A 288,358-nucleotide genomic window follows, 5' to 3' on the forward strand; every position below is an offset into this window, starting at 1 on the left:
TATATATATATATATATATATATATATATATATATATATACATACATATATATATATATATATATATATATATATATACATATATACATACACACACATATACATACAGTGGGGCAAAAAATTATTTAGCCAGCCACCAATTGTGCAAGTTCTCCCACTTAAAAAGATGAGAGAGGCCTGTAATTTTCATCATAGGTACACGTCAACTGTGACAGACAAAATAAGAAAAAAAATCCAGAATATCACATTGTAGGATTTTTAATGAATTTATTTGCAAATTATGGTGGAAAATAAGTATTTGGTCAATAACAAAAGTTTCTCAATACTTTTATATACCCTTTGTTGGCAATGACAGAGGTCAAACGTTTTCTGTAAGTCTTCACAAGGTTTTCACACAGTGTTGCTGGTATTTTGGCCCATTCCTCCATGCAGATCTCCTCTAGAGCAGTGATGTTTTGGGGCTGTTGCTGGGCAACACGGACTTTCAACTCCCTCCAAAGATTTTCTATGGGGTTGAGATCTGGAGACTGGCTAGGCCACTCCAGGACCTTGAAATGCTTCTTACGAAGCCACTCCTTCGTTGCCCGGGTGGTGTGTTTGGGATCATTGTCAGGCTGAAAGACCCAGCCACGTTTCATCTTCAATGCCCTTGCTGATGGAAGGAGGTTTTCACTCAAAATCTCAAGATACATGGCCCCATTCATTCTTTCCTTTACACGGATCAGTCGTCCTGGTCCCTTTGCAGAAAAACAGCCCCAAAGCATGATATTTCCACCCCATGCTTCACAGTAGATATGGTGTTCTTTGGATGCAACTCAGCATTCTTTGTCCTCCAAACACGACGAGTTGAGTTTTTACCAAGTTATATTTTGGTTTCATCTGACCATATCACATTCTCCCAATCTTCTTCTGGGTCATCCAAATGCTCTCTAGCAAACTTCAGACGGGCCTGAACATGTACTGGCTTAAGCAGGGGGACACGTCTGGCACTGCAGGATTTGAGTCCCTGGCGGCGTAGTGTGTTACTGATGGTATGCTTTGTTACTTTGGTCCCAGCTCTCTGCAGATCATTCACTAGGTCCCCCCGTGTGGTTCTTGTGATCATTTTGACCCCACGTGAGGGTGAGATCTTGCGTGGAGCCCCAGATCGAGGGAGATTATCAGTGGTCTTGTATGTCTTCCATTTCCTAATAATTGCTCCCACAGTTGATTTCTTCAAACCAAGTTGCTTACCTATTGCAGATTCAGTCTTCCCAGCCTGGTGCAGGTCTACAATTTTATTTCTGGTGTCCTTTGACAGCTCTTTGGTCTTGGCCATAGTGGAGTTTGGAGTGTGACTGTTTGAGGTTGTGGACAGGTGTCTTTTATACTGAGAACAAGTTCAAACAGGTGCCATTAATACAGGTAACGAGTGGGGGACAGAGGAGCCTCTTAAAGAAGAAGTTACAGGTCTGTGAGAGCCAGAAATCTTGCTTGTTTGTAGGTGACCAAATACTTATTTTCCACCATAATTTGCAAATAGATTCATTAAAAAAATCCTACAATGTGATTTTCTGGATTTTTCTCTCTCATTTTGTCTGTCATAGTTGAAGTGTACCTATGATGAAAATTACTGGCCTCATCTTTTTAAAGTGGGAGAACTTGCACAATTGGTGGCTGACTAAATACTTTTTTGCCCCACTGTATGTATGTATGTATGTATATACACACATATATATATATATATATAAAAATCATTCTTGATCCACTGTTGAATTTAGGCACAAATTAAGTGAACAAAATGCATTCCTATGATTTAGTTACGTATGCATTTTTGCTAAATAATTTTACAAACCATTCTGTAAACAGTTCCATCATCCAGTTGATAGTCCAAAGGATACCGTGCCATCTATATTATATATCAAGAAATACTGTTTCAAGGTGCAAATGTGCAACCAAAACAAAACACAAACGTCATAGTATTGTCCAGGTCTACAAAGACCAAGCCTAACATTTTGTGACACGTAAAAAGCTGTTCATTTCAGGAGAGTTGTAACTACAAAACACAAGTCCCAAACTTCCCTGGTTTTCCAGAAAAAATTGGATTCTGGGAATCTTTCAACCAGGATTTCTGGAACTTTGCAACTCTACTAGGGAATACTAAGAAGAGAAGCCTCTGGCAGATCATGATGATCCAGATGCATGCATAGAGAGACATAAAAAAAATATTTTTAAAAGGACAACACAGCATGAATTCAATAAAATATCACTACAAATACTTCTCGCAATGCAAAATACAATGAGCAAGACGTAGATGTCTATGTACAGGTATGAAGGTGTTATGGCAACGTTTCCTAAACTCATTCCTCGGGACCCCATGGGGTGCAAGATTTGTTTTGCAGTAACACTATACAGCTTATTCAAAATATAAAATCTTTATGATTAGTTGAATCAGCTGTGAAGTACTAGGGTAAAAACCAAAATGGGCACCACTTGGGGCCCCCGAGGACCGAGTTTGGGAAACCCTGTATTATGAAATCCTTACAGTGCCTTTGGAAAGTATTCAGACCCCTTGACTTTTTTAAAAATGGATTAAATAAACAAATCCTCAGCAATCTACACACAATACCCCATAATCTAAAAAACAGGTTTTTAGAAATGTTTGCAAATTTATCAAAACATTTAAACAGAAATACCTTATTTACTTAAGTATTCAGACCCTTTGCTATGAGACTCAAAATTGAGCTCAGGTGCATCCAATGATAATCCTTGAGATGTTTCTAGAACTTGGAGTCCACCTGTGGTAAATTCAACTGATTGGACATTATTTGGAAAGTCACACCTGTCTATATAAGGACCTATATAAGGACAGTGCATATCAGCGCAAAAACCAAGTCTTGAGGTCGAAAGAATTGTGTCAAGGCACAGATCTGGGGAAAGGTACCAAAATATTTCTGCAGCATTGAAGGTCCCCAAGAACACAGCGGCCTCCATCATTCTTAAATGGAAGAAGTTTGGAACTAACAAGACTGTTACCCGATGGTCACTGACAGAGTTCCTTTGTGGAGATGGTTGTCCTTCTGGAAGGTTCTCCCATCTCTGCAGCACTCCACCAATCAGGCCTTTATGGTAGAGCGGCCAGATGGAAGCCACTGCTCAGTAAAAGGCACACGACAGCTCGCTTAGAGTTTGTCAAAAGGCACCTAAAAGACCCTCAGACCATGAGAAACAAGATGAGTCTGGAAGAAACCTGGAGGAATCCTGGCAGCATGGTGGTGGCAGCATCATGCTGTGGGGATATTTTTCAGCGGTTGGGACTGGGAGACTAGTCAAGATCAAGGCAAAGATGAACAGATCAAGGTACAGAGAGATCCTTGATGAAAACCTGCTCCAGAGCGCTAAGGACCTCAGACTGGGGCGAAGCACACAGCCAAGACAATGCAGGAGTGACTTCGGAACAAGTCTCTGAATATCCATGAGTGGCCCAAAAAGAGCCCGGATTTGAACCCAGTTGAACATCTCTGGAGCGACCTGAAAATAGCTGTGCGTCAACACTTCATCCAACCTGACAGAGCTTGAGAGGAATGGGAGAAACTCCCCAAATACAGGTGTGTCAAGCTTTTAGCGTCCTACCCAAGAAGACTCAAGGCTGTAATTGCTGCCAAAAGTGCTTCAACAAAGTACTTAGTAAAGTGTCTGGATACTTATGTAAAGGTGATATGTTTTTTATTTGGGGTATTGTGTAGAAATTGGGGGGAAAAAACAATTGAATCAATTTTATAATAAGGCTGTAACCTAACAAAATGTGGAAAACGTAAAAGGGTGTGAATACTTTCCGGAGGCACTGTAGGTCAGTACCATTCAAATAAAGTGTGATCCAGCTAAAGCCTTTACCCAAGGTTTTGAAGAATCATGTAGACAATCTAAATGCTACCTATGCCATCTACGCATGTACACAAATAAAGAATCAATTCATATTTCAACTCCTTATAATACAAATTCAAATGTGGCTTTTAGCTATGAATCATAGTGGTACACTATCAATACACAAGGCAATGGAACTGAACGTTTTTCTTGAAAAATGAAGAGTACGTGCGCCTATATATGTATTCAGGACAGAAAATAGATCTTTCCTACATCAAACTGTACTAGACTCTGCAGTATCAGAAAGTAGATGGAGACTGTCTGTTCAATGTTTCTTCATGGTAGAGATAGGAGCAGAAATGTGGACAAAACAGATTTCTGTCTAATAATGTATTGGCAGGCAGTCTCCCGTCTCAGTACTAACCAGGCCTGACCCTGAACAGGCGTGTTCTGGGTGTTATGGCCACAAGCAGTTTTTTTTTTTACCTAGTCTTCTCCCCGAATTAGGTCCCTTGGCATCTCTGCAACTCCTCAATGGGCTTGGGAGAGGCAAAGGCCAAGTCATGAGTCCTCCGAAACATGACCCGCCTGGCTGGCTGCCTTACCACACCGCCTGCTTGAGCTGGATGTCAGCCGCACCAATATGTTCAATTGACGACGGGATTCAGCTTGCAGGTGCCCGGCCCTATCACAAGGAGTTGCTAGAGCATGATGAGCCAAGGAAAGCCCCACCGGCCAAACCCTCCCCTACCCCAGACAGTGCTGGGCCAATTGTGCACCCTCCTATGGGGCTCCCGGTCACGGTCCATTGTGACAAAGCCTGGGATCTCATGTTTAAAACACAGGGTGGGAAAAATGTAATCATGCACATTTCTCAGGTTAATTTAACAGATAGACAGTCCATTCAGTAGTAGGTTACTTACTCCAGCCCTAGATGGACTGTAGAGGGGCAGGTTTGGTGGTACAGTGAGACCTGTCATAACCAGTTTAAATCTTACTGGTTCCCACTAGGGCTGTGACAATACCAGTATCACAAAAAAAATTCCATGACCAAAATTAAAACACGAAGCAGATCTAACTCTGGTCCTTTAATAACCTGCTGTATGCAAGATATTGTTTGCTACAGCTTGGAAAATAAATACACGTGACTCTGGATGACAACATAATTACATTTGATTCCAACATTAGGGATGTTTTCCTAAAGTTAATTCCGCTTTGTGTTTGGTTTCCTTGCCATGATACTAACGAGTATGGTAATACTGGTATCATCCCGGCCCTAGTTCCCAGTCCAGCCTCTTCACTGGTAAGTGTGCATGCGGCGCTCAGCAGCTGCCGCTAACTTTCTGCGTCGCAGGGTCATAGAGTCTAAAACTGAGCCTGCTGGGATGTCATCCTCAAGAGAGGGCAGACCTTCATCGTACTCATCATCGTCGTTCATAGCAGCAGCATTTTCCTCTGGGCTCTTGCTCAGATATCTCCTGAGAGGGGCGCAGGAAGAGAGGAGCAGGTTTTAGTTTAAGACCTCTGCTGGGTTCTTAGGGTTACGGTTGAGCCAGGATGTGGACATGAAGCTAGGGTTAGGGTTGAGGCTAGGGTTGAGCAGGGACGTGGACACGAAGCTAGGGTTAGGGTTTTTGGTTGAGCCGGGACGTGGACACGAAGCTAGGGTTAGGGTTTTTGGTTGAGCCGGGACGTGGACATGAAGCTAGGGTTAGGGTTGAGGCTAGGGTTGAGCAGGGACGTGGACACGAAGCTAGGGTTAGGGTTTTTGGTTGAGCCGGGACGTGGACACGAAGCTAGGGTTAGGGTTTTTGGTTGAGCCGGAACGTGGACATGAAGCTAGGGTTAGGGTTTTTGGTTGAGCCGGGACGTGGACACGAAGCTAGGGTTAGGGTTTTTGGTTGAGCCGGGACGTGGACACGAAGCTAGGGTTAGGGTTTTTGGTTGAGCCGGGAGGTGGACACGAAGCTAAGGTTAGGGTTTTTGGTTGAGCCGGGACGTGGACATGAATCTAGGGTTTTTGGTTGAGCCAGGACGTGGACATGAAGCTAGGGTTTTTGGTTGAGCCGGGACGTGGACATGAAGCTAGGTTTTTTTGGTGAGCCGGGACGTGGACATGAAGCTAGGGTTAGGGTTTTTGGTTGAGCCGGGACGTGGACATGAAGCTAGGGTTAGGGTTGAGGCTAGAGTTAGGGTTGTGGTTGAGGCTAGTGTTGAGCCTAGAGTTAGGGTTGAGGCTAGGGTTAAGGTTGAGCCGGGATGTGGACATGAAGCTAGGGTGGTATTTAATATTGGCTTATTTTTTTTTTTAAAAGACTTTGGCTCAGCTTGATTTAGCTTGCCTGGTGCAATGGAACCAATAGAATAGTCCCACAAGTGCAACTGCAGACCCTGCCCATCTAACGAACTGTATTTGAAAGAAGACAAGTACTATTTAAAGCCAGGCATGTTAATGTCCTGGTGCCGGGGGACATGTCTATCGGTGAGCTAATGGGGTCAGTGCTGCTCAGAGCCTCATGACCAGGTCGTATTATTAGCCATCGCTGACAATAGAGATCAGTACCATTAACAGGAGCATGAGAAACACAATGAGCTGAATGGAATAGAGCAGCATGAAAAGGTGAAAAGCACAGGGTACGACCCCTTTAGCATACAATACCAAATATTCTAACAAAAACACCAATAGACAAGTGGGCACAAACAGAGCATAGAAAGGTAGTAAATATGATAAAATAGACCATTTGCAACATCCATAATATATTAATTTGAAATCCAGGCTAGCAGGTTAGGAACTGGAAGTGTTCCATTGAAGTCAGTACTTTCTTTTTAACTTTAAATAAGCAGATCCAGTACCTCTGTGCTCGTAGCAGTAGCTCATCTTTCCTCTGTAGCAGTATCTTCTGTCTCTCCTCGGCTGACTTGGAGAAGCGGCTGCCTCTGACCTCAAAGTCCTCCACCTCGGGGGTCACGAACTCTGAACTCCCGCTGGCCCCACCCACATCTTGTGGGGAGGGGTTGACGTGGGAGGCGGAGTGATCCACAGGCTGGAGAGGGAGACAGCAGACATTTTAAGCAGACCTGGAAGTCAGGTATGCACTAAACTTACTGTGGAAGTCAAGTGTCCCAAGAAGGTTTTTCTCAAGTCATTTTGGGTATCGGCTCATGGGATGAATTGACCCTGAACTCTATTTTAGCCCTTCCTTATGTTAATGTCACATCCAAGGAGACCACATAAGCACCCACACAACCAGCGTGTGGAGTTCCCTGTAGCAGTGTGGGACTGACCTGTATGGGGAAAGGAACCACGATGCGTCCATCCAGGATGTTGTCAGTGGTGACCTCTACAGAGCGGGTCAGCTGCAGATCCTGCAGCACAAGATGGTAGGGAACCCCCGGAAACATCTCCCCGATTTGATGGGCCTAAAGATAGCGAGAGAGGAGATGTAGCATTATTTCAAACATCTAAAGTAGCCTCCTTCCTTTACCTCCTTATCTTCATTGTTACTGACATGAGAGAATAGCACAGGTGAAAGTTAACAAGAATATAATGAGACACTGGTAAAAAGAAAAACAAGTAATGGATGGACCCCACAAACACTGACCATGGCATTGAGCTGGGAGTTGTTGGCCTGTTGTACAATTCCCAGGATGTTGGTTGTGTGCATCACTTCCACAGAGAAACTGGGCAGCCAGCTGGCAATGCGAGAACCTAGTAGGGGTGATACATGCACGGACAAGCTATATTAGATATTCATGGAGAGGTGTCCTCTCTAATCTGTATATGGATTTAGAGTGGTGAGAGAAAAGCCTGAATAGTTGCCAACTGTGTCAGATTAACCACATAGGATGTCTATCTGCATATTTTATGGGTGTTATTCTTGGCCCTAAAGATACTGATGCCTGATCCAGAAACAACAAAACTAGTAGGGACTACAGATTTCATTTAGTTTCATAGCCAACACTGACATTTACATTGATGAGTAAAAAACTTTACAGGGTTAACTACTGTAATCAAAAATATCCTGTCAATGGGGGTGAGGCCTGAAATAGTCCCATGGGGTTGGGACTTTCTCTCTGACAGGAGACAACAGGTCATTATGGTGCCCCATCTGAATGAGAGTCCCTCATGTGGGGTGGCCCTGGGGACTCTCCTTGGCCCGGTCCTTTTCCTTGCCCTCAATGACGCTGAACATGAAGCTGCCAACCCTGTGTGGAAATATGTATTTTCTAGATATGTGGTAGTAGAGTAGTGGCCTGAGGAAACACACTTAATGTATTGTGTAAAGTGTTATGAAATGTAATGTAATATTTGAAGTTGTATATAACAGCCTTAATGTTGCTGGACCCCAGGAAGAGTAACTGCTGCCTTGGCAGGAACTAATGGGGATCCTTAATAAATACAAATACAAAGCTGCCACCCACACCATGTATTTATAGTATTGTTGTTTGTATACAAAGCATTAAGAACACCTGCTCTTTCCATGACATAGAATTACCAATGGCTGCACCATTGAGAGCATCCCGACTAGCTGCATCACCGCCTGGTATGGCAACTGCTCGGCATCCAACCGCAACATGCTACAGGGTAATGTGTATGGCCCATTACATCACTGGGGCCGAGATCCCTGCCATCCAGGACCTCTATACCAGGTGGTGTCAGAGGAAGGCCCTAAAAATTGTCAAAGACTCCAGCCACCCAAGTCGTAGACGGTTCTCTCGGTTACCGCACGGCAAGCAGTACCGGAAAGGCCAGTCTGGTACCAAAAGGCTTAACAGCTTCAACCCCCAAGCCATAACACTGCTGAACAGTTAATCAAATGGCTACATAGACTATTTACATTGACCCCCTTATTTTATTATTATTTGTTGCACTGACTCTTGCACAGGCTTGATGTACACTCAGTGGAATCCACACACAAACTACTCTGTTATTATCTATGCCTAGTCACTTTACCCCAACCTACATGTACATATTACCTCTACCTCGTACCCCTGCATATTGACTATATAGTCTAGTTATTGCTATTTTATTGTGTGTTACTATTTTTCCTTTAGTTGATTTCGATTTTTTTTTCACGGTAAGGTTGTATTTGGCGCATGTGACAAATAACATTTGAAGTCACTTGTTAAATCCACTTCAATCAGTGTAGATGAAGGGGAGGAAACAGGTTAAAGAAGGATTTTTAAGCCTTGAGACAATTGAGAGATGGATGGTGTATGTGTGCCATTCAGAGAATGAATGGGCAAGACAAAATATTTAAGTGTTTTTGAACGGGGTAAGGTAGTAGGTGGCAGGCACCCCGGTTTGTGACAAGAACTGCAACACTGCCAGGTTCACACAACAGTATCCTGTGTATCAAGAAGGGTCCACCATCCAAATGACATCCAGCCAACTTGACACAACTGTGGGAAGCATTGGAGTCAACATGGACCAGCATCCCTGTGCAATGCTTTCGACACCTTGTAGAGTCCACTCCCTGATGAATTGAGGCTGTTCTGAGGGCAAAGGTAGGGGGCAACTCAATATTAGGAATGCGCTGTTAATGTTTTGTACATTCAGCATATATTGCATATTTTAACATTGTATTATATTAAGTGTTTTACTGTTTTAGGATTTTACTATTTGATAATTATTTAATTATTCATGTTATGAATGAAACCTACTACGTATTTACATACTTTTAAAGGACCAAAACATGTACGCAAAGCAATGTTCTAGAATATTGGACCGTTGGCTTTGATACTTTCCGAATTCTCAGCACGGCTCAAGCAATTTCTCCAACTGTCAACACACTCAAATGAATATAGAGGACACATACCGGAGATACGTTGGTTGGGAATTTAGAGCGTCCCCCGCAGACGGTGGTCTCAGAAACGCATAGCTATGTCACAATGGGATGCGGGACTATGATTTACACTTAAGCCTAAATGTTGATTAATGTCTCCTGTCCCGGTGAAATAAATTGGTTCTGATTCTGGGTGCTAGTAAAAAAGTAGAAAAGTGAGTATACTGGGTGAGTGTTGGGGCCTCACCATCAAAGTGGAAGAAGTGGTTGTGTTGGTTGAGGTGTTGCCTTGCATCTGGGCCGGGGCCTCCAGGGCCCATGTTGTCTTCCAGCATGGGCTCCCTCTGCCTCTCCTCTCTCTCTCCTCCAGCCCCCTCGCTGATGTTCAGAGACATACGGCAAGTGGGACACGACGTGTCCTGCTCCAACCAGGAACGCAGGCAAGAGCTGGGCACACAAAAACACACTGTTAATAGTGACCATAATAATGCTTTAATTTTATGTAGCACTAGGCACAATGTTAAATCATGATAATGGACTGGAGTTATGTATAGCAGAATAGATAGTTGTGGTTGCTGAAATGCACACTGCATGGGGGTTAAGCGTTTTTGCATATCTGCTCACTTGTGGAAGAGATGTCCACAGGGCAGCTTGCGTGCTGTCAACATGGAGTCCCAGCAGATAGCACAGTCATCATTGTTCGCTACCAGCTCATCAGAGGTGGCCACAGCAAACCTGCAATCAACAATATACTTAGAAGAACAATACTTTGCACATTTTCTTTTCAGATCATGGAAATTAATATTTTGCTTTCAACCTTTTGCCTTCAAATATCCCTCGGAGCATAGATGGATACAGCTATAACACAATGTAATGTAAATAAATACAGGTACTGTTCAGTATGTAGAAAGATAAAGCTTGACTGAGCAACAAACCTGGCCTCCATGTTGTTGATGACACGGAGGTAGTTCTTGTGGCGACGGATTCTCTTCTGCACCTCATGGAACAGGTAACGTAGCTGCATGAAGATCACCAGGCTGGCCATAGAGAGCCAGATGTTACCAAACAGCTGAGAGGAGAAGGGGAGAAGAGGGAGAGAAAGAGGAGAAAAGAGCAGAGAGGATAGGAGAAAGAAGACATTCTGGTTACAACATGAAGGGACCTATAGATAAATGGACACTAGTAACAAGTCAAATAGGGACATGCCACTCTTGTGCAGTTGTTTTGTGTGAAAGTGAGTGGATGTGAGGATGGGTGTTGAACTCACCAGCATGTGGATGTGGTGCATAAGGTCCAGCCCCAGCAGAGCCAGCTCCATCACAAAGTCAGTGTAGTAAACGTAGGATCCTTTACTCTCCCAGGTGCCCTCATGGTTCAAGTCCCACAGGTGGATAAAGTACCTGGAGGAAGCAGGAACAGGTGTTCAGTGCGTGCGTGCGTCCTTTTCAGATTGTTACAGGCTTTGGATTTTCCATTTATATTTAGAGGTTTGACGTTAGTACGTGGGGCGCACAGACTGGTGTCACTTCGTTAGTCAGCTTGTGTTACACCTGTGCTGGTTTGTCATCTTGTTAGTGGGAAGGTGTTTCACCTGTGCTAGCCCAGGTGATTTTTAAGAGTGGCTGGCCCAGTGCCCCAGTTGTCTGAAGAGATGTGGAAGGTCAACTCCCTATTAGATTTCTAGGAAAACAATCCTTTATCTGATCTTCCCCGTTTTTGTTTTGCTCCAACATTTTGGTTTGCTTCCTGTCTGAGTTTGGTGTGGGTTTTTATTTTATTTGTCTCTTAGTGGGCACATTTAGTGGGTGCTCATGGTGGGTGTCTTTTAGGTTCCAGTTGTTGTTGCTATGCAACTTTCAGTGGACAGCCACAAGAGTATCTTTCAGAACCCTTCCTAAAACCCCACCCGTTTCATTTTGTTTGATGTCAGTGACTATTTGTTAGATCCCCCTTCTGTTTTGAGTGCCATGTTTGGTTTTCATGCTGGGGAACCTTAACAAGATGTACCACCAGTTGGTAATGGTTTATACAAGATATACAATATTTTGGCAATTGCCTGCACAATCACTTACCGGATAATGACATGTCCAGTTCTAACGGACACCAGCATACACTGAAAGGAAACATAAGAAAACAATGGTCTGGTTAGATAATGGGGAGCATCATTAGATAAGACCATGATGTATACATTAAAAACAGGCAGCTAAGCACTACACCGCAAATGTTTATCCATATAGAATAGAGAAACAAAGGCAAGAGGACCCAATAGACTTTTTAAATGTCGCCTCCATCTCAAAATGCATTGGAGAAACATTCCTCTCCTGAGGCGAGGAGACACGATGAATCAAGGAAAAACAGTTGAGATCCACCTGGGGAGCGGGCTCCAGGCATCCTACCTCAGCGGCCATGAAGGTGACGGTGTGTACGCCGTGGGGATTTCCCAGGAGCCCACAGAGCAGAGCCAAGCCACAGCAGGTCAGCAGCATACCCACCAGCAGGGTCAGAACCCTCACATGGCTGACCATAGGAGTGGTGGGTGAGAATGACAGCTGTAACAACACACACAAGACTCAATGATAAAGTACGATACTGCCGTGGATGATAATAGAATATCATAACATTAAAAACCCTATTCATGAACCGGGGAAATCAGAGTTTGTTTTACAAAACAAAGACACTATTGATTAACCTTACAGATATTGGCTAAATACAAATGATGAAACAATATTGTGAGAAGAGGATAACTCCTATATAGGACTATTGGAAACGAACATATTCAAAGCGGTCCTTGCAGAGCTGGACCATGAGGTGCATGAAGACGAGGACAGCAAACCACAGACACCACATCACCACCTCCTCCACCGTCTGAACGTTGAGCACCCCGAAGATGAAGATAAACTTGTAGAAGATGAAGTTCCAGAACTTGTCCTTTAGGTGCTGTTTCGACAGAGAAAGCAGCCAGGGCAGATAGGGCATTACAACATTTGATTTAGTAAGCTTTCTTGTTTTGAGGAAGGATTGTTGACATATTTTACAGTTGTATCTAAAAGCATAATTGAGCAATGATTTATCAAAGATTGGCATATTTATTACATTTTGGCCTTATCCAGGCATCTCATCTGGGTTTCGTGAGGAATTGCTCATTGCCTACATTGGCTAGGATTTAATTCAGCTGCATAATAAAATGTTTATGATAGTGACCTCGATCTTAGCATGCATATCTCAATGACTACTAATGAAATGACATTCCCATTATACCCCAGTTACAGGGGACCTGGCAGTTTGCAGTAAGTGTTTCAAAGAAAAACATTAGGCTACCTGGTTAATGAATGACATTACCTAGAAAAACACCAAACACATTCCTACTTACCTGTTTTTCACTGACACGGAGCGGCCCAAAGACAATGCACTGGATCACCTTTGCAATCAGCATCAGGACACAGCAGGCTGTATTCACCATCACCTGATCAACATGATATATTGAATTGAACGTTAAATCCGCCATCAAATGAAACAGCAAATTGACACTATCACAAATCCATTATTTCAATATCAAGGTAAAAGTTTGTCCCGGGTTACGAAAGTCTCAATTGCAATATCAGCACAATATCTAGCGGACTAATCTCCACGGTACAGGAAGTTTCTGATGAACTTCACCAAGACCAAGCTTTCTGGAATATACTGTACAAAGTCAAAAGTTTGGACAATCCTGATGAATTTACTGTGTTAAATGAGGCCTCGCCTCCTGGTTACACTAGTGACCATATCCCCCGTGCATCCCGCAAAGGCGAGGGTGTTGCTAACATTTACGATAGCAAATTTCAATATAGAAATCTATGCAGACTACTCAATCACTTTTTATAGCTACTGTTTACAGGCCTCCTGGGCCATATACAGCGTTCCTCAATGAGTTCCCTGAATTCCTATCGGACCTTGTAGTCATAGCAGATAATATTCTAATTTTTGGTAACTTTAATATTCACATGGAAAAGTCCACAGACCCACTCCAAAAGGCTTTTCGGAGCCATCATCGACTCAGTGGGTTTTGTCCAACATGTCTCTGGACCTACTCAATGTCATAGTCTGGACCTAGTTTTGTCCCATGGAATAAATGTTGTGGATCTTAATGTTTTCCCTCATAATCCTGGACTATCGGACCACCATTTTATGACAATTGCAACAAATAATCTACTCAGACCCCAACCAAGGAGCATCAAACGTCGTGCTATAAATTCACAGACAACACAAAGATTCCTTGATGCTCTTCCAGACTCCCTCTGCCTACCCAAGGACGTCAGAGGACAAAAATCAGTTAACCACCTAACCAAGGAACTCAATTTAACCTTGCGCAATACCCTAGATGCAGTTGCACCCCTAAAAACATTTCTCATAAGAAACTAGCTCCCTGGTATACAGAAAATACCTGAGCTCTGAAGCAAGCTTCCAGAAAATTGGAACGGAAATGGCGCCACACCAAACTGGAAGTCTTCCGACTAGCTTGGAAAGGACAGTACCGAAGAGCCCTCACTGCTGCTCGATCATACTATTTTTCCAACTTAATTGAGGAAAATAAGAACAATCCGAAATTTATTTTTGATACTGTCGCAAAGCTAACTAAAAAGCAGCATTCCCCAAGTGAGGATGGCTTTCACTTCAGCAGTAATAAATTCATGAACTTCTTTGAGGAAAAGATCATGATTATTAGAAAGCAAATTAAGGACTCCTCTTTAAATCTGCGTATTCCTTCAAAGCTCAGTTGTCCTGAGTCTGCACAACTCTGCCAGGACCTAGGATCAAGAGAGACACTCAAGTGTTTTAGTACTATATCTCTTGACACAACGATGAAAATAATCATGGCCTCTAAACCGTCAAGCTGCATACTGGACCCTATTCCAACTAAACTACTGAAAGAGCTGCTTCCTGTGCTTGGCCCTCCTATGTTGAACATAATAAACAGCTCTCTATCCACTGGATGTGTACCAAATTCACTAAAAGTGGCAGTAATAAAGCCTCTCCTGAAAAAGCCAAACCTTGACCCAGAAAATATAAAAACTATTGGCCAATATCGAATATTCCATTCCTCTCAAATTTTAGAAAAGGCTGTTGCGCAGCAACTCACTGCCTTCCTGATGACAAACAATGTATATGAAATGCTTCAGTCTGGTTTTAGACACCATCACAGCACTGAGACTGCACTTTTGAAGGTGGTAAATTACCTTTTAATGGCATCAGACCGAGGCTCTGCATCTGTCCTCGTGCTCCTAGACCTTAGTGCTGTTTTTGATACCATCGATCACCATATTCTTTTGGAGAGATTGGAAACCCAAATTGGTCTACACGAACAAGTTCTGGCCTGGTTTAGCTCTTATCTTCAGAAAGATATCAGTTTGTCTCTGAATGTTTTGTCCTCTGACAAATCAACTGTAAATTTCGGTGTTCCTCAAGGTTCCGTTTTAGGACCACTATTGTTTTCACTATATATTTTACCTCTTGGGGATGTCATTCGAAAACATAAGGTTAACTTTCACTGCTAAGCGGATGACACACAGCTGTACATTTCAATGAAACATAGTGAAGCCCCAAAATTGCCCTCGCTAGAAGTCTGTGTTTCAGACATAAGGAAGTAGACGGCTGCAAACTTTCTACTTTTAAACTCGGACAAAACAGAGATGCTTGTTCTAGGTCCCAAGAAACAAAGAGATCTTCTGTTGAATCTGACAATTAATCTTAATGGTTGTACAGTCGTCTCAAATAAAACTGTGAAGGACCTTGGTGTTACTCTGGACCCCGATCTCTCTTTTGACGAACATATCAAGACTGTTTCAAGGACAGCTTTTTCCATCTACGTAACATTGCAAAAAATCTGAAACTTTCTGTCCAAAAATGATGCAGAAAAATGTATCCATGCTTTTGCTACTTCTAGGTTAGACTACTGCAATTCTCTACTTTCCGGCTACCTGGATAAAGCACTAAATAAACTTCAGTTAGTGCTAAATACGGCTGCTAGAATCCTGACTAGAACCAAAAAATGTGATCATATTACTCCAGTGCCTAGCCTCCCTACACTGGCTTCCTGTTAAGGCAAGGGCTGATTTCAAGGTTTTACTGCTAACCTACAAAGCATTACATGGGCTTGCTCCTACCTATCTCTCTGATTTGGTCCTGCCGTACATACCTACACGTACACTACGGTCACAAGACGCAGGCCTCCTAATTGTCCCTAGAATTTCTAAGCAAACAGCTGGAGGCAGGGCTTGCCTACCCATGTGAGAGACGCAGACTCGGTCTCAACCTTTAAGTCTTTACTGAAGACTCATCTCTTCAGTGGGTCATATGATTGAGTGTAGTCTGGCCCAGGAGTGTGAAGGTGAAAGGAAAGGATCTGGAGCAACAAACCGCCCTTGCCGTCTCTGCCTGGCCGGTTCCCCTCTTTCCACTGGGATTCTCTGCCTCTAACACTATTACAGGGGCTGAGTCACTGGCTTACTGGTGCTCTTTCATGCCATCCCTAGGAGGGGTGCGTCACTTGAGTGGGTTGAGTCACTGATGTGATCTTCCTGTCTGGGTTGGGCCGTGGAGGAGATCTTTGTGGGCTATACTCCGGCTTTGTCTCAGGATGGTAAGTTGGTGGTTGAAGATATCCCTCTAGTGGTGTGGGGGCTGTGCTTTGGCAAAGTGGGTGGGGTTATATCCTTCCTGTTTGGCCCTGTCCGGGGGTATCATCGGATGGGGCCACAGTGTCTCCTGACCCCTCCTGTCTCAGCCTCCAGTATTTATGCTGCAGTAGTTTGTGTCGGGGGGCTAGGTTCAGTTTGTTATATCTGGAGTACTTCTCATGTCTTATCCGGTGTCCTGTGTGAATTTAAGTATGCTCTCTCTAATTCTCTCTTTCAGAGGACCTGAGCCCTAGGACCATGCCTCAGGACTACCTGGCATGAGGACTCCTTGCTGTTCCCAGTCCACCTGGCCGTGCTGCTGCTCCAGTTTCAACTGTTCTGCCTGCGGCTATGGAATCCTGCCCTGTTCACCGGACGTGCTACCTGTCCCAGATCTGCTGTTTTCAACTCTCTAGAGACAGCAGGAGTGGTAGAGATACTCTTAATGATCGGCTATGAAAAGCCAACTGACATTTACTCCTGAGGTGCTGACTTGCTGCACCCTCGACAACTACTGTGATTATTATTATTTGACCATGCTGGTCATTTATGAACATTTGAACATCTTGGCCATGTTCTGTTATAATCTCCACTCGGCACAGCAAGAAGAGGACTGGCCACCCCTCATAGCCTGGTTCCTCTCTAGGTTTTTCTTTATTTTTTTACTATTTTCTACATTGTAGAATAATAGTGAAGACATCAAAACTATGAAATAACACATATGGAATCATGTAGTAACCAAAAAAAAAAAAAAAGTGTTAAACAACTCAAAATATATTTTATATTTGAGATTCTTCAAAGTAGCCATCCTTTACTTTGATGACAGCTTTGTACACTCCTGCCATTCTCTACAACCAGCTTCATTAGGTAGTCACCTTGAATGCATTTCAATTAAAAAGGTGTGCATTGTTAAAGATATGTTGTGGAATTTCTTTCCTTCTTAATGTGTTTGAGCCAATCAGTTGTGTTGTGACAAGGTAGGGTTGGTATACAGAAGATAGCCCTATTTGGTAAAAGACGAAGTCCATATTTTAGCAAGAACAGCTCAAATAAGCAGAGAAACGACTGTCCATCATTACTTTAAGACATGAAGGTCAGTCAATCTGGAAAATGTCGAGAACTTGAAAGTTTCTTCAAGTGCAGTTGCAAAAACAATCAAGGGCTATAATGAAACTGGCTCTCATGAGAACCGCCACAGGAAAGGAAGATCCATAGTTACTTCTGCTGCAAAGGATACGTTCATTAGAGTTACCAGCCTCAGAAATAAGCAATTAACTGGACCTCAGAATGCAGCCCAAATAAATGCTTCAGAGTTCAAGTAACAGACATCAACTGTTCAGAGGAGACTGCGTGAATCAGGCCATCATGGTCGAATTCCTGGAAAGAAACCACTACTAAAGGACAACAATAATAAGAAGAAAGTTGCTTGGGCCAAGAAACATGAGCAATGGACATTAGACGGGTAGAAATCTGTCCTTTGGTCTGATGAGTACAAATTTGAGATTTTTGGTTCCAACCGCCATGTCTTTGTGAGACGCAAAGTACGTGAACGGATGATCTCCGCATGTGTGGTTCCCACCGTGAAGCATGGAGGTGTGATGGTCTGTGATTTATTTAGAATTCAAGGCACACTTAACCAGCATAGCTACCACAGCATTTTGCAGCGATACGCCATCCCATCTGGGTTGCGCTTAGTGGGACTATGATTTGTTTTTCAACAGAACAATGACCCAAAACACACCTCCTGGATGTGTAAGGGCTATTTGACCAAGGAGAGTGATGGAGTGCTGCATCAGATTACTTGGCCTCCAAAATCACCCAACCTCAAGCCAATTGAGATGGTATGGGATGAGTTGGACCGCAGAATGAAGGAAAAGCAGACAACAAGTGCTCAGTATATGTGGGAACTCATTCAAGACCGTTTGAAAAGCATTCCAGGTGACTACCTCATGAAGCTGGTTTCAGAGAATGCTAAGAGTGTACAAAGCTGTCACCAAGGCAAAGGGTGGCTACATTGAAGAATCTCAAATATATTTTGATTTGTTTAACACTTTTTTGGTTACTACATGATTCCATGGTGTGGTATTTCATAGCTTTGATGTCTTCATTATTATTCTACAATGTAGAAAATAGTTTTTTTTTTTAAATAAAGAAAAACCCTTAAATAAGTAGGTGTGTCCAAACGTTTGACTGGTACTGTAGCTCGTACTATATCGATTCACCCAGGGTTAATACTTCAAAAAATATTAAAACACCCACCTTGTACCTATGTTTGTCCTCTGTAGATGGTTGCCTTTGTTTACTGAAATCTACACTTTTTCAATAAACAATCAAATACCACCACTGATTATTTAATTGTTGAAATTCAATAGGCACATGCGCATTTACACTGAGTTGCCATCTTAGAGCAACACCGATGAGCAAACAGTCGGTAGTTGTATGTGATTAACCCTTTATTGAAAAAGTATGGATTTCAGCAAACAAAGAAAGGCACGCAACTACAGAGGATAAACATAGGTACAAGTTGGCCGTTTCATAATTTATATTTTTTTAAGTATTGACCTCAGGCAAATCGATGTGGTCGGAGCTAGATTCCGCAAAGCCTGTTCTCAGCTCCACGCCGTTGGTGAAGTATATCATTAAACATCCTTTACCATGGAGTGGAGTTTAGTCCGCTACACAATATTCAGATAATTCAGTACAATTCAAAGCATGACTATCAACAAACCACAGGAGCAGAGTTCATGAACTTACCCAAACAAAAACAGTGTCTGAGACCAGGTACAACCGGACAGTGGCTGCCACATCGCTAAGGCTGGTGATTGGGTCCTCATCAACATCATCACTTTCTACAGGAGAACTACTCTGTGTCTGTGTGTACTCTACTGGCTCTGGGACAGTACAGTAGCCACTCAATATGGACCCAGCGAGAAATACAGCACTCAGAGCTGTATATGTCTGCAAACTGGGCCATGGAAATCTCTCCAAAAACAGCAAAGGCATATTGACTGGTGCAAGGTTTGCCACTTTGGAAAGTTCAGATAAATACGTATTGAGTGAACACCTATTTCGAGAGATTATTTTATCAACTAGTGATTTAAAGATGAAATGTCACTTTTTGGAAGACCCCACCAAATACAGCAAAGGCATATTGACTGGTGCAAGGTTTGCCACGTTGAAAAGTTCAGATAAATACGTATTGAGTGAACACCTATTTCGAGAGATTATTTTATCAACTAGTGATTTAAAGATGAAATGTCACTTTTTGGAAGACCCCACCAAATACACATAGAAATTTAAGTAATAGATATGTAATTCGCAAGTCCAAGAAGCGGTAGATATGTTGTGTGCGCTATATCTTTCCTTCCCGTTTTACATTTTCTCTTTTACTTTCAGTTCAATACACCAGCTTCAAACAGATGAAAATACTATATGTTTTGGTTATTGAAAATATATTTATCGACGGTTTATATGGTACACTGATCTGTTTTTATCACAAACTGAAATTAGGCGAACTATTAGAATTTTAGCAAGCAAGCAGGAAATGGTGCAGCGATTTATGCGTAGTGCACATTTAATTTAGCGTTATTTAGAAAACGTTAACTTAATTATCTCGTTTGTAGCTAATACCGTGGTAACATTTGATATGCATCCTCCTTGGCTAGCTAGCTAGGTATATGGTAAATATACTGGTAAATCAACAACAGTTTAGCTAGCTAAACTAGTACACGCTGATAACTATGTACGATGTCGCCAAATACCAACTGTATATCGGCGTCTCTCTGAAAAAACCGTAAAAGGCTTAACTGTGTCGACCCTCCTATTGCATGTTGCTGTAGAAATATCTCTGAGTTTCCACTTTATTGCGTCTATTTCGGTGTACTTCCGGTTTTGGAGCATCTGGATTCCTCTCTGGATTGGCTGGATCAGAGAGCGCTCTAAATTACATAAAAAAATATCAGAATTTGTCTGTCTGTGTGAACGCAGCCATGTTGTCTCAGCAAGGGACCTCATTCAGAGTAAGGCATCATACCTACAGTGCCTTCAGAAAGTATTCATACCCCTTTACTTATTCCACATTTTGTTATGTTACAGCCTGAATTCAAAATGTATTAAATATATGTTCTTCTCACCCATCTACACACAATACGCCTATAATGACAAAGTGAAAACATGTTTTTAGAACTTTTAACACATTTATTGAAAATTAAATACAGAAATATCTCATTTACATAAGTTCACACACCCCTGAGTCAATACATGTTAGAATCACCTTTGACAGCGATTACAGCTGTGAATGTTTCTGGGTACGTCACTAAGAGCTTGGCACACATGAATTGTACAATATTTAAACATTATTATTTTAAAAAATGTTCAAGCTCTGTCAAATTGGTTGTTGATCATTGCTAGACAACCATTTTCAAGTCTTGCCATAGATTTTCAGGCAGATTTGACTCAAAACTGTAACTAGGCCACTCAGGAACCTTCAACGTCCTCTTGGTAAGCAGCAGTATAGTTGGCCTTGTGTTTTAGGTTATTGTCCTGCTGAAAGGTGAATTTATCTCCCAGTGTCTGTGAAAAAAAGACTGAAACAGGTTTTGCTTTAAGATTTTGCCTCTGCTTAGCTCTATTCTGTTTATTTTTATCCTAAAAAACTCCCTAGTCCTTGCCAATGACAAGTATACCCATAACATGATGCAGCCACCACCATGCTTGACAATATGAAGAGTGTGTTGTGTTGGATTTGCACCAAACCTAACACTTTACATTCAATAAAATCAAATGTATTTATGAAGCTTTTTTTTTTTTACAACAGCAGATGTCACAAAGTGCTTATACAGAAACCCAGCCTGAAACCCCAAACAGCAAGCAATGCAGATCTAGAAGCATGGTGGCTAGGAAAAACTCCCTAGAAAGGCAGGAACCTAGGAAGAAACCTAGAGAGGAACCAGACCCTGAGGGGTGGCCATTCCTCTTCTGGCTGTGCTGGGTGGAGATTATAAGCGTACATGGCCATTAAGGCCAGATCTTACTTCAAGATATTCAAACGTTCATAGATGACCAGCAGGGTCAAATAATAATCACAGTGGTTGTAGATGGTGCAACAGGTCAGCACCTTAAGATTAAATAGCCACAGGCAAAACAGCAGAAACTGGATCAGCAGCACGACCAGGTGGACTGAGGACGGACACAGCCAGGAGTCATCAGGTCAGGTAGTCCTGAGGCATGGTCCTAAGGCTCAGGTTCTCTGGGAGGGGAGAGAGAGAGAGAGAGATGGGTGCATACTTAAGTTTACACAGGACATCAGATAAGACAGGATAATTACACCAGATAGGACAGACTGACCCTAGCCCACCAGCACATAGACTATTGCAGCATAGATACTGGATGCTGAGAATGGGGGGGTCGGGGGACACTGTGGCCCTGTCTGATGATACCCCCGGACAGGGCCAATCAGGCAGGATATAACCCCATCCACTTTGCCAAAGCACAGCCCCCACACCAGTAGAGGGATATCAAGAGTCCACCAACTAACTACCCTGAGACAAGGCTGAGTATAGCCCACAAAGATGTCCTCCACCGCACAAGCCAAAGGGGGGCAAAACCGGACAGGAAGATCACGTCAGTGACTCAAACAACTGAAGTCTGGCACGTCGTGACACACTCTTAGGGACAGCAGCTTGCAAGCTGCATTCGAATGGCTACTGCTGGCTAACGCCTTTGTCCCGAAGCAAGCACCAGTTAGCCTTGAGCTAGCCTCAAGCTAGGACCATCTCCCGGCTAGCCGAAGAGGTCCACTAGCTAATTCTTGGGCTCCAACAGCTCTTTTGACAATTGGCCTGGACCCTTTATTGCCGACACGGAGCCCCGTCGATCCATCACGACTGGTCTGCCGATGTAATCATCCGAGGTGGTTTCAAAAGGCTCTTCCGTTGCGACGTCGCCGAAGGACCATCTGCTAGGCCCCGGCCCGCTAGCTGTCTGAATCGTCATGTCTCCAGCTTGCCTACCGTAGTAGCGACTACCGAACGGCTCCCTGACTCACCTATTGCTGCTCATTGGACCCTATGATCACTTGGCTACACATGCCTCTCCCTAATATCAATATGCCTTGTCTATTGCTGTTTTGGTTAGTTATTATTGTCTTATTTCACTGTAGAGCCCCCCTGCCCTACATGCCTTAGATAGCTCATTTGTTCCACCCCCCACACATGCGGTGACCTCACTTGGCTTAACTGGTGCCTCTAGACAAAACCTCTCTCATCATCACTCAATGCATAGGTTTACCTCCACTGTACTCAGATCCTACCATACCCTTGTCTGTACATTATGCCTTGAATCTATTCTTCTAAGCCCAGAAATCTTCTCCTTTTACTCTCTGTTCCGAACGCACTAGACATCCTTTTCTTACAGCCTTTAGGCGTACCTTTATCCTACTCCACCTACGTTCCTCTGGTGATGTAGAGGTTAACCCAGACCCTGCAGCCCCCAGCATCACTCCTATTCTCCAGGTGTTCTCATTTGTTGACTTCTGTAACCGTAAAAGCCTTGGTTTAATGCATGTTAACATCAGAAGCCTCCTCCCTAAGCTTGTTTTATTCACTGCTTTAGCACACTCCGCCAGCCCTGATGTCCTAGCCGTGTCTGAATCCTGGCTTAGGAAGGCCACCAAAAATTCTGAAATTTCCATCCCCAACTACAACATTTTCCAACAAGATATAACTGTCAAAGGGGGCAGAGTTGCAATCTACTGCAGAGATAGCCTGCAGAGTTCTGTCATACTATCCAGGTCTGTGCCTAAACAATTCAAGCTTCTACTTTTAAAAATCCACCTTTCCAGAAACAACCGTTGCCACTTGTTATAGAGCCCTCTCAGCCCCCAGCTGTGCCCTGGACACCATATGTGAATTGATTGCCCCCCATCTATCTTCAGAGTTCGTACTGTTAGGTGACCTAAACTGGGATTTGCTTAACACTCCGGTTGTCCTACAATCTAAGCTAGATGCCCTCAATCTCACACAAATGATCAAGGAACCTACCAGGTACAACCCTAAATCCGTAACCATGGGCACCCTCTTAGATATCATCCTGACCAACTTGCCCTCTAAATACACTTCTGCTGTCTTCAACCAGGATCTCAGGGATCACTGCCTCATTGCCTGCGTCTGTAACGGGTCCGCAGTCAAACGACCACCCCTCATCAATGTCAAAAGCTCCCTAAAACACTTCAGTGAGCAGGCCTTTCTAATCGACCTGTCCTTGATATCCTGGAAGGAAGGACATCATCCCGTCAGTAGAGGATGCCTGGTTGCTCTTTTAGAAGTGCTTTCCTCACCATCTTACATAAGCATGCCCCATTCAAAAAATGTAGAACTATGAACCGATATAGCCCTTGGTTCACCCCAGACTTCACTACCCTTGACCAGCACAAAAACATCCTGTGGCATTCTGCATTAGCATCGAATAGCCCCCGCGATATGCAACTTTTCAGGGAAGTCAGGAACCAATATACACAGACAGTTAAGAAAGCTAAGGCTAGCTTTTTCAAACAGAAATTTGCATCCTGTAACACAAACTCCAAAAAGTTCTGGGACACTGTAAAGTCCATGGAGAATAAGAGCACCGCCTCCCAGCTGCCCACTGCACTGAGGCTAGGAAACACTGTCAAAACCGATAAATCTACAATAATCGATAATTTCAATAAGCATTTTTCTACGGCTGGCCATGCTTTCCACCTGGCTACCCCTACCCCGGCCACACCTCTGCACCCCTGCAGCAACTTGCCCAAGCCCCCCTCCCCGTTTCTCCTTCACCCAAATCCAGACAGCTGATGTTCTGAAAGAGCTGAAAAATCTGGATCCCTACAAATCAGCTGGGCTAGACAATCTGGACCCTCTATTTCTAAAATGATCGGCCAAAATTGTTGTAACCCCCATTACTAGCCTGTTCAACCTCTCTTTCGCATCGTCTGAGATCCCCAAAGATTGGAAAGCTGCCGTGGTCATACCCCTCTTCAAAGGGGGAGACACTCTCGACCCAAACTGCTGTAGACCTATATCCATCCTGCCCTGCCTTTCTAAAATCTTCAAAAGCCAAGTTAACAAACAGATCATCGACCATTTCGAATCCCACCGTACCTTCTCCACTATGCAATCTGGTTTCCGAGCTGGTCATGGGTGCACCTAAGCCACGCTCAAGGTCCTAAACGATATCATAACCGCCATCGATAAAAGAAGTACTGTGCAGCCGTCTTCATTGACCTGGCCAAGGCTTTCGACTCTTTCAATCACTGCATTCTTATCGGCAGACTCAATAGCCTTGGTTTCTCAAATGACTGCCTCGCCTGGTTCACCAACTACTTCTCAGATAGAGTTCAGTGTGTCAAATCGGAGGGCCTGTTGTCCGGACCTCTGTCAGTCTCTATGGGGGTGCCACAGGGTTCAATTCTCGGGCCGACTCTTTTCTCTGTATGTATTAATGATGTCGCTCTTGCTGCTGGTGATTCTCTGATTCACCTCTACGCAAACGACACCATTCTGTATACATCTGGCCCTTCTTTGGACACTGTGTTAACAAATCTCCAAACGAGCTTCAATGCCATACAACTCTCCTTCCGTGGCCTCCAACTGCTTTTAAATGCTAGTTAAACTAAATGCATGCTCTTCAACCGATTGCTGCCTGCACCCGCTCGCCTGACTAGCATCACTACTCTGGACGGTTCTGACTTAGAATATGTGGGCAACTACAAATACAGCTGAAGAGTTTACATACAACATACACGTTTACATATAACTTAGCCAAATATATTTAAACTCAGTTTTTCACAATTTCTGAAATTTAATCCTCATAAAAAATCCCTGTCTTAGGTCAGTTAGGATCACCACTTTATTTTAAGAATGTGAAATGTCAGAATAATAGTAGAGAGAATGATTTCTTTCATCACATTCCCAGTGGGTCAGAAGTTTACATACACTCAATTAGTATTTGGAATCATTACCTTTAAATTGTTTATCTTGGGTCAAACGTTTCGGGTAACCTTCCACAATAAGTTGGGTGAATTTTGACCCATTCATCCCGACAGAGCTGGTGTAACTGAGTCAGGTTTGTAGGCCTCCTTGCTCGCACACGCTTTTTCAGTTCTGCCCACAGATTTTCTATAGGTTTGAGGTCACTCGAATACCTTGACTTTGTTTTCCTTAAACAATTTTGCTACAACTTTCGAAGTATGCTTGGGGTCATTGTCCATTTCAAAGACCAAACAGTTCTATTTTTATTTCATCATACCAGAGGACATGATGAAAAAAAAGTATGATCTTTGTCCCCATGTGCAGTTGCAAACCATAGTCTGGCTTTTTTATGGTGGTTTTGGAGCAGTGGCTTCTTCATTGCCAAGCAGCCTTTCAGGTTATGTCGATATAGGACTTGTTTTACTGTGGATATAGATACTTTGGTACCCGTCTCCTCCAGCATTTTCACAAGGTCCTTTGCTGTTCTGGGATTGACTTGCACTTTTCGCACCAAAGTACGTTAATCTCTAAGAGACAGAACGCGTCTCCTTCCTGAGCGGTATGACGGCTGCGTGGTCCCATGGTGTTTATACTTACTATTGTTTGTACAGATGAACGTGATACTTTCAGGCATTTGGAAATTGCTCCCAAGGATGAAACGGACTTGTGGAGGTCAACACTTTTTTTCTGAGGTCTTGGCTGATTTCTTTGGATTTCCCCATGATGTCAAGCAAAGAGGCACTGAGTTTGAAGGTACACCTCCAATTGACTCAAATTATGTCAATTAGCCTATCAGAAGCTTCTAAAGCCTTGACATCATTTTCGGGAATTTTCCAAGCTGTTTGAAGGCACAGTCAACTTGATGTATGTAAACTTCTGACCAACTGGAATTGTGATACAGTGAATTAAAAGTGAAATAATCTGTCTGTAAACAATTGTTGGAAAAATTACTTGTGTCATGCACAAAGTAGATGTCCTAACTGACATGCCAAAACCATAGTTTGTTAACAATACATTTGTGGAGTGGTTGAAAAACGAGTTTTAATGACTCCAACCTAAGTGTATATAAACTTCTGACTTCAACTGTACCTAGGTGTCTGGTTAGTCTGTAAACTCTCGTTCCAGACTCACATTAAGCATCTCCAATCCAAAATTAAAAAATTATCTTCCTATTTTGCAACAAAGCCTCCTTCACTCATGCTGCCAAACATACCCTCATAAAACTGACTTTGGCGATGTCATTTACAAAATAGCCTCCAACTCTCTACAAACTGGATGTAGTCTATCACAAGGGCAGCAGAGGTGGCAGGTAGCCTAGTGGTTAGAGCATTGGACTAGTAACCAAAAGGCTGCAAGATCAAGTCCCCGAGCTGACAAGGTAAAAAATCTGTTGTCGTTGAAAATAAGAATTTGTTCTTAACTGAATTGTCTAGTTAAATAAAGGTAAAACATAAACGATGCCATCCATTTTGTCACCAAAGCCCCATATACTACCCACCACTGTGACCTGTATGCTCTCGTTGGCTGGCCCTTGCTACATAGTCATCGACAAACCCACTTGCTCCAGGTCATCTATACGTTTTTGCTAGGTAAAGCCCTGCCTTATCTCAGCTCACTGGTCACAATAGCAACACCCACCGGTAGCACGCGCACCAGGAGGTATATTTCACTGGTCCTACCCAAGCCAACACCTGCTTTGGCCGCCTTTCCTTCCAGTTCTCTGCTGCCTATGACTGGAACGAATTACAAAAATCACTAAAGCTGGAGACATATCTCCCTCTCTAACTTTAAGCATCAGCTGTCAGAGCAGCTTACCGATCACTGTACCTGTACACAGCCAATCTGCAAATAGCACACCCAACTACCTCATTCCCATATTGTTATTTATCTTTTTGCTCTTTTGCACCCCAGTATCTCTACTTGCACATCATCATCTGCACATCTTCACTCCAGTGTTAATGCTAGTGTAATTATTTCGCCTCTATGGCCTATTTATTGCCTCACTTCTGTCATGATGTGGCCCTTTCTGGGTATAGAGCGTGGCATCCCCCTCTCTCTCCTCTCCTACACCCAGGTTCTGTTATCTCAGGTTGTAAATTCCTGAAGGAGACTCTCTCCTCCTGGCCACACAGTATAGAGAGAGAGAGTTTCACAATATAACAAAGGAACTTCTTCTACATCACAGAACTTGAGAACTGAACAATATCCATGTTTTGGAGAATGTGTAAACGGTCGGTGGAGAAGCCAGCTACGACCCGGTCCGTTTTGTTTCATGTTTGTGACCTCATGAAAGACAATACAGCCACATTACAATAACTATGTTTATACAGGAGCCTCGGTTATGAGGTTTGCGTCTAATTATTGTATAAAATGAATGAGTAAAGATGAAACTATTTGTGAAATGATGTGATGCTGTGTTAAACCATTAATGTGAGAGTATTGTATTCCCTTTAAAGTTGAACTAAGTCATTGGCCCGCCCCCAGGAGCACAGACATTATCTGGCTCATGGGACAGCCCTTTTCTACTGTTACAAATAAAAACCCCACCTGAAGAAATCCTCTTCAGATCATGCGTACCTCGATCACCGAGGGGGCAAAGGTAGGAGTAGAGATCACAAAAACCTCAGTATAAGCTAAGGTTGTAATGGTTGTTGAATTCCCAACCATACCACGTTGAGCATTGGCTACACGGGTGGAAATGGTTAAACTCTGAGACTATCGATCCCAACAAAATAAGAGCAAATCTTCGATACAAATTACTAGTCTGCAGCTAGAAATTATGTTGACCTGGAATGCGAAGACAACCGCCGAAACATCTATTTTATAAGAACATTTCTGAATGGTACTCTGAAGTATCCATTCTAACCACGAAAGACTCCAGGGAAGCAGAGAGATGCTTGGATGAACATTCCAACAGAAAGACAGACGATTCCAACAGAGATCACAGCGACAGACTGAGCGTAAACATATATTGATTGCAATTATTCCCGAATGAGTGAGCGTTCATGTGCAAAGGATTAGCATTTCAATTAATATAATTATCAACTGTTTTAGTGACTCTTTTGTCTTTCGCCCCCTTCTCAGTCCACACCCACTTCCCTTTGTACGCCAAGCCGTCATATCGGCTTAGCCCACTAGGGAACCTCCCCTATCATTTCCTTGTAACCATATCTACTGTTTGTTTGTTTGTTTATGCAATTCTGGGATGATTTAGTTAGTTAGTAAATAAATGATTAATACATGATTAAGGCACTGCAGGATTTTAATCCATGACGGCGTAGTGTGTTACTAATGGTTTTCTTTGAGACTGTGGTCCTAGCTCTCTTCAGGTCATTGACCAGGTCCTGCTGTGTAGTTCTGGGCTGATCCCTCACCTTCCTCATGATCATTGATGCCCCACGAGATTGGGTTGAGATCTGGAGACTGGCTAGGCCACTCCAGGACCTTGAAATGCTTCTTACGAAGCCACTCCTTCGTTGCCTGGGCGGTGTGTTTGGGATCATTGTCAGGCTGAAAGACCCAGCCACGTTTCATCTTCAATGCCCTTGCTGATGGAAGGAGGTTTTCACTCAAAATCTCACGATACATGGCCCTATTCATTCTTTCCTTTACACGGATCAGTCGTCCTGGTCCCTTTGCAGAAAAACAGCCCCAAAGCATGATGTTTCCACCCTCATGCTTCACAGTAGGTATGGTGTTCTTTGGATGCAACTCAGCATTCTTTGTCCTCCAAACATGACGAGTTGAGTTTTTACCAAAAAGGTCTATTTTGGTTTCATCTGACCATATGACATTCTCCCAATCTTCTTCTGGATCATCCAAATGCTCTCTAGCAAACTTCAGACGGGCCTGGACATGTACTGGCTTAAGCAGGGGGACACGTCTGGCACTGCAGGATTTGAGTCCCTGGCGGCGTAGTGTGTTACTGATGGTAGGCTTTGTTACTTTGGTCCCAACTCTCTGCAGGTCATTAACTAGATCCCCGTTCTTGTGATCATTTTGACCCCATGGGGTGAGATCTTGCGTGGAGCCCCAGATCGAGGGAGATTATCAGGGGTCTTGTATGTCTTCCATTTCCTAATAATTGCCCCCACAGTTGATTTCTTCAAACCAAGCTGCTTACCTATTGCAGATTCAGTCTTCCCAGCCTGGTGCAGGTCTACAATTTTGTTTCTGGTGTCCTTTGACAGCTCTTTGGTCTTGGCCATAGTGGAGTTTGGAGTGTGACTGTTTGAGGTTGTGGACAGGTGTCTTTTATACTGATAACAAGTTCAAACAGGTGCCATTAAAACAGGTAACGAGTGGAGGACAGAGGAGCCTCTTAAAGAAGAAGTTACAGGTCTGTGAGAGCCAGAAATCTTGCTTGTTTGTAAGTGACCAAATACTTATTTTCCTCCATAATTTGCAAATAAATTCATTAAAAATCCTACTATGTGATTTTCTGGATTTTTTTCCCTCATTTTGTCTGTCATAGTTGAAGTGTACCTATGATGCAAATTACAGGCCTCTCTCATCTTTTTAAGTGGGAGAACTTGCACCATTGGTGGCTGACTAAATACTTTTTTGCCCCACTGTATGTTTCCCATTTATTTTTTTTATTTTACCTTTATTTAACCAGGCAAGTCAGTTAAGAACAAATTCTTATTTTCAATGACGGCCTGGGAACAGTGGGTTAACTGCCTGTTCAGGGGCAGAACGACAGATTTGTACCTTGTCAGCTCGGGGGTTTGAACTCACAACCTTCCGGTTACTAGTCCAACGCTCTAACCACTAGGCTACCCTGCCGCCCCACCCATGCCAATAAAGGGGGAGCCGGCCAGGCGGAGACAGGAAGGGCAGTTCATCACTCCTTGCTGTCCACCTTTGCTGCCATGGGCCAAACTACACTCAATCATAGGACCTACTGAAGAGATGTGTCCTCAGTAAAGACTTAGAAGTCGAGACTGAGTCTTGCGTCTCTCACATGGATTGGCAAATCATTCCATAAAAATTAAGCTCTATAGGAGAGAGCCCTGCCTCCAGCTGCTTGTGTAGAAATTCTAGGGACAATAAGGCCTGCATCTTGTGACCATAGCATAGTCTCCAAATCGGAGAGATAGGTAGGAGCAAGTCCATGAAATGCTTTGTAGGTTAGCAGTAAAACCTTAAAATCAGCACGAGCCTTAACAGGATGGCAGGCTACCACTGGAGTAAAATTATCAAATTTTTTGGTTCTCGTCAAGATTCTAGCAGTCGTATTTAACACTAACTGAAGTTCCTTAAGAAGGATGCCTGTATCTTTGTAGAGAATGGGTGAATGGGATGTTTTTTACCCATCTACCAATAGGTGCCCTTCTTTGCATGTCATTCGAAAACCTCCCTGGTATTTCTGTTTGAGTCTGTTTGAAATTCACTGCTCGACTGTGGGACCTTACATATAATTGTATGTGTGGGGTACAGAGATGAGATAGTCATTCCAAAATCATGTTAAACACAATTGTTGCACACAGTGTCCATGCAACTTATTATGTGACTTATTAAGCTTTCCATAACAAAGGGGTTGAATACTTATTGACTCAAGATATTTCAGATTTTAATTTGAAAATAATTTACAAAAATTTCTAAAAACATAATTCCACTTTGACATTATGGGCTATTGTGTAGGCCAGTGAAACAAAATCTGAATTTAATCAATTTAAAAAAAGTCAAGGGGTGTGAATACTTTCTGAAAACACTGTACATGTTGTCCCATTCCTGTGGTCGCAACATCATGCATGTGTTGACTGAGTGGGAAAAAAGGAGAAAGTGTAACCACCTACACCCACGACCCACCTGTTGTAGGCCTATATCATTTTGATACCACTCATAGATACAGCTAACAAGATTTTTTACATTTGTTTTCTTTTAATTGAACAAAACCACCCGATGAAGAAACTTTGACTTTGAAATAGCTGCTTCACACCTGACATATTGCCAAAGAGTGTCATATAATTCTTTATAATATTGTACATTCTTTGGAAAGTAAAATCCTAAAATAGAAAATGGGCAGACAATACCAGGCCGTCAATACAAGGCTATGAAAATGAATCATTATTCTAAAGAATCATACAACTGCAAGAGCTACAGTATAAAAAAATAGATTAAAATCTAATATATTTTGCCAATAAATATTACAATAATACAGCATTTACTATTTGGCCTTCTTCAGCCTCTTCATTGACATCAAGGTTCTTTCAACAGCAAATTAGTCATTTTTATGCATTTATAGACATTTTAGCTGTGACATATTTTAGCTGTGCCTCCATCTGCTCTTTTTCAAAAGGCAGCAGGAAGATCTTTGGTATGAGAGACATAGCCATCTTTTTTCCTGAAAGATACTTTAGTTTGACTTGAAAATCGTGATCTGTTAAACAGGCATAACTTCTCTACAACCTAACCACCTATATGAATTACCAGTGACTGGGTTGGTAATTGCACCAGTTAAAGACATGCTTGGGAACTTTGGTGACTACTAATTATTTGTTCAACCTCCCGCTTTGGGATGGATGTGTCAATGTGTAGTTCATACATGCATAATCTATGAGCAGAATTACTGTTTTATCTCAATTAGTCACGAAATCCCTAGTTTGAAAGCGACTGTTTTTTGTGAAGCTGTGCTGTGCCATTTTTGCCACATTTTCCCCCACATGGGCCAGCCCCCTAGCAATTTAAGTTCTAGCCAATAAGCTTCAGCCCCTCGCCATTTGACAGCTAGCAAGATGCACACACAGCAGAGCGACAGAGAGAGCAATGACTTGGTGCACATATGTGACATAGTATGCAATTTTCAGGGACAACTTTTGGCTTGTAAGCGCTACTTTCAAAACTACTGGCTAAAAAGTATACAAAAGGACAGGAGAATCTCTTTAAGCCACCACAGTTTTGCCATCAAAATTGTGATCAGTTATAATAGAACTGCCAAATGCATTGATAGCACCAGTCAACTCATGTCCTGAGTAATGATGATTAGAAAATGAATGAAAGACAAAGAATGGAAGAACATTATCACTGGAGAATCACAGAATCCCATTCATAAGGATCCTGTCCTGGTTGGCTGGACTCTGCTGCACTACCACCAACGAGCTGAGATATGTCTCTGTCGATGATCTCATTCACTGCAAAAGAGAGACACACGGGGGTTTAGTTTCAAGTCTCTTGTTGTTGGCATCTGTATAGTTGATTCAGCCATCTGAGGGCAGCATTGCCCATCTCCTAAATATAAACCAAATCACAAATGTAAAAGTAAGTAAATGACACATCAAGCAATACAACACTGACACATACAATGCAGGGCATTGTTGATACAGATGTAGGATCTTAATTTGAACCAGTTTGCTACAGCTGGAAAATAATCCTGTAGCAATAGGAAATGTGAATTATTATGTTGATTATAATTCATTAATATATTTTGTAAGGGATGATACACATTACGTTAGGGCAAATCAGGTTTAAATTTTACAAACTTTAGAAGTATTTGCATTTCCTGCTGTGCCGAGAACCTACATCTGTACATTGTATTATTTTAATGACACTCTCCATCTACAGATGTCACGCATTATGAAAAACAACCAAGCATTGAGGCCTGGTCTAAAGGTTAGAATTGGCTGTATGGTGAAACATTTTCTGGAGCTTTATCAAAGGGTGTGATCCATGTCGATGGCTGAGGCTTCGGTCTGTATTTGTGATGTCTATTTATATTCCCCACAGTGCAACAAAAACACATGGATTATAAGGCCACATATACACTGTCTATTCATAGCCTGCCCATGAAAATGTGGTGTATGAAACCCGAGCTGTGTATGAGGGTAGATGAAAGACCATATGTAAAAAAGCAAGGAAAAAAACATGTTTAATTGTCACATACACTGGACAGGTGCAGTGAAATGTGTTGTTTTACAGGGTCAGCCATAGTAGTACGGCACCCATGAAGCAAATTGGGGTTAAATCCCTTGCTGAAGGGCACAGCGACAGATGTTTCACCTTGTCGGCTTGGGTATTCAAATCATCAGGCCTTTTGGTTACTGGCCCAACGCTCTAACTGCTTACCTGCCGCCCAAACAAACATATGTAAACAAACACACAGCACCAGGCTAGCACTGTTGGTACCGAAATAACAAGTCCCTGGCTTTCCCAACCAACAGACTGACGGGAACTCAAGACAGCTTGACTGCACCAGCTCCCGTCCTCCAAGACCAGTTACAAGACACTATAAGGGCCGTAAACTATTTTATGCTTTAAGCAAAACCAAATTACTAAACCTAAAAGATCCCAGCACTGTAAATCAATGAAATCACTGTCATTTGAAATTAAAATCGAATCAAATCAAATTTTATTTGTCACATACACTTGGTTAGCAGATGTTAATGCGAGTGTAGCGAAATGCTTGTCGTGGATTAAATCATTTGAATTAAATCATTATCACCTAATGTGGCATAAGCTTGCTGTACCCTAATTTATGTATCAGAGTCGCAGAAACCCTGTAGGGTGAAAGTCCAAGTTCAAAGAGGACCCTTCCACCAAACTCAGACCAGGGGTCTTATTTCCAAGCCATATGTAGTGAGGGGGTTGTGGGGTTGTTATGAATACCTGTCATCACTGCACTGTGACAGCTGTGCCACAGACAGTAACTGAAGAAGATTAGCATGCAAAGTACCTTTAGTCTCTTCTGTGTGATTATAGTGTCTATGCTATACCAATCACAGTTAAAAGTGTTATCTCCTCAACTAGCAACCAGGGCCCCTGCCTATAATTAACCTAGATCAGCATTCTTCAACTATGTTCCTGGAGAGCTACCTGGTAATAGGTTTTCACTCCAACCCCAGTTGTGACTAACCTGATGCAGCTGATCAACCAGCTAATTATTATAATCAGGTATGCTAGATAACCTACGGGACGGTAGCTCTCCAGGAACAGGGTTGGAGAGCCCTGACCTAGATCGTATTGTACGCAAACACACATAAACATATGTGCACAAGCGCGCACACACACATACATGGGCAGGCAGCCATGCAGCCCTGTAGGACAGCAAACAAAGACCCAGTGGGCATATGCCTATGGTGACAAGAAAACTGGGCAACAGTGACCGACTGTGTGGTTGGGACAAACACAGTCCGTCCAGCGAGAGGTGATTCATTAAAATATCTGGTCGGCATGGTGAGAGCCTGAGAGCTTAATAGTTCATTGCCTGGCCCCTGAAGGCTTGTAATTACAGCCAGCCCTACTGCTGCCTATCACCTAGCCCACAGTGCAATGGCATCCATTGATTCCTGCACTGTAATGTTCTTTATTTTTGCTTTCTAACCGATTTCTTTAAAGTAACTCCCCTGAGAATAAAATAAATAAGACCGATCAGATAGGGAAAAATCATCTATTCTACCCCTTCATTCATAACTAATGGCCCAGTAATAACTGTGCTCTAAATACCCAATATCAAACATTTTATAGTCCCGTACCCCTTTAAACATTCAACCTCCAGCTACATACCCCCTCTAGCACAAGGGTCAGCGCACTCTCAAATGTTGTTTTTTGTCATCATTGTAAACCTGCCACACACACACTATACGATACATTTATTAAACATAAGAATAAGTGTGAGTTTTTGTCAAAAGGCAGCTCGTGGGAAGTGACAAAGAGCTCTTATAGGACCAGGTCACAAATAATAATAATCAATAATTTTGCTCTTTATTTAACCATCTTACATATACAACTTTATTTGTTCATTGAAAATTGTGAATAACTCACCACAGGTTAATGAGAAGGGTGTGCTTAAAATGATGCTCATAACTCTGCAATTTTGTTTTGTATTGGACAGAGTCTTAAATCATTTTCCACACACGGTCTGTGCCTGTATTTATTTTGTCATGCTAGTGAGGGCCTAGAATCCACTCTCACATAGGTACGTGGTTGCAAAGGACATCAGTGTCTTAACAGTGCGATTTTCCAATGCAGGATAGAAATCTGCCAGTGGCTTCTGATTAAATTACATTTTCACAGAACCGCTTGTTTCAATTTCGATGAGGCTCTCTTGTTCAGATATTGGTAAGTGGACTGGAGGCAGGGCATGAAAGGGATAACGAATCCAGTTGTTTGTGTCATCTGTTTCGGGAATGTAACTGCGTAATTGCACACCCAACTCACTCAGGTGCTTCGCTATACCACATTTGATGTCGTCCATTTGCACACAAAAAAATCATACAATGATGGAAAGACCTGTGTGTTGTCCTTGTTAATGCAGACCGAGAAGAGCTCCAACTTCTTAATCATAGCCTCAATTTTGTCCCGCACATTAAATATAGTTGCAGACAGTCCATTGAATATAGTTCCTGTAATCCTAGATTCAGATCATTCAGGTAAGAAAAAACATCCCCCAGATAGGCCAGTCGTGTGAGAAACCCGTCATCATGCAAGCTGTCAGGCATTCCTTTGGCAGCAAGAGCCTCTCGGTGGATGCTGCAGTGTACCCAAGTGGCGTCTGGAGCAACTGCTTGCACGCTCGTTACCACTCCGTTATGTCTCCCTGTCATTTTGCGGCATCAGTACAGATACCAACACATCTCGACCACCAAAGTCCATTTGATGTCACAAAGCTGTCCAGCACTTAAAAAATATCCTCTCCTGTTGTCCTGGTTTCCAGTGGTTTGCAGACGAGGATGTCTTCCTTAATTGACCCCCCCATAAATGTAACAGACATATACCAGGAGCTGTGTCAGGTCCACCATGTCTGTTGACTCATCCAGCTGTAACGCATAGAATTCACTGGCTTGTATGCGAAGAAGTAATTGTTTCAAAACATTTCCTGCCATGTCACTGATGCATCCTGAAACAGTGTTGTTTGATAAAGTCATTGTCTGTATAGCTTTTTTGGCCTTCCCCCAGCATTGTCCCAGCCATATATTTTTACCTTTATTTAACTAGGCAAGTCAGTTAAGAACAAATTCTTATTTTCAATGACGGCCTAGGAACAGTGGGTTAACTGCCTGTTTAGGGGCAGAACGACAGATTTGTACCTTGTCAGCTTGGGGGTTTGAACTTGCAACATTCCAGTTACTAGTCCAATGTTCAAACCACTAGGCTACCCTGCTGCCGATATCTGCAGCAGCAGGAAGAATGAAGTCCTCCACAATAGTATGGGGCTTGCCTGTCCTCGTCACTCGGTAGCTCACCATATAAGACTCTTCCAGCCCCTTCTTATTAATGGTATCTGCTTTTATACATAAAAGTAGTCTTAATTCTTGCTCAAAAAACTCCCGCGGCTTATTTTTCAAATTGCCGTGTTTTGTTTCTAAATGTCTGCGCAAGAGTGATGGTCTCATCAAGTTGTAAGATAGTACTTTTGCACATATAGCACATTGTAGATGAGGAAAGGCACTACTCCCAATATAAGTGTACCCCAAATCAATGTAGTTCTCATCATATTTGTGTCTCTTCGATGGTCCAACGTCCCTGTCTGTTGTTAGGTGCTTTCCCGGGTGAGGGGGCAGTAGCTCTTCGGCTGCATCAGATTCACAACTGTCAGTGTCCATGCGAGCTGGGCTAACAACAAATGTAGAATTACTGATGTGCTTGTGGAAGCAGAACAACTTTTTTTTAACCATTTAACTATTTTTGAGCAAACTGAATGAGCAGCAGCTACGTTTGACTACATACGGACCGTTAGTGGAATTCCCGAGAGAGTAACGGTTAATGTAATTTGATGTTAATTATTTGAGTAGGCTACCTGTATTCGACATTGTGTTGTTATTTTGCTGAACACCAGATTGTTTAATTTTATCTTTGGCAGTAAAACGAGGATACTCAGGCGAGAAAAAAAACTCACACAAATGTATAGCGCCGTTGAAAAATATACTGTTTGAAAATGTTAGAATATTTAAATGTTTTATATAAATGTTTTTAATAATAAAAATACATATTTTTATATTAATCACATTTTTATTTGCCGTACCCTCAACAGCATTGCGCATACCCCAGTACCCCAGTTTGGGAATACCTGCCCTAGAGAACATTTATCATCTGAGCCTCTTACCATCATCCAGTGTGATCTCCTGGAGCCCCATGTTGCCGAGAGGCAGCTTCTCCTCTGGTTCCTGCTTGATGTTCACTTTCCCATGGTCGTTTGAGAAATGGAAATGGGGGGCCGGGGGACACTCCTGGGGGTCACTACTAGAGGCCAGGCCCTGGGCTCTGCTGGGGGACAGTTGCCTCAGAGGACCCCCAGAGGAGGCTGATGCTGACGGGGAGGTGGAGCAGGTTGCTTGTGCTCCAGGGGTGGGGGAATACGAGGCAGGCAAGTTTCTTGCAGAGTGATAGCTCAGATTATACTCAGCCTGTAGGGCTACCAGATCAGAGTCTGATTGGGAGCAGTGGTAGCTTAGAGAGTGCAGCTGGGTTGTATTCTGGGTGTGGTTTCCCGCAGACTGGAGAGTGGCGCCAGAGAGATCAGGTCCAATGAGGTTCTGGTACATTTCCCTATGAGGGCTGGAGGCAGCTGGTCTGGTCTGGGCAGACTGAGGTCGATTGACCTGGGGTGCGGCAGGGCCAGGTCTCATGGGAGAGCTGGCCTGGCCACTGTAAGGCACATTGTGTTGTGTGACCTGATAGACAGGCCTTGTCCGAATGGGTGGCATGGGGTCAGGTGTATGCACAAGGCTTATCTGCTGGTATCCCATACGGGGGCTGTAGCTGTGGAGGTGAGGGGAGTGCTGAAGAGGCGAGGAGCAAGAGGGAGTGTATGCTGCCTGGGAGGGTGGATCACAAGGCACTGGGTGACCACCAGAGGAACCATACAAGGGCTTGTCCTGAGAGAAGGCCCCGTCTGGAGAAGTCAGCTGGCTGCTGGTTGGATCTAGGCCAGGGGGATTGGTGCAGGTAGACAGATAGGCTGAGTCTCCGTGCTCTTGCTTCACCCGAGTAGCCACAACTGCACAGTCAATGGCAGTGGGATAATGGTGTGGAGAAGCACCAGCCAAGTATGTGAAGTTTTGTGTCTGGCTTCTTCTCCTCTTCCCGTTACACACATAGAACTGCACCTGGATTGCAGAGCTCACAGTTGTGTTGTGGTAGGTAGGAATCTCAACCACGATTCTGGACTGCAAAGAGAACGTTTCAAAATTATTTATTATCTATTCAAGGGATTCACGGTTTCTGTGAGGTCCATTTCATGTAACTTTTATTAACGTAATGTACATTACTACTTACTATTTTACTCTTTTCACCAATAACTTTTCCATCAACTTCCCATTGTGTGTGTCCATCTGGAGAGATAAAACATCACAATTAATAACACGTTAATAAACCTCTGCTAAAGTTGGGCAGCATCACCATCTCTTACCAGGGCTTTTCTCCAGGAAGATGACCTTTGACTCTGGGGATATGTTGGATCCGGTGATGACCATCTCCTCTCCCCCACTGACCAAGCAGCTGACGGGACTGCAGCTCTCCATCTGGGGAAGGTCTGTGGCCGAGCGCTGGGCTGCAAGCCAATTACATTTAACTATTAAATATACTATACAGTAAAACAACATTATGTAAGCTACTGTATAAAATAAATTCAAGGGGAAACCTCTGACTTCTAGTTATAGCCTTGCCTAATTATTATAGCCAATAACTTAATACAGGTTACATAAATAAAGAGTATTCCTGGTCAAGTCGGCAGGGTAGCCTAGCGGTTAGAGTGTTGGACTAGTAACCAAAAGGTTGCAAGATCAAATCCCCGAGCTGACAAGGTAAAAATGTGTTGTTCTCCCCCTGAACAAGGCAGTTAACCCACTGTTCCTAAGCTGTCATTGAAAATAAGAATTTGTTCTTAACTGACTTGTTAAATAAAGGTAAAAAAAAATGTAAAGTCCCATAATGGAGAAAAACTCAGGACTCTATGAATCATGTACATGTATCTTTGAATGTTTGTACATACCAGAGACCATCAACTAGAGGATGGTCAGGGGGCCGGTACATAATTACAGATAATTTGTGGACCAGATATATTTAACTAAAACATAATAATTTCAAACCTTGCTACATTTGTATACGATCATATATATATTTCTCTATTATGCATGGGAATAATTTGGAACAGATTTCCAAAATGATGATATGCTGGTGTTTTTAGTCTTTTATGTCCAACAATCTATAAAAAATATATCTTAAAAAAAAAATATATATATTATTATTTTTTGCTCAGAAAAATAAAATCCCGCGCGGGCCAAATTTGGCCTGTGGGCCGCCAGTTGGGGAACCCTGCCATATACAATATGTAGCCCTACTGAAGATACTCACAGCACTCCACAGGAATAGAGGCAGCTTGCAGACACATGACCTTTCCACTGGGCTGAGGGATATACACACGGAATGCCACTCGCACACGCGTGTTCTTCCTCCCGATGTCTGTCTCCCCCTTCCTGAGCTCAATGTCAGAGTTCCTCAGCTTCAAGATGCCTGCACAGTCAATACTATAGAGGGGGACAAGACAACATTATATAAAGGCCATTTGAATATAAAAGCTAAAAATGGAATATACACTGCTCAAAAACAATTAAGGGAACACTAAAATAACACATCCTCGATCTGAATTAATGAAATGTTCTTATTAAATACTTTTTCCTTTACATAGTTGAATGTGCTGACAACAATATCACACAAAAATGATCAATGGAAATCTAATTTATCAACCCATGGAGGTCTGGATTTGGAGTCACACTCAAAATTAAAGTGGAAACCACACTCCAGGCTGATCCAACTTTGATGTAATGTCCTTAAAACAAGTCAACATGAGGCTCAGATGTGTGTGTGGCCTCCACATGCCTGTATGACCTCCCTACAACGCCTGGGCATGCTCCTGATGAGGTGACGGATGGTCTCCTGAGGGATCTCCTCCCAGACCTGGACTAAAGCATCCGCCAACTCCTGGACAGTCTGTGGTGCAATGTGGAGTTGGTGGATCTCGGTACCTAATGGCAGTCAGGCTACCTCTGGCGAGCACATGGAGGTGCGGCCCCCCAAAGAAATGCCACCCCACAACATGACTGACCCACCGCCAAACCGGTCATGCTGGAGGATGTTGCAGGCAGCAGAACGTTCTCCACGGCGTCTCCAGACTCTGTCACGTCTGTCACATGTGCTCAGTGTGAACCTGCTTTCATCTGTGTAGAGCACAGGGCGCCAGTGGCGAATTTGCCAATCTTGGTGTTCTCTGGCAAATGCCAAACGTCCTGCACGGTGTTGGGCTGTAAGCACAACCCCCACCTGTGGATGTCGGGCCCTCATACCACCCTCATGGAGTCTGTTTCTGACCGTTTGAGCAGACACATGCAAATTTGTGGCCTGCTGGAGGTCATTTTTCAGGGCTCTGGCAGTGCTCCTCCTTGCACAAAGGCGGAGGTAGCGGTCCTGCTGCTGGGTTGTTGCCCTCCTATGGCCTCCTCCACGTCTCCTGATGTACTGGCCTGTCTCCTGGTAGCGCCTCCATGCTCTGGACACTACGCTGACAGACACAGCAAACCTTCTTGCCACAGCTCGCATTGATATGCCATCCTGGATGAACTGCACTACCTGAGCCACTTGTGTGGGTTGTAGACTCCGTCTCATGCTACCACTAGAGTGAAAGCACCGCCAGCATTCAAAAGTGACCAAAACATCAGCCAGGAAGCATAGGAACTGAGAAGTGGTCTGTGGTCACCACCTGCAGAACCACTCCTTTATTGGGGGTGTCTTGCTAATTGCCTATAATTTCCACCTGTTGTCTATTCCATTTGCACAACAGCATGTGAAATTTATTGTCGATCAGTGTTGCTTCCTAAGTGGACAGTTTGATTTCACAGAAGTGTGATTGACTTGGAGTTACATTGTGTTGTTTAAGTGTTCCCTTTATTTGTTTGAGCAGTGTAGTAAGCTAATAAAATAGGCCCATATGAATAGTTCAAGTTTTTCATGTGTAATTTGATGGTGTTATGCAGTTTGTTGATTAGTCACAACATGTATCAGATAGTGTGAGAAAGATCTAGTCTTGAGACAAAATAATACCTGGATTTTTCTACTATGGAAGGCAGCCACATTTCCATGACAAAATAAACTCAGCAAAAAAGGAAACCTCCCTTTTTCAGGACCCTGTCTTCCAAAGATAATTCGTAAAAATCCAAATAACTTCACAGATCTTCATTGTAAAGGGTTTAAACACGGTTTCCCATGCCTGTTCAATGAATCATAACCAATTAATGAACATGCACCTATGGAATGGTCGTTAAGACACTAACAGCTTACAGATGGTAGGCAATGAAAGTCACAGAAAACTTAGGACACTAAAGAGGCCTTTCTACTGACTCTGAAAAACACCAAAAGAAAGATGCCCTTATCTGCGTGAACGTGCCTTAGGCATGCTGCAAGGAGGCATGAGGACTGCAGATGTGGCCAGGGCATAAAATTGCAATGTCCGTACTGTGAGACGCCTAAGACAGCAATACAGGAAGACAGGATGGACAGCTGATCGTCCTCGCAGTGGCAGACCACGTATAACAACACAGGATCGGTACATCCGAACATCACACCTGCGGGACAGGTACAGGATGGAAACAACAACTCTTCGAGTTACACCAGGAATGCACAATCCCTCCATCAGTGCTCAGATTGTCCGCAATAGGGTGAGAGAAGCTGGACTGAGGGCTTGTAGGCCTGTTGTCCTCACCAAACATTACCGGCAACAATGGGCACAAACCCACCGTCGCTGGACCAGACAGGACTGGCAAAAAGTGCTCTTCACTGACGAGTCTCGGTTTTGTCTCACCGGGGGTGATGGTCAGATTCGAGTTTATCGTCGAAAGAATGAGCGTTACACCCAGGCCTGTACTCTGGAGTGGGATCGATTTGGAGGTGTAGGGTCCGTCATGGTCTGGGGCGGTGTGTCACAGCATCATCGGACTGAGCTTGTTGTCATTGCAGGCAATCTCAATGCTGTGCGTTACAGGGAAGACGTCCTCCTCCCTCATGTGGTACCCTTCCTGCAGGCTCATCCTGACATGACCCTCCAGCATGACAATGCCATCAGCCACACTGCTCGTTCTGTGCATGATTTCCTGCAAGACAGGAATGTCAGTGTTCTGCCATGGCCAGCGAAGAGCCCGGATCTCAATCCCATTGAGCACGTCTGGGACCTGTTGGATCGGAGGATGAGGGCTTGGGCCATTCCCCCCAGAAATGTCTGGAAACTTGCAGGTGCCTTGGTGGAAGAGTGGGGTAACAACTCACAGCAAGAACTGGCAAATCTGGTGCAGTCCATGAGGATGAGATGCACTGCAGTATTTAATGCAGCTGATTTTGACCCCCCTTTGTTCAGGGACACATTATTCAATTTCTGTAAGTCACATGTCTGTGGAACTTGTCCAGTTTATGTCTCAGTTGTTGAATCTTGTTATGTTCATACAAATATTTACACATGTTAAGTTTGCTGAAAATAAATGCAGTTGACAGTGAGAGGACATTTCTTTTTTTGCTGAGTTTAGCAAAGCTATGGTCTGTTAAAAAATGTTTTCACTATGTAGAAATATGCTTATTCTTCAGATGACAACCCTAACCCATTTTTACATGCTATGATCTGTTCTAAATCTTAAAAAAGGAATAGAATTCACAGTGGAAACCATTTTACATTTTAGATCATAAAACCAATAAATCAGAAGCACAAATGTTATATTTTTAGCATTTGAAAACATAAATCTTGCATGGTTATGACCAGTACCTGCTGGACATATTGTTTTCGGGGAGCAGAGGTATTTCCAGAACCTTTGTACTGCTTATTACACTTTCCTGGCAAGCAGTAGCCACCGTTTTCCCTGTTACTCTGTGCACCTGGTAGAAGGCATGCGGTCTCAAGTAGCGATCGTCTGCCGTTCCAATGAAAATCTGCAGGTTGACTGGCTTCTCGTTGTATCCAATGAGCTGAAAATGAAACCAATCCATAGAGATATTAATAAGCATACTATTGAAGCATACTAGAGCATTTGATTTACAAAGCTATAAATACACTGTTTCACTTCTTCTTATGAGCACTATTTTTCTGAGCTGTTTTCTAAGCAGACCTGATTATAATGTGATTATAATGACAACATGAACTGAATAATGTATATTTCACACGCATAACTGTGTTCATCATGTTTGGGTCTATTTATAAACAGTATGCCAAAACAATACCAAAGCTCTGTACAGATAGCATTACACTCAGAGAACGTCTAAAATGTGACCTGAAGGATGAGCACTATTTAGTTTACTTATGGAGGGTTTGTAGTGCGCTTTCCCTACAGGAGTCCTGTAAGGAATATCCAGAATTGCCCGCAATGAAATGTCCAAATTGAAACCAATTGAGGTCACCACAAATTTGTTGTGCCATAAAGGAGCATGAGATTGAGGAATGTTGAACCCGCCTATGTGATGTAATGTACGGGGAAACACTGTTAGTGGCATTACAGAGGACTAGAGAGTGAAGCTGTGTGGCTTTAGCATCAGAGTCAATTCAATGTAACACTTCCTTTGATATCTCAAGATATAACACGTTGATTGACACTTCAAGGCTACAACTGAACTGCAAACAGCAGCTAATCAAAACACAATTTATGCGAACCAGGCATAACGTTTTAACCATTTTCTGTTTTGCTTTGATCTCTTTAGAGACCCTCAAAGTTTGCATTGTATCAATAGCACAATCATATTGATATTCTAGGGTGAGAGCCTGACACTGACCCTCTATAGATACATTTGTCATGTTGACTTGGATTTACATAGAAGGTGTCTAAATACTTTAGCTGTGCTAGATTGAGCTTGCCAAGTTAAAATACTAATTGAATCCAGGTCTGGTGTCATGATTTTGTGTAAGTCTTGCTTTTTACCTTGACTAAAGGGTGTCCACCTGAGGCAGCCTTGATGGCCCCCCGACTGCCCTCTGTCTCATAGTGGGCCCTGTGGTGGCCCCGCGGCTGCACATCCACCTTCAGCTCACACTGGCCAAACTGGCTGGGCAGGGGCCAGTCCAGAGGGGGCAGGGACGAGGTTCTGGGTGGGGGAGGCAACACAGGGCTGTATTAATTAGGCAGCAAATGGAAGAAAACAGACTGAAACAGGGAGGGAACTACCTGAACTTGTCCAATAAGCAATGCTCATTTTAAATGTCGTTTTTTTTTGTTACGTTTTGGTAAATTTTGCTACAGTGTGTGCACTAATGAATATGACCCAGCAGTTCTTTCTCATAAACATAGTCATTCAGATTTGGTGTTAAAAATACCATGGGGGTCTGTGTTTTGTTCTTCACCTTTAGTTAAGCTGTGCTGACCCTTTGCCTTGCTAGGGTTCTATGGTAGTACAATGTCTGCACCATGCTGAGTGATCGGGGAAATGAGAGCACGTTTTCAACCAGTGGTTGGCATTATGAAGCACGCATGTGAGTATTGATGCCAATGTGATTATGAATAACAAACCTGAAAAGGGGTGTGTTGCCAAGTTTGGGTTTGCTCCAGGTGAAGTGTGAGGGAACCGAGAGAAAAAGTTCTTCAAAAAGACCATCCTGTTTTAGAGTAGACTCAGACTCCTCTGCAGGTGAATCCAGGTTAGGCAAAGCCGCTCTGTGGTCTTCCAGCCTCTGCCCGGAATCTCCCTGTGCTTGCAATAGACCCATGTGATGAGAGGTCCTCCTGGTCTTGGACGGAACGTCTACCTCAGGGAAGCTGTACAGGAGGGCCCCCATGGCACCAGGGCTTCCAACCACCCAGGTATCCTCTGTCACACTGCCCCTGGGAGAGTGGCCCGGTGTGGGGCTGGGGGAGTGGTGTGGCGAGGGGGAGGGGGAGGCTAAGTGGACGTCGGCACTGGAGTGCCTTCTTTTCCCACAAGGGGATGTGGGTCTTGAGCCAGACCTGGAGGTGGGACGCAGGTTCAGCCAGTTCTCATCTGTGACGCTGTTGCGCGGGGAGTGACAGGGGGACTGGCGGGGCGACTGGCGAGGGGACTGGTGGGGGGACCCGCGAGGGGACTGTCGGGGCGAGAGTGAGTAGGTGTTCATGAAGTACTGCTGCTGCCACAGCTCTACCCCAAATCCCCCTGCGGCCTGGCCCTGTGGCGAGCAGACAGGGGAGGCCAGGGGAGAGGCCAGCGGGGAGCCCAGGGTGAAGCGGGCGGCCGCCTCGTTTAGCTCAGCCTCCACGTCGTCATACACATGGGAGAAGGACTCGCAGGAAGACATGTCAGACAGCCAGCTCCTGGAGGACAGGCTGCTGCAGGGGCTGGGGTTCAGGGAGGATGAGTCCCTGTAACAGGGGTCCAGGGACAGGTAGAGGTGGTCCGTGGACAAGGAACGCTCGTGGCTGCACTCCCCCCCACCATCTGCCCCGCTGATGAGCACGGCATCCTGGCTGGAGACCAGCTCTTGGTGACTAATGGATGTGATTTGGATGCTTGGGCAGTCAAATGCCTTGGGGATGTGTCCAGTGGCACTGTATCTGGAACCGTGATCTTCATAGCTGGAGCTAGGGTGGTAGTTACCATGGGCCTGCAGAGGAGCCTGGTTAGAGACAGCTTGATGGCGCTGGTGACTCTGTTGTACGTCCTGGGCCTGGCCAATAGGCTGGGTGGTGTAGTATTGCGTGCTGTCATCAGGGTCTGGACCAGCTGGGTATAGAAAGAAAGTAGGCCAATTGAGAGGGTTGTTCATTTGCAATGAAAAGTGTCTACTCTTTAGAGCATAGCAGATAAAAACAGTGACACTGCGCCCTGTATTAATCCGGAGTCCAGACAAAGGAACAGACAAACAAATTATAATTCTCTGATCTATTACTCTCTATTTGCATCTATCCGACAACAGCCTAGACTAGCCTAGAATAGGTTAACCCACTGGGAAAGGTTTGTCATAAATGCCATTGCAGTCTCTACAAAATGTGGGGAAGACTAGAGACTGACCTGTTTAGCAGGGGCCACTGTGGAATGGCGATATATAGATTAACAGCAGCACTCGCCAGGCTAATTCGTATAACTGTATGTGCTCACAGCTGTCAACAGAGCAGAAGCAGCAGCATTAGAAGTGGCCTACTACTAATAAACAGTTTCACACAGGACACACGCCCACACACACTGTTTATCTCTGGCCTGGTCTGGTCTGCATGCAAAATGCAAAGAGGGTGAAAGGTCAAATGGCTGATTGTGCCTTGATATGGAGCACATAAAATAATTGCCTTTGGCCTTGACTTATTTGCAAATGCAATGAATGTAATGAATATAAATATTATCTGATGCAACATGGGCTCAGCAACCCCTCTGGCTGAGTGGTAGAGTGTGGCGCCTGAATGAGCTGCGGGTGCCATTTACAACCGTTAGAAATAAGGAAGGAAACAGACAAGAGAAGGGCTTATGGCAAGAAGGGAGTGGGCAGCTGTTATTATGATTTATGCTCTTATATTACAGTAGACATGACCTTTCACTTTTCATACCCCAATGTCGCTGGCATTTGACCCCTTATGAGTCCCTTTCTACTGAAAACTGCTGCTGAAATCTTTATCTAAAATGGCAAAATGGGCAGTTGTCAGTAAAATAGTATTTTTTCCTACAAAGTACATAGTTATACACTGAGTATAACAACCTTAAGAACACCTTCGTAATATTGAGTTGCACACATACACAATCCATGTCTCAATTGTCTCTAGGCTTAAAAATCATTCTTTACCTTTCTCCTCCCCTTCATCTACACTGATTGAAGTGGATTTAAAGTTGCACTATGCAGAACTCGCTACACCATTTCCTGGTTGCTATAACTCTAGTTCGCCTATTGTAACAAAATAAGCTGGTATAGTGTAAAGAATTCTTGTACCATCTAAACCTCTGTGAAATATATTTTCGATAATCAAAAATATTGTATTTTCAGCTGGTGACAAAACCAAAAGTAAAAGAGCAAAAACACCACTTAAGAACAGGAAGCATAGAAATAGCGCACATAGAACAGATCTACAACTTCTTAAGACTTACTTTCAAGTAGAATGATAGATCTATAACTCACATTTCTGTGAATTTGGTCAGGTTGCCCAAAAAGTTACATATTGCCATTTTAACAAGTGACATCCATAAGGGATCAAAGCTTTCACCTGGATTCACCTGGTCAGTCTATGTCATGGAAAGAGCAGGTGTTCATAATGTGTTGTGCACTCAGCGTATATTGAGCCACTGGGATTTTGCATGTCAGTGCTGTCCAAATTTAAACTGGACCAGGATCTGATTAGATATAATCCAATGTATCAGTGCAATTTATAACTGTGTAATAAACTCAGTGGTGGAAAATTGCCCAATTGTCATACTTGAGTATAAATAAAGATACCGTAATAGAAAATGACTCAAGTAAAAGTGAAAGTCTCCCAGTAAAATACTACTTGAGTAAGAGTCTAAAAAGTATTTGGTTTTAAATATAATAAAGTATGTAATTCCATATATTAAAGCAAACCAGATGGCAAAATTGTCTTGTTTTATTTTTACAGATAGCCAGGGGCACGCTCCAACACTCAGACATCATTTACAATAAAGCATTTGTGTTTAGTGAGGTAGGCCAGAACAGAGGCAGTAGAGATGACAATGGGATGTTCTCTTGATAAGTGCATGAATTGGACCATTTTCCTGTGCTGCTAATGAGTACTTTTGGGTGTCGGGGAAAATGTTTGGAGTAAAAATTATACTGACCTAAAATATAAACACAACATGTAAAGTGTTGGTTCCATGTTTCATGAGCTGAAATAAAACATCCCAGAAATTTGCCACATGCACAAAAAGCTTATTTATCTCAAATTGTGTGCACAAATTTGCTTACATCCCGGAAAGTGAGCAGTACGTCCAACCGGCCTCACAACCACAGACCACGTGTAACCATGCTTGCCCAGAATCTCCACATCCAGCTTCACCTGCAGGATTGTCTGAGACCAGCCATCCGGACAGCTGATGAAACTGTGGGTTTGCACAATCAAATAATTTCTGCACAAACTGTCAGAAAACATCTCAGGGAAGCTTATCTGCGTGCTCGTCGTCCTCTCCAGGGTCTTGACCTGACTGCAGTTTGTCGTATTAACCGACATCAGTGGGCAAATGCTCACCTTCGATGGCCACTGGCATGCTGGAGAAGTGTGCTCTTCACAGATAAATCCCGATTTCAACTGTACCGGGCAGGTGGCAGACAGTGTGTATGGCAACGTGTTGGTGAGCAGTTTGCTGATGTCAACGTTGTGAACAGAGTGCCCCATGGTGGAGGTGGGGTTATGGTATGGGCAGGGATAAGCTACAGACAACAAACACAATTGCATTTTATTGATGCCAATTTGAAAGCACAGAGATACCGTTACGAGATCCTGAGGCCCATTATCGTGCCATTGACCCGCTATCACCTCATGTTTCAGCATGACAACATACAGCCCCATGTCGCAAGGATCTGTACACAAGCTGAAAATGTCCCAGTTATTCCATGGCTTGCATACTCACCAGACATGTCACCCATTGGGCATGTTTGGGATTCTCTGGATCGACATGTACTACAGCGTGTTTCAGTTCCCGCCAAATTCAGCAACTTCGCACATCTATTGACGAGGAGTGGGGCAATAATCAACAGCCTGGTCAACTCTATGCGAAGGAGATGTGTCGCGCTGCATGAGACAAATGGTGGTCACACCAGATACTGGCTGGTTTTCTGATCCAAACCCCTACCTCTTTTTTTAAGGTACAGTGCCGTGAAAACAATCCCTTCCCTAAAATGTTGCATATTTTTTATACTGAATGTTATCAGATCTTCAACCAAAACTTAATATTAGATAAAGGGAACCTGAGTTTACAAATAAATAATAAAAAGTGAAAATAAAAAATTGATACTTACTCTATTTAATTAACAAAGTTACGCAACACCCAATACACTTGTGTGAAGAAGCAATTGCCTCCTTACACTCAATACATTGCAAATGCTTCCTGTAGTCGTTGATCAGTCTCACATCGCTGTGGAGGAATTTTGGCCCACTCTTGCATGCAGAACTGATTTAACTCAGAGGTTTTCAAGAATGAACTGCTCATTTCAAGTCCTGCCACAACATCTCAATTGGGATAAGGTTCTTACTGTGGAATACAGAGTTTGGTTTTCGCCAGGCATAATGGGACCCATGTTGTTCAAAAAGTTATACTTTTGACTCATCTGTCCATAGGACATTCCTCCAAGAGTCTTGATGATCATCCAGGTGATTTTTGGCAAACTTGAGTCAACTTTTTGGACGAGATGAGTCCCATTGGGACGGCAGGAAGCCTAGTGGTTGGAGTGTTGGGCCAGTAACCGAAAGGTTGCTGGATTGAATCCCTGAGCTGACAAGGTAAAAATCTGTCATTGTGCCCCTGAACAAGGCAGTTAACCCACTGATCCCTGGTAGGCTGTCATTGTAAATAAGAATTTGTTCTTAACTGACTTGCCTAGTTAAATAAATTGTCTGGTACAGATACCCCAAAAAACTACTTAAGTAGTACTGTCAAGTATTTCCCTTAAGTACTTTACACCAGTGAATAAACTCCACATCATTCAGAATGGCTGGTGTATTATGCAGTGTGATCGTAAAACACTGGTCTAGTATTTTACATGTGTGTTATACGTTTTAGAACTTTCAAAATATTCATGTTGCCTAAGTCAGCTACACATTTAAAGATATAACAAGCAAATGCTTATTCAACTGAATCTGACAGTCTAGGTTTATTAGGCTACAATGGGGATAATTAACTAGATTCAGCAGCGGGACTATTTTTTTCTTGAGCGGGTGGTTTAGGGGGCCAGAACATAATTGCAAATCATTTGTAGACCAGATATATTTGATTAAAACACAATTTCAAACCTTGTTTACATTTGTGTACAATCACATATCTCTTTATTATGCATACTTTGGAACAGATTTCAAACATTTAAATCACTTGGGAGATGATTTGCTGGTGTTTTTACAGTATTTTATGTTCAACAAATACAAATAAAAACATTTGGGGTTTTTTGTTCCAGAAATTTTTTGGGCCAAATAAAATCACCCGCGAGCCAAATTCGGTCCGTGGGCCGCCAGTTGGTGAACCCTGCCCTACAAGACAGTAGCGACACATATAGGTCAATGACTGCAGCCTACATTCGTAGTTCTTCTACTTTAGCTCCAGGACCAGGTAGCCAAGGCAAATTGGCATCGAATGGTTAACTTTATAACATTCTATTACGGCTTTGGCGAATACATTGTTGCATCAAAAAAAGAAGAGAACTCACCTACGGGGCCTAGCTGTTGTTGCGCCTCCTCCCCGAAAATAAGTCTGAAGTCCAGCTCCTCATTGCCGCTAAAATTTACAGTACTCATTCGGTCTGACGAGTCGTTTTTTTTTTTGCCGTTGTTTCAGAACTGCATTCAAGATTTTAACGACGTAAGGAGGAAATACTTTTTGTTTTTACTATTAACAGCAAGAAGCCTATCCGAAGTTGTAAATAGTTAAAACGACTCCAAAATGCGTGTTCCCTCCAGACGACATTTATAACGACGTTATAATCTCTCGATACTTTACCAGTTCAGTTATGCAAATAAAAAAGACGCATAGACAATAGTTTGTCCGTAGTTATTCTCGATTACCCTTGAAGAAGCAGTCAGTCTACTCACTAAACTTCCATATTACAAACAAAGCATTGACAGACAGCTCCGTTCATGACGTCAGCTAAATCCACCACAGGCATCAGCCTGCGTACAAGTACAGTAGCTGGTGAGAGATTATTAGAGTATCAAATCACCTGACACGGCAGTGTCTCTGGATACGAATAAAGATAATTAGAATCAAACTGTTTAATTAAAAACAATTGATTCAATAGCAGCCAACTGTCAATGTATACAATCAACAAAAACGTTTATTGTTTAACGTGAAAGAGCAACAACCAATTAATTTGGGATGAAAACATAAAAAGCAAGTTTTCCTAATTTTGTAAGGTCCCATGTGAGACAATGGTGCAATAAATACTGCCTGAGAAAATTAACTCTCTTTATACAGCTCCTGTGCCGCCCTCCTCTGGCAGATTTCACTACACTGTACATACACTCCTGTCAAGAATTATAAAATAAAAACTTGCTTCTGGTCAATATGAGTAGTGCAGAAAGTTGATAAGTGGTTTTCTATTGTGTCTTTACAGAAGAAACCTTTGAATATTGCAAGAGTAAGCAGAATGCATGATTTAAAGTAGCCTGACAAACTGTCTTGTTACACATTTGGACCGGTTTCTTTGTAAACTAATCCGATTACCAGTTTGGTTTATCAAAAAATAAAATAATAATAGGGCCATTTAATAATCCCATGCAGAGCATGTTTTCTGCAAACCAACACCGAACAGGCTTGTTGTCACTAAACAAAATAATCCAGGAGAAAAAATAAATAGCATTGAACACCTCATGCTGATGTCTGTTTGACTATTTGGGGGGGGAGCTGACAGAATATCTCAGACACTGTACACTACTCGTTGCCATGTCTCAATCTCACAATAATATGACCGCTACTGTATCAATCACTCCCCATGGTAAGAGCTGACCCCTGCTGCAAAACAGTCACCATTTAATATAAAAGGTACATGCTGTCTTATTGCGGTCGTAAAGCAATCATTTTACACAGTTGTTACACAGTGTAGTAGTCAGGCTGTGCATGTCTTGTGCTGTACACTATTTGGAATAGTTGGTGACCCGTTGCTCTTCTGGGTTTTCAGATGTCTTCAGGTGTCTTTTCCTGGCTCCAAAGTATGTAGTGGTGTCCTCCTTATCTGGCGTCTCGTTGCTCTTCTCCTCCCTCTTCCTCTTGCCCACCAACCCAGAGTACTCTTCACCAGCCCGCCCCTCTGGTAGCCCCAAAACACGTAGACATACTATAGCAGAAGCCTGCTCTGCATATTTCTTTGACTTCTCCCTGCATGGTTATAAAAGAGAATGTGTTTTTATGTGTGAATACAGTGTACTTTAGCATTTGTATGAGTAAATAACACTGTTTTAAGCATTGTGTGTTATAACAGTGTTATCAAGATTTAAATTCCCAGGGTTTAACTTGGTCATAAATATAAATACAATTAATTAAGCCTTTTGTGAACTAACATCTGCTAAATGACTAACATTTAAAATGTCTATAACACTTTCACTATTAACTCACCACAGAGTGGATCTGTACTTTTTCCCTGTCATCGTTACCATGGATTGGAAGGCCCGGTCTTGAGAGCGCTGTACCTGAAAACATCATACACAATGCACATAGGCACACTACATACACATAAATGCACTCTGGTTTTGACATGTATGTTGAAAGACCATGGCTAATCTAAAGTGGTCATCTTACGGTCTCATATCGTGGTTGCTCTAAGTTCTCCTTGCGGCTCCACTCCAGCAGGAACATCTTAGGGCTGAATTCTCCAGGGTACTCCCTCCTGACACACCAACATCACACATCCATCATACTATGTACAGTCATAATAATATGTGCAATATGTAATATTCACAGTAATATATTACAGGACTTCCCACTACCTGCCTACACAACTCAACTAGTGACTTACTAGACATAAACCAATGGTCTTAAAGGTGCACTATGCAGAAATTGCTCCGACGTTTCCTGGTTGCTGAAATTCTAGGAGTTCGCCTAATTTCAGATTTTGACAAAACCACCAGTCATTGTGTAGAGAATCATTGTACCATCTAAACCGCTGTGACATATCTTTTCCATAACCAAAAATATAGTAGCTGGTGTACAAAACTAACAGTACAAGATGCAAAAACTAAACTTAAGAACAGGGAGCATAGAAATAATGCACATAGAACAGATCTACAGCTTCTTAGTATTGCTTTCAATTAGAGTAACAATCTGTAAATTACATTTCTATGCAAATTTGGTCAGGTCATCCCTTAAACATTATCCACCAGACAGAGTAGAGCTGCTGTTACCCGATGAGAGAGATGTGTAAGAGGAGTTCCAAATAGCCTTAGAACAAACCGTTCAAATTTGACATGCATTGTGGTGACATCACCATCTAGAACAGGCTGGTTGGGGTGATTGTGGTTGGTTTGGATGGCTTCCCTTCTGGCTTGTAGTTCTGCCTGGGTCTTCGTGTAGTACTCCTGCAGCCCATATCCCTCGCTGGAAAACACAGGTGTAGAGTTAAATACCCAAACATCAAACTTGAGTACCAATACTACAATTTTTGAGTACTTATTACCAAAAATGTTCACCAATGGAATAATATATGAAATAGAACTACATTTACTAGGAAATTAAATAGAATACTGGAATTCTGAAGTTCTCTGACATCATGATTCAAAAGACATGTACCAGATCTCTTTGTTGGTCTGGGCAGATTTGAGTTGCTTCCCCAGTGGAGACTCCACCTTATCCCTCAGCATCTGACAGAGGCAGTACTTGGTGTTGAAGGCATGGTTGTCGTAGCGGATGGCCTACAAATAAAAAAAGCACAAATGTTTCTTAATTGGCTTCTAACATGACACAATGTATTTTATGCTTGGTAAAGTTGGCATATAGCAAGTAATCTTTGATTAACGTCCCTGTAGTTTGTGATTGCGTCATTATCAGATCAAAAAACAAGCCTAGGTAACTTTCCTATGTCATACCACAATATGTCAATCTACAATATGAAAGTGATAGTTGAGTTTGGCATTTTAACACAGTGGGTCTCCTGCAGAGTGAGGTAAAGTGGACGGAGGGCGGTAGACTCACGTATTTGAGGTATTCCTCCATGACCTCCTCCACAGACAGCAGTCCCTGACTGCGGAACACTGAGGGGTTCCACATAGCCGCCCTGGCAACCATCACAGAGGACGCCCCGGTGGCCTTCCGAAACTCCTCGATGTCAGCGTGGGCTTTGACCCGGTCCAGAGAACCTCCGCTACACAAAATACAGTAAGTGTCGAAGGCAAGGACAGTCGGTCACATAATAATTTATTTATCTCCGTGTTCACAACACCTTTGAGAGAGACAGAGCGACTCACTTAGCGATGACAGGAATGGACACCGCCTCAGCTATTGCCTGGATGAAGTCACAGTGAACAGGGTGTCTTGGTCTTTCATCTTTTAACCTGAGGAAGTAGAGGCAGTCACAAATCAATTTGGATATGCAAAATGCCAAAAAAGAAAATGAGCCACAAAAAGGTTTGGGTCTCTATAAATCACTAGTTTCACACAAAATCAAGCATCTAAAATCAGATGAATGCAAAATGCAATATATATACAAAAGTATGTGGACACCCCTTCAAATGAGTGGATTTGGCTATTTCATCCACACCCGTTGCTGACAGGTGTATGAAATCGAGCACACAACCATGCAATCTCCACAGATAATTATTGGCAGTAAAATGGCCTTACTATAGAGCTCAGTGACTTTCAACGTGGCACCGTCATAGAATGCCACCTTTCTAGCAAAGTCAGTTTGTCAAATTTCTGCCCTGCTAGAGCTGCCCTGGTCAACTATAAGTTCTGTTATTGTGAAGTGAATACTTCTAGGAGCAACAACGGCTCAGCCTCAAAGTGGTAGGCTACACAAGCTCACAGAACTGGACCGCTGATTGCTGAAGCATGTAAAAATCATCTGTCATCGGTTGTAACACTCACTACCGAGTTCCAATCTGCCTCTGGAAGCAACGTCGGCACAATTATTGTTCGCCGGGAGCATCATGGCCAAGCAGCCGCACACAAGCCTAAGATCACCATGAGCAATGCCAAGCAAAGCGTTCTCTGGAGTGATGAATCACGCTTCACCATCTGGCAGTCTGACGGACAAATATGGGTTTGGCGGATGCTAGGAGAACGCTACCTGCCCCAATGCATAGTGCCAACTGTAAAGTTTTGTGGAGGAGGATTAATGGTCTGGGGCCCCTTTGTTTCAGTTTCCTGTTTCAGCATTACAATGCCCCCATGCACAAAGAAAGGTCCATACAGAAATGGTTTGTCGAGATCAGTGTGGAAGAACTTGACTGGCCTGCACAGAGCCCTGACCTCAACCCCATCGAACACCTTTGGGATGAACACAGACTGCGAGCCTGGCCTAATCACCCAACATCAGTGCCCGACCTCACTAATGCTTGTTGCTGAATGGAAGCAATTCCCTGCAGCAACGTTCCAACATCTAATGGAAAGCCTTCCCAGAAGAGTTATAAAAGCAAAGGGGGGACCAAATCCATATTAATGCCCATGATTTTGAAATGAGATGTTCGACGAGCAGGTGTCCACAAACTTTTGATCATGTAGTATAACAAAGGGTATGATAAGAACAGGACTTTACCTGCCATGAACAGCAATAGCTGCCACACCCGTGTTCTCAATTCTCTTTACCAGACTAAGAGTATCTTCCAGCTGAACACACACATAAACACAGGGGTCAGTCAGTCTGCCTCACAAGTACAATTTTAATGGTGAATGTAATCTTTAACAAGTGAGGTCAAAAGACGAATTAATTTGTCTCAAAACACATGACACCCATCTAATTGCTGTAGAAAAGGCATTGTCCTTTTAAAACTTACTGTGGGCAATATTCTGATTTTACATGTCACTGGTTTGGACACTCCTTTCACAAGTGTTCTAAGAATCTAGAAAAAAAGAGAGATGACAAAAATATAGATATTATTTCTCAACAGTGCTCTATTCAATTAGCTTTCTGATGGGGGAGAAGATTGACGACTCACCGCTTCGATTTTGTCGGGGTCTGAGAGCAGAGCAGCTCCCATCCCACCCTAGAGGAGATACAGAAAAGTGAGGGGTCAGCAGACAGATACCTTAGTGTGAACATTATATTAGTTCTGAACTGACTGACCATTCATTGACTATTTGTTGGCTGCTGACTGTGTCACTCATAGCCCACCTTAGTAGAGTATTCCTTAGGACAGCCCATGTTCACATCGATGGCAGCCACATCATTCTCCCTACACATTACAAAGAGGAATATATAAGAACAGGTGACAAGGGGCAATAAGGCTTTTCTTTTCACTTGTGAGGTAGTCCATAGAACAGACTATAGTGCCTCTCAACCTAGACCTCAGTTGCTGACAAAATATGCTTACATGTTCTTCCTATATACCGGTAGAAATGGAACAGAAAGAATAGATGGACAACAGAAATACAATGTTCAAGACTCACACTAGTCGCGCCACAATCAGTGCCCTGTCTGGGTCCGCAGTTCCCTGCAGAAACAGTAAGAGGCATAGTCATGTTGGTCCCATCTTTGACATGTTGAATAAATAAGGACATGAGTCCTGTCTATGTAAAATATTGACTTCAATAGCCCCCCCCAATTCCTCTAATGAAACATTGCAGACAGTGAAGGCTCTCGTGTATAGCCTACCATCTGGAAGACAACACGGTCTTTCTCCTTTTCGCAGGTCCTGAACATCACTCTCTCATCAGGAGCCACGAAATCCACCGTCTCCAAGACCTCTGCAAATCACAGCGTGCACACACACACACACACCTCACAGTGACAGTTGTTACAACAACAGTAATCAAAGGACTGTAGTAGGGTAGGTGAGACAAACTTACCATTGACAACTCTCTGACACTGTGCCATTTTGATGTCAATCAACTCCTACAAAACATACAATAAAATGGATTGAACACAGTAATCAAAGACAGCAGTTTCAAAAGATAGATTGACAGGCAATTTCCCCAAAGCCATACAATGAAGCACACCTTCTCCACTGACAGACTTACCTCAGAGTACACAATATCAGCACCATAATCCAGGGACAGCAGTCTCGTTGGTAAGGTGCCAACACGCACCATAGGTGCCAGTGCATTTACATTGCGGAAACACAGTCTACCCACTGTATTGGCCGTCATTTTTTCTTTATTCGCCTGGTTCGAATGGAAACAGAAAACAGGCAAAGCGATTACAACAAGCTGTCCATGTCCTGAGTCTCTTCTTGGTGAAGAGGTTAGGTTATGTGAAGTAATCAACAACGAATGGTGGGTATAATTCTATACGAATCAGGGTTAATAACAGCATTGCTTTAGCCAAAGACAGTTTTAGCTGCGTTGACAAACATGTTTGGTGTCGCTGTTCGCTTGCGTACAACCAGAGAAACGTGGCAGACATAACGTATTGCTGGTAATATTGGAGGACACACATCTGGCACTTACGATATCCTGTTTTTACTCCATAATCAAAATAACTCACCGTCATTTACAGAAAGTACATTATAGTGGTCTTCATTTGATCCCCCGGAACGCGTGTTGACTCTACTTCCTGTTTGAAATCTTGCATCATCAAACCTCGCCGATTTGGAATAGAAATTACTGCATAGAACAGACAAATTCACTACGAGTAACGTTGTTCTAAAGTGGTCATTTGTGTGTTGTGTGCTGCATACCTAACTGTACCGGCGGTGTAAACCTGATGAACGTAAAACACATTATAAGCTACAATATTTTAAAGCCACATATAAATACTTTTTTTACATTTTCTCTCTGGCTAGCAGTTACTGGTACATTATTGGCAAATTTAAACAGTTGAATACTTTATAGTGAGTGCAACATTATGATAAATGATGATGGCAATGAAACAAAGCAGACAAAGCATGAAGTCATTCATTTCCGATAGGTATTTGATTTATTGTGGTATTATTGTCATTTTCTCATTTACAAAAAAGTGCACTAAAATACATTCCAGTTAACATTCCAAGTACTGAACCCATTGTAAACACCTGATGCTTTACAAATAATTTACAGTGTAAAAGCTCTTCATATCAAGACTGCTCTAGAAATCTGAACTAAAATGGATATAAAGTAGTAATAAATCTTGCATAAGCACTGTGTTTTACCTGACTGGCTTAATGATCACAGCAGTTGTTGGAGAGACAACTCAGACTCACGTAGTACTAACAAACTACATAATGATATCCTAAACCTACATCATTATCTGGTTATTGGCATTAAATATGTTCCTTGAGTAATGTGTGGTATCAAGTACAGTATCCATATATCTACTACAATACAGTATATATCTATAAATCTAGGCTACTTAAAATGTATGTTAATTTCAAAAGAAATGCAACATATCATCTTTTTTATTTTTTTACAGTAACAGTCAAGGGCCTGGTCATATGAAGAACACAATATCAGTTAAAGAGCTCTGTTTAGGGAAAATAAATGGAATGGCAGTACAGTGCACCACAGGAAAAGCAAAGGCCTTTTGTATGTTTTTGTCAGGTTACCAGCACAGCATTTAGTTTTAAGTGTGGTAGAGAATAGAAAATAAAATAAGTTAACTTGATATTAGAATCTTAGTTTAGAAACAAGCATTAGAAAAGTCCAGCAAGCATTTTGTGAGCAGTTTTACTTCCACATAACATCGGTATACATTGGTGTTTGGGTCATTATGTCAGCTGTGAACATTACAGTTGTCGTGTATTTACAGTATATGACATAGAATCAGTAGTGTTAAAGGCAATGGCAAAAGTTAAACAAACTAATTACTGTAAAAACATAGTGACACTCAACTATCAACTACAACCATCTATCATTCAGCAGTATACAATCAGAACACATCTATGTTGTTGGCTGTTGCTGGCTAAAGAGATTCATTTCCAAAGGATTCCAGTCAAAGGCTCTGAGGTCTTTGTTCAGATAGTTTTGAATATGTTCACAAATCTGAGGAAGTCATGACATGTGGCAAATTAACAACTGGCAAGAAGCAGAACATGGAAGACCACAGTGCTTTTCAAATTCTCATAAGGAACACACAAAGCAAAGCAAATTCCAAATTCAAATAATAGGTAAGGTACATTTTTGTTAATAAGGTACACAATTTCCCCTAAAAGGCACAATGATGCACAGTAAATCTTAGGTCAATTAAAACCCAAAGGCTCAAATACTTCCTTAGGGCATATGAAGTCTGTTTCAAAATGTGATACTGTTGCCATTAGCTTGTTGTCCTTGACGACTTAGTACAAAAAGAGAATACATTTTTTTTGCAAGTGGCCCATGCATCAAAACGCAGGCAATTCCACCTAGCTGTAAAGAAATGGATATGGGTCTGAGGTTACCAGAGACCAGACAAGGGGCTCCACTAGAAGGAACGGGCCGTGTCTGTACTCATACAGTGACAGAATATACAAAAAGAAAAATACTTCAGAAGGCAAAAAGAGTTTAAGACTTCCTAGATAGAGTGTCAGAAGATTTGTCGGGCCATTCTTCGATTGGACTGATCTCGATGGGGTCGAACTGAGGGAAGACCACGAAACACAGCCTCTGTGCCACGTAGGTTGCTGACTCTGTGAGAAAACAGGTCCCATGTTTAGCATCACAAAAAAGTGTCTGACCAGACCACTAACGTAGTATTCCTTTTAAATGCCATATATCTGAGTCTCCTTAAATAAAGAATGGTTTGATACTTGTTATATATAGGGTTTAGGGAGTTTGAATACCATCAAAAATATGTGGTTGAATTCAGAAATTCAGATATTTTGGGGGGCAAAGAAAGAGGCCAGGATTACTAAAACAAGCATGTATTTGCAGGACTCAAGAGGACACTCACCGATGAAGTCATAGATACACTTTGGCTTGGCTTTCCAGTGCACCCCCAGGAAGTAGACTGGTACACCAGTGAGCATGATGACCAGCCCAACACCACACACTACAGGCTCAGAGTACAGGCTGAAGCCCAGTAACAGGGCCCAGAACATCAGGTAGGTGATAGGAACAAGTAGGTTTACCTGATGAGAAGGGATTTATTTTCATTTAATTTTGTTTCACCTTTATTTAACCAGGTAGGCTAGTTGAGAACAAGTTGTCATTTGCAACTGCGACCTGACCAAGATAAAGCAAAGCAGTGTGACACAGACAACAACACAGAGTTACACATGGAGTAAACAATAAACAAGCCAATAACACAATAAAAAAGTCAATGACACAGTAGAAAAAAGAAAGTCTATATACAGTGTGTGCAAAATGCATGAGGAGGTAGGCAATAAATAGGCCATAGGAGCGAATAATTACAATTTAGCAGATTAACACTGGAGTGATAAATGAGCAGATGATGATGTGCAAGTAGAGCTACTGGTGTGCAAAAGAGCAGAAAAAGAAAAAGAAAAGGAAACAAGCAGGTAGGTAGATTGGATGGGCTATTTACAGAGGGACTATGTACAGCTGCAGCAATTGGTTAGCTGCTCAGATAGTTGATGTTTAAAGTTGGTGAGGGAAATAAAAGTCTCCAACTTCAGCGATTTTTGCAATTCGTTCCAGTCACTGGCAGCAGAGAACTGGAAGGAAAGGCGGCCAAATGAGGTGTTGGCTTTGGGGATGATCAGTGAGATATACCTGCTGGAACGAGTGCTACGGGTGGGTGTTGTTATCGTGACCAGTGAACTGAGATAAGGCGGAGCTTTACCTAGCATAGACTTATAGATGACCTGGAGCCAGTGGGTTTGGCGACGAATATGTAGCGAGGGCCAGCCGACTAGAGCATAGAGGTCGCAGTGGTGGGTGGTATAAGGTGCTTTGGTAACAAAACGGATGGCACTGTGATAAACGCCATCCAGTTTTCTGAGTAGAGTATTGGGAAGCTATTTTGTAGATGACATCGCCGAGGATCGGTAGGATAGTCAGTTTTACTAGGGTAAGTTTGGCGGCATGAGTGAATGAGGCTTTGTTGCGAAATAGAAAGCAGATTCTAGATTTGATTTTGGATTGGAGATGTTTAATATGAGTCTGGAAGGAGAGTTTAAAGTCTAGCCAGACACCTAGGTATTTATCGTTGTCCACATATTCTAGGTCGGAACCGTCCAGGGTGGTGATGCTAGTCGGGCGGGCGAATGTGGGCAGCGAACGGTTGAAAAGCATGCATTTTGTTTTACTAGCGTTTAAGAGCAGTTGGAGGCCACGGAAGGAGTGTTGTATGGCATTGAAGCTCATTTGGAGGTTAGTTAGCACAGTGTCGAAGGAAGGGCCAGAAGTATACAGAATGGTGTCATCTGCATAGATGTGGATCAGAGAATCGCCCGCAGCAAGAGCGACATCATTGATATATACAGAGAAAAGAGTCGGCCTGAGAATTGAACCCTGTGGTACCCCCATAGAGACTGCCAGAGGTCCGGACAACATGCCCTCCGATTTGACACACTGAAATCTGTCTGCAAAGTAGTTAGTGAACCAGGCGAGGCAGTCATTAGAAAAACCAAGGCTATTGAGGCTAATAGAAAAACCAAGGCTAATACGGTGATTGACAGGGTCGAAAGCCTTGGCCAGGTCAATGAGAACAGATTGTGTTTTTATAATGAAGAGAGAGTCAGCATGACGTCTCACCTTCCAATGAATCACCCGAGTGAAGAGGACAAAGGAAAATAGCTGCTTCTACTCTGTTTTTAACAGGTGATGAGAACAGGTTCACTGTGTTGCTGTAGTTTGTTATTTTTTGTCAATTACTGTGTCAATCATTTATCTGAGGGGCCATGATTGAACCATGCCTGTATTAATAATACCTTAATTGGTCTGTAAAGTTTGGGCTTCTTCCATCGGTAATAGAGCAGGCCTGCGATGGTGACTCCATAGGAGAGGTAGTTGATGAAGGACACATAGTTGATCAGGTTGTGTGTCTCTCCTATACACAGGATTACAATGGTGGCAGTACACTGCAAGACAGAGAGAGAGGGAGAGAAGGGAGAGAGACAGAGGGAGAGAGAGAGAGAGAGAGAGAGAGAGAGAGAGAGAGAGAGAGAGAGAGAGAGAGAGACCGTTATTGAAGACATAAGGTAGAGGGATATATGACCTGCATGTTGGCCACTGAGTGTTGTTTGAGAAACAAAACATACAGTAGAGACGTAGTAGTGTTAGGTAGTCTTACGCAGCAGAGGAGAGCAGGGATAGGGGTGCAGTTCTTAAAGTGGATCATAGCCAGCAGGCTGGGTAGATGTCCCTCTCTGGCCCCAGAGAAACACAATCTAGAAAGACAAATAAAAACCTAGAGGGCTTATAAACATTTAATTTACTTAAAAAACACACACGCCTCCGTTTCTATGGCTGTGTCTCAATCCAAAGGCTGCATCCTTGTGGATTGAGACAAAGCCAGTCTAGAGGACACCATCCACCGGGGTTGACCCCTCACCTAGAAGATGTGAAGAGGTAGCCGTTGATGCCTCCAAACGTAGACAAGGCTACAGAGATGGGCATAATGACAGAGAACATCCCCAGCAGCTTCTCTCCAAATGTCTGCAGCAGAACATTTAAGACACAATTCAAGCCAGGGATAACTCTTGATGTACAGCAAATTAAAGGTAATCTCTATGTAAATATGCATTGTGTTGAACATTCATTAAAGGTCAATAAATCAAATAAGGGCACCATTAAAGTACAGTACGCAATGCAGTTTTTGTCATTTTGCAAAGCAAAGCGAACAGCGTTACTCACAACAGCCACAGCATTGGATGACAGCAGCTCCTCGGGTGACATGGCGGAGAAGTAGGCGATGTTGGTGAGCGTGTACACAAAGGTCACCAATGGGATAGAGATGTAAATGGCACGAGGTAGGTTCCTGATGAGGTAATCCACACGGTACACAAACTACCGATGAGGTCATCCACACGGTACACCAACTACCGATGAGGTCATCCCCACGGTACACAAACTACCGATGAGGTCATCCACACGGTACACAAACTACCGATGAGGTCATCCACACGGTACACAAACTACCGATGAGGTCATCCACACGGTACACAAACTACCGATGAGGTCATCCACACGGTACACAAACTACCGATGAGGTCATCCACACGGTACACAAACTACCGATGAGGTCATCCACACGGTACACAAACTACCGATGAGGTCATCCACACGGTACACAAACTACCGATGAGGTCATCCACACGGTACACAAACCATTGATGAGGTAATCTACACTGTATACAAACCATGCAATCAACACACAGTCTCATATATCATGCACTGTTAGAGAAATAAGAAGGCAGCTGATATGCAAAATATAACTCTATAGAATGTTTTCCTTAGCAATATGTTCATTGATATAACATCACAACATACAACTATGCATCACTCCACAATGCTTGCTTTCATGCATTCACAGCCGGACTACATATTCAGTACACAACATTGGATTGATAAACAGAATAGAATAGAATGCAAAGGAAAATAATGTTTGGTGAACCAGAAGCTCACCGTCTCGGTTCAACCACTTCCTCTGTGACATAGTTCAGGAAGTTCCATCCACTGAAGGCGAATGAGGCCTGAAGGAAAGCCAGAGCGATCTGCCCAACCGAGGGAGTCGTGCTGAACTCAAAGGCCACCTGAGGCGTCAGTCCCTCGTAGTTACCTGGAGAAGTACAAATTCACCATCAATGTCTGGGGGGCTGTTTTAGGGAAATAGCTTGATAGTCTCTTTGACCATTTAAAGGTGCTAATGACCTTCGGCACCTGGGTCATGTTCAGTAGACACAAAACCGAAGAAAGCAAACGGAAACGGGGAGGTACTATCTGAACTTGCTAAATAAGAAACCTACTACTCAGTTGCAAAACGTCTTGCATGTCCCAGGATTGCTATAATGAAAACCAATCTAGAGAGAGGGTGAGTGTGTGTGTGTGTGTGTCTCACCCTTGCAGATCTGCACCAGGCCGACCACTATGATGAGACCCAGGGCCGCCAGCTTCCCCACCGTGAACACATCCTGGATCCTGGTGGCCAGACGTACACTGGAACAGTTCACCCAGGTCAGGAACACTGCAGACACACACACACACACACACACACACACACACACACACACACACACACACACACACACACACACACACACACACACACAAATACTTTAATGTAATTGTCCAGTGAAAATCTGACTTTTGAAATTTCTGTTAACTCATACCCAAATAACGTTGTTGACCCGTCCTATACTCGTATTTGTGGCCAAAGCATATATTGGAGAAAAAAAACAGTAAAAAAAACCACCTCAAGCTTGTATCTCAAACAGAATGTTTAAAAATGTTTGCTATTTCTCATAGAGGCTTGCCAGTCAGCAGTCGACTTGCATTAATATTTTTTATGATCAGTATACGCCCACACCATTCTGTTGTTGGGGTACGCCCACACCATTCTGTTGTTGAGGTACGCCCACACCATTCTGTTGTTGAGGTACGCCCACACCATTCTGTTGTTGAGGTATGCCCACACCATTCTGTTGTTGAGGTACGCCCACACCATTCTGTTGTTGAGGTACGCCCACACCATTCTGTTGTTGAGGTACGCCCACACCATTCTGTTGTTGAGGTACGCCCACACCATTCTGTTGTTGAGGTACGCCCACACCATTCTGTTGTTGAGGTACGCCCACACCATTCTGTTGTTGAGGTATGCCCACACCATTCTGTTGTTGGGGTATGCCCACACCATTCTGTTGTTGGGGTACGCCCACACCATTCTGTTGTTGGGGTATGCCCACACCATTCTGTTGTTGGGGTATGCCCACACCATTCTGTTGTTGGGGTACGCCCACACCATTCTGTTGTTGGGGTACGCCCACACCATTCTGTTGTTGGGGTACGCCCACACCATTCTGTTGTTGGGGTACGCCCACACCATTCTGTTGTTGGTGTACGCCCACACCATTCTGTTGTTGGGGTACGCCCACACCATTCTGTTGTTGGGGTATGCCCACACCATTCTGTTGTTGAGGTATGCCCACACCATTCTGTTGTTGAGGTATGCCCACACCATTCTGTTGTTGAGGTATGCCCACACCATTCTGTTGTTGAGGTATGCCCACACCATTCTGTTGTTGAGGTATGCCCACACCATTCTGTTGTTGGGGTATGCCCACACCATTCTGTTGTTGAGGTACGCCCACACCATTCTGTTGTTGAGGTACGCCCACACCATTCTGTTGTTGAGGTATGCCCACACCATTCTGTTGTTGGGGTACGCCCACACCATTCTGTTGTTGGGGTACGCCCACACCATTCTGTTGTTGGGGTACCCCCACACCATTCTGTTGTTGGGGTACGCCCACACCATTCTAACACAGAAAAGCTGCTTTTTAGCATACTTAAATAATAAAAAAATTGTAAAGAAAACTATTTTACTCATTTTATAATTAATTATAGGTCATATTTCATAGAAATCTGGAAACACTGGACAGTTACTTTAAGGCAAGCATTTATTGAGAAAACAAAATACTATTTAAACCCAGGTATATAATATGGTAGCCTAAGAATGTTACCAACAATGATTAGTCAAAAGTCATGTTTGTCCTCACATAGGGGAGCTCTCGCCCAATCGGAATGTGGCATTAGGGATGCCAGGCAAGCCGTGAGGTGCACAGTAATGTGACATGTTCTCTCCCAGTCAGTCAGGGCTCACGCCTGGGCACATGGTGTTGGTCGGGCGGCAGCGGCCTAGCAGTTGCCATGGCAGACTGGAATGTGGGAAATGGTAAGGCAAAGGGGTGGACACAATTGTTTCACCTCGTCCATCACTGTCATTGGCTTGCCTCTCTTTCTCATGGTGGCCTGGCTTTCACAAACAAAGGCTAGGTGTCAAGGCCCCCAAAACAAACCGCTTCCGATGCAACAGAACAAAACCCAGAGAGGACAGGCGGGCAGGTCCCTGAAGAGGCTGAGAGAAAGCTCACGTTTTCTCCAGATCCTTGGCATCCAGTCCCCCCAAAAACAAGTGAGAATAATGGCTCCTAAAAGCAAGGAACACAATAAAAAAAACATGGGCCACAATGCTGTTGGCTTGTTGGCTTTTCCGCAGCTCAATCATGGTACAATGGGGATTTTGTGTTTTTTTTTTCTCTACTTCATGGGGTTCAGTGGAGGTACAGTGGAGGTCCCCTCAGGCTTGTTGCCAAGTAATTAGTAATACTAGCATGTCCAAATTGTAGACAGAGTGAGGGGTGCAACCCTGTGAAAAGCAATACACAAATCACAGGCGACAAAATTGGCTCTAACTTTAGCGAATGGGACAGACACTGTACATGACATTGAATTTAAGTCCAAGTTCCTCCAGGTTCACAAAAATGGTTGCAGTGACGTCATTCGAATGTCTTTTGTGGCGTCACTGTCAACTTCGTTGTAAAAGGATGTTTTTAGATGTATTTTTAGCGACCAATAAAAGGATGTCTATAACCACCTAAAAAACAAATGTCTCCTTGATAAATAACTTAAAACGAATTTACAACCAGAGAATTAGGCCACTAGGACATCCCATGGCATATTTTGCCCATTGGGATGATTTTATACATACTTTAGAAACTGTACTCTTCATCAGTCTTTGTTTCCCTAACTTTCCGGCTCACTCTTCCCCCTCCTGTCTCCCCCTTCCATTTTCTATTTGATACACCATGCATGTTAATATTCCTGTCTCCCCCTTCCATTTTCTATTTGATACACCATGCATGTTAATATTCCTGTCTCCCTCTTCCATTCTCTATTTGATACACCATGCATGTTAATATTCCTGTCTCCCCCTTCCATTCTCTATTTGATACACCATGCATGTTAATATTCCTGTCTCCCCCTTCCATTTTCTATTTGATACACCATGCATGTTAATATTCCTGTCTCCCCCTTCCATTTTCTATTTGATACACCATGCATGTTAATATTCCTGTCTCCCCCTTCCATTTTCTATTTGATACACCATGCATGTTAATATTCCTGTCTCCCCCTTCCATTTTCTATTTGATACACCATGCATGTTAATATTCCTGTCTCCCCCTTCCATTTTCTATTTGATACACCATGCATGTTAATATTCCTGTCTCCCCCTTCCATTTTCTATTTGATACACCATGCATGTTAATATTCCTGTCTCCCCCTTCCATTTTCTATTTGATACACCATGCATGTTAATATTCCTGTCTCCCCCTTCCATTTTCTATTTGATACACCATGCATGTTAATATTCCTGTCTCCCTCTTCCATTCTCTATTTGATACACCATGCATGTTAATATTCCTGTCTCCCCCTTCCATTTTCTATTTGATACACCATGCATGTTAATATTCCTGTCTCCCCCTTCCATTCTCTATTTGATACACCATGCATGTTAATATTCCTGTCTCCCCCTTCCATTCTCTAAATGATACACAATGCATGTTAATATCCCTGTCTCCTCCTTCCATTCTCTAAATGATACACCATGCATGTTAATATCCCTGTCTCCCCCTTCCATTTTCTATTTGATACACCATGCTTTGATACACCATGCATGTTAATATCCCTGTCTCCCCCTTCCATTCTCTAAATGATACACCATGCATGTTAATATTCCTACCTCCTCTCTGAGAGTTTTAAAAGGCTTAGAGGCAATTGTTACATAAGATATATTTTACTCTGTTGCACCAGATAAACTTCCCATAAAACATAACACAAGCATGCACGCACACACACAGTCAGACGCACGGTGCAGTACTCACATAGACAGACTGTTGACAGCAAGCGTGTGGCCATGTAGGGTGGGACACAGTCTGGGAAGACAGGCTGTAGGACATAGTTAGAAAAGGTCAGGGCGATGACAGCCAGGGTGGTAGGGTACATGATGAGCACTGCACTCCACAGCAGAAGGAACCTAGGATGGGAAAGAAACAGAATTGAACAGAATTGTATTTGGGGTAAAAAGTAATGCATAGGCTACATCAACAACATGTGAATTTCATCACAGAGAAAAGCACATGAAAGTATAAATTAAAAATGCATTCCCAAAGTAGTCTGCATTGATCCAACCTAATGTTACATATTTCATAATCAGCTTGCAAACTATACACATTGGGTGTGAAATAAACTGTAGGTGTGGGAGACAGAGGTACCTACCCAACAAGGCCTCCAAATATTTCTGTGACGTAGGAGTAGTCCCCCCCTGACTTGGGGATGGTAACCCCCAGCTCAGCATAGCAGAGGGAGCCCAGGGCAGCTATACATCCCCCTAGTATCCACACAATCAGGGCTAGACCCACTGAACCCGAGTGCTCTAGAACCCCTTTAGGAGATATGAAGATTCCAGAACCTATGATGTTCCCTGTGGAGAGGGAGAAGGTATTACCAGAATGCATACACACAAAAACAAGCAATGTAAATATTGTTTAAAAATATACACTACCGTTCAAAAGTTTGGGGTCGCTTAGAATTTCCTTGTTTTTGAAAGAAAATCAAAAAAATGTGTCCCTTAAAATAACATCAAATTGATCAGAAATACAGTGCAGACATTGTTAATGTTGTAAATGACTATTGTAGCTGAAAACGGCAGATTTTTATGGAATATCAACATATGCGTATAGAGGCCTATTATCAGCAACCATCACCAATGGCATGTTGTGTTAGCTAATCCAAGTCTAGCATTTTAAAAGGCTAATTGAACATTAGAAAACCCTTTTGCAATTATGTTAGCACAGTAGAAAACTGGTATTCTGATTTAAGAAGCAATAAAACTGGCCTTCTTTAGACTAGTTGTGTATCTGGAGTATCAGCATTTGTAGGTTTGATTACAGGCTCAAAATGGCCAGAAGCAAAGAACTTTCTTCTGAAACTCGTCAGTCTATTCTTGTTCTGAGAAATGAAGGCTATTCCATTCAAGAAATTGCCAAGAAACTGAAGATCTCTTGCAACGCTGTGTACTACTCCCTTCACAGGACAGCACAAACTGGCCTTAACCAGAATAGAAAGAGGCGTGGGAGGCCCCGGTGCACAACTGAGCAAGAAGATAAGTACATTAGAGCCTCTAGTTTAAGAAACAGATGCCTCCAAGTCCTCAACTGGCAGTTTCAATAAATACTACCCGCAAAACACCAGTCTCAACGTCAACAGTGAAGAGGCAACTCCGGGATGCTGGCCTTCTAGGCAAAGCTGCAAAGAAAAAGTAATGTCTCAGACTGGCCAATAAAAAGAAAAGATTAAGATGGGCAAAAGAACACAGTCACTGTACAGAGGAACTCTGCCTAGAAGGCCAGCATCCCGGAGTTGCCTCTTCACTGTTGACGTTGAGACTGGTGTTTTGTGGCCAGATGAGGACTTGTGAGGCGTCTGTTTCTCAAACTTCTCAAAGTACTTGTCTTCTTGCTCAATTGTGCACCGGGGCCTCCCACTCCTCTTTCTATTCTGGTTAGGGCCAATTTGCACTGTTCTGTGAAGGGAGTAGTACACAGCGTTGTACGAGATCTTCAGTTTCTTGGAAATGTCTCGCATGGAATTGCCTTCCTTTCTCAAAACAAGAATAAACTGACAAGTTTCAGAAGGGTTCTTTGCTTCTGGCCATTTTGAGCCTATAATCGAATCCACAAATGCTGATGCTCCAGACACTCAACTAGTTTAAAGAAGGCCAGTTTTATTCCTTCTGTAAATCAGAACAACAGTTTTCTACTGTGCTAAGATAATTGCAAAAGGGTTTTATAATGATCAATTAGCCTTCTAAAATGATAAACTTGGATTAGCTAACACAACGTCCCATTGGAACACAGGAGTGATGGTTGCTGATAGTGGGCCTCTGTATGCCTATGTAGATATTCCATTACAAAAATCTGCCGTTTCCAGCTACAAGGTTTTAGAACACCTACTCATTCAAGGGTTTTTCTTTATTTTTACTATTTTCTACATTGTAGAATAATAGTGAAGATATTAAAACTATGAAATAACACATTTGGAATCATGTAGTAACCAAAGAAAGTGTTAAACAAATCAAAACTAGCTTAGCATCTCTCAACTAGCTTAACTTGGGATGCTTTCCACACAGTCTTGAAGGAGTTCCCACATATGCTGAGCACTTGTTGGCTGCTTTTCCTTCACTCGGCAGTCCGACTCATCCCAAACCATTTCAATTTGTTTGAGGTCTGGGGGTTGTGGAGGCCGGGTCATCTGATGCAGCACTCCATCACTCTCCTTCTTCGTCAAATAGCCCTTACACAGCCTGGAGGTGTGTTTTTGGTCATTGTCCTGTTGAAAAACAAATGATAGTCCCACTAAGTGCAAACCAGAAGGGATGGCGTATCGCTGCAGAATGCTGTGGTAGCTATGCTGGTGAAGTGTGCCTTGAATTCTAAATAAATCCCAGACAATGTCACCAGCAAAGCACCCCCACACCATCACACCTCCTCCATGCTTCACAGTGGGAACCACACATGCGGAGATCATATGTTCACCTACTTGGCGTCTCACAAAGACACGGCGGTTGGAACCAAAAATTGCAAATTTGGACTCATCAGATCAAAGGACAGATTTCCACCAGTCTAATGTCCATTGCTCGTGTTTCTTGGCCCAAGCAAGTCTCTTCTTATTATTGGTGTCCTTTAGTAGTGGTTTCTTTGCAGCATTTTTACCATGAAGGCCTGATTCACGCAGTCTCCACTGAACAGTTGATGTTGAGATGTGTCTGATACTTGAACCCTTTTAAGCTTTTATTTGGGCTGTAGTCTGAGGTGCAGTTAACTCTGGGTCTTCCTTTCCTGTGGCGAGCCAGTTTCATCATAGCGCTTGATGGTTTTTGCGACTGCACTTGAAGAACTTTCAAAGTTCTTGAAATGTTCCGTATTGACTGACCTTCATGTCTTAAAGTAATGATGGACTGTTGTTTCTCTTTGCATTAAGAAGGACATAAATTCCACAAATTAACTTCTAACAAGGCACACCTGTTAATTGAAATGCACTCCAGGTGACTACCTCATGAAGCTGGTTGAGAGAATGCCAAGAGTGTTCAAAGCTGTCATCAAAGCAAAGGGTGACTACTTTGAAGAATCTCAAATATAAAATATATTTTGATTTGTTTAACACTTTTTTGCTTACTACATGACTCAACGTGTTATTTCATAGTTTTGATGTCTTCAAAAATATTCTACAATGTAGAAAATTGTAAAAATAAATACAAACCCTTGAATGAGTAGGTGTGTCCAAGCCTTTAACTGGTACTGTATATATTTATATGACTATTATAAAATCTGATAAAACTGTATCATGTGTTTGGAAACAAAGAAAAACACTAAACAATACATTGAGATCTAAACAACAGATATATAGAAAGTGGGGATATTATATAATCTGGTCTATACACTTCCGATTGAGCTAGCTAAAGGGTACTCACTGATTTATCCTCACATCAACCCTGAAATGATATGGCTCTCTCTCTTCAGATATACTTGAGAAAAATATCCTCCCTGACGATCATTACAAGTTAACACATCGTCCACAGCGGACCTCAGAAATGGAACAATTATACTGTTGATGTGAGTGAACAGAGCTTTAGACAGGAGATCAAGCAGTCAAAGTAGGAAGTGCTACCATCTAACTCAAGAGGCTTGCTTCAACATCAACCACACTCATTGAAGTAATAAAATGAGCTGGGTTCCAATATGGCTGTACCGTGTCCAAGGGAAATGGCCCCGTTGAAAAGTAGTGCCATTATGGAATTGGGTGCCATTTTAGACGAAGACCAAGTGTATCCCAACCAACACATTCAGGGTAGAGCACTCAGAGTAGCACAGCAGAAGGCAGCCAAGTGGCACAGACCTCCATTACATAACTGGACATAAATTATTTACTCTTAACTGTCGAGCTCAGGCATGAGCCATCCGCAAGAATTGAATTCAACTCATCTCCTGCATTATTTCTAGACTCTACACGGCCGTCTTTCATTTAGGTTTGTGCCCCTGTCAGAAATGCTAATACTGGGATGTATAACTTTTAAATAACAGGGTGGATGCCAGCATAGACTTCTTGGTCTGGATTGCTCAATTTGTCCAATCACAGTTGGTGGTCTGTACTGTGTTTCTCTTCCACCCACGCATTGGTGCATCAATTTGTGTACTATTTTCTATGATTGTGTTTTGCTTTTCTTGTTTTGATGTGCATAATATGGTGTATAGTGATGTGTGTAGTGTATATTGATGTGTATACAGGGCTCATCTGTGAAAGAGACCGTGGTCTCAGCATGACTCCCTGTCAAAATAAGGTTAAATAAAAAATATCTGCATTCTGTGGTGGAACAGACCTTCCAGGAGTCAAAGGGATTTTCACTTTTTTCTCCAGGACCGATCTTGATGAAAAAAAGTTTACTTAATGTAACTTATCAAAGGCCACTAGAGTAGGTTGGGGCCTGCTGTGAGGAAATGTAATTGAAAAACATAACTGTCAGTAGAAATGGCATAGAGCATAGGCCTATTCTTTACACTTTAGACTTTCAGTTAAATAACCATTTTACAGTAACTCTAAAACAAATGTAAACAGTCAAGTCAGAACATATGTAACAATGGCAACAGAGCATGCTGAAATCTTCAGCATATTTATCATTAGTCTGAAAACCAAAACCACCTAAAATTGACTTTATTAGTCATGATATTTATGCATCTTCCAGACTGTATAGTGGGATTTACTTTACTGTAAATCAGTAGTGATATTTTGGGATTACCCCAAATCAGTCATGTAACCTGATTACTTTGGCCTGATGAGGATCCATTTAACACATGTGGTGTGTCATTGTAGTGGCCTCTGACTTGTGGACTCCCTCAGGTGGAACAAATTTAAATTTGTTATTTTTTTTCCAATGCTGAATTGAATGTCATTGCGAAAACAGAAAGGTGTCGTAATGTATTTTTTTGCAAACATCTTGAACATTTCTGAATTTAAAAGTAATCCATCTAGTTTTTCAAAAGTATCTGTAATCTGATTACAATATTTCTTCCTGGTAATGTAACTGGTTAGTTCGTTTTTTTGTAATCTGATTACATGTCAGTTATTTTACTCTCCAACCCTGTGTAGGTGACACTTGGGTTTATATCTTAATTTGCACCCTTCAACAAGCAGATTAGATTTATTAAAGCAGTCCCTGCCATTTATTCTGCTTCAGCAGAAAATGTGCTTCTGCTTGACAACCAATGTGCTACTTGACTGACTTAATATATTTTGGCCACGTAAGCATTGAGGTAGATATTTAATGCACATATTTATTTGTCATGTTACCACACGATCAGATCAAATAGTACCATATTCTTAGCATCACAGGTGAGAAGATGGGCCTATTTCTAAACATTAAACTTGTGACTAAATATAAGATATTAACTTGAATAATAGGCCTACATAATCCATCGTTGGAAAACTTCATTCAGTAAGGGCAAATGTTGTCAATAGCAAATTTACAACGTTATTTTATAAAGTGCGCATTCAAATAAAACAATGAACAAACACCCCCTAAGTCTCTAAAATGCAATACATTTTTACCAACCTTACCTATGATTATTGTACAGGCGCTTAAAAGTCCTATTTCTTTTTTCAGAGTCACTCTATCGGGGATTTCGTCACGCTTGTTGTTCCCATCTTTCAAGATCTTCAGTGAAGCCAACGGCTCTTGCCGTGAGCAGATACTTCTTTTCCGCTTTCCTCCATCCATGTCTGCAACCATATCAAAGGCTTTCTCGAATCCCTCTCTTGAACTCACACACGGTATTGATGCACACTGAATAGGGTGCGCTTGCGCAATAATCTGCCGCTGTCCAGGGTAGAATGCTAACTACCCCACTCTCGTGCCATGGCCCATCAAGTACTTGAGCGTCGCTGCGCAGGACTTTTCGTACAATCACTCAACCTCACTCGAAGATCCCCTCGAACTTCGAAGTCCATAGTTTCACAATAAATATTTGGTTATACCAAATGTTCTGTTTCAATACCGGACATGATAGGATGGCATGCTTTTTAGCTGAGGCTTGCAAACATCATCGTTTGGTGAACTCTCCAATTTGAGTAAACCCCCCCATCTTGAACACAACTGTGTGTGCATAATCTCGACTGCTCAGTGTTCATGCCCTCCTTTCAGAGTACACACATTCTCTTCATCAATGTCCTCAACTATCAGAGTATTACATCTTGTGAATTGCAAACAGTCATAGAAAATACATGTTAAATAAAACTATACAACTGTGACCACAGTGAACATAGGCACTCCATTATGGAGTAATAGAGTATACTAAATTATTGACCAACTGATCAATATTTTATAGGGGATGAAAGAGCAAATGCAATAATGAATTTAACAAGCATACACACCACCTACTATGCCTTATCTACTACTACAGTACAAACGGACTCCAAATAAAAGTAGCCTAATCATCCTCAACATAATTACTATTTTCAATTCTAGGGGAAAAAAATAGCATAAATAGATTACAAAACATATGGATGACAGGGACCCCCCCCCCCACCACAAAAAAAATCATTAAAATCATGTACCAGCTTTATAATTTACTTGTGAACATATTTTTGCAAATACTCTCCTCTGTGTGCATTTCATGCCAGATACACTCCCATTCACACAACTCTTCCCCTCTGTTGTCTTGTTTCTAAAATTAGCCTGTCATGTTACATTGATGCAACTCTGAACAGCCTCCTGATGAGAGAGCCCACATTTGAACTGTCCGGGAGAGGAAACCCAAAGAGGAGGGCTCACGCCTCTGCTCCACCAGCGCACGCATCCCAAAGGCGGCCTTCTTCATGCTTCCCTTCCTCTCTAAAGGACCCTAGTGGAATTTAGGAAGTCAAGTTGTGCAGTCGTACCAGGTCTTTTCTCTGCCTCTCTCGCTAACACCACAGACTGCACAATAAAGGGCCTGGATTCAGCTGATCCTGTTAGAAGGCCAATAAAACGGCCAGCTGCTTTGTGTGCAGGCAGGGAGGGAGGAAAGACGAACACTGCCAGCAGTGTGCTGCGACGCTTAAAGGAGGAAGCCGAGCAGAAAACCAATACGTCACAGGAGCCACTCTGGGTAACTGGATGGTGGACAGAGGGAAGGAGTGATACAAACAAAGAGAAGACTTCTTCAACCAAATGCTTTTTAACTGCCAGTAGGTTAGACTGCCTTTTAACTGCCAGCAGGGTATTATCTCATTGTGAAATGCAAACGTTCACAGCATCACACTGGGTCAAAAGTTTAGATGAAGCACAAGATTGAAATATATATTTTATTTAACCTTTAAATAGGCAAGTCAGTTAAGAACAAATTCTTATTTACAGTGACAGCCTACCCCTGCCAAACCCTAACGACGCTGGGTCAATTGTGTACCGCCCTATGGGACTCCCAATCACAGCCGGTTGTGATACAGCCTGGAATCGAACCAGGGTCTATAGTGACGCGTCTAGCACTAAGATGCAGTGCCTTAGACCACTGCACCACTCAGGAGCCCATATCAATAAACAAGCAAACAAAGTCTGTCCTGTCCAAATGCATTAACACTCATAAGATCCCAAAATGAGTAAAGTTTTTTTTTGAAGAAATGTAGTTCCAGTTCTTAAGAATGGGGGAGCCGAGGTAGGAGTCAATTCATTCAGTCAATTCATGCTTTGGCCAGCATGCCAGTGTTAGTTCCTGTTGGATTTGGAAGGGATGGAATGGTATCACAGAGAGAAGTCACTGGCCAGGGAAAGCTCCACGCAGCCAACCCAGGTCACATGGTCAAAATGGTATAAAAGGCAGTCCTGACTGTGGTTGGGAAAGAAGGCCTTTGACAGCTGTGCCAAGAAAGTGTGCCTTCATTGAGGCGGAATGCTTTAGTGCAAATGGATTGGATTGAACTAAGCCAGGGGATCTGCCATTTCATTGAAGTTATAAGGTTTCCCTGTAGGCTCTAACGTCGGTTGGAAAAGGTACCCATATTGTATTACCATTTGCACCTGCAATCAGTTCAAGTAAAACAGTCCTTGATTAAGGTTGATTTATTCCAATGGAAGTTTATGAATTGTTCTGGATGAGGAAAGAGCATCTTCTACTCCATCTTGTGGTCAGTTACACACACACTTTCAATGTAGCTCTGTGATGTTTTGTGCAACACATGATATTGAGGATCCTTGGGACCCCTTCATTGAAGTTTCAATTTACAATGGTTAGTTAAGGGTTAGGGTTAAGGGTAGGGATAGTCCAAGGATCCCTAATAGCACTGACCCATATTATAGGCCCATGGGTCACAAGAACTGCAATACATTTTTTCATTACACAGAGAGGCACCAAAGCATTCTGTTTGTATAAACTTGTATCATAGAGATGTGAAGAAAAAAACAAACTATAAATTCCACTAGATTTCCAACTAAGGAAGTCTCTCTAGCTTTACAGCATTGTGTCAGGTTCACTGTTGCCCTCCTTACACACTTGAACATAAAACAAGTATTGATTTGTCAATGAGCTGTGGCATTTGGTCAGAGTCAGACCAATGGGTCGTGGAAGAAGTTGCGTATGTGCTGAGCCGTGGCCTGGCCCACGATGTGTTCCAGTTCGTGCGTTCCTGCGTTGCACAGCTGGTGGATACTGGAGTAGTGCTGGAGCAGGGCCATGGCTTTGACCTTCCCTACCCCAGGGATCTGCTGAACCAGGGACATGATCAAGGGGTCTAGCAGCCAAGACACACTCCTCCTGCGGAACGGGTTGTCTTTACTTTCTCCGTGCACCTGCAGAGGAGAGGACAACTCATTAGTCAACTGTCATCATACATGGTTAGACTATTATCATTTTTAAACTGCATCGTTGGGAAGGGCTCATAACCAAGCATTTCACTGTGAAGTCTACACCTGTTGTATTTGGCACATGTGACAAATAAAATTTGATTTATTGAGTTCTAAATGGCTGTATGCCAGTTTGAGTTTAATGCGCATTTATGTAACCAGGAAAACACTTGTAAAGTCACAATTCTAAACAAAACTTCACTCGTGTGAAAGTATGACTTACTATTTGTGTGAGTAGCTGGGAGGCTTCAAGCTGGCTGGCAACAGGTAGCAGTGTCAGACCAAGCTCAAACACCACAAACTTCTGCATGGCAGAAAAGTACTGTTCGCTGAGCTGGGTCTTCTCCACCAGCACTATGCCCTGGAGGCTGCTGTTGGCCTGCAACAGAGAGGGGATAAGATTAGAACATCACCAAGGAAAAATGGACATTAAAATATTATATCAGTCATTCTATACATTAGAATGTAGCAGCATAATCAAGTGTGTAGTAGTAGTGTAATGCCGAACACCAAAAGTAGACTTACATTTCTAAACCTAACAAGTTTTCTTTTGTAGTTGTTTCCAGCCACAATGTCAGTTTCAGAGACATACAAGATGCAACTCTTGTTAGATAGATAAAAGTCCACCACGCCAAGTTCTTCTTCAAATATTATTTTCACACTTCCAGTTCCTGAAATCAGGAATTCAACGACACCATGTTCAGAATGTAACACACGAGAAGAGACTTTATTTACAATCACTCAGTATTTACTATCTAATCGTCATGTCTTATATTAAAACAGACAACAAGCGACATTGTGCGCTAGCACTGACAATGGGGTGTCCGCTGATAATATCGATTGTTTGTTCCTACTGGTAGCTAGTGTATCGAATGTTTGTTTAAACTTGTCTGTAAAATGTATTTCAGTTGTAATGTAACGTAACTTCAATGACATGTGTAACTAATAAAGTAAATACAGACTGACTGAAGTTGGGCTGGCTAAGTTGTTTGTTTACAATGTTATCTAACGTTAGCTAGCCAACCCTTAGCCACAGGTTAGTTAATATAATAACTTTAGTTGCCTTAGCTACTGTAGCTACTCTCTGGCAAGAGACTTAGCTACTGTTACCTTTCAAACTTTGCACGAGGACTGAGCTTCTCCACTTCTCGTTGGCAATAACATGCCCATACGGGGGAACGGCGTTCATAAGAACGGGAGGTTTTATCGCCATTTTGACAACGATATGTCAGCTCTTCATTCAAAGCAAAGTTAGCTTTCCTCCAAATGTTCAATATCTAACTCTTCTTCGATGAGGTTTAACGGCGGTTGGCATCCAATAAATGTTGCATTACCGCCACCTACTAGACTGGAGTACAACTCCCTTATACTCCCTTAAACAAATACCATAACACAATACTTTAAAAGAAATAAACACCACCCTACTCCACTATTTAAATATATTTAGTCCTACCTCAGGTCAACAACCTGAAAGGATGGGACACCACCACTTAACACACCCTGTAACTCTTCTGATTTTATTTTATTTGTTTATTTAACCTTTATTTAACTAGGCGAATCAGTTAAGAACACATTATTATTTACAATGACAGCCTACCAAAAGGCAAAAGAACGGGTGTTGTATGTGGAGGATGAGGGCTGCAGTAGATCTCTCAGATAGGTGGGAGTGAGGACTAAGGGTTTTATAAATCAGCATCAACCAGTGGGTCTTGCGACAGGTATACGGAGATGACCAGTTTACAGAGGAGTATAGAGTGCAGCGATGAGTCCTATAAGGAGCATTGCTGGCAAATCTGATGGCCGAATGGTAAAAAAACATCTAGCCACTCGAGAGCACCCTTTCCTGCCGATCTATAAATTACGTCTCTGTAATCTAGCATTGGTAGAATGGTTATCTGAATCAGGGTTAGTTTGGAAGCTTGAGGAAACCAAGTTTAGATTTAACTTCAGCCCTTATCTTTGATATGTGCTGAGAAAAGGACAGTGTTCCGTCTAGCCATACTCCCAAGTACTTGTATGAGGTGACTACCTCAAGCTCTAAACTCTCCGAGGTAGTAATCACACCTGTGGGGAGAGTGGCATTCTTCTTACCAAACCACATGACCTTTGTTTTGGAGGTGTTCAGAACAAGGTTAAGGGCAGAGAAAGCTTGTTGGACACTAAGAAAGCTTTGTTGTAGAGCTTTTAACACAAAATCCGGGGAGAGGCCAGCTGAGTATAAGACTGTATCATCTGCGTATAAATGGATAAGAGAACTTCCTACTGCCTGAGCTATGTTGTTGATGTAAATTGTTTAAGGAGCTCTTTTAGCACCTCAGACTCTGTGACTCAGGGAGAAACTTTATATCAGGGCAGGGGAAAAAGAGGGAGGAGCATCGAGGTTAGTTGTAATTAGAAGGTGTGGGAGATTAGGAAATGTTTGATGAGCAAGGAGGCATGGCTGAGCCAAATAGGAATCCTGACTTAATGAAGTGGTGATTAAAAAGCTCAGCCATGTGCTTCTTGTCAGTAACAACCACATCATCAACTTTAAGGGACAAGGGCAGCTGTGAGCTACCATGCTGTTGTAACGGATGTGAAACGGCTAGCTTATTTAGCGGTGCGTCTTTTGTGGAGCGATGGGTAACGATGCTTCGTGGGTGTCAGTTGTTGATGTGTGCAGAAGGTCCCTGGTTCGCGCCCGGGTATGGGCGAGGGGACGGTCTAAAATTATACTGTTACACTGTGTTGTTGCATTTGGTCTCTATTTATGTAGTGTTGTGTTGTCTGTCTTGTCATGATGTGTGTTTTGTCCTATATTTATTAAAAAATATATAAAATATTTGTATCCCAGCCCCCGTCCCAGCAGGAGACCTTTTGACTGGCCGTCATTGTAAATAAGAAATTGTTCTTAACTGACGTGCCTAGTTAAATAAAAGTTAAATAAATACATACAATAAATAGCGCCATCCTGTGGACTAGCAAGTACATTGAACTGTATACTTTTTTTTCTCGATCCATCACCACGTTGCGGTCGTGATGATGCGCAGTCTCGACAACTACACGCTCGCGCTCGGAATCAGTTGAAACAGGTAAGAAACATAGCTACCCAAAACCTCGGACTGAATGCGATACTGTACCAAATACTATATATATTATTGTATAGGCTTCGCTCTTCCTCATGACAGTGATGTTGGGCAAAATAGTGTGAGCTCGATATGTTTGAACCTGAACCTCATTGATTTGACCGACCATGAATGTATGTAGTAATGACTTTCAGCTGATAAGTTCATTCAGTTTCAAAACAAGGTAGCAGCTAATACCAATTGTTTGTCATGCACGACAGCCACCATGTCACTAAATGTTTGTAAGCGATCATTCAAGTACCTTTTTAGATCATTACAGTGGTCTTTGGCACTGCAAAGTTGATCATTATTAACAATTACCTTTTTGTAACTACTCAGACTGCATTTCCCGATACACTTTCAAGTCATTCAGCTTTCTAGCTAAGTTAGCTTAATCAGAGAAATGCACAACTACAACCAAAAGCAGACTTTTAAATGTGAAGTAAAATGTCAATTTAAGTTGCTAGTGTAAGTAAAGTTGCTACTATAACTTAGCTAGCAAAACTAACAAGGTGCGCTAGCTAGCTACCTTGCAGTAAATATATGCGTGTCATTGGATGGCGCGCAAGATGGCGATCAGTGCAGATAATGTGTTTTGGTAGCTGAAGGAATTATTGGATTTCCTTACCCGATTATGACCATTGGATTAGTTCTACGGTCATAAAACCCTGTATGAATATGGTTTAGTTTATTTACCAAAGTAATTGATTACTTTCTGCAAGTTATTCACCTCTAAAACTTAAGTTTGCGACAACACTAGCTAGCTCAAACTAGCTTGTCAAACTGCCACGATTTGAAAGAAATGGAGAGATCTTCAGATGGACAATTAACCACAAAAGAGAGTATGATTTTGGGTACTCCTCTTCGGAATGTAACTGTGGGGGGAAATACTGCAATGGGGTGATGAAAATGTGGTGAGCACAGACAACATTGCTCACAAGCCCCAGGGGAAAAAGATGGATATTTCACTTCTTGAGATACAAAACCATATCGCAATGCTTTTGACAGCAAAGATAGATGAAAGGGCAAATGTTTTGGAGGTCATGGTTAGGGAGAATACAATGAAAATTGAGGCCATTAAAAAATCTGACTATCTTTGGAGAAGTGAAAACCCTCAAAAGTGACATGAAGAAAGTGGAAGTTATCAGCCAGGAAAATGAAAAGAAGCTGCTGAACTCAAGCAAAAGGGGAATGAGGCAGATAGATACCAGCGCAGGTGGAACCTGAGGCTCCATGGAATTCCAGAGCAGGCGGAGGACATCAAATGCAGAGTTGACATCTGTGAGCTGTCATTCCCGTCTCAAAAGCCAAACTTCAGGAAAATGTAGACATCGTTTGGGAAGACTTATGGATCAAGACAAGAGACCGAGGACAACCAACAGATCTACACAGGATCTTTGGAGGCAAGCTAAGAATTGTGAATTCCTCATCAAGCGCAAATTGAGGTTTACGGAGGATCTGACCTCAGCAGACAGTGACGAGAGAAACTGTGGCTGCAGCTCGAAAGGCAGGGATTTTTTTTTTTTTTTTTTTATCGGTACAAGAGTGATCATCGATGGGAAAGAAATGCGGCCAAATCAGAACATTTGAGTGAAAGCCAGAGTCTAACTCAGACAGAACTGTCAGGCCAAAAAACTGATTACCAGGTGAAAAGCAGCCTTTTATTATAAAAATGTACACAAACACTTGAATGAGAAAAGGCTGACCTGAGAACTGGTCAACTAAACACTAACAATAGATGAATAACTGCTTATTGTAAAGTCTACACAATGTCTCCCCCTTGTGGGAGTAAGAATACTTTGGTAACTTCATGACCTATATTTGTTAGTTTTTTTGTTGGAGAGGTTAATAATGGGATGGAAATCCTTTTGAGTTACATATCCTTAGGAAAAGCTTGTATTAGCATAACAAGGTTGTTGGTTGAAGTTTGTCTATCTCTTTGTTCAATTAATGTCAGTGGTATTTGTAATTTACTCAAGGGTAAGGCTATTTTCCTGTATTGCAAATGGTTTAATGCAGACTTTTACAAGAGACTCATGCTTATTCTTCCGATCTATCTTTTTGGAAAAATCAATGGGCCGATATCTGGTTATCATATGGCAACAACTTTAAGAGGTTTTAAGAGGTGCATTTAAAGGGAAGGTCATCAGTAGTAAGACTCACCACTCTGGACGTTGGTTAATTTTAACAGTAAATTTCAACAGTGAAATGTTTTTTTAGGGAATATTTATGCATCCAAACAAAACAACAGGATATTATTTCAAGAATTTGAAGAAATTAAGAGTTAGGTGTATTTCAGGATATGAAAATTATCTTAGTTGGAAATTTTAATTCTGTATCTAATGTGATGATTGACAGATATCCCTTCCTAATAGATCCAGCATAGGTTATTAAACTCAGGATTAATTATGTCTTGGATTAGTCGATATTTGGATATCTAAATATCCTGATAAAAAGGAATTCACTTGGCATAACAAGGACATGTCCAGACATCAACCAGAAGTCAATTCTTGACTTTCTAATTCATTAGATAATTCTGTAGTCAAGGTATCCATAAATTCTTACTGATCATAAAGTTATATTCTTATCTTTTAAATATGAATGGATTTGAAGATAAACCAAATCGAAGATATTGGAAACTCAATAGTAGACTGTTGGAAGATGATAATTTCAAGATGGATGCCAAATATATTATACAAGACAATTGGAGGAAAGCCCAACTATTTTAGTCTTATGGAAAATATTGGGAACTAATGAAGTATGAAATAAGACAAACAGCCATGAAGAGAGGTAAAGAAATTGCTGAACTTAAAAGATTGAGGGAAGATGAACTTATTCATAAGCTCAATATAGATGGCAAAGAAAATGAAAACCCCAAAGATGTTTCAGAATTCTATGGTAACTTTTATACCAGTAATGCCTGTCCTACTAGTGACATCTGCCTTTCTTGACTCTGTCAAAGCCTGTGCGAAATTCATAGATGAAGACTTCCAAAAGTCTCGTGATGAAATTATTTCTATTAATGAAAAAAAAAAAAAAAAAACATCTCCAGGGAATGATTATAAATAAGTTCAGGAGGATATTATTGAATTTATATTGAATGTTATTAAGGAAGCAATTGATTTAGGGGTCCTGCATATTTCTATGACACAGGGCCTAATTTCTGTAATACCCAAACCAAACAAAGATTCTATGATGATAGAAAATTGGAGACCAATCACAATGATGGAAAGCTACTTACATTCACTCCTGAGGAGTATCAAATTGTTAGAGCTATCCCTAAAGGTGCTATTCTTCTTTTAGGAGAATATAACAATACTCCAAGTGCAACTGTTGAGGATTTTGTAGCCTCAATACAATTAGAAGGAATTTACATTTTAAACTATAAGTGTAATAACATGTATATAACTGTCAGTATGTTACTATTCCCTCTGCTAAAATGTACTGGAATGCAGCCCTAAGACAAGTGAACTGGAACAAAGTTGAGTTGTTATCTAGTAAATATTGTATATCTAAGGTGAAAGAAGTGTCATACAAACTCATTCATAGAATTTACCCTGGAAAGACCTTTTTATTATACACATTTAAAATAGCTATTGATGACAAATGTGTATTTTGTGATTGTGACCCAGAGACTTGACCATTTATTTTGGGACTGTTCTTATGTCAGAAGATTTTGGAGTGAGTTAGAAGATTTAATTTTTAAAAGAAACAACTATTAATGTTAATCTGAGAGACTGATCTTATGTTTTATTTTGAACCAAATGCTATGGACCCTGATTTAACTTTCATTGTTAATTTGTTTATTTTTCATGGAAGATTCTTTGTCAATAAAATGAAGTGGGCAGAGAACAATCCTTCTTCACATTATTTAAGATAACTATATGCGTGTAGCAAATTCGGATAAATGATGTACATTTGCTAGCTACAGTAGTTTTCTGAATTTGAACCCCATGTCTTGCAGGTGACCAAACTGTCAGTGACGGTTTAAATCATGCTTGAAATAAATTTGTTGAAAGTAAGTAGCTATCTATGTGTGCTATTCCACACAACATTGCAACTAACATATCTATCTAGATTGCCAATGGGCTGTATTTGTTACCTTGCAAATGTATGTTGTTGCTTTACAAATTGAAAACGGTTTCACCACCATGTTTTCTTTGACAGGTGGAGAACCCGTCCTGTCTGTGGGGTCGGTTTGTGAAGGGTCCAGGGATAGAAGCGGTCGAGAATAAAAAAGAATATGATGATCTGCAAATGAAAATGAACCTTTTCTATCATGAGGTCAACCTACATGTGCAGAAGATCAAACTCTCAACTATAGAGTCGGGACAGGTAATAGTCTGTGGAGAGAGTGTAGGGTGATTAGAGCTCAATGTAATCTGTGGAATGTTTGTTTTAGTATCTTGAGTTTAGGGTAATCAACTTAAGTATATGGCACATGATTAAAGACATTTCTTGTTTTTGAAAGTGAATGTGCATTTACAGCTCCGCCTGACTGGCATAGCTCATGAATGATAAATTCATCTATTAGTTGACTGACTAGTTACTACACTGCTATATGAAAAAATGGAGCATCATCATTGTAGTGTTCCCCAGGTGTGTGTGGTGTACTGGTCTGCCCTAAGGAGCTGGTGCCGAGCCATCGTTGAGTCTCTTTTCCTGGGCACCGTTGGAACCCAGGCCATGTGTTTCCTAGTTGACCACGGAGAGCGCGTCATCGTCAACTCAGATGAGTATGTCCTAATTCACTTACTCACACATCCCCATTGTGCCAGCTGATGCAAAGGGCAACCAAAAAGGCTCTCGACTTCTGACAGTCTTTGGCCATCTTCTTGGTTTTGCACTTGATTAATGTATGTCATGAAATGTAATTGGCTGATCACGGAGCCCTTCCATTCTTCCCCAGGATTCGGGCTCTGTTAGATACGTTTTTGCAGCTGCCCTTCTGGGTGAGGAAGTTTCAGCTCGCTGGTGTTCATCCCATGACGCTGCACGTGTCTGGAGACTGCCTGGAGAAAGCTGAGCTCATGTAAGGGTGGACTGCAGTGCCGAATAAATTGATGTACTAAAATATGCATAAAAATTACTGTAATTATTTTGTACTATTAAAATCACCTTTGTTAGTAGTTATTACTACTCGCCCTATAGAGCTCTTGTTTTCATTCTAGACCATCAACGCAATGGGACAGCTCTGCCACACGCTATTTGCACAATCTCTTACAAGGTACGTAATCCTCTCCTGAAAGGTCAGTTTCAATAGAGATCACTGAATTGAGAAAGCACAGTTCGTTGTGCTGGAGTCTCATTGCTATATCAGTCCTAACTGTGCTCTGTTCGATTCTCTGATCTGAAGCTTCTACTGAGATGGAGGCAGTGTTGTGTGAAACACAGGCAGATTGCACTGCCATTGAGCTCTACTTGACCGTCAAAAATGTCAAGGTATTGTACAACATACAATCAGTGGTGATGCCTCCCATAACTAGCGATCACAGTTTTTCTATACAACTTTGAAGCTAAAAGATGGTTATCTCTCTAGATCTGTGTGAACGACGATCTGGTCTCAAAGAAGTTTGCGTACTTCACAAGCCAGAAGGCCCATCAAACCAGTGGAAAAAATGGTGTTGTTGATAGATCCCCAGCCGTCTTGGCTTGTGACATCTTTTCTGAAACTCAGAACTTCCTGGCTACTGACGGCTGTACCGTACGATCACTTTCTGATTTCCGGCTCCGGCAGCAGGACCCAATCGTTCATAATCAAGGTGAATGCACCTTCAGTTATTGTGAAGTCTTCATTAAGAACAGTTTTTTATATGTCTTTCAAAAAGTTCCCGTTGTAAAATATCACTGCATGAACTTGAGGGGGAAACTCTTAGTAAGATTTTCTTAATTTAACCTTCTTTATTGATCTCTTTAGTGTCTGATCAGTGCCAGCTAACGGCATCTGTGAAAGAGGCATCGAAGACTTCCAATGAGATATCAAATCCAAAGGTGACTGACTATTTTACCCTCAATAAGCAGTTGGAATCATGGCACAAACAAAAAGTTATATCCTGTGAAATCAACACTTATGTTATTTACTTGTTGTTTTACAGAAAAGCCTAGAAAATGGAAGAAATCCCTTAGAGGGAGGAAAAAAGAAGGCAGCGCAGAACAAGAAATTCAAGACATTTTCAGAGATTGATGGCGACGAAGTCGAGAGGTTTGTTATATAGCTTTAGTTATTGTTTTTATTGCTCAACAGGTCATTTGGCAGTGGGGATGCCTTTTGTAGTACGATAATGTCACATTGTTGTTTTTAATCATAGCGTTCTTCTTTCAGGGACGACGAGCCCGGAGAGGAAACCGACATGTCTCTTGAGTCAGAACTGTCCAGAAATCTGAATCTGTTAAGGTGAGAATGCTTTAGTCTTCTACTTTCATGCTACGGTTCTAATCTGCTTTGAATGACATTTAATACAATTCTTACTTGTTCTGGATCTCGACAGATTCAAGAAGTTTCTGAATCCTACTTCGAGCACTCAAAGGGCTGCTATTCCCAATGTGAGTTTCTGGATGATCTCGATAGCCGTTCTTGTTTTTGTAAAAATTCACTTGCACAAGAACTTGGCTTCTACATGTTTCTAAGTCCGAGATTCCATTTTGGTTCACATAGTGCAAAAGTTTGGGAACTTTTGCACTATGTGAACCAAAATGGAATCTCCGCAGTGAATCTTGGGTCAAAAAGAGACGTGGACTAATGCTGTAAAGCACCTTTTGTTTAATTGTCAGACTGAGCTTATTGAACAGAAGGAGGAACGTGGTGTTCAGAGGATCTCTGCGGTCACGGAGAAAGCAGAGGAAGAGACGGTCACTGCAGCTCAACAGATCGGACAACAGACTGAAACGGCTGTATGGTATGAACACAACCCTCCTGCCACTACCACTCACTCACTCTCTGTTCTAATTAGAGGACCTAATGGAAAAAAAGTATTGTGACTTTAATCCTCAACAATTTTGGCATGTGTATCTTTGCAATGTGTATTTTAAATTGTTGCCATCCTTTCAACCATTCTAATGCTACCTCCCTTTCAACCATGACTTTGCCCATATGTAAGTTAGTGAATTTGTCAGAGTTGTTTTAAAGCGCCATCTGCTGAATGCTTTCATAGTAACGGTGAAAGTCAACCTGTGGATCCAAAATGCAGTGAACAAAAGTATATCACATTAAAAGCTAAGACAAGTGATATGTGTGTTTTCTCACAATTAAACGCTGTTGAATTTCTTGGGTGAAAGTTTTTATAGATTTAAATACTGAACATAAACGGAACATGCAACAATTTTCAAAGATTTTTCTGAGTTACAGTTCATATGAGGAAATCAGTCAATTTGAAATGAAATTCATTAGGCCCTAATCTATGGGTTTCACATGACTACAGAATATAGATATGTATCTGTCAGTCACAGAACTTTAAATAATGAGCCTCATGATCTTGTCACAGTATTTCTGTGCATTCAAATTGCCATTGATAAAATGCAATTGTGCTCGTTGTCCGTCCATAGTTTGCCTGCCCATACTATAACCCCACCACCACCATGGGGCACTCTGTTCACACCGTTGACATCAGCAAACCGCTCAGCCACATGACGCCATGCACTGCATGCTCCCTCAACTTGAGACATCTGTGGCATTGTCTGACACAACTGCACATTTTAGAGTAGCCTTTTATTGTCCCCCAGCACGAGGTGCACCTGTGTAATGATCGTGCTGTTTAATCAGCTTCTTGATATGCCACACCTGTAAGGTGGATGGATTATCTTGACAAAGGAGAAATGCTCACTAACAGGGATGTAAACACATTTGTGCACAAAATTTGAGAGTAGTAAGCTTTTTGAGCATATGGAAAGTGTCTGGGATTTTTTATTTCAGGTCATGAAACATGGAACCAACACTTTTACATGTTTCATTTATATTTTTGTTATTAATGTGAATGTCTGTACTAAAGTGTAATCTGTGTTTCTAGTACTCCTAGTGACCTAGTAGACCGGACACAAGAGTTTGTCTTCACAGAGCAGCCAACCATTGAGGAGGAGCTTGTCTGCGCTCGGTTGTTGCAGTTGCTAAACCCTGACCCTCTGAACACAGATGTAGGCTCATCAGAAGTCACTGTAAGTATCGAATCAACCTTAATTTATACAAAAAAGTTAAAATAATCATCAATGGACTGGATGCAGATATACTCTTCACTTCCTTGGGTAGCTGTCACCAAATGTATTGACATGTTTTGTGCACATATCTACTGTCCATGACTGACTTAAGTGTTCCTCATGTCAGATCGTCCATACTGATCCAAGCAGGAGTGGGATAATGGTGCATTCTGCCTTTACTCTGGACCCCTGCACCAGTCTGGCCAATGCTCCAATCACTGACACCTTCCGGAGGGTTGGTTTGCTTTCAACTATGTTCTAACTTTCGAATGGAACGTATTTTGAATGCACTGAGCGCTGTACATTGCTCTGGATAAGAGCTCCTGCTAAATGACTATAGTCGACGTATTTACAACTGTGAAAATGTAATGTTAGGAATATGGTAATGGAAGTTGAGATTGTTCAGTATAAATGTAATTAGTTGAACATTTGAAATGACTGTTCAACATTTTTCCCTGAAGATCTTAAGCAATAATAATGTCCTGTCGCATGGGCAGCAGGTAGCCTAGGTTAAGAGCATTGGGCCAATAACTGAAGGTCGCTGGTTCTAATCCCCAAGCTGACTAGGTGAAAAATCTGTAAATGTCTAGACTAGGATGTCATGAAGATTGGTAATGTGCATTGTGTTTCTTTTCAGATCTTGATGAGGAATAAATATGCCGGCCCGTCTGTGGCTGAGAGTTACTGCTGGCCGGCGGTGGCCAGGGGCTGTGACACGGTCCTCATCTCCCACAGCGGAGACCAGCCCCTCACCTACATTCCCCCGTTCCTGGCCCACATGCAGCTCTCCTCCGTCTTCAGCGCCCTCTCTGCTCGCACCGGGGTGAGTTGAGCAAGTAGAGCACTAGACAGGAATGGTGTGATTTCCAGTGTTTCCCCTGCTATTATTGTGGTGGATAACTATCTCTGTTTGCCCCCTAATAAAATTGTCTAGCTTCAATTAGACAGTTGAAAATCTTAGTTTTGGTACAGGCCTCTGCAGCTCCGTTCATGGTGATACCACTCTATGTAGTCAAAGTAGTATGTAGAAATCTGGGTGTTTAATTGGTTTGTTAGGGTTCAATGACAAACAGCAGTAACCTACCTAACTATGTCCAGTAAGTCAGGCATGGTTTTCTGCTGACAAATCTGCATTTAAAGGATCCATTTGTGTTTATTCCGTTTTATCTAATACCACATTATGTGCGGTCTCCTTCAGCCCATAGCGGTGATCCTGTGCCCGGGGTGGGAGAAAGCCCAGACTGTGATTGACCTGCTGGAGGAGAGCCAGACCTTCCAAGTCCTCCACCCCATGGTCATACTGTTGGGACTGGGAAAGGACGAGGCAAAGACTGTTAAGATAAAGAACGACTGTAAGAACATTATTCACAGGATCAGGACAGTTCGGTTTGACAGACAGGAGTATTACTACATTCCTCTCCTGCTGTGTTTTGTGTGTGTCTCTCCAGGCCAGGTGGTTGTGACCACTCCGTTCAGCCTTGTGCGTCTGCTCCGTTTGCACTGTTTCCTGTTCCTGCGGCTGTGTCACCTGGCGCTGGACGAAGTGGACCTGCTCTTTTCTAGAGCCCCGGACGAGGTGAGAGACACTGACTGTTCTTCAACTGTAGTGATAAGACTGTACAAAAGGAGAGAACGGGAGATACACATGGGAAAGGGGCACAGACCGGAAAATAGCCAAGATGGGACTCAAACCAGACTCCAGTGCTCAAAGACCAGACTCCAGTGCTTTCAACTGCTTAAAGCAGTAATCCCGGTCATCTGCGCTTTAAAGGCAACACCTCACGGCACACCGCCTCTCCCCTATTTGACCTTGATATTTTGTGTGTATGTACTGATATGTAGGTTGTGTGTGCCGTTTTTTAAATATATGTTGTTCTGTCCTTGAGCTGTTCTTGTCTATTAATGTTCTGTATTATGTCATGTTTCATGTTCTGTGGACCCCAGGAAGAGTAGTTGTGGCTTTCGCAATAGCTAATGGGGGTTCTAATAAAATACCCCTGTCTCGTCTGTTTTCCTCCCTCGCCACTGTCCACCTCAGCAGTTTGTCTGACTGTTGTCCCCCTTTCCTCAGATGACCATCATCCTGCAGCACTTCCAGAGGGTGACAGCCAGCGAGGAGCGTGTGTCGTGCCCCAGACAGATCATCGCAGTGGGAAAGCGCTGGAGCCGCCCCCTGGAGGGCCTGCTCCTCAACCACATGAGCAACCCCACCGTTGTCGTCACGGTGATGGAGGAGGCCGCACTCTACGGCAATGTGCACCAGGTCAGTTTTGAGAGGACTGACAACAAAATAAATCTGAAAACCTACAAAGGTTGGAGGGTCTCCACCATCAGAGAGCTGGTTAAAGGGATAGTTCAGGCAAAATCTATATTTAAGTGGAATTACCCTTACTTTGAGTTGTCTGAAGGCCCATAGTGACAGAATCCGCAATAATCCATTGTTTACTTCTGCCGCAGCCAGGATTAAGCATAATTAGCCTCGTCCAAATTCATGAATGTAAACAGCCGGACCGACGTTAGCAAAGCTGCATCGCAAGCAGAAACTTCCTCAAAAACACTTTAAACTAAAGTAATGGATTATTGTGGATTCTGCCACTTTGTGCCTTCAGACACAACTCAAGTTAAGGGTAATTCCACTCAAATATAGATTTTGTCTGAACTATCCCTTTAAGTGTGTAGCTGTCTCTGATTTGAAGGGCCTGTTGGTTGGATTTGTGATTGATTAAAACTATGTAATGGGGCAGTAAAACTGCTTTCATCGTATCTCATTTAGACTAGTCATTACTTTTAGTCATGGAAGAAGGGTCCAAGAGTCAAACAAGGTCTAAAAGTCTCTCAAAGCAAAGTTTCACTCATGTATATGTTCTTCAATAAAACGTTTAAAAAAAATAGAAAGCCTTCTCTCATCTCTCTTCTGCCTCCCCAAGATTATCCTGTTGTGTCTGGACTGCACTAAGATCTCTGTCCTGCTCGGGGCGCTGGACTTCACCCCCGACGTGGCCCAGAAGACCCTCGTCATCACCAACTCTGCTGAGGAGGCTGAAAATGTCTTCAAGGTAACTACAGCAATCTATATCTCTTCTTTTGGCAACCTTATTTTTGGACGTCCTGTCCCCTGCTGGTACGGGGTACTATAGAAAGAAAAAGACATTGCTACATTTCAAAAGTTGTACGATTTGCATTTTGCAACCTTATTTTTGGACATCTTACCACAAGTGTACAGTGCTAGAAAAACAAAAAATACATTTTTCATGTATATTTAGTCAACTAAATGTTTGTTTCTTGTATCTGTCATTCAGGCTGTTTCAAACACATCAGCCTTCTCCCTGAAGGTCCACGAGGAGTTAACCTACCAGTTTGACTTTGTGACTGAGCAGTGGAAGAAGCCCATTGGACCTGGCACTCATGTCATTCTGGGTGAACTGATGCACAATTGCATTTTCTTAGGAGTTGACAGTTGCAATGAATAAAAAATATCATACATCTTTCCATTTTATGGCATAGTCTGCCAGGTCAGCTCAGTTTGCTTGATTGAAAGTAAGCTTGTCTGTATTTTCTTTTCTCCAATTTGCCCTTTGTCCAATCTGACCTGTTTTTCTTTCCTTGTCTTTCTGTCTACCAGTCACCACCAATGAGTGTATGAAGTCTTTGGGTATCTGTGATGCAACGTGTGTTGTGCACTACGGCTTCCCAAGCTCACCTAAGCTGTTTGGCAGCCGTCTGTTTTGCATGTCCCAGAACTTCCAGAACCTTTCAGACAAGGTAACGTTAGGACAAAACTAATATGTTCTTTCTCTTGCTCAGTCCTGGATTCAGAGCTGAGATAAGCGTGCACAGCTCTGACTTTTTCTGGGAGACGTCTAGTTTAGCGGGCAGATCTCAAGTCAGAAGATGGCCCTGAGTGGTCTCCTTTTACATAATTTATTCAGATGGCACCTGTGTAAGTGTATCTTATTTGACTGTATGAGGATAGTCTACTTTGTGAATTCCTTTTCATATTGGATTCTGTGATTGACAGGAGCGTGCTGCAGAGAGCACGTCTCACCCTGCCAAGTCAGTGCTGCTGCTATCTGAGAGGAATGCCCGTCACGTAACCGGGGTCCTGCGCTACCTAAAGCGTACTGAGGCCTCGCTGCCTCCAGAGCTGCTGCACTTCGCCCAGGGAGTCCTGCGGGCCAAGGAGGAACAGAAGTCAGACAAGCCTCTGTGCAGATACCTCAAGAGCTTTGGCTTCTGCAGGTCAGTGCAGCTGAGATGCAGACAATACTCTGTCAAGAGCATTTCTCCATGGGACATTAAAGCTAGATTTGATTTGCTGTTATGCGTGTTACAATACTCAGACATGAGCTGAACCTTGAATTTGGGTACTTGTTCTATGCACTTAAGAATAGAACTTTAAAGTTTTGTAATTCATTGCTTTGCTCAAGGGCACAGCAGCAATAGGTGGCACCTGATATTCTTTATGTAGTGCTTAATGTGACTCTTGCTGTATTGCAGGGACAGCAGTGTTTGTTCTTATCGACACAGCATCAGCCCCATAACAGACCAGCCACTGCAACCAGACTCTGGAACTATTGTGGTGAGTCAGCATATTATATGATAACACTTGTTTCGGGGGTGTAGAAATCAGGCAAGAACAGATGCCAAAGTTGGACATATCCTCTCAAGCTTTTCCAATAAGATCACAGGTGTAATATAGCTTAATATGCTATCCGAATGTATTCAAATGAATATCTATATTTTTTTCACTCTTATGTTTGAAAGGTTCTGCCCTTGTTCATCAAGACTGCTTCCGTCTACTACGGACGCATTGTGAGTAAGAAGGAGGACCGTTATGAGAGCCTGGCAGCAGCAATGACTACATACTACGCCGCTGAGAAGCTGGGTGCTAAGGAGGTTCTGGAGGGAGGGCTGTACGGAGTACAAGAGGATGAGGTCTACCACAGGTCAGAAAACAAACAACATTAATTCAGTCACTTTCATAACTGATGATGTATGTTATATGGCCATGAAGCAGGTTTAAACAACATGCCAAGTAATGGTTACATGCAGTGAAGTGTAGTCCAAATCCTCTGGGTGGGTCAAATGCTTTTGTCACATATCAACCCAATGCACACTCTACCTCACGTTCCTTAACAACTCCTCCCACTGCTCCTCTCCTACCTGTCTTGCAGGGTGCGGGTGACTTCGGTGCCGGACAAGGGTGAGTGGATGTTCTGCAGCGTGAGGGCTCTTTTCCTGGATGAGGGGCGTGAGCAGGAGGTGAAATCCCACCAGCTGCTGCAGCTGCCGGCCCAGTTCCACACACTGCCGCCCCAGGCTTTGGAAATCATTGTCTGCAGGGCCATGCCCATCGACGCTGAGGTCAAATGGAACCCCAAGGTCTCTTACACCAGGCTACACTCACTGGGCTCTTTCTCACTCACTTTTTGGGAGCTCATCTTTAGCGGTAGAACATTTAAATTATTAGAACCAATGACCATGGACTATGTTACAGAAGCTAAAATTATGTGTTGAGATTTTTAAAATAAAAAAAATATATATGTTTCACTATTATTTAACCAGGTAGGCCAGTTGAGAACAAGTTCTCATTTACAACTGCGACCTGGCCAAGATAATGCAAAGCCCTTGCGACACAAACAACACAGAGTTACACATGGGATGAACAAATGTACAGTCAAATAACACAATAGATAAACCTATATGTAGTAAGATTAGGGAGGTAAGGCAATAAATAGGCCATAGTGGCAGAATATGTGAAAGTAGAGATACTGATGTGCAAAGGAGCAAAAAAGTAAATAGCAATATGGGGATGAGGTGGGTGGGCTGTGTACAGGTGCATTGATTGGTAACCTGCTCTGACAGCTGATGCTTAAAGTAAGTGAGGGAGATATGTCTCCAGCTTCAGTGATTTTTTTGCAATTCGTTCCAATCATTGGCAGCAGAGAACTGGAAGGAAAGGCGGCCAAAGGAGGAGTTGGCTTTGGGGATGACCAGTGAAATATACCGCCTGGAGCGCGTGCTATGAGTGGGTGTTGCTATTGTGACCAGTGAGTTGAGATAAGGCGGGGCTTTACCTAGCAAAGACAGTGTGTTGGAGGCTATTTTGCATATGACATCGCCGAAGTCAAGGATCAGTTTTACGAGGGTATGTTTAGCAGCATAAGTGAAGCAGGCTTTGTTGAGAAATAGGAAGCCAATTTATAGATTTGATTTTGGATTGGAGATGCTTAATGTGAGTCTGGAAGGAGAGTTTACAGTCTAGCCAGACACCTAGGTATTTCTAGTGTTCCTCAAGTCCGAACAGTCCAGAGTAGTGATGCTAGACAGGCGGGCGGGTGCGAGCAGCGATCGGTTGAAGAGCATGCATTTAGTTTTACTTGCATTTAAAGAGTAGTTAGAGGCAACGGAAGGAGTGTTGTATGGCATCAAAGCTTGTCTGGAGGTTTGTTAACACAATGTCCAAAGGGCCAGGTGTATACAGAGGTGGATCAAAGAATCACCAGCAGCAAGAGCGACATCATAGATATATACAGAGAAGAGAGTCGGCCCGAGAATTGAACCCTGTGGAACCCCCAGAGACTGCCAGAGGTTCGGACAACAGGCCCTCCGATTTGACACACTGAATTCTATCTGAGAAGTATTTGGTGAACCAGGCGAGGAAGTCATTTGAGAAACCAAGGCTATTGAGTCTGCCGATAGGAATGCGGTGATTGACAGTCGAAAGCCTTGACCAGGTTGACGAAGATGGCTGCACAGCACTGTCTTTTATTGATGGCAGTTATGATATCGTTTAGGACCTTGAGCATGGCTGAGGTGCACCCATGACCAGCTCGGAAACCATATAGCATAGCAGAGAAGGTACGGTGGGATTCTAAATGGTAGGTCATCTGTTTGTTAACTTGGCTTTCAAAGACTTTAGAAAGGCAGGGTAAGATAGATATAGGTCTGTAACAGTTTGGGTCTAGAGTAGAGGTCGACCGATTAATCGGAATGGCCGCTTAATTAGGGCCAATTTCAAGTTTTCATAACAATCCGGAAATCGTTTAAAAAAAATTTAAAAAATGTAATGGTTTTATATTTTTTTATATATACCTTTATTTAACTAGGCAAGTCAGTTAAGAACACATTTTTATTTTTCAGTGACGGCCTAGGAACGGTGGGTTAACTGCCTTGTTCAGGGGCAGAACGACGGATTTTCACCTTGTCAGCTCGGGGGATCCAATCTTGCAACCTTACAGTTAACTAGTCCAATGCAATAACGACCTGCCTCTCTCTCGTTGCACTCCACAAGGAGACTGCCTGTTACGCGAATGCAGTAAGCCAAGGTAAGTTGCTAGCTAGCATTAAACTTATCATATAAAAAACAATCAATCATAATCACTAGTTAACTACACATGGTTGATATTACTAGGTATTATCTAGCGTGTCCTGCGTTGCATATAATCTGACTGAGCATACAAGTATCAGGCGCGTAAACATTCATTCAAACAGCACTTTAGTGCGTTTTCCCAGCAGCTCTTCGTTGTGCGTCAAGCATTGATTGCGCTGTTTGACTTCAAGCCTATCAACTCCCGAGATGAGGCTGGTGTAACCGAAGTGAAATGGCTAGCTAGTTAGCGCACGCTAATAGAGTTTCAAACGTCACTCGCTCTGAGCCTTCTAGTAGTTGTTCCCCTTGCTCTGCAACGCTGCTTTGATGGTGACTGTTGCGAGGAGAGGGACGGAAGCTCATACTGTTACACTGGCAATACTAAAGTGCCTATAAGAACATCCAATAGTCAAAGGTTAATGAAATACAAATGGTATAGAGAGAGAGTCCTATAATTCCTATAATAACTATAACCTAAAACTTCTTACCTGGGAATATTGAAGACTCATGTTAAAAGGAACCACCAGCTTTCATATGTTCTCATGTTCTGAGCAAGGAACTGAAACGTTAGCTTTCTTACATAGCACATATTGCGCTTTTATTTTCTTCTCCAACACTTTGTTTTTGCATTATTTAAACCAAATTGAACATGTTCCATTATTTACTTGAGGCTAAATTGATTTTATTGATGGATTATATTAAGTTAAAATAAGTGTTCATTCAGTATTGTTGTAATTGTCATTATTACAAATACATTTTAAAAGAAATTGGCCGATTTTAATCGGTATCGGCTTTTTTGGTCCTCCAATAATCTGTATCTGCGTTGAAAAATCATAATCAGTCGACCTCTAGTGTAGAGTGTTTTCCCCTTTGAAGAGGGGGATGACCGCGCATCTTTCCAATCTTTAGGGATCTGTGACAATACGAATGAGAGGTTGAACAGGCTAGTAATAGGGGTTGCAACAATTTAGAGAGGGTCCAGATTGTCTAGCCCGGCTGATTTGTAGGGGTCCAGATTTTGCAGCTCTTTCAGAACATCAGCTATCTGGATTTGGGTGAAGGAGAAGTGTGGGAGGCTTGTGCTGTGGGGGGTGCAGAGCTGTTGTCTGGGGTAGGGGTAGCCAGGTGGAAAGCATGGCCAGCCGTAGAAAAATGCTTATTGAAATTCTCAATTATAGTGGATTTGTCGGTGATGACAGTGTTTCCTATCCTCAGTGCAGTGGGCAGCTGTGAGGAGGTGCTCTTATTCTCCATGGACTTTACAGTGTCCCAGAACGTTTTGGAGTTTGTGTTACAGGATGCACATTTTTGTTTGAAAAAGCTAGCCTTTGCTTTCCTAACTGCCTGTGTATATTGGTTCCTGTCTTCCCTTAAAAGTTGCATATCGCGGGGGCTATTCGATGCTAATGCAGTACGCCACAGGATGTTTTTGTTCTGGTCAAGTCTGGAGTGAACCAAGGGCTTTAACTGTTCTTAGTTCAAATTTTTTTTGAACGGGGTATGCTTTTTTAAAGTGGTGAGGAAAGCACTTTTAAAGAATAACCAGGCATCCTCTACTGATGGGATGAGGTCAATATCCTTCCAGGATACCTGGGCCACTTAGATCAGAAAGGTGTTTTAGGGAGCGTTTGACAATGATGAGGTGTGGTTGTTGCCCGCGGACCCATTACGGACGCAAGCAAAGAAGCAGTGATCACTGAGATCCTGGTTGAAGACAGCAGAGATGTATTTAGAGGGCAAGTTGGTCAGGATAATATCTATGAACGTGCCCGTGTTTACGGATTTAGGGTTGTACCTGGTAGGTTTCTTGATGATTTGATTGTAGGATGGCCGGGGTGTTAAGCATATCCCAGTTTAGGTCACCTAACAGTACGAACTCCGAAGATAAATGGGGGGTAATTATTTCACATATTGTGTTCAGGGCACAGCTGGGGGCTGAGGGGGGCCTATAACAAGCGGCAACAGTGAGACTTATTTCTGGAAAGGTAGATTTTTAAAAGTAGAAGCTCAAACTTTTTGGGCACAGATCTGGATAGTCTGCAGAGTTCTGTCATGCTATCTCTGTAGTAGATTGCAACTCCACCCCTTTTGGCAGTTCTATCTTGTTGGAAAATGTTGTAGTTGGATGGAAATTTCTGAATTTTTGGTGGCCTTCCTAAGCCAGGATTCAGACACTGCTAGGACATCAGGGTTGGTGGAGTGTGCTAAAGCAGTGAATAAAACAAACTTAGAGAGGAGGCTTCTGTTGTTAACATGCATGAAACCAAGGCTTTTACAGTTACTGAAGTCAACAAATGATGGCGCCTGGGGAATAGGAGTGGAACTGGGGGCTACAGGGCCTGGGTTAACCTCTACATCACCAGAGGAGAAGTAGGAAAAGTTTATGGCTGAAGGCTATAAGAACTGGCCGTCTAGTGCGTTGGGAACGGAGAATAAAAGGAACAGATTTCCTGGCGTGGTGGAATGTGATTGCTGAGACTCATATTGTGAATGCCAATTGCTATTGTTGGACCTTTACCTTTTCAAAGTGTATAACTAATGACTCTAGAACAACAAGTTACAATGACATTATTATTATAATGGTGTGGTTTCAGGTCACCAGGGCCATCAGTCAGAAGATCAAAGGCCTGCAGCACCAAGCCAAGGTTGTTCTGTGTTTGGGAAACACGGTCTTCGTAGATCCCATGGTAGGTTTTTCTACTACAACTACAGACAGCTGAATTTCAACAAATCTTCAACACAAACACTTAATCCTTGTGCGGCAGGTAGCCTAGCGGTTAAGAGCGTTAGGCCAGTAAACGAAAGGTTGCTGGTTCGAATCCTAGAGCCGACTAGGTGTAAAATCTGTCTGTGCAAGGCATTTATTGCTCCAGTAAATGGCTCTGGATAAGAGTGTCTGCAAAATTTCTAAAATGTAAAAATGTGCTTTGTTCTCAGGTGCGGATGACACGACTACCAGGCCTGAAGACCTTCATAAATGAATACAACGTCCACGCTGAGATCCTGAGCACGGGGATGGGCACCAGCAACCCTCAGCACCTGGACCTGCTGAATGAGCTCTGTCAGTGGGCTGGGCCTGGAGCCAGTGCTGTGGATGCCCCGCTCACCACAGTGTGAGTTCAGTCCTCTATGCCCAGGCTTTCGTGCACCATGGGACCTCCATAACACAAGACACTGTACACTGACATCCAACAGCATTCTCCACTTATAATACGGCACAATTACATGCACATGTTAAAATGGATGCTGCTACACCAGGGGCTGTGTGCAGATATGGGAGTCACGGCAGATAGGACATGGAGGTCAATCATACATTTAAAAAAAATCCTCAGTACTTAATGAGAGCACTGCATTACCAACCTATTACGATTGTGTGTCGTGACTCGTCTGCTTGGTTGGTTTGTTTGTTTGTTTGTTAGGCCGGATGGCTCTGGGGTGACCTTGGAGGACAAGGTGCAGGCTGCAGAGGAGGCCCTGGTCCACAGGATGAGGGCAGCTGTCGAGCGCTTACACTGTGGCCAGGAGGTTTCTGTAGACCAGCCCCAGACCCAAACGTCTGTGCTTCATGCCCAGACAGACTTGTCCCAGTGCCGTATGAAGGCCTCAGCAGATCTGCACCAGATGGACCAGAAAGTCTTTGCTCATGCACCCCAGCCTCGGATGAACGATGTCTTTATATACCCGTCCCAGCTCTCGCCCAAGCCACAGGAGGCCCCATTAGCAGCAGTTCCTGATCCGAGCGAGGCTCAACTACCAACACTCATGGACAGGACCCAGATACCTTCCCCTCTCCCAACACCTAGCGAAGCCCAGATATCTGCCCCACTCCCATCAACTAGCGAGCCACAGTTACCTGCCCCAACAACTGAGCACAACGACCCCAAAATGGAGCAGTGGAGGAGCCTCATTGCTAACCTCCAAGGCGCCACACAAACAGGGAGGTTGGTGTTCTTCATTTTCACTGGGAAACAGGGGCTTCTTCCTTGCTGCTCGCTTACTGTTCTTAGTATTGTTTTTCTTTGATGCAGTCGGTCAATAAAAATACATTTTCTGATGTTTGATTCTTTCACTATACAGTGCAGCTCTGCACCCGACCCGTGATATCCCACTGGCCACAGACGTCAATTTAACGTCTATTACACATTGGTTCAACATAATTTCATTGACATGATGTGGAATTTTTTTTGATTTAGCTAGTGTTCTTAGGCTTACATCTGTGCTGAGTGCTCTAAATGGGATCAATGGCTAGTGTTGCATTGATCTCACTTCAACATGTGATGTTCACAAGACTTGTGTTGTCATGCAGGCATACAGCTCTACAAGGATTCACCCCCAAAGACTGGATTTCTGCAGTTCCCCGCCCCATTGAAAATGGTATGAAAACTATTTTAGTTTGATAGTGATCAACAATGTACATTTACTGTATGTCTGTCTGAACCATGACGTTCACTATTGTTGAAAACAGAAGTTGATAATGATCAACAAAGATGTATAAAGACTCAAATATTTTGAGTAGTCTAATATGCCATTCACCATTGTTGTACCTCATAAGGTTGGCTCTTCATACTACTACAAGCATGTCACATGTGCAACCAGAGGAAAAAAACTCTAGACCACCTTTACTCCACACACAGAGATGCATACACAGTTCTCCCCCACCTTCCATTTGGCAAATCTGACTATAATTTTATCCTCCTGCTTACAAGCAAAAACTAAAGCTGGAAGTACCAGTGACTCGCTCAATACGGAAGTGGTCAGATGACGCAGATGCTACGCTACAGGACTGTTTTGATTGCACAGAATGGAATATGTACTGGGATTCATCCAATGGCATTGAGGAATTTTCCACCTCAGTTGTCGGCTTCATCAATAAGTGCATTTACGACGTCGTCCTCACAGTGACCGTACGTACATATCCCAACCAGAAGCCATGGATTACAGGCAACATCCGCATCGAGCTAAAGGCTAGAGCTGCTGCTTTCGAGGAGTGGGACATTAATCCGGACGCCTGTAAGAAATCCTGCTATGCCCTCAGACTACCCATCAAACAAGTAAAGCGTCACTACAGGATTAAGATTGAATCCTACTACACCGGCTCTGACGCTCGTCGGATGTGGCAGGGCTCGAAAACTATTGCGGACTATAAAGGGAAACCCAGACGCGAGCTGCCCAATAACGCGAGCCAACCAAATGAGCTAAATGCCTTTTATGCTCGATTCGAGGAAAGCAACACTGAAGCATGCACGAGAGCACCAGCTGTTCTGGGTAATAACGCTCTCGGTAGCCTGTGAGCAAGACTTAGACAGGTCAACATTCACACAGCCACGGAACCAGATGGATTACCAGGACGTGTACTCAAATCATGCACAGACCAACTGGCAAGTGTCTTCACTGACATTGTCAACCTCTTCCTGACTGACTCTGTAATACCTACATGTTTCAAGCAGACCACCATAGTCCCTGTGCCCAAGGAAGCGAAGGTAACCTGCCAAAATGATTACCACCCCGTAGCACTCACGTCGGTAGCCATGAAGTACTTTTAAAGTCTGGTCCTGGCTTACATCAACAGCATCCTCCCGGATACCCTAGACCCACTCCAATTTGCATACCACCCCAACAGATCCACAGATGAGGCAATCTCAATCGCACTCCACACTGACCTTTCCCACCAGGACCAAAGGAACACCTATGTGAGAATGCTGTTCATTGACTACAGCTCAGTGTTCAACACCACAGTGCCCATGTAACAGTATAGCTTCTGTCCCTCTCCTCACCCCTACCTGGACTTGAACCAGGGACCCTCTGCACACATTGACAACAGCCACCCTCGAAGCATCGTTACCCATCGCTCCACAAAAGCCGGGGTCCTTGCAGAGCACGGGGAACAACTACTTCAAGGTCTCAGAGCGAGTGACGTCACGGAAACACTATTAGCGCGCTCCCTGCTAACTAGCTAGCCATTTCACTCCGGTTACACCCACAAAGCTCATCACTAAACGAAGGACCCTAGAGCTACACACCTCCCTCTGCAACTGGATCTTGGACTTCCTGACAGGCAGCCCCCAGGTGGTAAGGGTAGGCAACGACACGTCTGCCATGCTGATCCTCAGCACTGGGGGCCCTCAGGGGTGTGTACTTAGTCCCCTCCTGTTCACCCACAACTGGGTGGCCAAACACGACTCCAACACCATCAAGTTTGCTGATGACTCAAGTGGTAGGCCTGATCACCGACAACGATGAGGCAGCCTATAGGGAGGTCAGACAACCACCTCTCCCTCAGCATAACAACCTCTCCCTCAATGTGAGCAAGACAAAGGAACTGATCGTGGACTACAGGAAAAGGCGGGCTGAACAGGCCCCTATTAACATCAACGGGGCTGTAGTGGAGCAGGTCGGGAGTTTCAAGCTCCTTGGTGTCCACATCACCAACAATCTATCATGGTCCAAACACACCAATGCAGTCGTGAAGAGGGCACAACAAAACCTTTTCCCCATCAGGAGACTGAAAAATATGTCAAGGGTCCCCACATCTTCATAGTTTTACAGCTGCACCATCGAGAGCATCCTGACCGGTAGCAACACTACCTGGTATGGCAACTGCTCAGCATCTGACCGTAAGGCGCTACAGAGGGTGTGTGTATGGCCCAGCACATCACTGGGGCCAAGCTTCCTGCAGTCCAGGACCTATATAATAGGCGTGTTAGAGGAAAGCCCATAACATTTTCAGAGACTCCGGTTACCCAAGTCATAGACTGTTTTCTCTGCTACTGCACGGCAAGCGGTACCAGAGCGCCAAGTCTAGGACCAAAAAGCTCCTTAACAGCTTCTACCCTCAAGCCATAAGACTGCTGAACAATTAATCAATTGGCCACCAGACTATTACATTGACCCCCCCCCCCCCCCCCCCTCCATTTGTTGCAACCCGCTGTTTATTATCTATGCATTGTCACTTCACCCCTACCTACATGTACAAATTACCTCTAAGCTGTACCCCCGCACACTGACTCGGTACAGGTACCCTCTGTATATAGCCTCGTTATTGTGTTTTTATAATTTTTTAAAATTTGGTAAATATTTTCTTAACTCTTCTTGAACTGCACTGTTGGTTAAGGGCTTGTAATTTAGCATTTCACGGGAAGGTCTACACTTGTTGTATTCGGCGCATGTGACAAAGTTTGATTTGTCTTATTCAGGTCATTTGATCGATGAGAAGCAAGTCAACGGCCAGCAAGTCAACAGTGAGAAAGTCATCAGTGTTGTCAAGGTTGATGTGGATGCACCAAAAAGGTATTTGAGGTACACGTATCCCTTATATTTCTGAATAGTCAAATTAAGCTGATTTTCTATTTACGTATTGCGCATCAGTGTTGCATGGGGTCAATTCTATTTTTAAAAGCAGTTTACTTAATAAATATATGAATTGACTGAACTGACTCTAATCCATCGCAGATTTACATTTAGTTAGTATTTTTCAGTTTCCATCCACAGATCAAGTGGTTCCAGAGAGATGACACAGTCACACTGAACATAAAACTCAGAGAACCAGTGGATCAGAGATGTGAATTCTTCCCTGACAGAGTGGTGTACAGGTCTGTCATGTGTCCTTATTCAGTTTCTTGTTTTTCTTTGTGCCTTTTGTAAATGAGCAATGAGGAGTCACCATTAGATTGAGGTTCTTTTTCTCGTCATGTTTTTTAGTTTAAACAAATCTTAAGTAGCTTGAGGCAAGTGCTGAGCTGTTAATGTTTCTATTCTATGGCGCAGTGGTTAAGGGCGCTGTACTGCAGCGCCAGCTGTGCCATCAGAGTCCCTGGGTTCGCGCCCAGGCTCTGTCGTAACCGGCCGCGACCGGGAGGTCCGTTGGGCGACGCACAATTGGCCTAGCGTCGCCCGTGTTAGGGAGGGCTTGGTCGGTAGGGGTGTCCTTGTCTCATCGCGCACCAGCGACTCCTGTGGCGGGCTGGGCGCAGTGTGCGCTAACCAAGGTGGCCAGGTGCACGGTGTTTCCTCCGGCGCATTCGTGCGGCTGGCTTCCGGGTTGGATGCACGCTGTGTTAAGAAGCAGTGCGGCTTGGTTGGGTTGTGTATCGGAGGACGCATGACTTTCAACCTTCGTCTCTCCTGAGCCCGTACGGGAGTTGTAGCGATGAGACAAGATAGTAGCTACTACAACAATTGGATACCACGAAATTGGGGAGAAAAAGGGGTAAAAAAAAATATATATATATTTTAAATAACTCCCCGTGCAAGGTAACATTGTGTGTGCAGGATGAAGTCAACATTGGGGCTGTAAATTCCCTGCATCACAAATGAGAGAAGCATTTAATTTGATATTACATCTCTAACTATTGCCTATAGTGCGTGTGTGAATGACAGGCCTTATCGTGCTGACCTGGAGCTCCACAGTAACATCACTGCAGAGAGGTGCTCCTGGGAGATGAAGTGCAATGAGCCAGTCATCAGGCTCGTCAAACAGGAGAGGGGAGACTGGAAGATGCTCCTCAAGCAAAAGGTATAGTATGTTTATCTCCTAACCTCCTTTGTACAGCTAGCAATACCTGTAGGTAAAAATACTTTGGATATTTTGTCCTTTTGGCATTTGAGAACTAAAAAATAAAAGACATGGCCTTTCAGATGAGGAGTTGTCAGAGTTTTGCTTACAGTAACAGAATGTTCTAGTAGATGTCATGCCTCGTTGTTTATTCATAATGAATATTGATTAAGGTGAATTGTGATGTCCTCAGAGTGCTTTTGTTAGTTTGGATTTCGACCGATTTGAGGAAGATGAAAAGAAGACTTCAAATGGTAAGATTTTAGAACCATTTGCACTAAATTCTAGAAGCTAGAGTTATTTGCAGTCAGTTACAGTGGGGAGAACAAGTATTTGATACACTGCCGATTTTGCAGGTTTTCCTACTTACAAAGCATGTAGAGGTCTGTCATTTTTATCATAGGTACACTTCAACTGTGAGAGACGGAATCTAAAACAAAAATCCAGAAAATCACATTGTATGATTTTTAAGTAATTAATTTGCATTTTATTGCATGACATAAGTATTTGATTACCTACCAACCAGTAAGAATTCCGGCTCTCACAGACCTGTTAGTTTTTCTTTAAGAATCCCTCCAGTTCTCCATTCATTACCTGTATTAACTGCACCTGTTTGAACTCGTTACCTGTATAAAAGACACCTGTCCACACACTCAATCAAACAGACTCCAACCTCTCCACAATGGCCAAGACCAGAGAGTTGTGTAAGGACATCAGGGATAAAATTGTAGACCTGCACAAGGCTGGGATGGGCTACAGGACAATAGGCAAGCAGCTTGGTGAGAAGGCAACAACTGTTGGTGCAATTATTAGAAAATGGAAGAAGTTCAAGATGACGGTCAATCACCCTCGGTCTGGGGCTCCATGCAAGATCTCACCTCCTGGGGCATCAATGATCATGAGGAAGGTGAGGGATCAGGCCAGAACTACACGGCAGGACCTGGTCAATGACCTGAAGAGAGCTGGGACCACCGTCTCAAAGAAAATCATTAGAAACACACTACGCCGTCATGGATTAAAATCCTGCAGCACACGCTAGGTTCCCCTGCTCAAGCCAGTGCATGTCCAGGCCCGTCTGAAGTTTGCCAATGACCATCTGGATGATCCAGAGGAGGAATGGGAGAAGGTCATGTGGTCTGCTGAGAAAAAAATAGAGCTTTTTGGTCTAAACTACACTCGCCGTGTTTGGAGGAAGAAGGATGAATACAACCCCAAGAACACCATCCCAACCGTGAAGCATGGAGGTGGAAACATCATTCTTTGGGATGCTTTTATGCAAAGGGGACAGGACGACTGCACCGTAATGAGGGGAGGATGGATGGGGTCATGTGTCGTGAGATCTTGGCCAACAACCTCCTTCCCTCAGTAAGAGCATTGAAGATGGGTCGTGGCTGGGTCTTCCAGCATGACAACGACCCGAAACACACAGCCAGGGCAACTGAGTGGCTCCGTAAGAAGCATCTCAAGGTCCTGGAGTGGCCTAGCCAGTCTCCAGGCTTGAACCTAATAGAAAATCTTTGGAGGGAGCTGAAAATCTGTATTGCCCAGCGACTGCCCCGAAACCTGAAGGATCTGGAGAACGTCTGTATGGAGGAGTGGGTCAAAATCCCTGCTGCAGTGTGTACAAACCTGGTCAAGAACTACAGGAAACGTATGATCTCTGTAATTGCAAACAAAGGTTTCTGTTCCAAATATTAAGTTCTGCTTTTCTGATGTATCAAATACTTATGTCATGCAATAAAATGCAAATTAATTACTTAAAAATCATACAATGTGATTTTCTGGATTTTTGTTTTAGATTCCGTCTCACAGTTGAAGTGTACCTATGATAAGAATTACAGACCTCTACATGCTTTGTAAGTAGGAAAACCTGCAAAATCGGCAATGTATCAAATACTTGTTCTCCCCGCTGTAGCTACCGCCGCAAAACTCTTTCACTTTTTAAAATGTCTTTATTTAACCTTTAGAAAGCGAGCTTCACTCGCTTTCTATCATTGTATCAAGCTACTTAAAATGACAAGGAGGCTCCAGTAATGCTTTCACGCCCCCACGATATGCAACGTCTCAGGGAAGACAGGAACAAATATACTCAGTCAATTAGGAAAGCAAAGGCTAGCTTTTTCAAACAGAAATTTGCATCCTGTTGCACTAATTCCGAAAAGTTTTGTGACACTGTAAAGTTCATGGAGAATAAGAGCACCTCCTCCCAGCTGCCCACTGCACTGAGGATAGGAAACAATGTCACCACCGATAAATCTACGATAATCGATCGTTTCAATAAGCATTTTTCTATGGCTGGCCATGCTTTCCACCTGGCTACCCCTACCCCGGCCAACAGCTCTGCACCCCCTGCAGCAGCTTCTCCTTCACACAAATCCAGACAGCTGATGTTCTGAAAGAGCTGAAAAATCTGGATCCCTACAAATCAGCTGGCCTACACAATCTGGACTCTCTCTTTCTAAAATGATATGCCAAAATTGTTGCAACCCCTATTACTAGCCTGTTCAACCTCTTTCGTATCGTCTGAGATCCCCAAAGATTGGAAAGCTGCTGCGATATCACAACCGCCACCGATAAAAGACAGTACTGTGCAGCTGTCTTCATCGACCTGTCCAAGGCTTTCGACCCTGTCAATCACCACATTCTTATCGGCAGACTCCGTAGCCTTTGTTTCTCAAATGACTGCCACGCCTGGCTCAGCAAGTACTTCTCAGATAGAATTCAGTGTGTCAAATCGGAGGGCCTGTTGCCCGGACCTCTGGCTGTCTCTATGGGGATGCCACAAGGTTCAATTTTCGGGCCGACTCTTTTCTCTGTGTATATAAATGATGTCGCTCTTGCTGCTGGTGATTCTCTGATCCACCTCTACGCAGACGACACCATTCTGTTTACATCTGGCCCTTCTTTGGACACTGTTAACAAACCTCCAGATGAGCTTCGATGCCATACAACACTCCTTCCGTGGCCTCCAACTGCTTTTAAATGCATAAATAAAACTAAGTGCGTGCTCTTCAACCGATTGCTGCCCAACTAGCATCACTACTGGACGTTTCTGACTTAGAATATGTGGACAGCTTCAAATAACTAGGTATCTGGTTAGACTGTAAACTCTCCTTCCAGACTCACATTAAGCATCTCCAATCCAAAATTAAATCTAGAATCGGCTTCCTATTTCGCAACAAAGCCTTCTTCACTCATGCTGCCAAAACATACCCTCGTAAAACTGACTATCCTACCGATCCTTGATTTTGGCGATGTCATTTACAAAATAGCCTCCAACACTCTTCTCAGACTACGTCCAGTTTGCTATCACAGTGCCATCCGTTTTGTCACCAAAGCCCCATATACTACCCACCACTGTGACCTTTATGCTCTCGTTGGCTGGCCCTCACTACATATTCGTCGCCAAACCCACTTGCTCCAGGTCAACTATAAGTCTTTGCTAGGTAAAGCCTCCCCTTATCTCAGCTCACTGGTCATAGCAACACCCACCCGTAGCACGCGCTCCAGCAGGTGCAGTTGAAGGTTACATACACTTAGATGGCAGTCATTAACTTTTTTTTTCAACCACTGCACAAATTTCTTGTTAACAAAACATAGCTTTGGCAAGTCGGTAAGGACATCTACTTTGTGCATGACACAAGTAATTTTTCCAACAATTATTTACAGACAGATTATTTCACTTATAATTCACTGTATCATAATTCCAGTGGGTCAGAAGTTTACATACGCTAAGTTGACTGCCTTTTAAAGAGCTTGGAAAATTCCAGAAAATAATGTCATGGCATTAGAAGCTTCTGATAGGCTAATTGACATAATTTGAGTCAATTGGAGGTGTACCTGTGGATGTATTTCAAGGCCTACCTTCAAACTCAGTGCCTCTGTGCTTGCCTTTTTGCTCCTCTTTGACCTCAGAAAATAAATTGTAGACCTCCACAAGTCTTGTTCATCCTTGGGAGCAATTTCCAAACACCTGAACGTACCATGTTCATCTGTACAAACAATAGCACGGAAGTATAAACACCATGAGACCACGCAGCCGTCATACTGCTCAGGAATGAGACTCGTTCTGTCTTCTAGAGATGAATGTTCCTCTGGTGCGAAAAGTGCAAATCAATCCCAGAACAACAAAATTACCTTGTGAAGATGCTGGAGGAAACCGGTACAACAATATCTGTATCCACAGTCCTATATCGACATAACCTGAAAGGCCACTCAGCACGGAAGAAGCCCCTACTCCAAAACCGCCATAAAATGTGCCAGACTACGGTTTGCAACTCCACATGGGTACAAAGATCGTACTTTTTGGAGAAATGTCCTCTGGTCTGATGAAACAAAAAATAGAACTGTTTGGTCATAATGACCGTTATGTTAGGAGGAAAAAGGGGAGGCTTGCAAGCTGAAGAACACCATCCCAACCGTGAAGCACGGGGGTGGCAGCATCTTGTTGTGGGGGTGCTTTGCTGCAGGGGGGACTGGTGCACTTCACAAAATAGATGGCATCATGAGGATGGAAATTTATGTGGATATATTGAAGCAACATCTCAAGACATGAGTCAGGAAGTTGAAGCTTGTTCACAAATGGGTCTTCCAAATGGACAATGACCCAAAGCATCCTTCCAAAGTTGTGGCAAAATGGCTTAAGGACAACAAAGTCAAGGTATTGGAGTGGCCATCACAAAGCCCTGACCTCAATCATGTAGAAAATTGGTGTTCAGAACTGAAAAGGTGTGTGTGAGCAAGGAGGCCTACAAACCTGACTTAGTTACACCAGCTCTGTCAGGAGGAATGGGCCAAAATTCACCCAACTTAATGTGGGAAGCTTGTGGAAGGCTACCCGGAACGTTTGACCCATGTTAAGCAATTTTAAAGGCAATGCTACCAAATACTAATTGAGTGTATGTAAACTTCTGACCCACTGGGAATGTGATGTAAGAAATAAAAGTTGAAATAAATCCTTCTCTCTGCTATTATTCAGACATTTCACATTCTTAAAATAAAGTTGTGATCCTAAGACAGGGAATTTTTACTATGATTAAATGTCAGGAATTGTGAAACTGAGTTTAAATGTATTTGGCTAAAGGTTATCTTCCGACTTCAACTGTATATTTCACTGGTCATCCCCAAAGCCAACACTTCCTTTGGCCGCCTTTCCTTCCAGTTCTCTGCTGCCAATGACTGGAACGAATTGCAACAATCACTGATGCTGGAGTCTTATATCTCCCTCTCTAACTTTAAGCAACAGCTGTCAGAGCAGTTTACCTGTACACAACCAATCTGTCACACACTGTACATAGATTTTTCTATTGTGTTATTAACTATACATTTGTGTAACTCTGTGTTGTTTTTGTCGCTTTGCTTTTTCTTGGCCAGGTCGCAGTTTTAAATGAGAACTTGTTCTCAACTGGCCTATCTGGTTAAATAAAGGTGAAATAAAAATTTGCCATAGAGAGAACAAAATACTCTACATTTTCAAAGTATATGGACACATCAAACATCGCATTCCAAACTCATGGGCATTAATTGGTTGGTCCCCCCCTTTGCTGCTATAACAGCCTCTACTCTTCTGGGCAGGCTTTCCACTAGATGTTGGAACATTGCTCCAGTGACTTGCTTCCATTCAGCCACAAGAGCATAGGTGAGGTCAGGCACTGATGTTGGGCGATTAGTCCTGGCTCGCAGTCAGCGTTCCAATTCATCTGAAAGGTGTTCAATGGTGTTGAGGTCAGGGCTTTGTGCTGGCCAGTTAAGTTCTTAAACACCTATCGCAACAAACCATTTTTGTATTGACCTCAGTTTGTGCATTGGGGCATTGTAATGCTTAAACAGGAAAGAGCCTTCCCCAAACTGTTGCCAAAGAATTGTCTAGAATGTCATTGTATGCTGTAGCATTAAGATTTCCCTTCACTGGAACTAAGGGACTTTGCTCGATCCATGAAAAACATCCCCAGACCATTATTCCTCATCCACCAAACTTTACAGTTGGCACTGCATTTGGGTGCGTCTTTTTCGTAACGCAGTTAAGCCAAAACCACTCCCAGTTATTCAGAGGGGCATCCTACAATTCTTTGAGAGGTCTCCAAGTTTGGAAGTGAATATCGCGGCACGAAATTTATCACTGATTAATAACATTTTCCCTTGTATTTCAAGATTGAAAAATGTAATAACATAATGTCGTGGACCGAGCTAGCCATTAACATCACTTAACGCTCAAAGACAGATTCAATGGCTGTAGCATAGTGTTCGACTGAATGATTAGCGAATAAATATTTGAGAAATTATGAATAATTAGAATGTTTTTACCTGATAATAGTCTACTAATGATATTATAACTTCAAATACAGAGCTAGTAACGTTAAGTAGCCTACGTTAACTTAGCTGACCTTCACAAGAGTTCTCTGACATTTTTACAACTCATTCAAACTCTGAAAATAAATACATGGGCAAATGTTACCAAACATGATGATAATAGGCCTGCATTATGGTAGGCAGCTAATTTGTTAAATTACACTTTCCATCCTTACCTTGGAAGGTCACTGTCTCTGCTCTGATCGCCTGTGAGTGAGAGAACTCTAGCTAGCCAATGGAAGCGTAGTAGAACGCCCCTCTGATTAACGGGGCGTGGTTTAGGATTAACTGTGTTGGGGTAAAAGAAAGACGCCATTTGGGCAGGTAGCGTTCTCCTGGTATATGCTGTAGCGTTGACTTCCCTTCACTGGATGTAAGGTGCCTAGTCTGGACCATGAAAAAACGGCCAGTGGGGATCTTAGGCTTGTGTGTGCGGCTGCTCGGCCATGGAAACCCATTTCAGGAAACTCCCGATGAACAGGGCTTGTACTGACGTTGCTTCCAGTGGCAGTTTGGAACTCAGTAAGTGTTGCAACTGAGGACAGACAATTTTTACGCACTTCAGCACTCAGTGGTCCTGTTCTGTGGGCTTGTGTAGCCTACCAATTCGCGGCTGAGCAGTTGTTGCTCCTAGATGTTTCCACTTCACAATAACTGCAGTTACAGTTGACTGGGGAAGCTCTAGCAAGGTAGAAATGTGATGAACTGACTTGTTGGAAAGGTGGCATCCTATGACGGTGCCACGGTGAAAGTCACTTAGCTCTTCAGTAAGGCCATTCTACTGCCAATGTTTGACTATAGTGATTGCATGGCTGTGTGCTCAACTGTATACACCTGTCAGCAACGGTGTGGCTGAAATAGCCAAATTCACTCATTTGAAGGGGTGTCCACATACTTTTGCATATACAGTGTAGTTCTGACTGACCACCTTGTTCTGTTGCTGGTGTTCCCCAGGTCTCTGCTTTGTGGGGCACACTGGGGAGGAAGGCTGCTACGTGAGCTCAGACAGTAGCGATGACTGACTGCAGACAGACGGCCCTCATCGATCCTCCCTCCAATCATCAACTGAGAAGAACCTAGTGCCAATCCCCCCCAAAATACATAAATTCAGCCAGTTAACTATTATACACTTTTCGTTCATGTCTACTTGAAGGACACATCTCTTTGGCTATTTTAGCACATTTCATATGACAATTCCATGTTTTCAGGTTTATTGTTTAAAGATTTTTTGATGTTAAGCTATCAGACTCCACACAAGTGAATTGAGAATAATGATGGAGTATTCAAATCTGTTAAGACAATGGTACATCAAAGTACTTACTACTTAGGAATTGACAAACTAGCAGATACCCATGACGTCCAGTCATTGTGTTAACGCTAGTTAGAATTGGCTTGCGAAACACCCTTTAACTTCCTTCATACTGGACACAGATATAACAATGATATCCTCCAGTTCATATGACTCTGGGGAAGTAGATAAAGGGCCTCATTGCCAAAATCCTGAAGTTTTTTTAAAAAGTATGTTAAAAAGCAGCTTTCCTGTGTTAGAATGATGTGGGCGTACCTCAACAACAGAATGGTGTGGGCGTACCTCAACAAAAGAATGGTGTGGGCGTTTACCCGTCATAAAAAATATTCAAGCAAGTAGACTGCTAATTGGCCAGCTCATCATCCTCTATGAAGAAATGGAAGGCGTTTCTGAAACTGTCTGTGTACGCATATACACACAGAGTGGAGTAACACCCACATTATCAGACTGTACATTCCAATTTATGCTTTGGCCACATGAGTATAGGATGAGTTAACAAAATTATTTGGGTAAGAGTTAACTGAACTTTTAAGTGAGATTTTGACTGGACAATTACAATAAGCGTTTTCACACATAGTTGTTGGCTAAAACGCGAATCAGTTTTATTATAGGTTTAAGTTACGTTCAATTTCAAGAAAACAGTCCTTGTTTTCAAGCATGTGTCTACTTGACACGTGTCTACTTGCTGCCCTGTCACTTGTTTTGGCATACAGCTGAGGGATGGGGCTAGTAAAATGTAACCCCTCAAATTCTAAGCCTGCGTTCAAGGTGCAAGGACTAACAGTATATATGCCATTTACCAGACGCTTTTATCCACAGCGACGTAGTCATGCATGCTTCGTGCGTCATTATTTTACGTATGAGTGGTCCTAGGAATTGAACCAACTATCCTGGTGTTGCAAGAGACATGCTCTACCAACTGAGAGGAACAGTCCATGACATCCAAGCTATACATTGTTTGTTTACATTATTGACAGTCTTCTATGCTAGAAATGAACCTTTCAGCAGTACAATGACGTTCCAAGCTAAATATGTAAACACCCTTACGAAGTGTGGCGTGGGTTGTGTAGTAAAAAAATTTAAACACTTGGAATTTCTCTAAATTAAATGGATAGTTTATCTAATCAAGCTAGCTGTAGCAAAAGTAAACAATGGATTATCGTGGATGCTGTCACTTCAGAGAGGTATAGAACGATTGACGTTATATTATACTCAAGGTTTTCTTGAGCTCATTCATCCTCCTCTCCCCTGTAACTATTCCCCAGTTGTTGCTGTAAATGAGAATGTGTTCAGTCAACTTACCTGGTAAAATAACGGAGAATTCTTTTTTTTGGGGGGGGGGTTCCCATTCTTGTCTTCAAATCATCTCAAACTCTGTCAGATTGGATGGGGAGGGTCGCTGCACAGCTATTTTCAGGTCTCTCCAGGGATGTTAGATTGTGTTCAAGTCCAGGCTCTGGCTGGGCAACTCAAGGACATTCAGAATTCTCCCAAAGCCACTCCTGTGTTGTCTTGGCTGTGTGCTTAGGGTCGTTGTCCTGTTGGAAGGTGAAACTTCGCCCCAGCCTGAAGTCCTCAGTGCTCTGGAGCAGGTTTTCATCAAGGATCTCTCTGTACTTTGCTCCGTTCCTCTTTCCCTCGATCCTGACTAGTCTCCCTGTCCCTGCCGCTGAAAAACATCCCCACAGTATGATGAAGCCACCACCATGCTTCACCGTAGGGTTGGTGGCCAGGTTTCCTCCAGACGTGATGCTTGGCATTCAGGCCAAAGAGTTCAATCTTAGTTTCATCAGACCAGAGAATCTTGTTTCTCATGGTCAGAGTCCTTTAGGTGCCTTTTGGTAAACTCCAAGCGGGCTGTCAGGTGCCTTTTTGACTGAGTGGCTGAAGAAAGAAGAAGAAGAAAAAAAAAGGTCCATACAATTTTAGAATAAGGCTGTAACGTAACAAAATGTGGAAAAAGTCAAGGGGTCTGAATACTTTCTGAATGCACTGTAATTGTGCATTAAACTAAATTGGTCTGCCTGTATAAACGCAGCCATTGTAGATTAATTTCACCCAAGCATGTAGATTGACCATTTAAAGGGTTAGTTCATCCAATCTGCAGTTGCTACATCCATTTTTGGACTTAAATATATGTACCCATTGATTCTTGAAGAATATAACTTATAAATCCCTTATGAGCTTAGTTCAACTGTTGTACCCCATCAGAACCCAAAATATAAGCTTGTTTTCCTCCAATGTTTGTTCACAAAGTAAATGTAAATATTTATATAACCTCAAAACATGCTTAAACTATAATTTGAATATCATGGCTGGTCAGTCCTTGCATCAATAGCTCTATGAATTTGAAGTTGCATTTTTCCATGCCCATTCCTCAGCATTTTATCAAAACTGGTGAGGCTTACATTTTGTTTCAACTGCTGATGGCAGCTTTAAAAGATGGCTCTGTTAGTGTTTTTGCCATAGTTTGATTCCTCTCAAGGTTTCTTCCATCTGGGCGTTTTTCCTTGCCTCTGTGCTTCTGCTTGTTCTTTGGAGGATTAGACTGTGTCACTGTGAAGCACTTGTTGTAAAAAGTGCTTTCATTTTTGCATTTGTGGCACAAATCCCCTGCAAGTCATGGTACCTAAATTATCATTTTTAGTGCATCTGGTCAAAATCATCTAAGTAAATTAGTTGAGCTGCGCAATCAATGTTTGATAATTTAGGATGATTTGGACGTAATGTGCCATAAAAAAGGCTAATATAAGTACTATGACTTGAATGGGATTTGTGCCACAAATGCTAAAACATTACCATTTGAAAACGGTGCCAAGGAAACTAAATCTTGGATTGCTGTCATACCTTGTCCATAGACTGCTTACAGGGAAAGAAACAAATGTTATTTTCTAATTTGGGATTTACAACGGATTTCCTTCATATGGATTCTGTTTTTTGTTGGTTAAACTCAGTTTCACCTGTTACAGTCTAAGCCCTGTGTAAGGTGTGGGGGGGGGGGTCTGCTAAACTATATAGAATTATTTAAAGAAGGTCATACCAAGCATCATTTTGCAATTTGATTTAGAATTTTAAGAGCCCTTGAAGTATCAAAAAAAATATATGAAAAAACAATTTATTTGGCTTTGCTGCTATTAGCCCATGCAAAAGAAATTGAATAACAGATCAACTACATGGAACAATGGATATCCCCCCCCAAAAAATGTTTAAAGGAAGTTTGTTCTGAAGTGTCTGTCCTATATCTGAGAGCTACAGTATAAGAAAGATCAGGAAAATGTTTTATTTGTCCATGTATTTAACCCCTTATTTCTGGCACTGAACTGTTAACATAGTCGTGGCCAAAAGTTTTGAATGACACATTAATTTTCACAAAGTTTGCTGCTTCAGTGTCTTTAGATATTTTTGTCAGATGTTACTATGAAATATAATTACAACCATTTCAGAAGTGTCAAAGGCTTTTATTGACAATTACATGAAGTTGCTGCAAAGAGTCAATATTTGCAGTGTTGACCCTTCTTTTTCAAGACCTCTGCAATCTGCCCTGGCATGCTGTCAATTAACTCCTGGGCCACATCCTGACTGATGGCAGCCCATTCTTGCATAATCAATGCTTGGAGTTTGTCAGAATTTGTGGGTTGTTTGTTTGTCCACCCGCCTGTTGAGGATCGACCACAAGTTCTCAATGGGATTAAGGTCTGGGAGTTTCCTGGCCATGGACCCAAAATATCGATGTTTTGTTCCCCGAGCTACTTAGTTATCACTTTTGCTTTATGGCAAAGTGCTCCATCATGCTGGAAAAGGCGTTGTTCGTCACCAAACTGTTCCTGGATCGTTTGGAGAAGTTGCTCTCAGAGGATGTGTTGGTACCTTTCTTTATTCATGGCTGTTCTTAGGCAAAATTGTGAGTGAGCCCACTCCCTAGGCTGAGAAGCAACCCCACACATGAATGGTCTCAGGATGCTTTACTGTTGGCATGACACAGGACTGATGGTAGCGCTCACCTTGTCTTCTCCAGACAAGCCTTTTTCTGGATGCCCCAAACAATCTTAAAGGGGATTCATCAGAGTAAATGACTTTACCCCAGTCCTCAGCAGTCCAATCCCTGTACCTTTTGCAGAATATCAGTCTGTCCCTCAAAGTCTTTGCCTCACTGTGCGTGCAGATGCACTCACACCTGCCTGTTGCTATTCCTGAGCAAGCTCTGTACTGGTGGTGCGCCGATCCCGCAGCTGAATCGACTTTAGGACACGGTCCTGGAGCTTGCTGGAATTTTTTTGCACCCTGAAGCCTTCACAACAATTGAACCGCTCTTCTTGAAGTTCTTGATGATGCGAAAGATGATTTATTTAGGTGCAATCTTACCGTCAGCAATATTCTTGCCTGTGAAGCCCTTTTTGTGCAACGCTATGATGACGGCACGTGTTTCCTTGCAGGTAACAATGGTTGACAGAGGAAGAAGAACAATGATTCCAAGCACCACCCTCCTTTTGAAGCTTCCAGTTTGAACTCAACCAGCATGACAGAGGGATCTCCAGCCTCGTCAACACTCACACCTGTGTTAATCAGAGAATCACTGACATGTCAGCTGGTCCTTTTGTGGCAGGGCTGAAATGCAGTGGAAATGTTTTTGGGGGATTCAGTTCATTTGCATAGCAAAGAGGGACTTTGCAATTAATTGCAATTCATCTGATCACTCTTCATAGCATTCTGGAGTATATGCAAATTGCCATCATGCAAACTGATGCAGCAGACTTCTAAAATTTATATTTGTGTCATTCTCAAAACCCTTGGCCACGACTGTGTATATACTTCCTTTCAATGTTTGAACTGGTCCTGGGGGGACCTTCAGAGGAGTCTTGTGAGGCCTTTGTTTGTGAGAGTCTCACCTTTTCACAGAATGGCCATATTTGATTACTAATGAGGCATTTGTTGATTACTGAAGAGGCATTTGTTAAATTTTGAAGAGGGCGCTGATGTTCTGGCAAAAATCTATCACGCAAACCTATACCCATGTAGCTTGTGTGATCTTGTCAATTAACATGTATCATATTGTTTATTTTTTTGTCTCAAAATCCATGTAAAGCTTTGTTTTTTTGGTTAAATTAAAGTTCTTTGTTTCTTGAATTTCCCTGTTATAATTTGTTTATTACACTTAGAACTGGATCACCCTAGTAACTACTGGAACACCAAACATGTAACATTTCTACTCATTACAATAGCTGTAAAGAGGTGAACGGGGTATGGTCGGTAAACATTGGTGGGCTCTCATGAATGGACATGCTTCAAAATCTAATAGCTGCTTTCCTACTTCCTCTTTTCACTAACACACATTTCAACATTGTACCTTTATCAGCAGGTGGCAGTGTAAGTCTGATATAGTGTTCATATTTCCTTGACTTATTTTGCATTTTGTTGTAACAGCCTGAATTAAAAATTTATTAAATCAATTTTTTTTCATAAAGACAAAGTTAAAACACATTATTTTTTATTTTATGTTTTGTTAATCGATTGAAAATTAAATACAGATATCTCATTTACATAAGTATTGACTCAGGGGTGTTAGAATTTCAAGACTATTTTAGTCAACTGTAACTAGACCACTCCGGCACATTCAATGTCGTCTTGGTAAGCAACTCCGGTGTATACCCAGTCTTTCGTTTTAGGTTGTTGTCTTGCTGAAAGGTGAATTTGTCTCCCAGTGTCTGTTGGAAAGCAGACTGAACCAGGTTTTCCTCTACGATTTTTGCCTGTGCTTAACTTTATTTTGTTTCCTTTTATCCTAAAACACTCCCTACCTATAATATGATGCAGCCACCACCATGCTTGAAAATATGAAGTGTGTTGGATATGCCCCAAACATGTGCCGACTTCCTCCTTTTCACTTTGTCAATTAGGTTAGTATTGTGGTGTAACTACAATGTAGTTGATCCATCCTCAGTTTTCTCCTATCACAGCCAATAAACTCTTAACTGTTTTAGTCACTGAGTGGTTTCCTTCCTCTCCGGCAACTGAGTTAGGAAGAACGCCTGTATCTTTGTATTGGCTGGGTGTATTTATACACCATCCAAAGTGTAATGAATTACTTCACCATGCTCAAAGAGCTATTCAATGTCTGCTTTTTAAAAATATTTACCCATCTACCAATAGGTGACCTTTGCGAGGCATTGGAAAACCTCTGTTTGAAATTCACTGCTGGTCTGAGGGACCTTACAATTATCTGTATATGTGGGGTACAGAGATGAGGGAGTAATTCAAAAATCATGTTAAACACTTATTGCACAGAATGAACCCATGCAATTTGTAAGTTAGGCAAAATGTTACACCTGAATTTATGTATGCTTGCAAGAACAAAAGGGTTGAATACTTATTGACTCAAAACATTTCAGATTTGTATTCATTTGTAAAAATAAATAAATAACAATTCCACTGAAATTTTGGGGTATTGTGTGTAGGCCAGTGACACAATCTAAATAAAATATATTTGAAATTCAGGCTGTCACTCTAAAATGTGAAAATAGTCAAGGGATGTAAATAGTTTCTGAAGGTACTGTACATGCCTAATTTGGGCCCATTTGAAATATATTGAAAGGGCCCTCTATTACAAACTAATTGTTTACCACGGGTAGGTAGGGGACCTGTGACATTTGCTCCCAGTGGTTCCCAGCGCCTATGCAATTGAGGCCAAAACTTTCACTGTGTTGCTGATTTAAAGCCCCGTTTCATGTTAGAATATAAAATACAAATCACAGCCCTTTTTGAATAAGTGATGGATAAGAAAAGAGTAAAAGGTCACGTACACATTTAAGTATCCCGATTGCACACTGACATTGCAACATTTTATTACATTACACTGTGAAAGAAACACTTAAACCTATGTTATTCTGCAAATCAAGTTCAAGAACGTGTTAGAGAGCAGTAGAGGCTTCTTTAGTATTATACTGTATGTTGATTTACAGTGTAACTTGGCTTCATTATGCGCAGTGGAGTGTCATCCTTTCGGTTGTTGATTTGAGCCAGGCCGTTGAACAATTTGTCCCGGATTAGCGGGATTGGTTTGCTGTAAATCGGCGAACCTTCACCTGATTGGTTGACAAAACCGAACTCGGGTTTATTTCCCTCATCAAATGAGGGATTACCGTTCTCAATGCAGCAGGATATGATGCTGGCATCACGATCGCGGATTTGTTTTATCTCAAAATAAGAGTCCCCTTACAAAGACATGCTGAATTTGGGTGTAGTAAAATGTGTGTAGTAAACGGTCAACAACACGTCGTATTTTTCACTGCCCCATGAAATTACAACATATCTACAGACCATACCGAGTACTCCAAACCCCACTTTTACATCAACACAATATATCTTTTCCTTATAATCCCAATATTATCAACATACCAGTTTTAACATTTTATTTTTCAGGAGTGGGCTAAATAATTAAAATATATATATAAATTCTTCTTGCATTTGCTTACAAACACAATGCATATCGATGTTGATTAAAATATATATTTTGAATGAGTTAACCATGCAATGGATTGAAATATGGGCTTTAATTTGGAAGCGTTCCTCATTACGATAGTGACGTCACCTTTATTGCTGCTTTCAGAATAGTAGAGACTGGTGTTAGTGTTGACAGACATCGGTGGATCAGATGGTGACTTATGTTTACTGCAAGTCTTTTGCAGAAGAGCATTTTGGAATGCAATTCCTCGGGGTTTAGCAAATAGAGGTAAGTTAGATGGACATATTGTGTTTGTATGAATGTAACGTTAAATGCAAGCCGACGTCGTTGTTGCTGTGAGCTAGCTAGCTAACCACTGCAGCTAGATAGCTGAAAGATAAGCAGCGTGTTATCCCTTGATCATGACTCAGTTCCATTAACACAAATCATTGGACGAATGCGTCTTCTGTGCGGGGGAGTTTTGTTAAAAGCCCTGATGCTCGGTCTGAACATGTACACGCATTGCTTGCGGTACGGTTTTGGAAGCATAAGGATATTTCATATCACCAATAAATCATTTTATGAAAACAAAAGGTTAAATTGAAACACCATTGTATATGGTTAGTGTTGCCACACAGCCATATCGCCATGTTATGGGTTGTGTTTACGAAAGAGAGGCCACCTGTGATATCTAGCGTGCTCCGAACACCTGTGTAACGGAAGAAGGCCGCCAGAAACTTGTCACTGAAAAATGTCAGCTGCAACTGTGATAAACCCGTTAAAACAGTGTTTTAAGTGTTTCATTTTGTGAAGTTATTTTTGATGTGATCAGAACAAATTGCTTTATTTATTTTTGTAGGAAAGTTTCACAATTGAAAATCTATTCACGTTTTAGATGAAGTATACAAGCATTTCGTTACACACGCAATTACATCTACTAAATATTTGTATGTGGCCAATAACATTTTATTTTATTTGTCTGTTTTGGCTGCCAGTCTACATTTGTACATAGCATACGTTAAATTAAGGAGTAACGGTAGGCTCCTTTTTAAGAGTACATCTTGGGCTAGCTAACGTGTTTAATGTAGTTAAGAATACAAAAACCTGGCACTGAAACCTCTGCCCATGTAGCTTGTGCAGTCCACTTACTAAGTCTCTATTTGCAGGGAATGATCGATGTCCAATTGACAGAACATTGCTTACATTGCTAGAGTAATTTGTGCCCCCTAATCTGGCCAGCTATTATGGATTTCAATGCTGTCTTGTGAGCATTGTTCCAGGCCATATTTTTGTCCACTTCCAAAGCAAGTATTTGTATGATATTGAACTTTGACTGTCTCTTACAGCCTGAAAATTGCAAACACATGACACCCCTTACCTGCAATATATCAAGTGTAATTTTGCAGTATATATATCTATAATGTAACCTAATTCCTGGAATTTTTCAACCTGTGCACTATTGTGCCCCTGGGGGTGCAATGGTGATTGTATTGTCCGTGGATTAGTTGGTGTGGTATGCAAATTGTAGTGGGTTTAGGGTGTCGGGTAAGGTGGAGATGATATGATCCTTAACTAACCTCTCAAAGCATTTCATGATTATGATACAGTGGAAACAACATCCTCTATGCATGTCCTGATGAACTACCCGAACATTTCCCAGTCCTCGTGATCAAAACAATCTTGAAGCATAGATTCCGATTGGTCAGACTAACATTGAACAGTGCTTACCACGGGTGATTCCTGCTTAAGTTTCTGCCTATAGTTGGGGAGGAGCAAAAATAAACAATGCTTTGTCACATATACCAGATAGGTACAGTGAAATGTATTGTTGTACAGGGTCAGCCATAGTAGTATGGCCGCCCTGGAGAAAATTGTGGTTAAGTGCCTTGCTCAAGGGCACATGGACATATTTTTCACCGTGTTGGCTCAGGTTTTCAAACCTGCAAACTTTTCAGTTACTGGCCAGTTACTTTTCAGTTACTGGCCCAAGGAGGGACTTGTCATCCCGGAAGGTAGAGTAGCAATGATCCAGAGTCTTTGATTTGCGTGTAGTACAGGAGATATGTTTGATAAAATTTTGTTAGCATTTTCCCCATGTTTATTTTATTAAAGTCCCCAGCTACTATAAATGCAGCCTCAAGATATGCGTTTTCCAGTTTGTACAAAGTCTAGTGTAGTTCCTTGAGCTGTCTGGGTGTCTGCTTGTTGGGGAATATACATGGCAGTGACGATGACCGAATAAAATTATTTTGGGAGGTAATGCAGTCTGCATTTGATGGTGAGGTATTCCAGATCGGGAAAACCGAAGGACTTGAGTTCCTGTATGTTACCACAATCACAGCATCATGAACCGCACACCTCCACCTTTCTATTCCGGAGAGTTTCATCCTGTCTACGTGATGGACGGCGAACTCCGCTGGCTGAATGGAATGGCCTTATAAACCAGAGGTAACTAATTTCTGTTTTTTATAAGCTGGTAAGCTCTATTCCTGACCATGAAGTCAGTTATGCATCATACCGGCAAGCCTATGCATTCAAGACGCCATGGTTTTACAGCGCCTTTGATGAGCACATTTTAAGACTGTTGTCCATGAAATCTGATTTGTGGGGACATCAAATTGTATACAGTTTTGGCTTGTTATCCATGGGATACTAAATGAGTGAACTCTAAATTAGCCTAGTACATTAAATCAATTGCATTTATTTTTTTCTGTTGGACAAGCACATGATCATACGATGCAGTGTCCATTTCAGTTAACTTTGGGGTTGACACAATGTTTCAAATTTACTCCAGTAATCTATGATAGGCCTATGTTGTCGACGTATGTGCTTGTGCTTTCGCCTGGGTACACTTCTTTCCATGGAAACAACAGGATGGATGTTAGCTGTGTTGGGGAATTAAATCCAGAGTCCAACTCTGCAAACATTGCCATAGCTTTGGCAGAGGAAATGATGGGCCTATTCATTTCAAGTGCAATTGAATCAATTGAATACGTTTTTAAAACCTTCTTGTTTGAATTGTAATCATTGTTACTGCTCGTCTTGAAGGAGTCTATTGATCAGTGTGTTACAACATGGGACCTTCTATTGTAACATGTCGCCTTAGGTAGTGGACCAACCTGGTTATGTGCTCCACTTGGTATCATTTCCCTAGGACTTTATTGTTTAGGCTGGCCTATGTTTTGTCTCCAACATTCGTCATTTCTGGTAGCCAGGCATGGGATTGCCTCCAGTCTATTTGTAAAGTGTACTTGACTGTTCTCACAAGTGTCTTTCATTATAGATAAAACAGGTTGAAGGCACTTGTTATCAAGATGAGATCTGGCACGATAAGTCTAATCCAATAGACTACTAATGTAAAACAGGCCTTAGACAGGATGTTGCTATTTTTAACTCTGTTTATTCTAGAGCTAGTCAAAACAAAGGCAAGAAAGTTAGACAAGTGTTGTCTTCAGGAAAGTGTTCAGGGTGCCTCTTCAAATTAGGTGATCCAATTGTTCTTTACTGGCTAGAGGTCAGTCTGTTTTTAACAGAGAAGTACTATACGCTGACAACCGTGTGAAATCGATGTACACTACATGACAAAGTATGTGGACACATGCTCTTCTAACATCTCATTCCTAAATTATGGGCATTAATATGGAGTTGGTCCCTCTGCTGCTATTGTTTAAAAGCCTCCACTGCTCTAAGAAGGCTTTCCACTAGATGTTGGAACATGCTTTGGGGACTTGATTCCATTCAGCCACGAGCATTAGTGAGGTTGGGCTATTAGGCCTGGCTCGCAGTTAGCGTTCCAATTCATCCTTAAGGTGGATGAGGTCAGGGCTCTGTGTGGGCCTGTCAAGTTCTTCCACACCAATCTTGACAAACCATTTTGTATATGGCCCTCGCTTTGTGCGCAGGGGAATTGTTATGCTGAAACTGTAAAGGCCCTTCCCCAAAATGCCACAAAGTTGGAAGCACAGAATTGTATAGCATGTCAGTGTATGCTGTAGTGTTGACTTCCCTTCACTGGATGTAAGGTGCCTAGACTGAACCATGAAAAACCGCCGCAGACCATTATTCCTCCTCCAACAAACTTTACAGTTGGCACTGCATTCTGGCCGGTAGTGTTCTCCTGGCATCCGCCAAACCCAGATTCGTCCATCGCACTGCCAGATGGTGAAGTGTGATTCATCACTCCTGAGAACAGTTTTCCACTGCTCCAGAGTACAATGGCGGCAAGCTTTACTCCACACCAGCTGACGCTTGGCATTGCGCGTGGTGATCTTAGGCTTGTGTGTGCGGATGCTCGGCCATGGAAACCCATTTCATGACGCTCTCAACGAACAGTTATTGTGCTGACATTGCTTCCAGAGGCAGTTTGGAACTCAGTAGTGAGTGTTGGACAAATTTTTTTTTTTAATGCGCTTCAGCACTCAGCGGTACGGTTCTGTGAGCTTGGGTGGCCTACCACTTCGCGGCTGAGCCGTTGTTGCGCCTAGATGTTTCTACTTCACAATAACTGCACTTACAGTTGACTGGGGAAGCTCTAATGGGGAAGAAATTTGACAAACTGACTTGTTGGAAAGGTGGCATCCTATGACAGTTCAGTGAGGCCATTCTACGGTAAATGTTTGTCTATGGAGACTTCATGGCTGTACTCGATTGTATACACCTGTCAGCAACAGTGTGGCGGAAATAGCTGAATGCCCTAATTTTGAAGGGTTGTCCACATACCTTTGTATAAACAGTGCATTTGAAAAATATTCAGATCCCTTGACTTTTTCCACATTTTGTTATGTTACAGCCTTATGTTTTTTCCTTCATCCATCTACACACCATGCCCTATAATGATAAAGCAAAATTATTTTTATTTTTTATACAGCTAATGTCAGGTCTGTCCAGAGATGTTCCATTGGGTTCAAGTCTGGGATCTGTCTGGGCCACTAAAGGACATTCAGGGACTTGTCCCGAAGCCACTCCTGCGTTGTCTTGGCTGTGTGCTTATGGTCGTTGTCCTGTTGGAAGGTGAACCTTCGCCCCAGTCTGAGGTCCTGAATCTTGTTTCTCATGGTCTGAGAGTCTTTTAGAAAAAATCTTAAGCGTGCTGTCGTGCCTTTTACTGAGGAGTGGCTTCCGTCTGGCCACTCTACCATAAAGGCCTGATTGGTGCTACAGAGATGGGTGTCCTTCTAGAAGGTTCTCCCATCTCCACAGAAGAGCTCTGGAGCTCTGTCAGTGTGACCATCGGGTTCTTGGTCACTTCCCTGACCAAGGCCCTTCTCCGCTGATTCGCCCCTCAGTTTGGCCAGGCGGCCAGCTCTAGGAAGAGTCTAGGTGGTTCCAAACTTCTTCCATTTAAGAATGATGGAGGCCATTGTGTTCTTGGGGACCTTCAATTCTGCAGAAATATTTTGGTACCCTTCCCCGGATCTGTGCCTCGACACAATCCTATCTCGGAGCGCTACGGACAATTCCTTCGACCTCGTGGCTTGCAAATAGCTCTGACATGCACTGTCAACTTTGGGACCTTTTTTTATATAGATGGGTACAGTGCCTTGCAAAGGTATTCACCCCCTTTGTGTTTTTTCCTATTTTGTTGCATTACAACCTGTAAGTTTACATTTATCTGGATTTCATGTAATGGACATACACAAAATAGTCCAAATTGGTGAAGTGAACTGAATAAAATAACTTGTTTTTAAAAGAAAAAACGAAAAAGTGTTATGCATGTGTCTTCACCCCCTTTGCTATGAAGCCCCTAAATAAGATTAAGATGCAACCAAATTACCTTTCTGTCACATAATTAAAGTCAATCTGTGTGCAATCTAAGTGTCACATGATCTGTGTATATGTGAACACACCTGTTCTGAAAGGCCCCAGAGTCTGCAATAACACTAAGCAAGGGGCACCACCAAGCAAGTGGCACCATGAAGACCAAGGACCTCTCCAAACAGGTCAGGGACAACGTTTTGGAGAAGTACAGATCAGGGTTGGGTTATAAAAAAATAAAACTTTGAACATTCCACGGAGCACCAATTTTAAAATCCATTATTAAAAAATGGAAAGAATATGGCACCACAACAAACCTGCCAGGAGAAGGCCACCCACCAAAACTCACGGACCAGGCAAGGAGGGCATTCATCAGAGGCAACAAAGAGACCAAAGATAACCTTGAAGGAGCTGCAAAGCTCCGATCTCCGCTGTGGAGAATCTGTCCATAGGACCACTTTAAGCCGTACACGTCACAGAGCTAGGCTTTATGGAAGAGTGGTCAGAAAAAAGCCATTGCTTAAAGAAAAAAATAAGTAAACACGTTTGGTGTTGGCCAAAAGGCATGTGGAAGACTCCCCAAACATATGGAAGAAGGTACTCTGGTCAGATGAGACTAAAATGTAGCTTTTTGGCCATGAAGGAAAATGCTATGTCTGGCGCAAACCCAATACCGCTCATCACCCCGAGAAAACCATCCCCACAGTGAAGCGTGGTGGCAGCATCATGCTGTGGAGATGTTTTTCATTGGCAGGGACTGGGAAACTGGTCAGAATTGAAGGAATGATGGATGGTGCTAAATACAGGGAAATTCTTGGGGGAAACCTGTTTGTCGAGAGATTTGAGGCTGGGACGGAGGTTCACCTTCCAGCAGGACAATGAACCTAAGCATACTGCTAAAGCAACACTTGCGTTGTTTAAGGGGAAACATTTACATGTCTTGGAATGGCCTAGTCAAAGCCCAGACCTCAATTGGATTGCGAATCTGTGGTATGACTTAGAATGCTGTACACTAGCGGAACCCATCCAACTTGAAGGAGCTGGAGCAGTTTTGACTTTCCAAATGCACGGTATAGTGTATATAGTAGACAAAAGGACTTCCATCAGAAGATGTCTCAATGTAATATAGATATGCGGTATAGCTTGACCAAACAGCATGAAAGGTCAGATGAAGGAAAATACTTTGTCCATTATTTTGAAGAAAACAGATGTGTCTTTATGCTTACAGTTGCAGTTCACTGGCCACAAGTGTGAAGGAAGTTTTCCACAAACCAGGCTGGTTCAGACCCTGCAGACAGGTCACACGGCACATTCTTCAGGGTTTCAGGCCATCGGGCAGCGTCTATCTGATAGCCTACCAGGCAGGGAGCACACAGAGAAATGAGGGTGGAAGTTGATAGTGCTCCTGTCTTCACACTGAGCCTGAGCTACTGCTGATCTACTATCTTTCCTGAGATTCGTAGAAATGATGTTGAGCTCAGCATCTCAAGTCCGCTTTACTCGGTGCAAACAAGTGAGTAGCCTGATCTATTCTATCAGATGATGAGACTTTAAATGGATTTCATATTCAGGTGTTCTCCATTTTGGGGATGATGCTCACATTATGTATTTATGATGTTCCAATGGAATGTTTGGAGTTTTATATCAGAAGGAGACATAAGGGAAGATGTGATGCCACGGCATCATATGACCTGGCTAAATCTCATCTTTTTTTTAATAGTTTCAACAGGAGATGAGGCTTGGTGCAGTCAAATGTGATTTTGCATTTATTTATTTATTTATTTATTTCTACATTGAGGTTGGAATACTGTGAATTTGTGAAGATGCTGATGCCCTTTTAGTGTTAGAGCTGTTTGAAAATAAAGATTTCAGGCCAACCTTTTTTTTGGTGGGATGGAGTTTTGCCCTTCCTGGTGACATCACTTTTTGGTAAATTAGTCAATAGACACAACCTCTCTGCCAATAATGACTTGTTTTAAGTTTTCCCTCCCCACTCAGACCACTTCAAGACAGTCATAGCTAAATTCTTGCTCGAAAGTGCTCTTGCTAAGAAGCTATTTATGTATAATAAAGTAAGTTACTTAATTGTTACCCAGAAATGTTTTGATATTGAGAGCGAGAGAGAATGCTGCATTGAGCCCTTAACAACCTGTTGGTTCGATCCTTCCTGCAGTGTGTCTCTGAGAGACTGACTGCTTTAATAAAGGTTGATGTTTCATGAAGTTCTTCTAAACATGTCATATACACATACAGAATCTCTGGCCCTGGAGATGCACTTATGTGGGGAACCAGCTTTTGTAATGTAATTTCCGAGAATGTTAACGAGCTCAGCTGAGAGGCAGCTGGCTAGGGAGAGGGAGGAGGAGAGCAACCCTGGAGACAGGAACAATATTCTTGTTGTTCCTGTTGTGGTTTCAGACGCTTCAGGAAAGAGGACTCTCTCTGGACCTAGACAGAAGCAGCTGTTTGTCGTCTTTGGCAAACCCTTAACCTCGTCCCCAGGCTAATTGCTACCATAAATAGCCAACATATACTGCATGTTCGACAGAGATTTGGCTGGTGGACTAAACCCCTAGCTAACCAGCCACTTAGCTCTTACCTAGGCTACTTCATGTCAACAACTCTAACATGTTCTCTGTCCAGCCTGGGCTGAGTCTTCGTCCTTATGGAGCAATATGAAAGCATTTTTTGTTGTTGTAATTGTCAGACAGACAAAGTCACCTAATATGGAATCCTTCCCTCCTACCATATTTACTGTTAACTGTCCCTCTTTTCCTCCCCCCTGGAGCCAGAGATCCAGATCCTTATGGCTGTGTATGATGAGAACCTCCTGAAGAACCCTTTTTACCTGGCACTGGAGAAGCAGAGACCCGACCTGTGCAGCAGAGTGGCAGAGCTACATGGCATTGTGAGTGACGGACAGCTGTGGCTGTGGGGCCATACTATAGTACTCAGCCCTTTTTATATTGTGTATGTTACCAAGCTCAGCAGAATAAAACTATCGTGTTCAGGCTTGCATGATCATATACAGTAAATATTCCAGCTATAATGCACTACTCCCCTCTGTCTGAAAATGCAGGATTTAAGAGTGACATTTCTTCTTTGTGAGCTGTGTGTAGACTTGGACCAGAATCAAACCATGTAAAGGTTCAACATATGGGGCTAGGCCAGTGCGACTGTCCAGAAAATGCAGGACAATTTGGTACCACACAGGCTGAAGATTCTCTATATGGCAAGTCAGCTGCTTGGTTGAGATGTAGGACACGAGAGCATCCATTTATGCACAGAGAAGAAGAACATAAAGGATAAGAGTACATTTTTCATAGTTGAGGTGAGGCCATGTTATTGCTTTGGAAAATAGTTTTCGCTTGCCATTTGTAGAAAATGGCCACTTAGAAGGTTCTCAGCCTACTTGGTGGTTAGCAAAGGAATATCAAGAGGATAATATCTGGACCATTACTATGACTCACCACTGTTAGTGTTCTGGGAAGTTCTCAAAGGAGAGCTCTGTCTAGTAACCACCTCCTACAGTGAGGGAAGGAGCGGGGGTGAGAGAAAGCTCATGCAGACACTACTGTCATAGGTGTTGAATCGCATGTGGGTGGTAGGCCGTACCAGAGAAATAAATGCTACTGTCTTAAATGTGAAGTAGCATTTTTTACAGTCGGCTCAGGTGCTTTTTATTGTGGGTACTTCACCAATAAAACCTTTTGATGAATCCATTCTGTCAGTCACGAGAAGCATTGTTGATTACCCTTGTTGATGATGGTGTGGTTGTGCCCCAGGTTTTGGTGCCGTGCTGTGGAAGCATAACCCTTAGTGCATACACAGCATCCCAGTTTGAAACCTACGTTTTACACCCATCTGGAGAAGGGTATCAGACTGTGGATGGGAAGGTAAGATCCATCTGCCAACGTTACAGTTCCTGTTGTATCATTGGTGCAACTACACAAAATATCATCCAGTTTCATTTTCTCTATACCACAGGAGGTTGGTGGCACCTTAATTGGGGAGGACAGGCTTGTGGTAAAGGCTAGAGTGGAATGGTGTCAAATGCATTAAACACATGTTTCATTACATTTGCTCTGTTCCAGCCATTACTATGAGCAGTCCTCCTCTCAGCAGCCTTCACTGCTATATACCCATTTAGTTGATTGTAAACAGCCGCTATAAAGCAGAACGTTCTTGGTTAAGACATCTTGGTCAACGATACTACCTGTGTGTTTTTGTCCTGTCTGATAGGAGCTGACCATCCAGGACAGCTTGGTGAGACTGGGCTTAGGGTTCCAGGCCCCAGCCAATGTGCCCATCCTGTTTGAGGAGACCTTCTACAATGAGAAGGAGCAGAGCTACAGTATCCTGTGTATCGCCAGGCCCATTGACACCAACCAAAGCCCAGGTAGTACTGCTATCCTCCAAAGTGACAAAAGTTGATTCACTTAGTGTATGGTTTAGTCCATATTGAATCAGATACAGCCACCATCTCACTCTCACCTTTCTTCTCTCCCTATTTTCTCTCACAGTGGAGGTGGCCCCCAGCCCAGCCCCGTACTATCTGAAGAATGTGGAGGATGTCAGGGAGTTCCTGGGCCGCCATGTTGAGAAACTGGACAAGTTCATCAGCAGCTTTTGCCACTCATTTAAGGAGCAGGAAAAGAAGGGACTGCGACACCACATCGTAAGTACTGACCCTAAACAACACCTATCTGACGCTAGACTGCTTTCGACACCATGTAGAGTCTATGCCCCGACCAATTGAGGCTGTTCTGAGGGCAAAAGGGGTACAACTCAATATTAGGAAGGCGTTCATAATGTTTTGTACACTCGGTGTAAAGTAATATGACACACTAATGTATAATATGAAATGGCTATACTATAGTAATGTACACTAATGTATTGTATGCTATAGATGTATAATAAGATGTTATATGACTTCTGCTGTGACGTACTGCTTTAACATGGAACTGTGCTCTCAGGACTCTGTGAATTCTCTTTATACTAAATGTCTTCAGTGCCTGTTGAGAGACTCGCGCCTGGTGAGTAGCATGTTTTGCTACGCAAAAACAAAACCCATTTTCAAATAATTTTCTACTCTTTCATGCGTATTGGACACAATCCTGAGAAGTAAAGCTGATTTGTTAAACCTCCTTTCAGAAATTGCTGGTCAAACAGGAGCTCCAGATGACTCTCCTCAAACAGGCGGTTGAGGTAGTTCTATCCTAGTCGTCATCCCTCACACTGACTTTCAAATTTGACATGTCTGCTGCTTCTTTAGGTGCTTTTTGGACTGTTTCTTCATTCTGGTCCTCAGTGAAATTCTGTTGTGTGATGCTATAATGATGTAATATATTTTTATGTAAAGTTGTCAGTAAATATTTTTTCTCTTTTTAGATGTATATACATCATGGTATCCATGATTTCATCTTTAATTTTGTGGGGACTCTTGAAGCCAGCCAGGTATGTAAATAAATACTATACAGTATTTGATAATGCTGTCATTTATAGGCCCAGAATTCCCATGCAGTGGTTAATATCTATGTTTTATTGTCACTGTTCCAACAGGATTCTGCCTTCAACAAAACCACCAGAGGCCTGCAGGACCTGCAGCAGAAAGACTTTGGGGTCAAATCTGAATTTAGGTTGTTTTCTTTCCACGTGGTCTCTTTTAATTTCTGCTTTTTATGATTACAACTCAATAACGTGATGCACATCACATTATAATTCTGTGCTGGCCAAAAAACACGTCTGCATACAACACAAACAAAATTGAACTGACACCATATTGATCTCCATAATGTCAAGCAGGTTTATAGCAGTAGATCCCTATCAGGTCATTTCACCACTACTGTTGTTGTGTCTATAGACTATAGGAGTATGTTTGTCTTTCCACTCTCGTACAGTATCAATATTAACTTATCCTGTTGTACTTCCATGTTATGTCTCCTCCTACAGTATAAATATCCCTCGGGCCAAGAGGGAGCTGAGCCAGTTGAACCGCTGCACCTCTCCTCTACACAAACTGCTCTGCCTCAGGAAGGTGTGTCTCACAATCATGCAGTCCCCCAGCCACTCGGGTATGTGTCTGTTTTTTTATGTCTGTCTCTGTCCATCCTACCTATGCCATTTCATGTCACATCGGCAGCAGTTTACACAGTGTTACAGACTTGCATGGAACCATCACAAATGGGACGGATTCCATTTTAAAGGCACATTTGCATTCCACTGTCAATGGGCTGATTGTTATATCATCAAATAAAATGTTTGCTTTCATCCAGAAATGCATAAAATGCTTAAAAAGCTGATTTACCAATGTTTTATGTAGACATGACATTATTATAAGCAGCCTACAAGTCTTTCAAGGCTGGTCATGGTAACCCAGATCAGGATTTGTTGTCTGTTCTATTCACTCCCTCCCTGGTAATATAATAACTTGGTGTGTACACTCGGTCCACAGAACAGAAACTGTAGGGCCCTAATGTGTATGTCCAGTTTGTTTTGCAAATCCAACCTTGTTTGCCACATAACAACCAGACCCTGTCTCTGCAGAGTGCGGCAATCCGCTCCTAATTTCTGATGGCCAAACAACCAATTTACCAATTTAAAGCCTAAATGTGGACAGAGGCAGAGTGTCTGAGTGGTTACACTGACTGTGTGGACACTTTCCTGTTTTGTAGGATGAAGATGTTTTATGTCTTCATTTTGAAGAGCCATTTCTCCCTGCTGTATGCTCTAGTTGTAAACCTCACACAGTCACTGAACCTTAGACGTAACCACAGTCATTTAATAACTTCTTTCATTTCCCTTTTCTCCATATGCAGTTAGTTTAGAGGCCCTGTGTGCAGACGACCTTCTGTCTGTGATTCTGTACTTACTGGTGAAGACGGAAATCCCCAATTGGTGAGTAAGGAGTTATAACCTAGTAATACCACTGACCATTAAAGGGCCTGGTGACTACTTTAACTACTCATTTAATGAATAAGTGAATAACTTGGACCTAGTAATTAAATATATTCATTAATTAATGACTAACAGCCATGTTAAACTAACAAGCATACTCTTCCAGGATGGCCAACCTGAGCTACATCAAGAACTTCCATTTCTGTAATTCCACCAAGGAGGAGCTGAGCTACTGCCTGACGTCGTTTGAGGCCGCCGTGGAGTTCATCAGACAGGGAAACTTCGGCCTGAGCCAGGGAGGCGTGGTGAGTGCAGTACAGTAGTACACAGGGTGTCGTTTACATGACATTAGTCCTGGCCTGCTTGGCTTGGCTCAATATTGTGACGGGGGCTTTATACACCACAAGCACATACGTTGTTGTAGCTGATATCCTATCCAAGCACATTGTTGACTTAGATACACCAACTTATCACTGCAATTCCTGTGATAGCAGGCCACTATAATGACTGAAAAATGATATTGAGAAAAACACTCCCCTGTGCAGAGTGAGTGACTATGGCTGTGTGTGAGGTTTGCAGGGCTTAGGGGACCTGAATGACAAAGTGCATTTCACCCAGAAGATAAACCTGCTCTCCCAGAACTCTGCTACCCCCATAGACTGTCTGTTTCAGGTGAGAACCCTGTCCCCCGACCTTAAGAAGGGGAGAAAGCTATACTGTGCATAATGTTATGCTTCATTCATCAGATGGACACCTAATTTCATTCAGCATTTCATTTTAATATGAAAACGTTTGATTCACTTTTTTCTTTTTTTTTGACTCAATTGTGTGTGTTGATCCATTTTTATTTATCTTTGCTGATTGTGTGTGGATTGATGGATCCTGCAGCACATAGCCAATGGTAACGAGGTAGAGGTCCAGCGTGTGTTGAGTGAGAACCAGAGTGACGGTGTAAAGAGGTGCCACCCTCTCTGCTCCTGTGACCACTGTGAGCTCCGTCTCTCTGGGTGAGTACCGCTCCCATACACACACACACACACACACACACACACAACTCCTCTGTCATAAAAAATGATATATTCTCAGTAGGAAAAGTTATTTCTTTCACTACATCTCGGGTTTTCACCTGAAACAATTTCCCCTTTCTGCCCATTTAATGGCTTAGGAACTGAAAAATGTGATTATTCTTCAACTCTGTCTGCTTACAGGAGCCTGAATGACCCCTCCATCATAACGCCCTTCTCTCGAGACGACAGGGGATACACACCACTTCACGTCGCTGCTATCTGCGGTAAGAGATACCAACAGGTTTCAGAGGTACATAAAGTTATAGTCCTATACTCCTATAGTCCAGAAAACTGCCACCAGGCCACACAACAGGGGATTCCTGGTCTGCCACATTCTGTACTGTTCATCCCTTTCCATCTCTCTCCCTCATTTCCCACTGTCTAAATAAAATAAAAAGCCTGTCTTTGCCGTGGCAGGTCAGTCCCTGTTGATCGACCTGCTAGTGTCTAAGGGAGCTCTGGTGAATGCCACAGACTACCATGCCCTCTCACCCCTTCACCTCTCCTGCCAGAAGGGCTACCAGCGAGTCACGGTGAGCCAGGACGCTAGCAGGACGGCTATAGCCTGGTCCCAGATCTGTTAGTGCTGCCTTGCCTACTCCTAAACATATCTTGAACCAGGCTAGGAGAGCTACACTAAAGATGCAAAAAGAATACTTCTGTTACAAACTGTATATTGTCCCTGACATATTTATATTTTTCTCATATTCTGTTTGTCTCCATCTGTCTCTCTGTACTCCAGCTGCTGCTCTTGCACTATAAGGCTTACTCCGGTGCCCAGGATAACAATGGCAACACTCCTCTGCACCTGGCCTGTATGTACGGACACGAGGATGTACGTCATTTTGGGGAGTCACTCTCCAATTAAAATCTGGATTTAAATGCACAGTTTATTCCAACAGCCTTGACTGTGCCACTGTGTGGTAACCTGAGTGATAAAGCTGAAGAAATGTAACCAGTCACATTACATGGGATAGCAGTCACAGTATCTGTATTGATACTGCCCTAAATAAGTATATGGATGATGATTACAGGTGATGACACCCTGCATTGACAGTCTTCTCAATGGTAGTTCAGAGGAGATTGTTCTCAGTCTAACAGTGTTATCCCATCCGTGTCTCAGTGTGTTAAAGCCCTGGTGTACTACGACCTGCACGTGTGCCGTCTGAACATCCAGAATGACAAAGGCGACACTCCCCTGCACATCGCAGCCCGGTGGGGCTACGAGGGCATCATTGAGGTGCTGCTGCAGAACGGAGCCAGCACCACCACCAACAACAAGGTCAACGACTCTCCACTACAATGTGCCCTCAACTCTAAGGTGAGGAGTAGAGACCCCTGGTCACAGCTGCCTCGGCCTGAAACACACTTCCTACATGGGTACTTTAACACTAGAGGATCTTATTTCCCCCCCCCCCCCCCCCCCCCCCCCCCCCCTTCACTGGCAGTCATCCAGCACAGCTGATGATGTCCCATCGAAACTACACTACATGACCAAAAGTAAATGCACACCTGCTTATCGAAAATCTCATTCCTAAATCATGTGCATTAATATGGAGTTGGTTCCCCCCTTTCCTGCTATAACAGCCTCCACCCTTCTGTGGAGATTGGAAATTGGTGTTATGGATAGACTAATCTAAGTTTGAGGTGTTCGGATCACAAAGAAGAACATTCGTGAGACGCAGAAAAAAAAATAAAGATGCTGGAGGAGTGCTTAACGCCATCTGTGAAGCATGGTGGAGGCAATGTGATGGTCTGGCGGTGCTTTGGTGGTGGTAAAGTGGGAGATTTGTGCAGGATAAAAGGGATCTTGAAGAAGGAAGGCTACACCATGCCATACCCTGTGGACGGTGCTTAATTAGAGCCAATTTCCTCCTACAACAGGACAATGACCCAAAGCACAGCTCCAAACTATGCAAGAACTATTTAGGGAAGAAGCAGTCAGCTGGTATTCTGTCTATAATGGAGTGGCCAGCACAGTCAACGGATCTCAACTTTATTGAGCTGTTGTGAGAGCAGCTTGACCGTATGGTACGTAAGAAGTGCCCATCCAACTTGTGGGAGGTGCTTCAGGAAGCATGGTGTGAAATCTCTTCAGATTACCCCAACAAATTGACCACTAGAATGCCAAAGGTCTGCAAGGCTGTAATTGCTGCAAATGGAGGATTCTTTGATGAAAGCAAAGTTTGAAGAACACTATTATTTCAGTTAAAAATCATTATTTATAACCTTGTCAACAGCTTGACTATATTTCCTATTCATTTTGGAACTAATTTCATGTATGTTTTCATGGAAAACAAGGACATTTCTAAGTGACCCCAAACTTTTGGAAGGTAGTATATACAGTGCCTTGCGAAAGTATTCGGCCCCCTTGAACTTTGCGACCTTTTGCCACATTTCAGGCTTCAAACATAAAGATATAAAACCTGTATTTTTTTGTGAAGAATCAACAAGTGGGACACAATCATGAAGTGGAACGACATTTATTGGATATTTCAAACGTTTTTAACAAATCAAAAACTGAAAAATTGGGCTTACAAAATTATTCAGCCCCCTTAAGTTAATACTTTGTAGCGCCACCTTTTGCTGCGATTACAGCTGTAAGTCGCTTGGGGTATGTCTCTATCAGTTTTGCACATCGAGAGACTGAAATGTTTTCCCATTCCTCCTTGCAAAACAGCTCGAGCTCAGTGAGGTTGGATGGAGAGCATTTGTGAACAGCAGTTTTCAGTTCTTTCCACAGATTCTCAATTGGATTCAGGTCTGGACTTTGACTTGGCCATTCTAACACCTGGATATGTTTATTTTTGAACCATTCCATTGTAGATTTTGCTTTATGTTTTGGATCATTGTCTTGTTGGAAGACAAATCTCCGTCCCAGTCTCAGGTCTTTTGCAGACTCCATCAGGTTTTCTTCCAGAATGGTCCTGTATTTGGCTCCATCCATCTTCCCATGAATTTTAACCATCTTCCCTGTCCCTGCTGAAGAAAAGCAGGCCCAAACCATGATGCTGCCACCACCATGTTTGACAGTGGGGATGGTGTGTTCAGCTGTGTTGCTTTTACGCCAAACATAACGTTTTGCATTGTTGCCAAAAAGTTCAATTTTGGTTTCATCTGACCAGAGCACCTTCTTCCACATGTTTGGTGTGTCTCCCAGGTGGCTTGTGGCAAACTTTAAACGACACTTTTTATGGATATCTTTAAGAAATGGCTTTCTTCTTGCCACTCTTCCATAAAGGCCAGATTTGTGCAATATACGACTGATTGTTGTCCTATGGACAGAGTCTCCCACCTCAGCTGTAGATCTCTGCAGTTCATCCAGAGTGATCATGGGCCTCTTGGCTGCATCTCTGATCAGTCTTCTCCTTGTATGAGCTGAAAGTTTAGAGGGACGGCCAGGTCTTGGTAGATTTGCAGTGGTCTGATACTCCTTCCATTTCAATATTATTGCTTGCACAGTGCTCCTTGGGATGTTTAAAGCTTGGGAAATCTTTTTGTATCCAAATCCGGCTTTAAACTTCTTCACAACAGTATCTCGGACCTGCCTGGTGTGTTCTTTGTTCTTCATGATGCTCTCTGCGCTTTTAACGGACCTCTGAGACTATCACAGTGCAGGTGCATTTATACGGAGACTTGATTACACACAGGTGGATTGTATTTATCATCATTAGTCATTTAGGTCAACATTGGATCATTCAGAGATCCTCACTGAACTTCTGGAGAGAGTTTGCTGCACAGAAAGTAAAGGGGCTGAATAATTTTGCATGCCCAATTTTTCAGTTTTTGATTTGTTAAAAAAGTTTGAAATATCCAATAAATGTCGTTCCACTTCATGATTGTGTCCCACTTGTTGTTGATTCTTCACAAAAAAATACAGTTTTATATCTTTATGTTTGAAGCCTGAAATGTGGCAAAAGGTCGCAAAGTTCAAGGGGGCCGAATACTTTCGCAAGGCACTGTATATGACATGTATTTTTTTAGAATGTTGACATCCAAAAGACTCGTCATTGGCTCGAAGGGGGGTCCCTCTCGGCCAGGCTTTTCTACTGTTAAAGATACGGCTTGGCATACTAAACATTTTAGTTAGATTAATAGATATATTCAGAAAAAGTATTAACAGAAGGGTGGGAATTGTTCTAAGGAAGAAAATCTTCCTGGATAGCAACAGGATTGGCGTGATATATTTGCCTTGTCATTCAGTATTATTGTGATTTTGAACAAGAGTGAAATGTGAAAAGGTTGTATAAGAAATAGAGCGTGTGTAACTGAAGTGTACTTGTCTATGCGTCTTGCAGATTCTAACGCTATTGGAGTTGTCCCACAACGGCTCTCATAGAAGAGAGAACAATGATGTAAGTCAGGTTTCATCACTTAGGAAGTGACAGAGAAGAGATGCAACTACAGTATTTCATTAGATACAGTGATGGCTCTACTCCAGGCAGCCAGCCTGTTAGAACACCATTAACCAACATATTGTAGTTCTACTCTAGACTCTTCCAAATATATCTCTTCACTTGCTCTGCTAGGAGCAGCTTGTAGTGCTTGGGTGTCAAACTCATTCCACTGTTTTTGGTTAAGACTTAGACAACCAGGTGAGGGAAGTTCCTTACTAATCAGTGACCTTAATTCATTATTTAAGGACAATGGAAGAGCCAAAACCCGCAGACACTTGAGCCTCCGTGGGATTAGTTTATGAAACGTGCTGTACTGTGTGTGTGTGTGGTCAGCTGAGTGACGGTGCTCTCTCGCTCTCAGTCCCCAAACCGTTCCCCCCAGGCCTCTGACTGCAGCAGCCGCCGCTCCTCTGTTTCCAGCACCACCTCCCAGAGCTCCGAGGCCAGACCCGACAGAGACAGGGTCCGACACAAAGAGGTTAGAAGGGAGCACTGAGGACCCCTGGGCAGGACTGACCCTGGCAATGCCTGAGAGGAGTAGCATCATCTTAATTTAAGGGGATAAGGAATAGGGATGTAGTAGAAATTAAATGCACAATTTTTCTATATATTGAGGGAAGCTAATATTTGGTGCTTTCACCCAACATGTTTTTGTGGGATGACTCTTTGTAATTTGTAATCCAGTTTGTAAAGGTCTGGCTGGTGTTCCAATATGTAGTCTCACTCTCTCGACTGACAGGTGGAGAAGTTGCTTCGTGCGGTGGCAGATGGAGACATAGAGATGGTGCGGTACCTGTTGGAGTGGTTGGACGAGGAACCAGAGGAGCAGCATGCAGGGCTGCCGTCCTGGACAGAACTGTGCCACCCACTGTGCCAGTGTCCACACTGTGGACCAACACAGAAGGTCAGGGAGCAACCCTGGCCTTTCATTCCTACTACAACTCCTTGGCCAAGCCCCTTTCTGATATATAGACTATGTCAGTGAGCACACGGCAAACTTGACACATGGCTGGAAGCACTGAAGCTATGTTGAATGGGAAGTTAGATGTTGAAAGGAGATGATTTATGATGTTCCTGCAGTGCTGCCTAGTTAACTTGATGATGTTATTCTTTGTATTTTCCTCTGTGTGTGTGTTTGACACCAGAAGTTGGCGTGCCTGCAGGCCAGTGGTCTGAGTGTGAACAGCAGTAGTGTGGATGGCTTCACTCCTCTCCACGTGGCAGCGCTCCATGGTCACACGGCCCTGGTGTCCCTGTTCAGCCGCCACGAGGCCAATGTTGACGCACGCAACAGCCAGAGTGCCACGCCACTGCACCTGGCCAGCCAGAACAACCACATACAGGTGGGCACTCAGCTGTGTTCGATTGAGCTTGCATGGCACATCTGAACAAATGGAATAGTCCCAAAAGCTCAAACCCCACCCATCTCATTAATCATGTTCAGGTAGTGACATCACTGCTGGAGTGCAACGCCAAGCTGAATAAGAAGGATCACTATGGCAACACCCCTCTAATCCACGCCTGCCTCAGAGGTCACCTGGACACAGCCACCATCCTGCTACAGGTAAACACACACACACCGTCCTGCCGCAGGTAAACACACACCGTCCTGCCGCAGGTAAACACACACACACACACACACACCGTCCTGCCGCGGGTAAACACACCCACGGTCCTGCCGCAGGTACCCACACACCCACGGTGCTGCTGCAGGTACCCACACACCCACGGTGCTGCTGCAGGTACCCACACACCCACGGTGCTGCCGCAGGTACCCACACACCCACGGTCCTGCCGCAGGTACCCACACACCCTAGGTCCTGCCGCAGGTACCCACACACCCTAGGTCCTGCCGCAGATACCCACACACCCACGGTCCTGCCGCAGGTACCCACACACCCTAGGTCCTGCCGCAGGTACCCACACACCCACGGTCCTGCCGCAGGTACCCACACACCCACGGTCCTGCCGCAGGTACCCACACACCCACGGTCCTGCCGCGGGTACCCACACACCCACGGTCCTGCCGCGGGTACCCACACACCCACCGTCCTGCTGCGGGTACACACACACACACACACACACACACACGGTCCTGCTGCGCACACACACACACACACACACACACACACACCATCCTGCAGCAGACACACACACACACACACACACACACACACACACACACACACACCATCCTGCTGCAGACACACACACACACACACACACCATCCTGCTGCAGACACACACACACCATCCTGCTGCAGAGACACACACACACACACACACACACACACACACCATCCTGCTGCAGACACACACACACACACACACACCATCCTGCTGCAGACACACACACACCATCCTGCTGCAGAGACACACACACACACACACACACACACACACACCATCCTGCTGCAGACACACACACACACCATCCTGCTGCAGACACACACACACACCATCCTGCTGCAGACACACACACACACACCATCCTGCTGCAGACACACACACACACACACACCATCCTGCTGCAGACACACACACACACACACACACACACACACACACACACACACACACACACACACACACACACACACACACACACACACACACACACCATCCTGCTGCAGACACACGCGCACACACACACACCATCCTGCTGCAGACACACACACACACCATCACCATCCTGCTGCAGAGACACACACACACACACACACACACACACACACACACCATCCTGCTACACACACACACCATCCTGCTACACACACACACACATACACCATCCTGCTACACACACACACACACACACACACACACACACACACACACACACACACACACACACACACACACACACACACACACACACACACACACCATCCTGCTGCAGACACACACACACACACACACCATCCTGCTACACACACACCATCATGCTACACACACGCACGCACGCACACACACACACCATCATGCTACACACACACACACACACACATCATGCTACACACACACACACACACACACACACACACACACACCATCCTGCTGCACACACACACACACACACACCATCATGCTACACACACACACACACACACACACACACACCATCATGCTACACACACACACACACACCATCATGCTACACACACACACACACCATCATGCTGCAGACACACACACACACACACACACCATCCTGCTGCAGACACACACACACACACACACACCATCCTGCTGCAGACACACACACACCATCCTGCTGCAGACACACACACACACACACACACACCATCCTGCTGCAGACACACACACACACACACACACCATCCTGCTGCAGACACACACACACACACACACACACACACACCATCCTGCTGCAGACACACACACACCATCCTGCTGCAGAGACACACACACACACACACACACACACCATCCTGCTGCAGAGGCACACACACACACACACACACCATCCTGCTGCAGACACACACACACACACACACACCATCCTGCTGCAGACACACACACACACACACACACACACACACACACACACACCATCCTGCTGCAGACACACACACACACCATCCTGCTGCACACACACACACACACACACCATCCTGCTGCAGACACACACACACACACACACACCATCATGCTACACACACACACACACACACACCATCATGCTACACACACACACACACACACACCATCATGCTGCAGACACACACACACACACACACACACACACACACCATCATGCTACACACACACACACACACACACCATCATGCTGCAGACACACACACACACACCATCATCCTGCAGACACACACACACCATCCTGCTGCAGACACACACACACACACACACACACACACCATCCTGCTGCAGACACACACACACACACCATCACCATCCTGCTGCAGAGACACACACACACACACACACACACACACACACACACACACACACACACACACACACACACACACACACACACACACCATCCTGCTACACACACACACACACCATCCTGCTACACACACACACACACACACACACACACACACACACACACACACACCATCCTGCTGCAGACACACACACACACACACACCATCCTGCTGCAGACACACACACACACACACACACACCATCATGCTGCAGACACACACACACACACACACCATCATGCTACACACACACACACACACACACCATGCTGCTGCAGACACACACACACACACCATCATGCTACACACACACACACACCATCATGCTGCAGACACACACACACACACACACACACACACACGCCATCATGCTACACACACACACACACACACCATCATGCTACACACACACACACACACACACACCATCATGCTGCACACACACACACACACACACACCACACACACACCATCCTGCTGCAGAGACACACACACACACACACACACACCATCCTGCTGCAGAGACACACACACACACACCATCCTGCTGCAGAGACCCACACACACACACACACACACACACCATCCTGCTGCAGACACACACACACCATCCTGCTATACACACACACACACACACACACACACACATACCATCCTGCTACACACACACACACACACACACACCATCCTGCTACACACACACCATCCGGCTACACACACACACACCATCCTGCTACACACACACACACACACACACACACACACCATCCTGCTACACACACACACACACACACCATCCTGCTGCAGACACACACACTCACACACACCATCCTGCTGCAGACACACACACACACACACACCATCCTGCTACACACACACACACACCATCCTGCTACACACACACACACACACAGACCATCCTGCTACACACACAGACCATCCTGCTACACACACACACCATCCTGCTACACACACGCACACACACACACCATCCTGCTACACACCATCCTGCTGCAGAGACACACACACACCATCCTGCTGCAGAGACACACACACACACACACACACCATCCTGCTGCAGACACACACACACACACACACACACACCATCCTGCTGCAGACACACACACACACACACACCATCCTTCTACACACACACACACACACACACACTCACACCATCCTGCTGCAGAGACACACACACACACACACACACTCACACCATCCTGCTACACACACACACACACACACTCACACCATCCTGCTACACACACACACACACCATCCTGCTACACACACACACACACACACACACCATCCTGCTGCAGAGACACACACACACACACACACACACACACACACACACACCATCCTGCTGCAGAGACACACACACACACACACACACCATCCTGCTGCAGAGACACACACACACACACACACACCATCCTGCTGCAGAGACACACACACACACACACCATCCTGCTGCAGACACACACACACACCATCCTGCTGCAGACACACACACACACCATCCTGCTGCAGACACACACACACACCATCCTGCTGCAGACACACACACACACCATCCTGCTGCAGACACACACACACACACCATCCTGCTGCAGACACACACACACACCATCCTGCTATACACACACACACACATACCATCCTGCTACACACACACACACACACACACACACACACACCATCCTGCTACACACACACACACACACCATCCGGCTACACACACACACCATCCTGCTACACACACACACACCATCCTGCTACACACACACACACACACACACACACACCATCCTGCTACACACACACACACACACACCATCCTGCTGCAGACACACACACACACACACACCATCCTGCTGCAGACACACACACACACACACCATCCTGCTACACACACACACACACACACACCATCCTGCTACACACACACACACACACACACACACACACACACATCATCCTGCTACACACACACACACACACACACACACACACACACACACACACACACACACCATCCTGCTACACACACACACACACACACACACACACACACACACACACACACACACACACACACACACAGACCATCCTGCTACACACACACACACACACACCATCCTGCTACACACACGCACACACACACACCATCCTGCTACACACCATCCTGCTGCAGAGACACACACACACCATCCTGCTGCAGAGACACACACACACACACACACACACACACACACACCATCCTGCTGCAGACACACACACACACACCATCCTGCTGCAGACACACACACACACACACACCATCCTTCTACACACACACACACACACACACACACACACACACACACACACACTCACACCATCCTGCTGCAGAGACACACACACACACTCACACCATCCTGCTACACACACACACACACACTCACACCATCCTGCTACACACACACTCACACCATCCTGCTACACACACACACACACCATCCTGCTACACACACACACACACACACACACACACACACACCATCCTGCTGCAGAGACACACACACACACACCATGCTGCTGCAGACACACACACACACACACACCAACCATCCTGCTACACACACACACACACCATCCTCCTACACACACACACACACACACCATCCTGCTACACACACACACACACACACACACACCGTCCTGCTACACACACACACACACACACACACACACACACACCATCCTGCTACACACACACACACCATCCTGCTGCAGACACACACACACACACACACACCATCCTGCTGCAGACACACACACACACACACACACACACACCATCCTGCTGTAGACACACACACACACACACACACCATCCTGCTGCAGACACACACACACACACACACACCATCCTGCTGCAGACACACACACACACACACACACACACACCATCCTGCTGCAGACACACACACACACACACACACACCATCCTGCTGCAGACACACACACACAACACACACACACACCATCCTGCTGCAGACACACACACACACACACACCATCCTGCTGCAGACACACACACACACACACACCATCCTGCTGCAGACACACACACACACACACACCATCCTGCTGCAGACACACACACACACACCATCCTGCTGCAGACACACACACACACACACACACACACACACACACACACACACACACACACACACACACACACACACACACACACACACACACACCATCCTGCTGCAGACACACACACACACCATCCTGCTGCAGACACACACACACACACCATCCTGCTGCAGACACACACACACACACCATCCTGCTGCAGACACACACACACACACCATCCTGCTGCAGACACACACACACACACCATCCTGCTGCAGACACACACACACACACCATCCTGCTGCAGACACACACACACACACACACACACCATCCTGCTGCAGACACACACACACACACACACACACCATCCTGCTGCAGACACACACACACACACACACACACCATCCTGCTGCAGACACACACACACACACACACACACCATCCTGCTGCAGACACACACACACACACACACACACACACACACCATCCTGCTGCAGACACACACACACACACACACACACACCATCCTGCTGCAGACACACACACACACCATCCTGCTGCAGACACACACACACACCATCCTGCTATACACACACACACACATACCATCCTGCTACACACACACACACACACACACACACACACACCATCCGGCTACACACACACACCATCCTGCTACACACACACACACACACACACACACACCATCCTGCTACACACACACACACACACACACACACACCATCCTGCTACACACACACACACACACACCATCCTGCTGCAGACACACACACACACACACACCATCCTGCTGCAGACACACACACACACACACACCATCCTGCTACACACACACACACACACACACATCATCCTGCTACACACACACACACACACACACACACACACACACACACACACACACACACACCATCCTGCTACACACACACACACACACACACACACACACACACACACACACACAGACCATCCTGCTACACACACAGACCATCCTGCTACACACACACACACACACACCATCCTGCTACACACACGCACACACACACACCATCCTGCTACACACCATCCTGCTGCAGAGACACACACACACCATCCTGCTGCAGAGACACACACACACACACACACACACACACACACACACACACACACCATCCTGCTGCAGACACACACACACACACACACCATCCTGCTGCAGACACACACACACACCATCCTTCTACACACACACACACACACACACACACTCACACCATCCTGCTGCAGAGACACACACACACACTCACACCATCCTGCTACACACACACACACACACTCACACCATCCTGCTACACACACACTCACACCATCCTGCTACACACACACACACACACCATCCTGCTACACACACACACACACACACACACACACACACACACACCATCCTGCTGCAGAGACACACACACACACACCATGCTGCTGCAGACACACACACACACACACACACACCAACCATCCTGCTACACACACACACACACCATCCTCCTACACACACACACACCATCCTGCTACACACACACACACACACACACACACACACACACACACACACACACACACACACACACCGTCCTGCTACACACACACACACACACACACACACACACACACACCATCCTGCTACACACACACACACCATCCTGCTACACACACACACACACCATCCTGCTGCAGACACACACACACACACACACACCATCCTGCTGCAGACACACACACACACACACACACACACCATCCTGCTGTAGACACACACACACACACACACACCATCCTGCTGCAGACACACACACACACACACACACCATCCTGCTGCAGACACACACACACACACACACCATCCTGCTGCAGACACACACACACACACACACACCATCCTGCTGCAGACACACACACACACACACACCATCCTGCTGCAGACACACACACACACACACACACACACACACCATCCTGCTGCAGACACACACACACACACACACACACCATCCTGCTGCAGACACACACACACAACACACACACACACCATCCTGCTGCAGACACACACACACACACACCATCCTGCTGCAGACACACACACACACACACACCATCCTGCTGCAGACACACACACACACACACACACACACACCATCCTGCTGCAGACACACACACACACACCATCCTGCTGCAGACACACACACACACACACACACACCATCCTGCTGCAGACACACACACACACACACACACACCATCCTGCTGCAGACACACACACACACACACACACACACCATCCTGCTGCAGACACACACACACACACACACACACACACACCATCCTGCTGCAGACACACACACACACACACCATCCTGCTGCAGACACACACACACACACACACACACCATCCTGCTGCAGACACACACACACACACACACACACACCATCCTGCTGCAGACACACACACACACACACACACACCATCCTGCTGCAGACACACACACACACCATCCTGCTGCAGACACACACACACACCATCCTGCTGCAGACACACACACACACCATCCTGCTGCAGACACACACACACACCATCCTGCTGCAGACACACACACACACCATCCTGCTATACACACACACACACATACCATCCTGCTACACACACACACACACACACACACACACACACACCATCCGGCTACACACACACACACACACACACACACACACCATCCGGCTACACACACACACCATCCTGCTACACACACACACACACACACACACACACACACCATCCTGCTACACACACACACACACACACACACACCATCCTGCTACACACACACACACCATCCTGCTGCAGACACACACACACACACACACCATCCTGCTGCAGACACACACACACACACACCATCCTGCTACACACACACACACACACACACACACCATCCTGCTACACACACACACACACACACACACACACATCATCCTGCTACACACACACACACACACACACACACACACACACACACCATCCTGCTACACACACACACACACACACACACACACACACAGACCATCCTGCTACACACACAGACCATCCTGCTACACACACACACACACACACCATCCTGCTACACACACGCACACACACACACCATCCTGCTACACACCATCCTGCTGCAGAGACACACACACACCATCCTGCTGCAGAGACACACACACACCATCCTGCTGCAGAGACACACACACACACACACACACACACACACACACACCATCCTGCTGCAGACACACACACACACACCATCCTGCTGCAGACACACACACACACACACCATCCTTCTACACACACACACACACACACACACACACACACACACACACACACACTCACACCATCCTGCTGCAGAGACACACACACACACTCACACCATCCTGCTGCAGAGACACACACACACACTCACACCATCCTGCTACACACACACACACACACTCACACCATCCTGCTACACACACACTCACACCATCCTGCTACACACACACACACACACCATCCTGCTACACACACACACACACACACACACACACACACACACACCATCCTGCTGCAGAGACACACACACACACACCATGCTGCTGCAGACACACACACACACACACACACCAACCATCCTGCTACACACACACACACACCATCCTGCTACACACACACACACACACACCATCCTGCTACACACACACACACACACACACACACACACACACACACCGTCCTGCTACACACACACACACACACACACACACACACACACCATCCTGCTACACACACACACACACCATCCTGCTACACACACACACACCATCCTGCTACACACACACACACCATCCTGCTGCAGACACACACACACACACACACACCATCCTGCTGCAGACACACACACACACACACACACCATCCTGCTGCAGACACACACACACACACACACACACACACACCATCCTGCTGCAGACACACACACACACACACACACACACACCATCCTGCTGCAGACACACACACACAACACACACACACACCATCCTGCTGCAGACACACACACACACACACACCATCCTGCTGCAGACACACACACACACACACACACCATCCTGCTGCAGACACACACACACACACACACACACACACACCATCCTGCTGCAGACACACACACACACACCATCCTGCTGCAGACACACACACACACACACACACACACACACACCATCCTGCTGCAGACACACACACACACACACACACACACCATCCTGCTGCAGACACACACACACACACACACACACCATCCTGCTGCAGACACACACACACACACACACACACACACACACCATCCTGCTGCAGACACACACACACACCATCCTGCTGCAGACACACACACACACCATCCTGCTGCAGACACACACACACACACACACACACCATCCTGCTGCAGACACACACACACACACACACCATCCTGCTGCAGACACACACACACACACACACACCATCCTGCTGCAGACACACACACACACACACACACACACCATCCTGCTGCAGACACACACACACACACACACACACCATCCTGCTGCAGACACACACACACACACACACACCATCCTGCTGCAGACACACACACACACACACACACACACACACCATCCTGCTGCAGACACACACACACACACACACACACACACCATCCTGCTGCAGACACACACACACACACACACCATCCTGCTGCAGACACACACACACACACACACACCATCCTGCTGCAGACACACACACACACACACACACCATCCTGCTGCAGACACACACACACACACACACACCATCCTGCTGCAGACACACACACACACACACACACACCATCCTGCTGCAGACACACACACACACACACACACCATCCTGCTGCAGACACACACACACACACACACACACCATCCTGCTGCAGACACACACACACACACACACACACACACCATCCTTCTACACACACACACACACTCACACCATCCTGCTGCAGAGACACACACACACACACACTCACACCATCCTGCTACACACACACACACACACACCATCCTGCTACACACACACACACACACACACACCATCCTGCTGCAGAGAGACACACACACACACACACACACACACACACACACACACACACCATCCTGCTGCAGAGACACACACACACACACCATCCTGCTGCAGAGAGACACACACACACACACACACACACACACACACACACACACACACACACCATCCTGCTGCAGAGACACACACACACACACCATCCTGCTGCAGAGACACACACACACCATCCTGCTACACACACACACACCATCCTGCTGCAGACACACACACATACACACAAACACACACACACCATCCTGCTACACACACACACACACACACACCAACCTGCTACACACACACACACACACACACACACACCATCCTGCTACACACACACACACCATCCTGCTACACACACACACACCATCCTGCTACACACACACACACACACACACCATCCTGCTACACACACACACACACACACACACACACACCATCCTGCTACACACACAGACCATCCTGCTACACACACGCACACACACACACCATCCTGCTACACACCATCCTGCTGCAGAGACACACACACACCATCCTGCTGCAGAGACACACACACACACACACACACCATCCTGCTGCAGACACACACACACCATCCTGCTGCAGACACACACACACACACTCACACCATCCTGCTGCAGACACACACACACACACACTCACACCATCCTGCTACACACACACACACACACTCACACCATCCTGCTACACACACACACACACACACACACCATCCTGCTACACACACACACACACCATCCTGCTGCAGAGACACACACACACACACACACACACACCATCCTGCTGCAGAGACACACACACCATCCTGCTGCAGACACACACACACACACACACCATCCTGCTGCAGACACACACACACCATCCTGCTGCAGACACACACACACACACACACCATCCTGCTGCAGACACACACACACACACACACCCACACACACACCATCCTGCTGCAGACACACACACACCCACACACACCCACACACACACATCCTGCTGCAGACACACACACACACACCATCCTGCTGCAGACACACACACACACACACACACACCATCCTGTTACACACACACACACCATCCTGCTACACACACACACACACACACACACACCATCCTGCTACACACACACACCATCCTGCTACACACACACACACACACCATCCTGCTACACACACACACACACACACACACACACCATCCTGCTACACACACACACACACACACACCATCCTGCTACACACACACACACACACCATCCTGCTACACACACACACACACACCATCCTGCTACACACACACACACACCATCCTGCTACACACACACACACACCATCCTGCTACACACACACACACACACACACACACACCATCCTGCTGCAGGTGAAGACAGAGGCCAATTGTTACTCTTTACAATGTGTGTTCTATGGGCCTCCAGAGCAATGCGTCAGTGAACCTGTCCAACAACCAGGGGAACACGGCCCTGCATGAGGCTGTGAGGGGAGGTCACCTGGCTCTGGTGGAGCTGTTACTGCAGGCTGGAGCCCTGGTCCACATGAGGAACCGGAGACAGAGGACAGCACTGGATTGTGGCAAGGAGACTGGGGGCAAGGTGAGAATAGAACAGCTACTGTATGTTCAGTAGCAGATCCGAGAGGGAGAGAATAATTTATTAAATGTATCTACAGAACACTGAGATCCTGAGGATTCTTCAGAAGGCTTCTGGACTCTCCCCTGATGCTGAACCAATCAAACTTCTCTCTGTGCCCAAGGGGGCTTTGGGTAAGAGAGCCAGTATTGACACCAGCCACATTTTCCTTGACCTGCTAGAGGGTAACAGTAGAGATGTGACTCAACCAACACAGTGACAAGTCTTAGCCACAGTTTGAAGATGGTGACGATCTTCCGATGTCTCTATCTTATGCCACAGAATGCATTCCCGTGGTATGCTAGTGTCTAACTCTTTTCTCCCAATCACAGCCCATTCATTTGTCCAGAGGTTCAAGCTCCATCAGCATAATACCAATGGAAGATGTCAGAAGCTGGCCCAGTCAATCAACAGGTTGGTCTCATGGAAAGGATGACTTGTGTCTCCTAGTGGAATATTTTCACTTGAGTTTGCGAAACGTATTAGATGACCATGTGGAGTTTGTTTGTAGTTGAGTTAGATGTCAAATGTTTTCTAGAAAGTATAGAGAAATGTTTTAAGCAGAGTCAACAAAGAGGTCTACAATACAACTTTTGTCATAAACTTACATTTTTTAAGGAACTGCACTGAAACATAGCAGTTCCTTTTAAAATGTAAGTTTATTAAAAGGGATGATGTTTGCAGAGTTCAGCAGATGAAGAAAGGTCTTCCCAGGGACACCAGTGTGCCTTCCATCAACTCACCCACTGCCCAGAGGAGGAAGCTGAGGCGGGGGGTGACCCTGGAGAGCAGTGGGCCTTTCAGCATCTGCTCCAGCCCAGAGGGAAGCCCCCCGCCTGGGTACCACAGGGACAGCGAGAGGGTCCTGAGCCACTGTCACACCGTGGACACAGAGCACCCCCCATTCCCTCAGTGGGCCCGGGACCTGAGACACACAGGAGAGGTTAAGGTGGACACACATGTAGCCGAAGACCCTTCAGACACTCCCGGTGAGCCTGACATACACACACCTGACGTATCAAGTACACAGCTGATGGGCGTTCAAATACACACGCACAGCCAACGACCCCTCTAATACCCTACAAAAAACCAGCAGCGACCCGTTACACACACCTAGCCAAGTCAATGAAGGAGACAAAGACCGAGAAGGACATGAAAAAGATGTCCTCACCAGATACAGATTTACAGTGGAAAAGATGCTGTCCAGAGGCTGGTAGCTGACCCAAAGAGCTGGTAGAAGACCTGGTGGATAAATGGAGATCCTTTAAGGAACGTATGGTTGAGGCAGACCCCAGACGGGAGAACTTGCACCAAGTGGGTTAACCAGAGACGAGTGGAGCCTAGTTCTAGTTACAGAAAGAGGACTTCTATACTGACTGTTATTGAAAGCACTTTTTCACCTTGCCTTCAGGAAAAAAGGGTAACAAATCATGTTAATTCAACTTCATGCGAATGTCATTTCTGTTTTAGTACATTTTTTATTTGGTTGCTCACTCTTTTCTTAAAGAGAGTAGATCGAACGTTCTAACAGTGACATTATAGCATATCACGATGAAGAAAGTTGGTTTACTTGATAGGATCATCTGCATCTATGCTCCTCTTGCATCTGACAGGGTTTTATTTCAACATGTACAATCAGGGCTCTGTTTTTATTCCTAACAATTTAGTTTTTTTATTACACTTCTCAGGTTTGGATATCATTTTTAATTGACTGCGTTAGTTATTCCCTTTTTAGAAAAACCATCAATTCCCCTTTTCAACCCATCTATAACACATGACCTCCCTGGTGTGACATCTGAATGACTATGCACAGTAAGGCCACACTTGTATCCCACTGAATGTCACACACAGTTTTCTTGGTTGCTCTGTAGATAGAGGGAGCAATGTATATACATCTATATACAGTGAGTAGCTCAATTTGTTGACGCCAGAAATTGTACTGTAGTTGTGTTACTATATTCTCAAATGCAGTACAACTGCCATAGACATTAACTACCATCTTTACTGTATTCTGATGTAACACATGCCATGGAAATGGGTACATGTAAAAACAACCACAATATATTGCAAAAAGTGCTTATTTATCATTCAGCAGAAAATTCTGTTTCACCTCTATGGCAGTTGATCCTGCCAAGCAAGACCATATAGGACCCAACCGATGCTATCGGGAGTTTGCACTTTACTCCTATCATTTTGTTTCCTGTCAACAACACTCTGAAATGTCTGTAGCTCTTTTTGAATTGACATGATTTTAAATGATCATTTTTCCAGCACATAACAGTATATTTAACACAAAAGACTAGCATCAATCAGCGTACGGATGAAATAAAAATACAAGGTGACCGTTTTGGTATATGCATTAGTAGTTATCCACTCCAATTTCAATATTAATTTATGTACTAAAGTATTTTATTTTGAATGTTGAGGCAGTGAACAATAAATAAACCCATGATCTATTGTCATTTGGTCTGTTCTTTGCAGGTGTGGGCCAGTTATTAAAAAAATACATTTGTGCTTTAGGATCTATATGCTTGGTAAGTTTCTAATGTTATGACTTTTATACTGTTAAAATATTTTAAAGGGTCATTCTAGACTTGGTATGTACATTTTGGAGTGATACATTATATGTACCCATTTGATTCTTCAATAAAATGCCTCATGAGCTTAGTTCAATTGTGTTGCCCCATCAGAACCCAAAGTACAAATATTGTAGTTAAACAAGGTTATAAACAAACACTATACACTACAGTATATAGGGGCGCGGAGGACGCTTTGTCAATGTTTCAACTGCTGATTGTGCTTTAAGGATGCCCATTCTACTCATTTGAATGTTATGGTATCCACCACTAGATGGCGGTGTTTGTCCTTCAATGAGATTGGCCTTCCTCCACATGTGATCCAACAGCGATCCAGTGAGACGAGGGCCCTAGGTGCCACCAGGAGAGTGAGCAAGCAGAGACAACAGCTGAGCCTCTGTCTAATAATGTTGCTTTCTGCTGTGGCACCAGGGAGTCCATACTGCCCTGATAGGTCATGTATGTCACTGTCAACATGGTGTTCATGTCATCCAGGCAGACCCTGGGCGTTCTCTCTGCATGGTCCTCACAGAAGCGTACTCCGTGGCCGTCTGCTTAGGGGACATATGGGAGTCAAGAAGTACACTACTTTGGGGCAGGTGCCATTATGAGCTCCAGCCTCCCGGCTCACATCAGGGGACAGTTATGAGTGCAATGTGTCTTCCACAGAGCGGGAGAATACTCCTGGACTACTACAAAATGTTGCTCGTGTGCAGCTACTTTACCTAGACCATATTCCGTGAGGAATGCAGTAAGTGGGTTTTGCTTGGGTGTCTGTGGCTGCTGCATCTTTTTAGCGGCACTAGAGGGCACTTCAGGCAAAGTTACGGCTACAGTCGTTATACCAGGGTTTCCCAAACCATGGAGGACCCAGGACCAAGTTTGGGGAACATATGCATATATATATATGTGTCTGTCTACCCTCCTGGAAAGCTACTGGGTGTGCAGGCTTTGGTTCCAACCTTACTGTAACACACTCGATTGGGTTAAACAATGTAAAATGTGAGGATGACTCACAAGGTCATTAAATGTAAAGCACTTTGAAACGTTGCTCTATTGAAATGCAAGCCTTACACATGGATTGTATTTATTTTATTTTTCATATGAAAGGTACTGTATGTATGTGCTTAATGTGGGAAGAGACTGCTTGTATCGAGGCACAACATTACCTCAGCCCTCAAAGACCAGAGACTGGGCCGTTCAACACAAAGATCTGCGTCTGAAAACCAACACTGTGAGACCAGCTGCTTTTATAGAGGTCCTGGAGCGAGGGAGTAGAGAAGGGGAGAAGAGGGTGAAGGGACTGCATGGCAGGGGGCTAGGTGATATCAGATCCTAACATCTGGTAGTCCTAGGGGTTATCCCATGCAGAGTGGACCTCACACTGGTTGAGAATGCCCCAGCAGCGTCTACACCTGTTGTTTACGACGCATGTTACGAATACAAATTTGATTGATGTCTGGTGGTGTTTAGCCTCAATGCACAACACAGTTGGGAAAGAGAGACATATGGGCCCTAAAGCCAATCAAACAATTACTTCACTGCAAATGTCAATGTTTGAGTTAATATACAGTGGACTGCTCCTAAATAATAATTGATAAGGTTGTGTCTTTGGTATGATAAAGTTACAGCACAGATATTCTTTAGATTTTATTAATAAGGTTTTTTTTTAAAGAAGAAAAAGAGGTCACGGGCCAATAGTTTGAATGGGTGATATGGACCAAGTCAGCAGTAATATTATACTAATATAATCCATAAATTACTGCTTGATAATTTGATGATTTTGTAGTTATTTCTAGTATTTGAACTCCTTTTTGAGACGGTGGTGGATTGGATTTGGCCCATTGGCTTCTATTTGTGTATGTAGCTGGGACCTAGAAGTAACTCTATAAAACTAAATGGGTAGATATCCTGTACTATTAAAAAAAGGTCATATTTTGCCATCATGAAAAATGTATCCATACACTGTCAATTTGAGTTTAAACAAACAGCATTTATATTTCTTATGACCTTTGTGTAACCTGAGCTTTTACTGAATCCAAGACAACAGAAACATGAAAATGTCCAAATGTTTTTATAATCTTTTAACGTTTTGAGTAAAATGATGGTGTGTCTCAGACTATAGAACGTCTCAGGAAACGTTTAAACGTCCATTGACACAATGTATTGATGTTTCATACACACTTTCTCTGTTAGTTATCCGTTTAAAAAAGGACTTCAATATCAAGAGACTTGAGAAAAATAGCCTATGCAGAAAGTCACGAAAAATCACTGCAACACAGAAAACATGGAATTGCTTTAAATACCTTAGGGATTTTTACATAGCCTTTTAAGTCATTGTGCACTAAGTGCGCTGAGTTTAGTACACTGTGATACGCTTTTCTTACTCTTCTCTGCATGTTTTGTTGCTGTTTGGCTCTTCGAATTCCAGGATCAAGAGAAATCCCCTCCTTCAGGATAACATTTTCGAACGTACACACTTAATTCCTTCAAGATGGCCTTGGAAAATGTAAGCTTCTTAACTGTTAATATTTTCGAAACGCAGATAGGCCTGGTTTACGAGGAATATTTTTGTGCTGTGATCATATTTAATTTCCTCCCTGCTCAACTTTAAAATAAATAAAAAATAAAAACAGATATGGGGATTAGGCCTACATTTTCCACAGTTGCTTCGTGTAATTGCTACTAAAATCTAGCCTGGCTACATGCAGGGGGAATTTTGAGAATGATTTATCCTTATTGAAATGCATATATATTACTTATTGGAATGGTGCTTTGATAATGCAGTTAATACAATAATGCATTGTTTTTTAATCCAATACTTTTGCCGCATTGGCAACTTTCTGTGTGTAGTTATGTGCATAACATGGCTGTGGTTATTTGACAAGGCACAGATGTCAAACATTGCAGCCATGCTATGAAATTAACTTGATAAAAAATAAGATATTGTTTGCATAATGAACGACCAAAGTTAAATATAAATGACAGAGTAACACGCTTTTCTTCTCAGAAAGACTTCAATAAAACTCTTCTTTAATGATTAAATATTCACCACGCGTTTTGACAAAGGAATGCACTTTACTTTCTTCAGATATTAAACATTATCCTTTAAAAAATGCAAAATGTAATATTCAATATTCATATTCCTAAATAATCGTTTGTTGCCTTTTTAGGGACTCACAAGAATACTCATTTTCAATGTTTCCTTTTCCACACTGAAAATATCCTTTATTTTCCCAGTTCGATAATAAATAAATGTTTATATAGAGCCTATAGCTTACCAAATAACACACAGGCTACTAAACATGTGTCATACCTTTCTTAAGTTCATATCTCAAGTCTTTACAAAGATCTATCTGTGTTTGGCTCCTGGCTTTGCTATCTCTTGCCAGTGCCTCGGCTCTGTGTAACATAGTTTGATGTAATCCATTTAAATGTGTCGCTGACCCCACGTTGGATCCGGGGCTGTGCAGCTGTCCAAAAGCGCCATGATAGTTTGAGTAACCCTGGAAAAAGGGAGATGTATAATAGACATGTCTTGAAAGGGCTGCGCTGTGAGGGAAATGATTCTGAGCAGCGGCTCGCGGTGGAGATGACACACTGGCCGGAATCTCTGTGCGCAATTGTCGGGACACGATCTGGGCACCATCGCTACATCCTTTACATTTGTCCGAAGAAGTTGCAATCTCCGCCAGCGACCACAGTTTAGGTTTTGGGGCTGGAAGGGGCGAGTCAATCACTGACGTGGCATTGCTGGAGTTGCCTGTGTCATTACGCCTCGGTGCAGGTGGACTTGTCGTGTCCGCCGAGTCTGAATCCCTCTCCGCTCCAAGGTGTACGTTTTGAGGAGATGCTGTGGTAGTGGGTCCCAGCATCTCGGGCACTCTCCTGTCCCCGTGGTCCTTTAAATCCGGATCAGTTAAGACAGGTTCCATATCATTGCTGCTATTGTCCTCTTTCTCACGGGAGATTCCCACTGGATGTGGATGATGTCCATCTGCAAGAAGATGGAATAAATTAGACCAAATCGTTCCAAGGATTACAGTAATCACCCTTTCAAGGTCTAACGAAAGCAACAGTAAGCCTATGCAATGAATTACATGGAAATAGGACAACATTTTAGTTTTTACAACTTTTGAAAACAATTAAATGCCTATTGAGACAATTAGGCCTATTGCAACTTATAAACGTTATTGGAAAAAAAAATTGAACTAACCTTCATTTTTCAACCCAATTTCTGCTGTGGGCTTGAGTGGCTCGTCGTCGTCGTCATTCTTCTCCAGGTCAATGTTGTCATCCTCTTCCTCATCCTCACTTCTATTCCTCGGGTTCCACGTCATTTTGTTCTCTTTCTTCAAACGTCTTCTGGCGTTAGCGAACCAGGTGGACACTTGGGTAAGGGTCATCTTGGTGATGATTGCCAGCATGATCTTCTCGCCCTTGGTGGGGTAAGGGTTTTTGCGATGTTCATTGAGCCACGCTTTGAGAGTGGAAGTCGCATCCCGAGTAGCATTTTTCCTGTATGCAGGGTCGCCATATGGATAGGGGCCCAATGCACCACCAAACGGGTGATATTCTAAAGAGCCAGTGATGCCGGCTGAAGGATCATACGCGGAACCCTAGAAAGTCAATAGACAGACAATGTATAATCATCTATTTCAAGATTGACTGCACAAGACTGGCAAGCCTAAAATACGATATTCGTAATTTCCAGATCTTACATTTCCAATTCTATTGGAAATTCAATTTCCAATAGAATTCTATTGATTTAGAGATACATTTAGAGATACAAATGGATGTATATTCTAGGCCTTTACATTTAGGCACAGTATATTCACAATTTATGACAGATTAAATATTGGACACTATTTTAACTCAAAATTCTATATTTTCTTTTGCAAAGTTTAGCAAATAATTGTGACTAATCATTGCATAACTTATTATAAATTACTTAAAGCTTTTATTAGGAAGCTTTTATAAATATTTATTAAACATTATAGTCTACTCCTTGCATCAGAAGGCTACACTTCAGCCTACTCGTTCCAAAATCTGGATACAAATAGGCCTTTTCAAGGAAACGAACGGCATTTTTGTTTTTACAAAGTGCCTAGTTAATTATTAAACTGTACAGTATTCACTCACCACAAACGAGTTCATTGCCGCCCTCTGCTCTCCGCTGTACTGAAGGTAAGAGTTGAAGCCTGGCGACGTGCCATTGAACGCCGGTGATCCCGCGTACGGCGCGAAGGCTGAGCCTGTAGATGGCCGGCCCATTTCATCTGTCCTCGGTCTTCCTAAAATCACACTGGAACTGAACGGGGGACAGGAATGGAGAGCCAGAGAAACCGACGGTTGGAAGAGAAAGCCTTGAGGATACGCCATGATGACTGAGTGACCTCCTAAAGTCAGCCACTTAGGGCCACTTTTGAGCTTTCACCTGGTTAGTTGTTCACTCACAAGACTAGCGCATGGAAACACATCTGAAAACAGGCCCTTTCCCTCAATGTTCGCATTTGTGAAATACGTATTCCATTCAATAACATTACGAACTGTTGCGTCGGTTGGTTTGTTGTTGTTTGCTGCAGCAAGTTGTCTGGAAAAGTAGTCTGCATGCAGCCTTCCAGCGGAACACTTTGTCGATGCTCACTACCTGCCAGGCTCTGGTAATTGAGTATTCTGAGGCAAGTGCTCCTCCTGCAAGTGGGAGTCAGCAGAGGAAAAAAGCAACCTCATTCTATAATTGTCAGCTCCACCCCCGTGAATGCGCGCGCGTACACACACACACACACACACACACACACACACACACACACACACACACACAAAACAAAACAAACACAAACACTAAGCTATTATTCTGATAGCCTATTATCGAATCAATATTATGTATTACCTGTAGCCTAAGACAATAAATGATATTCATCTAGGGTCAACTATCGATTAATGATCTTATTAGAAGCACTCCCGTTAAGGAGGCAAACTGCAGTTCAAACAACAACAAAGCATTAACACCACCACTGATTTGGTAAACAGCTGAGGAATGGGGCCAGATAAATGTATCCACTCTCATATTCATAGACACCTCTATGGATTCAATGACTGACCGTCCATGATATCAAAAGTTTTAACCTATACAGTGTTTATTGACATTTCCATTGTTTAGAAACATTGGAGTGAATAGGCTTGCAGTAGCCTACACTGTATTTTAGGTTCTGGTGGAGTAGAAATCAAACAGTTGAATAAGCTCATGAGGAATGTATAAGTCATATTCTTTAGGAATCAATGTGCAGGCCTACAGTATATATCATTCATTTATTCAAAAAATGGATGCAGCCTACCATTCGCAGATTGCCCCTTTAACTGTGAGGGATCGTTGTTTGTACTGTTCTTCAGTTGTAACAATTGCAGATATACAGTCACCTCCAAAATTGTTGGCACCCTTGATAAAGATGAGCAAAAAAGCCTGTTTAAAATCAATAATACAAATACTGAGCTATATTGTATGCAAAAACAAAATAGGAAAATTTGACTATTTTATGCAAAAACAATTGCTCAGAGAAGTATATTTTTGTTTAACAACTATTAAAACAAATTCTCAGAAAGATAGGTGTCAAAATGACTGTCACCCCTGTTTTCATTGCTGAGGCACCCTCACCTTGCGAGGATAACAGCCCTGAGCTTTTTTTTCTCAAATGTTGTATGAGATTGGAGAATGCACTGGGAGGAATATACACCTACACCATTCCTCCATACACAATCTTTCCAGATCCTTGATATCCTTTGGTCTGCACTTATGTACTGCCCTCTTCAATTCAAACCACAGGTTTTTAATGTGTTCTGGAGACTGAGATGGCCGTTGCAAGATTTTGATTTTGTGGTCAAATAGACATTTATTTGTGGATTTTGATCTTGGGGTGCTTGGGGTCATTGCTTTGCTTGCTGGAAGATCCACTGGCGGGCCAAGTTTCAGCCTCCTTGCATAGGGAACCAGGTTTTTGGCTAAAATGGCCGGGTAGGCCTACTTGGTAGAATTCATGATTTTTTAAAATCACCGTTTGCCTTATGTTGAAATTCCTGAGTGTTTTTTTCCCTCTCCGGCAGCTGAGTCATGAAGGATTTCCTGTATCTTTTTAGTGTCTGGGTGTATTGCTACACCATCCAAAGGGTAATTGATAACTTACATTTTTCCCACCGATCTATCAATAGGTGCCCTTCTTCGCGAGGCATTGGAAACTCTCCCTGGTCTTTGTGGTTTAATCTGTGTTTGAAATTCACTACTCGATTGAGGGACCTTACAGATAATTGTATGTGTGGGGTACAGAGATGGAGTAGTCATTTAGAAATCATGTTAACCACTATTATTGCATACAGAGTGAATCCGTGCAACTTATTATGTGACTTGATAAGCAACATTTTTACTCCTGAACTTATTTAGGCTTGCCATAATACTGAATACTTATTGACTCAAGATGTTTCAGCTTTTCATTCTTTATTTATCCTTTATTTCATTCTGTAAACATTTTTATAAACAAAATCCCACTGTGACATTACGTAGATTTTTATTTGACTAGGCAAGTCAGTTAAAACAAATTCTTATTTTCAATGACGGCCTAGGAACAATGGGTTTGTGCTGCCTTGTTTGAACGACAGATTTGTAACTTGTCAGCTGGGGGATTTGAACTTGCAACCTCTCAGTTACTAGCCCAATGCTCTAACCACTAGGCCACCCTGCCGCCCAGATCAGTAACATACAATTAAAACTAATCTATTTTATATTCAGGCTGTAACCCAACTAAACTTGGAAAAGGTCAAGGGGTGTGAATACGTTCTGAAGGGACTGTATGGTGTCCAAGACAACATTGTCTGTGTCAACAACAAGTTATTTTCTCTGTCTCACATAGACCTGTTGGCCTGCCAATGGCAGTGACTAAACGGAGAAGGAGAACTGTCAGGACACAATAGAGGCAACGAGGAAGAGAGAGATAGATGCAACACAGAAGAGAGAAAATTAGGAAAAGAGAGAAGGAGGAGAGGAGGGAGAACATGAAAAGAGTCAGAAGGTGGCTGGTAGGGAAGAGAGTGAGGATGAGGAAGTGACTGAGAATATTGAGGATGAGGAAATGACAGATTACTGAGGATGAGCAAGTGACAGTGTACTGAGGATGAGGAAGTGACTGAGAGTAGTGAGTATGAGGAAGTAACAGATTAGTGAGGATGAGGAAGTGACAGAGAGTAGGGAGGATGAGGACTTGACAGAGCGTAGTGTGGATGAGGAAGTGACTGAGCGTCGTGAGGATGAGGAAGTGACTGAGAGAAAGAAAGAGATGGAAAGGGATGTAAAGGAAGTCTGAGTCAAGAATTGAAAGAGAAACCAACATTTCAAAATAGGTGCTAAAATCCTACAAGATGACAAAAAAAGTTGTAAAAAAAACAGAAAATAATAAGAGGAACACAAAAAGCGTGAAAAGCAAGAGAAGGAACAGAACGAGAGGGAACAGAAAAAAATAAAAGAAGAAGAGAAGAGGAGAGAAAAGGATATAATTCAAATCTTAGAGGAAGAGAAGAAAAATACAGAAAAGAAGGAGAAAAGTAATTTGGAGGCAAAAAAGAAAGAACAACTGAGAATGGAGGAAGAAAAGAAGAGGGAGATGGAGAAGGTGCTAGAAAAGCAGAGGAAAGAAGAGGAAAAGGAAGAGATTGGCAGATGAAGAGAAAAGGAGCGTAAAGAAAGAATAGAGATTCAAAGAGGAGCAGGTGAAAAGTGAAGAGAAGGAACGTACATAAAACGATTGAAAACAAGAGAAGAAATAGGGAGAAAAAGAAAGAAAAAGTGTAAGTGGGAACAAAAAGAGAGAAACTGGAACTTGCAACGGGGGAAATGGAGGAGACAATATTGAGAATGTTTTAATAGTTGCTGTGGGTACGACATCGCCGATGCACTTGCTAATAAACTCGCTCACCGAATCAGCGTATTCATCAATGTTGTTGTTTGACGCAATGCGGAACATATCCCAATCCACGTGATCGAAGCAATCTTGAAGCGTGGAATCAGATTGGTCGGACCAGCGTTGAACAGACCTGAGTGCGGGAGCTTCCTGTTTTAGTCTCTGTCTATAGGCTGGGAGCAAAAAAAAAGGTTGTCGTGGTCAGCTTTTCCGAAAGGAGGGCGAGGGAGGTCCTTATATGCGTCGCGGAAGTTAGAATAACAATGATCCAGGGTTTTACAGGCCCCGGTGGCACAATCGATATGCTGATAGAATTTAGGGAGTCTTGTTTTCAGATTACCCTTGTTAAAATCCCCAGTTACAATTAATGCAGCCTCAGGATATGTGGTTTCCAGTTTACATAGAGTCAAATAAAGTTAGTTCAGGGCCATCGATGTGTCTGCTTGGGGGGGAATATATGCGGCTGTGATTATAATCGAAGAGAATTCTCTTGGTAGATAAAGCGGTCGATATTTGATTGTGAGGAATTCTAAGTCAGGTGAACAGAAGGACTTGAGTTCCTGTATGTTGTTATGATCACACCACGTCTCGTTAATCATAAGACATGCCCCCCCGCCCCTCTTCTTACCAGAGAGATGCTTGTTTCTGTCGGCGCAATGCGTGAAGAAACCAGCTGGCTTTACCAACTCCGATAGCATGTCTCGAGTGAGTCATGTTTCCGTGAAACAAAGTACGTTACATTCTCTTATGTCTCTCTGGAATGCAACCCATGCTCGGATTTCATCAACCTTGTTGTCAAGAGACTGGACATTAGTGAGTAGTATGCTCGGGAGCGGTGCGCGATGTGCCCGTCTCCGGAGCCTGACCAGAAGACTACTTCGTCTGCCCCTTTTACGGTGTCGTTGTTTTGGTTCGCCGGCTGGGATCCAATCCATTGTCCTGGGTGGTGGGCAAAACACAGGATCCGCTTCTGGAAAGTTGTATTCCTGGTCTTAATGATGGTGAGATGACGTTACTCTTATATCCAGTAGTTCCTCCCGACTGTTTGTAATAAAACCTAAGATTACCTGGGGTACCAATGTAAGAAATAACATGTAAAAAAACAAAATACTGCATAGTTTCCTAGGAACGCAAAGCGAGGCGATCATCTCTGTCGGCCCCGGCTTTAAGAGCCGGCTTTAACCACTGCCTTTTAACCACTGCTTTTTAACCACAGCTTTAAGGCCCCGGGTTTAACCACTGCTTTTAATCAGGGCAAGGTGACCGGAAACATGGCCGAATACAGTGTAGCTATTCCCTCCGCAAGGTAATCAAACAAGCTAAGTGTCAGTATAGAGACAAAGTAGAGTCGCAATTCAATGGCTCAGACACAAGAGGTATGTTGCAGGGTCTACAGTCAATCACGGATTACAAAAAGAAAACCAGCCCCGTCGCGGACCAGGATGTCTTGCTCCCAGACAGACTAAACAACTTCTTTGCTCGCTTTGAGGACAATACAGTGCCACTGACACGGCCCGCTACCAAAACCTGTGGACTCTCCTTCACTGCAGCTGACATGAGTAAAACATTTAAACGTGTTAACCCTCGCAAGGCTGCAGGCGCAGACGGCATCCCCAGCCCCATCCTCAGACCATGTGTAGACCAGTTGGCTGGTGTGTTTACGGACATATTCAATCAATCATTTTCCCAGTCTGCTGTTCCCACATGCTTCAAGAGGACCACCATTGTTCCTGTTCCCAAGAAAGCTAAGATAACTGAGCTAAACGACTACCGCCCCGTAGCACTCACTTCCGTCATCATGAAGTGCTTTGAGAGACTAGTCAAGGACCATATCCCCTCCACCCTACCTGACACCCTAGACCCACTCCAATTTGCTTACCGCCCCAATAGGTCCACAGACGACGCAATCGCAACCACACTGTACACTGCCCTAACCCATCTGGAGAAGAGGAATACCTATGTGAGAATGCTGTTCATCGACTACAGCTCAGCATTTAACACCATGGTACCCTCCAAACTCGTCATCAAGCTCGAGACCCTGGGTCTCGACCCCGCCCTGTGCAACTGGGTACTGGACTTCCTGACGGGCCGCCCCCAGGTGGTGAGGGTAGGTAACAATATCTCCACCCCGCTGATCCTTAACACTGGGGCCCCACAAGGGTGTGTCCCTGTTCACCCACAACTGCGTGGCCATGCACTCCTCCAACTCAATCATCAAGTTTGCAGACGACACTACAATGGTAGTCTTGAGGACCCTCAAAGTGTGGTGTCAGGAAAATAACCTCACACTAAACGTCAACAAAACAAAAGAGAAGATCATGGACTTCAGGAAACAGCAGAGGGACCACCCCCCTATCCACATCGACAGGACAGTAGTGGAGAGGGTAGTAAGTTTTAAGTTCCTCTGCGTACACATCACGGACAAACTGAATTGGTCCACCCACACAGACAGCGTGGTGAAGAGAGCGCAGCAGCGCCTCTTCAACCTCTGGAGACTGAAGAAATTCGGCTTGTCACCAAAAGCACTCACAAACTTTTACAGATGCACAATCGAGCTCATCCTGTCAGGCTGTATCACAGCCTGGTACGGCAACTGCTCCTCCCACAACCGTAAAGCTCTCCAGAGGGTAGTGAGGTCTGCACAACGCATCACTGGGGCATACTACCTGCCCTCCAGGACACCTACACCACCCGATGTCTCAGGAAGGCCATAAAGATCATCAAGGACAACAACCACCTGAGCCACTGCCTGTTCACCCCGCTATCATCCAGAAGGCGAGGTCAGTACAGGTGCATCAAAGCAGGGATCGAGAGACTGAAAAACAGCTTCTATCTCAAGGCCATCAGAGTGTTAAACAGCCACCACTAACATTGAGTGGCTGCTGCCAACATACTGACTCAACTCCAGCCACTTTCATAATGGAAAAATGTATGTCATTTTTTTTTATCACTAGCCACTTTAAACAATGCCACTAATTATAATGTTTACATTCCCTACATTACTCATCTCATATGTATATACTGTACTCGATACCATCTACTGCATCTTGCCTATGCCGTTCTGTACCAACACTCATTCATATATTTTTATGTACATATTCTTCATTCCTTTACACTTGTGTGTATAAGCTAGTTGTTGTGAATTGTTAGGATAGATTACTCGTTGGTTATTACTCCATTGTCGGAACTAGAAGCACAAGCATTTCGCTACACTCGCATTAACATCTGCTAACCATGTGTATGTGACAAATACAATTAGATTTGATTTGATTTGACGGCAGAGATGAAAATAAGAGAGAAGAGCAAGAGTGGAAGAAGAAAGATCAGGACAAAGAGGAGGCAGAGATGAAAGAGGAGAAGAAGAAGCAGAGATGGATGGAGCAAGTCAGAAAACAGATGGAACAAGCCAGAAAATGTGAAATCTTCAAACTTGAAAACGCATCACACTTTGTACAACACTTTGTATCAGAACAAAAAGTTAAATGCTTTGGCACATTTTTTGCAGTATTACTTTAGGGCCATTTTGCAAAAGGATTCATGTTTTAGATTATTTTTTATTCTGTTCAGACTTCCTTCTTTTCACTTTGCCATTTAGGTTAGTATTGTGGAGTAACTACAATGTTGTTGATCTATCCTCAGTTTTCTCCCGTCACAGCCATTAACCTCTGTAACTGTTTTAAAGTCACCATTCGCCTCATGGTGAAGTTCCTGAGCAGTTTCCTTCCTCTCCAGCAACTGAGTTAGGAAGGATGCCTGTATCTTTGTAGTGACTGGGTGTATTGGTACACCATCCAAAATGTAATGAATAACTTCACCATGCTCAAAGCGATTACATTTATTTTTATTTTTAACCATCACCCAAATAGGTGCTGTTTGCAAGGCATTGGAATACCTCCCTGGTATTTGTGGTTGAATCTGTGTTTGACATTCTGAGGGACCTTACAGATATTTGTATGTGGGTGGTACTGAGATGAGGTTGTCATAAAAATATAATGTTAACCACTATTATTGCATACAGAGTGAATTCATGCAACATATTATGTGTTTAAAAAAATGAAACCTTTAATTAAACAGGCAAGTCAGTTAAGAACAAATTCTTATTTATATCAACTGCCTACCAGGGAACAGTGTGTTAACTGCTTTGTTCAGGGGCAGAACAACAGATTTTTATCTTGGGGATTTGACCCAGCAACCATTTAGTAACTGTCCCAACACTTTAACCACTAGGCTACCTGCCACCCCAGTACCCTGTGACTTGATAAGCAACATTTTTACACCTGAACTTATTTAGGCTTGCCATAACAAAGTGGTTGAATACTTATTGACTCAAGACATTTCAGCTTTTAATTTTGAATTCATTTGTAAAACAAAACAACGAAAAACATAATTCCACTTTGACATTATGGGGTTTGTGTGTAGGCCAGTTACAAAACACTTGTTAAATACTTATTGACTCAAGATGTTTCAGCTTTTCATCCTTTATTAATGTGTAGACATTTTTATAAACAAAATCCCGCTTTTAAATTATGGGGTATCGTATGTAGATCAGTTACATAAAATTAAATCTAATCCATTTTAAATTTAGGCTGTAACACAACAAAATGTGGAAAAACTTAAAACTTCTTGTAACTAGGGGGCAGTATTTTCATTTTTGAAAAAATAACGTTCCCAGAGTAAACGGGATATTTTGTCAGGACAAGATGCTAGAATATGCATATAATTGACAGCTTAGGATAGAAAACACTCTAAAGTTTCCAAAACTGTAAAAATATTGTCTGTGAGTATAACAGAACTGATATTGCAGGCGAAAGCCTGAGAAAAATCCAATCCGGAAGTGACTCATGTTTTGAAAGCTCTGTGTTCCGATGCGTCCCTATTGAGCAGTGAATGGGCTATCAAGCAGATTCCGTTTTCTACGTATTCCCCAATGTGTCTACAGCATTTTGACGTAGTTTCACGCATTTATGTTGAAGAATGAGCGTAAGCGACTATATTGCGTAAGTGGTCACCTGATGGCTCTCAGAGTGATTCTTGCTTAAAATACAGAGGTAGCCATTTTTCCTCTCGGTCCTACTGAAAAGCCAACTGTCCTGGTTGATATATTATCGAATAGATATTTGAAAAACACCTTGAGGATTGATTATAAACAACGTTTGCCATGTTTCTGTCGATATTATGGAGCTAATTTGGAATATTTTTCAGTGTTTTCGTGACCGCAATTTCCGTCGATTTCTCAGCTAAACGTGAGCTATTTCGCCTACAAAAATAATATTTTTTGAAAAAAGGAACATTTGCTATCTAACTGGGAGTCTCGTGAGTGAAAACATCCGAAGCTCATCAAAGGTAAACAATTTAATTTGATTGCTTTTCTGATTTTCGTGACCAAGTTGCCTACTGCTAGCTGGACATAATGCTATGTTAGGCTATCGATGAAGTTACACAAATGCTTGTCTTGCTTTGGCTGTAAAGCATATTTTCAAAATCTGAGATGACAGGGTGATTAACAAAAGGCTAAACTGTGTTTCAATATATTTCACTTGTGATTTCATGAATAGGAATATTTTCTAGTAATATTTATGTTCGCTGCGTTATGCTAATTAGTGTCAGATGATGACAATGATCCCGGACACGGGATGGGTAGTTACAACAGTTAAGCGGTGAATATTTTCTGAAGGCACTGTAGGAGGGGTTTATGACTTTGTGGCTGTGGTAACTAGTGATGACCAGGACCCAATGCCGTGTTTCTGCGCATGAGCTTAGCTAGCAAACAGCGCCATGACATTGCCTACAAGGATGAGCGGAGATTTCTATTGGAGAAGGATTTTCAGCCTATCTTCATACTGTACTGTCTTTGATGGAGTTTTGGGATAAACGCTGACAATAAAGTCCAAGGTTAACACAAGCTTAGGAGATCTTGTACATTTTGTTATATGAGATAATATCAGTCAGTTGTTAACATGACCTTTATGAGTTTACTCACTTCCGTCATCATGAAGTGCTTTGAGGGGCTAGTCAAAGACCAGATCAACTCCTCCCTCCCCGACACATTCGACCCACTCCAATTCCATTACCGCCCTGACAGCTGCCCCCAGGTGGTGAAGGTAGGCAACATCACCTCCTCTACACTGATTCTCAACATGGGGGCCCCACAAGGGAGTGTCCTCAGTCCCCTGCTGTACTCCCTGTACTCCCATGACTGAGTGGCCTCACACAGTTCCAACTCCATCATCAAGTTGCGCACGACTTGGCAGTAGTAAGCCTGATAAAACAGGTGCAGGGCCAGATGGATTACCAGGATGTGTACTCAAAGTATGCGTGGACCAACTGGCAAGTGTCTTCACTGACATTTTCAACCTCTCCCTGACTGAGTCTGTAATACCTACATGTTTCAAGCAGACCACCATAGTCCCTGTGCCCAAGGAAGCGAAGGTAACCTGCCAAAATGATTACCGTGCGGGTCGAGAGTTTCAAGTTCCTTGGTGTCCACAACTATTTTTTATTTTTATTTTATTTCACCTTTATTTAACCAGGTAGGCTAGTTGAGAACAAGTTCTCATTTACAACTGCGACCTGGCCAAGATAAAGCATAGCAGTGTGAACAGACAACACAGAGTTACACATGGAGTAAACAATTAACAAGTCCAAACACACCAAAACAGCCGTGAAGAGGGCACAACAACACCTTTGCATCACTGCCTGGTCTGCTACTGCACGGCAAGCGGTACCGGTGCGCCAAGTCTTGGACCAAAAGGCCCCTTAACAGCTTCGACCTCCAAGCCATAAGACTGCTAAATAATTCATCAAATGGCCACTGGATTATTTACATATTTACCCCCCCATAAGTTTTTACCTTCGTTAACTTGGTAAATATTTTCTTAACTCTTTCTTGAACTGCACTGTTGGTTAAGGGCTTGTAAGTATGCATTTCACGGTAAGGTCTACACTGTTGGTTAAGGGCTTGTAAGTATGCATTTCACGGTAAGGTCTACACTGTTGGTTAAGGGCTTGTAAGTATGCATTTCACGGTAAGGTCTACACTGTTGGTTAAGGGCTTGTAAGTATGCATTTCACGGTAAGGTCTACACTGTTGGTTAAGGGCTTGTAAGTATGCATTTCACGGTAAGGTCTACACTGTTGGTTAAGGGCTTGTAAGTATGCATTTCACGGTAAGGTCTACACTGTTGATTAAGGGCTTGTAAGTATGCATTTCACGGTAAGGTCTACACTGTTGGTTAAGGGCTTGTAAGTATGCATTTCACGGTAAGGTCTACACTGTTGGTTAAGGGCTTGTAAGTATGCATTTCACGGTAAGGTCTACACTGTTGGTTAAGGGCTTGTAAGTATGCATTTCACGGTAAGGTCTACACTGTTGGTTAAGGGCTTGTAAGTATGCATTTCACGGTAAGGTCTACACTGTTGATTAAGGGCTTGTAAGTATGCATTTCACGGTAAGGTCTACACTGTTGGTTAAGGGCTTGTAAGTATGCATTTCACGGTAAGGTCTACACTGTTGGTTAAGGGCTTGTAAGTATGCATTTCACGGTAAGGTCTACACTGTTGGTTAAGGGCTTGTAAGTATGCATTTCACGGTAAGGTCTACACTGTTGGTTAAGGGCTTGTAAGTATGCATTTCACGGTAAGGTCTACACTGTTGGTTAAGGGCTTGTAAGTATGCATTTCACGGTAAGGTCTACACTGTTGGTTAAGGGCTTGTAAGTATGCATTTCACGGTAAGGTCTACACTGTTGGTTAAGGGCTTGTAAGTATGCATTTCACGGTAAGGTCTACACTGTTGGTTAAGGGCTTGTAAGTATGCATTTCACGGTAAGGTCTACACATGTTGTATTCAGTGCAAGTGACAAATAAAGTCTGATTTGATTTAATTACCAACAACGACAAGATGGCCCACAGGAAGGAGGTAGGCACTCTGACGGTGTGGTGCCAGGTAAACAACCTGTCCCTCAACATCAGCAAAACAAAGTAGCTGATTGTGGACTTCAGGAGAAACCTGGCTGGGGCACACCCCCATCCTCATCAACGGGGTGGACACGTCTCTGTGGAGCTGAAATGGTCAAACCGCTTTGGACGCAGTGGTGAAGAAGGCACTACAGCGACTCTTCAATCTGAAGAAATTAGGCCTGTCCACGCTGGCCCTCACAGTGTTATACAGGAACACCATTGAGAGCTTATTGTTGCGCTGCATCACAGCCTGGAACAGCAACACTACCGCTGCGGACCACAAGGCAATACAGAGGGTGGTACGCTCAGCTGAACGCACCATTGGGTGCCTTTCAGAAAAACTACAACACCAGGTGTTGCGGGAAGACATGGCCTGTTCTCCCCGCTTCCATCTCTCAGATGCGGGCAGTATACTGTATGAGTGTCATGGCAAAAACTGTAGAACTGGCCAATAGCTTCTACCCCCAGACCATCAGGATGCTGAATAGGCAGTTACCTGTCCCCCTCCTCTATTTAAAGTTATATTTGCCTAAAAGCCTTAACGAGTTTAAAATGCGATGGCCCATGGTTATTGTAAGCTTCTACTGTAAACACAACGCTCAACAGCTCTGTTTAGTCAGACCTGTGTGCATGGATAGAGTTTGTCTTATTTGTGGTTACTATAACCAGAGTGGATAGCTTAACAGACATCACTTTCACACTGGCCCATGGTGTGTGGTCAGTCTCTGTCATCATCGTTGTCTTAAAAGAAAAATCTACAAACTGTATGGGGTGATCTTGATAAGCTCTGTGTGTCTGGTTTTCTTTAGATGACAGCCACACCACAACCTACCACCCAGGAGAAGTGACTGTGACGTGAATCCACAGGTAAGCTGTCCCATTGATAGACAGACTGTAATAGCTGGAGCATGAGTGATGATCGCAAACCTAGATGTGTAGAATATAGAAGCCCTTGTTGAACCTGGCTACTGTATGTCCCTCTAGCCTTCTCTTCTCTGTGTCTCTGTCTGAATGGAAATCCTTCTCTTATACAGTGAAGTGTTATGATGCGAATGCTGTGTTGATATTCTGAAATTAGTCTGTTCTCCCATTAATTTATCTGTGCCAGATACTAGGAATTTGTTGTTGACAATGTTTAATATACAGTATTACAAAACAGCAACCATATGATTGACAGCTAGACTTTTAATACACCTGGGAAAGAAATTGGGATAATATTTCCATTTCAATTACACAATACATTACCAGAATGTGCCTGAAGAAAGAGAGAGTACTTTTCATTTGAAAATAAGTCAGTAACCTGGAGACACTAAACACATATTGATTGAGCATAATGAAGCCTGAGCAATGTGAAAACTCTTCTACTTAAGGAGTCTCTCTAAGTACATCATAAGCATGACCACACTCCTTATTGCTGCCGGGGGAAATGGTGCTGTTGATGATGTGTATGTGTGTGTGTCGGTGTGTGTGTCGGAGTGTGTGCAGGGGGAAATGGTGCGGTTGATGGGCATGATCATTTGTGGCTCATATGCAGTTTCTCAGCTTATAAACTACAGATGGGTTGAGTAGATTAGTGATGGTATTTTCACACTTTTAAGCATCCCTTACTAATGCACTGCAATGTACTGTTAGGTTACAGTTAGGGAGGAGTATGATGTAGGCTTGCATCTTATCAGCACTGTTGGTTACAGTGTTGGATGGATGAGAATCATATTAGTTAAAGGCCATAAATGCATGTGGTATGGTGGTGATCCAATTCTAAACAGCAGTTATATAATATGATAGCCTGTTATATGCATTCATTCTTTATCCAGTAGCTTGACACCAGCTGGTGACCCAACATGTGTTTGTTTGTATGACCATTTTAATTACCTGGAAACGCAATATAATTCAAATGTACTTCTTATGTCTTAAAGGTACAGGTACTGTAATTGCCAAAATAAAGGAAACACCAACATAAAACATCTTAATAGGGCATTGGGCCACCACAAGCCAGAACAGCTTCACTGTGCATTGGCATAGATTCTACAAGTGTCTGGAACTCTATTGTAGGGATGTGACACCCTTCTTCCACAAGAAATTCCATAATTTGGTGTTTTGCTGATGATGGTGGAGAACGCTGTCTCAGACGCCGCTCCAGAATCTCAGCATTTTTATATACATGACCCTAAGCATGATGGGATGTTAATTCCTTAGGAATTGCTCAGGGACCACACATGTGCGGAAGCACCTGCTGTCAATATACTTTGTATCTCTCATTTACTCAAGTGTTTCCTTTATTTCGGCAGTTACCTGTATGTAAACAACTTGTGAGGACAAAGTTGAAGATGCACAGTTCCAATTCATCATCTAATTCCCCCACAGTCTCTGTGGTACTGGTTCTTTTGTGAAGATAATTCTGCAGATGAAAGCAAAATCTCCTCTCTTTTTTCCCCATTCTTTATTAATTTGCTTAGCCTGGAGGGCAAATGACAAGAGGTTACTTGTAAGACAGTGTGTTTAATTAATTCGAAAGATACATTCCTTTTAAAAATAGTTGTTGAAGTATAAACTGTAATCCTTGTTAGCTGGACTCAACTGTAATTACTACCCATGGGATTTGTGTATTAAGCATGGGAAATGTCGGGGCATTGTCTGTGTTAATGAAAGGACTTCACTGTAAGGGCTAATGGTTACTATGACAGCACTGCCAGGGAAAGAGAACTGGGATATACTATAGTGTTATAAACTGTATTCAAGAACGAGGCTTTTAGCCTAGAATTCAAAATGTGTGTGAGCGTGTGCTTGCATGTGTGTGTGTGTGTGTGTGTGTGTGTGTGTGTGTGTGTGTGTGTGTGTGTGTGTGTGTTTGCGTGTAATCTGTATATGCACACGTTTGTATCTGTGTATGTTTTAACCTCTGCATCTTTCTCTCCTTTGGCAGGCGACTCCGTGCCCTATGACAGCATCTTCTTCAGGTCTTCAGGAGTCCCAGCAGGGTTTGGAGGGAGAGTCAAGGCCTCCAGAACATCGCCAACAGCCAATGACAGCGAGACAGTTCCAAGACTGGCGGAATAGTCTAGGTAAGAGTTCAGCACCAGACCAGGAAACATTGCAAGGTCTAGACCGGGGTCCAGCACAAATCCAGGAAAACACTGTAGTGTCTTGACAAGGGTTTAGCGCAAGGCCAGGTGAGACCATATAGTCTAGATCAGGGTACAGCTCCAGCACAAGACCAGGACAGTCTGAATCAAAATGACTCACATCAAGTCCAGGATCAAAATGGTTCACTGGGCTCAGAGAAATTCTCTACAGAAGAACAGGATTCTCCAGGAAATGCCCAGGACCAGGATGAGGATCCACTGGGGAACCAGGACTATCAGTGTAATGTAGCCCCGAAGCAATGCACAGCTCAAACCTAGAAAGGCTCGAGGGAGATCTAGGCAGGCTGAGTAGTGTGAAACAGGATCCATTACCACTCCCTGGACAGGACCACGACAGGCTGCATGAAGTCACCATTCCCAGCCTGCTATCAGATGAGGACCAGAAACAGGCACAGGACTCTAACCACGATCTTGCTGGAGATAAGCATGTACCATACTGCACTGACTAATCCCCAAACCCAAACCAGGACCAAGAGCAACTACTGGGATCACACCAAGACCAGCAGAAGGTCGTCCCAAATGGGCCACTCAACCTAGACCTGGACCTGACCACAGATGATGCGTAGGGGGAGAAAGGGGGCTGCATCCCAGCAGTGGTGATCACCCAGGCAGAGGAGGTGAGTAAAGCTACAATACCTGATGGGAAATAATATCTCTAACACTCATTGATATTCATGGGTTTCAACTGTAGTTCCACACCACTCTCTAGCTATACTGCTCACACTGCCAAAATGTCTTCTCTTCCTCCAACCCTTTGTTTTCCCAACTCGCAGGTAGCCCTTTCTTCTCAGTCGTTGCCTGCTTTGTTCTTTGTTTAAACTATGTCTCTGATCATGTTCAAAGCCCAGCTTTTCTGACAGCTTTTCTTTCTCTCACCCACTCTCTCTTTATTCTTTCATCAAATTTTGATTTTTTCTATTCGATAGAGTTTCTGCATTGTTCGTATATTACCTGTTTTTATAGGTTTGGGGTGGTAATTAGGCATTCATGTCCTGCTTCCACTCATCACAATGTTGATTAGAGATGATCTGAATGTCTTCAATAATATTTGTTCAACTGCAGATGGTTCTCTTATTAAGCCAATGATCCTTCTTTCTGAATCACAAAGCCCCCTTTTAGTGAATAGACTGAGTTCATAACAAGGGACATTTAGGTAAGGACATACAATTTGGTTGATTTTCTCTTATCCAATCACTAAACCTTCCATATTGGTTCATTTTGAACATAACACTTGAAAAATGCTAATATTGGTCTCATGACTTGAATGGGATTTGTGCCACAAATACACAAACTAAACCAAAGCATGGATTGCTGTCATACCTTGTCCATAGACTGCTTTCAGGGTAAAGAAACCAATATAATTTTGTAATTTGGGTGAACTATCTCTTTAAGCCAAGCCGGAGGAATCAGAGGGGGTAAATGTGAGAATTTAACTCTCTTGCAGCCAGCGCTCCTATGATAGAATCCATTACCCGCTCTCATGTGTACATGTTCAGTGATCCAAACCGTCTCCAAATAAGTTTCCCTCACAACCTCTCCCTCACACACGGCAAGCTTAAACCAAATTGACTTTACCGATCTGAATTATGAAGATACCGATATCATGCATAAAGTTATTTACCCCTCTGAAGAATTGGAATAAGTAATTTCCTCAGATGGCGATACGGGGAACTAATATGAATGCAAATAGGATTAGAGACTGCATTAGTGTCTGATAAACAATTTACAGGCCTCAGTGTTCGCTGGGGAATACACAAACTCCTGGTTACACACACACACACACACACACACACACACACACACACACACACACACACACACACACACACACACACACACACACACACTCCTGGCTGCACAGGAGGGAATGGGAAGATGCCAATCCGAAAAGAGAGAGGGTCCGTTCTAGCTATTCCTCTCTTTAGACCTCCTTATCTCCATTAACCCCTTGAGCCCCCAGCATCATTAGAACTAGATCAGACCATGCTGTTACATTCTAGCATGATAAACAATCTAGCATGAAATATAATTCTAGCATTAAATACACTATCTACAAATTGCAATGTCTTTTGGTTGCCCTTTTTTGGCATAGGTATTCTGATATTTCCCATGATATTTTAGTGCTGTTTTTTGTTGTTGTCCGAATAAAGTCATTTTTTCATGAAGCTACTTCCTTCCTTCTGCTTACAATGTTGCAAATCGTCCCCCAAATTTTCAACTCATTGACTTCTGTAAGGTTTGCTTTAAAATTGAGTTTGGAATGCCATAATGTTCAACATACAGTTGAAGTCGGAAGTTTACATACACTTACGTTGGAGTCATTAAAACTTGTTTTTCAACCACTCCACACATTTCTTGTTACAAACTATAGTTTTGATAAGTCAGTTAAGGACATCAACTTTGTGCATGTAGTATTACCAACAATTGTTTACAGGCAGATTATTTCACTTATAATTCACTGTATCACAATTACAGTGGGTCAGAAGTTTATTTATTTTACCTTTATTTAATTAGGCAAGTCAGTTAAGAACAAATTCTTATTTTCAATGACTGCCTAGGAACAGTGGGTTAACTGCCTGTTCAGGGGCAGAACGACAGATTTGTACCTTGTACCCTGCCGTTTACACACACTAAGTTGACTGTGCCTTTTAAACAGCTAGGAAAATTCCCGAAAATTATGTCATGGCTTTAGAAGCTTCTGATAGGCTAATTGACATAATTTGAGTCAATTGGAGGTGTACCTGTACATGTATTTCAAGGCCTACGTTCAAACTTAGTGCCTCTTTGCTTGACATCATGGGAAAATCATGAAGAAATCAGCCAAGACCTCCTACAAGTCTGGTTCATCCTTGGGAGCAATTTCCAAATGCCTGAAGGTACCACGTTCAGCTGTTCAAACAATAGTATGCAAGTATAAACACCATGGGACCACACAGCCATCATGCCACTCAGGAAGGTGACGCATTCTGTCTCCTAGAGATGAACGTACTTTGGTGCGAAAAGCGCATATCAATCCCAGAAAAACAGCAAAGGACCTTGTGAAGATGCTGGAGTGAACAGGGACAAAAGTATCTATATCCACAATAAAACGAGTCCTATATCGACATAACCTGAAATGCTGCTCAGCAAGGAAGAAGCCACTGCTCCAAAACCGCCATAAAAAAGCCAGTTTGCAACTGCACATGGGGACAAAGATCCTACTTTTTGGAGAAATGTCCTCTGGTCTGCTGAAACAAAAATAGAACTGTTTGGGAATAATGACCATCATTATGTTTGGAGGAAAAAGGGGAGGCTTGTAAGCCAAAGAACACCATCCCAACTGTGAAGCACGGGGGCATCATGTTGCGGGGGTGCTTTGCTGCAGGAGGGACTGGTGCACTTCACAAAATATATGGCATCATGAGGCAGGAAAATGATGTGGATATATTGAAGCAACATCTCAAGACTTCATGATTTTCCCATGTTAATGCTTGGTCGCAAATGGATCTTCCAAATGGACAATGACCCCAAGCATCCTTCCAAAGTTGTGGAAAAATGCTTAAGGATAACAAAGTCAAGGTATTGGAGTGGCCATCACAAAGCCCTGACCTCAATCCTATAGAACATTTGTGAGCAGAACTGAAAAAGTGTGTGCGAGCAAGGAGTCCTACAAACCTGACTCAGTTACACCAGCTCTGTCAGGAGGAATGGGCCAAAATTCACCCAACTTATTGTGGGAAGCTTGTGGAAGGCTCCCCGAAACGATTGACCCAAGTTAAACAGTTTAAAGACAATGCTATCAAATACTAATTGAGTGTATATAAACTTTTGACCCACTGGGAATGTGATGAAAGAAAGAAAAGCTGAAATAATCCTTCTCTCTACTATTGTTCATTTCACATTCTTAAAATAAAGTGGTGATCCTAACTGACCTAAAATAGGGAATTTTACTGGGATTAAATGTCAGGAATTGTGAATAACTGAGTTTGTGTATTTGGCTAACGTGTATGTTAACTTCCGACTTCAATTGTATGCTTGATGATGTGTGTGATAAGTTTGTAAAGCAACCATTGCAAAAAGTCTCCATTTAACTTTTTAAGACTCAAGATGGAGATGAACAGAGCAACCACATCTGAACAATCAAGAAAATAGTAAAAGTGAAAGCCAGACAAAACAGTGTCAACACAAATTTCAACAACAGAGGAGCTTAGCAATAGCCCCGAGGTGTACATTTGCTTGTCAGAGTTCTCTTCCCTTTTTGTGCTACCTGGCTGCCAAGGCATTGCAAATCACTGTTCTCCTTCCATTGCCAATGATTGGGTGACATCCTGTATGTTTTCAACTCGGCTGGCATAATCATCTCCTTCCCCTCCTTCTTCATCCCCATACTGCGCCCTTCTCATCTCGGGTATCATACTGCATTCACACTTCATTTGTGTGTCCTTGTTAATGGTCTATGTGGTGGTATTTGAGTAATGGGGAAATTTTAATGTACAGCATTTGTCAGTAACTGTTACCAATTAGAGTCCCCCTGTGTCATATATGTAGGAATGTCTTCCATCTTGTTTTCTAGTGGCATTTATCTTCCCAATATAAACCCAGTGGATAATTTACATAATCTCAGTTGTGTATTAAATAGAATTGACGTACATGACTGCAACTCATATCGTAACCGCAGATTTAAACAGAACATTTCACGAAACTTGCTCTGTAGCTTTCCTGCAGTCAAATGACCAACTCGCCCTCTAGTGGTCTCATGGGTGGAATGTTAGTCATATTTTTCATAATTTCATAATTAATAAACCTTTTATTTTTTTTCCGCCGAAATTCCAGTGTTTCCATGTCAAACGATTTTGTTATATTTTAGTCTTCTTTGATGCATATAAAGTGTAATATTGGGATGCAAACTCAAAATTGAATACATTTCAACTCTACATTTGACATGATACAGTTGTCTTCTATTTTTTAAGCCCATAAACTTGTGTGTGAGGTGTATACTTTTGTTTCAAAGTAGATTTGTCTAGGACTACCCAGAATTGCGGTCTAAGGCACTGCATCGCAGCGGCCCAGCGTTGTCCGAGTTAGGGAAGGGTTTGGCCGACCGGGATGTCCTTGTCCCATCGTTCTCTGGGGACTCCTGTGGTGGGCCGGGCAAATTCACGCTGACTTCGGTTGCCAGTTGTCTGGTGTTTCCTCCGATACATTGGTGCGGCTGGCTTCCGGGTTAAGCGAGCAGTGTATCAAGAAGCAGTGCGGCTTGGCAAGGTCGTGTTTCGGAGGACGCATGGCTCTCTACCTTCGCATCTCCCGAGTCCGTACGGGATTTGCAGCGATGGAACAAGACTGTAACTACCAATTGGACATCACAAAATTGTGGAAAAGTATAAAGCACAAAAATAATATAAAATAAAAACACTACTCAGAAACCCTCTGTGTAACCCAGATTTAGCCCACTGCAGTACAATATTTTAGCATTAGGACAATAACATTTTGTTTGTGTGCCTGGTCATCATTACATGCCATGAAAACTGAATGAGCAAATGGCAAGTACTATACATCTTTTTCACTCATTCACCAAATGTAGATTTTATATCACTGTATTGTGCCATATCCCTATTTATGCCTAGTTCAAACTCTGAAGGGCCAAGCTTTTAAACCAGTCTTTGGTGTGTGCTACTCAGATCCCTACCAGCCGCTTGGCAAATACTTGTGTTTTTCCTTACTTTAAATCAGATTATTAGATCTGAATGAAAAGGCAGACATGGTGTCTCTTTTCAAATGGTGTCATAATTATGGAACACAGTGACACTTGAGCACATAGACATGATTAACTGAAATCAAACTGATTGGAGTGATGATAGCCTCTGTGTGTTTAGCCTCAAAAATGTTTAGTGCATTTTTACTCTGTTTTTGAACAATGGTTCTGTGCAAAGTGTAAATGTGTGTGTGTGTGTGTGTGTTTGTGCATGTGTGTGTGTGCTACAGCCTTGTCTGGATAATTAGTTCTCGTGGGACGGCAGTCTGAACAGCTAAAGGACAATCACACCACTATGAGATGTTTAACTGCTGCCCGCTGCCTCTGTCTTTTACTGCAGCCTAATTGTTTTCTACAGGCCAGTCAGGCGCTTCATTTTGTACCTTCATAGGAATGACTGACTCTCACACAAGCAGACCGACTGATATTTTGTTGAATTGTAAAAACTCTCTTATATGATGATTCAGTGGCTCACTAAAGCACATTTGAAACACAGGGATCTTATTGGAATTGATAGTGGTAGGTTGTATAATGTTGAGTGCCGACGGTGGCCCACTCTATGGTTTCATTTTGGTAATTGAGTTATGCATTCATTCAAGACAAACACAATTGTGTGGACTTGTGTGAGAGATGTTTCAGATTTGCATAGCCTAGCATCTTGAATTGAAGTTCATATGATATGAACCAATGTTAGTCGCTTTGGATAAAAGAGTTAAAGATATCTGAGCAGGATTTGAATAGAAGATCTCATTCCTAGTACTATCCCCAGTCCCAGTCTCAGCGATGGGGAGACCTACTGGCCTGCTGTGATCTGCTGTTCCTGAATAGTGACACTGTGCCTCTGTCCACGGTGAGTGACTTGCATCGTATACACACATTACAGGGAGGGTGTGAGTTCTCCCATACACACACATCACAGGGAGGTTGAGTTCTTACACACACACACACACACACACACACACACACACACACACACGCACACGCACACACACGCACACACACACACACACACATACACACACACACACACACACACACACACACACACACACACACACACACACACACACACACACACACACACACAGGGAGGGTGAGTTCTTACACACACACACACACACACACACACACACACGCACACGCACACGCACACGCACACGCACACACACGCGCGCACGTACACACACACACACGCGCGCACGCGCACACGCACACGCACACACATGGAATATGGAACCATGGCACCTCTCCAATGAGCATCCAGGCCATATCGTTGTTTCAAACATCAGGCAGAGCGCTCGTCTAATCATAATTCCCCTGACCTTGGTGACTGTCGGAGGCTTTGACAACATGGGGCCATGGTACAGAACAGAAGCTCTCTTTCACGGCCGCCACCGCCGATGCCAAAATGGCTCTTTCATTCCTCAAACAATCATATGCTAGAGCCTCTGAATGTAAGGGCAGATGACATAAGCCTGTCTGGTTTGAGATAAGTGCTTTATTCTTAACTCCAGAAGTGTGGGGTCTGACCCTAGTGTATGTTCTGACATATGTTATTTTCTTCTTTGCATCTCATTTAAGCCCCATTTGAATATGCTCATCACTGCTGCATCCCTGTTGTCGAAATCTCAATTAATATCTTCATGTCTCAAAGATCTTTCATTAGTTACCAAAAGAGATATTAGTGTTTTTTTCAGGGTGGAATCATAAACTGGAATCCTCAACAAAGAAGAAATCCCTACTGTTGATACACTTGCTTCATAACATATTTTATGTTGATACATCTTCAATGTATAACTTGGAGGATAGTGTCTTCATAATGCATTTTATAGCCATGGGAAGTAAGGGTTCTGAGAGTTCTGCAGCACCCCCTGAAAAATCTGAATAATACAAAAATAATAACCAAAAAATAAATATATATATATATATTTTCTTGCAAAAGTAGTGCCCTGGGCCTTTAATAGTCCTGTATTAGCGGCCCGATAAAGCCATCTGCAGCGCTGGCAAAAACATCTCCTCCCTGCCCCTGTCCCCGTTGACATTTTGTTGTGTTACAGTCTGAATTCAAAATGGATTACATTATATATTTTTAACCCATCTACACACAAAAGGGAAAAATGGCGCCGGAGAAGAAGGCAGATGTTTTACGTGTGCCCAACCGAATGTGTTTTATGTTTGTTTATTTGCATTTTTTGTAACTTAGTTTTTTACTTATTTTGCATACCGCCCCAATAGATCCACAGATGATGCAATATCTATTGCACTCAACACTGCCCTTTCCCACCTGGACAAAAGGAACACCTATGTGAGAATGCTATTCATTGACTACAGCTCAGCATTCAACACCATAGTGCCCTCAAAGCTCATCACTAAGCTAAGAACTCTGGGACTAAACACCTCCCTCTGCAACTGGATCCTGAACTTCCTGATGGGCCGCCCCCATGTGGTAAGGGTAGGTAACAACACACCCGCCACGCTGATCCTCAACACAGGGGCCCCTCAGGGGTGCGTTCTCAGTCCCCTCCTGTACAACCTGTTCACTCATGACTGCATCAAAAAGTTTGCTGATGACACAACAGTGGTAGGCCTGATCACTGACAACAACGAGACAGCCTATAGGGAGGAGGTCAGAGACCTGGCAGTGTGGTGCCAGGACAACAACCTCTCCCTCAACGTCATCAAGACAAAGGAGATGATTGTGGACTACAGGAAAAAGAGGTGCTACTCTATGTTGTTATCTATGCATAGTCACTTTAATAACTCTACCTACATGTACAGTACATATTAGCTCAACTAACCAGTGCCCCCGCACATTGTACCGGTACCCCCCTGTATATTGTCTCGACATTGTTATTTTACTGCTGCTTTTTTAATTACTTGTTACTTTTATTTCTAATTCTTATCCGTAAGCTGCATTGTTGGTTAGGGGCTCATAAGTAAGCATTTCACTGTGAGGTCTACACCTGTTGTATTCAGCACATGTGACTAATAACATTTGATTTGATTTATTTGGAATACCCTATAATGACAAAGTGAAAGCATGTTTTTAGGTTATTGTCCTGCTGAAAGTTGAATTTGTCACCTTGTGACTGAACCAGGTTTTCCTCTAGGACTTGCCTGCACTTGTAAAGTGGTGTAAAGTTCTTAGGTAAAAATACTTTAAAGTACTACTTAAGTCGTTTATGGGGGTATCTGTACTTTACTATTTATATTTTTGACAACTTTTACTTTTACTTCACTACATTCCTAAAGAAAGTTATGAACTTTTTATTCCATACATTTTCCCTGACAACAAAAAGTACTCGTTATATTTTAAATGCTTAGCGGGACAGACAATGGTCCAGTTCACACACCTATCAAGAGAACATCCCTAGTCATCCCTACTGCCTCTGATCTGGCGGACTCACTAAACACAAATGCTTTGTTTGTAAATGATGTCTGAGTGATGGAGTGTGCCCCTGACTAGCCGTACATTTAAAACAAAAGACAGTTGTGCGGTCTGGTTTGCTTAATGTAAGGAATTTTTTATTATTCATACTTTTACTTTTGATACTTAATTATATTTTAGAAATTACATTTAATTTTGATACTTAAGTAGATTTAAAACCAAATACTTTTAGACTTTTACTCAAGAAGTATTTTACTGGGTGACTTTCACTTTTCCTTGAGTCATTTTCTATTAAGGTATCTTTACTTTTACTCAAGTATGACAATTGAGTACTTTTTCCACCACTACTTCCACCCATTTATTTTTTATCCAAAACAACTCCCTAGTCCTTGCCGATGACAAGCAAACCCATTACATGATGCAACCACCACCATGTTTGAAAATAGAGTGGTACTCAGTGATATGTTGTGTTGGATTTGCATGTTTTGGAATATTTGTATTCTGTACAAGCTTCCTTCTTTTCACTTTGTCATTTGGGTAAGTATTGTGGAGTAACTACAATGTTGTTGATCCATCCACAGTTTTCTCCTATCACAGGCATTAACCTATGTAACTCTTTTAAAGTCACCATTGGCCTTATGGCGAAATCCCTGAGTGGTTTTCTTCCTCTCCGGCAATTGAGTTAGGAAGGACGTCTGTATCTTTGTAGTGACTGGGTGTATTGATACACCATCCAAAGCCTAATAACTTCACCATGCTCAAAGGGATATTCAGCGACTGCTATAAAAAAAAATGTTTTTACACACATCTACCAACCGGTGCCCTTCTTTGAAAAAACTCCCTGGTCTTTGTGGTTGAATCTGTGTTTGAAATTCATTACTCAATTGAGGGACCTTACAGATAAGTGTATTCGTGGGGTACAACGATGGGGTAGTCATAAAAAAAACTATGTTAACCACTATTATTGAACACGGAATCCATGCAACTTATTATGCGATTCGTTAAGCACATTTTGTACTCCTGAACTTATTTAGGCTTGCCAAAGGGGTTGAATAGTTATTGACTCAAGATTAATGAAAAACAATTCTACAAACAAAATTTGACTTTGACATTATGGGGTATTGTGTGTAGATCAGTGACACAAAATATAAATTTAATCCATTTTCATTTCAGGCTGTAACACAACAAAATGTGTAAAAAGTCAAGGGATGTGAATACTGTAAGCCAGTTCCATCACATTGAACATAATACCAAAGAAACTGTATGTAAATGAATGTTAGAGGCCTATCATTGATATCCTCGTTAGTAGCATTGACATACTGTAGCTTAGACATGCCTCAGCAAAAACTGACTTCACTAACTACCGTGTGATTAGAGAAGAGGCTATAAGCCCCCACATGTTCCTTTCCATCTCACTAGACTGTTTAGGAACATTTAATTTCAGACAGAATTATTGAATCATGACTGCAGGGCCAACAGTAGATTTTAATAAGAGTTATTAAAGGGAAGTAGTGTCCTCATGGGTTTCTGTTGTTATAGGATGCGTCCCAAATGGCACCCTGTTCTCCAATAGGGCTCTGGTCAAAAGTAGTGCACTATGTAGGGAATATGGTGCCATTTGGCACGTAGCCATAGTAAATCATTTAGTGCCTCAGGTGTCCCCTATGTAAATCCCTTATAAATGGAAATTGGCTACAAAGGCTCATAGATTAGAAAGGAATTCTCTCTCTAGTATAACAATCTATTATTTTATTTTATCCCTGAATTATTTGTAATTAATGCTGTTGCTAATAACCTTAACCAAATAAGATGAAAACCCTATGATGGATAAGACAGCTTATCACATTTAATTGAATGATCAAAGGCTTGCTTTTATCGTTCTTGTTGCTGCAAAATAATTTACTACATAAACAAGGAAAGTCTTCATTGTTGGATGCTTTAATGATTGAAAAGTGATGTTGATCTCTCAGGTTCCTTTGGATCAATATTGGTTGGGGTGAAGGTTTTTTGTTGTTGTCTAGGTTGGTGAGGGGACACAGAGCACTGATATATAAGGGGACCAGGCTCTTGTTCTGTTTAGATTGCGGTTGTACAATATGTGCATGGTACTCACCCTGACTCTCTTTTTCTTGCTATCTCTCTCATTTTTTAGCTGTATGTCCTTTAACTATCCTTCTTTCTTTTGTATTCTACAAAGTCCTGACGCATCTCTCATAATTGCTCAAGCAGAATGTCATTTCATTGCTTGCCGTCCTTGACGGAATCGAGTGGCCCGTAAACACACGGCTAATTAGCCAGCCGATTGATACACAAAAAAGGGGACTAGCTACTCCTCTACTCCTGAGTGGAAGAGAGGTCGAATGCCCCCCTCTGCCTCTCGAGCTGTCAGTGCATCAGAATGAGGCTCTCATTGTGTTTGAGAGGAGGAGAAAAAGAAGGGAAAGTGAACCGCCAGTGTTTTGACAGTGTGAACAGATAGAGGGGTGGAAGTGCAGGGCAGGCTGGGAAATGGCTTTGTTATGCTAAGAGCTGGCCACATTGTTCAGCCGAGGTACAGGAGCCCCATTGATTCATCACTCCTCTTCAACATAGTCAAACAAAAGTTTATTTTATTATGTTATTGGTCCTTATTTAAGGGCTGTGAATGTGAAAGGAAGGAATGGTGATGTTGTATGGAGAAATGGGGTAGAGGTCATTTCAAGTATTTCTATTTCCACGTTCCTTGGTTTTGTGAATATTTCCTTTTTGTTTGTGGTTGACTAATGATTTCCTGGTCATCTCCATCAACATAAATTAAAGCCAAATTCACACTAAAGAGTTTAAATTCATAGAGCATTATATATATATATATAAAATATTTTCTGCTGCGTGTGTGTCTGCGTTGAGACTTTATAAAATGAATGTATGCAAATGATATCACGTTGCGCCAGTAATGTTCACACTGTACATAGTTATATATGTTCTTAGGTGACTAATGAGGAAAGTGGAGGCATCCTCCTTCCCTCTCTCTCCTGGGATACTGTATACCCCCCCCCCCCCCACACACACACAGTTATATACAGTTTAAAATATTACATGACATTACATTTCATAACACTTTACACAATACATTTAGTGTGTTCTCTCACTCCACTATCACATATGTTATGGAGAGCTACTCAAGAACTCTTGGTTTTCCCTATCCCCTTTGGGTTTTTTCCCCACGTTTTTTTTCTTTTGTTTGTTTTTTGACAGATGCTGTTTACAAAAAGTGACATAAACAAATTGAGGTGGTACATTTCACATCTGAAAAAATATAGATATAGTTGGGAAAGAGTGGTTAGAATTGACAGGATGCTGAATAAGTTAACATCCAATAGGATAGAGCAGGAGTGGGCATGTTAAAGGAATAATACACTCAAAAACTATATTTTTGCATTTTGTTCATTAATCATCTGTTAATTCAACCCTCCTAAAAATGTGCATGTCAGGAGTCAAGTTTTCAAGATAGAGCACTTTCAGTAAAGAGCAAAAAACTTGCCTTGATTATACATTTTGTAATATTCCTTTTAGTGTAGTATTTCTTTAATATTGATATCAACCCAACAGAGAAAACAACTCCTTATGATTTTTCATCCTTCCCTGTGTGCCCACTTAAGCCAGAAGAAGAAAAGTGTATTAATACAGTCCTCCATCTTGAAATACAATGATTAAAATCATCATTGACAGCTTACCCCAACAACGCAAGGTGTGTTCTGGATGGTTGAAGGAAATCACACAACATGGTAATTGCAGAGAGAGAGAGAGAGAGAGAGAGAGAGAAAGAGAGAGCGAGAGAGAGAGAGAGAGAGAGAGAGATCAAGAGAGAGATCAAGAGAGAGAAAGAGTGAGAGAGACAGAGAGAGAGAGAGAATTTGAAAGCAGAGATTGGGAGATGTTTAGTGGGAATTAAACAATGAAAGGATTTTACTCGTCTACTGTAGCTGGTAGAGAAAATGAAAGAATTAAACCATAAATCAAGCTTCCTCATTAATCAGTAGCGAGCTGACCTTAGTCTTTGCTCTTCTGACTGTAGACTGTAAATAAGGATGTCAGTTTGAAGATGAAAGCAGTTTCGTCTCTGAAGTCCTCTGAAGTGTGTTTTGGGAAGCCTTTGAGAATTTAGACAATCATTTTAGGATTTTAATTGATTCATTATATATTCCACCTTTTCTTTTTCCCTAAGGGAGGTTCATACCCAGTCTTCTGTAATTCTTGGTTAGAAAAATTAAAGGACCTTTTTATCTTTAAATCCAAATATCCTATAATTAACTATATGGAAATTGTACAGATATTTGCTACAAATGTTGCAAAAACAAACACAGAAAACATCTGATGCTAATGATATGTTTTGATAATTTGTCTGTTGTAGAGTGAATGAGACGGCATCTGATGCTAATGATATGTTTTGATGATTTGTCTGTTGTAGAGCGATGGAGACGGCCAGGAAGAAGATACCAGAAGTGTGGCTGCCTCCTCTGTCACGGTGTGCTCAGCATTCTAAGAGAGGAATTACTGTCTATGCATTACCCAAAAACTGTATTTGTGTTTACAAATTAGAAAGAGAGGCGTTTGAGAGCGAGAAAGTGTGTTTTTGTATGTGCATAAGTTTGTGTGTGTATATGTAAAAGTGTGTTTAGTACTTGCGTGTGTGTTTCTGTGTGTGTGTTGATAAGACGGCATTCCAACAGTCAGAGTGTGTTAGTAAGGCATGGGGGGTGTCAGAGCTGCCAGCAGGAAGAAATGGAGACTATTTTCCCCCACACCGTTCCCATGGCGATATCCCATAATCACTCCCGTCCTCTTCCTTGGCGGGACACAGACTCATTTGCTCATTGGCTGTGACAGCCTCCTACCTCTCACTGGCTGAAACCAGCAGGGGCCTGAGTGAAGCCATTGGTAGAAATAGCAGTGGAGCTCCTATAACTGAACAACAGGGGAGAGAGAGAGGGAGAGGGGGAGAGAGAGGGAAGGAGAGAGGGAGAGGGGAGAGAGAGAGAAAGGGAGAGAGGAGAGCGTGGGGGAAGAGGGAGATAGCGAGAGTGGAGAGCGTGGGAGAGAGAGAGGGAAAGAGAGAGAGATGCCTCCACTATTATTAGGAGTGGAGGTTTAGAGGAGGGGATGAGTGATAGATGTCCCCACAGTGGGGTAATTAGAGAAAGGTAGTCACGAGGAGGGGGTAGGACAGAGTTGGGACCCCACAGTGATGTCCATCATAACACTAGGGGTCTGTGTCTATAATTAGAGCTTATTTACCACCAGTATGTGTTCTAGCAGTAGTGCAGCTTATTTCAACTGAGTGCAGGCTTAACTAAATGAACAACAAAGACGGAATGCAACATGACATTTTATTAAATACTTTGGGGAATGGCCTCGTCTCCGAGGGAAGATCCTCTGCGCCAGATGATGTGATGGCAGGTAGCCCTATGCGGGTCAGCCAGCCTCAAGGAGTTCCAATGATGTGCCTTAAGGTTATTTTACTGTAGCTGGTGGTATTGGGGAGATGGATGGTTGTCAAAAACTGTTGCTGAAAAACAGCAAGTGAGAGAACGAGATTAAGTTGACAAATAAATACATCCCAAGATTTACACCCATTGGTTGGTCGAGGGGAAGGTGATAATTACAAAAGTGAGCCCATAGGTTGGACAGCAAGCGTGAGGAACGTGCAATATTATGCAGTGCTTATCGGCTAGAAAGACATTCCACACATGGCTAATAGGAAAGTTTCAAGTTTCATTAGTCGTATGTACGGGATACACATGGTACAGTTGAAGTCAGAAGTTTACATACACCTCAGCCAAATACATTTAAACTCAGTTTTTCACAATTCCTGACATTTAATCAAAGTAAAAATTCCCTGTCTAAGGTCAGTTAAGATCACCACTTTATATTAAGAATGTAACATGACAGAATAATTGTAGAGAGAATGATTCATTTCAGCTTTGTGAGTGTACATTTATTTTTGTTAAAAACGTCACCAACAAGAACAAGACACAACCCCCCCCCCCCCCCCCCCCACCCGGCCAAAACATAGAAACAGAAAACATAGAAATAAAGAAACTAGAATGCCCACCCTAGTCACAAACTGGCCTAACCAAAATAGAGAATAAAAACCTCTCTATGGCCAGGGTGTGACAATAAGTTTACATACACTCAATTAGTATTACCCCCTTGCTTCACGGTTGGGATGGTGTTCTTCGGTTTGCAAGCCCTCCCCCTTTTTCCTCCCAACATTACGATGGTCATTATGGCCAAACAGTTCTATTTTTGTTTCATCAGACCACAGGACATTTCTCCAAAAAGTAGGACCTTTGTCCCCATGTGATGTACTGGGCCGTACGCACTACACTCTGTAGTGCCTTGTGGTCAGAGGCCGAGCAAACTGTACTCTGGCGCATTTTATGACGGTTTTGGAGCAGTGGCTTCTTCCTTGCTGAGTGGCCTTTCAGGTTATGTCTATATAGGACTCGTTTTACTGTGGATATAGATACTTTTGTACCTGTTTCCTCCAGCATCTTCACAAGGTCCTTTGCTGTTGTTCTGGGATTGATTTGCACTTTTCGCATCAAAGTATGTTCATGTCTAGGAGACAGAACGCGTCTCCATCCTGAGCGGTATGACGGCTGCATGGTCCCATGGTGTTTATACTTGCGTACTATTTTTTGTACAGATGAATGTGGTATCTTCAGGCGTTTGAAAATTGCTCACAAGGATGAACCAGACTTGTGGAGGTCTACAATTTTTTTATGAGGTCTTGGCTGATTTCTTTTGATTTTCCCATGATGTCAAGTAAAGAGGAACTGAGTTTGAAGGTAGGCCTTGAAATACATCCACAGGTACACCTCCAATTGACTCAAATGATGTCAATGAATCAAATAAAAGTTTATTTGTCACTTGCGCCGAATACAACACCTTACAGTGAAATGCACCTTACAGTGAAATGCTTACTTACAGGCTCTAACCAATAGTGCAAAAAAGGTATTAGGTGAACAATAGGTAGATAAAGAAATGAAACAACAGTAAAAAGACAGGCTATATACAGTAGCGAGGCTATAAAAGTAGTGAGGCTACATACAGACACCGGTTAGTCAGGCTGATTGAGGTAGTATGTACATGTAGATATGGTTAAAGTGACTATGCATATATGATGAACAGAGAGTAGCAGTAGTGTAAAAGAGGGTTTGGCGGGTGGTGGGTGGCGGGACACAATGCAAATAGCCCGGTTAGCCAATGTGCGAGAGCACTGGTTGGTCGGCCCAATTGAGGTAGTATGTACATGAATGTATAGTTAAAGTTACTATGCATATATGATAAACAAAGAGTAGCAGCAGTGTAAAAAGAGGGGTTGGGGACATACACAATGCATATAGTCCAGGTAGCCATTTGATTACCTGTTCAGGAGTCTTATGACGGCGGCAGGGTAGCCTAGTGGTTAGAGCATTTGGACTAGTAACTAGAAGGTTGCAAGTTCAAACCCCCGAGCTGACAAGGTACAAAGGTCAGGGTCATTCTGCCCCTGAACAGGCAGTTAACCCACTGTTCCTAGGCTGTCATTGTAAATAAGAATTTGTTCTTAACTGAATTGCCTAGTAAAAAAAAATAATAATAATGACTTGGGGGTAAAAATTGTTGAGAAGCCTTTTTGTCCTAGACTTGACACTCCGGTAACGCTTGCCATGCGGTTGTAGAGAGAACAGTCTATGACTGGGGTGGCTGGGGTCTTTGACAATTTTTAGGACCTTCCTCTGACACCGCCTGGTGTAGAGGACCTGGATGGATGGCAGGCAGCTTAGCCCCAGTGATGTACTGGGCCGTACGCACTACCCTCTGTAGTGCCTTGTGGTCAGAGGCCGAGCAATTGCCGTACCTGGCAGTGATGCCACCAGTCAGGATGCTCTCGATGGTGCAGCTGTAAATCAAATAAAATTTTATTTGTCACATACACATGGTTAGCAGATGTTAATGTGAGTGTAGCGAAATGCTTGTGCTTCTAGTTCCGACAATGCAGTAATAACCAACGAGTAATCTAACCTAACAATTTCACAACAACTACCTTATACACAGAAGTGTAAAGGGATGAAGAATATGTACATAAAGATATTTGAATGGTACAGAACGGCATAGGCAAGATGCAGTAGATGGTATCGAGTACAGTATATACATATGAGATGAGTAATATACGGTATGTAAACATATAAAAGTGGCATTGTTTAAAGTGGCTAGTGATACATGTATTACATAATGATGGCAAGATGCAGTAGATGGTATCGAGTACAGTATATGCATATGAGATGAGTAATGTAGGGTATGTAAACATTATATTAAGTGGAATTGTTTAAAGTGGCTAGTGATACATTTTTTACGTCATTTTTTCCAATGTTAAAGTGGCTGGAGTTGAGTCAGTATGTTGGAAGAAGCCACTCAATGTTAGTGGTGGCTGTTTAACAGTCTGATGGCCTTGAGATAGAAGCTGTTTTTCAGTCTCTCAGTCTTCACCACGCTGTCTGTGTGGGTTGACCAATTCAGTTTGTCCGTGATGTGTACGCCGAGGAACTTAAAACTTACTTCCCTCTCCCACCGTACCTTCTCCGCTGTGCAATCCGGTTTCCGAGCAGGTCACGGGTGCACCTCAGTCACGCTCAAGGTACTAAACGATATCATAACCACCATCGAAAAAAGACAGTACTGTGCAGCCGTCTTCATCGACCTTGCCAAGGCTTTCGACTCTGTCAATCACCATATTCTTATCGGCAGACTCAGTAGCCTCGGTTTTTCTAATGACTGCCTTGCCTGGTTCACCAACTACTTTGCAGACAGAGTTCGGTGTGTCAAATCGGAGGGCATGTTGTCCGCTCCTCTGTCAGTCTCTATGGGGGTACCACAGGGTTAAATTCTCGGGCCGACTCTTTTCTCAGTATATATCAATGATGTCGCTCTTGCTGCGGGCGATTCCCTGATCCACCTCTACGCAGACGACACCATTCTGTATACTTCTGGCCATTCCTTGGACAATGTGCTATCTAACTCCAAACGAGCTTCAATGCCATACAACACTCCTTCCGTGGCCTCCAACTGCTCTTAAACGCTAGTAAAACCAAATGCATGCTTTTCAACCGTTAGCTGCCTGCACCCGCACGCCCGACTAGCATCACCACCCTGGATGGTTCCGACCTAGAATATGTGGACATGTATAAGTACCTAGGTGTCTGGCTAGACTGCAAACTCTCCTTCCAGACTCATATCAAACATCTCCAATCTAAAATCAAATCTACAGTCGACTTTCTATTTCGCAACAAAGCCTCCTTCACTCACGCCGCAAAACTTACCCTAGTAAAACTGACTATCCTACCGATCCTCGACTTCGGCGATGTCATCTACAAAATAGCTTCCAATACTCTACTCAGCAAACTGGATGCAGTTTATCACAGTGCCATCCGTTTTATTACTAAAGCACCTTATACCACCCACCACTGCGACCTGTATGCTCTAGTCGGCTGGCCTTCGCTACATGTTCGTCGCCAGCCCCATTGGCTCCAGGTCATCTACAAGTCTATGCTATGTAAAGCGCCGCCTTATCTCAGTTCACCGGTCACGATGGCAACACCCACCCGTAGCACGCGCTCCAGCAGGTGTATCTCACTGATCATCCCTAAAGCCAAAACCTAATTTGGCCGCCTTTCCTTCCAGTTCTCTGCTGCCTGCGACTGGAACGAATTGCAAAAATCTCTGAAGTTGGAGACTTTTATCTCCCTCACCAACTTTAAACATTTGCTATCTGAGCAGCTAACCGATCGCTGCAGCTGTACATAGTCCATCAGTATATAGCCCACCCAATTTACCTACCTCATCCCCATACTGTTTTTATTTTATTTACTTTTCTGCTATTTTGCACACCAGTATCTCTACCTGCACATGTTCATCTGATCATTTATCACTCCAGTGTTAATCTGCTAAATTGTAATTATTAATTCCTATGGCCTATTTATTGACTATCTCCTCATGCCCTTTGCACACAATGTACTGTATATAGATGATTTTTTTTCTACTATGTTATTGACTTGTTTATTGTTTACTCCATGTGTAACTCTGTGTTGTTGTCTGTTCACACTGCTATGCTTTATATTGGCCAGGTCACAGTTGCAAATGAGAACTTGTTCTCAACTAGCCTACCTGGTTAAATAAAGGTTAAATAAAAAATAAATAATAAAATACTGTCCCATCGATGTGGATAGGGGGGTACTCCCTCTGTTGTTTCCTGAAGTCCAATATCATCTCCTTTGTTTTGTTGACGTTGAGTGTGAGGTTATTTTCCTGACACCACACTCCGAGGGCCCTCACCTCCTCCCTGTAGGCCGTCTCGTCATTGTTGGTAATCAAGCCTACCCCTGTAGTGTCGTCTGCAAACTTGATGATTGAGTTGGAGGCGTGCATGGCCACGCAGTCGTGGGTGAACAGGGAGAACAGGAGAGGGCTTAGAACGCGCCCTTGTGGGGCCCTAGTGTTGAGGATCAGCGGGGTGGAGATGGTGTTAAGATGGTGTTACCTACCCTCACCACCTGGGGGCGGCCCGTCAGGAAGTCCAGGACCCAGTTGCACAGGGCGGGGTCGAGACCCAGGGTCTCGAGCTTGATGACGAGTTTGGTGGGTACTATGGTGTTAAATGCTGAGCTGTAGTCGATGAACAGCATTCTCACATACAGTGAGGGGAAAAAGTATTTGATCCCCTGCTGATTTTGTACATTTGCCCACTGACAAAGAAATTATCAGTCTATCATTTTAATGGTAGGTTTATTTGAACAGTGAGAGACAGAAAAAAAAACTTTAAAAAAAAACGCATGTCAAAAATGTGATAAATTGAATTGCATTTTAATGAGGGAAATACGTTTTTGACCCCTCTGCAAAACATGACTTAGTACTTGGTGGCAAAACCCTTGTTGGCAATCACAGAGGTCAGACATTTCTTGTAGTTGACCACCAGGTTTGCACACATCTCAGAAGGGATTTTGTCCCACGCCTCTTTGCAGATCTTCTCCAAGTCATTAAGGTTTCGAGGCTGACGTTTGGCAATTCGAACCTTCGTCTCCCTTCACAGATTTTCTATGGGATTAAGATCTGGAGACTGGCTAGGCCACTCCAGGACCTTAATGGGCTTCTTCTTGAGCCACTCCTTTGTTGCCTTGACCGTGTGTTTTGTGTCATTGTCATGCTGGAATACCCACCCACGACCCATTTTCAATGCCCTGGCTGAGGGAAGGAGGTTCTCACCCAAGATTTGACGGTACATGGCCCCGTCCATCGTCCCTTTGATGCTGTAAAGTTGTCCTGTCCCCTTAGCAGAAAACACCCCCAAAGCATAATGTTTCCACCTCCATGTTTGACGGTGGGGATGGTGTTCTTGGGGTCATAGGCAGCATTCCTCCTCCTTCAAACACGGCAAGTTGAGTTGATGCCAAAGAGCTCCATTTTGGTCTCATCTGACCACAACACTTTCACCCAGTTGTCCTCTGAATCATTCAGATGTTCATTGGCAAACTTCAGACGGTCATGTATATGTGCTTTCTTGAGCAGGGGGACCTTGCGGGCGCTGCAGGATTTCAGTCCATCACGGCGTAGTGTGTTACCAATTGTTTTCTTGGTGACTATGGTCCCAGCTGCCTTGAGATCATTGACAAGATCCTCCCGTGTAGTTCTGGGCTGATTCCTCACCGTTCTCATGATCATTGCAACTCCACGAGGTGAGATCTTGCATGGAGCCCCAGGCCGAGGGAGATTGACAGTTCTTTTGTGTTTCTTCCATTTGCGAATAATCACACCAACTGTCATATTTTATACAGGTAACAAGCTGAGATTAGGAGCACTCCCTTTAAGAGTTTGCTCCTAATCTCAGCTCGTAACCTATATAAAAGACACCTGGGAGACAGAAATCTTTCTGATTGAGAGGGGGTCAAATACTTATTTCCCTAATTAAAATGCAAATCATTTTATTACATTTTTGACATGTGTTTTTTCTGGATTTTGTTGTTGTTATTCTGTCTCTCACTGTTCAAATAAACCTACCATTAAAATTAGAGACTGATCATTTCTTTGTCAGTGGGCAAACGTACAAAATCATCAGGGGATCAAATTATTTTTTCCCTCACTGTAGGTATTCCTCTTGTCCAGATGGGTTAGGGCAGTGTCCAGTGTGGTTGCCATTGCTTCGTCTGTGGACCTATTGGGGAGGTAAGCCAATTGGACTGGGTCTAGCGTGTCAGGTAGGGTGGAGGTGATATGGTCCTTGACTAGTTTCTCAAAGTACTTCATGATGACGGAAGTGATTGCTACGGGTCGGTAGTCATTTAGACAGGTTGCCTTTGTGTTCTTGGGCACAGGGACTATGGTGGTCTGCTTGAAGCATGTTGGTATTACAGACTCAATCAGAGACATGTTGAAAATGTCAGTGAAGACACCTGCCAGTTGGTCAGCACATGCCCGGAGCACACGTCCTGGTAATCCGTCTGGCCCCACAGCCTTGTGTATGCTGACCAGTTTAAAGGTCTTACTCACGTCGTCTACGGAGAGCGTGATCACACAGACGTCCGGAACAGCTGATGCTCTCATGCATTCCTCAGTGTTGCTTGCCTCGAAGTGAGCGTAGAAGTGATTTAGCTCGTCTGGTAGGCTCGTGTCACTGGACAGCTCGCGGCTGTGCTTCCCTTTGTAGTCTGTAATAGTTTGCAAGTCCTGCCACATCCGACGAGCGTCGGAGACGGTGTAGTATGATTCAATCTTAGCCCTGTTTTGACGCTTTGCCTGTTTGATGGTTCGTCGCAGGGCATAACAGTTTCCGGGTTAGAGTCACGCACCTTGAAAGTAGCAGCTCTACCCTTTAGATCAGTGCGAATGTTGCCTGTAATCAATGGTTTCTGGTTAGGGTATGTGCCTACAGTCACTGTGGGGACAACGTCCTCGATGCACTTATTGATAAAGCCAGTGACTGATGTGGTGTACTCCTCAATGCCATCGGAAGAATCCCGGAGCATGTTCCAGTCTGTGATAGCAAAACAGTCCTGTAATTTAGCATCTGCTTCATCTGACCACTTTTTTATAGACCGAGTCACTGGTGCTTCCTGCTTTAATTTTTGCTTGTAAGCAGGAATCAGGAGGATAGAGTTGTGGTCGGATTTACCAAAGGGGGTCGAGTGAGAGCTTTGTACGCGTCTCTGTGTGTGGAGTACAGGTGATCTAGAATTGTTTTCCCTCTGGTTGCACATTTAACATGTTGATAGAAATTTGGTAGAGTCTCCGGCCACTAGGAGCGCCGCCTCTGGGTGAGTGTTTTCCTGTTTGCTTATTTCCTTATACAGCTGACTGAGTGCGCTCTTAGTGCCAGACAGATGTGTGGTGGTAAATAAACAGCCACGAAAGTATAGCTGAAAATTCTCTAGGCAAGTAGTGTGGCCTGCAATTTATCACAATATACTCTACTTCGGGCGAGCAAAATCTAGAGCACCAGCTGTTGTTTACAAATATGCCTATCAGTTAGCCTATCAGAAGCTAGCCTATCAGAAGCTTCTAAAGCCATGACATCATTTTCTGGAATTTTGTTTAAGGCACAGTCAACTTAGTGTATGTAAACTTCTGACCCACTGGAATTGTGATACAGTGAATTATAAGTGAAATAATCTGTCTGTAAACATGACTTGTGTCATGCACAAAGTACAGTAGATGTCCTAACCGACTTGCCAAAACTATAGTTTGTTAACAAAACATTTGTGGAGTGGTTGAAAAACAAGTTTTAATGACTCCAACCTAAGTGTATGTACATTTCCGACTTCAACTGTGTATACAATGCTTACTTTCAGGTTTCTTCTCGACAATGCAACAACAATAAGAAATAATAAAGTAGAGAATAGGAATGTAAAGTAAATGGCTCAGTAGACTAGAACAGGAGGAGAAACAAGACGCTATGCTGATGATGACACCTTTGAGTTCATTCACGCTATGCCTGTAGAATAGGAAACAAAAGTGAATTATGTTATGCTTACTGGATGAAGTTAAACAAGTATTCAGACCAGTCTTCCTAATTAAACTTGCGTTATACTACATATGATTGTCTTTTCTGTATATTGGCTTTGGAAAAACGTAGTGGAGATCTCTCCAGTTACACAATCATTATGGAAGCCATCATTTTCTAGTATTTGTTCACTTTGTAAGTGTGGAGTAGTTAAGATTCTAACACAACAGCACTTTAAAACTGTGCAGGGGGTTCACATACTTTTCTACACTGACTGTATGTTCTCTCACTTTCTCCCTCCTTTCACTTTTCTCTCCGCTCCCAACACTCCCCTCATGGTGGTGTTGTTGTCAGACTGAGGGCTGAGGGACAGCCTCCCTGAGTGAGAGGTCGAGAGGGTTTTATAATTAACGTGGAGCTGACACCTGCATGGTCGGTGTAAACAGGTGAGCTGTGAGGAAGAGACCCTTCCTGGCAGGCCACTGATTAAAGCTTGGCTCTGCTGCTCTGTGGTTCTGTCTCATTCAAGCTGTCCAACTCGTCAGTAACCCCCACTAATGGCATCAGACCCCCCGCCATGCCCACAGGACAGACCTAACAGGGATGCTGGGATGGGAGGCTGTGGGCTGGTGTCATATAGTAGTTATAGTACACCGATGTTCAGAGAAGTTTATATATTATTCTACAGCCTAAAGAAAACACAAATGTTTTTAGATGGTTTGCACATGCGATTGCACTCAAAGATGCGTGTGGCACTGTTTGTTAGATTTTTGCACTACTATTCAGCGTAGCAGTGTTTGACAATTTGTATTTGCCTCAACCCTAAATGCTGAAAATCACAATTTCCCCTCAAATGAATCAATATCCTTCATTTGCCAGCTTTGAGTTGCTCCTCTTTTTCCCTGGAGGGAAGACGTGCTGCATCTACCATAGATTCCCTGCCTGCCTTTTAGATCCTTAACTACTTTGTTAGCTGGCTTTGTTTGTTTATTATCAGGACTAATTTTCCAACTTCCCACTTATGTGAAGATCAGTGTGAAGATCAATGGAATGTCTTCCCTACTCATCACATGGTAAGAGGAGGCTCATGAAAAATTCAGAGACAGTGGGACTGCATCTCAAGTGGCACCCTATTCCCCTTTTGGCCAAATCAAATCAAATTTTATTGGTCACATACACATGGTTAGCAGATGTTAATGCGAGTGTAGCGAAATGCTTGTGCGTCTAGTTCTGACCATGCAGTAATATCTAACAAATAATCTAACAATTTCACAACAACTACCTTTCACACACAAGTGTAAAGGAATGAATAAGAATATGTACATATAAATATATGGATGAGCGATGGCCAAACGGCATAGGCAAGATGCAGTAGATGGAGTATATACTGTACATATGGAGTATATACATTTGAGATGAGTAATGTAGGGTATGTAAACATTATATAATGTGCCATTGTTTAAAGTGACTTGTGATACATTTAATACATCCTATGTTTATTTTTTAAAGTGGCTAGAGATTTGAGTCAGTATGTTGGCAGCAGCCACTCAATGTTAGTGGTGGTTGTTTAACAGTCTGTTGGCCTTGAGATAGAAGCTGTTTTTCAGTCTCTCGGTCCCAGCTTTGATGCACCTGTACTGACCTCGCCTTCTGGATGACAGCGGGGTGAACAGGCAGGGGCTCGAGTGGTTGTTGTCCTTGATGATCTTTTTGGCCTTCCTGTGACACTGGGTGGTGTAGCTGTCCTAGAGGGCAGGTAGTTTGCCCCTGGTGATGCGTTGTGCGGACCTCACTACCCTCTGGAGAGCCTTACGTTTTTGGGCGGAGCAGATTCTGTAGAAGTCGGTGATACAGCCCGACAGGATGCTCTCAATTGTGCATCTGTAAATGTTTGTGTTTTTGATGACAAGCCAAATTTCTTCAGCCTCCTGAGGTGGGTGGACCATTTCAGTTTGTTCGTGATGTGTACGCTGAAGAACTTGAAACTTTCCACCTTCTCCACTACTGTAACGTCGATGTGGATAGGGGGGTGGTCCCTCTGCTGTTTCCTGAAGTCCACGATCATCTCTTTTGTTTTGTTGACGTTGAGTGTGAAGTTATTTTCCTGAAACCACACTCTGAGAGCCCTCACCTCCTCCCTGTAGGTTGTCTCGTCGTTGTTGGTAATCAAGCCTACCATTGTAAGTGTCGTCTGCAAATTTGATGATTGAGTTGGAGGCGTGCATGGCCACGCAGTTATGGCTGAACAGGGAGTACATGAGAGGGCTGACAACGCACCCTTGAGGGGCCCCAGTGTTTAGGATCAGAGGGGTGGAGATGTTGTTTCCTACCCTCACCACCTGGGGGCGTCCCGTCAGAAAGTCCAGGACCCAGTCGCACAGGGCGGGGTCGAGACCCAGGGTCTCGATCTTAATGACCAGTTTGGAGGGTACTATGGTGTTAAATGCTGAGCTGTAGTCGATGAACAGCATACTTACATAGGTATTCCTCTTGTCCAGATGGGTTAGGGCAGTATGCAGTGTGATTGCGATTGCGTCGTCTGTGGACCTATTGGGGAAGTAAGCAAATTGGAGTGTGTCTAGGGTGTCAGGTAGGGTGGAGGTGATATGGTCCTTGACTAGTCTCTCAAAGCACTTCATGATGATGGAAGTGAGTGCTACGGGGCTCACTCACTCAGTCGTTAAGCTCAGTTACCTTAGCTTTCTTGGGAATAGGAACAATGGTGGCCCTCTTGAAGCATGTGGGAACAGCAGACGGATAAGGATTGATTGAATATGTCCGTAAACACACCAGCCGCAGCTAGGGCATCTGGGCCGGCAGCCTTGCGAGGGTTAACACGTTTAAATGTTTTACTCACGTTGGCTGAGGTGAAGGAGAGCCTACATGTTTTGGTAGCGGGCCGTGTTGGTGACACTGTATTGTCCTCAAAGCGAGCAAAGAAGTTGTTTAGTTTGTCTGTGAGCACGATATTGGGGTCAGCGACAGGGCTGGTTTTCTTTTTGTAGTCCGTGATTGTCTGCAGACCCTGCCACATACCTCTCGTGTCTTAGCTGTTGAATTGCGACTCTACTTTGTCTCTATACTGACGCTTAGCTTGTTTGATTGCCTTGCGCAGGGAATAGCTACAATGTTTGTATTTGGTCATGTTTCCGGTTGCCTTGCCCTGATTAAAAGCAGTGGTTCGTGCTTTCAGTTTTGCACAAATGCTGCCATCAATCCACGGTTTCTGGTTGGAACTGCGTCCTCAGTTTTAATGGTCGCCATAGGTACAACATCACCGATGCACTTGCTAATAAACTTGCTCACCAAATCAGCGTACACATCAATGTTGTTGTTCGACGCTATCCGGAACATATCATAGTCCATGTGATCGAAGCAATCTTGACGTGTGTAATCAGATTGGTTGGACCAGCTTTGAACAGACCTGAGCACAGGCGTTTCCTGTTTCAGTTTCTGTCTATAGGCTGGGAGTAACAAAATGGAGTCGTCATCAGATTTGCCGAAAGGAGTGCGAGGGAGGGCTTTGTATTCGTCGCGGGGCCAGAATTTTGCTAGCCCGGGTCGCGCATTCGATGTGCTGATCAAATTTAGGGAGTCTTGTTTTCAGAATAGTCCTGTTAAAATCCCCTGCTACAATAAATGCAGCCTCAGGATGTGTGGTTTCCAGTTTACATAGTCCAATGAAGTTCTTTCAGGGCCATCGAGGTGTCTGCTTGGGGGGGATATACATGACTGTAATTATAATCAAAGAGAATTCTCTTGGTAGAGAACGTGGTCGGCATTTGATTGTGAGGAATTCTAGGTCAGGTGAACAAATGGACTTGAGTTCCTGTATGTTTTTTGATCACACCACGTCTCGTTAATCATAAGGCATACACCCCCACCCTTCTTCTTACCAGAGAGATGCTTGTTTCTGTCGGCGCGATGCGTGAAGAAAACAGGTGGCTGTACGATTCTGATAACGTATCCCGAGTGAGCCATGTTTCCGTGAAACAGAGAATGTTACAATCTCTGATGTCTCTCTGGAAGGAAACCCTTGCTCGGATTTTGTCTTACTTGTTGTCAAGAGACTGGACATTGGCGAGTAGTATACTCGGGAGCGGTGGGCGATGTGCCCGTCTACGGAGCCTGACCAGCAGACCGCTCCGTCTGCCTCTTCTGCGGTGCTGTTATTTTGGGTCGCCTGCTGGGATCAGATCCATTGTCCTGGGTGGTGGACCAAATAGAGGATCCACTTCGGTAAAGTCGTATTCCTGGTCATAATGTTGGTAAGTTGAATTAGTGAACTAGTGAACTGTATAGGAAATAGGGCACCTTTGGAACACAACCCAGGGCAGACTTCAGACTGGATGTGTGCTCTGGAAGAAGACAGCTGAAGATTTTAGGAAAATGACATAATAGTTGACACGATTGTGTCCTCACACAGGAGGTGCTACCTCCCCCTCACCCTCTACCTCAGCCTCAATTCCATCCTGGTCTCCAAGAAGGTACTATCTCACCCTTACCCTCACCACCCCCCTTTACGTCACCCTCAGATACCAAATACAGGGCTGTGGACTAGGGTAAACTCGTTTGATCTGGTCTGTCCAAAGCCATCATTTTGACTGGCACATTATTCAAACCCATATCCCACTGGGATTGACACACACACACACACACACACACACACACACACACACATACACACATACACACACACACACACACACACACACACACACACACACACACACACACACACACACACACACACTGGCCTTCTGTAGGATTCAGCATGATGACACTGGGGAGCTGCTTTTGCTCATCTCGGATCAGATAAGAGGATTCTGTTGATGGGGTTGATGGGCATCTATCTACTGAGGCTACTGAGATTGAAAGACAAAAAAACAACACCAGGAAAGGTTAGCTTGAGCCTTTATCAGTCAATCACATCAAGCTTTGTCAGACAGTGTTATGAATTGAACTGGCACATAGTTGCTGTCTTGTTCCCCGACTCACCCCCTCTTGAGACATAAAGCTTTCATGGACCATTTCCCCTCTACAAAAGCTGTCAGATCGCAAGGTTGATGTCATTGACCTTGTTTTAAGATGAGAACTTCAGATAAGAACCCTCTGAAAGCAATCTGGTAGGCCTACTTATATTCAAGGAACCGCATATAATACAATTAATGTAGAGTACATGTAAAAGTAATGATATATACCATAAATAGTATGGTAATAAATTAGACCCATTTATTTTCTTCAGATGTTTGATCCTTTCACCAGGACTTCATCATTGTAAGTAGCCTACAGTTTGTTGATACCCCTTCTTTCTCTCCCAACATCCTCCCTTCCTCTATTACTTGGCCTGCTGTCTCTTATGTTGGTCATGCACATAGAAAAGCCGTTCAGATACAGTAACTTCTGTTGTTTGGTTGAAGTTCTGTAATGTGATGTATCAGTACCCATAATTTCATGTGCAATACTGTATACTGTATCTGCAACTATTGTTCTGCAGCTTTCAACCTATATATCCAAGCAACCAGCACCATGAGCAGCATCAGTTAAAGGTGCAATATGCAGAAATAGCTTCACCATTTCCTGATTGCAAAAATTCTAATAGTTTGCCTAATTTCAGTTTATGTGACAAAAAAAGCAATGTATTGTGTAGAGAATCATTGTACCATCTAAACCATAGTGAAATATATTTTATATAACCAAAAATATTGTATTTTCAGCTGTTTGAAGCTGGTGTACAAAACCGAAAGTAAAAGATGCAAAAACTACATTTAAGAACAGGAAGCATAGAAATGGCGCAAATAGAACTGATCTGCAAACTTCCTTTCAATGAGAATGACAGATATATAACTTACATGTCTTTGTGAATTTGGTTGGGTCAACCGAAAAGTTACATATAAGCAGCGTTAAGATGAGCTCCTCCTTACATTTCTTTTGTTAAATTATTTTATTATGTAAACAGTTTAGTTATTTTTGTGCATTGCTGTTTTCTACTCATCTAGAGGAATCGCAGTATACTTTTCTTTCGTGGAAATAGTTAGATTTTGAGAGATTGATCTCGACTCCTGTCTCTGAGGAAAAGCCCTGGAGTGGGCCAGCGCCGTATGGGGGAAAGGAGAAGCGGTGTTGGACCATTAAGCAGAGTTCATCTCGCTTTCGGGCAGTTTTCGACCTCCCGCCTGAGGGTTCCACTTGAGGCACGGGACGAGGAGCGCACAGGAGTTCGCTTTGGACTTCCGGACCCTGGCCGCCAGCACGGGATGGAACGAGAGGGCCCTGATCGATCACTACCGGTACAGTCTGCGCGAGGACGTCCATCGGGAGTTGGCCTGCAGGGATTCCGCTCTGATGTTTGACCAGCTGGTGAACCTGTCCATCTGGCTCGATAACCTGCTGACTACCTATGGACGTCTGGATCGGGGCCTGTCCATTCCATCCCCCAGCACCACCGCTCTGACGCCCATGGAGCTGGGATGTGCTGCACTTAGGGCGACCGGAGGAGGGGCCGTTCCCTGTACCATCTGTGGCCGCAGAGGGCACACTGCTGGTAGGTGCTGGGGAGGTTCCTCTGGGGGGCGAGACGGCAGACAGGGCACTCTCGTGTCACCCCAGGTGAGTCTGCACCAGGCTCACTCAGAGCCCCCTGTTGCTCACATGTTTTTGTTTATACATTTTCCTGGGTTTTCCCCGCATTCCCAGCATAAGGCACTCGTAGATTCAGGCGCAGCTGGGAATTTTATTGACAGAGCATTTGCTCATAGTTTAGGGATCCCCATTGTTCCTGTGGATATACCCTTCCCTGTGCACGCCCTAGATAGTCGACCATTAGGGTCAGGGCTAATTAGGGAGGCCACCGCTCCACTGGGCATGGTTACGCAGGAGGGTCACAAGGAGAGAATTTGTTTTTTCCTTATTGATTCTTCTGCGTTTCCCGTGGTGCTAGGCCTACCCTGGTTGGCCTGTCACGATTCCACTATTTCGTGGCAAGAGAGGGCTCTCAAGGGGTGGTCACAAAAGTGCTCGGGGAGGTGTTTAGGGGTTTCCGGTACTACTACGGTGGAAAGTCCACACCAGGTCTCCGCCGTGCGCATCCCCTCTGAATATGCCGACTTGGCTCTCGCCTTCTGCAAGAAGAAGGCGACTCAATTACCACCCCATTGATGGGGGGATTGTGCGATAAATCTCCTGGTAGACGCAGCACTTCCCAGAAGTCACGTGTACCCCCTGTCACAGGAAGAGATGGCGGCTATGGAAACATATGTCTCCGTATCCCTGGGGCAGGGGTACATTAGGCTCTCCACTTCACCTGCCTCCTCAAGTTTATTTTTTGTGAAGAAGAAGGATGGAGGTCTGTGCCCTTGCATTGACTATCAAGGTATCAACCAAATCACAGTGAGATACAGCTACCCGCTGCCTCTTCATAGCCAGTGCGATACGCTTCTTCACAAAATTGGATCTCAGGAGCGCTTTCAACCTGGTGCGTATCCGGGAGGGGGACGAGTGGAAGACAGCATTTAGTACCACCTCAGGCCACTATGAGTACCTCGTCATGCCGTACAGGTTGATTAATGTTCCATCAATCTTCCAGGCATTTGTAGACGAGATTTTCCGGGACCTGCACGGGCAGGGTGTAGTGGTGTATAGTGATGACATTCTGATATACTCCGCTACACGCACCGGGCATGTGTCCCTGGTGCGCAGGGTGCTTGGTCGACTGTTGGAGCATGACCTGTACGTCAAGGCTGAGAAATGTCTGTTCTTCCAACAGTCCGTCTCCTTCCTAGGATACCGCATTTCCATTTCAGGGGTGGAGATGGAGAGTGACCGCATTTCAGCCGTGCGTAATTGGCCGACTCCCACCACGGTAAAGGAAATGCAGCGGTTTCTAGGGTTTGTCAACTACTACCAGAGGTTTATCCGGGGTTTTGGTCAGGTAGCGGCTCCCATTACCTCACTGCTGAAGGGGGGACCAGTGCGACTGCAGTGGTTGGCTGAGGCGGACAGGGCTTTTGGTCACCTGAAGGTTCTGTTTACCTCGGCTCCTGTGCTGGCTCATCCGGATCCCTCTTTTGCGTTCATAGTGGAGGTGGACGCGTCCGAGGCTGGGATAGGAGCCGTGCTCTCTCAGCGCCCGGGCACGCCACCGAAGCTCCACCCCTGTACCTTCTTCTTGAAGAAGCTCAGCCCGGTGGAGCGTAACTATGATGTGGGGGACCGGGAGCTGTTGGCTGTGGTCAAGGCTCTGAAGGAGTGAAGACATTGGCTTGAGGGGACTAAACACCATTTTCTCATCTGGACTGACCACCGCAATCTGGAGTACATCCGGGCGGCGGGGAGACTGAACCCTCGCCAGGCAAGGTGGGCCATGTTCTTTACCCCGTTTTGTTTTCACCCTGTCCTACAGACCAGGTTCCCAGAACGCTAAGGCAGACGCACTGTCCCTGATGTATGACACAGAGGAGAGGTCCATGGATCACACTCCCATACTTCCGGCCTCTTGCCTGGTGGCACCAGTGGTGTGGGAGCTGGACGCTGACATTGACCGGGCGTTACGTACCGAGCCCAGTGTCCAGTTCGGGGTCTGTACGTTCCGCCTGCTGTCCGTGACCGTTTGATCTATTGGGCCCACACGTCACCCTCCTCTGGTCATCCTGGCATCGGTCGGACGGTGCATTGTCTTAGTGTGAAGTACTGGTGGTCCACCTTGGCCAAAGACGTGAGGGTGGATGTTTCCTCCTGCTCGGTGTGCGCCCAGTACAAGGTCCCTAGGCACCTGCCCAGAGGGAAATTACAGCCCTTACCCGTTCCAAAACAGCCGTGGTCGCACCTATCAGTGGATTTCCTCACGGATCTTCCTCCCTCGCAGGGAAACACCACGATCCTAGTCGTTGTGGATCGGTTCTCTAAGTCCTGACGTCTCCTTCCTTTGCCCGGTCTCCCTACGGCCCTACAGACTGTGGAGGCCCTGTTTACACACATCTTCCGGCACTATGGGGTGCCTGAGGATATAGTGTCTGATCGAGGTCCCCAGTTCACGTCAAGGGTCTGGACGGCGTTCATGGAATGTCTGGGGGTCTCGGTGAGCCTTACCTCAGGTTTTCACCCCGAGAGTAACGGGCAGGTGGAGAGAGTGAACCAGGATGTGGGTAGGTTTCTGCGGTCTTATTCCCAGGACCGGCTGGGGGATTGTGCGGCGTTCATCCCATTGGGAGAGATGGCCCAAAACTCGCTCCGCCACTCCTCCACTAACCTCTCCCTCTTCCAGTGCGTACTAGGGTATCAGCCGGTTCTGGCACCTTGGCATCAGAACCAGATCGAGGCTCCTGCGGTGGACGAATGGTTTAAGCACTCTGAGGAGTCCTGGGACGCCACTCATGTGCACCTGCAATGGGCCGTGAGGCGTCAGAAGGCGAGCACCGATCGCCACCGCAGTGAGGCCCCGGTGTTCGCACCGGGAGACCGGGTCGGGCTCTCAACCCAAAACCTGCCCCTCCTCCTGCCCTGTCACGACTTCCGCCGAAGTCGGTCCCTCTCCTTGTTCGGGCGGCATTCGGCAATCGATGTCGCCGGCATTCTAGCCATCGCCAATCCACTTTTCATTTTCCATTTGTTTTGTCTTTATTTTACACACCTGTTCATTATTTAACCCTCTGTTTTCCCCATGGTTCTTGTGCGTGTTTGTTTGTTGTATTTACGGTCCGTATTGTGGGCTAGGTATTATCGACTTGTATTTGTAAGTCTTGAGTAAAATGACTCCGTTGTCCTGCGCCTGACTCCTCTGCACCAGCTACATCCAGACCTATTACAGGAGCATTCTGAAAATGTACTGTGTTTAATTAAAAAACATATTTAATATCTTTATTTGTATCATAAAAGCGTATTGTTTCAAAAGTGCATTTATCTATAGATTAATTATTTAAATAAGTGCTGTCATCAAGAGGCACATGCACGTCATTCTAGAGCAGAGTGCATTGTTCAAAGAGACCACCATGGAGAAGATGGATGCATTCTCTAAGCATTGTTTCAATGCCCATGGGTGCATTCCAAACACGAAAAAAACACACCCTCTCCCCTCAGCCCTCAAATTAAGTGGACACTTCTGATGATGCATCATGACGTATGATCAGTTGACACTTGCAGGGCGAGAGGCAAGAGAATAATTAATTCATTTTAAATGGACCGCCCTTGCCCAGAAAGTCATCACTCGTTCATCCCACAGTTGTGTTTTCAGTCATCATGTAACCACCGGTAGCTGTTGTGTGCTTTATATGCACTACAGTCAATTCTCCTCACAATCTCCATCCCATGCTACCAGACCAGGCCCACCTCAGCACAGCACAACCAGACCCGGCCCATCACAGCACAGCTCTACTAGACCCGGCCCATCACAGCACTGCACAATCAGACCCGGCCCATCAAAGCACAGCTCTTCCAGACCAGGGCTACCCCAACTCAGCCCATCATTCGGTACACACAGTACCGACCACTACCCTAAGGTCTGGCAAAACACTGTTGAGGACAGTGCACCACATGATGCAGTCCACACCATGTATCATTCACATCATCAACCCTTATATGCTGAGAGTTTGGAGCTCTGCCAGCCACACTGCCTCCACACCACACTGCCTCCGCAACACTCTCCCCAATTCCTCCCACATCCTACCTCCCAGGCTAGTTTTGGTTGCCCTCCCTACTCCCATCCCCAGGAATCACCCATTTCCCACCCCAGACCCTGCATCCAACAACTTGAGGGAGTCTGTTGAATGCTCAATCTGCTCTGCTCTCACGTGGTTGGCCAGGGACCTTGGCAAAGTCTCAGTTCACTCAACAAATAGCTGCAGATGACCATATGCATGAGCTGAATACCCCCTCTGACTTTAAATCTTGTAGGGGGCTTTTGATTTAAAAAAATGGACACAATTGACATTTGAGTACAGGACTCATGTCCTGACATTCTGGTCCTCTCAGAAACATGGTTAAATGGTTCTGTCTCTGATAAAGACATTGAATTAAATTATTATAATGTGACAGATTACATAAAGAGGGAGGAGTGACCATCTATGTCACTCACTCCATATGTATTTTATGTCATCACAATCTTTAAATATTTCTGTTCCCAAGAAATTTGAGCTCCTGGATATAGATGTGTCCATAAACCAAAATACACATTTATTCATTGCTGGGATTTACTGCCCAACCTGCTGCCATGGCAGATGCTATTGGTGCTATATATGAATGTTTAACATCTTTTCTGTCCTCAGAGTTGGTCATTTTAGGGGATTTGAATCTGAATTGGCTATCCCTGGCCTCAGATCAATTTAAGAGTATATGCAGTTATTTTAATCTGACTCAATTTATCTCAAAACCCACATGGCTAAATGTGAAAAACCCTGTTAACACTTCATTGATTGATTTCATTCTTACTAATAACTCCTATAAATACTTGTCTAGTGGAGTATTTGCATATGATCTCAATTATTATTTTCCCGCAGTATGTATTAGAGATACAAAACAGAAAAATACTTATCCTTATTTAATTAAGAAAATACATTTTAAAAAGTTCTCTCCTCAAAGGTTTTTATATTACATATTCTACTCTGATTTAGCCACTGTCTCCTGTATTCCTGACCCTGAGTTGGTTTTTGAAATTCCTCTGGCAGAAAAACATGCCCCTTTTAAACAATTCAGAGTCAATGATAGATCTAACCTTTGGTTTTCTTTGGAACTATCTGAGCTCATTCAACTGTGAAACAGATGTCCGATCTTGATTAAGAAAGCTAAATCAAGCTAGTGAATCTTTGTTTTCATTTAAACAATTTACTACCTCTGATGTGCTATATGCTTTGCTTAAGATTGATGTAAAAACAAATCTGCTTGGGCTGATATGCTTAATGTATTTTTGCTGCAGCTCTCTGCCCCCCCTGATTGCTGAATCATTAACCATATTTTTAATCTGACATTTATATCTGGTACAATCTCCAAAGTTTGGAAGGCGGACCATGTACTCCCCCTTCACAAAGGTGTTGACCCTTGTGACCTAAATCATTATTTCTAAACTGTCTTGTATAGGTAAACTATTAGAATCCTTGATTAATTCTGAGCTTATCTTTGAAATGTATTCTAAATGTACATCAGTCTGAATTTAGACCAGGTTGTAGCACTATCTCTGCTGCATCCCTAGTTTTAAATGATGTGGTTAATTAACTATATGGATAAAATGCAACATTGTGCTGCCCTCTTTATTGACCTGTCAAAGGCCTTCAATACTGTTGATCACGTATTGCTAATTCAGAGGCTTTCCTCAATTGGCCTAGACCAGGCTGCATGTAAGTGGTTTAAAAATTACTTGACAGATACATCTCAATATGTATCTACTGATGGTATTACGTCAGGTTTTCTGGACATAACGAAAGGTGTCCCGCAGGGGTCAGTTCTGGTTTCTGTTCTTTTTACTGGTTATATTAAAAATATTGACTTGTCTGTAAAAAATTGGAAGATGCACTTGTATGCCGATGATACTGTTGTGTATGCTACTGACCAGGCTATATAAGAACTACAGTCTGCTTTCATTGTATAAAAGAAACATTGTATTGACCTGGAATTAGTACTAAATGCAGGTAAAACTAAGTATATGTTGTTCTCTAGAGCACATACAAATATTTCTGATGATTTAAACATACATGATTTAAACGTGCATTCGGAATTTATTCAGACCCCTTGACTTTTCCCACATTTTATTACATTACAGCCTTATTCTAAAATGGATTTTAAAAAAAATCTCATAATTTTCCCCAAAAACTGAAATATCACATTTACATAAGTATTCAGACCCTTTACGCTGTACTTTGTTGAAGCACCTTTGGCAGCGATTACAGCCTCAAGTCTTCTTGGGTATGATGCTAGAAGCTTAGCACCTGTATTTTGGGAGTTTCTCCCATTCTTCTCTGTAGATCCTCTCAAGCTCTGTCAGGTTGGATGGGGAGGGTTGCTGCACAGCTATTTTTAAGTCTCTCCAGAGATGTTTGATCGGGTTCAAATCCAGGCTCTGGCTGGGCCATTCAAGGACATTCCTGTGTTGTCTTGAATGTGTGCTTAGGGTTGTTGTCCTGTTGGAAGGTGAACCTTCACCCCAGTCTGAGGTCCTGAGCGCTCTTGGGCAGGTTTTCATCAAGGATCTCTCTGTACTTTGCTCCATTAATCTTCCCCTCGAGCCTGACTAGTCTTCCAGTCCCCGCCACTGAAAAACATCCCCACAGCATGATGCCGTCACCACCATATTTCACCATAGGGATGGTGCCAGGTTTCCTCCAGACATGACACTTGGCATTCAGGCCAAAGAGTTCAGTCTTGGTTTTATCAGACAAGAGAATCTTGTTTCTCATGGTCTGAGAGTCTTTTGGCAAACTCCAAGCGGGCTGTCATGTGCATTTTACTGAGGAGTGGCTTCTGGCTTGCCACTCTACCATAAAAGCCTGATTCTCCAATCAAGTTGTAGAAACAGCTTTATGATGATCAATGGAAACAGGATGCACCTGAGCTCAATATCGAGTCTCATAGTGAAGGGTCTGAATACTTATGTAAATAAGGTATTTCTGTTTTTTATTTGTAATACATTTGCTAAAATAAAAAATAAAAACATTTTTCGCTTTGTTATTATGGTGTATTGTGTGTAGATTGATGAGGAAAAAAAATATTTAATAAATTTTACAATAAGGCTGTAACGTAACAAAATGTTTAAAAAGTCAAAGGGTCTGAATACTTTCCAAATGCACTGTATGTACTTTGGATGGTGTCCATACTGATTGTGAAACGCTGTCTTTGAAAAGGCATACTGAGGAGTTAGTTAAGAAGCTAAGAATAAAAATGGGCTTCTTCTATGGAAATAGGTCATGCCTCTCGCTAAATAGTAGAATGCAGATCATTCAGTCGACGTTCCTATCAGTCCCAGACTATGGCACCATCATCTACTGTATATGAACGTAGCTGCCACTTAATTAAAGCTGTTAGATGCAGTTTATAATGGCGCACTGCGCTTTATTATGGGTGACAGTTGTAGTACTCATCACTGCATTCTCTACCAGAAAGATGGCTGGCCCATTGCTATGTTTTAATGTATGTTTTAAGCCCTTTTACAAAAACGCCCATTGTACCTAACATCATTATTAAACCTCAGTCTTGAGTTACCACACCCTGTCTCAAGGAACTCTGAAAATTCCTTTGGTCTCTACTGAGTTTGGTAAATTAGCTTTTAGTTTTCTTGCACCTTGTTTGATTAACAATGTTCAAAAATACATTTGATGTTGTGGTGCCTCTGGGGCGATTCAGAAAGCGGGTTGAGGACCTTATTACTGATGAACATGTCTGTTTTTTATGAATGAACGTGTCTGTTTTTTATGAATGAACGTGTCTGTTTTTTATGAATGAACGTGTCTGTTTTTTATGACTGTGTTTTTCTATCTGCTTGCATTTTGTATTTACATTTTGATGTGTGTATTTTCTGTCATTTCTGTAATTCAGGGCTTGGCTGTAAAAGAGACCTTGGTCTCAGTATGACTCCTTGATAAAAATAATGGTTAAATAAAACCTGGCCTTTGTACTCTTACCAAAACAAATACATAGTACTTGTTGAATGGTCAATACTATGCCATACTGCACAGTAGAGAGGACATAGTTTGCCATCAACACATTGTATCGGATTTGATTGACCCAGTGAGCAGGAGGTGGAATCAAATGACAGGTTTCATTTCTTCATACCCCCACTAAATAAACTGCATTCTCTCTAGTATGCATCGACAGCGGAAGACACATTTCAGTTGACCAAATATCCCCCTATCTGCTAACACCATTGCATTGATTCCTATCTGACTGGGTTGTTGGTTCGCTGGCTGGTTAAGCCGATCCCGTTCCCTTCCTCAACACTGAAACTCGACAGAGGGCATTAAAGAGTTGAGCACGTACTAAAACAATGGTCTACAACTACGACAAACAAGCAGTTAGAAATCTTCTTATGGAAATGAATGAAAAGGGGGGAATGGAGAGAGAGAGAGAGAGAGAGAGAGGAGAGAGAGGGATGGAGAGAGAGAGAGAGAGAGAGAGAAGGATGTAGAGAGGGACAGAGAGAGGGAGGAAGGGAGAGAGACCCCAATCCATCAGGGAGAGTAATGATCCTGTAAGATAGGATAAGAGGCCACTGTGGTTCTGCAGGAAGGTGAGAACGAGCGACGGATTAGAGATGAACATCCGACAAAATGGATAGGTTATCCCTCCTTTCCAAAACGTCTATGATTCTATCTCAGTTTGATGGTCAAAGGTGTTACAACATGAGATGTAGTACAGTACATCAAAACTGATCATGAACAAAGATGTAATATTTCTTACATGAGATGTAGTACAGTACATCAAAACTGATCATGAACAAATACTTAATATTTCTTACATGAGATGTAGTACAGTACATCAAAACTGATCATGAACAAAGACTTAATATTTCTTACATGAGATGTAGTACAGTATATCAAAACTGATCATGAACAAATACTTAATATTTCTTACATGAGATGTAGTACAGTATATCAAAACTGATCATCAACAAAGACTTCATATTTCCTACAACATGAGATGTAGTACAGTATATCAAAACTGATCATGAACAAATACTTAATATTTCTTACATGAGATGTAGTACAGTATATCAAAACTGATCATCAACAAAGACTTAATATTTCCTACAACATGAGATGTAGTACAGTACATCAAAACTGATCATGAACAAATACTTAATATTTCTTACATGAGATGTAGTACAGTATATCAAAACTGATCATGAACAAAGACTTAATATTTCCTACAACATGAGATGTAGTACAGTATATCAAAACTGATCATGAACAAAGACTTAATATTTCCTACAACATGAGATGTAGTACAGTATATCAAAACTGATCATGAACAAATACTTAATATTTCTTACATGAGATGTAGTACAGTACATCAAAACTGATCATGAACAAATACTTAATATTTCTTACATGAGATGTAGTACAGTATATCAAAACTGATCATGAACAAATACTTAATATTTCTTACATGAGATGTAGTACAGTATATCAAAACTGATCATCAACAAAGACTTCATATTTCCTACAACATGAGATGTAGTACAGTATATCAAAACTGATCATGAACAAATACTTAATATTTCTTACATGAGATGTAGTACAGTACATCAAAACTGATCATGAACAAATACTTAATATTTCTTACATGAGATGTAGTACAGTACATCAAAACTGATCATGAACAAATACTTAATATTTCTTACATGAGATGTAGTACAGTATATCAAAACTGATCATGAACAAATACTTAATATTTCTTACATGAGATGTAGTACAGTACATCAAAACTGATCATGAACAAATACTTAATATTTCTTACATGAGATGTAGTACAGTATATCAAAACTGATCATGAACAAATACTTAATATTTCCTACAACATGAGATGTAGTACAGTACATCAAAACTGATCATGAACAAATACTTAATATTTCCTACAACATGAGATGTAGTACAGTACATCAAAACTGATCATGAACAAATACTTAATATTTCTTACATGAGATGTAGTACAGTATATCAAAACTGATCATGAACAAATACTTAATATTTCCTACAACATGAGATGTAGTACAGTATATCAAAACTGATCATGAACAAAGACTTAATATTTCCTACAACATGAGATGTAGTACAGTATATCAAAACTGATCATGAACAAAGACTTCATATTTCCTACAACATGAGATGTAGTACAGTACATCAAAACTGATCATGAACAAAGACTTAATATTTCCTACAACATGAGATGTAGTACAGTATATCAAAACTGATCATGAACAAAGACTTAATATGTCTTACAACATCAGGCAGTGTCCAGGATGTGACTTCAATAAGAATAACATCATATACTATAACAAGCACAGCAATTTTCAATATTCTCTTTCTCCTATGAATTGTACTGCCTGATGACCAATCTACAACTGTGTTCTTTCTGTTACCCTTCTGCTCGAAACAAAGGGGTGAGTAGTTATTATTGGTTATTGTTGGTTTACAGCTAAAACCAAACATCCCCATGACTTTAATTTTAATTAGCTAAGCATTGATAATACAGTGCTCTTTTACCCCTGTCTTACTCTCTTGGTGAAAGATGTAGAGAGCTGGCAGTGTCAAAGGATGGGTGTCTCGCTCTTCTTTAAAGTAGGAAGAAAATTCATTCAGAAGTCTACTAAATGGGATTCACATGGACGTCCAATTTCTGGCATGTTTATCTACAAAATAAACAAAAAGCTGACATTGTTTTGCAAGGCACGCAAACACGCCCTTCATATATTTTGACAGGCTTTGGTTCTCCCTATCATCACACACACACACACACACACACACACACTGATAAATGAACACATGATGTCCTACATACACAGTTTATTTTTCCCGACCAGACAAGGCTGGTTATTTTTATCAAGCCTCTTTGTTTTTGTGTTCTTCAGGCATCTGTGTTTTTGTTTAATATTAGCGGTCAGCCAGTGTGATGGGCCAGATAATCCATGCTAATTACTGTATCCACCGAGTTAAACTCACTTCATAGACAAGGGCTAATCCAAAGTGGCACCCTATTCCCTATATAATGCACTACTTTTGAACATGGCACATAGGGCTATATTGAGACTAGGATACCGTTTGTGACCCGCATGGTGCCGGAGCCCAGTTGATCAGGATGTGTAATGATATTGTAATTGCATGGTAATTAATAGTTGAGCAAACACACAGCTTTCACTGCCTGAGGCAGACATATACAGCCATGCCGTCTTTGCTAGATGAGAGCTACTGATAATTTTGCACAGAATGAAACAATTTCATAATTTGGGGTGTGCTTTTTTATTTATTTTATTTTGGGGGTGACGTTTTGTGTGTTAAAACACTGAATTTCACAGTCATTGTCTTTAAAAACAAGAATATACAAGGTGCAACAGTTAACTACACACCCTTTAGTTTACCCGCTATAAACACACGTACACATGGATTTGGTATGTGGTAGTGGAGTAGGGGCCTGAGGGCACACACTTAGTGTGTAGTGAAATCTGTTATGAATGTATTGTAATGTTTTTAAAATTGTATAACTGCCTTCATTTTGCCAGGCCTCAGGAGAGTAGCTTCTGCCTTGGCAGCAGCTAATGGAGATCCATAATAAATCCAAAATAGAAATATTAACACCAACCAATACTTTCTCTAAAATAAATGTCTGGAAACCAGTATGCTACAAAACAAAGGCATTATTTCACTTGTTATGAAAACCTTGTTGAGGTCTGTCTGTTGAGAATGCTTCATCCAGCAGTGCCCATGGTAGCCAACTGTCGCAGTCCGTCTTTGAAAGGAAACTGCTGAAGCCAAAGCAGGAATTTCACACAGCATTGAGTGAGACTGCATAGACCAGCGCTAAGCTGCCTATTGAAAGGCTGCAAAGCAAAAGACCTCATCCATATGGCCTTTTCTAAAACTCTCCCTCCATCAGTCAATTTGTGTGCCCCCTGCATCCCCCCATCAGCTCCATGGGCCACACCATGCAGAAGTAACAACATCAATAGTGTAAACCCTTGCCACTTGAGAGTATTACATTTCTTGGCATGCTTCACTTGATCAAAACGGAAGAAGCAGAAGCTATCATAGTATATAGTAGCTATCATCACTAATTGTATAATTTAAAAAGTTTAACATATTTCCATTTTAGTAATGGTCATTGTAAAGTGGACAGGATTGGTCACAGTTGCTCATTATAACATGGTGAGTGACAATAGCTCCTGACCTGGGTGAAGAAGGGTTTTTTAATCAGTTTGTGTCTGGAGCATTTGGGAGGCCAAACAGTCTGACTGAGAGATGGAAGAACCCCAACGGGTGTCACAAAGCTCGGTTAGCACCTTCTAATGAAACCAGGCCTGTTAAAGCAGCTTGGCAGAATCTCACCTCGATAGGCGCAGTGGTCAGTCTACATTAACACACAGAAACGCACGCACGCACACCAATACGTATACGTACACACACACACGCACGCACGCACACGCACGCACGCGCACGCACGCACGCACACACACACACACACACACACACAGCAGGGGCTGCTGCAGGAACCAAAATAACTACCATTAGCTATCCCGCCGACACAACACACTCTATTTTCCCCAGCAGACATTGGTTCCTGCTAGATTTTCACGCTCTCGGTTGTTGGCTGAATGAAAAACATTGGTGAGAGATAATTAAACGCTCGGAAAGCAGTGGAAAACTATGTTCTATTTGTTTCATCTAATTTACTGTACCGCAACATGGTAGTGATAGTGTGAGGTTGGTAGGGAGTGGGCCGTGCTACAGAAGACCAAGGCAGCGTTGACACTGTGTGTCCTTGTGAAAGGAATGTGGAGTTGGATGGGATGGAAGCACAGACCGTACAGATTTTTGACCATCTCTGTTTTTTAAAGATACAAAGAATCAGTTCAGATGGACAGGGACATTTTCTGTTGCTATAGTTCCCTACATTCTCTTTGGGGAATATCTTAATCTTAAAAGGAAGATTACGAAAAACTCTAGTTGTTTTAAGGGTTTAGTTTGAACCCATGTAAAATCTGAACAGAATAGGCCCAAAGGTGTCAATGAACAGACATGTCAGTGAGTGAACACATCAAAGCATGCCTCTCCTTTTCCCTCTCCTCCTCTCTCCTCTCCTCTCTCCCTAGTTTGATGTGCTTCGACTGTGAATGTGGATGGAGGGGAATGGCTAATGTCCCGGCTCTACATAAACACATCCATGCGGACAGTAAGAATGTTTTTTCTGGAGAAAGGCAGAACAGAGCAAGAATCAGAACATAACAATACAAACAGATATCCACCATGTTCTACATTGTGACTAACACTTGCAATTGTTATAATGGTTAGAACAGTGATCATACACTAAACCTTCCTATCTTTTGTTTAGTTTTTCTTCTATCCCCATAATTGGACATGATGTTTGTAAGTATAGCATTAAACGTCAAGCTCATAGAAGGGCTTCAAATGACTGTTTGTGTGTGTGTGGCATGGGTGTGTGTACTACATCTGTTCTTCTGTCTCTCGCATAAGAGTGTTGTGTTCCCTAATTGTGTAGCTGGTTATTGGTAGATTCATTATAATACATGAAATAACGTGATTAGGACCCGTTCAGTTCCTACACAATAGAAATAATAGGGATAACTGTCCTTGGATCTAGCTCTTTAGTGAGGCATCAATAAACTCATCATTGGGCCAAATTAGCCAGCTTATTACAAAGCAGACACAGTGCCATTCTTCAAAGCCAAATCTGTTTAGGAAAATTAGGCATGAATTCAATTCAACGGGAGATTTTATTTAAAGGGGCAGTACAGTCAAAAACTTGATTTCCACACTATGAGGTTGAAATAACAGTCTGACGTTGTAAAAACTATGATAATGCCCTTCTAGTGTAAGCTTTTTGAAGAAAAAAAAACAACAACTGGGACTTCAGCCTAGCCAGGTGGGATGGAGATGTTGGCCCACAGCATGATATCACAATTTGATATGATTATTCTGACCAATGACCAGTCATCTTTTATTTGCATATGTATCCTCCTACTTTGAAGGGTTAAGCGGGGTAGGCTCTAGAATCTAGATGATCCTATCCGCCAATCAGGGTGGCCACACATGATCAGACTGAGCATATCAATGGCAAAAGGAAGCTCAGGAAAATTAATTATAAAACATATTTTGAGTTATTTTCATGAAATTAACACACACAATGATTTATTAGACATACAGTGATGATTTAAAAATGTAATTAAAAAGACTGCATGGGGGCTTTAAATGAGCCTCAAACCTCCTCAGTGCATGATAACATTATTACATTCCTGAAGTTGGGATTTCAGTCAGTCAGTCAGTTAGTGCGTGTGTATGTACTGTATGTGTGGCAGAAGCAGTTTGAGTGTTGATTGACTGGCCCCTCCTCTCCCCTCCCTCTGTGTGTGTTCTCAGACGACGCTCCACTGGACAGCCAAGCAGGGTCGCGTGGAAGCGGTGGACATGATGGTTCGCGCTGGCGTGAACGTCAACATCAGATTGGTGAGCGATCGCCACGGTGACAGGTGGTGTCAGGCTGTGCAGGTTAGACTTTACACATAGTTCACACTGAATCCTTACTCCACCTCATACAGATCACATCTACCGCATCTCCTCACACAGTTAGCATTTTCTATGCCCGTCAATTGTTCACCCTCCCCCCAAACACACGCGCACACACACTCGCACACACCTCAGGGAGGGTGAGTGACTTCTACTAGTTTTGACTATACTCCTTTAGTAAGATTCCTGCCCTGAGGTTATACTGCAGTCTCCCTGTGGTGTTTTAGTCCAAAGGCTTCATTAGTCTTAGGAGCTTCTCTTCAACTGTGGGCTGCTTGTTTGATGGAGTGAACAATTTACACCTCCTCCCTTACCTCAAAGCTATTGGCAGTCTCTAATGTGCAACACTGAATAAATATCAGTTAAGTGTTTCTTACTGTAGGACTAACTTATGAGGATTTTCGCTCTATGTCATATCCCTGCCTGGTTAAGTACTGTAAAATATTCACTGTTTGTTGTATGTTATTTTGTTATTTTCAAAACGCTATTTTCTCTTTTATCAATCACACACTTTTTGTAATTTATTTTGGGGCAGAATTTGACATTCACTGAGAGAGTTGTGTTCTTTTCTCAGCTCGGGGCTAAGTTTGCCTTCACAGTCAATAAAAATTGAAATCATACCACCTGACACACACACAGATGCGCACACACACACACACACCCTGCCTGTCTTGTGTGCAGAGAGGCGGCAGAGTCGGGCAGGTGGTGGATTGATTCGAGGGGGCAATGTTGTGATTACTTAATGGCTTCCCAGACAGCCATGGGCCTGGAGAATTCAATTTAGTGTCTGCCTCTCTAAGTGTTAATCTCCTCTCCTCACAGCCCGCTGCCTGGTTATGATGTGATGTGCACACACAGGAGATAATGTTTAAGCCCCACCAGAGCAAAGTAAACCAGACAAGTCAGTTATTGGCTCTATAATTACATAATTAACTTTTTGTCTCTAATCGTTACGGGGGTAATGGCTCTGATAAAATGGCTTCGCAACTGAGCAGCAAGCAAATCAAAAATCAATAATCCATAGAATTGCATTAAGAGCTGAGAAACCGTTGGATTCACTTAACATACTCCATTCACTGGAGGCAGTTTAGAGAGTTTTTGAGCTTTTTCTTTTGCTGCTAATGAATTGCATGTGGGTGTATCTATGTATGTGTGTTATCCCCTACAGTAAGTCAGCTTTCGTCTGACATTAAACAGTTAACACCGTCAATTAGCTAGTTTCAAGATTCAAGTTTTATTAGTCGTATGTACGGCATACACATCAAAATCAAATGTATTTATATAGCCCTTCGTACATCAGCTGATATCTCAAAGTGCTGTAACAGAAACCCAGCCTAAAACCCCAAACAGCAAGCAATACAGGTGTAGAAGCACGGTGGCTCTGAAAAACTCCCTAGAAAGGCCAAAACCTAGGAAGAAACCTAGAGAGGAACCAGGCTATGAGGGGTGGCCAGTCCTCTGGAAGTCCCACATGGAATACGCCTTCCAACAAAATACTTAGGTTTCTTCTTGACAATGCAACAGCAATAAGAAATAATAAAAGATAAGAATACGAACGAACGTAAAGTAAATGGCTCAGTAGAATAGAATAAACTGAACTTGCAAAAGAGGACACACAATGTTGACACACAGTGCATCTCATGGATATAGCATTGCCCAGTTCATCTTAGTGCAGATTTGTATTTTTGTGTATACTTCTTTGAAAAATGACATTGTGAACAAGATGAAAGACTAATTTGCTCTTCTCTTCTTGCCACCCACCTCTTCCTATAACACAATCCTCACCATCTCTACACAGCATGTAAGTAGTCCCTTACCTCACTGTGGCAAGTACTATAAAACGTACATAGGAAAATGCTGGAAAAATGAATAGCCCTATGGCTGCTGTATGCGTTTCATATGAATTGAGCATTGACAAACAATGCCCTCAGCCAAAAGACCTGCAGTGGTAGTGTGAAAAGTAGGTTGTTTCTCTGACTCTGATGTTCTCTGATTCTCTCTCTATTCCTCTGGTCTCGTCCATGCCGGGCGATTTGGCTGGCGACATGCTCTCCTCTGAAGGGGGTAAGTCTTATTCTAATAGACCTTTGAAATGAGTCCATACCATGAATATGGTAAAGGAGAGCTGTCACGCACAGTGAATTGAAGAGTATAATTCTCTTTTGCCACCCCGCTCCTCAGACTCTTCTTCATATCTCATAGTGGGAATTAGGCCTCAGAGTGATATCCCCTCCTCACATGTGGGTGGAGAATGGGAGTTTGGACTGGAGGACTCATACGAACAGGCATACAGAAGGAAGCCAATTCCAGTCTGCCCACCACAGGCAGCCAACAAATAGGTTTAGAAGAGGGGTGGCATCAAGCTACATTGGGTCATTGAATTAAGTATTATCAAATATGGCTTGTGTCCACAATCAGAATGAACGATAAATTGTACTCTGACTTGGCAAAGTCAGCATGTACAGCATCTTTGAAAGGAGAGGGTATTCTGGGTCTGTTTAGACCATCTCCCTGTTTGTCAGTGGACTCTGAGGGCTCAATTTGAACTAAATCAACACAATGGCGGCCCTGGTGGTAGCGCTATACAGTAGGTTCGGGGGTATGTCAGAAAATGTTTTAGCTATTTTCACAATCGGAATTATGGGCGCAGTAGCTGGTGGTGGTGCAAAAGGACTGTGTTTGGATTTTTCAAATAAGTTGTAGGTGTGTCGAGGCTTGATCCCTCAGAACGTGCTCCATGGAGAAATATGTGGTTGCTTCAAGTTGTGTATTTATGGTTTTTATGTATTGCCTAGTCACCAACTCCAATTCGAATGTTAGTCCGTTATAGCCTAGTTTGTTAATTAAATAACCTACAGAAACAAAATAACAAAAAGGCCTACTGTAAATGTCATAAATTTACTGTTCATAAGACTTAAAAAGAGAGTGAATAATTATAACCAAATGATAATCAAAACCAAACAACAACTTGTTTTAAATAGGCTGTCTGAATACAGTTACAGGCCCCATAATTGCTCCACGTATGCATGTAATATTAAGACAATGCACATACACATTTTTCACAGAAGCTGGACAAAGGTACAATATTAAAAGAGAGTCCACTCACCCTTATACTGCTACTAAATATAATGTTCTGTTAACATAATGGAACCATCTTACAGATCACACTTCTCCAAAAATAGCAGAGAGCTACTAAATTGCATTGCATGCGAGCTGGACGCTCACAATAAAGCCAGGACGGTGAAATCGTTCTAATAAGTTTGGTTTTTAATCAAATTAAACTAAAAACAGCTTGGGGTCAGAAGCATGATATCATAAAGTAGATAGGATTATAAAGTCACAACGGATTTCTGTTGAACCAACCTTCATTATAACATATAGGCCTAGGGTAAGGGTAACCTAAGGAAGACTTGCTTTTTAATCAAATGAAACTGAAAACAAGCAATTGTTACAGGATAATAAGGTCTAAATACAAATGTCACCAGCATCATTCCATCTTTGGTTTCATGATGGGCACATGGATGTTTTTTTTATGCAAGGCCAAAACAGGAGCTGGCTAAAATATTGGAGGCTTACACAATACATAGATAATAAGGGGATGTCCTCTAAACAGTTTTGCTACTTGTTTTCAAAGACACACTTCAAATGTTGCCACCCCTCCCACCTCAACGCAACCGAGCTGATATTAGACAGGTACATTTCTGAACCTGGTGCATGGGGTGGAAAACACCAGTGCCCAGTTTTACATGCTGAAATTGCAGGCTGACTTGCGCCACAGTAGCAAAAATAGAGTGCTGAGTGTTTTTTATCAATAGCCTATGGGTTGTCTTGGACATGTTACACAACCGGCTTATCAGCCAACAACCGAGTTGGATTCAGGTCGAGTTCACATACTTTGATCTCACCCTGCACCTTTGACCTCCTAGTTTAACACCCTTTGTCCTCGATCTACAGCTCAAAATACATGTGAACACATTAAAGGGACTTTGACCTTTCAGCAAATGTCAAATACCTAATTTAAGGCTAATTTAAAAGGTGTTCTCCTTTACCTTGCAAAAGGAGCATACAGTATCTAGAGCCCCCACATATAGATTTACTGTTTTTCTTTTACCCACACTAATACATTTCATTGATTCAGCAGTTGCTCTTATTCAGACCGACTAGAAGGAGAAATTAGGGTTAAGTGCTTTGCTCAAGGGCACATTGACCCATTTTTCACCTTATCAGCTCGGGGATTCAAACCAGCAACCTTCAAACTACCTGCCGCCCCACATAGAGATATGAATACCCATACAAATGTAGACATCACAATACATACTAATACAGTGTGTTAAGTGTGTGTGCATTAAGTTTATGTACAGCATGCACTTATATTATATTGTTATATATTAACTGCTAAAAATCGATCCTCTTACTTTTCTGCCATCCGTCCACACATATTTTCAGTAGACAATGGGATAAATGTATTTAAGACTCATTTAGAAGGAAAGTGACAAGAAAGAAACACAGAGGAAATAAAGTGACGGTACAACGTTTCAGCTTGTCTGAAAGCTTCGTAGATGTACTGCATATCAAAGAGTCTCCTGGGCCCAATAAGTCTCTGTTGTGATAAGAGTTTAGCGTACCTGTGTCCCAGCGCTTCATACAGACCTATTACTCTAATCAGTACTGACATCAAATCTCCCTCCACATTTCAGTACTGTCACTTAACTTCTCTATGACAGAAAACTTGTTTTTGAGCACTGTGTTTGTACGATAGTGACACCAAAGAAGGACTCAATGTGAATGACAGTGTGTCTGGTGGGGGAGACAAGTGTTAATGTGTACAAATGACAAGCGTGGTAGCCCACAGCAGGTTCTGCTAATCAGGCAGACAGAATAAATAAAGACTCCTCACATGTCAAAGCATGAAATGTCATCTGGTTAGTGATGATATCAGAATGTACAGATAGACACATTCAGACTGATGCAGATAGACAGACTGCAAGATCTTCAGGTTATAATAACTGGTTACAAATAAATTACGCTAAGGTTCCCAATCCACAATGAAGATCAGAAAGCACTCCAATATCCTCCTTATACTTTATCCAGCAATACCCCCACTCATTATTAAACCTTTATTTTGACAGGGAAGTCACACTAATACTAGGGTCTCTTTTTCAGATGAGCTCTGCATAAATACACTACATCAAACATATATACAACATTTATATATAAATATATAAAAATGAAATATGACATTTACATATGTACAGTGCCTTGCGAAAGTATTCGGCCCCCTTGAACTTTGCGACCTTTTGCCACATTTCAGGCTTCAAACATAAAGATAAACTGTATTTTTTTGTGAAGAATCAACAACAAGTGGGACACAATCATGAAGTGGAACAACATTTATTGGATATTTCAAACTTTTTTTACAAATCAAAAACTGAAAAATTGGGCGTGCAAAATTATTCAGCCCCCTTAAGTTAATACTTTGTAGCGCCACCTTTTGCTGCGATTACAGCTGTAAGTCGCTTGGGGTATGCCTCTATCAGTTTTGCACATCGAGAGACTGAAATGTTTTCCCATTCCTCCTTGCAAAACAGCTCGAGCTCAGTGAGGTTGGATGGAGAGCATTTGTGAACAGCAGTTTTCAGTTCTTTCCACAGATTCTCGAATGGATTCAGGTCTGGACTTTGACTTGGCCATTCTAACACCTGGATATGTTTATTTTTGAACCATTCCATTGTAGATTTTGCTTTATGTTTTGGATCATTGTCTTGTTGGAAGGCAAATCTCCGTCCCAGTCTCAGGTCTTTTGCAGACTCCATCAGGTTTTCTTCCAGAATGGTCCTATATTTGGCTCCATCCATCTTCCCATCAATTTTAACCATCTTCCCTGACCCTGCTGAAGAAAAGCAGGCCCAAACCATGATGCTGCCACCACCATGTTTGACAGTGGGGATGGTGTGTTCATGGTGATGAGCTGTGTTGCTTTTACGCCAAACATAACGTTTTGCACTGTTGCCAAAAAGTTCAATTTTGGTTTCATCTGACCAGAGCACCTTCTTCCACATGTTTGGTGTGTCTCCCAGGTGGCTTGTGGCAAACTTTAAACGACACTTTTTATGGATATCTTTAAGAAATGGCTTTCTTCTTGCCACTCTTCCATAAAGGCCAGATTTGTGCAATATACGACTGATTGTTGTCCTATGGACAGAGTCTCCCACCTCAGCTGTAGATCGCTGCAGTTCATCCAGAGTGATCATGGGCCTCTTGGCTGCATCACTGATCAGTCTTCTCCTTGTATGAGCTGAAAGTTTAGAGGGACGGCCAGATCTTGGTAGATTTGCAGTATCTCGGACCTGCCTGGTGGGTTCCTTGTTCTTCATGATGCTCTCTGCGCTTTTAACGGACCTCTGAGACTATCACGGTGCAGGTACATTTATACGGAGACTTGATTACACACAGGTGGATTGTATTTATCATCATTAGTCATTTAGGTCAACATTGGATCATTCAGAGATCCTCACTGAACTTCTGGAGAGAGTTTGCTGCACTGAAAGTAAAGGGGCTGAATAATTTTGCGCGCCCAATTTTTCAGTTTTTGATTTGTTAAAAAAGTTTGAAATATCCAATAAATGTCGTTCCACTTCATGATTGTGTCCCACTTGTTGTTGATTCTTCACAAAAAAATACAGTTTTATATCTTTATGTTTGAAGCCTGAAATGTGGCAAAAGGTCGCAAAGTTCAAGGGGGCCGAATACTTTCGCAAGGCACTGTATTCAGGCCCTTTAGTTAGTATTATTCCTTGTCGACACACCTTTCTCAGTGATTGCAGCCTTGAGTATTCATGGGTATGACGCTACAAGCTTGGCACACCTGTATTTGGGGAGTTTCTCCCATTCTTTTATGCAGATCTTCTCAAGCTCTGTAATGGTTGGAGGGAGAGCGATGCTGCACAGCTATTTTCAGGTCTCTCCAGAGATGTTCCTCAGATCTGCGCCTCGACACAAACCTGTCTCAGCGCTCTAATCTGAAAACAAGGCTCCCCAAATTCTATCAGCATATCGATTGTGCTACCAGGACTGGAAAAACCCTAGATCACTGTTATTCTAACTTCCGCGACGCATATAAGGCCCTCCCCCGCCCTCCTTTCGGAAAAGCTGACCACGACTCCATTTTGTTTCTCCCTGCCAATAGACAGCAACTAAAATAGGAAGCTCCCGCGCTCAGGTCTGTTCAACGCTGGTCCGACCAATCGAATTCCACACTTCACGATTGCTTCGATCACGTGGACTGGGATATGTTCCGTAATGCGGCGAACAACAACATTGATGAATACGCTGATTTGGTGAGCGAGTTCATTTACAAATGCATCGGTGATGGTGTACCCACAGCATCTATTAAAACATTCCCCAACCAGAAACCGTGGGTTGATGGCAGCATTCCTGCAAAACTGAAAGCGCGAACCACTGCTTTTAATCAGAGCAAGGTGACTGGAAACATGACCGAATACAAACAGTGTAGCTATTCCCTCCGCAAGGCAAACAAACAAGCTAAGTGTCAGTATAGAGACAAAGTGGAGTCACAATTCAACGGCTTAGACACGAGGGGTATGTGGCAGGGTCTACAGTCAATCACGGACTACAAAAGAAAACCAGCCTTGCCTTGCTCCCAGACAGACTAAACAACTTTTTTGCTCGCTTTGAGGACAATACAGTGCAACTGACACTGCCTGCTATCAAAACCTGTGGGCGCTCCTTCACTGTAGCCAACGTGTGTAAAACATTTAAACGTGTTATCCCTCGCAAGGCTGCAGGCCCAGACGGTATCCCCGGCCGCATCCTTAGAGCATGCACAGACCAGCTGGCTGGTGTGTTTACGGACATATTCAATCAATCCTTATCCCAGTCTGCTGTTCCCACATGCTTCAAGAGGGCCACTATTGTTCCTGTTCCCAAGAAAGCTAAGGTAACTGAGCTAAATGACTACCGCCCTGTAGCACTCACTTCCGTCACCAGGAAGTGCTTTGAGTCAAGGACCATATCCCCTCCACCCTACCTGACACCCTAGACCCACTCCAATTGGCTTACCGCCCCAATGGGTCCACAGACGACTCAATCGCCATCACACTGTCCTTACCCATCTGGACAAGAGGAATACCTATGTAAGAATGCTGTTCATCGATTACAGCTCAGCATTTAACACCATAGTACCCTCCAAACTCGTCATTAAGCTCGAGACCCTGGGTCTCGACCCCGCCCTGTGCAACTGGGTCCTGGACTTCCTGACGGGCCGCCCCCATGTGGTGAGGGTAGGTAACAACATCTCCACCCCGCTGATCCTCAACACTAGGGCCCCACAAGGGTGCGTTCTAAGCCCTCTCCTGTACTTCCTGTTCACCCATGACTGAGTGGCCATGCACGCCTCCAACTCAATCATCAAGTTTGCAGACGACACTACAGTGGTAGGCTTGATTACCAACAACGACGAGACGGCCAACGGGTAGAAGGTGAGGGCCCTCGGAGTGTGGTGTCAGGAAAATAACCTCACACTCAATGTCAACAAAACAAAGGAGATGATCGTGGACAGGGAGGAGCCCCCTGTCTACATCGACGTTACAGTAGTGGAGAGGGTGGAAAGTTTTATGTTCCTCGGCGTACAGATCACGGACGAACTGAAATGGTCCACCCACGCAAACAGTGTGGTGAAGAAGGCTTGACACCAAAACACTCACAAACTTTTACAGATGCACAATCGAGAGCATCCTGTCGGGCTGTATCACCACCTGGTACGGCAGCTGCTCCACCCATAACCGTAAGACTCTCCAGAGGGTAGTGAGGTCTGCACAACGCATAACCGGTGCAAACTACCTGCCCTTCAGGACACCTACACCACCCGATGTCACAAGAAGGCCAAAAAGATCATCAAGGACACCAACCACCCGAAATTGTTAGGTTATATTACTTGTTAGATATTACTGCATGGTCGGAACTAGAAGCACAAGCATTTCGCTACACTCACATTAACATCTGCTTACCATGTGTATGTGACAAATACATTTGATTTGATTTTTTGACAATTCCTTCGACCTCATGGCTTTGTTTTTTCTCTGACATGCTCTGTCAACTGTGGGACCTTAAATAAATAGACAGGTGTGTGCCTTTCCAAATCATGTCCAATCAATTTAATTTACCACAGGTGGACTCCAATCAAGTTGTCGAAACATCTCAAGGATGATCAATGGAAACAGGATGCACCTGAGCTCAATTTCGAGTCTCTTAGCAAGGATCTGAACACTTACTTAAATAAGGTATTTATGTTTTTTATTTGCAATAAATTTGTACACATTTCAAAAAATGTTTTTCTTTGTCATTATGGGGTATTGTGTGTAGATTGATGAGGATATTTTTTACTTAATACATTTAGAGTAAGGTTGTAATGTAACAAAATGTGGAAAAAGTCAAGAGGTCTGAATACTTTCTGAATGCACTGGACATAGGAAGTTTCTGCATGAGTGCTTTGTAAATTAACACAAGAGAATTCTGCTCTCTCCTTACGTATAAGAGGCCCAACCCACTTGTTTGATACAAAACACAAAGGTGAGTTCTAGAACCATCACCAGTAATAACCCTAAGGGCACAATGGTGAGTTCTAGAACCATCACCAATAATTACCCTAAGGGCACAATGGAAAACAGCATCTAGTGGTTTAAGGGTAGGGTTTAAGGGTTTAAGGGTAACCCTGTTTTTGTTACCGACAACATTATTAGGTTTGTAAAACAAAACAACCATAACAATTTACTTAAATATACTTAATAATTAATACTTAGATGTTGACATATCAATTGCAAGCAATATAGACAGCATACATGGTTAATATGTACCTCAGCTCGATCACATTATTATTTCTTAAATAATGTGATTTTTGAAAACAAAAATCTATTATAATCAAGACATGGGTGGAATAAATCATGTTAATCTTGAACAAATATAAATGAAACAAGGTTTTCATCACTATTGTTGTTTATTGCTTTAAACTGAACAAATCGGAAGGACGAATTTTACGGAAATGATAAATGAGCCCAATTGAACACAAGTTAAGGCCAGTCTACACACCACATGAGGGACAGAGTTTTACTGTGTGTGTGTTGCAAATGTATTTTTTGCACGTGATGCATGTGAACTGTGTCTTCCTGTCCTTCTTGGGTCCACACACATCGCAGAGCTTTTTCTTGTTGCTTCCGGCTGCAATCGAGAATGATGAAAACACTTAGTTCAGAAATTTTACTAACAACTCACTCACTCACTCACTCACTCACTCACTCACATATATAGTTACAGCAGGCCAACGTAGGAGAGTCAGACACACACACACACATGCAACTACATCACTCACACTTACTTCCGGTATTGGAGTTGTAGGTTCTGTGGGTCGGGCGGATGGGGCACCAGCATACTTTTCCTGAATCCTCCTCACGATGACTGCAGAAGCTGGGATCCTTGGGATATGTGGTCTCCTCTGGATTTGTGGTCTTAACAATGCCTTGCCCAGCTCCTCGAGAAAGAGCCGTCTCCTCTGGAGCTACACTCTGTTCCAATCTGGGTTCAACGCCATCCAGATGACAAACCGAGATGTCCAAGATATTGAAGAATATCACAAGTGGCCAGCGTAGGGTTCTTCTTTTACAGCTGTAGCCAGTCACTAGCTTGTCTAAACTGTCCACCCCTTCTTTTGTGATATTGTAATCCATTATGATTTCTGTTTTTTGATGTTCCTGGCCACAGATTGTCCCATCCCTATGCAGCGTACTCATGAGTACCACATGTCTGCCTTTCTTTGGCATGTAGGATACTAGGGATGTGTCAGCTGTGAACACAAACTTAGAGGAGTTGATAGGCCTGTTCAGTGTATGGGCTCCTGAATGGTGCAGCGATCTAAGGCACTGCATCTCAGTACAAGAGGTGTCACTACAGTCCTTGGTTTGAATCCAAGCTGTATCACATTCGGCCGTGATTGGGAGTCCCATAGGGCGGTGCACAATTGGCCCAGCATCGTCCGGGTTTGGGCTGTTATTGTAAATAAGAATTTGTTCTTAACTGACTTGCCTGGTTAAATAAAAATATTCAACAGCTGAGGTGGGAGCTCTGGCTTGTTTTTTCGTACTGTTCCTGCCATTGTCAGCTTCCTCTTAAGGAACTCCTGTCCCAGCTTGTGTGAAGTAAAAAATGTATTGCATGTGATTTTGTTGCCATATAGTCACTGTGTAACATCCAGGACAACCCGCATCCCTTGGTTCTTCTAAGGGGCTCCTCCATCTGGCTTCCCCATATACACTTGTAAGATCCAAAACATATGATGAAGCAGCATCACAGGCAGCCCAGATCTTGTTTCCATATTTTGCGGGATTAAACAGTATGTACAGTTGAAGTCGGAAGTTTACATACACTTAGGTTGGAGTCATTAAAATGTGTTTTTCAACCACTCCACAAATTTCTTGTTAACAAACTGTAGTTTTGGCAAGTTGGTTAGGACATCTACTTTGTGCATGACGCAAGTAATTTTTTCAACAATTGTTTGCAATTGTAAACAGCTTCGAAAATTCCAGAAAATGATATCATGGCTTTAGAAGCTTCTGATAGGCTAATTGACATCATTTGAGTCAATTGGAGGTGTACCTGTGAATGTATTTCAAGGCCTACCTTCAAACTCAGTGCCTCTTTGCTTGACATCATGAGAAAATCAAAAGAAATCAGCCAAGACCTCAGAAAATAAATTGTAGACCTCCACAAGTCTGGTACATCTTTGGGAGCAATTCCCAAATGCCTGAAGGTACCACATTCATCTGTACAAACAATAGTGCGCAAGTATAAACAACATGGGACAATGCAGCCGTCATACCGCTCAGGAGGGAGACACGTTCTGTCTCCAAGAGATGAACGTACTTTGGTGCAAAAAGTACAAATCAATCCCAGAAAAACAGCAAAGAACCTTGTGAAGATGCTGGAGGAAACAGGTACAAACATATCTATAGCCACAGTAAAGCGAGTCCAATATCGACAAAACCTGAAATGCCGCTTAGCAAGGAAGAAGCCACTGCTCCAAAACCGCCATAAAAAAGCCAGACTACGGTTTGCAATTGCAAAGATCCTGCTTTTTGGAGAAATGTCCTCTGGTCTGATGAAACAAAAATAGAACTGTTTGGCCATAATGACCATCGTTATGTTTGGAGGAAAAAGGGAGAGGCTTGCAAGCCGAAGAACACCATCCCAACCGTGAAGCAAGGGGGTGGCAGCATCATGTTGTGGGGGTGCTTTGCTGCAGGAGGGACTGGTGCACTGCACAAAATAGATTGCATCATGAGGATGGAAAATTATGTGGATATATTGAAGCAACATCTCAAGACATCAGTCAGGAAGTTGAAGCTTGGTCGCAAATGGATCTTCCAAATGGACAATGACCCCAAGCATACTTCCAAAGTTGTTGCAAAATGGCTTGAGGACAACAAAGTCAAGGTATTGGAGTAGCCATCACAAAGCCCTGACCTCAATCCTTTGGAACATTTGTGGGCAGAAATGAAAAAGCGTGTGCGAGCAAGGAGGCCTACAAACCTGACTCAGTTACACCAGCTCTGTCAGGAGGAATGGGCCAAAATTCACCCAACTTATTGTGGGGAGCTTGTCGGTGCCTGCCCGAAACGTTTGACCCCAGTTAAGCAATTTCAAGGCAATGCTACCAAATACTAATTTAGTGTATGTAAACTTCTGACCCACTGGGACTGTGATGTAAGAAATAAAAGCTGAAATAAATAATTCTCTCTACTATTATTCTGACATTTCACATTCTTAAAATAAAGTGGTAAGGAATGTCTTCAGAATCTGAGGAATCTGAGGAATCTGTCTCTGTGAATTGTCACTGACAGTGAGTTGGAAGAAGAGGATGAGATTGAAGCCAGCAGCCAGCCCCAGGACCAGCCCGTCAGCAACCAGCTCATCAGCAGCCTGCTGACCTAAGACAGGGAATTTTTACTCTGATTAAATGTCAGGAATTGTGTTAAACTTGGTATAAATGTATTTGGCTAAAGTGTATGCAAACTTCCGACATCAACTGTACTGCCTGAAGGGGCTCCCAATTGGCATAAGCTGCTCATCAACAGTAATGTTGGGCCCAGGGTTGAAAACAGGGGAAGGGGGTCCACCCACTTGTCCCACACTGACCTGATTGCAGCTAGCTTGTCTCTCTGCTGCCGAGCTGATCTGGTGTCTCGGTTATCGAAGTGGATTATCCCGGAAATAGTGTGGAATTTTTACAGAGACATTGCTGCACATAAAAGCTATCAGCTAGTTTCTGCATCCCACAGGGATTCTGTGCTATCCCCATTGGATATGAAAACACCAGCAAGGATAATAACCCAAAAGTATGCACGTAAATGAGTTTGGTCCGCCTTCCCTCCAAATTAGTGAAGCCAGAATGATTTTCTGGGTGGTGTCAGGGATGAACAGTTCAAAAGAAGACTTTATGTCCTGCACATGAGTAACAGCCATCCGCGTCGGCCCTGGTTGCATCCTTATCACATTGGCACCCATGCAGGGCTCGTTCCTTGGGCAAGGAGACAATTAAATTTCAAAATATTTTGACATCCATATTTCTCCTCCTGCAGGCTGCTGATGAGCTGGTTGCTGACGGGCTGGTCCTGGGGCTGGCTGCAGGCTTCAATCTCATCCTCTTCTTCCAACTCACTGTCAGTGACAATTCACAGAGACAGATTCCTCAGATTCTGAAGACATTCCTTCCACACTAGCTTCTCTCTGCAAAAATGATTTCTAAGGCCCTCTGAGCAGAGATTATTTTTGCCATACTGATTGATTGTGGTAAGGAGCCACATATGCAAAGCTATTTATTTGTGGTGTCCCTCCCCCAATTTGCACCTGGCTGGGGTAGCGTGTGGGAAAATACTGATTGTTCAAAATAATGTATTGAAATAATGTGTTGTAATAACAGTGTGCAGGTTCCTGCAAGACGTTGTGCAAGACAGGCAGGCAGACAGGCAGAGAGACAGACAAGTTCTTGGGGCTGTTGAAACAGGGAAAAGGAAGACAGAGTAACGGCACACAGCAAACCTTTTTGTTCCATTTTTACTTGTTTTCACCTACACATACCAGTGGACCCGAACACCACATATGTAATATAAATGTGTAAGGGGGTGTTATTTTACATGTTCTTCACAGAAAATGAGCCAAGGCCAAAGAGTCTCAGAATGAAAAAAATAGTAACATTGAAAATGGGTCCCACAGACCCAAACACCACACAATGGTTAACAAAAGTCAAACATGGTTTTTTTAAATGACAGTTTGTCATCAAGCCAGATACCAAGATATTTGAAGGAAGGAACTCGCTCAAACGTTTATGGGGCATCAATTAAGGAAGAAATCCTCTTCTGCAAACCACTGGGAACCAGGACAACAGGAGTGGATATTTTTTAAGTATTGGACAGCTTTGTGACCTGTATTGGACAGCTTTGTGACCAGCTTTGTGTGATCTGTACTGATGCCGCAAAATGACCGGGAGACATAGTGGAGTGGTAACGCGCGTACAAGCAGTTGCTCCCAATGCCACTTGGGTACACTGCAGCATCCACTGAGAGGCTCTTGCTGCCAAAGGAATGCAAGACAGCTTGAAAGACGTTTTGGACACTACAGTGAAAATGGTTAACTTTGTTAAATCAAGGCCCCTGAACTCTCGTGTGTTTTCTGCACTATGCAAAGAAATGGGCAGCGACCGAGTAACACTTTGACAACATACAGAAGTGCGCTGGTTATCAATGGGCAAAGTATTGACACATTTTTTTTTATTGAGAGACGAGCATAAAGTTTTCTTTACTGACCATAATTTTCATTTCTCTGACCACTTGCATGATGACAAGTTTTTAATTATTTATTTTATTTCACCTTTATTTAACCAGGTAGGCCAGCTGAGAACAAGTTCTCATTTACAACTGCAATCTGGTCAAGATAAAGCAAAGCAGTGCAACACAAACAACACAGAGTTACACATGGGCATAAACAAACGTACAGTCAATAACACAATAGAAAAATATATATACAGTGTGTGCAAATGTAGTAAGATGAGGCAGGTAAGGCAATAAATTGGCCATAGTGGAGAAATAATTACAATTTAGCAATTCGACACTGGGGTGATAGATGTGCAGAAGATGAATGTGCAAGTAGAGATACTGGGGTGCAAAAAAAAATATGTGGATGAGGTGTGCTATTTACAGATGGGCTGTGTACAGGTGCAGTGATTGGTAAGCTGCTCTGACAGCTGATGCTTAAAGTTAGTGAGGGAGATAAGACTCAATTTTCAGTGATTTTGGCAATTCGTTCCAGTCGTTGGCAGCAGAGAACTGGAAGGAAAGGCGGCCAAAGGTGGAGTTGGCTTTGGGGATGACCAGTGAAATATACCTGCTGGAGCGCGTGCTACGGGTGGGTGCTGCTATGGTGACCAGTGAGCTGAGATAAGGCGGGGCTTTACCTAGCAAAAACGTATAGATGACCTGGAGCCAGTGGGTTTGGCGACGAATATGAAGCCAGGGTCAGCCATCGAGGGCTTACAGGTTGCAGTGGTGGGTAGTATATGGGGCTTTGGGGACAAAACGCATGGCACTGTGATAGACTACATCCAATTTGCTGAGTAGAGTGTTGGAGGATCGGTAGGATTGTCAGTTTTACGAGGGTATGTTTGGCAGCATGAGTGAAGGATGATTTGTTGCGAAATAGGAAGCCAATTCTATAATTAATTTTGGATTGGAGATGCTTAATGTGAGATTGAAAGGAGAGTTTACAGTCTAACCAGACACCTAGGTATTTGTAGTTGTCCACATATTCTAAGTCAGAACCGCCCAGAGTATTGACGCTAGACGGGCAGGTTTTTTTTCAATAATATGCCATTTATATCCATAAATGTCCATTTACATTGAATTCATGTTCAGAAAATACTCAAAAATGTCAGCAGAAAATATAGGTAGCGCCGCAAGATAACGTAAATAGACATCATAAACTTTGACTAAATATACATGTTCTACATATAGTTAGAAAGATACACTGCTTCTTAATGCAATCGCTTTGTTACATTTCTTTTTAACGTTACAGAAATCGCTCACTATTCAATATTCTGAGACGGCGCTCAGATATAAGCAATATTTCTCTGCTATGTTGGAGTCAACAGAAACACACAATTTCAGCATAAATATTCCCTTACCTTTGATGGTCTTCGTTCAGAATGTACTGGAAGGGTTCATACTTACCCAAAACATTGTTTGGTTTCAAGTCTTGTGTCTTTGTATTAGCATCTGCTAACAATATCAGCTGAAATGCACCCAAAATGTCCTCTGGTCCGGAAAAGTTGCGCATCAAAACTTCAAAATTACATATTATATGTCGACTAAACAGGTCAAACTAAGTGCAGAATCAAGCTTTAGGATGTTCTAAACGTACAAAACAACTTTCAATTCAACCGGTCATTGTTAGTTCTCCTCCGGAGTGCTGGAACAAAGGAATGGCTGGGACCAATTCGCGCCCTAACGCACAGGTATTTTCTCGCGGCACTCACTCAATTCACTCCCATAGGGCCAAAACTTGCGGGATTTGAACGATTAAACGCTCTACTGAATGAGGACATCTAGTGAGAAAGTGTCCCCAGATCCATAGCTGGTTGGGAAGGGTGGGGGCGATCACGTCAAAGTTGCCCCAAAGTTGCCCCAACTTTCATGACCACAAAACTAGTTTGGAAGAATGCCTGCCCTGTGAGTTCTGCTATACTTACAGACATAATTCCAACAGTTTTTAGAAGCTTTAGAGTGTTTTCTATCCAATAATAATTATTATATGCATATATTAGCAATTTTTGACAGATTTCTTTTCAGTTTACTATGGGCACGCAATTCCTCCAAAGGGGGCAGTATTCTGCCTAGCCTTAAATTAAGTCACTTAACAGTACAAACTCTGAAGATAAATGGGGGGCAATTAATTCACATATGGTGTCCAGAGCACAGCTGGGGGCAGAAGGGGGTCTATAAACAAGCGGCAACACTGAGAGACTTATTTATGGAAAGATGGCTTTTAAAAAGTAGAAGCTCGAACTGTTTGGGCACAGACCTGGATAGCATGACAGAACTCTGCAGGCTAACTCCACCCCCTTTGACAGTTCTTTCTTGGCGGAAAATGTTGTAGTTGGGGATGGAAATTTCAGAATTTTTGGTGGCCTTCCTAAGCCAGGATTCAGACACGACTAGGACATCAGGGTTGGCTGAGTGTGCTATAAAGCAGTGAATAAAACAAACTTAGGGAGTAGGCTTCTGATGTTAACATGCATGTTACTGTTACAAAAGTCCACATATGATAGCTCCTGGGGAATAGGAGTGGAACTGGGGGCTACAGGGCCTGGGTTAACCTCTACATCAACAGAGGAACAGAGGAGGAGTAGGACAAGGGTATGTCTAAAGGCTATAAGAAATGGTCGTGTAGTGCGTTGGGGACAGAGAGTAAAATGAGAAGATTTCTGGTTGTGGTAGAATAGATTCAGGGCATAATGTACAGACAATGGTTTGGTAGGATGTGAGTACAGTGGTGGTAAACCTAGGTGTTGAGTGGCGATGAGCGAGATTTCATCTCTGGAGGCACCAGTTATCCAGTTGAGGTCTCCGCATGTGTGTGTGGTGGGACAAAAGAGCTATCTAAGGCATTTTGAGCGTGACTGAGGGCTCTACAGTGATATATAACAATAAGAACTAGCCAAGACAGCAGTAGACAAGGTCAAAAGAGCAGCAATAGGTGAGTCAGGGTGCCATTCGGTAGTCACTTCTACGCTAGACGAGCAGGGGACACAGCGTACAGAAAATCTAGCGGGCCGGGGCTTGTGTACGCTTCTTCGGCGACATCATAACAGAGTAGCCTGTTGAGACCATATCGGGCGATCACGTCGGCAGTCCAGTCGTGATGGATCGGCGGGGCTAAGAGTCGACAGTAAAGGGTCCAGGCCAGTTGGCAAAGGAGGTATTGTAGCCCTAGAATTAGCTGGTATATGGGCCTAGCTCGAGACTAGCTCAAGGCTAGCTGGTGCTTGCTTCGGGACAGAGGCATTAACTAACAGTAGCCATTGGTTTTCAGCTAGCTAGCTGCCATGATCCGATGTAATGATCCAGAGCGGCAGGAATCCGGTGATATGGTAGAGAGAAGCAGTCTGATATGCTCTGAGTTGATATCGAGCTGTGCAGACTGGCAGGTGTTGTCCAAGCTAAGGCTGGCTGATGACCGAGAAAAAGGTGAAGACCGCTAGCCGTGGCTAACAAAGACTAGTAGCTAGTTATCTGCCTAGCTCCTGATGGAAGTTCCAGTTATAAGGAACAAAAATAGCAGATCCGTACCACATTGGATTAGGCGGGTTGCAGGAAAGTATATTTAGTTCATAAATAGAAAGTGAGATTAAGATATACACGAAAAAGACTGGCTATTTACATGGGATAAGACACGGGATAAGACAAAGACAAATACAGACGTCCTACTGCTACGCATCTTGGTTGCAAGTTTCTCACTCGACTGGCCTATCTGGGTGATGATTTATCTCGCCTGAATTATCTGAATCTAGGATTACATGGAGTCTCCGCAACTATATTCAATGTGCGGAACAAAATTGATGAAGAAGTTAGAGCTCTACTCTGTCTGCATTAACAAGGACAACACGCAGGTCTTTAAAACATTGTATGATTTTTGTGTGCAAATGAACTCAAGCTTACGGACAATATCAAATGTGATATAGAGAAGCCCCTGAGTGAGTTGGGTGCACAATTATGCAGGTACTTTCCCGAAATGGATAACACAAACAACTGGATTCCTTAACCCTTTCAATTCATTGAATTGAATCAGAAACCGCTGCCAGATTTCTGGATTGGGCTGCGCTCAGAGTATCCTGCCTTGGCAAATCACGCTGTTAAGACGCTGATGCCCTTTGCACCACGTACCTATGTGACAGTGGATTCTCGTCCCTCTCTAGCGTGAAAACAAAATACAGGCAAAGACTGTGTCTGGGAAATGATTTAAGACTGAGACTCTCTCCAGTACAACCCAACATTGCAGAGTTATGTGCATCCTTTCAAGCATACCCTTCTCATTAACCTGTGGTGAGTTATTCACAATTTTCGATGAACAAATAAGGTTTTATATGTAAGATGGCGAAATAAAGAGCAAAATGATTGATTATTATTGTTTGTGCCCTGGTCCTATAAGAGCTCTTTGTCACTTCCCACGAGCTGGGTTGTGACAAAAACTCTCATTCTTATGTTTAATAAATGTATCGTATAGTGTGTGTGTGTGGCAGGCTTACAATGATGGCAAAAAACTACATTTGACAGTGCGCTGACCCTGGTGCTAGAGGGGGTACGCAGCTGGAGGTTGAATGTTTGAAGGGGTACGGGAGTATAAAAAGTTTGGGAACCACTGATCTCAGGCATTTCAATATAATTTGCATAAGCATGGTAGCCATAATGGTGCTATGTTCAGGTCTGAATCTGGATTGATTAACATTAAGAATACCATTTCCAGATAGATAACAACGTAGCTGTTTGTTGACCAAAGATTTTAGGATTTATCGATCCTGGAAATGGGTCGATAATTATCGAGATCACTACTATCCCTTATGGAGTGGCACCACAAAAGCTGATTCCACACTTTTAGAATATTTCCTGATACTAAGATTAAATAAAAATGTGTTTTACTGAGCCAGCAATGCAGGGTGCTGCAAAGACAGGTCCAAATTGTTAGCCCCTAATGACTTCTTGGTGGCAATAGCTCATAAGGCAGCAAGAACTTCTGTTTCTATGAGTTGCCAAAAAGAAAAACCCTGACTACCATTTCCCAAGTCACGTGAGGTTGACTGATCATCCATCGAGGCAACTGGAGGCTGTATGTGGGAAGAACAGTCAACTGACTGGCCAAGACCAGTTTGGCCACCATTTATTTTAAACAAGAAACCAGCTAAAATAAAATGCAGATTGAAAGCATCACACATCTTAACTCTTTCAATAACAATGCAGGAGTCTAAAACTACTTGCTCAGGCAGGGAAGTAGAGGAATTACCCTGCTTCAGTGAATGTAATGGTTTTCCAAAGTTTAGAGGAATCACTAACATAGTCTGCCATAGTGCTAAGGAAGTAGTTTGATTTGGGCTGTTTAACCAAGGCAGTACACCTATTTCTCAATTGCCTAAATAGTCGCCAATCAGCTAATGAGCCAGTTTGTCTAGTCTTGGCCCGGGCTTGATTTCTTATCAAGAGGAGGTCTGAGAGTACAGGAGAGTACCATGGATTAGTTAGATTTGTTACTCTGAGTTGCTTGAAAGGGGCATGTTCATCAGCCAGAAAGTAAAAATGGATGAGAAAAATGAAAGTGCCAAACAGGGTCTGCATGGAGCTGCTAGAAAAGCACTGAATAATATAGATTATGAAGGAAAAAAGTATCTTCACAATTATATGAGGGTCAAAGTTTTTCAATTTGGTATCTCTAATGCAAGCAATAAGTCATTGGTCGCTGATATCATTTGCAAAAACACTACTAGCCAAATACTTAAAGGGATGGTTAGTCAGGGTAAGGTGAGTCAATGAGGAGTTTGCTAGGTGATTTACATTATTCCAAGTGGGTTTCGTTATCAGCTGAGTGAAGTTGAACTAAAGACAGATATTTTTAAACTAATCTGAGGCATGTGTAAACCAGATTTAGATCTCCTAACACAACTAGTTCAGATACCAGAAAGGGTTTTATTAAATAATCTGAAATAATACCAACAGCCTCCGCCGAAGTGGCTGTGGGGCAGAAAACTTCAGCAATACATATATGAATTTCTTGTCTTATGGCCACTTTTACAAACAACAGCTCACACATTTTCAGGACAGAGATGCTAAGAGATGATAATGACATGAGAGTAGATTTTACATAAATATCACCCCCTCCCGTTTTTTGTGTGTCACTTCTGATAATGTTGTAGTCCTTATCCATAATCAAATGATTCAGCCAGGTCTTTGGGATAACCATAATGTCTGGACTAGTGTCATGCACTCAGACACCCATATCGCTGTGATGTAATGAGAGTACAGTTGAAGTCGGAAGTTAACAAACACCTTAGCCAAATATCCTAGTAAAAAATGACCTGTCTTAGGTCAGTTAGGATAACCACTGTATTTTAAGAATGTGAAATGTAGTAGTAGAGAGAATGATTTATATCAGCTTTTTTTTATATCAGCTGACCCAGTGGGTCAGAAGTTTACATACACTCAATTAGTATTTGGTAGCATTTCCTTTAAATTGTTTAACTTAGGTCAAACATTTTGGGTAGCCTTCCACAAGCTTCCCACAATAAGTTGGGTGAATTTTGGCCCATTCCTCCAAACATAACAATGGTCATTATGGCCAAACCTCTATTTTTGTTTCATCAGACCAGAGGACATTTCTCCAAAAAGTAGGATCTTTGTCCCCATGTGCAGTCGTAAACCATAGTCTGGCTTTTTTATGGCAGTTTTGGAGCAGTGACTTCTTCCTTGCTGAGCGGCATTTCAGGTTATATCGATATAGGACTCGTTTTACTGTGGATATAGATATTTTTGTACTGGTTTCCTCCAGCATCTTCACAAGGTCCTTTGCTGTTGTTCTGGGATTGATTTGCACTTTTCGCACCAAAGTTCGTTCATCTCTAGGAGACAGAACGCGTCTCCCTCCTGAGCGGTATGACAGCTGCGTGGTCCCATGGTGTTTATACTTGCGTACTATCGTTTGTACAGATGAACGTAGTATCTTCAGGCGTTTGGAAATTGCTCCCAAGGATGAACCAGACTTGTGTAGGTCTACAATTTCTTTTCTGAGGTCTTGGCTGATTTCTTTTGATTTTCCCATGATGTCAAGCAAAGAGACACTGAGTTTAAAGGTAGGCCTTGAAATACATCCACAGGTACACCTCCAATTGACTCAAATTATGCCAATTAGCCTATCAGATGCTTCTAAAGCCATGACATAATTTTCTGGATTTTTCCAAGCTGTTTAAAGGGACAGTCAACTTAGTGTATGTAAACTTCTGACCCACTGGAATTGTGATAAAGTGAAATACTCTGTCTGTAAACAATTGTTGGAAAATGACTTGTGTCATGCACAAAGTAGATGTCCTAACCTACTTGCCAAAACTATAGTTTGTTAACAAGAAATTTGTGGAGTGGTTGAAAAACAAGTTTTAATGACTCCAACCTAAGTGTATGTAAACTTCTGACTTCAACTGTAAATTCCTTTGAGGAGCTTGATTTGATCATGACACAGTGTTTTTAAACTTTTATTTTACCGTTATTTTACCAGGTACGTTGACTGAGAACACGTTCTCATTTACAGCAACGACCTGGGGAATAGTTACAGGGGAGAGGAGGTGGATGAATGAGCCAATTGTAAACTGTGACTTATAAAGTGTGACTTGTGTCAGTTTTATAGGACTATTGATGCTGCCACATCATCCATCTCCTGATCAACACCTATAGTAAGTAATTACACCAATCTGCCTAGCTTATTCCACTTTTCTGTAACCTCATAATGTAACACACGCATCTGAGACCTTTACCATATCAGGCCATAAACACGGGTCAGAAATACAATCCTACAACTGTTTGCCTACAACTAATGTTCTCACTTATGTGTTGCCTTATAACAGTCTAAAATGGGTATTGCACACAGGATATGGCATATGGGTTCAGACTCAGAGAGAGAGAAGACCTGGATGCAGATGATCATGCATGCATTCAGGGTCCTTCTGAAAGCCAATCTAAACAATATCGCAAACTAAATGACCTTGGTCAGAGCTGAGACAGAGCACCATGCTCCTCCATCAGATGAGAAGGCGGGATGTTGCCAACCCACTCACAAAAGACCATTGTGTTCCGGCACGCCCACTCTGCATGAGGAGAAGCGGATCAGTGCATCTAATGAGTCTAACCAAGCTATGAAACCCAATGGAGCAATTCATGATTAAGGCTGCATCCCAAACGGCACCCTATTGCCTATATAGGGCACTACTTTTAATCAGAGCACTATGGGCCCTGGTCAAAAGCAGTGCATTATATAGGGAAAATTGTGCCATTTAGGACATAGACCAAATCTGCAGGATCCCTGTGGTGGTGTGCCAGGTCAGAGGCCTTGGTTTTGGAGCCCTCCTGCCAGTATAGACAGCCATATGCTAGGAGTCATCCTGTACCATTCATCCCCCCCTGCCCCCCCTAGGGTCACTGTCTTCAGACACTCTCCCTGTACACAAAAGCATGTTTCCATATGGCCGATGAGGAGAATGAGGAGACTGCACTCTCCCTGCCAAGGACCCCCTCTATGAATCCCTTTCTGTGTCTTTCAGAGTCAATGAGAGCAAGGGGAGGAAGGGTGTGGGGTGGGGGGGGGGTGGGAGGGAGGGAGGGAGGGAGGGAGGGAGGGAGGGAGGGAGGGAGGGAGGGAGGGAGGGAGGGAGGGAGAAGGATGCGGTGGGCATTTGGCCTGTCAGTCAAGTGCTCCTGTTACTGTGTGACAGCTTAGCTAAATGTAAGGGTGTGTTGCCACAATGCAACCAATTTGTCTGAACCCTACTTCCTCTATGCAGATTGGTGTTCTTTCTCTTGTCTCTGTTTTCGAAGGGACCAAAGAAGTAACCCATAGTCTCCTGGGACAACTGCTTGAATTAATGACATTCTAACATCGGCCCCTAAAACGCTGTCCCCATCCCAATCATGTTGGACAAGACTAAACACTCCTACATTGAGCACAAGGCTTTATGTAATAAAAAAAAGATAAAAAAGGTAAGCAAAGATAATACATAACCATCGCAAAAGGAACATTTGATTAAAACCATAAGTGAATGAACAGTTAGTCCAACTTTGTTTGTTTGTTTAAACCTAAACTCTACCCAGTCCCAACCACACACAGAGAGAGGTAGAGATGTGAGTCTCAGCAGACAGACACACGCAGCAGTAGTTGTCTAACTGGGTTAACCAGAGTGTCATTAGGAGGAGCTGTCAGTAATGAGCAGAGTCAGTTACACATCCTAACCATTACCATCTCTGTGTGAGAGAGAAACAAGCTCTATGGACCCACAACCCTCATTTAAACTGCCCTGTAATTGCTTGGTTTACGTCGACATGTACATTTGTGGAAAAATAAGTAGTTACCTTTACTGAATATAGCTTCAGTTTGTTAAACTATTGTTAAGATATCATATTTACAGTCAAATCAACCAATAACAGCAATTTGCATTGATTACACAGACAAGATGATCTTTGTAATGCTCATGTTTATGTACAGGAGTGTTATACAATATCCCTATTAGATAATGACTTTCTGATGCAACAGTGTACAGACAAACATTTTCAGATGCTTTACCCTTAGCCGGCTTTTACCTACAGGGCCCTGGGACCATGTGTATCAAGCATCTCAGTGTAGGAGTGTTGATTTAGGATTCCAGTGCCGGCCCTAGCCTTTTGTTTCCACATCATTTCAATTAAAATAATTTGAACCGACGTGGAATAGACGTTGAATTGACGTCTGTGCCGAGTGGCATGTTAATATGATAATGGAGAGAAGATTTTGCAATTTTATAACTAATTTCATGTAATTATACAAATTTTGCCATGGGGGGTGAGAGGGACTAACAAAATCAATGGGGACCCCTTGGAACGTGCCCGGTCGATAATTCAACCATGTTTACTACAAGTTTAGATAGCTGGCTACACAAACTTACCAAACAAGTTTAGATAGCTGGCTACACAAACTTACCAAACAAGTTTAAATAGCTGGCTACACAAACTTACCAAACAAGTTTAGATAGCTGGCTACACAAACTTACCAAACAAGTTTAGATAGCTGGCTACACAAACTTACCAAACAAGTTTAGATAGCTGGCTACACAAACTTACCAAACAAGTTTAGATAGCTGGCTACACTAACTTACCAAACAAGTTCAGATAGCTGGCTACACTAACTTACCAAACAAGTTTAGATAGCTGGCTACACAAACTTACCAAACAAGTTCAGATAGCTGGCTACACTAACTTACCAAACAAGTTTAGGGGGGCTGACATGGGCTAATTGAGTGGCTAATTCAGTGACTGACATATTTTGTTTTATTTAACCTTAATTTAACTAGGCAAGTCAGTTAAGAACAAATTCTTATTTACAATGACGACCTACTCCGGCCAACCCCGGACGACCCTGGGCCAATTGTGCGCCACCCTATGGGACTCCCTGTCACGTTCTGACCATAGTTCTTTTGTGTTTTCCTTGTTTTAGTGTTGGTCAGGACGTGAGCTGGGTGGGCATTCTATGTTGTATGTCTAGTTTGTCTATTTCTATGTTTGGCCTGATATGGTTCTCAATCAGAGGCAGGTGTTAGTCATTGTCTCTGATTGGGAGCCATATTTAGGTAGCCTGTTTTGTGTTGGGTTTTGTGGGTGGTTGTTTCCTGTCTTTGTGCACCAGTTAGGACTGTTTTGGTTTTCACGTTTATTGTTTTGTATTCTGTTCATGTTGAGTTACCTTATTAAAATAACATGAACTCTAACCACGCTGCGTTTTGGTCCGCCTCTTTGGTCCGCCTCTCCTTCCCAGGAAGAAAGCCGTTACACTCCCAATCACGATCGGATGTGATACAGCCTGGATTCAAACCAGGTACTATAGTGACGCCTCTTGCAACTGAGATGCAGTACCTTAGACCGCTGCTCCACTCAGGAGCCCATATCAAGAGACAAACTGCTGATGCACAACCTAATTTTAAAATGGCACTTGTGTATTCTACTATTCTAATAAAATACCAAATACCAAGTTGAGACAGTGACTGAGTTCCTAATGTCACTTAAGTAGCTTATGTCGCTTAGTGGCTAGGGCCGGCCATGGTCTTGCATTTTAGATCACAATGAATGAGATTACATGGACAGGGGCGACTTGATACTAGATCAGCACTCCTACACTGAGACACTGGATACATACGGCCCCTGGTCTGCTCTGGTCATGAGAGGGTTAAACGCTACTCTGAGACGCTGGATACATACGGCCCCTGGTCTGCTCTGGTCATGAAAGGGTTAAATGCTGCTTTGCATCAGGCTGCCCCAAAATGGCAATCAAAGCTGACAGCAGCACACTCCTATTCATTCTGATTGGACTGGCATGGCTGGCAGATGGTTACTGTCCGTCTGCAGAGAGCGAGAGAGCCTGAATACAGAATGAGACATTTTAGAAACAGTGGATCTGGTGTCATTCATTCTGAAGAGGCATAACAGGCTGTTGACTCGCCTTCAGAAAGAATAGTAGCTGTTGACCTTTCTCTCAGTCGCTCTCCCTCCCTCCCTCCCCCTCTCTCTCTCTCTCTAGCTCTCTCTCTCTGCCGCTCTCCCTCTCTCTCTCCCTCTCTCTGCCCGCCCTCCTCTCAAAAGCACAATTCCCTCTCCTCCACTGCATGTTATCTCAGATAATTACCTGCCGCCTCTCTCCGGGGTCCCTGGGGCCTCTCTCCCTCCCACTCACTGAGCCTCTCCATTGTGGAGGGGAATGGAGGAGATGAGAAGAAGAGGAGTGGAGAGGGATTTTTCTGCCCAGCTTCCTGCTAGCCAACAAGCTGTTTCTTAATGAGCCTCTCAGGTATTGGTGGTGGTGGAGGAGGAGGCCCCCTACCCAGTTGAGAGAGCCTCCGTCCGCAAGAGTGTAACATGGCCACAGTGATGAGCATTGTGGGAAAAAACGGGGACAATAGCCAGAGACCACTCCACCTTCCGCCTCTCACACTTTGGAGATTAGATTTAATGACCCCTCCATTGGTACTTCTTTAAAAACGTCAGATACAGGAGCTGAGGAGCGAGTCACTCACGTGTCCTTGAGTAGTGTTCTCTCTCTGACACTTTGAGACACTTGACTCAAAACTATTTTGTACTTTTGGCCTACAGTATTAGCCAACTGAACTGCCTCTAGCCTAGTACATACTGTGTGTGTGTGTGTTGTGTCTTTGGCTATGCCGGATTAAGTGATATGACATGCTATTCTATGAAATAATTTATCCGTAATTAATATTACCTGATTGAGCTAATCATGTAAATGTAATTAACTAGAGAGTCGGGGCACCACAAAATAAGATTTATAGAGCTGTTATCTTCCGAATAAACTTTTAAAGACCTAGAAATATTTTACATCAATAGCAGTCAATATTAATCGTCACCTTAATTCAGACTCATCTGAAAGTTGTAAATTCTTGGTTATCTGCACGAACCCTGGCTAACAAGTTGAATCAGCAATACAAAATTGGGTTTAATTATTTATTTACTAAATACCTAACTAATCACACAGAATTACACATACACATAATTAATCACCTTGATCACAAATGACGTCATAAAGGAAAACGTCCCTAGTGGGCGGAACAGATATGACAGCTGGTTACACAAAAGAAAAGGGGCTGGGTTTGAATGAAAGAGCGGGAAGACTGAGGAACAAAGGGCAAAGCTGTGCTATCGTAAATACAGTATCTTATGCATTCTAAATTACCGCCCATTTGGAAAAGGAAAATGCAATAAATATTAACTCTGAGCTGCGCTTCGGTAGGTTGGTGGTAGATGGAAGGCCGTGTTGCCAAAACGAGTCCTTTGAAGAATGTCTCTGGTGGTCAATTGGATACATTGTAGTAACATCGTTGTGTGATAGATGGGATACTCTGTCTGTTCCTTCCTAACCCTCGTTTGCATCTGCTGTTGCTAACTCAACAGCTAGGAGGTATCACTTCTGTAGTGAATAAGAGTTCGAAGTTCATACCATTCGCAACCAAAGCTTACGCTGATGTTGGCTTCGTTCTGTAGTTATTATCTGAACTATTCTGACATTGGACCATCGTCCTCACATCCTCGGAACAGGAGGTTACATTGTCATCAAGGCTTTATATAGGAAGGGAGAGGAGGTGTGTTTGAAAAGTTTTATAGCCCATGTCCCTTCACAGGGGCGGGCCACTGATTGACCCAAATCTCACATTTTAGAAGCTAAAATCACATTTCATCCCATCACGAATAATTTCATATTCAAACATTTAAATTGAACAACAATTCAATGGGAATCCGATAACTCTGATGTGTAGACTTTCCACTGTAGAGTTTATGTCATCTTATCATTGATGAGAATGTCTCAGATGACAACCGAACTGACATCATATTCATTAAGTACCACCGCCCGCATATGTTCAATTGGTCGGATTACCAGAATATAGTTAATTTCCCCCCACCTTCTGATGTTCCCAGAATCTCTATGTTAACCAAAGGGGTTTGCAAATGTAACATCAGTAGGGTAGAGAGAGGAAAAAGGGGGAAAGAGATATTTATGACTGTCATAAACCTACCCCCAGGCCAACGTCATGACAGTGTGTTTGTGATTTTCAAGGAATACACTATCATGACTTGTGTTGGATGTTGGAACATGGTTGTGTTTGGAAAGCAATAACCATTGTTATTTTGCAGGTTATGAATGGATTTATATGTAATTAAATGAATTCCGATGGGATCATATCAAATGATCTCCTGACTTTATAAATCAGATAGATTTGATAAAAATGTTGCATCCTGCACAGTATCATGTATGTCTAAGTTGATCAATATGTAATGATCTTCATCCCCGTTTGATCAGATGCCAGAACTAACATCAGGGACTATCATGGGAAGCATGCAGTCCACTACTGGAGTGGCAGCGCTGATGCGTTCAACAAACCAGGCTCCCAGTCATGTGAGTTTTGCTACTGTATGGCCTCCCTGTGGTTTCCTCTTAGAGCTAAAGGGAACACCACATGCATATTCACCACAACAGTTAGTCAATCTGTTTTTTGATCATGTAGAACCCTCAAACTCAACTCTGGACCTCAAAGGCAGTTCCACTGCTTTTTTTCATTGTTCCTCTCTAATCAGGGACTGATTTAGTCCTAGCACACCAGGTGGATGCAATTAATTACCAGGTAGAACAGAAAACCAGCAGATCCCGGACCTTGTAGAGTTAAAGTTGAATACCCCTGGTTTTGAAGATACAGTAGGTAGTGTTGTTTGAGCCATCTCATCCACTGATGGTGTAGTTTGGTATAGTTTGAGTAGAGCTGTTGTAATTGTTTGCATGTGTTGTCTCCTTTTAAAGTTAGCACTCTGGCATGCCAATACTGAAGAAACATTCCTTGTTGTTCCTCCTCCTCTCAGTTGGGAAAGGATACATCAACCTGCCCGCTCTGCTCCTCTCTCGCTACCGGAATCAGGGGAGCCTTAACAACCTGGAGTTTGGGACTGCGCCTCAGACCCACTGGACCCCCCGCTCCCCATCCAACATAGACTTCCACAGCTTCTCATCCCCACAGCTCTATAGAGATCATTTCTGATCAAATTTCCATAACAGATTGCATCCAAAATGGCACCCAATTCCCTTTATAGTGCACTACTTTTGACCAAGACCCACATTTGACCAGGGTGGGCCCTGGTCAAATGTAGTGCACTATTAGAAAGAGGGTGCCATTTGGGACGCACATTATTTTTCAATTTCTCTATTAAGACCAGGGGGATAAAATAATTTACTTTCAATCAATCAAATCCAGTTGTGTCTCTCGTAAGTGTCCAATCTTATCAGAGAGGCACAACTGGATTTGATTGATTGAAAGTTAAAGAATGTTGTCTGGCATAGAAGTCTCTCTCCTTGACAAATTATGTCAAGAACAGCTCCAATAAGCAAAAAGAAATGGCAGTCCATCCTTACTTTAACCCGTGTTGTCTTAAGGGTCAAAAATGACCCGCCACTATGTTTAACAGCAGAGAAAACTCCCTAAATTATATTTTTTCAACTTGAAATTTGATGACTTTTTCTAGTGACCTTCATATTTCCATGAAAGCTGTACACCACCAGGGTACAAAGATTGTCTTAGGGCCATTTTTGACCCGGCAGTTATAAAATAATTTACACATCACAAAAACCACAAAGACAGACAGACACACAATGAGAAATTGAGATTATATGTGTTATTGCATGTGCAGCATCTCCCCTCCATGACCCCACATGACTGAAGTTCACAGACAAAATAAAAATCAATTTCAGATAAAATAAACAACATTTCAGACAAAATAAGCATTTATTGAAAGCATTGTTAACTAATGGGGAATGCAGTCAGAGGATATAAAGGTGCTGCAGATGACAATCCCCCCCCCAGTTCTCTCTTTGCTGAAGCCATGAGTGCACGTTTCAGTGCCCAACAGGTCGTAGATCTGATTTTTTCAGATGTCCAGGAACAACAAGAGAACAATGATTTAGAAGAGGAGGAGGTATCTGAAGAAGATGGGGAAGAATACAACCCAGAGCACGATGCATCATCTTCAGAAGAAGAAATCCTCCAAGCTGAAAGATAGACATTTTTGTCAAAGAACAGAAAAATAACATGGTTCTTGTTACCATTCGGCAGTGTATGCCTAGCAAGCCAGCAAAGTATGGCATCAAGGTATGGGTCACCTGTGATGCACAATCCAGCTATGCTTGGAAGATGCAAGTCTACACAGGGAAGCCGACCAGTGGAGGCCCGGAGAAGAACCAGGGGATGCGGGTTGTGCTTGATGTGACAGATGGACTGAGGGGGCACAATGTCACATGTGACAATTTCTCCACCTTTTAGGAACTCAGACAGCAGCTCCTGAAGAGCAAGATCACCATGGTTGGCACAGTTAGAAAGAACAAGCCTGAGCTCCACCCTGCACTCATCACAACATGGGAGAGAGAGGCCTTCTCATCAAGGTTTACCTTGTCCCCCACCACCACTCTAGTTTCTTATCTCCCAAAGAGGAACACTGCACAAAACAGCTGAGATCAGTGATTGTGAGGATAGCAAGCCAGCCATAATCCTGGACTACAACCACAACAAAGGAGGCGTGGACAACCTGGACAAGGTGATTGGAACAACTTATGACTGCCCACTGGCCACTGGTCATCTTCCATAACATCCTTGATATGTCCTCATACAATGCCTTTGTGATATGGAACAAGATCAAACCTACCTGGATGCCTGATAAGTGGAACAAGAGGAGGGTGTTCCTGGAGCAGCTGGGAAAGGCACTTGTAACCCACGCATTCAAAGAAGGGAGTGCCTCCCCTGCACAGCAGCCTCTGCAGCGCTTGTGAAAGCTGTTCAGGGGGCTGAATAATGTCCTGGTCCATCTGAGGCTGCAGCTGGGGCAGGCAAGAGGAGGAGATGCCAATTCTGCCCCCTAAAGAAGGACTGTAAAACAAATACTATGTGCTGCACCATTCTGCCCCCTAAAGAAAGACTGTAAAACAAATACTATGTGCTGCACCATTCTGCCCCCTAAAGAAAGACTGTAAAACAAATACTATGTGCTGCACCATTCTGCCCCCTAAAGAAAGACTGTAAAACAAATACTATGTGCTGCACCATTCTGCCCCCTAAAGAAAGACTGTAAAACAAATACTATGTGCTGCACCATTCTGCCCCCTAAAGAAGGACTGTAAAACAAATACTATGTGCTGCACCATTCTGCCCCCTAAAGAAGGACTGTAAAACAAATACTATGTGCTGCACCATTCTGCCCCCTAAAGAAGGACTGTAAAACAAATACTATGTGCTGCACCATTCTGCCCCCTAAAGAAGGACTGTAAAACAAATACTATGTGCTGCACCATTCTGCCCCCTAAAGAAGGACTGTAAAACAAATACTATGTGCTGCACCATTCTGCCCCCTAAAGAAGGACTGTAAAACAAATACTATGTGCTGCACCATTCTGCCCCCTAAAGAAGGACTGTAAAACAAATACTATGTGCTGCACCATTCTGCCCCCTAAAGAAGGACTGTAAAACAAATACTATGTGCTGCACCATTCTGCCCCCTAAAGAAAGACTGTAAAACAAATACTATGTGCTGCACCATTCTGCCCCCTAAAGAAGGACTGTAAAACAAATACTATGTGCTGCACCATTCTGCCCCCTAAAGAAGGACTGTAAAACAAATACTATGTGCTGCACCATTCTGCCCCCTAAAGAAGGACTGTAAAACAAATACTATGTGCTGCACATGTGAGAAATACATCTGCAAAGTCCATGCACACACACTTGCATACTGTCCTACATGTGCTAATTAGAGTTGATTGATTTATGTCCTTCACATTTTGTTTTGTATCTATTATCTTATTTTATTCTTATTTATTGCTGTTCTTTATACACCTTGTGGGTGGGGGCAATGGTCAAAAACATTTGAGAAGACTAGTATTTTGTAATTGAATTCCTCATTGTACACTATTTAAGAATATATCACTATGTTTCCCTTCAATAAAATGCATTCAAACTACTTTCTGTACATTTCTGCTACTTTCTTGCAACAAAAAAAAATGTTTACACCTATGCAGTACCTTCAGCAATAATGATAGTAATAATACACCTTCTTCAAGTGCAGTTGCAGAAACCATCGCTAACAAAGCGCTATGATGACTGGCTCTCATGAGGACCATCACAGGAAGACCCAGAGTTACCTCTGCTGCAGAGGATAAGTTCATTACAGGTAACTGCACCTCATATTGCAGCCCAAATAAATGATTCACAGAGTTCAACAAACACATCTCAACATCAACTGTTCAGAGGAGACTGCGTGAATCACATCTTAATGGTCGAATTGCTGCAAAGAAACCACTACTGAAGGACGCCAAAAAGAAGAAGAGACTTGCTTGGGCCAAGAAACACGAGGACATTGACATTGGACGTTAAACTGGTGGAAATCTGCCCTTTGTTCGGATGAATCCAAATTTGAGATTTTTGGTTCCAACCGCCGTGTCTTTGTGAGACGCAGAGTAGGTGAATGGATCATTTCTGCATGTGTGGTCATCACCGTGAAGCATGGAGGAGAGTGATGGTTTGGGGGGGATTTGCTGGTGACACTGTCAGTGATCCAGGCTGCATCACATCTGGACGCCCAGAGTCGGCCGGGTTTGGCCGAGGTAGGCCGTCATTGTAAGTAAGAATTTGTGACTAGGGGGCAGTATTTTCATTTTTGGAAAAATAACGTCCTGTAGTAAACGGGATATTTTGTCAGGACAAGATGCTAGAATATGCATATAATTGACAACTTCGGATAGAAAACACTCTAAAGTTTCCAAAACTGTAAAAATATTGTCTGTGAGTATAACAGAACTGATATTGCAGGCGAAAGCCTGAGAAAAATCCAATCCGGAAGTGCCTCATGTTTTGAAAGCGCTGCGTCCCAATGCGTCCCTATTGAGCAGTGAATGGGCTATCAACCATATTACTTTTTCTCCGTATTCCCCAAGGTGTCTACAGCATTGTGACGTAGTTTTACGCATTTATGTTGAAGAATACCCGTAAGCGGCTACATTGCGCAACTGGTCACCTGATGGCTCTCAGAGTGATTCTCGCGTAAAATACAGAGGTAACCATTATTCCAATCGGTCCTACTGAAAAACCAATTGTCCCGGTGGATATATTATCGAATAGATATTTGAAAAACACCTTGAGGATTGATTATAAACAACGTTTGCCATGTTTCTGTCGAAATTATGGAGCTAATTTGGAGAAAGAAATTTGCCGTTTTCGTGACTGCAATTTCCGGGAGATTTCTCAGCCAAACGTGAAGAACAAACGGAGCTATTTCGCACACAAAAATAATATTTTTGGAAAAAAGGAACATTGGCTATCTAACTGGGAGTCTCGTGAGTGAAAACATCCGAAGCTCATCAAAGGTAAACAATTTAATTTGATTGCTTTTCTGATTTCCGTGACCAAGTTACCTGCTGCTAGCTGGACAAAATGCTATGCTAGGCTATCGATAAACTTACACAAATGCTTGTCTAGCTTTGGCTGTAAAGCATATTTTGAAAATCTGAGATGACATGGTGATTAACAAAAGGCTAAGCTATGTCTCAATATATTGTGATTTTCATGAATAGGAATATTTTCTAGGAATATTTATGTCCGTTGCGTTATGCTAATTAGTGTCAGTCAATGATTACGCTCCCTCATGCGGGATGGGGAGTCATTAGAGGTTAACCGACTTGCCTATTTAAAACACTTTTATTGTTACTGCATGATTCCATATTTGTTACTTCATAGTTTTGTCTTCAATATCGTTCTACAGTATAGAAAATAGTAAAAATAAAGAAAAACCTTTGAATGAGTAGGTGTGTCCAAACTTTTGACTGGTACTGTATATTTTCAAAAGTTTATTGCTTTTATGAACCTTCTCCTTGCGTGATTAGAAAAAAGAAGAACCACATCCTGCTCTTACTAGTATCACTGCTCTTTATTAAGCTTTACGTTTCGGGCTCAAGGCCCTTTTCTCATCTTATTCAAGTTTTGCCATCACCTGCCACAAAGAAAGCTCAGATGTGTGAGTGCCATTTCAATTTTGTGCCATTCTTGATTTTATGTGTGTGGGTGTTTGGCTTGCTTGTGAATTCACAAGCAGTGGGTACATTATCTTATGGTGAAGTTGATCCACTGAGTCGTTTTCTGCATTGGCCTACTCTAGTGAATGTTATAGCTCTGTAATGTAGAGGTTTAAATGGAAAACAGGCTCCTTGGATGCTTTGGTAGTTATGTGCGTTTCTTTCACTTACAGAATAAAACAAGCTTTGTTTTCATCTGTTCTGAAGATCATCAAAGGCAATGCTAATTAGATAAATGTTTGTGCGGTCTACTAGCTGCCACCGATCCCCTTTTCCTTTTAGTTTTGCCTTATTGGTTACACCTGTTTCTTGTTTAGGTTTTGGTTAGGGCTTTTTTAGCAGGTTGTGCCCGCCTGCTTTTGTGTGGGCTTGTTCCTCTGTTCATTTTTGTGGTTGTGCATTTTACATGTTTTCTCGGGACTATTTGGGTCCTGTTTTTGGGCTGGTCATTTGTATGCGCCTGGTGTTTTGGCGTGACCGTTTCTGTGCCGGAATAAACACGATTGTCCTTAACCCTCTGCTCTCTGCGCCTGACTCCGCACCCACTACTCCTAGAAGTGCGTAACAGAAGCCCGCACCACACATGGAGTCAGCAGGAGCAGCGGCCACCCCCCTTCCATCTATGGAAGAGCGCATCCTCCATCATACGGCCTTCCTCCATCGTATCGGGTCGGCGATGGACCAAATGATGGAGAGAATGGACCAATGGGAGAGGAGTGGCCTCCCTACCTCGCCTCCAGACTCAACCCACTCCTCCGGCATTGTCTGGCCCCAGCGCACTTCGTCTTGCGCCCCCGAGGGAGTACGATAGAGCAGCGGCTGGGTGCCAGGGATTTTTGCTCCAGCTCGAGCTGTACCTGGCAACCGTTCGGCTGACTCCCTCAGGTGAAGAGAATGTGAGCATCCTCGTCTCCTGCCTGACGGGCAGAGCCCTGGAGTGGGCCAACGCAGTTTGGAATAGCCCAGACTCTGCTAGGGACCAATACCCAGAGTTCACCCACCGGAGACGAGGGTGAACTCGTCTTAGGCAGGAGACGAGGAGTGCGCAGCACTTCGCGCTGGAGTTCCGGACCTTGGCCGCTGGGTCGGCGATGGACCAAATGATGGAGAGAATGGACCAATGGGAGAGGAGTGGCCTCCCTACCTCGCCTCCAGACTCAACCCACTCCTCCGGCATTGTCTGGCCCCAACGCACTTCGTCTTGCGCCCCCGAGGGAGTACGATAGAGCAGCGGCTGGGTGCCAGGGATTTTTGCTCCAGCTCGAGCTGTACCTGGCAACCGTTCGGCTGACTCCCTCAGGTGAAGAGAATGTGAGCATCCTCGTCTCCTGCCTGACGGGCAGAGCCCTGGAGTGGGCCAACGCAGTTTGGAATAGCCCAGACTCTGCTAGGGACCAATACCCAGAGTTCACCCACCGGAGACGAGGGTGAACTCGTCTTAGGCAGGAGACGAGGAGTGCGCAGGACTTTGCGTTGGAGTTCCGGACCTTGGCCGCTGGGGCGGGGTGGAATGACAGGGCCCTGATGGACCACTACCGGTGCAGCCTCCGTGGGAACTCCCGCAGGGAGCTAGCTTGTCGGGACGCCACTCTCTCCCTCGATGGGATCATAGACATGTCTATCCGACTGGACAATCTGCTAGCTGCCCGCAGGCGTTCAGAAAGGGCCCTGTCAGTTCCACCTCCTGGCCCTCCCGCTCCCTTATCTATGGAGTTAGGGGGGGGGGGGGCGCATCGAGGGCGAGGCTCATTCGGCACCAGCTGTGGTCAGAGAGGACACACTTCTGACCTGCGCTGGAGGAGCTCATCTGGGAGTCAAGAGGGCAAGCAGAACACTTCTCAGTCACCCCAGGTGAGTCAGCACCAAACTCACCCAGAGCTCCCTGTTGGTCACATGTTTTTATTAATTTATTTTTCTGAGTTTTCTTCCTCTCTCCAGCATAAGGCGCTAGTCGATTCAGGCGCAGCTGGGAACTTTATAGATTGCGGACTCGCCCACCTTCCCCCGTGCACTCCTTAGATAGCCAACCTTTAGGGTCAGGGCTGGTCAGGGTGGCCACGGTTCCACTGGACATGGTAACGCAGGGGGATCAGAGGGAGCGGAATAGTCTCTTCTTTATCGATTCACCTGCGTTTCCAGTGGTTCTGGGGGTTCCCTGGCTGGCTAGTCACAATCCCAGGATTTCATGGAAACAGGGGGCTCTTCAGGGGTGGTCAGAGGAGTGTTCAGGTAGGTGTATAGGAGTTTCCATCGGTGCCACGTCGGTGGAGAGTCCAGACCAGGTTTCCACTGTGCGCATTCCCTCAGAATAGGCCGATTTGGCTATCGCCTTCTGTAAGAAGAGGGCGACCAAATGACCAACTCATCGACAGGGGGATTGCGCGATAAACCTCCAGGTAAACGCTGCACTTCCCAGGAGTCATGTGTACCCATTGTCACAGGAGGAGAAGTTGGCTATGGAGACATATGTCACGGAATCTCTGGGACAGGGGTACATTCGGCCCTCCACGTCACCCGTCTCCTCTGGTTTCTTTTTTGTGAAAAAAAGGAGGGAGGTCTGCATCCGTGCATTGATTATCAAGGTCTAAATTCCATCACAGTGGGGTTTAGTTACCCGCTACCGCTCATCGCTACGGTGGTAGAATCCTTTCACAGAGCACGTTTTATCACGAAACTGGACCTCAGGAGCGGTATCATCTGGTGCGTATTCGGGAGGGAGATGAGTGGAAAACCACGTTTAGTACCACATCTGGCCATTATGAGTACCTTGTCATGCCATATGGGTTAAAGAATGCTCCAGCCGTCTTTCAATCCATTGTAGATGAGATTCTCAGGGACCTGCAATCCATTGTAGACAAGATTCTCAGGGACCTGCACGGGCAGGGTGTGGTGGTGTATTTTGATGATATCCTGTTCTATTCCGCCACATGCGCCGCACATGTGTCTCTGGTGCGCAAGGTACTTGGGCGACTGCTGGAGCATGACCTGTACATTAAGGCTGAGAAATGTGTGTTCTCCAAACGAGCCATTTCCTTCCTGGGTTATCGCATTTACACCTCGGGGGTGGTGATGGAGTGTGACAACGTTAACGCCGTGCGTAATTGGCCGACTCCGACCACGGCAGTGGTTTTTAGGGTTTGCCAATTACTACCAGAGGTTTATCACGATTGTCCTTAACCCTCTGCTCTCTGCGCCTGACTCCGCACCCACTACTCCTAGAAAGTGCGTAACAGTGTGTGTGTTTGTGTGTGTGTTTGTGTGTGTCAGCACAGAACTTATTATGCAGATGGCCAGGCTGTGTATTTGCTGGTCTTCAGTTAAGTCTCCGACTGATCACATGCTGGTGCTAGACTCCTTAGTCAAGAAGTCCAACTTCCCAAACTTCCCCTGTCTCAGTAATCCAAGTATTCAATTTTGCAACTTTCCATGATGATTCTCTATTTGGTAAATTACACTTCAAAGCTAGACTAGGACCTGTTCCCAATAATGAATTCACAAACTTTGTAAATTTGGGGAAAAAATATGAAGTAACATTTAGCATTAACATTAAACTTTAGCTTTCCATTAAGAACTAGCATGTGATGTTTGCCATACTGTGCATAAGCATGTTTCATCGCCCATCACAAAGTCTCTTAATCACGCCATTGATTGTCATAAAGCATTCAAATCATCATGTGGTTTAATAAGCTATGCCGAAATCAAGTGGGAAAGGAGACTTCAAGTGGCTAGAGACACTGAGCACTGTTAATGAACCCCAACTCCAGATTCTCACAGAGCATTACATCCATCAGAGCATAGTTCTGTCATCATTTACATGAGAAGGTTTCACTTAAAGTGTTGCTCCAGAAGGTTTTGTATAATTTCAGCCAGTAGTTTTTAAAGTAGTGCTCACCAGCCAAAATGGGCCCCAAAAAATGGTGCACTAGTTCATCCATTTCATATGATATGTAATGTTCTCGGCGCTAGCATGGGGGATCCTCAAGTGGAAAAATAAATTAATACAATTATGCCCAGCTCACAAGGCCCCTTGATGATGTGAGACCTGAGGCAATTGCCTCTTCTGCCTAATGGAAAATCCATTTTTTTTTTGTCATTTAGCAGACACTCTTGTCCAGATTGACTTACAGGAGCAATTAGAGTTAAGTGCCTTGCTCAAAGGCACATTGGCATATTTTTCACCTGCACAGGCATTCAAACCAGAAACCTTTTGGTTACTGGCCCAACACTCTTAACCACTAGGCTACCTGTATGACATAATATGTCATTGTATTCAATGATACCAAACCTCTGCTGATGACAAACTGATATAACCCTGTTATGATTTATTCAAAGGTAAACGTGTACAATTTCTAGTGTAATGTCAGTGGTGGTGGAATAGAGGCCTGGTCATAATGTCTGGTAAGAACATTTGTGACTAATACCTCAATCAAAGTTCAGGGACAACCAAGAACCTTCTTCCCATATCCATATGCAGGCTAAATGTGCAATCTTGATGGACAAAAAAAAAACATCCAACGGAACACACGTACTTCCCTCTATTCATCTGCTAGTCACGAATAGAAACCTAGGCCTATAGGATGATGTATATTTCCACTGCATTCTACCATCTGAGGGGGCAGAGCTTCATCAGTGGAATAGATACGATACTCATTCAGGTACAGCCAGCTGATAAGAGAGCCAATGATTAATGATGAGCAGATATCTATGGCCAGATTGATTATACTTCTAGAAAACTAGACTGAAGGCATCACAGTTCACACAAAAAGTATACTTGCAGGGATTGATTAATTGTAACCAAATGACTTAGGGTCACAGCCTGACCCTTGTCCATAATCACATTAATGCAATAGACCCCTTTTCTGTGTTTGCAAAAATTGTCACACAAGGGCGATGGGCTCAAGTTGGTGGCAGAGCAAGGGGGAGTTCTAATAGAACAGCAGCAACAACAAAACTATATTTACATGTCGGTTATAAGTGCATTTCACATTACTTTCGGATTATACTTGACTTAAGGCTCGTATGAATGTCCTGCTTAATATAATGTTTGTGTCGTCATCATTTTTGGCTAGCTTAGCCGATATCCATGATGTGTTAGCATTCTAGCTAACAACTGCTGCATCCAAAATAGTTATTTTGCAAAGATCACAACCAAATATAATCTTAGCGAATGTTCAAGCAAGAATAAAATATTTTGTTTAGAAGTAATAAAAACATACATCTAGGCGATGTTGAATGGCCACAGATGGCGATGACTTTCTTACTGCCGTCAAGAGTCGTGCACATCTGTTTAATCTTATTAAGGTGTTTTATCTTATTAAGGATTTTTAATGAATTCAAGATATCATAAGGAAATGGGGTGTGTAGAGTGAGAGTTTGATCGGAAATGCTCAGTTGGGGCCTTTAACCTTTTATTGCAGTGTGCTAAATCAGGGTCACACAGAGTGATTCTTGGTAGTCATAAACAAATCTACTTTAAAACAAAAGTATACACTTCACACATGGTTATTGCTTAAAAAAGTTTGCATCCCAATTTTACACTTTATATACATCACAACAGACTGAAATAACAAAACTGTTTGTCATGGAAACACCGGATTTTCGAAATGTACATATATTTTTTATTAATTATGAAATTATGAAAGATACAGCATTAATAACATTCCACCCATGAGGCCAAAGAGGGCGCTGTTGGTCATTAACTGCTGGAAAGGGCTACATATTATATGACAGAGTAAATTCTGACTGGCCCTTGACTGCATAAGCCACCGGAGCCAGATGTCCAATTGGCCCTTCCACAGCCAACCAGCATCTCAATTGGTCCTCTACAGCCACTATAGAAAAATCTTATTGGCACAACAAACTCCTCCAGTCCATATACGGGAGAACTGAGTGGTCTTCTACATTTACTGCTATCTGATTGTCACTGTGATGTGATGTTATCTGTGACAGACATTGAATAACGAGGGATGCAGTGGGTGGGAGACAGCAGACAGATGAATGGAGGAGTGAAGGCTGTTTCTCTCACTTCTTCTCTCTAGCCTAACTGAAGCCTCCTAGATTAGGGACATCTCTCAGTGTCAAGGTCTTCTATCCGACTGATTCAATTAAGATTAAAGTGAGGAAAGAGTGCCACAGAGGAGAGGGCCATAGGTCCACTAGATCTGGGGGAGTGATTAGTGGTTGTTTTTCTCTTTGGGTTTTGTCAGAACTTTGTCAACCCTACCTGTTTCTGTGGTTGCTTTTTGGTCAGAACTTTGGCAGACTTATCTCAATTGTTGCCCTTTGGTTATAATCAGAACTTTATCAGACCTGGTTGCCTTTGGTTGTACAATTGACACAGCTGTCACTTTGGTTGCTCTTCGACAGAAGTTAGCTCGGACTCAAATAAAAATGTTATTTGTCACATGCGCCGAATACAACCTTACAGTGAAAGGCTTACTTACAAGCCCTGAACCAACAAAGCAGTTAAAAATATATAAAAATATATAACAAATAATTAAGGAGCAACAATAAAATAACAGTAGAGAGGCTATATACAGGGGGTATCCGGTACAGAGTCAATGTCGGGGGCACTGGTTAGTCGAGGTAATTGAGGTAATATGTAGGTAGAGGTAAGTTGACTATGCATGGATAATAATCTCAGAGTAGCAGCACCGTAAAAATGGGGGTGGGGTCAGAACAATGCAAATATGGTGGCAGAAGCTGTTAAGAAGGCTTATGACCTAGACTTGGCTCTCGGTACTGCTTTGTAATTTGTTGGGCCTTCCTCTGACACCACCTGGTATACAGGTCCTGGATGGCAGGAAGCTTGGCCCCACGTGATGTACTGGGCCATACGCACTACCTTCTGTAGTGCCTTGCGGTTGGAAGCTGAGCAGTTGCAGTACCAGGCAGTGATGCCACCATGCTCTCGACTTTTTGAGGATCTGATGACCAATGTCAAATCTTTTCAGTCTCCTGAGGGGGAATAGGCATTGACGTGCCCTCTTCACGACTGTCTTGGTGTGTTTGGATCATGATAGTTTGTTGGTGATGTGGACACCAAGGAACTTGAAGCCCTCAACCTGCTCCACTACAACCCTGTTGATGAGAATGGGGACTTGCATGGTCCTCCTTTTTCTGTGTCACGTTGAGGGAGAGGTTGTTATCCTTGCACCACACTGCCAGGTCTCTGACATCCTCCCTATAGGCTGTCTCATCGTTGTCAGTGATTAGGCCTTCCACTGTTGTGTCGTCGGCAAACTTAATAATGGTGTTGTAGTCATGCTTGGCCATGGAGTCCAGGGTGAACAGGGAGTACAGGAGGGGACTGAGCACGCACCCCTGAGGGGCCTCTGTGTTTTAAGGTCAGTGTGGCAGATGTGATGTTACCTACCTTTACCACCTGGGGTCGGCCCGTCAGGAAGTCCAGGATCCAGTTGCAGAGGGAGGTGTTTAGTTCCAGAGTCCTTAGCTTAGTGATGAGCTTTGAGAGCACTATGGTGTTGAACGCTCAGCTGTAGTCAATGAATTTCATTCTCACTTAGGTGTTCCTTTTGTCCAGGTGGGAAACGGCAGTGTGGAGTGCAATAGAGATTGCATCATCTGTGGATATTTTAGGGTGGTATGCAAATTGGAGTTGGTCTAGGGTTTCTGAGATAATGGTGTTGATGTGAGCCATGACCAGCCTTTCAAAGCACTTCATGTCTACAGACGTGAGTGCTACGGATCGGTAGTAATTTAGGCAAGTTACCTTGGTGTTCTTGGGCACAGGTACTATGGTGGTCTCCTTGAAACATGTCAGTATTACAGACTCAGTCAGGGACAGGTTGAAAATGTCAGTAAAGACACGTGCCAGTTGGTCAGCGCATGCTCGGAGTACACGTCCTGGTAATCCATCTGCCCCTGCGGCCTTGTGAATGTTGGCCTGTTTAAAGGTCTTACTCACATCGGCTGCGGAAAGCGTGATCACACAGTCGTTCAGAACAGCTGATGCTTTCATGCATGTTACAGTGTTACTTGCCTCAAAGTGACCATATAATTTTTTTAGCTCGTCTGGTAGGTTCGTATCACTGGGCAGCTCGCGGCTGTGCTTCCCTTTGTAGTCTGTAATAGTTTGCACGCCCTGCCACATCCATCAAGCTTAGTCCTGTATTGGCGCTTTGCCTGTTTGATGGTTCGTCCGAGGGCATTGTGGGATTTCTTATAAGCATTAGAGTCCTCCTTGAAAGCTGCAGCTCTTGGAAAGCTGGATGTTGCCTGTAATCCATGGCTTCTGGTTGGGGTATGTTCATACGGTCACTGTGGGGACAACGTCATCGATGCACTTATTGATGAAGCCAGTGACTGATGTGGTGTACTACATATTGCCATCTGAAGAATCTGTGCTAGCAAAACAGACCTGTAGCTTAGCATCTGCCTCCTCTGACCACTTCCTTATTGAGAGAGTCACTGGTACTTCCTGCTTTTGTTTTTGCTTGTAAGCAGGAATCAGGAGGATAGAGTTATGGTCAGATTTGCCAAATCGAGGGAGAGCTTTGGATGCGTCTCTGTGTGTGGAGTAAAGGTGGTCTAGAGTTTTTTTTCCCACTGGTTGCATATTTAACATGCCTGTGGAAATGAGGTAAAATGGATTTAAGTTTCCCTGCATTAAAGTCCCTGTTGAGTGCCGTCTTAGTGCCAGCATCAGTTTGTGGTGGTAAATAGACAGCTATGAAAAATATAGATGAAAACTCTCTTGGTAAATAGTGTGGTCTAACGCTTATCATGAGATTCTCTACCTCAGGCAAGCAAAACCTCGAGACGTCCTTAATATTAAATGTTGTGTACCAGCTGTCATTTACAAAGACAGATTTTTTGCACATTTCTAAAACTTTAATAATGGAAATATCGCATTTACATAAGTATTCAGACCCCTTACTCAGTACTTTGTTGAAACTACAAGCTTGGCACACCTGTATTTGGGGAATTCCCACATTCTTCTCTGCTGATCCTGTCAAGGTCTGTCAGGTTGGATGGGGAGGGTTGCTGCACAGCTATTTTAGGGTCTCTCCAGAGATGTTTGATCAGGTTCATGTCCGGGCTCTAGCTGGGCCACTCAAGGACATTCAGAGACTTGTCTCGAAGTCATTCCTGCTTTGTCTTGGCTGGGTGTTTAGGGTTGTTGTCCTGTTTGAAGGTGAACCTTCGCCCCAGTTTGAGGTCCTGAGCGATCTGGAGATGTTTTTCATCAACTATCTCTCTGCTTCGTTAATCTTTCCCTAGATCCTGATTTGTCTCCCAGTACCTGCCACTGAAAAACCTCCCCACAGCATGATGCTGCCACCACCATGCTTCACCGTAGGGATGGTGCCAGGTTTCCTCCAGATATGAAGCTTGGCATACAGGCCAAATAGTTCAATCTTTTGGCAAACTCCAAAGGGCTTTCATGTGCCTTTTACTGATGAGTGGATTTCGTTTGGACACTCTACCATAAAGGTCTGATTGGTGGAGTGATGCAGAGATGGTTTTCCTTCTGGAAGGTTCTCCCATCTCCACAGAGGAGATAGCTAGGCACTTCTCCCCCGATTGCTCTCCCCCAGCGGCCAGCTCTAGGAAGAATGTTGGTGGTTCCAAACTTTCTTCCATTTTAGAATGATGGAGGCCACTGTGTTCTTGGATACATTCAATGCTGCATAAATATTTTGGTACCCTTCCCCAGATCTGTGCCTCAACACAATCCTGTCTCGGAGCTCTACGGACAATTCCGTTGACCTCATGGCTTGGTTTTTGCTCTGACATGCACTGTCAACTGTGGGACCTTATATAGACAGGTGTGGCCTTTCCAAATTATGTTCAATTAATTGAACTGGCCACAGGTGGACTCCAATCAAGTTGTAGAAACGTCTCAAGGATGATCAATGGAACAGGATGCACCAGAGCTCAATTTCAAGTCTCATAGCAAAGGGTCTGAATACTTATGTAAACAAGGTATTTCTGTTTTTTATTTTGAATAGATTTGCTCAAATTTCTACAAACCGGTTTTCTCTTTGCCATTATGGGGTATTGTGTGTAGATCGATGAGGATTTTTTATAATAAGATCGTAACGTAACCAAATGTCGAAAAAATCAAGGGGTCTGAATACTTTCCAAATGCACTGTATTCTCATATATAAGTGAACGTTCATGTAAATTTCCATCACAACACTGTTTATCTTCTCATAAATGAAACTGCAGTTTTCCCATCAGTCTTGACCTCTCTACCAAGTTTTCCAGCCAAATGGTCGCGTCATACGCAGTTGACAAACCCCTTCCCCTGATCTAAAAAACACTTTACAGCACAGTAGCAATGATCATCAATTTTGTGACCTTAGCCAATCAAAGACCATTTAGTCACAAAACAGATAGAAATTGACCCCATTCAGAAGCTGAGTAGGAATTGGTCATGTCTATGTCGTGGCACAAAGGGTGACGGAGGCAGCTGTAGAAGCCAATGAGATGAGTAATGTTTATGGGCTCTTCAATGCACTCCTCCGTGGCGCTACAACAATGCCACCATGACCTCTGAACTCCCTCACTGCCTGGCTGAACTCTGACCTCTGTGTTTTCCCACATCTGTCACTAGTTACAATGCCCATTAACAGGGCAGCCAATAAGGGTCTGTCTATGGGCCATTGAAGACAGAGTGTTTAAAGCCTGAGAATGAAAACAGAGGCGTTAACTCATCACTGGCCATTGTTTGGCACAAAATGGCTGTTACAGTGGCTTCCAGTCAATGGGAAATGGAGCCTAATGAGCTGAAAAGCCACATTAAAGGCTCCTACAATAGGGCCTAACCGAGCGGGCCACTGATGTGTTACTCTATTGTTAAGAGGTGTTGGTTGTTTGTGTGTTTATCACTATAAGTCAGTGATTCTCAGGTTCTTCTCAGTTTTCAGTGGCTCAATATAACATAACAATAGTTTTGAGAGAGCATGTTTTGACACTCTAATATTCAGTAGAAATGGACTGAGCAGTTTTATATTTCCTTCTGCTGAAGGGCTCACTTTTAATCATGGTTTTTACTTCTCATCATAATGTTTTGAAGACAATACATAAGCATGTCAATGGAAACCCTAAAATATGTTTTCTGTAACATACTGTGCATAGCACCTCGATAATGGTGACCTCAGATGAATGCTTGTTAATTTTTCATTATCATATGTATTGGATGTGGCTTGACTTATATGTTCATTTGAATTGGAACAACACAGCTATTGAAAAGACTGGAAAGCCTTCTCTTGATGGAGTGACCTTCTTATTGGTTTGACACTCACGGCTTGACGACAGCCTTCTCATCTTTATTATTATTCAAATCCACCCAGGGTTTGTTATCACAGTTTTATTGCATTAGATGCAGGCTGATGGAGACTGGTGACTTATTGTGTCTCTACATGAGTGAGGTCCTCACAGTGCTACTATGTAAATCTTTCTGACATTTTCATTTGGAGAAAACTTCACTCTTGAGAGTGTGACAAATCGGATGCAAATTATGGGGGAGGGGGGTGAAACCAATGAGGGGGACCTGCAGATCTCCACAGCAAATCCACAATGAAATAGCAGCCACTGTGCTCGTCTGGTCCCTCTCCTGCAATACAACCTCCCACTGTCCTCCTTACCAATACACCAACACTATTATATTAATCTGATACATATTCACACTTTCACCCATATTGTCACGTTGGTTAAAAAGAAGGTTGTGGAAAGATTGCAGTTTCAGTAGTGGGTATACTGTATATAGAGTTAATATGTATGGTACTGATACCTCCCTCATTGCTTCTCTCTGCTGTCAGACACCCCTCCTCCAGGAGCAGCACCTCCACCAGGAGGTCCCAAAACAACGCCTTCACCAGGGCCGTCGGCAACTTGGCAGGTTCATACTGTAGGCATTCTGGTGTTGAGTCAGTGTGGATAACTGGCTTGTTCAACACAGGGGTTCATATAAGTGGGAGCTGTGTGTGTGTGTGTGTGTGTGTGTGTGTCCATTATAAGTAGTTGAAAAGAAAAACAGTGTCAGGTTTCAATGACAACCCACTGAGGAACCCCAATAACCACATGGATTTATGGTCCATGTGAAGAATTAGGCAGACAATGAGCTTTATTGAGGAAGGCTGAGATTCAATAAAGTTGTCATCAGGGTTCTACTGTGCACTCCTTGTATTTTGCTTGAGGCTTGCGTTGAGCATTCATGCTGTAGAGTCTTTGATATACTGTACACACATTGCTACTGTGCTGGTTTGTAGGCCTACATGTTTTGGGTAAAGCCTGTGGACTCCTAGAATTTTCACATAAATCTCCCAATGCATGATTTATGCAAAAGTCAAGGGATCGCTAGTTAGGATTGAGGGCATGTACTACTTTGGCAAGACAAGGGTGTGAGTAAAGTACATCTGAAATTGTCCATTATATCTGCTGTTTTTGGTGTAGGGAAGTCTGGTATTATAAATGTTATGACTGGGTGTATGGGTTTGTTTGTCTGTATGTCTATGTATGAGCATGTGGAAATGATTTTCCTCCTTGCAGGACAATACAATCTACTCAAATACATTTATTGACAATAACAGTCTCCTGAACTCCTTTAGATTCACCCGTTACCTCCACTTGGTAACCTTTTGGAATCTAATACAACCTGCAGCAAAGAGAATTATGCAGACACTGAATTGGAGAGACACAGCATCGAATACAGCAACCAATACTGACCTGCTCACTGAGGTTCCACCCTCCTGGTAACCTCGTCAAACGGTAATATATTTGATGGCCCCAATTCTTACATTCGTCTAATGGAATCATTTGTAAATACATTGTGTTACTATCCTGTACCAAAATGTATCCCCAATTTTATGGTATCCAATTGGTAGTTACAGTCTGGTCTCATCACTGCAACTCCCATACGAACTCATGAGAGGTGAAGGTCGAAAGCCGTGCATCCTCTGAAACACAACCCAACCAAGCCACACTGCTTCTTGACACAATGCCCACTTAACCCAGAAGTCAGCTGCACCAACATGTCAGAGGAAACACTGTGTGACCATGTCAGCATGCACTGCGCCTGGCCCGCCGCAGGTGTCGCCTGTGCGCGATGGGACAAGGACATCCCGGCCAAACCCTCACCTAACCCGGAAGACACTGGGTCAATGATACGCCGCCCCAAGGGTCTCCCGGTCGCGGCCAGCTGCGACAGAGCCTGGACTCAAACTAGGAATCTCTAGCGGCACAGATACCACTGCGAAGCAGTGCCTTAGACCACTGCGCTACTCAGGAAGCCTTATCCTGTCCCAATTCTATTGGTAAATTAAATGTATGATCACTCTAAGTTGCGGTTAATGATGAGGATGCTGATTAAAAAAGGACACTATTAACAGCCAATTGTGATGCACTGAAAGCTGTCGTGACATGACTACTATTAATCTAATTACTGTTATTTATCGAGTCAATAACACAATAGAACAATCTATATACATTGTGTGCAAATGTAGTAAGATTAGGGAGGTAAGGCAATAAATAGGCCATAGTGGTGAAATAATTACAATTTAGTATTGACACTGGAGTGATAGATGTGCAGATGATGTGCAAGTAGAGATACTGGGGTGCAAAAGAGCAAAAAAAAGAACAATGTGGGGATGTGGTAGTTGGGTGGGCTACTTACAGATTGACTGTGTACAGGTGCAGTGATCGGTAAGCTGCTCTGACAGCTGATGCTTAAAGTTAGTTAGGGAGATATAAGTCTCCAGCTCACACCATCCGTCTGCTGGTCTCAATGATTGATTATTCAGGATTCAGCTCCCAACCACTTTACATGCCAGTAGTAACCCTGCAATTTACTGGTCTGACCATTTTCAGCCTCTTAGCCAAAGCTCCAAGCTTTCTGGTATGGTAGTTTCAACCTTTCGTAACGCCCGGCTCACAACGTCCGTCTGCTGGTCTGATATGTTAACTCCTTTTAAGCACTCTGGTCGGAAAGGCAGTTCCATCACACTGAAATGCTCTTCTGACCTCATTAGTGGCGCGGCTTAGTTAAGGTGTAACGGACATGAAAAACCATCTTTTTAGAAGAATAAAATCATGTTTCTATCTTTTCAATATACTCTCATACTTTAATCATGTATTTTATACAACAGATAAAATGTGTTTCCTTCATAAGTTACAGTATTTTTGTTAAGTGACTCCCCATCCCACACGAGGGAGCGAAATCATCGACTGACACTAATTAGCATAATGCAACGGACATAAATATTCCTAGAAAATATACCTATTCATGAAAATCACAAGTGAAATATATTGAGACACAGCTTAGCCTTTTGTTAATCACCCTGTCATCTCAGATTTTCAAAATATGCTTTACAGCCAAATCTAGACAAGCATTTGTGTAAGTTTATCGATAGCCTAACATAGCATTTTGTTCCAGCTAGCAGCAGGTAACTTGGTCACGGAAATCAGAAAAGCAATCAAATTAAATTGTTTACCTTTGATGAGCTTCGGATGTTTTCACTCACGAGACTCCCAGTTAGATAGCAAATGTTCCTTTTTTCCAAAAATATTATTTTTGTTAGCGAAATAGCTCCGTTTGTTCTTCACGTTTGGCTGAGAAATTGCCCGGAAATTGCAGTCACAAAAACGCTGAAAAATATTCAAAATTAGCTCCATAATATCGACAAAAACATGGCAAACGTTGTTTATAATCAATCCTCAATGTTTTTTTCAAATATCTATTTGATAATATATCCACCGGAACAATTCGTTTTTCAGTAGGACCGATTGGAATAATGGCTACCTCTGTATTTTACGCGAGAATCACTCTGGGAACATCAGGCGACCAGTTGCGCAATGTAGCCGCTTACGGTATTCTTCAACATAAATGCGCAAAACTACATCACAATGCTGTAGACACCTTGGGGAATACGGAGAAAAAGTAATATGGTTGATAGCCCATTCACTGCTCAATAGGGACGCATTGGAACGCAGCGCTTTCAAAACATGAGGCACTTCCGGATTGGATTTTTCTCAGGCTTTCGCCTTCAATATCAGTTCTGTTATACTCACAGACAATATGTTTACAGTTTTGGAAACTTTAGAGTGTTTTCTATCATAAGCTGTCAATTATCTGCACATTCTAGCATCTTGTCCTGACAAAATATCCTGTTTATTACGTGAACGTTCTTTTTCCAAAAATGAAAATACTGCCCCCTAGTCACAAAAGGTTAACCTCTCTGGGATATGTGGGATGGTAGCGTCCCACCGGGCCAACATCCAGTGAAAATGCAGAGCGCCAAATTCAAATAAATTACTATACAAGTTTAACTTTGATGAAATCACAAATTCAATATACCAAATTAAAGCTACACTTGTTGAGAATCCAGCCAACGTGTCAGATTTAAAAAATGCTTTACGGCGAAAGCAAACGATGCTATTATCTGAGTATAGCACCCCAAGTAAACAAAGAGAGAATAGCATACAGTGGGGCAAAAAAGTATTTAGTAAGCCACCAATTGTGCAAGTTCTCCCACTTAAAAAGATGAGAGAGGCCTGTATTTTCATCATAGGTACACTTCAAGTATGACAGACAAAATGAGAAGAAAAAAAATCCAGAAAATCACATTGTAGGATTTTTAATGAATTTATTTGCAAATTATGGTGGAAAATAAGTATTTGGTCATCTACAAACAAGCAAGATTTCTGGCTCTCACATACCTGTAACTTCTTCTTTAAGAGGCTCCTCTGTCTTCCACTCGTTACCTGTATTAATGGCACCTGTTTGAACTTGTTATCAGTATATAAAATACACATGTCCACAACCTCAAACAGTCACACTCCAAACTTCACTATGGCCAAGACCAAAGAGCTGTCAAAGGACACCAGAAACAAAATTGTAGACCTGCACCAGGCTGGGAAGACTGAATCTGCAATAGGTAAGCAGCTTGGTTTGAAGAAATCAACTGTGGGAGCAATTATTAGGAAATGGAAGACATACAAGACCCCTGATAATCTCCCTCAATCTGGGGCTCCACGCAAGATCTCACCTCGTGGGGTCAAAATGATCACAAGAACGGTGAGCATAAATCCCAGAACCACACACCTAGTGAATGACCTGCAGAGAGCTGGGACCAAAGTAACAAAGCCTACCATCAGTAACACACTACGCCGCCAGGGACTCAAATCCTGCAGTGCCAGACATGTCCCCCTGCTTAAGCCAGTACATGCCCAGGCCCGTCTGAAGTTTGCTAGAGAGCATTTGGATGATCCAGAAGAAGATTGGGAGAATGTCATATGGTCAGATGAAACCAAAATATATATTTTTGGTAAAAACTCAACTCGTCGTGTTTGGAGGACAAAGAATGCTGAGTTGCATCCAAAGAACACCATACCTACTGTGAAGCATGGGGGTGGAAATGCATGCTTTGGGGCTGTTTTTCTGCAAAGGGACCAGGACGACTGACCCGTGTAAAGGAAAGAATGAATGGGGCCATGTATCGTGAGATTTTGAGTGAAAACCTCCTTTCATCAGCAAGGAAATTGAAGATGAAACGTGGATGGGTCTTTCAGCATGACAATGATCCCAAACACACCGCCCGGGCAACGAAGGAGTGGCTTCGTAAGAAGCATTTCAAGGTCCTGGAGTGGCCTAGCCAGTCTCCAGATCTCAACCCCCATAGAAATTCTTTGGAGGGAGTTGAAAGTCCGTGTTGCCCAGCAACAGCCCCAAAACATCACTGCTCTAGAGGAGATCTGCATGGAGGAATGGGCCAAAATACCAGCAACAGTGTGTGAAAACCTTGTGAAGACTTACAGAAAACGTTTGACCTCTGTCATTGCCAACAAAGGGTATGTAACAAAGTATTGAGATTAACTTTTGTTATTGACCAAATACTTATTTTCCACCATAATTTGCAAATAAATTAATTAAAAATCCTACAATGGGATTTTTGGGATTTTTTCCCCTAATTTTGTCTGTCATAGATGAAGTGTACCTATGATGAAAATTACAGGCCTCTGTTATCTTTTTAAGTGGGAGAACTTGCACAATTGGTGGCTGACTAAATACTTTTTTGCCCCACTGTATTTCAACCCCGCAGGCGCGACACAAAAAGCAGAAATAAAAATATAATTAATGCCTTACCTTTGACGAGCTTCTTCTGCTGGCACTTCAACATGTCCCAGAAATATCACAAATGGTCCTTTTGTTCGATTAATTCCGTCGATATATATCCAAAATGTCAATTTATTTGGCGCGTTTGATCCAGAAAAACACCGGTTCCAACTTGCGCAACGTGACTACAAAATATCTCAAAAGTTACCTGTAAGCATTGTCCAAACATTTCAAACTACGTTTATAATACAACTTTAGGTATTTTTTAACGTAAATAATCGCTAACATTGAAGACGGGATGATCTGTGTTCAATACCGAAGGAAAACAAAGTGGAGCGTGCTTTCAGGTCACGCGCCTCTAACAAAGAGTACACTTCCCTCGAGCCTCATTCTGAACAGTGTTACTTCTTCATTTCTCAACGGAAAAACCTAAACCAATTTCTAAAGACTGTTCACATCAAGTGGAAGCGGTAGGAACAGCAAGAAGGTCCCTTAGCAATCTGGATTCCCAAAGAAAACGCATTGAAAAGAGAGTGACCTCAAAAGAACAATCTGAATTGTTTGTCCTCGTGGTTTTGCCTGCCAAATAAGTTCTGTTATACTCACAGACATGATTCAAACAGTTTTAGAAACTTCAGTGTGTTCTATCCAAATCGACCAATAACATGCATATCTTATTTTCTGGGGATGAGTAGCAGGCACTTGAATTTGGGCATGCTTTTCAACCAAAATTCTGAATGCATAGAGAAATTAAACAGTCTTTAATGACATCACAAAATGAAAAGCAATATGACAGGATTATTCTTTAGATCCCCATGGGCCATTCTTAACATTCCCATCTTATAAATATTGTTCCCATATTCGCTTTCTGGACAAAAAGGTTTTGTCGAACAAAAGTCTCTCTCTATCACATTTCTTTCCAATACTGCAGGGCAGGAAAGACCCTTTTGTGGCATACAATTTACGACTCAACCCTTTCCTGTGGGAGAGAGGGGGGGGGGGCTGGCTATCTGTCAGCCATTTGCCAAATTGATCCAAGGCCTTAGATCAGGCCTGGGCAAAGGCCGGCCCAGGGGCCGTATGCGGCCTGTGACCTGATTTAATACGGGCCACGACACGGAATTATGCTCAGATCTCATAAAGAATTAGCGATATTAACGTTTTTAAAAATGATTTGCTATTTAAATTAAAAGCCCAATGAAAACTCACCTTTGTGTGACGATTTAACTCCCACCTATTGTGTTACTTTTATTTTAATGGCACGTATAAATAACAACTGCACAAGGACAGACAGTGACTGACAGGCTAACACACAATTACAAATAGTAGCTAGCTAGAAATTGTGCAAAAATACATTTTTCAAAGATTTCAAAGAAAAGGAAAGTAGACAATGAATGTAGGCTGTTCCAGCAAGAGTGGACATCAAAATGTCTTTATTGAGTTATCAGGGAAAGCTGTGTGCTTAGTGTACAAAGAGAGCATCGCTGTCTTGAAAGATTACAACTTGTCCCGACACTTCCAGACGAAGCATGCAGGAAAATATAGGAATATGTATTCTGAGCAGAGGGCAAGTGCATTGAAAAAGTAGCTTTCTCAGTTGAAAAAGCAGCAAGGACTTTTCACAAAACTGCATTCAGCAAACTACAGAATTGCAAGAGCTAGCTATGCACTGTCCCACAAAATTGCTAAACATAGCAAGCCATTCACTGAGGGCGAATTATTTAAAGAATGTTTAATTGACTCTGATGCAATACTTTGCCCCGACAAGAAAGAGCTGTTTGAAAATGTTTCCCTGTCAAGACGAACAGTGACACGGCATGTTGAGGACATCGCAGAGAATATGGAACAACAATTGAAAGACAAGGTAAAGGATTTCAACTATTTCTCCTTGGCCCTGGATGAGAGCGGTGATGCATGTGACATGGCGCAGTTGTTGATATTCTTATGCGGCATAAACCCAGACTTTGACATTTCAGAGGAACTTGCTTCAGTGCAGTCAATGAAGAGCACAACCGCAGGGAAATATCTATTGGAGGAGGTTAATATGTTTTTTTTTTTCTTCTTTTTTTTTTTTTTCACCATTATTTAACCAGGTAGGTCAGTTGAGAACAAGTTCTCATTTACAACTGCGACCTGGTCAAGATAAAGCAAAGCAGTGTGACAAAAACAACAACAGAGTTACACATAAACAAACGTACAGTCAATAACACAATAGAAAAATCTATGCACAATGTGTGCAAATGTAGAAGATTAGGGAGGTTGTAACGGTTTTCTTCTGGTGAAAGAGAAGCGGACCAAAACGCAGCGTGGTTAGGGTTAAACATCTTTAATCAAGACGAATACCAGGAAAAACACTACAAATATACAAAACAATAAATGTGAAAACCGAAACAGTCCTGTTTGGTGAAACAAACACAGACAAGGAAACAACCACCCACAAAACCCAACACAAAACAGGCTACCTAAATATGGTTCCCAATCAGAGACAATGACTAACACCTGCCTCTGATTGAGAACCATATCAGGCCAAACACAGAAACAGACAAACTAGACACACAACATGGAATGCCCACTCAGATCACACCCTGACCAAACAAAACATAGAAACTTACAAAGCAAACTATGGTCAGGGTGTGACAGAGGTAAGGTAATAAATAGGTCATAGAGGCAAAATAATTACAATTTAGCATTAACACTGGAGTGATAGATGTGCAGATGATGATGTGCAAGTAGAGATACTGGGGTGCAAAAGATCAAGAAGAAAAATAACAATATGGGGATGAGGTAGTTGGGTGTTCTATTTACAGATTGGCTGTGAACAGGTACAGTGATCGGTAAGCTGCTCTGACAGCTGATGCTTAAAGTTAGAGAGGGAGATATGTCTACAGCTTCAGTGGAGACTTATATCTTATATTAAGTGTGTGGCAAAGCTGGGACTTAGTTTTGAAAAGTTATCCAGTGTGACCACTGATGGGTGCCCAAACTTGACAGGAAAAAACGTTGGCCTTTTGAAAAGGATACATGATCAAGTAGCTGAGCTGAACCCAGATCAGAAAATGATTTTCCTGCATTGCATTATTCATCAGGAGGTGCTCTGTCAATGTGTTCTGAAAATTAGCCATGTTGTGGATACAGTCACTAAAGTGGTAAACTTCATAAGAGCAAATCTTTAAACCACATGCAGTTTGTCTCACTGTTGGAAGAGACAGAGTCGGGTCATGGAGATCTCCCCTGCCACACAAACATGAGATGGCTGAGTTTGGGGAAGGTGCTTAAAAGGGTGTGGGTACTGAAGTCAGAGATTGCTGAGTTTTTGCAAATTAAAGGAAAATATGTGGATTTCACTCAACTGCAAGATAAAGAATGGTTGGCTGATTGTGCCTTCAACGTGGACATCATGGCCCTCATGAATGAATTGAATTCCAAAGGGAAGGGCCTTTAAGCACATCAGATGTACAGACTTGTCAAAGCCTTCAAGGGAAAATTACTCCTCCAGACCCACCAAGTAGAAGCCAACAATCTCACCCACCTTCCGAACACTACTAGTCTGTTCCCTATCAGATGACCACCAAGTATACATCGCTGCTGTGTGCTTTGAACGGTGAGCCTTCTCGTCGTTTTGAGGATTTCAAAGTGTTGGAAAATTACATGCTGTTGGTTTCATCTCCTTTCACCTTCAGTGTGAATCAAGCTCCCACTGACCTGCAATTTGAGTTTATCGATCTTCAGTCTGATGCAGTGATTGGAGAACTATTCCAGACAATGTTACTGACAATTAACAAAACTATCCAAAGATTACGAGTCATGCTCAGAAAATGTTTGTACTGTTTGGGTCAACCTATATATGTGAACAGACATTTCAGTGATGAAATATACCAAGTCAAGGCACAGATAATCTCTTACTGACTCTCACCTCTCAGCACTCCTAGCGACGTCAGAAACTATACCTGACTTCACTGCTCTAGTCAATGCCCATCAGAGACTTCACTCCTCACACTGATTGAGTAGTTAAAATGTAAGGTTGATCTCTCTCTCTTTCTTTTGTTTTTGTTCATACCCGTTAACCTGTCTAGGACTGGGGTTCTGCTAGCTAGTGCAGGGAGCCAAATACAAATCAACAGACATCCCATAAATCAAATTTCTCAATCATACAAGTATTAGGCACCATTTTAAAGATAAAATTCTCATTAATCCAGCCACAGAGTCTGATTAAAAAAAATGCGTTATAGCGAAAGCTACACAAACGATTATGGTTAGGTCGCCACGAACTCACAGAAAAATACAGCCATTTTTCCAGCCAAAGAGAGGAGTCACAAAAAGCAGAAATAAAATAAAATAATATAAAATGAATCGCTAACCTTTGATGATCTTCATCAGATGACACTCATAGGACTTCATGTTACACAATACATGTATGTTTTGTTCGGTGAAGTTCATATTTATATCCCAAAATCTTATTTTACGTTGGCGCGTTATGTTCAGTAGTTCCAAAATATGCAGTGATATTGCAGAGAGCCACATGAATTCACAGAAATACTCATTATAAATGTTGATGAAAATTCAAGTGTTATGCATGGAACTTTAGATAAACTTCTCCTTAATGCAACCACTGTGTCAGATTTCAAAAAAAGCATAATCTGAGAACGGCGCTCAGAGACCAAACCAGCCAGAGAAATATCCGCCATGTCAGAAATAGCATTATAAATATTCACTTACCATCAAAGGATGGTCTTTATCAGAATGCACTCCCAGGAATCGCAGTTCTACAATAATTGCTTGTTTTGTTCGATAATGTCCATCATTTATGTCCATTTATGTCCAATAGCTTCTTTTTCAATGGCGTTTGGTAAACATATCCAAAATCGCGTTCAGGTCCAGTCTGCCGAAAAGTTCAAAAAGTTATATTACAGGTCGAAGAAACTTGTCAAACTAAGTATAGAATCAATCTTTAGGATGTTTCTATCATAAATGTTCAATAATGTTCCAACCGAAGAATTCCATTGTCTGTAGAAAAGCAATGGAACGAGAGATACCTCTCATGTGAAAGCGCGTGACTGAGAATGAGGCTACAGGCAGATCCCTTAGTCAAACAGCTCTCATCCGGCCCCCCTTCACAGGAGCAGCCTGAAACAATATTCTAAAGACGGTTGTGGAAGCCTTAGGAAGTGCAAAATAACCCATATCCCACTGTGAATTCGATAGGGGCTGAGTTCAAAAACGACAAACCTCAGATTTCCCACTTCCTGTTTGGATTTCTTTCTCAGGTTTCTGCCTGCCATAAGAGTTCTGTTATACTCACAGACATCATTCAATCAGTTTTAGAAACTTCAGAGTGTTTTCTATCCAATACTAATAATAATATGCATATATTAGCATCTGGGACTGAGTAGGAGGCAGTTCACTCTGGGCACGCTATTCATCCAAAAGTGAAAATGCTGCCCCCTATCCCAAAGAAGTTTTAACAAGAGTTCTGTCTGTGGTGCTGTTCCTCCGTATAATTCATTGCTTGTTTAATAACTAAAATACCTACCAAAAGGAGACCATGGATGTGGTTTATTTCAGTGCATGTTATTAAAGTAAAGTACTGTATTAGCATATTTGGATGTGATTTACAATATATATATCTGTCAACACAGTCATGCACATGTATAATCCTGTAATATGATTCTGGCCCGCATTGGCAAAAATATATTCTAATGGGACCTCCATGGGAAATAATTGCCCAGATCTGCCTTAGATCCTCAGGAAGGTGAGTGTCATGGCAATGCATAATAAGTAACTTATTTGTTACAGAGCCGGTGCCTTCAAATGATAGACACGTTCTTCTTGATGTACCTGGCACTTGGTCTGAAGGACATAGGGCATTGTTTCAATCTTCATCAGTCAACAGTCAGCATCATCAACCCCTAGATACTGTACATTTGGATGTCTCCTGAGGCAGTGAGATCCAGCATGCCTCATGTTTTTGGCAAGTACTCAAACACCCAAGTAATCATTGACTGTACAGAAATTAAATGCCAGACACCATCCTCATTAAGACTGAGATGTTTTCTCAGCACAAATCCCACACTACCATGAAAGGAATGATAAGTATGTCACCCAATACAATGGCTGTCGGTGCCGTTTAAGATCATGGAGGACGATATAGACTGCTCAAAAAAATAAAGGGAACACTTAAACAACACAATGTAACTCCAAGTCAATCACACTTCTGTGAAATCAAACAGTCCACTTAGGAAGCAACACTGATTGACAATACATTTCACATGCTGTTGTGCAAATGGAATAGACAACAGGTGGAAATTATAGGCATTTAGCAAGACACCCCCAATAAAGGAGTGGTTCTGCAGGTGGTGACCAGACCACTTCTCAGTTCCTATGCTTCCTGGCTGATGTTTTGGTCACTTTTGAATGCTGTCGGTGCTTTCACTCTAGTGGTAGCATGAGACGGAGTCTACAACCCACACAAGTGGCTCAGGTAATGCAGCTCATCCAGGATGGTACATCAATGCGAGCTGTAGCAAGAAGGTTTGCTGTGTCTGTCAGCGTAGTGTCCAGTGCATGGAGGCGCTACCAGGAGACAGGCCAGTACATCAGGAGACGTGAAGGAGGCCGTAGGAGGGCAACAACCCAGCAGCAGGACCGCTACCTCCGCCTTTGTGCAAGGAGGAGCAGGAGGAGCACTGCCAGAGCCCTGCAAAATGACCTCCAGCAGGCCACAAATGTCCATGTGTCTGCTCAAACGGTCAGAAACAGACTCCATGAGGGTGGTATGAGGGCCGCACATCCACAGGTGGGGGTTGTGCTTACAGCCCAACACCGTGCAGGACGTTTGGCATTTGCCAGAGAACACCAAGATTGGCAAATTCGCCACTTGCGCCCTGTGTTCTTCACAGATGAAAGCAGGTTCACACTGAGCACGTGACAGATGTGACAGAGTCTGGAGACGCCGTGGAAAACGTTCTGCTGCCTGCAACATCCTCCAGCATGACCGGTTTGGCGGTGGGTCAGTCATGGTGTGGGTTGGCATTTCTTTGGGGGGCCGCACAGCCCTCCATGTGCTCGCCAGAGGTAGCCTGACTGCCATTAGGTACCGAGATGAGATCCTCAGACCCCTTGTGAGACCATATGCTGGTGCGGTTGGCCCTGGGTTCCTCCTAAAGCAAGACAATGCTAGACCTCATGTGGCTGGAGTGTGTCAGCAGTTCATGCAAGAGGAAGGCATTGATGCTATGGACTGGCCCGCCCGTTCCTCAGACCTGAATCCAATTGAGCACATCTGGGACATCATGTCTCGCTCCATCCACCATCCCCACGTTTTACCACAGACTGTCCAGGAGTTGGCGGATGCTTTAGTCCAGGTCTGGGAGGAGATCCCTCAGGAGACCATCCGCCACCTCATCAGGAGCATGCCCAGGCGTTGTAGGGAGGTCATACAGGCACGTGGAGGCCACACACACTACTGAGCCTCATTTTGACTTGTTTTAAGGACATTACATCAAAGTTGGATCAGCCTGTAGTGTGGTTTTCCACTTTAATTTTGAGTGTGACTCCAAATCCAGACCTTCATGGGTTGATAAGTTTGATTTCCATTGATCATTTTTGTGTGATTTTGTTGTCAGCACATTCAACTATGTAAAGAAAAAAGTATTTAATAAGAATATTTAATTAATTCAGATCTAGGATGTGTTATTTTAGTGTTCCCTTTTTTTTTGAGCAGTGTTTATATTTTTTATAGCACATTGGATGACTCATTCATATTCCATTCACCCAGCTCAATCTAACATTGATAGATTTAGGCTACTACATGATACTCTAATTTTCCTTTTACCCATCATGAGTTTGCTACGACCTAGCCTACAAATGAAAGTTTACAACGTACAGTGCCTTCAGAAAGTCTTCATACCCCTTGACTTATTTCCCAATTAGTTGTGTTACAGCCTGAATTCAAAATGTTTCACCCATCTACACACAATACCCCATTATGACAAAGTGAAAACATGTTTTTGTCCTTTTTTGCAAATGTATTGAAAATTAAATACATAAATATCTCATTTAAATACGTAGTCACACCCCTGAGTCAATGCATGTTAAAATCACCTTTGACAGTGATTACAGCTGTGAGTCTTTCTGGGTCAGTCTCTAAGAGCTTTGCACACCTGAATTGTACAATATTTGCACATTATTCTTTAAAAACATTCTTCAAGCTCTGTCAAGTTGGTTGTTGATCATTGCTAGACAGGCATTTTCATGTCTTGCCATAGATTTTCAAGCCGATTTATGTCAAAACTGTAACTAGGCCACTCAGGAACATTAAATTCCGTCTTGGTAAGCAACTCCAGTTCAGATTTGGCCTTGCGTTTTAAGTTATTATCCTGCTGAAAGGTGAATTTGTCTCCCGGTGTCTGTTGGAAAGCAGACTGACCCAGGTTTTCCTCTAGGATTTTTCCTGTGCTTAGCTCTATTCCATTGTATTTTATATTTAAAAAACTCCATAGTCTTTGCCAATGACAAGCATACTCATGACATGATGCAGCCACCACCATTCTTGAAAATATGAAGAGTGGTACTCAGTAATGTGCTGTGTTGGATTTGCCCGAAACATAAAGCTTTGTATTCAGGACATAAAGTTAATTTCTTTGGCACATTTTTTTCAGTTTACTTTAGTGTCTTATTGCAAACATGATGCATGTTTTGGAATGTCTTAATTCTGTACGGGCTTCCTTATTTTCACTCAGTCATTTAAGTTAGTATTGTGGAGTAACTACAATGTTGTTGATCCATCTTCAGTTTTCTCCTATCACAGCCATTACTCTGTAACTGTAACTGTTTTAAAGTCACCATTTGGCCTCATGGTGAAATCCCTGAGTGATTTCCTTCCTCTCCTGCAACTCAAATCAAATCAAATGTTAGTTGTCACATACACATGGTTAGCAGATGTTAATGCGAGTGTTGCGAAATGCTTGCGGCAGGGTATCCTAGTGGTTAGAGCGTTGGACTAGTAACCGGAAGGTTGCAAGTTCAAACCCCCGAGCTGACAAGGTACAAATCTGTCGTTATGCCCCTGAACAGGCACTTAACCTGTTCCTAGACCGTCATTGAAAATAAGAATTTGTTCCTAACTGACTTGCCTAGTTAAAGAAAGGTAAAATAAAAAATAAAAAATTGTTCTGACAGTGTAGTAATATCTAACAAATAATATAACAATTCCCCAACAACCTCCTAATACACACAAATCTAAAGGGGTGAAAGAGAATATGTACATAAAAATAAAAAATAAAATAAATAAATAAACATGTAAGTATATGGATGAGCGATGGCCGAACGGCATAGGCAAGTTGCAATAGATGGTATAAAATACAGTATATACATAAGATATGTAAACATTATTAAAGTGGCATTATTTAGATTGGCATTGTATAACCTGTTATGGCTGCAATCCCGATATCGGGATCGATATGACAACTACCAGTGAAAATAGAGGGCGGCAAATTCAAAATAGTCATCATCAGACACCACCGGCAACAACGTCGCCTATGGGCACTAACCCACCATCGCTGGACCAGATAGGACTGGGAAAAAGTGCTCTTCACTGACAAGTTGCAGTTCTGTCTCACCAGGGGTGATGGTCTAATTCGCGTTTATCATCGAAGGAATGAGCGTTACACTGAATGATGTTACAACAGGCCTACAAGCCCTCAGTCCAGCCTCTCTCAGCCTATTGCAGACAGTCTGAGCACTGATGGAGGGATTGTGCAACTCGGGCAGTTGTTGTTGCCATCCTGTACCGATCCTGTGCAGGTGTTGTTATATGTGGTCTGCCACTGCGAGGATGATTAACTGTCCATCCTGTCTCCCTGTAGCGCTGTCTTAGGCGTCTCACAGTACGGACATTGCAAATTATTGCCCTGGACACATCTGCAGTCCTCAGGCCTCCTTGCAGCATGTCTAAGGCACGTTCACGCAGATGAACAGGGACCCTGTACATCTTTCTTTTGGTGTTTTTCAGAGTCAGTAGAAATGCCTCTTCAGTGTACTAAGTTTTCATAACTGTGACCTTAATTGCCTACTGTCTGTAAGCTGTTCAAGTCTTAATGACCGTTCCACAGGTGCATGTTCACTAATTGTTTATGGTTCATAGAACAAGCAATTGGAAACAGTGTTTAAACCCATTACAATGAAGATCTGTGAAGTTATATGTATTTTTACGAATTATCTTTGACGTTTCTTTTTTTGCTGAGTTTACATCAGGAGATGCATCTAGCCGTGCTGCACCAGGGTGCATAACCAGTCTACACTTCCTATAGTTCAGGTTGCTCATAGTTGTATAGTCCCTCAACAACTCTGTTTCCATTTCCAGTCCTCTCTTCATGTGTGCCATTTGACATATGTGCCAGTTATCCTCTCAGGTTTTCTGCTGTGCATTGCCCTCTCACATGGCTGACTTCTCTAAAAGTAGAAGCAGTCACTCCTTATTTTCCATTTAGGAGTGACACTCAGGCAATTCACTTTGGCTTTTTGTGCCTCTTTCAATCTCATGTGACTGTGATTGGTTAACACGTGCACTGTCTGTGGCCCTTTATTGGTAGCCCTGTAGTGATAAGTCCGGGAATGGTGATGTATCAGACACAGCAAGTGTCAGAGAGAACGCTGCCAGCCTGTACTTTGCCAAGGATGTAGTCTACAAGCGGTTTCCCTGCAGAAATGCCCATGGAGCTAAGTCTGGGGTGAAGTTGGCATAGGCAGCTTCAATGGCAAAGGATGAGCCCGGAAGCTCACCAGTGAATCCTTTGTACAGTACAGATCTCAAAAAAGGCAAATTGTATGCTTTAAACCTATTAGGCATACTGCTACATTAATGTAATGACAAAGTCTAGGGAGAGCAGAGAGTACAAAAAGCATTTCCATGAATGCCCTACATATGATGCATTAATTGCTGTGCAGTTATATAAATGTATAACTTTTATATTGTTAGACCATGAATGTATCATTCATGGTCTAACACTACATGAATATCTGCACACACATTGCATCACGAAACACACAAGACACATCATAGGTTATTTAAACTTGGTCGACCCTTCCAATTGGAGGTTGAACTCCTTTTGCAAAACTAATTCCACGTTTGGAGGTCCTATCTATTTTGAGTTTCAGCACCAACATTTCATCCACAGGTCCTGGCTTCATCCCCTATATACAGTATTACCAGTTGTTAGTTAACAACCAGTTGCAATAAAATATTATATTAATCACAAAGGCAGGGTTAATACAAACCATTGTTTTGGGTTTATGCCATCTTTGTTCAGGACAGAACCGGAGGGACAACAGGCATACTGCGCTCTGAGTAATGAGCTGTCTGATATAGAAGTGCAACCAGATGGTTACACATACCAGTGCCAGTGACACAGGAGCAGCGGCTGCTGACTAGCACAACTTGATCTGAATCTCGTAGAGTCATCTAAAATGGACATACCGAAACATTAACATTTTTACACTTTGTATACGTCATTACTGCAGTTTTGTAATAAAGATGAAAAAGGTGAGGAACTGGAGCATAAAAGCAGCATGACTTATAAGATAGCTGAGTGAGTGACTGGCAATGTTGACATAACTGGTTTTAGGGTAAATGTACACTGCTCAAAAAAATAAAGGGAACACTAAAATAACACATCCTAGATCTGAATGAATTAAATATTCTTATTGATTAAAAAAACATCTTTACATAGTTTAATGTGCTGACAACAAAATCACACAAAAATTATCAATGGAAATCAAATTTATCAACCCATGGAAGTCTGGATTTGGAGTCACACTCAAAATTAAAGTGGAAAACCACACTACAGGCTGATCCAACTTTGATGTAATGTCCTTAAAACAAGTCAAAATGAGGCTCAGTAGTGTGTGTGGCCTCCACGTGCCTGTATGACCTCCCTACAACGCCTGTGCATGCTCCTGATGAGGTGGCGGATGATCTCCTGAGGGATCTCCTCCCAGACCTGGACTAAAGCATCCGCCAACTCCTGGACAGTCTGTGGTGCAGCATGGCGTTGGTGGATGGAGCGAGACATGATGTCCCTGATGTGCTCAATTGGATTCAGGTCTGGGGAACGAGCGGGCCAGTCCATAGCATCAATGCCTTCCTCTTGCAGGAACTGCTGACACACTCCAGCCACATGAGGTCTAGCATTGTCTTGCATTAGGAGGAACCCAGGGCCAACCGCACCAGCATATGGTCTCACAAGGGGTCTGAGGATCTCATCTCGGTACCTAATGGCAGGTACCGAGATGGCCTCCTCTGGCGAGCACATGGAGGGCTGTGCGGCCCCCCAAAGAAATGCCACCCCACACCATGCCTGACCCACCGCCAAACCGGTCATGCTGGAGGATGTTGCAGGCTGCAGAACGTTCTCCACGGCATCTCCAGACTCTGTCACGTCTGTCACGTGCTCAGTGTGAACCTGCTTTCATCTGTGAAGAGCACAGGGCGCCAGTGGCGAATTTGCCAATCTTGGTTCTCTGGCACAACCCCCACCTGTGGACATCGGGCCCTCATATCACCCTCATGGAGTGTGCTTCTGACCTTTTGAGCAGACACATGCACATTTGTGGCCTGCTGGAGGTCATTTCGCAGGGCTCTGGCAGTGCTCCTCCTGCTCCTCCTTGTACAAAGGCAGACGTAGCGGTCCTGCTGCTGGGTTGTTGCCCTCCTACGGCCTCCTCCACATCTCCTGATGTACTGGCCTGTCTCCTGGTAGCGCCTCCATGCTCTGGACACTACGCTGACAGACACAGCAAACCTTCTTGCCACAGCTCGCATTGATGTGCCATCCTGGATGAGCTGCACTACCTGAGCCACTTGTGTGGGTTGTAGACTCCGTCTTATGCTACCACTAGAGTGAAAGCACCGACAGCATTCAAAAGTGACCAATACATCAGCCAGGAAGCATAGGAACTGAGAAGTGGTCTGTGGTCCCCACCTGCAGAACCACTCCTTTATTGGGGGTGTCTTGCTAATTGCCTATAATTTCCACCTGTTGTCTATTCCATTTGCAAAACAGCATGTGAAATGTATTGTCAATCAGTGTTGCTTCCTAAGTGGACTGTTTGATTTCACAGAAGTGTGATTGACTTGGAGTTACATTGTGTTGTTTAAGTGTTCCCTTTATTTTTTTGAGCAGTGTATATAATTGCAGAACTTATTTAGTTATGTTCAAATCAGATATAGTCTTCAGAGATGGGGCTGAAACCAGATTGCATCCTTTGATTCCTCAGCTACCTAAACAGGAGGTATCCTCTACTACTACAAGACCGTTTCAGATGTATTGCCATTTATTAGGTGTCATTGCTTATCAGTCATGGTGTTCTTACTCTAAATAAAAAATCAGACACAGAGTTAGCTTATCATAAGCAGGAAATACTGAAACATGGAAGTGAAGGAAGCTACAGAAGAGCAAGTTCAACCAAACATAGTTTGAACACAACAAAACATTTTCTTCCCTCCCACATAAAATTGTCCATCACATTCCATCCTCTTATCACTTGTAATAATTGTCATTTTGACCTGTTGCATTGACATACAGTTCTGTACAAACTGTCCCTGGGATATAAAGTAGTCAAAATATGAAACCTGTTGGTTAACGAATGTGCTCGAACCTTCAAAAAGTTGTTGCTGGCTTATCAGCTCAATATTTGGGACAAAAAAGGTTTCCTTGGATCTACTTCAATTTTGGACACAGTTCGACATAATGTAAACAGATTATTGTTTTAGAGGACATGACCTTCTTACTTAACTTCTTACGGATCATTGGGACGCTAGTGTCTCACCTCGACAACATCCGGTGAAATTGTAGAGAGCAAAATTCAAATGACAGAATGACAAATACAAATGACAAATACAAGTGTCATACATAATTTTAAAGCTTAAATTCTTGTTAATCCAGCCGCATTGTCAGATTTCAAAAAGGCTTTACAGCAAAAGTACACCATGCGATCTGAAGACAGCACCCCACACACAAAAGCATTACATACATTTTCCAACTAAGCAGAGGAGTCACGAAAGTCAGAAATAGCAATAAAATAAATCACTTACCTTTGAAGATCTTCATCTGGTTGCAATCACAAGGGTCCCAGCTACTCAACAAATAATCATTTTGTTCGATAAAGTCCTTCTTTATATCCCCAAAAAAGTATGTTTCATTGGCGCGCTAAACTCAGTAATCCACCGGTTTCCCTCGTTCAAAATGCATACACACTGCCCCCTAGCCCGAAGAATTCTAAAGAATCTAAATCACTGGTGCTACCCAAACTATAGAAGTCCCTTAAAACCTATCCAAACCAGAAACCGTGGATAGATGGCAGCATTTGCGCAAAACTGAAAGAGCGAACTACTGCATTTAACCATGGCAAGGTGACTGGGAATATGGTCAAATACGGTGCAGTTATTCCCTCCGTAAGGCAATCAAACAGGCAAAACGTCAGTACAGAGACAAAGTAGAGACGCAATTCAACGGCTCAGACACAAGACGCATGTGGCAGAGTCTACAGACAGTCACGGATTACAAAGGGAAAACCAGCCATGTCGTGGACACTGACGTCTTGCTACCGAACAAGCTGAACACATTCTTTGCCTGCTTTGATGATAAAACAGTGCCACCGACACAGCCCGCTCCCAAGGACTGTGGGCTCTCATTTTCCGTGGCCAACGTGAGTAAAACAGTTATGCGTGTTAACCCTTGCTGGGTCCCCTGAGCATGTGCAGAACAGCTGGCTGGAGTGTTTACGGACATGTTCAATCTCTTCCTATCCTAGTCTGCTGTCCCCACTTGCTTCAAGTTGTTCCTCCCAAGAAAGCAAAAGTAACTGAACTAAATGACTATGGTCCTGTAGCACTCACTTCTGTAATCATGAATTGCTTTGAGAGGCTAGTTAAGGATGATATCACCTCTTCCTTACCTGACACCCTAGACCCACTTCAATTTGCTTACCACCCCAAGAGAGCCACAGACGATGCAATCGGCATCGCACTGCACACTGCCCTATCCTATCTGGACAAGAGGAATACCTACGTAAGAATGCTGTTCATTGACTATTGCTCAGCCTTCAACACCATAGTACCCTCCAAGCTCATCATTAAGCTTGGGGCCCATCAATGTTCACAAATACAATATTTGGTCACACCTTTCACTGATGGTTTTTACATTCATATCCCACTGGGCACAAACTGGTTGAAGTTATTTCAACATAATTTGTAAACTTATTGTGATGTGGAATCTGTGTAAAATACATTTGTCACTGACTATTATCATTGTTCTACCGTGAGAATGATTGTTTTGAGATCTCCACTTAAAATCTAAAAAGATTCATTGTTGCTATTGAAGTCATTCCAAAGGGTAGTGTTTACACGGTGGCCAGCTTGTCAGTGGCCAGGTCCTAATGTCAGGGAGAAAAGCTCTTCCTGATAGCCCATCCCCTGGATCCGAGGAGAGACATTCTCAACTGAACAATGACCAATGGTATGAATGACCTATCATTTTGGCTGTAATATGCAGCTAGATTTGGCTGGGCATTTGAGTGAATAAGCAACATTTGAATTAATGAACTTGTTTCTCTGCTTCTTTCATGCATGGAGAAATCCATGTCAACTTACAATTGACAACTTTGACAGGAGCGTAACACATCACATAATTTCCCTAGAACATCAAAAAATGACTACCACTGGATCATGATGCTCGCGTCTCAGGAACGTGTTGGTGCAGATAACCTCCCACAACAGGTCTCCAGATAGCCCTTGAAGTTCATGTATCTGAATTTGTGCCAAATACTGAAGACAAAAAAATACATCAGGAACGAATTCAAAGAGCTAGTGGGATGTGTCGTTGTGAGACAGTTACCACATTTGAGCACTACAAGTCTAATGTTAAATGGCACTTATCTCGCAAATACTCAGATGTAATGGAAATGAAATCAGATATAATTCCTTTCGGGCTACTGGATCAAGATGAAACACAGTCAAAAGAAATGATCAAACTACTTAAAATCGAATCAAATTTTATTGGTCACACATTTTTTAGCAGATGTTATTGCGAGTGTAGCAAAATGCTTGTGCTTCTAGTTCCGACAGTGCAGCAATAACCAACAAGTAATATCTAACAAATACCTAATACACACAAATCTAAGTAAAGGAATTAAATAAGAATATATATACAGTGGAGCAATGTCAGAGTGGCTAAGATGTAATAGATAGTATAGAATACAGTATATACATATGAGATGAGTAATGCAAGATATGTAAACATTATTAAAGTGGCATTATTAAAGTGACTAGTGATGCATTTATTAAAGTGGCCAATGATTTCAAGTCTGAATGTAGGCAGCAGCCTCTCTGTGTTAGCGATGGCTGTTTAACAGTCTTATGGCTTTGAGATAGAAGCTGTTTTTCAGTCTCTCGGTCCCAGCTTTGATGGACCTGTACTGACCTCGCCTTCTGGATGGTAGCGGGGTGAACAGGCAGTGGCTTGGGTGGTTGTTGTCCTTGATGGCCTTCCTGTGACATCGGGTGATGTTGGTGTCATGGAGGGCAGGTAGTTTGCCCCCGGTGATGCGTTGTGCAGACCGCACCACTCTCTGCAGAGACCTACGGTTGTGGGCGGTGCAGTTGCCGTACCAGGCGGTGATACAGCCCGAAATGATGCTCTCAATTGTGCGTCTGTAAACATTTGTGAGGGTTTTAGGTGAAAATACACATTTCTTCAGCCTCCCAGTTTGTGTCACAACCAGCCGTGACCGAGAGTCCCATAGGGCTGCGCACAATTTGCCCAGCATAGTCTGGGTTAGGGGAGGGTTTAGCTGGGGGGACTTTACTTGACTCATCGTGCTCTAGCGACTCCTTGTGGCGAGCCGGGCACCTGCAGGCTGATTTCGGTCATCAGTTTGATGGTCTTTCATCCGACACATTGGTGCAGCTGTCTTCCGGGTAAAGCGGGCGGGTGTTAAGAAGCACGGTTTGGCGGGGCATGTTTCAGTGGACGCATGACCTGACCTTCGCCTCTCCCGAGCCCGTTGGGGAGTTGCAGTGATGAGACAAGATCGTAACTGGATATCACGAAATTGGGGAGAAAAAGGGGGTAAAATACTAAACAAATTAATTTACAATCAAGTCATACTGTACAATCCACTGATCATTGATGTTTCCAAATCTGGATTATTCATTGAAGTCAAGTGAAGGAAATTATAGTTGTGTGTATGGCAAACATTCTACCATTCCATACAGCTCGATGGTAAAAGGGCCTGTTTCCACAACAATAATATCCTAGACTATGTACCGTAAGACTTTTGAAGTGTTAAGCAGAACCTGTTGGGGCTAGGGGGGCACAAGGAGTTCCCTGAAGGGAACACGCCCTCCCATTCAGCTGATAAACATATTCTTTAGAAATATTTAACTTTCACACATTAACAAGTCCAATACAGCAAATGAAAGATAAACATCTTGTTAATCTACCCACCGTGTCCGATTTTTATAATGTTTTACAGCAAAAACAGGAAATATATTTATGTTAGATGACTACCAAATTCAAAAACACACAGTGCGATATTTCACAGTCACAAAAGCATAAATATAGATAAAATGAATCACTAACCTTTGATTATCTCCATCAGATGACACTCATAGGACATCATGTTATACATGTATTGTGTGTTTTGTTCGATAATATGCATATATACTGTATATATAAAAAATCTCAGTTTACATTGGTGCGTTACGTGCAGAAATGTTTTGATTCCAAAACATCCGGTGATTTTGCAGAAATACTCACAATAAACATTGATAAAAGATGCAAGTGTTATTCACAGAATTAAAGATAAATGTATCCTCTATGCAACCGCTGTGTCAGATTTTTTTTTTTACTTTACAGAAAAATAATAATCTGAGAACGGCGCTCAGAATCCAAAGACATAGCCGCCATTTTGGCGTCAACAGAAGCTACAAAAAACACTATAAATATTCACTTACCTTTGAATATCTTCATCAGAAGGCAGTTCCAGGAATCCCAGTTCGACAACAAATGACTGATTTGTTCCATAAAGTTCCAAAAAGCCCATAATTTAGCCACTTGTTGTTAGCTTGTTCAGCCCAGCATTCAATCCTCAAAAAGCACGAGCAATTCCTCCAGACAAAAACTCAAAAAGTTCCGTTACAGGTCGTAGAAACAAGTCAAATGATGTATGCATTCCATATTTAGGATGTTTTAAACATTAATCAGCAATAAGGTTCCAACCGGAGAATTTCATTGTCTGAAGAAACGCATTGGAACACAAGTACACTCTCTCGTGACCGCACGCAACGAGACCGAGGCTTTCTACCAGACCACCCACCAAAAGAGCTATTATGAGCCCCTCCTTCATAGGAGAATCATACAAACAGAATCTAAAGACGGTGACATCTTGTGGATGCCCTAGGAAGTGCATGCTCATCCATATCTAACATGGACATCCAATGGCACTGTTTTCTATATTGAGTTCTCACTTCCTGTTTGGATTTCTTCTCAGGTTTTTGTCTGCCATATGAGTTCTGTTATACTCACAGACATAATTCAAACAGTTT

The 288,358-nt window shown here is 43.1% G+C and overlaps 8 protein-coding genes across 16 annotated transcripts; 2 read left to right on the forward strand and 6 right to left on the reverse strand.

The window, feature by feature from the left end:
* Positions 1–3,688: 3,688 nt before the first annotated feature.
* Positions 3,689–20,268, reverse strand: amfra (autocrine motility factor receptor a). The gene is made up of 13 exons (XM_021576137.2): positions 19,040–20,268; positions 13,000–13,092; positions 12,402–12,566; positions 12,026–12,178; positions 11,702–11,742; positions 10,897–11,029; positions 10,565–10,698; positions 10,254–10,364; positions 9,877–10,076; positions 7,446–7,552; positions 7,129–7,263; positions 6,697–6,887; positions 3,689–5,321 (listed from the first exon to the last, which is right to left on the reverse strand). Exons 1-13 carry the CDS (start codon positions 19,286–19,288, stop codon positions 5,141–5,143), a joined length of 1,893 nt encoding a protein of 630 aa, XP_021431812.1. The 5' UTR covers positions 19,289–20,268; the 3' UTR covers positions 3,689–5,140.
* A 10,575-nt stretch (positions 20,269–30,843) lies between these two features.
* nfatc3b (nuclear factor of activated T cells 3b) lies at positions 30,844–50,974 on the reverse strand. Its single transcript, XM_021576146.2, has 9 exons — positions 50,570–50,974; positions 44,760–45,945; positions 44,175–44,337; positions 43,031–43,230; positions 39,583–39,755; positions 38,639–38,779; positions 38,506–38,561; positions 37,334–38,396; positions 30,844–32,426 (listed from the first exon to the last, which is right to left on the reverse strand). Exons 1-9 carry the CDS (start codon positions 50,655–50,657, stop codon positions 32,317–32,319), a joined length of 3,180 nt encoding a protein of 1,059 aa, XP_021431821.2. The 5' UTR covers positions 50,658–50,974; the 3' UTR covers positions 30,844–32,316.
* A 201-nt stretch (positions 50,975–51,175) lies between these two features.
* On the reverse strand, positions 51,176–57,646 carry dus2 (dihydrouridine synthase 2). The gene is made up of 16 exons (XM_021576168.2): positions 57,491–57,646; positions 57,025–57,168; positions 56,854–56,899; positions 56,660–56,751; positions 56,455–56,498; positions 56,180–56,240; positions 56,004–56,051; positions 55,842–55,907; positions 55,604–55,674; positions 54,315–54,401; positions 54,043–54,211; positions 53,641–53,762; positions 53,305–53,448; positions 52,654–52,741; positions 52,471–52,544; positions 51,176–52,233 (listed from the first exon to the last, which is right to left on the reverse strand). Exons 1-16 carry the CDS (start codon positions 57,494–57,496, stop codon positions 51,993–51,995), a joined length of 1,503 nt encoding a protein of 500 aa, XP_021431843.1. The 5' UTR covers positions 57,497–57,646; the 3' UTR covers positions 51,176–51,992.
* A 257-nt stretch (positions 57,647–57,903) lies between these two features.
* slc7a10b (solute carrier family 7 member 10b) lies at positions 57,904–75,084 on the reverse strand. The gene is made up of 11 exons (XM_021576191.2): positions 73,531–75,084; positions 68,137–68,341; positions 67,743–67,894; positions 63,920–64,045; positions 63,487–63,640; positions 62,716–62,839; positions 62,414–62,517; positions 62,153–62,249; positions 61,791–61,940; positions 59,849–60,026; positions 57,904–59,585 (listed from the first exon to the last, which is right to left on the reverse strand). The coding sequence occupies exons 1-11, from the start codon at positions 73,700–73,702 to the stop codon at positions 59,461–59,463; spliced, it is 1,587 nt and encodes a 528-aa protein (XP_021431866.1). The 5' UTR covers positions 73,703–75,084; the 3' UTR covers positions 57,904–59,460.
* A 140-nt stretch (positions 75,085–75,224) lies between these two features.
* LOC110499212 (FA core complex associated protein 24) lies at positions 75,225–78,098 on the reverse strand. The gene is made up of 4 exons (XM_021576204.2): positions 77,897–78,098; positions 77,312–77,457; positions 77,010–77,165; positions 75,225–76,732 (listed from the first exon to the last, which is right to left on the reverse strand). Exons 1-4 carry the CDS (start codon positions 77,997–77,999, stop codon positions 76,490–76,492), a joined length of 648 nt encoding a protein of 215 aa, XP_021431879.2. The 5' UTR covers positions 78,000–78,098; the 3' UTR covers positions 75,225–76,489.
* Positions 78,099–83,851: 5,753 nt separating this feature from the next.
* tdrd12 (tudor domain containing 12) lies at positions 83,852–113,011 on the forward strand. The gene is made up of 34 exons (XM_036958486.1): positions 83,852–83,908; positions 84,058–84,225; positions 84,490–84,626; positions 84,800–84,922; positions 85,062–85,117; positions 85,247–85,332; positions 85,430–85,652; positions 85,808–85,881; positions 85,986–86,092; positions 86,213–86,284; positions 86,379–86,433; positions 86,662–86,786; positions 87,894–88,038; positions 88,205–88,312; positions 88,715–88,900; positions 89,276–89,429; positions 89,526–89,653; positions 90,149–90,340; positions 91,005–91,133; positions 91,377–91,494; positions 91,700–91,839; positions 92,096–92,316; positions 92,575–92,656; positions 92,842–93,023; positions 93,252–93,459; positions 98,044–98,136; positions 98,387–98,562; positions 98,869–99,390; positions 99,756–99,823; positions 102,643–102,736; positions 102,925–103,038; positions 103,808–103,961; positions 104,194–104,254; positions 111,303–113,011. The coding sequence occupies exons 1-34, from the start codon at positions 83,885–83,887 to the stop codon at positions 111,368–111,370; spliced, it is 4,593 nt and encodes a 1,530-aa protein (XP_036814381.1). The 5' UTR covers positions 83,852–83,884; the 3' UTR covers positions 111,371–113,011.
* Positions 113,012–119,232: 6,221 nt separating this feature from the next.
* Positions 119,233–153,882, forward strand: ankrd27 (ankyrin repeat domain 27 (VPS9 domain)). 9 transcript variants are annotated; one of them, XM_036958490.1, is made up of 28 exons: positions 119,233–119,383; positions 126,078–126,362; positions 127,642–127,757; positions 128,635–128,745; positions 129,092–129,251; positions 129,373–129,527; positions 129,826–129,885; positions 130,004–130,057; positions 130,241–130,306; positions 130,412–130,488; positions 130,802–130,923; positions 131,668–131,746; positions 131,913–132,051; positions 132,326–132,418; positions 132,635–132,753; positions 132,955–133,037; positions 133,231–133,346; positions 133,556–133,648; positions 133,937–134,134; positions 137,112–137,168; positions 137,572–137,688; positions 137,950–138,114; positions 138,356–138,553; positions 138,655–138,774; positions 151,006–151,179; positions 151,256–151,349; positions 151,548–151,629; positions 151,900–153,882. In XM_036958490.1, exons 3-28 carry the CDS (start codon positions 127,656–127,658, stop codon positions 152,288–152,290), a joined length of 3,225 nt encoding a protein of 1,074 aa, XP_036814385.1. In that variant the 5' UTR covers positions 119,233–119,383; positions 126,078–126,362; positions 127,642–127,655; the 3' UTR covers positions 152,291–153,882. The 9 variants fall into 9 exon arrangements, with proteins under 9 accessions (XP_036814385.1, XP_036814390.1, XP_036814384.1 ...); XM_036958495.1 differs by lacking the exon at positions 126,078–126,362 and adding an exon at positions 127,969–128,180 and having other exon boundaries at positions 127,638–127,757; XM_036958489.1 differs by lacking the exon at positions 126,078–126,362 and having other exon boundaries at positions 127,635–127,757.
* A 2,912-nt stretch (positions 153,883–156,794) lies between these two features.
* LOC110499228 (iroquois-class homeodomain protein IRX-5) lies at positions 156,795–159,504 on the reverse strand. Its single transcript, XM_021576229.2, has 3 exons — positions 158,934–159,504; positions 158,008–158,410; positions 156,795–157,788 (listed from the first exon to the last, which is right to left on the reverse strand). The coding sequence occupies exons 1-3, from the start codon at positions 159,171–159,173 to the stop codon at positions 157,091–157,093; spliced, it is 1,341 nt and encodes a 446-aa protein (XP_021431904.1). The 5' UTR covers positions 159,174–159,504; the 3' UTR covers positions 156,795–157,090.
* Between the last annotated feature and the right edge of the window lie 128,854 nt (positions 159,505–288,358).

The sequence above is a fragment of the Oncorhynchus mykiss genome, chromosome 2, assembly GCF_013265735.2.
Source record: "Oncorhynchus mykiss isolate Arlee chromosome 2, USDA_OmykA_1.1, whole genome shotgun sequence".
In the NCBI taxonomy this organism is placed as follows: domain Eukaryota; kingdom Metazoa; phylum Chordata; class Actinopteri; order Salmoniformes; family Salmonidae; genus Oncorhynchus; species Oncorhynchus mykiss.

What these genes read in the sequence shown, in the direction of transcription:
- amfra (XM_021576137.2), bottom strand. Translation starts at nt 19,288, where the DNA reads ATGCCTTTGCTGTTTTTGGAGAGATTTCCATGGCCCAGTTTGCAGACA. An exon ending in ATCAACAACATGGAGGCCAG is followed by an intron (nt 10,365 to 10,564) that starts GTTTGTTGCTCA and finishes TGTTGATTGCAG; the next exon opens with GTTTGCTGTGGCCACCTCTG. An exon ending in CTACTGCTACGAGCACAGAG is followed by an intron (nt 5,322 to 6,696) that starts GTACTGGATCTG and finishes CGCCCCTCTCAG; the next exon opens with GAGATATCTGAGCAAGAGCC.
- nfatc3b (XM_021576146.2), bottom strand. Translation starts at nt 50,657, where the DNA reads ATGAGTACTGTAAATTTTAGCGGCAATGAGGAGCTGGACTTCAGACTT. An exon ending in GGCAACACACCCCTTTTCAG is followed by an intron (nt 44,338 to 44,759) that starts GTTTGTTATTCA and finishes TCCCCCACCCAG; the next exon opens with AACCTCGTCCCTGCCCCCTC. An exon ending in TTGGTGAAAAGAGTAAAATA is followed by an intron (nt 38,397 to 38,505) that starts GTAAGTAGTAAT and finishes TTCTCTTTGCAG; the next exon opens with TCCAGAATCGTGGTTGAGAT.
- dus2 (XM_021576168.2), bottom strand. An exon ending in CTGATTGTGGCGCGACTAGT is followed by an intron (nt 56,241 to 56,454) that starts GTGAGTCTTGAA and finishes TGTAATGTGTAG; the next exon opens with GGAGAATGATGTGGCTGCCA. An exon ending in AAGTACAGATCCACTCTGTG is followed by an intron (nt 52,234 to 52,470) that starts GTGAGTTAATAG and finishes ATAACCATGCAG; the next exon opens with GGAGAAGTCAAAGAAATATG.
- slc7a10b (XM_021576191.2), bottom strand. Translation starts at nt 73,702, where the DNA reads ATGGTTGCAGACATGGATGGAGGAAAGCGGAAAAGAAGTATCTGCTCA. An exon ending in ATATTTGGAGGCCTTGTTGG is followed by an intron (nt 67,895 to 68,136) that starts GTAGGTACCTCT and finishes TTCCCATCCTAG; the next exon opens with GTTCCTTCTGCTGTGGAGTG. An exon ending in CATCCAATGCTGTGGCTGTT is followed by an intron (nt 62,518 to 62,715) that starts GTGAGTAACGCT and finishes GTTCTGCTGCAG; the next exon opens with ACATTTGGAGAGAAGCTGCT.
- LOC110499212 (XM_021576204.2), bottom strand. Translation starts at nt 77,999, where the DNA reads ATGGCGATAAAACCTCCCGTTCTTATGAACGCCGTTCCCCCGTATGGG. An exon ending in CCTCGTGCAAAGTTTGAAAG is followed by an intron (nt 77,458 to 77,896) that starts GTAACAGTAGCT and finishes TCCTGATTTCAG; the next exon opens with GAACTGGAAGTGTGAAAATA. An exon ending in CCCAGCTACTCACACAAATA is followed by an intron (nt 76,733 to 77,009) that starts GTAAGTCATACT and finishes TCTCCTCTGCAG; the next exon opens with GTGCACGGAGAAAGTAAAGA.
- tdrd12 (XM_036958486.1), top strand. Translation starts at nt 83,885, where the DNA reads ATGCTTGAAATAAATTTGTTGAAA. An exon ending in TGACCGTCAAAAATGTCAAG is followed by an intron (nt 85,333 to 85,429) that starts GTATTGTACAAC and finishes TTATCTCTCTAG; the next exon opens with ATCTGTGTGAACGACGATCT. An exon ending in GATGGCGACGAAGTCGAGAG is followed by an intron (nt 86,093 to 86,212) that starts GTTTGTTATATA and finishes TTCTTCTTTCAG; the next exon opens with GGACGACGAGCCCGGAGAGG.
- ankrd27 (XM_036958490.1), top strand. Translation starts at nt 127,656, where the DNA reads ATGGCTGTGTATGATGAGAACCTCCTGAAGAACCCTTTTTACCTGGCA. An exon ending in CACCAACCAAAGCCCAGGTA is followed by an intron (nt 129,252 to 129,372) that starts GTACTGCTATCC and finishes TTTCTCTCACAG; the next exon opens with TGGAGGTGGCCCCCAGCCCA. An exon ending in AGGGACTGCGACACCACATC is followed by an intron (nt 129,528 to 129,825) that starts GTAAGTACTGAC and finishes CTGTGCTCTCAG; the next exon opens with GACTCTGTGAATTCTCTTTA.
- LOC110499228 (XM_021576229.2), bottom strand. Translation starts at nt 159,173, where the DNA reads ATGGCGTATCCTCAAGGCTTTCTCTTCCAACCGTCGGTTTCTCTGGCT. An exon ending in CGGCAATGAACTCGTTTGTG is followed by an intron (nt 158,411 to 158,933) that starts GTGAGTGAATAC and finishes TTGACTTTCTAG; the next exon opens with GGTTCCGCGTATGATCCTTC. An exon ending in AATTGGGTTGAAAAATGAAG is followed by an intron (nt 157,789 to 158,007) that starts GTTAGTTCAATT and finishes ATCTTCTTGCAG; the next exon opens with ATGGACATCATCCACATCCA.